Source organism: Giraffa tippelskirchi, chromosome 5, assembly GCF_054371585.1.
Source record: "Giraffa tippelskirchi isolate mGirTip1 chromosome 5, T2T-mGirTip1v1.2.pri, whole genome shotgun sequence".
NCBI classification, from domain to species: domain Eukaryota; kingdom Metazoa; phylum Chordata; class Mammalia; order Artiodactyla; family Giraffidae; genus Giraffa; species Giraffa tippelskirchi.
In genome coordinates, this window is record NC_137279.1 from 97,982,231 (window position 1) to 98,239,435 (window position 257,205).

The window sequence follows — 257,205 nt, forward strand, 5'->3', positions numbered from 1 at the left end:
CGCTGGTGTCTAGTCAAAGACGTTAAACAGTTAAGTATCACAAAACATCACATGCCACCAAGTAGTCTTCCGACTTTACTGCCTTGTTTAGTATTTAACAAGCGTACGTGTCTTGCCTTCCTTTGAATGACATTCGAAACAGATCTACACTTGGCCTCAAGCGCAATGCTGGGCACAGTGATGGAGTTGAGTAAACATTTGATAAATAAACGAATGAAGACCTGTCTAAAAGGCCACGGAAGACGATCAGAAACATAACAACAGTCTTCCTGTGATCCGAGCCCTTAGCCTCTGTTACCTATGCTCCAAAGGTCACTGAAACTCAGAGAAATTCCCCTTTCTAGTCTAATCTTCGTACTAACCCCGCTCAGTTTTAACAAAGTACCTTGGAGGTTATGAACCTTGATGGGGAATATGAAGACCTATCTCTGAACAGACTAAACTGCCAGAGAGTATGGACTGTTTCATTCTTGTATGTCCAGCTCCTCCCATGATGTAACTCTGTACATAGTAAGGCCTCAATAATTATTTGTGGAATGAATAAATGAAGATGATTGGGGTTAAAATCCTGGGTATTGCAGCCCCCAACATGGCCTAGCTATTCTCTATCCGAATGTCTTCTGGGTCTTTGAGAGGGAACCTAGTACCTGAACGTCCAGAACATAATCCCAAGCATTTACCTCTGCCTTCTACTCCTCCCTCATCAAGATCTAAAATAATTGTTTCCCTACTGCCACCTGCTGGGTTATTCATCTGTTTGGTAGTGAAAGTAGACAAACTTGAAATGCTTGGTTTGCCTCTTACCCTGACTCACCAAGGCATAGGTCAACAGAGGGATCACCTCCCTTGAATTTGATCTATGAATTAGATTTCAAGCTTCCTGAGACAAGAGACCCCTGTATTGTAGTTTCTTGGGGGTCTTTGTTTCTCCTTTATGTACCAGAAAATAGCCATTATTACTCCTACCATCTTGTATTATGTTAGTCTGTTTACTTGTTCTCTCTCAAAGACTGTGAACATTTCAGGGCAAAGATTACATCTTATCCATTTTTATATCTCAAACATCTAGAATAGTGCCTGGCACAGAGTAGGTGCCTAATACGTGTCTACTGAATATATGAATGGATGAAGGCAAAATTCAAAAAGAGGAGTTAACAGTGTTTTCTATGTGTGTGCTTAGTTACTCAGTCATGTCTGACTCTTTGCAACCTCATGGACTGTAGCCTGCCAGACTCCTCTGCCCATGGGATTCTCCAGGCAAGAATACTGGAGTGGGTTGCCATTTCCTTCTCCAGGGAATCTTCCCAACCCAGGGATAGAACCCAGGTCTCCTGCATTGCAGGCGGATTCTTTACCATCTGAGCCACCAGGCATAAAGCCAACAGTGTTTTTCATATTTCCCCCCAAACCTTGTCTTTCACTCCATTACTGCTTAATCCCTGGGCTGACCTCTGAGTCATAGAGCCACTCTTCCCCAGTAACATTCCTGGCATAGCAGTACCCTAGTGACGTGGCAGGGTGTGGAAACAGGAGCAAAGCAGGACACGTTGGCCTGGTGCCCCCGAGGAAATGGAAAAGGGAGTTTACCAATATATACTTTGGAAAGAGGGGGGCAATCTGGTGATCTCAAAATACGGCCCTGCATACAAACTTGAAGGACAAAGTGTATACACAGACACATACAAAGACACACACAGCCTTACTAACATGACATTCATGCCTTAGAACAGTACCTCAGGTCAAAACGGAGTGGTTAGGTCAACACAGAGGCAAAATAAGACAATGATACCTTATTCACTCAATTAGTCATTAATTCATTCATTGAATTAGCTATGTCAACTATGTCCTCAACACTGGGAATTTCTGGTATACACAGATGATAAAGTCTCTGCCTGCAAAAAGATCACAGACTAATGAGAAAGACACAGAAATAATTAAAATAAAACATACTAGGTGCCATCATAAAGTATGCAGAAATGCTGTGTTTTGAAAACCATATTTTTAGAATAAAAATGGGGAAGAGAAGTTGATGCATTCTTTTTTTTAACTAATTTTTATTGGAGTATAGTTTACAATGGTGTGTTAGTTCTGCTGTACAGCAAAATGAATCAGTTATATATATATCAACTCTTTTTTAGATTTCTTTCTCATTTAGGTCATCAAAGAGCATTGAGTAGAGTTCCCTGTGCTACACAGTAGGTTCTCATTAGTTACCTGTTTTATGTATGCATGCTAAGTCACTTCAGTCATGTCCAACTCTTTGCAGCTCCATGGCCTGTAGTTTGCCAGGCTCCTCTGTCCATGGGATTCTCCAAGCAACAATACTGGAGTGGGTTGCCACGCCCTCCTCCAGGCAATCTTCCCAATCAAAGGATCAAACCCAAGTCTCACATTCCCTGCATCAAGCAGTCAGGCTCTTTACCATTTTCGCCACCTGGGAAGCCCCGTTTTGTGTATGCTGCTGCTGCTAAGTCGCTTTAGTCATGTCCGGCTCTGTGCGACCCCATAGACAGCAGCCCACCAGGCTCCCCCATCCCTGGGATTCTGCAGGCAAGAACACTGGAGTGGGTTGCCATTTCCTTCTCCAATGCATGAAAGTGAAAAGTGAAAGTGAAGTCACTCAGTCCTGTCCAACTTTTATCAACCTCATGGACTGTAGCCTACCAGGCTCCTCCATCCATGGGAGTTTCCAGGCAAGAGTACTGGAGTGGGGTGACATTGCCTTCTCCGCATTTTGTGTATAATAGTGTATATATGTCAGTTCCAATCTCCCAATTCATCACACATCCTCCTTACCCTTATGGTAACTGTAAGTTTGTTTTCTACATCTTTAACTCAATTTCTGCTTTGCAAATAAGTTCATCTGTATGATTTTTCTAGATTCCACATATAAACAATATACAATATTTGTCTTTGTCTTTCTCTTTCTGACATAGTTCACTCTGTGTGACAATCTCTAGGGCCATCCATGTCGATGCAAATGGGATTATTTCTATACATTCTTGATACCACCACAAACTATTTGAGATTGGAACTATTCCTGAGGTTCTAGGAGGCATGATCTCAATGGTTCTAGGAACTTTGGGAAGACAGGAAGGGTATGTGAGATGTCACTGTATTATAGAATTGGAATTTAGCCAGATAGACAAGAAAGAGATTTTTAAGGAGAAGAAAAGCATAGAGGCACTACAGAGAATTGGTGTCAGGGAAATGGTGCTAAAATAGGATGATGTGGCAGAAGTTAAGGCCATGAAAAGCAGGGAGAGGCTAAATTACGAAGGATATGACTGTGTTAATTACTACCTACTAAACATCTATGTGCTTATTAATACTGTGCTAAGCAGTTTATAAGGATTCAGTTCAGTTCAGTTCAATAGTTCAGTCGTGTTCGACTCTTTGCAACCCCATGAATCGCAGCACGCCAGGCCTCCCTGTCCATCACCAACTCCTGGGGTTTACCCAAACTCTTGTCCATTGTCCATCGAGTAGGTGATGCCATCCAGCTGTCTCATCCTCTGTCGTCCCCTTCTCCTCCTGCCCCCAATCCTTCCCAGCATCAGGGTCTTTTCCAATGAGTCAGCTCTTTGCATGAGGTGGCCAAACTATTGGAGTTTCCAGCTTCAACATCAGTCCTTCCAATGAACACTCAGGACTGATCTCCTTTAGGATGGACTGATTGGATCTCCTTGCAGTCCAAGGGACTCTCAAGAGTCTTCTCCAACACCACAGTTGAAAAGCATCAATTCTTCGGCGCCCAGCTTTCTTCACAGTCCAACTCTCACATCCATACATGACCACTGGAAAAACCATAGCCTTGACTACACGGACCTTGGCTGGCAAAGTAATGTCTCTGCTTTTAAATATGCTATGTAGGTTGGTCATAACTTTCCTTCCAAGGAGTAAGCGTCTTTTAATTTCATGACTGCGATCACCATCTGCAGTGATTTTGGAACCCCAAAAAAATAAAGTCTGAAACTGTTTCCACTGTTTCCCCATCTATTTGCCACGAAGTGATGGGACCAGATGCCATGATCTTAGTTTTCTGGATGTTGAGCTTTAAGCCAACTTTTTCACTCTCCTCTTTCACTTTCATCAAGAGGCTTTTTAGTTCCTCTTCACTTTCTTCCATAAGGGTGATGTGATCTGCATATCTGAGGTTTCTGATATTTCTCCCAGCAATCTTGATTCCAGCTTGTGCTTCCTCTAGCCCAGCGTTTCTCATGATGTACCCTGCATATACGTTAAATAAACAGGGTGACAATATACAGCCTTGACGTATTCCTTTTCCTATTTGGAACCAGTCTGTTGTTCCATGTCCAGTTCTAACTGTTGCTTCCTGACCTGCATACAGGTTTCTCAAGAGGCAGGCCAGGTGGTCTGGTAGTCCCATCTCTTTCAGAATTTTCCACAGTTTATTGTGATCCACACACTCAAAGGCTTTGGCATAGTCAACAAAGCAGAAATAGATGTTTTTCTGGAACTCTCTTGCTTTTTCGATGATCCAGCAGATGTTGGCAATTTGATCTCTAGTTCCTCTGCCTTTTCTAAAACCAACATGACTATCTGGAAGTTCACAGTTCACATATTGCTGAAGCCTGGCTTGGAGAATTTAGAGCATTACTTTACTAGCATGCGAGATGAGTGCAATTGTGTGGTAGTTTGAGCATTCTTTGGCATTGCCTTTCTTTGGGATTGGAACGAAAACTGACCTTTTCCAGTCCTGTGGCCTCTGCTGAGTTTTCCAAATTTGCTGGCATATTGAGCGCGGCACTTTCACAGCATCATCTTTCAGGATTTGAAATAGCTCAACTGGAATTCCATCACCTCCACTAGCTTTGTTTGTAGTGATGCTTTCTAAGGCCCACTTGACTTCACATTCCAGGATGTCTGGCTCTAGGTGAGTGATCACACCATTGTGATTATCTGGGTCGTAAAGATGTTTTTTGTACAGTTCTGTGTATTCCTGCCACCTCTTCTTAATATCTTCTGCTTCTGTTAGGTCCATACCATTTCTGTCCTTTATTGAGCCCATATTTGCATGAAATGTTCCCTTGGTATCTCTAATTTTCTTGAAGCGATCTCTAGTCTTTCCCATTTTGTTGTTTTCCTCTATTTCTTTGCACTGAAATCGCTGAGGAAGACTTTCTTATCTCTCCTTGCTGTTCTTTGGAACTCTGCATTCAAATGGGAATATCTTTCCTTTTCTCCTTTGCTTTTCATTTCTCTTCTTTTCACAGCTATTTATAAGGCCTCCTCAGACAGCCATTTTGCTTTTTTGCATTTCTTTTCCGTGGGGATGATCTTGATCCCTGTCTCCTGTACAATGTCACGAACCTCCGTCCATAGTTCATCAGGCACTATGTCTATCAGATCTAGTCCATTAAATCTATTTCTCACTTCCACTGTATAATCATAAGAGATTTGATTTAGGTCGTACCTGAATGGTCTAGTGGTTTTCCCTACTTTCTTCAATTTAAGTCTGAGTTTGACAATAAGGAGTTCATGATCTGAGCCACAGTCAGCTCCCGGTCTTGTTTTTGCTGACTGTATAGAGCTTCTCCATCTTTGGCTGCAAAGAATATAATCAATCTGATTTCAGTGTTGACTATCTGGTGATGTCCATGTGTAGAGTCTACTCTTGTGTTGTTGGAAGAGGGTGTTGCTATGACCACTGTGCTCTCTTGGCAAAACTCTATTAGCCTTTGCCCTGCTTCATTCTGTACTCCAAGGCCAAATTTGCCTGTTACTCCAGGTGTTTCTTGACTTCCTACTTTTGCATTCCAGTCCCCTATAATGAAAAGGACATCTTTTTTGGGTGTTAGTTCTAAAAGGTCTTGTAGGTCTTCATAGGACCGTTCAGCTTCTTCAGCATTACTGGTTGGGGCATAGGCTTGGATTACCGTGATATTGAATGGTTTGCCTTGGAAACGAACAGAGATCATTCTGTAGTTTTTGAGACTGCATCCAAGTACTGCATTTTGGACTTTTTTGTTGACCATGATGGCTACTCCATTTCTTCTAAGGGATTCCTGCCCACAGTAGTAGATATAATAGTCATCTGAGTTAAATTCACCCATTGCAGTCCATTTTAGTTCGCTGATTCCTAGAATGTCGACGTTCACTCTTGCCATCTCCTGTTTGCCCACTTCCAATTTGCCTTGATTCATGGACCTAACATTCCAGGTTCCTGTGGAATATTGCTCTTTACAGCATCAGACCTTGCTTCTATCACCAATCACATCCACAACTGGATTATAAGGATTACATTTCTTAATCTTTTCAACCACCTTAAAGGGTAGATTAATACTTAGGTTAATACCTATTAGTCCCACTTTACAGATAAGAAAACTAAAATTCTGTGAGGTAAAGTAACTTGTCCAAAGTCATAGGGCTAGAATTTAAGCTCAAATGCAAGCTCACGTCTGGCTGGCTCTAAAGCTGTGCTCCTAATCACACTACTGTTCTGCCACAAGGATTTTTGACTTTATCTTATAGTGGACAGGGAGTCATTAAACAGTTTTTAGTAGAAGAGTGACAAAATCTGGGTTTTGAGAAACATTTCTTAAAAAGGCCTTAAGGACAGTCGTCCCTGGGTGGGCTCAAACCACCAACCTTTTGGTTAACAGCCGAACGTGATAACCAATTGCACCAACACTGTACAGGAGGCAGTGACCAAAACCATCCCAAAGAAAAAGAAATGCAAGAAGGCAAAGTGGTTGTCTGAGGAGGCTTTACAAATAGCTGAAAAAAGAAGAGAAGCAAAAAGCAAGGGAAAATAGTAAAGATATGCCCAACTAAATGCAGAATTCCAGAGGATAGCAAGGACAGATAAGAAGGCCTTCTTAAATGATCAATGCAAATAAATAGAGGAAAACAACAGAATGGCAAAGACTAGAGAGCTCTTCAAGAAAATTGGAGATATCAGGGAAACATTTCATGTAAGTTTCGGCACAATAAAGGATAGAAACGGTAAGGACCTAACAAAGGCAAAAGAGATTAGGAAGAGGTGGCAAGAATACACAGAAGAACTATACAAAAGAGGTCTTTGGAGAAGGAAATGGCAACCCACTCCAGTATTCTAACCTGGAAAATCCCCAGCAGAGAAGCTGGCAGGCTACAGTCCATAAGGTCGCAAAGAGTCGAACACAACTTAGCGACTGAGCACACAAGGAGGTTTTGTTTCTTCTTTGGGTAACCACTTGTTTGCACTCAAATGAATTGCAGTTTATAATTACTTTAATATGTATTTGTCTTATTTTAAAATATAATGTTTTTTATCAAACGAGTTGATTTAAGTAGTAAACGTCCACATTTTAAAAAACTTAAAAAAAAAAAAAAAAGGTCTTAATGACCTGGATAACCACAATGGTGTGGTCATTCACCTAGAGTCAGACATCCTGGAGTGTGAAGTCAAGTGGGCCTTAGAAAGCATTGTTGTTTTTGTTCAGTCACTAAGTTGTTTCCAACTCTTTGCAATCCATGGACTACAGCATGCCAGGTTTCCCTGTCCTTTACTATCTCCCACAGTTTGCTCAAACTCATATCCATTGAGTGGTGATGCCACCCAACCATCCCATCCTCTGTCACCCCCTTCTCCTCCTGCCCTCAGTCTTTCCCAGCATCAGGGTCTTTTCCAGTGAATCAACTCTTCAGGTGCTCAAAGTACTGGAGCTTCAGCTTCAACATCAGTCCTTCCAATGAATATTCAGGGTTGATTTCCTTTAGGATTGACTAGTTTGATCTCCTTTCTGTCCAAGGGGGCTCTCAAGAGTCTTCTCCAGCACCACAGTTCAAAAGTATTACTTAGGAAGCATTACTATGAACAAAGCTAGTGGAGTTGATGGAATTCCACCTGAGCTATTTCAAATCTTAAAAGATGATGCTGTGAAAGTGCTGCACTCACTATGTCAGCAAACTTGAAAAACTCAGCAGTGGCCACAGGACTGGAAAAGGTCAGTTTTCATTCCGATCCCAAAGAACGGCAATGCCAAAGAATTTTTAAACTTCCGTGCAATTTGCATTTATTTCACATACTAGTAAAGTATGGTCAAAATCCTTCAAATTAGGCTTCAGCAGTATGTGAACCAAAAACTTCCAGATGTATAAGCTGGGTTTAGTAAAGGCAGAGGAACCAGAGATCAAATTGCCAACATTTGTTGGATCATAGAGAAAGCAAGGGAATTCCAGAAAAACATCTACTTCTGCTTCACTGACTACAGTAAAGCCTTTGTGTGGATCACAACAAAGTGTGGAAAATTCTTAAAGAGATGGAAATACCAGACCACTTTACCTGTCTCCTGAGAAACCTGTATGCAGGTTAAGAAGCAACAGTTAGAACTGGACATGGAACAACAGACTGGTTCAAAATTAGGAAAGGAGTACATCAAGGCTGTGTATTGTTACCCTGCCTATTTAACTTATATGCAGAATACATCATGCAAAATGCCAGGCTGGATGAATCATAAGCTGGAATCAAGACTGCCAGGAGAAATATCAACAACCTCAGATAAGCAGATGATGCTACTCTAAATGACAGAAACTGAAGAGAAACTAAAGAGCTCTTGCTGAGGGTGAAAGAGAAGAGTAAAAAGCTGGCTTAAAACTCAACATTAAAAAAACAAAAATCATGGCATCCAGTCCCATCACTTCATGGCAAGTAGAAGAGGGAAAAGTGGAAGTGTTACCGAAATTGCAAGTCCGTGCGCCCGATGCACAGTGAGGCCCGTAAATACTAAACATGAGTGTGGAAGGGTGAAAGGTTTATTACAGATTCATACAAGAAGATGGGTGGCTCATATCCTAAAACCCCAAAATTACTGAAAGCTGTCAGCAAGTCCCTTTAAAAGGAAAAGGTGAGGGATGGACGTGGTTAGTTGTTCTAGACTTCTGGGTGTCAGATCCTTTGTTCACGAGGTCAGGTCATGGTCAGGTAATGATGTTCCTGAAAATCTCTACCAGACGAATATTATTCTCTGTCTTGACCAGAAAGAGCAAAGTCCCAAGGCACAACTTTTACCCTCCAAGGTTCCAGTCCTGGCTAAGAGAAGGCAGATCTCAGTTGGCAGCTCTTTCAGGGCCAGGTTCCCATGTCCTGCCCAGCTGTCATCCCTGAGGGAGCCAGGCATCCAACCCAACTGGCCCTCAGTCTCTTCAGGCCGTGCAAATGGGGAGACCAGGTCTCACAGACTGTGATTCATACAGACGGCCACTGCTAGTGGGTCACAGAGACAGGGATGGGGGAGAGGTTCACTGCTTCTCAAAGCCTGGGCCCCAGCTAGTGGAGGGCCTTAGTGAGGGCTCTGGAGCTCTGCAGGACATAGTCCCTAGTCTGCTCCCTGGGCCCTCCAGCTCACCTGCTGGCCCAGGTTTGGGTAAGCTGGCGGGCCTCCAGGAGAAGGCTTGCATCTGCCTTTTACCTCACTCTCCACCTGATGACCACCACACCATGGATTATTGACTGAATCATTTCCCCAGTGGTCCCCTGTTGACAGTTACCAGTGGGCAGGACCCACTGTGGCGCTGACCAGTAGCTGAGCAGGACCTGTTGCCTAGTAACAGGGTGCAGAGTAAGGAGGCACAGCAATGCTACCTACTAAGGGCTGTGCTCATCTTGCTCTGTTAGAGAAGCAGTAACAGACTTTATTTTCTTGGGCTCCAAAATCACTGTGGCTGGTGACTACAGCCATGAAATTAAAAGATGCTTGCTCCTTGGAAGAAAAGCTATGCTAAACCTAGACAATGTATTAAAAAGCAGAGACATCACTTTGCCAACAAAGGTCTGTCTAGTCAAAGCTATGGTTTTTTTCAGTAGTCATGTATGGATGTGAGAGTTGGACCATAAAGAAGGCTGAGCACTAAAGAAACCAGTCTCGAGGTTCTCGCGAGATCCGCCTCATTAATACCAAGCGCCTATGTCTGGCAGAGCTGATGTGAGATAAAGAGACAATCCTTCCCAGTCGCCAGGATAATCAGGAGTTTTGGCTGGACGTTCCAGCACACACCAAGATAGTGAGGAGCCAGACAAAAAGCACAGACTATGGTGCTGAAACAGACTAATAAGGAACTTAGTGATTTGGCTCGTGACCCTCCAGCGCAATGTTCTACAGGTCCAGTTGGGGATGATATATTTCATTGGCAAGCCAAATTATGAGACCTAATGACAGCCCATATCAAGACAGTGTATTCTTTTTAACAGTTCATTTTCCTACAGACTACCCCTTCAAACCACCTAAGGTTGCAGTTACAACAAGAATTTATGATCCAAATATTAACAGTAATGGCAGCATTTGTCTCAATAGTCTAGGATCACAGTGGTCTCCTTCTTTAACTGTTTCTAAAGTTCTTTTATCCATTTGTTCACTGCTATGTGATCCAAACCCAGATGACCCCTTAGTGCCAGAGACTGCATGGATCTATAAACAGACAGAGATAAGTACAACAGAATATCTCGGGAATGGACTCAGAAGTATGCCATGTGATGCTACCTTAAAGTCAGAATAACCTGTATTATAGCTGGAATAAACTTTAAATTAGCGTTCCTTTTTTGATTTTCTTACCGGGCTGCTCCCCTATCAGACCTCATCTTTTTTAATTTTATTTTTTGTTTACCTCCCTCCATTCACATGCTCATCTGAGAAGACTTAAGTTCTTCAAGCTTTGGAAAATAACTGCTTTTAGAAACTGTAAAATAGTTACAAGAGAACAGTTGTGCAAGATTCAGAATTTAAAAAAAGATGGAGCATGTGTAATATGTGGCCAGTGTCTTCACTCTAACTTGGTTATGAGACTAAAACCATTCCTTACTGCTCTAACATGCTGAAGAATCATCTGAGAGGGAGGGAGATGGATGCTGAATTGTCACATCAAAGGAAGCAGCATTATTCTAGCAGCATCCATCCTTGTTTAAGCCTTCCACTGTTAGAGATTTGAGGTTACATGATACACTTTATGCTCATAACTGATGTGGCTGGAGAATTTATTGAATTTATAGCATCAGCAGAGCAGAAAATGTGATGTATTTTATGCATGTCAATAAAGGAATGACCTGTTCTTGTTCTATAGAGAATGGAAATAGGAAGTCAAACACACTTTGTATTCCAAAATAGGGTCTCAAACATTTTTAAATTTTCATTTAAATTGTTAGGAGGCTTGGAGCTATTAGTTAATCTATCTTCGAATACACTGTCTCAATACACCAATAAATGGTGCAAGTTGTCAATGGATGAGTGATCAACTAATAGCTCTGCTAGTAATTGATTTATTTTTTTCCAATAAAGTTGCATAAACCAATGAGTTCAGTTCAGTTCAGTCACTCAGTCATGTCCCACTCTTTGCAACCCCATGAACCACAGCACACCAGGCCTCCCTGTCCATCACCAACTGCCGGAGTCCACCCAAACCCATGTCCATTGAGTCGGTGATGCCATCCAACCATCTCATCCTCTGTCGTCCCCTTCTCCTCCTGCCCTCAATCATTCCCAGCATCAGGGTCTTTTCAAATAAGTCAACTCTTCACATCAGGTGGCCAAAGTACTGGAGCTTCAGCTTCAACATCAGTCCTTCCAACGAACACCAAGGACTGATCTTTAAGATGGACTGGTTGGATCTCCTTACAGTCCAAGGGATTCTCAAGAGTCTTCTCCAACACCACAGTTCAGAAGCATCAGTTCTTCAGTGCACAGCTTTCTTTATAGTCCAACTCTCACATCCATACATGACCACTGGAAAAACCATAGCCTTGACTACACGGACCTTTGTTGGCAAAGTAATGTCTCTGCTTTTTAATATGCTGTCTAGGTTGGTCATAACTTTTCTTCCAAGGAGTAAGCGTCTTTTAATTTCATGGCTGCAATCACCATCTGCAGTGATTTTGGAGCCCAGAAAAATAAAGTCTGACGCTGTTTCCACATCTATTTCCATGAAGTGATGGGGCCAGATGCCATGATCTTAGTTTTCTGAATGTTGAGCTTTAAGCCAACTTTTTCGCTCTCCTCTTTACTTTCATCAAGAGGCTCTTTAGTTCTTCACTTTCTTCCATAAGGGTGGTGTCATCTGCATATCTGAGGTTATTGATATTTCTCCCGGCAATCTTGATTCCAGCTTGTGTTTTTTCCAGCCCAGCGTTTCTCGTGATGTACTCTGCATATAAGTTAAATAAGCAGGGTGACAATATACAGCCTTGACGTATTCCTTTTCCTATTTGGAACCAGTCTGTTTTCCATGTCCAGTTCTAACTGTTGCTTCCTGACCTGCATACAGGTTTCTTAAGAGGCAGGTCAGGTGGTCTGGTATTCCATCTCTTTCAGAATTTTCCACAGTTTATTGTGATCCACACAGTCAAAGGCTTTGGCATAGTCAGTAAAGCAGAAATAGATGTTTTCTGGAACTCTCTTGCTTTTTCGATGATCCAGCGGATGTTGGCAATTTGATCTCTGGTTCCTCTGCCTTTTTTAAAACCAGCTTGAAAATCTGGAAGTTCACGTATTGCTGAAGCCTGGCTTGGAGAATTTTGAGCATTTAGCTGTCTGGACTAATCAGTATGGGAAACAATCTTTTGTAAATGCAAAGCTGTTTTTTGTATACACTGTTGGTATTTGCCTCATTGTTTGACATCAAATGATGATGTAAAGTTCAAGAGAGTGAGTATTTTGCATGTTCAGTTAAAAGTGCGTAGTCTGTTACAGGTTGACACATTGACCTGATTTATGCAGAATTAATAAGCTATTCAGATAGTATAGCTTTAGTATGCTGCACGTGATACTGGCAGCCTGGGAGTTCATAGATGGACTTGGGACCTAGCAGTTTTGAGAAGTGTATATGGAGTTTAAGGAATTTATTTTCCTGTTGCAACCCCCATCTAACTAAATTTTTTCTTCACCTTGTACACTTGACAGCTGAAAAGACCATAACATGGAAGTAATAAAGGGTCAAAATTTACAAAATAAAGTACTGTTTTGGTGTGGGAGTTGTCATGAGGCTATGTGGAAGTGACTTTGACTATGTGGGATATTGAGGGTTTTTTTTAATGAATATCCATTAAAATGGATTTGTTCAGCCATTTACATTAATGAGCATTTAAATGCAACAGATGCCATTTCAGGTGACAACATGAATGAATAAAAGTCAATGCTGTTGGAAAAGAAAAAACTACGGTTTTTCCAGTAGTCATGTGCGGTTGTGAGAGTTGGACTCACAAAGACTCCCAGCAGTTGGACTCATAAAGAAGGCTGAGCGCTGAAGAATTGGTGCTTTTGAACTGTGGTGTTGGAGAAGACTCTTGAGGAGTCCCTTTGACTGCGTGGAGCTCAAACCTGTCGATCCTAAAGGAAATTAACCCTAAATATTCATTGGAAGGACTGATGCTGAAGCTGAAGCTCCAATACTTTGGCCACCTGATGCAAAGAGCAAACTGATTGGAAAAGACCCTGATACTGGGAAAGACTGAGGGCAGGAGGAGAAGGGAGTGGCAGAGGGAGGATGAGATGGTTAGATAGCATCACCCACTCAGTGGACGTGAATCTGAGCAAACGCTGGGAGATAGTGAAGGACGGGGAAGCCCAGAGTGCTGCAGTCCATAGGGTCGAAGAGTCTGACACGACTTAGCGATTGAACAATAACAGAAAGGTTTCTACTGACAATGGAATGAAAAACGTACTGGAGCAGAGGGAAACTGACCTCTCTAAATGAAAATTTATTGATTCCAAAATTCTGTCCGTGGGGTAAAGGGCTCCTGGTGTCACGGTGTGGTATCATTCCACAGCCGGGATAAACTTGGGTACTGGGGCGGGGAGCCTGGGGTGGCTTCAACGCAGGAGTGGCTGGGGCTGAAGAGTTGAGAAGGCCATGAAATTAAAACACCCTTGCTCCTTGAAAGAAAAGTTATGACCAGCCTAGACAGCATATTAAAAAGCAGAGACATTACTTTGCCAACAAAACTCCGTCTAGTCAAAGCTATGGTTTTTCCAGTAGTCGTGTATGGATGTGAGAGTTGAACAATAAAGAAAGCTGAGCGCTGAAGAATTGATGCTTTTGAACTGTGGTGTTGGAGAAAACTCGTGAGAGTCCTTTGGACTGCAAGGAGACCCCACCAGTCTATCCTAAAGGAAATCAGTCCTGAATATTCATTGGAAGGACTGATGTTGAAGCTGAAACTCGAATACCTTGGCCACCTGATGCGAAGAACTGACTCATTTGAAAAGACCCTGATGCTGGGAATGAGTAAAGGAGGGAGGAGAAGGGGACGACAGAGGATGAGATGGTTGGATGGCATCATCGACTCAATGGAACTGAGTTTGAGTAAGCTCCGGGAGTTGGTGATGGACAGGGAAGCCTGGCGTGCTGCAGTCCATGGGGTCGCAGAGTCGGACACGACCGAGCGACTGAACTGAACTGAGTTAAGGGGACTGTATTGGGAACTTCTCGACGCTCTGCTACTTCTGTCTGTAGATGACCGCCTTCCGCCGCCTGCCCGAAGGTAGTGGTATCGAGCGCCGAGCCCAGAGAACGGCGCTGGGTAAGGGGCTTGGTGGTGGCAGCGAAGTCTCCATAGGCGTTATGAGTTTGGCTGGGGGCCGCGCCCCCCGGAAGACCGCGGGGAACCGGCTCTCTGGGCTTCTGGAAGCAGAGGAGGAAGATGAGTTCTACCAGACGACTTATGGGGGTTTCACTGAGGCAAGAGCCGGGCCCAGGAAGAGGGAGGGAATAAAGCTAAAAGGAGTCCTGACGGAGAGAGAAACCTCGGACAAAGAAGGGGGCGGGGGAGAGGAGTCCTGGTAGCTGGTACTAGAGATGGGGTGGGCGAGACGAGGGGATAAACTGGAGTCCTAGCAGGGGGAGCCCTGAATGGTGTTGGAGGGGTCAGGAGTGGAGAAGTTGTCCGAAGGACCCCAGACTATGGCTGAAAACTACTGTGTATTTCTTTAACTGCATCTCTCAGCGCTTCTGACGTCTCGCATACGCCAGTCACATCCTAGTAACGCGGTATATATTCTTTGGCCTACTGCCTGGTTATTCACCTGAACTGTAGAAAAGAATCTCTCAGATAAAAAGATAGAGGGACTTAGCCAACTCCTTTTTTCAGCTTTCAAATATCGTTGTAAATGTTTTCTTAGATAGCTGTTTCTAGACTGTCCTAAAAAGTGACCCCATGTATGTCCTTCATAGAACATATTTCAATTTGTAGTTAGATATATTTTGCTTGTTTTTACCTTCCAATAGACTATAAGTTCTGTAAGGTTAGAGATGGTCTGTTTTGTTCAACAGTGTACATCCGAGTGCCTAGTCCAATGACTGGATTGAGTTGACACTTGTTAAATTTGTATTGATTGAATCTGTCCATTCTTTAAATGTGTTAAGTGCCTAAAGCAAGCCAAGCGCTGTGATAGGCGCTGTGGAAACAGAGAATATTAAAAACACCACCTTATCCTTATGTTTTCCAGACTCCAGTGGGGGAACTAGCTGAGTTAACAGTCAGTTAAAATACCGTGTGATAAGGAGAAAAGTGTTAAGCATAGGGTGCTGTGGTAACACTTGGGAGACAAAATTGTTTGGGAAGGGCATCCCTGGGAAACGTGATGTTTAAGCTGAGGACAGTTTGAAAAATCAGCCTTGGCTGAATGGAGAGCAGTAGGCCTGGAAGCAGGGAGAGAAGGAAGGTTAGTCCTGGAAGAGAGTGGGGCAGAATATGTAAAGACACTGACATCCTGCTCTGGGACCTTCACGAGGACTCTCATACTCCAAACCAGGAAGGAGAATAATAGAGGGAGTAGGTCTGGGCCCATTCTTGTAGGGTTTTGTGAGCCATGTTAGGTTTTATTCTTCATTCAGAGTACTGAGAAGATTATTTCATGGTCAGATTTGTTTGTCAGATTTGTACTTTAGAAAGATTACTCTATAATGAGGAAAATGGTAGAAGGAGGCAGTGAGAGTAGGGAAACATGAACAGGAGGGGTCAAGAGAAACTAAGGAATTAGAATCCACAGGACTTGGTGACTGATTAGGAATCATTACTTAACACAGCGTAACCAATTAGTTTAAAATAGAACCTTCTCATCTCTCCTCCAAAGGCCATTTTCCTATTCCTGTCATTTTACGAGTCGTTATTTAATATGTACCCTTCATGCTTCCAAAAAGGATTTAAGAAGGCTTATGATATAAACAAAAAGTAGGAACAGTAAAAATAGAGACAGATGAGAAGTAATTGTACCAGGAGCCTCTGCTAAAATGGTAGTAACAGTTGATATTAAATTTAGCTGTGAGTTTCCTTGCAGCCAAATCCTGAATTTCTTTTTTTTTGTAAGAAAGAAGCATTTAAGTTCTTTAAGAGAGATATACTTATTCAGCATTAAGTCCTAAAGAGAATTACATTCTTATAAATAAAGTAACAGGGGTTTGGTAGATGATGTAAAAGCATTCTCTTAACTAGTCATGTCTCTTAATGACCCTCAATAAAAGCCAAAGGAATGATAGTAAATCCTTAACTTAGTAAAAGCATTTCAGTTGGGCACTAAGCTAATGTATAATTGAACTACTACCCTCTGGTGATACGATTTAATACCAGGTCAGGGCTGAGGGGATTAATGTGTTCTCAGGCTGTCTTTCACAAACATTAGTTGGGAGGAAATGATGGTCACCAGTACAAGACTGAATACTGGCTGCCTTGGCTTGTCAACTGTGTTATTTGCTTGCTTTGGCACCATGTGTACCAAGATTAGCCCATCAGTCTCATCAGTGATTGAAGAGAAAGGCACATGTTTGAGGTGCTGCCCCGCCCGATTAACTCCCTTCCTCCCAAACATTTTTTTTTCTCTCTTTCTTTTCCTGTGTGGCTGCTGTTTTAGCCCAAACCCAGTCTTAGGCTCTACTACGTTTTCTACCCCAGTCCATCCCACCACCTCCAGAACTTTCTGAAACACTCCTTGTATGTAGTTTTCCTCTCCTCCCCAAATCTTCAGTGTCTTCCCATTATACATGGTGTGAAGTGAAAGTCACTCAGTTGTGTCTGACTGTTTGCAACTGCATGCGTTATACAGCCTGCCAGGGTCCTCTGTCTGTGGAATTCTCCAGGCCAGAATACTGGAGTGGGTAGCCATTCCCTTCTTCAAGGGATCTTCCCAACCCAGGGATCGAACGCAGGTCTCCCGCATTGCAGGTGGATTCTTTACCATCTGAGCAACCAGGGAAGCTCATACATGGTAGTAGGACCCAACTCTTTCTGTCCCAGCTCACCGGAGGAATGAGACATATTTCTCAGTAACTTTAGCTTACTTCAACGGTGATTATTGGTGCTGGACCAAGTAAGAAGAGGGAGAGGATTGAGAATCACTGTCCTGCAAGTTAAAATCATAAGTTTAAAAGTTAAATGTCATTAAGTCATGACATTTACATTTCTCTGTAGATCGAATCCCTGGAGAAGGAAATGGCAACCCACTTCAGTATTCTTACCTGGAAAATTCCATGGGCAGAAGCAACTGGCCAGCTTCAGTCCATGGGGTCACAAAGAGTTGGACACGACTGAGCACATAGATTGAATGCAACCTTCTTTTCAAATCTTGTAGCCCTATAGGGCATTCAGTTAATGTTGGAAGGAGGCTGTGATGGAGCCAAAGGCAGTCAGCTAGGAAGACTTCTTGCCAGAGACAAACCTGCTTTGCTTAGGTCTAAATCCTTATTCCATAAACATGCTGTACACATTCTTGCTTCTGCACCTTTGTTCCTGTCATTTGCTCTGAGTGTGAGTCCCTCTTCCCTCTTGGCTGTCTAAATGCTAGCAGTATTTTAAACCATGGCTCAAGTCCTCTTCATTCTTTAAAGTCGGAAGCAGAGTTTAGTAAACTACAACCTGCTGGCTGAATCTAACCCACTATCTGTTTTAATCTGGTCCTTTGCAGAAAAAGTTTGCCAATCCTTGGTCTAAAGGAATAAAGTCTAACATTTAGACTTTTCCAGGCCATCAGTCCATAGCAGGTGTGCCTTCCTCTGATCACCTGTAACATTTTATTGCCATTTGGTAGTTTATATGTTGCCCTATATTAAAACTTCCATTTATAATGATGTCTTTTCCTATACTTGACTGTGAGACCCTGAAGGTGGAGACCAAACCGTATCCTTTTGTACCCCAGCACTTAACACAGTGTGCTGCAGGTAAAGCACAGTTAGTTAATGTTGGAAGGGGTGGTGCTGGAGCCAGACCATCAGCCCTTCTTGCCTGAGGAAAACGAAAGCCTAGGCTGGGAAGGAGAGTGGGGCAGCCCTTATCAATAGGCAAAGTGATTCTGTTCCTCCTGGAGGGGCATTAATAACTGATGCCAGTGAGAACCGTATCTCCCTATGTCCTCAGGAATCAGGAGATGATGAGTATCAAGGGGACCAGTCAGACACAGAGGATGAGGTGGACTCTGACTTTGACATCGACGAAGGGGATGAACCATCCAGTGATGGAGAAGCAGAAGAGCCAAGGAGGAAGCGCCGAGTAGTCACCAAAGCATATAAGGTGCAGGGGAGGCCTGGTTTTCTTGGACTTCCTTAATTTGTATTCTCCCTTTCATCAGGTCCCATTATGCCCCACACCAATCCCACTTGCTGCTGTGCTAGTTTTCTCTTCCTAAGGTTTTCATTGTCTTTCTCCAATATCTTCTCTTCCCTGGTATCTGATTTCACTCTGTTCCCAGGAGCCTCTCAAGAGCTTGAGGCCTCGAAAGGTCAGCACCCCGGTTGGTAGCTCTCAGAAGACCCGAGAAGAGAAGGCACTGCTTCCATTAGAACTGCAGGATGATGGCTCTGACAGTGAGTAGGGATGTTTGGGTCAATAGACAAAATTGAAGTATTATGATAAAATACTGTATTAGTGTTAAGTTTACTGAAGTTGGTAACTTTACTATGAGCATGTAGGCATAATTCTTATTAGGAAATATACACTGAGTATTTAGGGAAGAGAGCCATGATGTTGATGTGTGTAACTTAATTCTCAGATTATTCAGAAAATACGCACACACAGATTGCAAATAGGGCAAAATGTTAACAGATGATTTGGCAAAGGATTCATGGGTGTTCTTTGTACTGTTCTTAACAACTTTTTTGTAAGTTTGAAATGATTTCCAAATAAAAAGCTTTAAAATTAAATTCAGAGGAGGTAGACATGAGTTCAAAGATTTCTTCCTCTCTGATTTCCTTCCCAGGTCGGAAGTCCATGCGTCAGTCTACAGCTGAGCACACACGACAAACATTCCTTCGGGTACAGGAGAGGCAGGGCCAGTCACGGCGACGGAAGGGGCCCCACTGTGAGCGGCCACTGACCCAGGAGGAGCTGCTCAGGGAAGCCAAGATCACAGAGGAGCTCAACTTACGTTCACTGGGTCAGTCTTTGGTTTTGAGAACAGTGGGTAGAGGGGCTGAGAAGCACGAGAAAAAGTTAGATCTAGAGGCCCCAAAGAATTGGACAGATGGAGATTTGGGACAAGAGAAATGAGAAGAAAGATATGGGGAGAGAAAGTGATTAGGAGCAAGGAAGTAGGCAGTAATGAGGGCTCTGAAGAACAAGTTATATTGAAGTACTTTGGTATAAAATAAGAATTGTACGGAAATGAGTTCAGATTCTAGCTCTGCTGTTCACTTGCTATAAGACTGCAGGCAAATTACTTAACAACCTGCTTGCATCTTTCTTTCCTTGTTCACAAAGCGATGAGATGATAATGCTACTTTAATGATCATGAGAATTAGAAATTCAGTAGAATCAGTCTGTTCATGAGATACATTGCTTTAAGGTAAAAATTCTATAAAATCTCTTCAGTGTATGTGCTATTGGGCACACAGTCCTATATGATAACATACTGTACAAAAGCATACATTTCTTTAAGGGATGGTGAGAATTCTCAGATCATGAGAGATGAATGAGGGAACAGCAGATTTCACACCTCCCATCACATGCTCACTCTGGAGCTATACGTGCATTGAGTGAAATAACAGGTGAAATCTCCTACAATATTTGATTTGCTATTTCTCTCTCAATCTTTTTTTGACCAAGCACATATAATTGAATGTGCATAACCCAAATACAGTTTTACTGTGGTGTGGAAGATTGTTTACCCAGAATATCTGCAACCCAACTCATTTTAGTTTAATGGTATCCGTAGTTTTGAAATGTAGATACCTTCACTCCAGAAAGTTCCCTGGTGGTCTAGTGGTTAGGACTTGGCAGTCTCACTGCCTCAGCCCGGGTTCTATTCCCGATCAGGGAAGCACATCTTTTGGGCTTCCCTGATAGCTCAGTTGGTAAAGAATCTGCCTGCAGTGCAGGAAACCTGGGTTCAATTCCCGTGTTGGGAATATCCGCTGGAGAAGGGATAGGCTACCCACTCCAGTATTCTTGGGCTTCCCTGGTGGCTCAGCTGGTAAAGAATCCACCTGCAATGTGGGAGACCTGGGTTCGATTCCTAGGTTGGGAAGATCCTCTGGAGAAGGGAAAGGCTACCGACTTCAGTATTTTGGCCTGGAGAATCATGGACTGTATAGTCCATGGGGTCACAAAGAGTTGGACACAACTGAGCTACCTTCACTTTCCACTTTCACTCCAAAAGACCACAAAAGATTTAATTAATTTTCAACATTTTCAAAGTGTATTGTCATGACTTTTTAAAAATATTTATATTTGGCTGTGCTGGGTCTTCATTGCTGCCTTCAGGCTCTCTCTCATTGCCGTGAGCAGAGGTTCTTCTTCATTGTTGTGGGGTGGCTTCTTGTGTGGAACACAGGCTCTAGGGCATGAGGGCTCAGTATCTGTGGTGCATGGGCTTAGTTGCTCCACGGCATGTGGAATCTTCCTGGACCAGGATCGAACTAGTATCCTCTGCCTCGACAGAGCAGATTCTTTATTTATTTGTTTTTAATTGAAGGATAATTACAGTATTGTATTGGTTTCTGTCATTCATCAGCATGGATCAGTCATGGGTATACATATGTCCTCTTCCTCTTGAGCCTCCCTCCCACCCCATCTCACCCTTCTAGGTTGTCACAGAGCCCCAGTTTGAGTTCCCTGAATCATACAGCAAATTCCCACTGATTATCTATTTTACATATGGTAGTGTATATGTTTCCATGCTACTTTCTCCATTCATCCCACCCTCTCCTTCTTACCACCCCCATGTCCATAAGTCTGTTCTCTATGTCTGCATCTCCATTGCTGCCCTGAAAATAGGTTCATCAGTACTACTTTCTAGATTCCATATGCATGCGTTAATATACGATATTTATTTTTCTCTTTCTGACTTACTTCACTGTGCAATAGGCTCTAGGTTCACTCATTAGCACTGACTCAAACTAGTTCCTTTTTATGGCTGAGTAATATTTCATTGTATATATGTACCACAGCTTCTTTATCCGTTCATCTGTTGCTGGACGTCTAGGTTGCTTCCATGTCCTACTTATTGTGAATAGTGCTAGCAGGCAGATTCTTAACCACTGGACCAACAGGGAAGTCCAGCTGTTGTGACTTTTTAAAAAAATTATTATTATATTTGCTTTAAAATGGGAAATATACCCTTTATCTGTATAATGGCAATGCTGTGCTTTAAAACAGCGGTTATCTCTTAAAACATATAAATGACTGAGAAATATCACAAATAATGAGGTCACTTGATGTCACTATAATTATAATCTGCATCCTTTGACTACATTGATGGTTGCAGGCCACTGTAAAGAGAGTGATTCCCAGGCTTCTGACATAGGAGATCCTAGAGGGGCATGTTTGGCAGGAGAAAAAAATTATAAGTTCATTTTTGAACATGTTGGATTTCAGATGTCTGTGAGCAGTTTATGCAGTGCTGAGAAATCAGATAAACACAAATCTGGTGCTTGACAAGATATCTGGGCTAGAAATACAAATTTGGAAGTTTTTGAATATGGATGGTAATTGACACTGGAGTGAATGAGATCACTCAGGGAGAAAACATAGAGGGAGAAGGGTAGGCAGAGGCTCAAAAAGGTCCTGCAGACTCTAAAAAGTAATGGTCTCCTACAAGAGGAGGAACTTAGAAAAGGATCTGAGGGAAGGCCAGAGAGTAGGAAATGCCAGGAAAGTTTGTCTTAAGAACTCTAAGGAAAGAGAATGTTTTGGGGGAGTAGCTGCTCAGTCTTGCTGAAATGCCAGTGAAGAGAACTGAGAAGTGTCCGTTGGTTTTGGTGACATGGGGGTCAGAAATGACCTTGCTGCTAAGTCGCTTCAGTCGTGCCCGACTCTGTGCGACCCCATAAACGGCAGCCCTTCAGGCTCCGCCGTCCCTGGGATTCTCTAGGCAAGAATACTGGAGTGGGTTGCCACTTCCTTCTCCAATGCATGAAAGTGAAAGTGAAAGTGAAGTCGCTCAGTTGTGTCCGACTCTTCGCGACCCCATGGACTGCAGCCTACCAGACTCCTCCATCCATGGGATTTTCCAGGCAAGAGTACTGGAGTGGGGTACCATTGAGCACTTTTTGGGGAGCAAGCCATTGGGAAGTTGTTGGGAAGCCAAACCTTTAAAATTTGGCCATGAAGGGTCGGAGAGGAACAGTGAGGGTCTGGGGTCAAGACAGGGTTTGTCCTTGTTCTATTTTATTCAAAGATTGGAGAGTATATATTTTTGGTGAGATGCAACAGAAAGAATTTTAAGACAGAAAAGAAAGGATCATTTATAGTGTAGGGTTTTGGAGAAGTGGGAGTCAGGGTGGGAGCTTGGGCATGGGTGGAAGAGTTGGCCTAAGTTAAGAGGAAGGAATTAAGGGTGTCTCATAGCTGTAGGGTTGTAAATCCAGAGCAGGACAGTATAATAGTTCTCATCTGATGTTTTTTAGGCACTGTCATTTGTCAGGTGTTGGGGATAGAGTTGGAAGCTTGAGAGTGAAGACTGTTTGAAATTGTTGTGGAGATAGGATCATCTGCTGGTGTTGGCAGGTCTGAAGTTTGGTAGTATGAATTTCTGGCGGTTTCATTCTACCTGTTGTGTAACTTTTCTCCAGTACTGCTCATCAATCCAGGTCTGGGCGAAGGAGTGTAGATTGATAAGAGAATGACTGATAAAGACAAAAGAAAGGCTGGAAGGAGTGATAGAATGCAGCGATTTTCAGGTAGTTGAAGTACTGAAGAACTAGAAGAAGAACAGAGGTATCTAGCGTAATGAAGCAAAAAGACCTGAAGTGCGGGGCTCCACAGGACACAGGCCCATCCTACCCAGGATGTGGGAGAATAAGCAGCCTCCACCAGAGGGTTGCAGGGAGTGATGGCCTCTGTGGATAACAGGTTTCCTGTAAGGCGAGTTTTGGAAGGCGTGCTGAGTGAGAAACTTGACAAAATAGATGAGTTGGCTGGTTATAGAGCAGGGGTTACAGATGGTACGGGAAAGTGTTGAGAGAAGAGTTGAAAGGTTGGCTCGAGGGAAAGAAAGCAATATTACCATTCAGAATTCAAGTGTAAAAGAGATTAAATCACTGGGTGGGGGTGGGGGGGTCAGGGGAGTAGGTATCCAGAGGACTCTTCTGGTCATACTTTATCTAGAGTAGTGGTCCCCAACCTTTTTGGCATCAAACACCAATTTTGTGGAAGACAATTTTTCCATGAACCCAGGGTGAGGGGGATGGTTTCAGGATGATTCGAGCGCATTACATTTATTGTGTACTTTATTTCTAATCTAATATTGCTACTGATTTGACAGAAGGTACCAGTCCTCGGCCCAGAGGTTGGGGACCCCTGCACTGGAGAATTGTGTCCAGAGTACCCACATTTAAGGGGGACAGAGGGACCAAGAATATTTTGATCTGTGTATACATTAACAAATCTTTATTGAATTCCTGTAATGTGTAGAATGCTGCATGACCCTCATGATGTATAGGTAATATGAGTCACAGTCACTGCCCTTAAGAGATGTGTATACCAACAATGAACTGCCACAGAGCAGTGTCACCTGGTCCCACAGGGTGACTAGTGAACTAGAGAGGAGGGCCTGAAAGAAGTAACAGTTACTCAGCTCAACTCATTGTTGCTCTGTGAAAATGTAAATACAAAGTTGCCAGATTTTCTTCTTAGTTTTTCAAAAGGGACCAGAAACCTCTGTATTTGAATATAACTTCCTGACTTTTAAATGTCAGCAACTAATTCAGGTTTTTCTTTAAAACACTATACAAATCAAGCAGGACACATAAGGGGGCTGCTATCTTGCAGCTTCTGCCATAGATCATGGTAAGTACAGGAACAGAAGGGTGTTTTTGGCACAGGTGGCAAAGGAGGGAGTGACTCAGAACCATGTTCTATGAGGAATGGTTCAGTAGAAGGGGTACTGTGATCAGCCTGAAGAGAGATGAGCACTAATTTCAACTATTTAAAGGACTGTCAAGTGGAAGACAGGTTAGATTTGTGTTCCTTTTGGCCTTAAACGGTGAAACAGTGTCAACAGGAAGTATATTTCAGCACAGAGTGGGAAAGAAGGGGGCTTCCCTGGTGGCTCAGTTGTAAAGAATCTGCCTGCCAATGCAGGAGACGTGGGTTCAGTCCCTGGTCCGGGAAGATCCTAAAGGCTGCAGAGCAACTAAGCCTGTGCACCACAACTACTGAAGCCCTTGTGCCTAGAGCCGGTGCTCCACAACACCAGAAGCCACCACAGTGTGATGCCCACGCACCGCAACTGGATAGTAGCCCACACTCGCTGAAACTAGAGAAAAGTCCATGCATCAATGAAGATCGAGCACAGCCAAAAACAAATAACTCAGTAAATAAATAAATTATTTTTAAAAAGTAGGAAAGAACTCTAATCACTAGGGAAACCTAGAGAGGCAGTGTGCTACCTTGGATAGGTAGGAGCACGTTGACAGAACAGCAACGAGAGGTTAGAGGAAATGAGCAGGCTCCTCGCCAAAGAATCTCTTTCAGCTCTGAAGTCCTACCGTTCTGAGCTGGTGAGGAATCAAGTGAACCTAAGAAATGATGAGCAGGGTGTATGTCAAGAGGGGCAAGCAGAAAGCTTATGAAATGGGAGATGCTTGAGGGCTTTAGAGGACTTTCCTAATTGGCTTGCGTGAGCAGTGACTAGACAGCCAGGAGGATAATTAAGAGACTATAGGACAGGACTGTGGTTTGGGAAGTGGGGAACTGACCATCCGCGTTCCTTCCTGAAGAGACATATGAGCGGCTCGAGGCTGACAAAAAGAAGCAGGTCCACAAGAAGCGGAAGTGCCCTGGGCCGATAATCACCTACCATTCAGTGACTGTGCCACTGGTTGGGGATCCAGGCCCTAAAGAAGAGAATGTCGATGTAGAAGGGTGAGTGAGTGAATCTCGGGGAAGAGAGGAGTGCAGTTTCTCCCTTCTGTATTCACCTTGTGTTCCCTCAGCTGCATTTCACTTGCTCTCCTCACACAGCTCTCTTAACACTTGGGTATCTTTCAGATCCTTTTCCCATCAGCTCTGATTTTTCTTGTAGTCTCTCTCTTCTCCTGTTTTTCCATCCAGCTCTGCTTTGTTTGTCCTGTCTGTCACTTAATAGATTCTCTCGGACTGTTGCCATCCACTGCCTCCTCCTCTTTCTTCAGTTCTCTGATCTCTTTCTTTATCTGTTGTCTTCACCTCTCAGCTCTTTGTGTTTTTCTCTATCTTTTCCCTCAGACTTGATCCTGCTCCCATGGCTTCTGCATTGACTCCCCGTGCTGGGACTGGACCCGTCATCCCTCCTGCTCGCTGCTCACGTACCTTCATCACTTTTAGTGACGATGCCACATTTGAGGAATGGTTTCCTCAGGGGCGGCCCCCAAAGATCCCCGTTCGGGAGGTCTGCCCGGTGACCCATCGGCCAGCCCTATATCGGGACCCTGTTACAGACATACCCTACGCCACTGCTCGAGCCTTCAAGATCATCCGTGAAGCCTACAAGAAGTACATCACTGCTCATGGACTGCCGCCCACCGCCTCAGCCCTAGGCCCTGGCCCACCACCTCCTGAGCCCCTTCCTGGCTCTGGGCCCCGAGCCTTGCGCCAGAAAATTGTCATCAAATGAAGGGATGTCTGGTCCTTAGAAACCTCTTTCCTGCCCTAACTTAAGGTTCTTAAGTTGGGACTCTTAAGAAGCCCTGCTTCTCCCCGTTGTCATCGCTGATCTTTGCCCAGCTCGTCTCTGTATTTCTTTCCCCATCTTTACCCCTAGTTCCTACTGGTTTGTGTTTTTTAATCTAATAAAACAGAAAGATCCCTTTTGTCTAGTGTCCAATCTAGCTGCTGCTGCTGCTAAATCGCTTCAGTCATGTCCGACTCTGTGCGACCCCATAGACGACAGCCCACCAGGCTCCCCCGTCCCTGGGATTCTCCAGGCAAGAACACTGGAATGGGTTGCCATTTCCTTCTCCAAGTCCAATCTAGGGTTGGGAGCAAAAAGTATTTGTGAATGAGTTTTATATTTGTTTAATAGCTTTTATTATGAGTCATCCTTTTTATTCTTTATTTTTTAAGGGTTATTATTATTTTTTTCTTTTTTTGGCCACACCATATGGCTTGTGGGATCTTAGTTCCCCAACCAAGGATCAACCCGGGGCGCTCAGCAGTGAAAGCGCCTAGTCCTAACCACTGGACCACCAGGGAACTTCCAGAGTTTCCCTTTTTAAATTGTAAAATATTCATTCTTCTAACAGTTTATAAACACCTTAAAATTAGACACCAAAATCCTTATACTCACCTCTATATCTCCTTATAGTCACTGTTTTGAATATAGCAGGTGCTAAATATTGGGTTGACCAAAAATTTTGTTCAAGTTTTCTGTATGATATCATGGAAAAACCCAAATACTTTTTAGGCCAACCCAGTAAGCATTAATAGGAACTGTGATTCGTAGAACTCCAGTTTCTGAGACTCCGGCTTATAGGAAGGGGAGGAGGTGCCATGGCTGTTAGCGGCCACTAGAGGCTCTCAGGGCTGGGCAGGGTATGGGGGCTGTGTATATGTGATCTCCCACTACCCCCCACCTGGCCAGAGCTAAAATAATAAAATGCTGAGCTCACTGTTCCCCCACGCTCTCCCCCGGCACCGGCTCCTCCTGCTGCCTGGACGGTGCTCCAGCAGAACAGACAGACCAACCAACAGCAGGGGAGGTGAGAAGGGAGGTGGCCACCAGGACTGGTAGGTGGGGAAGGCAGGGGGCTTGTGGATCAGAGCCTGGTGGGAGATGGGAGGAGAAGAGTGGCTCCTACTGGGAATGATGTGGAGTGTGTCTGTGTCTCTGTCACTCAGTGTTTCTGTCGCTGTCTGTCCTCTCCCTTAACTGTAGTTTACATTGTCAATGTAAGTATCTCACACATTTTCTGAATCTTTCATATTCAGCATGGTGTGTATGTGTGGCTTAAAAGATCATGCAAGTTTAATCCTCTCACTGTTTTTAGAGAAACTTTATCCCATTTAGAAAGCATTTCCCACCCATTAGACTGGTGTCACCTTCCCGTCCAAAGCCAGGGACAAATTGTGTGAACTCAGTACCTTCTCCTAAGGCTGTACCACCCTTCCCCCAACCGGTATGTCTCCCAGGTCCTCTGAGCCCTCGCTTTCCCTCAGGATGTAGAATTTTAGCAAGCATGATATCTTGATCCTCCACAATAAAAGGAAAGGAGGGTGGAGTAACAGCAGTGTCTTTTCCCCCCCAAATCTTCCTTGGTTTCTTAAGCCAGTTTAGGAAAAACTGGATTAGGGGGAAGACAGGCGGAATTTCCCTGAAGTTCTCTGCCTGCCCCCCTTCCTTGCAATAGGAATTGGGCTTGGGGCCAGCTATGATGGCAGGGCTCCTGACAGCTGTGCTAGGGCGAGAGGCACTGACAGGCGAGGTTAAGGGGAGGGGTACTGCCAGGGTTTCTGATACAACGGGGAGACGGATTCACGCTGCATGCTTGGGATCCCCATCCAGAGTGGCTGGAAGCTGTGGAAGCGGGAAGGAGGCTCCAGTTCTAACTAAACAACCCAACCTTCTCCCATTTTCCCATGCCCAGCTAGACCTCTATCCTCCAAGGCAACCAGCTTATTTATTGTTCCGCCGCACTGGCTTGTCTGTTTCCCTACTGTGTCCATGTACATCTTGCCATTGCCCAACCCCTTTCTCCTTATAACCTAGGCTCCGTGAGTGCCACACAGTGGGGAGGGGGTGGGGGCCATCATGTCATCGTATCAAAAGGAACTGGAAAAATACAGAGACATAGATGAAGATGAGATCCTAAAGACCTTGAGCCCTGAAGAGCTAGAACAGCTGGACTGCGAGCTACAGGAGATGGACCCCGAGGTAGGGGCTCCAGCACAGGGGATCGGGCAATCCCTAGGCAGTAGGAAGGGTGTGGGTCCCTGGGGGACTGAGACCAAGGTGACCTACAAGGCTTAGAGTCCCAAGAAGGTCAGGGGAACGGTGTCTGGAGATGCTTTAGGGAGACCTGGAAGTGCCTCAGGCCAGAGGGAGGGCCCTGACTTGCTCTCCAAAACTCATCCCTAAGAACATGCTCCTGCCAGCTGGACTAAGACAACGTGACCAGACAAAGAAGAGCCCAACGGGGCCGCTGGACCGAGAGGCCCTCTTGCAGTACCTGGAACAGCAGGCACTAGAGGTCAAAGAGCGTGATGACTTGGTGCCCTTCACAGGCGAGAAGAAGGGTATGGGGTCTCTAACATCCATGCCTCCTAGAACCCAATGGTGATGTCTCACATGTCCCCATTCCAGCTTTCTTCTCACTTGCCCACTCCTAACTGCCAGGAAATCAGCTGCCTACATCTGCATGCCAACTTGCACTCTTCAGCTCTTAGAAGTGATCAAGGGGACCCAGGAGTCCTGAATTTGTAGAGGACTCAGGCTTTACAGTGGCTCCTAGTGACCCAGCATTCTACCTCCTGTAGAAGGAAAGGAAGGTGGAGGCCAGGATCTTAGGACAAATGACCTCGACCTGAACCATCCTCATCTCCCCATCAGGGAAACCCTACATCCAGCCCAAGAGAGAAATTCCAGTGGAGGAGCAGGTCACTCTGGAGCCTGAGCTGGAGGAGGCGCTGGCCCATGCCACAGATGCTGAGATGTGTGACATTGCAGGTGGGCACCTGTGGGCAGTTAAGTTGGGAAGATCTGGGGCAGGGGGTCATGAACATGGCATGGGACTAGTGGGATATGGATGTTTTCAGAAAGCCTTGGGTAGTGGCTTTTAACTTTTGTCTATATATGTATTCACTCATTTTTAAATTTAATAAGTTAACATCTCAAGGGCAATTTTACAGGGATTATAAAGCAAAACTATTTTGGCTGAAAACAGGAGGGTCTGACACTCCCTCACACTGTAGTGGCTCCTTAAGGACCTTCCCTTAGCCCTGTCTCAATGTTTTAAAAACCACTGCCTTACACAGCTTAATGGAAGGGACCCCTGGGACCAAAAGTGGAAACCTCTTTGGAAGAGGTCAGGCTTCAAAAATGCAATAGATTCAGAATGAAGTGGGTGGGGGACCTGGAACAAGCCCATTTTTCTCATTCCCTGTGCCCGCCTCTGCCTACTCTCTCCAGCAATTCTGGGCATGTACACACTGATGAGCAACAAGCAGTACTATGATGCGATCTGCAGCGGAGAAATCTGCAACACCGAAGGCATTAGCAGTGAGTGTGTTTGGGAGGATGGTGCCTAGGGCTCCTGGCAAGTGTCCCAAAGTCTGCGCAAAGATAGCAAAGGGTGAAACGAGGCAGTTAGGGAGAGGACATAATGCATAAGTGATAAGAGAATGAATGAGGAGGACACTGTGGGGGACATGTTGGGGTTTCCTTCCTCCCCTCACCCACCAGGTGTGGTGCAGCCTGACAAGTACAAGCCAGTGCCAGATGAGCCCCCAAATCCCACCAACATCGAGGAGATACTGAAGAGTGTTCGAAGCAATGACAAGGAGGTAGAGGAGGTGAACCTCAATAATATCCAGGTGTGATATCTGACCCTACCCTCTAAGCAGTAACACCAGCCTAACTCTGCTGTCATATGTGAGTCCCCTGGCCTACCTTCTCCTATTCCCCTTTGATAGGACATCCCGATACCCATGCTAACTGAGCTGTGTGAGGCCATGAAGACAAATACCCATGTCCGGAGCTTCAGCCTGGTGGCCACAAGGAGTGGTGACCCCATTGCCAATGTAAGGCTACGTGGCGTCCCTCAGCCTCTCCCTTCACCTTGACGTGCATCCCTGGCAGGCCTGTCAGAAAGGGTTGTGCTGGGGGTGCTATTCCCATCGACTCTCTTAGGGGAGACCTGCTGGAGACTCCTCCCCTCAGTCCTATGACTCACAGCTGTGAAATCCTGATTGTCTTCCAAAAGCACCAAACTCTCTCAACCACCCCCAACTCCACTGCACATGTCACCCCACTGCTTTCCCTACTACCTACCCTCCCTCTGCCTCCCTGGAGCCCCACACACAGCTCAAGGACTCTTCTCAAAGAGCTGTGTCTCCCTCTCGCTCCTGTTCTTTCTCTCCTCAGTCATCTGTGAAACTGTACCCTAACCCTAATCCAAGTCCCTACTACCCAGGCGGTGGCTGACATGTTGCGTGAGAATCGTAGCCTCCAGAGCCTGAACATCGAATCCAACTTCATTAGCAGCACAGGGCTTATGGCTGTGCTGAAGGCAGTTCGGGAGAACGCCACACTCACTGAGCTCCGAGTAGACAACCAGGTCAGCCTTTCCTTCCCCTGGTCTTTGCAGTCAGCTAATACTCACTGATCCTCTTCCCTGGGGCACCCACAGGCAGGATTTCATCTGATCTTGTTTGAACTCCCCTCTTCTTATGAGGGGAGCCAAAGCAGCACCTCTCATCACTCACTCTGGAGAACGAGCCTCTTTAACCTCCCAAAGGGTTGGTGGTCTGAGACGGTGAACAATCCAGACGAGGGGTGGTGACGGCTTCCATCTCGCCCTCCCCCAGCGTCAGTGGCCTGGTGACGCAGTGGAGATGGAGATGGCCACCGTGCTCGAACAGTGTCCCTCCATTGTCCGCTTTGGCTACCACTTTACACAGCAAGGGCCACGCGCTCGGGCCGCTCAGGCTATGACCCGGAACAATGAACTGCGTGAGTAGCTGCAGACATGGTGCGTGGGGGAGAAGGCAAGTAGCTACAGAAGCTGGTGGATGCCCCTGAAAGCTAACTTAGTGACTAGCAGCCTAGGGTGCTGCCAAAGTGACATTCACAGAAGTTCAAATACCATAGGTGACCCGCAAGTAGACAGAAAAACTCCTCTGCCCAAGTATACCAATAGAGAGGCAGAAGGGAAGTTAACCATAGCCGTTTGGGGCCATGTATTTTTATTTGCCCTGTTGTTTCTTATTTTAACATGGGGGGGGAGAAGCATGTTTGGTGACCTAAGACATTACCTCTTTATGAGTCTGCCCAAGGAACTAGAAAGGAAAACACCTTTGCAGGAAGCAAGAGATGGGATAATGACTTGTGTTTACTCCTCTTCCTTTACAGGTCGCCAGCAAAAGAAGAGATAACACTACCTTTCCCTTTACCAACTAGGGCTCGGAGCCCTGAAAGCTTAAATCTTCATCTGTCCCTCCTTTCCTGTAAATAAAGGCCCTACTGTCCACTCTGCCTGCCTCCTTCCTTGGGCTTTGGAGTGGAAATCTTGGCGCTAACGCCCAAGGGTTACTGCCAATTCATCAGGGGATTATTTATACTCTGGGGATCAGCAGGCAGGGAGGTTCATGTTACCAGGAGGAGGTGGGGGAGCTCCCTCCCTTGGTGTTCCCCATAACCCTGCCAATGCCTTTAGTCTCTTCTACTTTCACAGGGTGGCTAGCCCTGGCTCTGTTTCCAGACATGTCCAACCCCTCCCCGCTGACCAGTGCCTACCCACAACCCTCATGTTATTGGAAGGAGGCAAGGACTTTGAGTGGAGGTGGAGAAGAAAGCAGAAAACATGAAGGGCAAAAACCTCCTTCTGACAGACTTATTAATAGGGCACCAGGCTGCATGCAGCTGACGCTTGGCATGACTTTGGAAGAAGGTGTGGGAGGGGTTAGAAGTGTGGGGAGCTGTGTACCCTGCAGAGAATTGGCTGGGCTGAGACTGAACAGATCTGAAATCCTGAAGCAAGGAACCAGACTCAAGGAAAGCTGGGCTCCCAGCGCCTGCTGTAGTTTATTTGTGAAATGAATGGGGAAAGAAGATGTCAGTCCAAGGGGAGATCTGGGGGTTCTTCCTCATCAGAGTCAAACTCAACATTTTCATCTTTTACCCATCGACCTCGCCCATCTGGGATCCATCCAGAGCTGGAAACATCAGAAAATAGAACTGGTCAGGAAAGGAAGTTTATTAAATTAATAAAAGGGTATGTGCGAGTGTTCTATCACGTCCGACTCTGCAACCCCATGGACTATAGCCTGCCGGGCTCCTGTGTCCATGGGATTTCCCAGGCAAGAATACTGGAATGGGTTGCCATTTCCTTCTTCAGGGGAATCTTCCCAACTCAGGGGTTGAATCTGCCTCTTGTGCACTACAGGAGGATTCTTTATGGCTGAGCCTCCTGGGAAGCCCCAATAGTTCTTTCTATCTAACTGTAATTAATTTCCTGAACTATTTGAAAAAAAGCTACATATGTAAGGAGTCTTTGTGCATGCATGCATGTGTGCTAAGTTGCTTCAGTAGGAACCGACTCTGTGATCCTATGGAGTGTAGCCCACCAGGATTCTCCAGGTAAGAATACTGGAGTGGGTTGCCATGCCCTCCCCTCCAGGGGATCTTCCTGACCCAGAAATCGAACCTGCATTTCCTGCATTGGCAGGTGGTTTCTTTACCACTGCACCACCTGGGAAGCCCCATGGGGATAAGTAAAAACACTTCAGAAGCTCTGAAACAAGGAGAGTCAGAGAGAAAAGGGAAAAACGGAGGAAAAATTCTGCATACTCACCTTCGAAGGGTGAGGTAATGATCCAGGGCCCGTCTTCTTGTGGGGCTCATAGGTGCGGGGGATGAGACACTGGCTGACTCCTTGGTCTGTGGACCAGCCTCAGGTTCAGGTTCTCTACTGTTCTTCCCACCTTGGGGTTCAACCTCTGGGGGTGGCAAAGGGGGACTAGAGACAGAGGGACGAGGGGCTTCTGGTCTGGACAGAGAAGAATCGAAGTCTGTAAAAGCAGTAAAGGAAAGGGCCTAATCTCCTGTGACTCCCAACTCCTTACAGAAGTGCTTCTCAATTCTGTGTTCAAGATATTCGTAAGTGTTCTGCATAAAAAGAATTTTGGAATCCAGTAAATTTAGGAAAGGATAAATTAATCTTTTAAGGGTTTTTTTCTTTAATCTTAAGACTTTGTAGAACCCTTAAAATACACTAATTTTTAATCAAATAGGATTACAAAGCAGCACTTCCCAAACTTTTTAGTTACAAAAATCTTTTTCCCGAAATACAAGTTAACACCCCCAGAACACTTAGTATTTCTCAGATTACAATTAGGAAAATAATCACTTTAGAGCTACCTATCTCTTGTCCCTCCCTACCTCTGGCTTTCCCATCCCACTGACCTGTACTTTCGGCGGCAGCAACTGTTATAGTGAGGAGCTCTGTGCAGAGCATTCTGAGTGATAAGTCGAGTCTGGGTTAAGAGAGGAGCCTGGCATGGAGACGGGAGACAGAGTCAGAGCCTTCAGAGCCAGAAACAAGCCAAAGTCCTTCAAGCCTAAGGTGTGCAGCACAGTCCTGCTTGGAACACACTTCCCCTCTCTGATTACCTCTGCTGTGGTCTCTTCTCTCCTGAGTTCATTATGCTGTCTTGGATTCTGCTCTGTGCCCTTTCCTGGCGGCTTCTTGCCATAGAAAAGCTGCAGGCCTGAGGAGAAAGGGGAAGAGGATTAAAAGCAGAGCACCAAGGGTGGTCTGAAGAGATTTTAAGGGTTTACTCTCTATAGTCTGTCTTTTCCCAAACTTACTGGACAGATGTTTTTTGCCTGCACGGTGGGCAGTCAGCATGGCCAGAGTGTCCAGAACAGGTCGGTGGGGACAGATGGCACAAGCAAAGCTGGGGAAGAGGAAAAATAATTGGTCCCTGGGGAGCGGAGTCTTGGTCATAGGTCCCACCCTGTCCAAGCATTCATTTCCAAAGCCCAACTCCCAAGTCTCCCAGTCTCCATCACCCACATCCCTGTCACTCACTCCCAGCCAAAGAATCCTAGATATTCCCACTCTCCTCCTTAATAACAAAAGTTCTTGAGTCTCTAACTTCAAAACTCTTAAACTTGATCCACTCCTCGCTCTCACCGTCCATCCCGTAGCATCAGCGCCTCATCCTCTGGGATGTAACTGGCAAGCAGGTCCCCGACTCTTCGTTTCTGCAGGAGACAGGGGAAGAAGTCCGGACGGGATCAGCTGGATATGAGGGAGGGATAAAAGGGAAATGATAGAGACGAGGACTCAAAGGGAATAAAGACCATGGGAGAACATACATCTACGCGAAGGGGTCACCACCATCTCTAGTCTTTTGGTTCCCTCCGCCCCGCCCCCCAGTTGTTGCCACAGCAACAAAACAGCTCCTTTACAGCCTTCAGAGGGCAGGTGAAGCTGCTTCGGACGCACTCCTGTCCGCCTACTTTGAGCACATTGAGTTGACTCCAATCGTCTCCTTCCCTCTTGAAAGACATCACGACTGTGAGCCCCAGAAATCATAAACTCTATCCAGCCACCTTCGCCACTCCTTTCAGGCCACCGTAGCGGGAGTGGGACGTCTCCCTTCCTTCCGGTGTCTTTCCGGCAGGCCCCCTGACTTCCGGGGATGTGCTTCCACGAATGCACTGCGCGATCCCGGAAGCCAGCTTCTAGCCGGCCAAGGGGAACTGCATTTCCTATGGTGCCCTGCGACCTCACCGGCGCGGGGCCTTTTGGGAAATGAAGTCTTTTTTTTCAAAGAGCTTGCCGCCGGGCTGGATCCAGGCCCTTTCGTCTTGGCAAATTCGAGGCGTTTGGAACGATAAGAACCTAGATGTGGAGCCCGAATTTGAGCGTGTGACTGATTTGGTTTGGAGAGTACCTTTGAGGATCTCTGAAGGGGAAAGAGTGCTACAGACTCTCGCTATTGTCACGCCCTTCGCCTGCAGCCACAGCCCAAATAGGGTGGGCCTAATCTGTTCCTTACCCTAGAGGCCAACCCCGGGACGGGGCGGAGTCGGGGTACTGGGGAGCCAGGAGGTCGGGCTGCTAGACGTAGGGGCAAATTGAGCTGCGTGTTAAGAAGGCTGCTAGAGTTCAAAGGTCAGGGGTCAACGTCGCGAGTTGTTGTGGGGAATCGAACGTCGGAGGGGTGCTAAGGAAAGACTCAGGTAGGGACTGAATAGTCAGAGTACAGATCTATGGGAAAGGGACTTGGAGGGAGGAGAAGCTAGGGCTGACAGATCGCATATCGCCGGGGGAGGCTGGGAGACTTAGGAGAGAAGACTGAAAGGTAGAGGAATCCTCTAAGATACCCATTCTCGGACCGCGAGCCCGTCGCTATCGGTCACTTGGCCGGGCCTCCCGTAGTTGTAACCTCAGTTGTCCGCAGGGTGAGGAGATGGCTTCTCCCTCTAGACCGGCCCCCCTCGGGGGGTCAGGACTGCTTCAAGGGAGCCGGGCTCGTTCTTATGGAAGCCTGGTGCAGTCTGCCTGCTCCCCGGTGAGGGAAAGACGCCTGGAGCATCAGTTGGCGCCCGGAGACACCCTGGCTGGACTAGCACTCAAATACGGGGTGACGGTGAGTCTTCCAGGATTGAGACGCAGACACCCACTTAGGAGAGGTTTATTCCTCTTGAGAATGTATGGCCCTCTAGGCAACTTCCCCTGAAATTTTCTTAATTGTGTTTATATTAACTAATTGTGATAAAGGTTTGGTCCACCTTTATCTTTTTGTTTTCCCACCTCAGTGTTGCACTGCCTGGTTGGGACAAATCCTGTCCCATTATCCCAACGGAGGGGAGCAGCATTTATTTATTAGGCCAGTCACTGTACTAAAGACTTTACATCCATTAGCTCATTTGATCCTCACATTCCTATCAAGCATATAATTATTGTGCCCTTTTTACAGATGAAGAAACTGAGAATTCGATTGGTTAACCAGTTTGACCAAGGTCAAATAACTAATAAGGGTTGACGTGAAAATTCAAACAGTTCTGTCTGATTCCAAAGCCTGTACTGTTAACTACATAGAAATACTTTAATTGAGAATGACTAAACATTCACAGCAAACAATGCAGAGCTAGTTTTTAGTCTGAGGTTCTTTAAGTGCTGTCTCCTCTTGTTCTTTTCTCCTCCTCAATGCTCTGCCCTCTTCTTTTCAAGAAGGTGGTCTCTGTGGTACAAAACAGGTACTCTCTATGCCAAGCATTTCAGCTCATGCATAGGGTATACTTAGTAGGAATAAAAATACATTGCTTTAAAGTTGATAAGCCTCTTCCCCTATATCTTGTTGAATTTAGGCAGCATTTTTCTGCTTGGTATGTTCAAAGTATTGTGGTAACCATCTTGAGAGATAGAAACATAAATAAAATGTGTAGTTGCTGCTCTCATGTAATTTACAGTCTAGTGAGAAGTGGGCAGGGACACAAATATTGATTGTAGGTGACAGAACGTGGTGAGTTTGTAGAGGTGTTAACAAAGAGTGGGAAGTCAGGAAAGATGATTGGTTTTTATTTGGAAGGGGACATTAGTGCAGACTTTAAGAGAACCATCACAATGGGCCTTCAAAGACTTGGACATTCCTTTCTCTATGCTCCTCTCTATAAACCTATGTAATCCAGTGGTCTACACCCTTTATATCTTTGTCTTTCCAATAGCCTGTACTCTAAGAGACAGAACTATTTCTTTTCAATTTTTTATCTCTAGAGCCTGAGATAATCCCCAGCATATAGAAGCTTAATAGATGTTTTTTGAATGAATGAAAGTCTGGCTAAAATTTCCACACTGGAGATTGGGAGTATAGTAAAGTGAACATTTAAGTAAAGGGATGGCCTAAATAAAGGAAATGGATTTGAAAGTACTGAGCAGTCCTTTCATCCCAGCAGAGGCTCAGATGCTGTGCAATGAAGGAAACTGCAGCTAGTGAATCAACAGTTATTGTTTGAGGTTTTCTTACTGCCCTGTATCTTTCTGAGTACAGAAAAGCTAGTAGTCTAGTAAAGAAAAGTTCTAGGTTCTGGTTTCATTCTGCTGCTTACAACTTGAGTGACTGGATAGTCAATCACTTCACTGTCTGGGGCCTCAGTTTCCTCACCATTTGTACAATGAGAATAAAAAATAAAAAACTTAGGTAAATAAATTACCTAAGTTATTACCTACCTGACATTTAAGGAACACTTAGTATATGCCAAGCTCTATTATCTCTTATTATCTCCATGAAACTTTATGAGGTAGATGTGACCATTTCCATTTAAAGATAAGAAATATCACTATGTTGTACATCTGAATCTAATGTAATACTGTAAGTCAATTATACTTCAATAAAAATAAATTTTTAATGATAAGGAGACTGAAGCTTTGAGAGATAACTTGCTATAGACTGTATACAACTAGTCTAATTGTTAGAACTAGGATTCAGACCAAGTTGTCTTGTTCTAAAATCCTCATTTTGTGGGACTTCCCTGGTGGTGCAGTGGTTAAGATTCTCTGCTTCCACTGAGGGGGCATGGGTTCAATCCTTGGTCCGGAACTAAGAGCCCACATGCTGTGTTGCATGGCCAAAAAAATAAAATCCTCACTTTGAACTGCTCTATTAAACTAACTAGATTCTAATGACCTTCTAGCTCTTGGCTCGAAGGCAGAGGAACAATGTCCCCATATATGGTACTTCTGGGAAGTAATAAAAGCAACAGAAAATTCACAAATTAATTCATATCATCTTGGAACTAGAAGGGACCTAGGATATTATCTAGGCAAAATAAAATGAATAGCATCAAAGTACTTGGCAAAGTAAAAGTATAAAACTGCAAGCCGCTTTTAACTGTTTTTACTGTTCAGATCAATCTGATTTTATTTTTAAACTCATTATAGCATAAGATTTTATTAGTCAAGTTTATTTTAGTAGTCTTGGCCTAGAGTGGAAACAGCTTTGATATTGGACAGTTAAAAGAATTATGATCTCCCAAACTGGTGCCTTTATGGGATGAATTTTTAGTAAAACTGGCTGCCTGGCCTCGGGTAATAAAATACTGATATACTGTGTCTGTGGTTTCTATATTTTATTATCTAGTTTCTTTACTCATAAAGCATTAATGACCCTCTGCTGTGTGCCAAGTTTGTGCGATGTTGAGGAGAATCTTAGGGATACAGAGACAGCAAGTCACCAGTCTTGCCCTTAAATGACTCACAGTTTGTGCAGGACGAATATGCCTACAGTATAATATAATAAGATAGGTATTATTATGGCAGTATTTACAGTATGCATTGGGAGCCCTGAAGAAGATAACACAAAGGGAATGATAGTTGATGAGAAGTTTTCCAGGCCAAGAAGGGAATAGTGAAGAAGCGTTCCAGACAGATAGTCACAAAAGTGTGAAAGATCATGAAATGTTGGAAGAAAAATAAAAAGTTCAGGATGGCAAAAGGTGTAAGTGTCAGAAGAAGGGAGGTGTGGCTGGACTTCCTATGAGGGCGAGATTGAGAATGCCCTTGAATGGTAATTTGGATTTTATCTCTGACCCAGTGGGGAGCCATAGAAAGTTCATAAGCAAGGTAGTAGATTGATCAGGTTAAATTTTTTTTTAAAAGCTATATGTCAGCAGGGTGGAAGATAAGTTGAAATGGAGGGAGGAGGACCAGTTAAAAAACTTAACAATACCCAGATGAGACATACTGAGTCTGTTCTAAGTCAGTAGCAATGTGAAGCTGAAATCAGAGATGAGAGATTTCTGCAGCATTTTTGTTGACCTCTTGGGTATAGATGGTGAGAGAAAAGTATGAGTTAGGGATGACAGTGATATTTCTACCTTGGGAGGCAGGTAGATATAGATGGTGCTGCCAGCCACTGTGTTTAGTGATGAATAAATAGGCACTAAATAAATACTTGATCAGTGAAATTATTAATATAATAAGAAAAGCATTCCTGGGGACTTCTCTGGAGACCCAATGGTTAAGACTTCGTGCTTCCACTACAGGGGGCATGGGTTCCAGCCTTGGTTGGGGAACTAAGAGCCCACAGGTCTCATAACATGGCCAAAATAAATAAATAAGAAAAGCATTCCTGGGAGGAGTAAAAAGGCCCAGAATTCTAGCTCTATCAATAGCTTGCTATTGATAAGGCAAGTAACTTAACCTCTCTGAGCCCTCAGTTCCTTCATCTTTATGGTAGTTTTCAAAGTATCATATATGGGGACATTGCTCCACTGCCTTTGAGCCAAGAGCTAGAAAGGTCATTAGAATCTAGTTAGTTTCAAAGTGAGTTCCTTCATCTTTACAGTAGTTTCAAAATCTCAGGGTCCCTAAGACTCTTTAGGGATCCACAAGGTCAAAACTATTTTCATAGTAATAATAGCAAGACTTTATGTGTCTTTTTTATTTTCATGAGTGCACACTGTGTTTTCTAGAAGCCATATGACCTGTGATACTTCAGCAGATGCTTGTAGAGGCAGATATGAGAAGCCTGTTGTCTTCAATTAAGTCGGACATGAAAGTGATTTACAGAAATGTAAAACAGTGCCTCTGTTCTTGCTACATGTTCGTTATTTTTGTTTTGGAAAATATATTTTTTTCATTAAAATATTTATGTAACATATAACAATGTTTTACGTTTTTTAAGTTTTAATTTATAATACCTTAAATATTGATAGATGTGATTAACATAAGTAAAAGCTTTTTTCCTCAATATTTTTTTAAAATGTAAAGGGGCGCTAAAACCAAAGAGTGTGAAAAACTGATCAATAAAATAGGGATAATATCAGCCCTCTGTAATTTTGCTTGTTAAAGGGCCAGATAATACTCTGTACAATCACTTTAAAAGGCATGAGATGCTGTACGAATATAAGGTGGATCATCATTACTATCATTAATTGTGGTGACTTTTTTTTAAAGATGGAACAGATTAAGCGTGCAAACCGCCTTTATACTAATGACTCCATCTTCCTGAAGAAAACCCTCTACATCCCCATCCTGACAGAGCCCAGAGACCTGTTCAATGGTTTGGATTCTGAGGAAGAGAAGGATGGAGAAGAAGCGGTACACCCAAGTAAGGATGAAGTTCGACCACACTCAGCCGAGAGGAAGAAACGAGAAGGAGGTTTAGGACATGCCAATGGTGAAGTCCTTCCCACACCTGGCCAGGAGCCCCCCATGCATGACCTTTCTGCCTCCGATTTCCTTAAGAAGCTTGATTCACAGATCAGCCTGTCAAAGAAGGCTGCTGCCCAGAAGCTGAAAAAGGGGGAAAGTGGGTGAGTCTTGAATGGGTCCTTTTAAGTCCCTCCGTAAATTTCTGTTCCCCCAGCCTTACCTGATCAGACACCAAGTAAGCCCAGTGTCAGCAGAAGCAAGGTGAAACCTTTCCCTCAGGTGGCCCCAAGACAGTTCGCAGAGCCCATGGCTGTTGGAATGGGTGGGGGCACTGGAAAATGATTCTGTGTTCCCAGAGGAGGGAAACAGTTGGCTGTTCTTACTGCTCTGATGATCCATGAAGGAGCGTTAGGGTTAGGATTTATCCAGAGGGTGTTGGACTCCATCGTAAAGCAACCAGCTCATGTATATTAGAGGAAGACAGCTTCCCACTTACTTCTTCACTCAGCCCGTCTCAGTCTCTTCCCTTGATCTATTGCTCTTTCCCCTTTTTCCTCGCTTGCAGGATACCTGGGGAGGATTCAAGCCTTCACCTGAGCTCTCCTCGGATGCAGCAACGAGCAGTCCTAGGTCCCGTGCCACTGACCCAGACCTCTCGGACCCGGACACTTCGAGACCAGGAAGATGAAATCTTCAAACTCTGAGGTCCCCAGAACTGATAGAGAGAAGCCAGATGCTAAAGGAGCATCTTGAGGGAGAGAGGAGCCTGAGGTGAGGCTCAAGAACACGGGTTCCCAGCCTGCCTCCCCGTACTCCTGCCATCTCCCCAGCCTCCTTGTCCATCAGGAGTTCCTTGGCCTGGAGCAGTTCTATTGGCAAGGGTAGGGGATGGGAAATAGACCCCTTCTCTGTTCTTGGGCTGAGTCTAGAGTTGGTCTTTAGACTCAAAAAGTCTTTTTACATCCCTGCTGTCCTTCCCATCCCTTTCATGATTCCTTGGCCTTAGAGCCAAAGGAGGCAGGGACTCCCCTAGCCCCTAACTTTCTCCCCATCTCCAACTCTGTTACCTAATTTATTTGGTGCTATACTGAAGTAATATTTATTTGCTGTATCTTATTGTTTCCCACTCTTAGCTGAAAAATGGGATTTCTGTAGCCCTGGGAGGAGGGGAACCCAGGAACAATGCGCCAGTGATTTCTAGTCCACCTTCCCCACCTTCCTAGCCAACCATGTTGTTGAGAATGGGCCGTCAGTGATCTAGCCCTGCTGCAGGGAGTGGCAGACTGTGCCAGGCCTTGCCCCTAATCTCAAATGAAAGAATTTGGGCTTAGTCTTGACTAATCAGGTCACTGTAACTTTTTCACAACTCTTGCTCTGAGAAAAAAAAAGACAACAATGTAGGGTCCGGAACCCTCCATGCCACCAGTTCACCCGTCTGATCTGCTCCTTTCTTCAGCCTGTGTGAGACTAAGGGATGGAAGAAGAATTGCCTTGGAGTTTGAAGAGGAAGACAGTTGTGGGAATCTTTTTGCCATGGGAGCCTCTTTGTTATACCCTCTCCCTACCAGAGCCTATTGATCTATGCCTTGCTCCTCACTACGTATTTATTTGCAATTTGTAGCACTGATCTGTGGAACAGTTTTTTTAGAGTTTCTTAAACAGAAGAAGTAGGCAAGGAAACCCCAGTGATATTGGAAATATGTCTCAGTCTCCTGTATGGAAATGGTGAGAGGTGAGATGAGTGGTGTTTATATACCTCTTGCCTCTGTGATGGTCATAAGATATAAGAAGCTGGAGAGATTAAACATTGAGCCCTGTGCATGTTTTAATAGTTTTATTTCCTCTGTGAGACTCTCCCCTGCCCTAGCCCCTTCTTCCTGCCCTCTGGAGCAGAGCCTCTGGGATCCCTCCAGACTCTGCCGAGATCTGAAGGTCTAGAATGTCTCTCAGGGTCCCCTCACCCCCAGTTGTCTTTAGTGTCCCCAGAAGAGTTAGCTGGGCTATGCCCTCTTACCCTGGTCCTGAGGTGAGGGGGCTTCCCTGTTTGAAAGGCCCTTTGCGGGGAAAACAGAGATCCAAGTTTCACTTCGTCTTTTTCAGGCAGCTTTGTTTCCGGTCTTGGGGCTGGAGTGGGAAGAGGCCTCAACCCTCAGCATTGCTTCTTCTCCACCAGGAGTTTGGGGGTGGGGTAGTCTCAGAGTCACACGCACTCTTGGGAAAGACTGAAGCCTGAGGATTGAAAAGCATTAGTGCAGAGGCGCTGGGTTAGAAGCCTGGTATGTGTAGTTTTCTCAGTCAGCCATTCTGCCAAGAAGGAGCGCGCTGGGGCTGGGACTCTCAGAGCTTGCCCTCGTCCAGCAGCTTCCTAAGCCCGTCACAGATCTTGCCCAGGTGCTGGGTGTAATCAGGCCCGTAGAGGGCCGTGAGCAGGCCGGCGTCAGAGAAGTGATCGAACACGTGGCGGATGCGGCCATGGGACTTGGGTGTGAGGTGGCGCTCCACCAGCTCCAGCAGCACGTCCCGGCACTCGGTCAGCAGGCTGGCCAACACCGCGGCCTCGAAGGTGAAGTCCACTTCCCCGAAGCTGAGTGCTGTCATGGCGCCCTGCCGCAGCTTCTGGCGAAAGCGGGTTGCCAGGGCCAGCTCGCTGGGGTTGAAGCAGCCACTGCGGTGCAGCACGGCCACCTTGACCGCCACCTTGATGAGGTCCTTGATAACCCGCTGGGCCTGGGGCCTGCTGCGTGTGTATTCTTTGGACACACGGTAGAGCTCATCTAGCACCTCGCTGCTCGTCTCATCCACGAAGAGATGAGCCACAGACCGCCCAGCCATCTTACTCAGTAGCTTCTTCTCTGCCTGTAGCGCCAGACTCTTTGAACTGAAGGACTCCATGCTTCCTAGGGAAGGGTCGGGGTGTGGGGTGGGGATGGGGGTGGGGGGTTATGTGATCAGTCACTAGAAGAGAGGCCACAGGCTTCCTTAGCAAGAGAGAAACAGCTTTTCCCCTTTCTGACTCTGGTTTCTGTCTCATCATCATCTCGGTTTGTCATCTCTTTCGCCCTGGGCCTTCTCAGTCCTACACTTTGTTCCCATTTTTCCCTTTAGGACTGTAGGGCATCATGGTCTCTAAAACAGGCCAGCAGAGCAGGAGGAGCTTTAGCTGGAGGGATGAGGGCACACCCCAAGCTAGCCCACCATGGCTAAGGCCTCAAGGGAAGTGGGCTGTTGCTCCTACAGTGGGGAAGATAAAGCTTACCTGGCAGATAGCTCTCACAGCTGCCCTTTTTGGACACTGACTGGGTACTGTACATCTGTACCCAGATGTACACCTACACTGTGAAGTGTAGGTATTACTATCTTTGTTTTACAGCTGAGCAAACTTAAGCTTACATTAAATAATTTACCCAAGGTCAAACACAATTGTTTTTCTGACTCCAAAAGCCCACGTCAGCTAGTGTGCTGTACTGCCTTTAGAGACATGAGGAATATAGGGGTCCCTGGAGTCCTGATTAAAAAAAATTATTATTAACATTTATTGAGAACTTACTATATGGCAAGTGCTTCGTGTGAATTATCTCAGTCTTCCAACCCTTTGTAAGGTAGGCATCCCCAATTTGCAATGAGGAAAATGAAACTTAAGGACAATTAAGCAATTTGGCTAAAGTCACTGGCAAATGATAAAAGTGGGCCTTGACCCAAACAATCTGAAGAAGCCTCCTCCTGTGGAATGCTCTCAATGAGGTTGAAGCACACTGAGGAAGCATGAGAAGCACCTCAAGACTGCCCCAGAGGTCTCAGGTCCTCTGCCAGGGCTGCACTGAGGACCTGCTGGCGGCACACGAGTGCCTGTGTCCCGGAGCGCTCTCCCTATGGTCTTGCCTATGGTGGTTCTGCTTGTTTTGCTTCTTACTTCCCCCTCCCCTGTTCCTCTGCAGGATGTGGCTCTGACCGCAGTGAGGAGCAGCCTCGCCCTGTCCCCCAACCAAAATGGGAGTCTGAAGAAGCAGGGGAGGTGTCACTGGGGTGGGGGATTCTCCCCCAGCTGAATCAGTCCAGTGGAAACCTAGAACCTTGCTCTGCCCCTAGCTTTGCTGGGGCTTTCTGGACCACACTCTACAGCCGGAAGAGGAGATTGCTCCATGTGAGCCTTCCTTCCTCCTTGTCCTTCCTGTTACCCAGCTCTCCACTGCCTCCATTGCCATCTCGCGTTTGGTCCACTGTCCTCTCCCTCCCTCCGTGTTTCAGTCTCCTGTTTTCACTTGACTGAGTGCTGCCCTGTGATCCTCTGGCCATACTCTTTCACTGGCCCTTAAAACTATATCCATGTCTCCTAAGATCTCCTTGCATCTCTCAGTGGTCTCTCACATGCCCTTATCCACCGCCATCCCTCAGCCCTGCACCTACCCATCCAAACCATGTCTTTCTTTCTGAGGCTGTTTTATCCCAGGAAAAACTGAACTGGACCTCCCCACTGAGACTCAAGAATTCTATCAAATGAGAGCCACAATATGGAAAGCTCAGGTTGACAGAGCTGGGACTCTTCTGCCACCATCTCCCCTGAAGCCTACCCTCTGTCATTCCCCAGTCCCTCACCTGCTGCGCCCTGGGTGCCAGTCTTGCCTTGGATGTTCCGGGAGAGCTGACAGAATGGAGAAGCTTCTAAGTGAGAGGCCCTTTGGCCTGGCCCCACCCCCAAGCCCCGCCTACCTACTCTGTGCTCAACCTCCGGTTCATCACACTGTCACCAAGAAGGTCCATGGCCCCAACAGCCTCCTATAAATAAGACAAAGGTCAAAAGGAATGGCATTCTGTAGGAAACAGTCTTGATTCCTTGAGGTGAGGAGGAGGAATTGCACATCCCTGGTCCAAAATGGTCTGCCTCTTTCTACTGTTGCTGCCCAGTTCCTTGAGATCTTGTTCTCCTTATATTTCTGTGGTACTGGGGAAAATGTGATGTACAAATTGCTGGCATGGGTGTCGGTGAAGAAAATTCTGAAGATTGTACTGAACTTAGACAGGAGATACCAGAAGCAAGTCAGAGATTAGCAGGTCTGAGTGTGCCCTTAGACTCACCAAGGATGGCTGGTGCTGTAGGGGAACATTATCAGGGGCATAGGCTTCCAGTACCTGGCAGGGTAAGGGTATGCTCAATCTCTGAGTTATGTCCGACCATTCATAGCTCATCAGGCTCCTTGGTCCATGGGAAGAATCCTGGAGTGGGTTGCCATTTAATTTTCCAGGGGTAAGCGTGTCCCCATCTTTCCTGGTGGCTCAGACGGTAATCTGCCTACAATGCAGGAGACCTGGTTTCCCACCCCTGGGTCAAGGAGATCCCCTGGAGAAGGGAATGGCAACCCACTCCAGTACTCTTGCCTGGAGAATCCCATGGGCAGAGGAGTCTGGCAGGCTATAGTCCATGGGGTAGCAGAGAGTCGCACACGACTGGGCGACTAACGCTTCTCTTCACCCCTAATACTTGAGAGGAAGATGCTGGTTAAGGCTGCAGAACTAGATATGACCAGCAGGTGTCAGCACATCATTGTACCACTAGAGGCAAAGAGCTTATTTTTTGACTATGCTTCATAGCTGCTAACAGGATACAAAAAAATGAAGGTAAGTCACAGTCCATAAATGAGACAAATTTATTTACCATCAAGAACCTTACAGCCTGAAGAAAAAAGAAAAAGGAATCTTACAGCCTAGTCTGGGAGATAAATGTAAGCACATATAACAAGCCAAATGATGTCATTAGCTTTAATAGAAATTTAAGGAATTAAGGAACTGTGAGAGTAAAGAGAAATTTAGATTGTTTTTTTTCTAATAGGAGTGCTGAAAAGGCAGACTTAGAAGGATGGATTTAACTACCTAGCAGGCAGAGTGTGGAAGAAATGCTTCCCAGATAATGGAGATACGCATAAGCCACAGAGCAAACAAAGAGATTCAAGGCATATTCAGGAAATGGTGATTTATTCTGATGACTGGAGCATAGATTGTTTGAAAAAGAAGTGAAGAAGGAAAAAGACCAGATCACAGAAGGGTTTAAGGGAGCTGCTCAAGACTTCAGACTTTTGCCGTAGACAGTAGGGAGACATTAAAGGTTTTTCATCAGGGGAGGGAAATCATTAGCCCAGTGGGACTGAGTTAGAGGCTTCAGCAAAATTTTAGCTGAGGAAAGGGGACACTTAAAAGGAAGTGATCACCAGTATAATTTTCTTAAGCACACAATGAAAACCGATGAGAGGACTTGAGATCTGGATTCAGAAGGTATTAACTGTATTTTCATCTTCTTGTATTTTCACTCCTCTTGTTTTCCATTAGATTATATATATTTTTTTAAAAAGGACTTTTACTTTTTTTAGGAAAAGTAAAAGTTCTGGCAGAAAAAGAAGAATGGGAAAGATGTCTGGTTGTGAAATGTTGAATTTTAGAAGTGGAGGCAATCAGCATACCAGTGACTCCAAAACCATGATTCTCTACTTGGAGACAGTGACTGGGTCTTGGCTCCTTTCTTACTCCCATCTTTCTCAGCCCAGGTTTCAGAGCTGAGGGTCCTTGATTGAATTTGGATTGGAAATGTTAACAACGCCTTAAATGAATGTGGTAAAGGGATGAAGAGAAATGGAAAGGTAGCTTAAAGGAATGGGAAGCTGGATTGAGAGAGGGACTATTTTTGGCTTGGAGTTTGAGGACATTTGTAGGCTGAGAGGAAGGAGCAGTGGAGAGGGAGGCTTAGAAAATGCAAAGGAGAGGTAATGTTTATGGAGCAAGGCACAGGGACAGGTGGAAAAGAATGGACAGGGAGTTAAGGGAAGGGAGAGGAGAGAACAGGAACTGGCATTTGTTGGGTGCACTCTGCTAGATGTTATATAAATGTCTCACTTCATTCTCTGATACCTCTATGAACTAAATGTCACTATATTCTTTTTACCAATGAAAAAGACTGAGGCTTGAAGAGGTTAGATAATCTCTTCCCAAATTAGAGAACTAATAAATGGCAGGCTGAGGACTTGTGTGATTCCCAAGCCTATGCTTTTCTGACAATTACCTCACAAGGTTAGAAGGTAATGACTTCAACCTCATAATGAATGTGGCAGCATTCTATTCCTGTGTGCTCTATTAATTCATTAATCACACACTTGGGGGCCAATAGTAGGTGGCACTGTCAAAATCACAGGAAAAAGTAAAAGTCCTTTTATAAAAGAAATATATAATATAATTGGAAAATAAAAGGAGTGAAAATACAAGAAGATGCAAATACAGTAATACCTTCTGAAGCCAGAATTCTACCGATTCCTTACCTGTTTACCTCTCCAGCTTTACCTTATGCTCTGGTCTGTGTTGTAATCCTCCCAGCTCCCCCAAAACACATCATGGCTGGCTTCTCTCTCCTCTCCTTCTCCCTCTTCCTGTGCGCTTCCACTTTTTGTCTCTCTACCTGGAACTTTTCCCATGCATACCTCTTCCCTGCCTGGTTAATTCCTAGCCCTCCTTCAGGTCTCAGCTGGAAAGGCGTCTGAAGCCATTGGTCTGTGAAACCATTGTGACTGCTTAAACTACGTATGACTCCTCTGTTCCTAGTCCTATAAAACTACATACCTTCCTTATCATGACAGTCACTCTTCATTGTAGTCTGTGATTTTATTAATGGCTTCCCTAACTAGGTTGTAAACTCCATGAGGGTAGGGGTTATGCTTTAGTGTCTGGCACTACTGTGCTCAACAGATATTTGCTGAAATAAAAAATTCAAAACACATCCAATAACCAGGAGATAAGGGGAAAATGGTAGCAACAAAACAGTCACATGCAATAATGTTAATTTGTTTCATTATTGCAGAAGTCTTTTGTTTTCTCTTGGACTTCCCTTGTGGCTCAGCTGGTAAAGAATCTGCCTGCAAAGCAAGAGACCTGGGTTTGATCCCTGGGTTGGGAAGATCCCTGGAGAAGGGACAGGCTACCCACTCCAGTATTCTGGCCTGGAGAATTCCATGGACTGTATAGTCCATGGGGTCACAAAGAGTGGGACACAACTGAGCGACTTTCATTCACTTTTTGTTTTCTCTTAATCTATATCCATTTCTAGTAATCTTCTCTGAACCCACAGCATATTATTGTTGTTCAGTCTCTCAGTCATGTCTGACTCTTTGCAACCCCATGGACTGCAGCATGCCAGGCTTCCCTGTCTTTCACCATCTCCCGGAGCTTGCTCAAACTCATATTCACTGAGTCAGCAATGCCATCCAACCATCTCATCCTCTGTCACCCCTTTCTCCTCCTGCCTCCAAACTTTCCCAGCATCAGGGTCTTTTCTAATGAGTCGACTATTTGCATCAGGTGGCCAAAGTATTGGAACTTTAGCTTCAGCATCAGTCCTTCCAATGAATATTCTGGACTAATTTCCTTTAGGACTGACTGGTTTGATCTCCTTGCAGTCCAAGGAACTCTCAAGAGTCTTCTCCAACACCACAGTTCAAAAGCATCAGTTCTTTGACGCTAAGCTTTCTTTATGGTCCAATTCTCACATCCATACAAGACTACTGGAAAACCATAGCTTTGACTATACAGACCTTTGTTGGCAAAGTAATGTCTCTGCTTTTTAATGTGCTGTCTAGGTTGGTCATAGCTTTTCTTCCAAGAAGCAAGCATCTTTTAATTTCACGGTTGCAGTCACCATCTGCAGTGATTTTGGAGCCCAAGAAAATACAGTTTGTCACTGTTTCCATTGTTTCCCCCATCTATTTGCCATGACATGATGGGACCAGATGCCATGGTCTTCATCTTTTGAATATTGAGTTTTAAGCCAGCTTTTTCGCTCTCCTTTTTCACCTTCATCAAGAGGCTCTTTAGTTCCTCTTCTCTTTCTGCCATAAAGGTGGTGTCATCTGCATATCTGAGGTTATTGATATTTCTCCTGGCAATCTTTATTCCAGCTTGTGCTTCGTCCAGCCTGACATTTCGCATGATGTACTCTGCATACAAGTTGAATAAGCAGGGTGACAATATACAGCCTTGATGTACTCCTTTCCCAATTTTGAACCAGTCTATTGTTCCAAGTCTGGTTCTAACTGTTGCTTCTTGACCTACATGCAAGTTTCTCAGGAGGCAGGTAAGGTAGTCTGGTATTCCCATCTCTTTAAGAATTTTTCACAGTTTGTTGTCATCCACACAGTCTAAGGCTTTAGCAGAGTCAATGAAACAGAAGTAGATATTTTTTCTGGAATTCTCTTGCTTTTTCTATGACTCAGAAAATGTTGGCAATTTGATTTCTGGTTCCTCTACCTTTTCTAAATACAGCTTGAACCCCAAGAAAAAGATCCCCATCCCCACCCCACAGCATATAATTAGTAGCAAATTAAAACAAAGAAATTCCCTGGTGGCTCAGTGGTTAAGACTTTGCTTGCCAGTGCCAGAGACATGGGTTTGATCCCCGGTCCAAAAAGATCCCACTTGCTGTGTAGCAACTAAGCCCATGTGCTCTAGAGCCTGGGACCCGCAACTACTGGAGCCCACATGCCCTAGAGCCTGTGCTCCGCAACAACAGAAGCCACCACAATAAGCACATGCACTGCAACAAAGAGTAGCCCCTACTCACCGCAACTAGAGAAAAGCCCACTCAGCAACAAAGATCCTGCACAGCCACAAATAAATAAAAGGGGAAAGAGGAGCTTTTAGAAGCAAAAACACAGATAACAATGAGAATTGACACAGATAGTAAGGGAAGAGAAGGAAAACAAAAAAGCTGGCTATTGAAAATTGCAGCATTTTTGGCCACGAGGAAGAGAAGCAAACAGTATTAACTACATACATTCTAGACTTTGCAGTCCTCACTGTTTACCTAGACAATTAAGTTCACAGAACTTCCTCTGAGTAAGCAAAAATCTGGTTAAATGATACCTTAAATGTATGAAACATTTTGAGATTTATAAAACATTTCACCTTTACTTTACCGTACTTTATCCTGTGAACTAGGCAGTCAGGTAGTGTCCACTCGCAGATGATAGACTCTGCCTTAGAGATAAAGTAGTTTATTTACAAGGTTAGTCTTAATGACTCGTGTGTGTGTGTATGTATGTGCTAAGTCACTTCAGTTGTGTCTGACTCTTTGTGATGCCATGGGTGGTAACCTGCCACGCTCCTCTCTCCATGGGCTTCTCCAGGCAAGAATACTGGAGTGGGTTGCCATGCTCTCCTCAAGGGGTCTTCCCTACCCAGGGATCAAACCCATGTTTCCTGTGGCTCCTGCACCACAGGAAGATTCTTTATGCTGAGCCACTGGGGGAACCCCTAATGACTTCTTCTTGTGGTCTTTTCACTACATAATCCATAGGAAATTAATAATATCTTTTTGAATAATCTCTATTTGAAACAGAATGAAAATGTTTTGCACTTAATTTGGTAACTATCTGGAAAAATACTCAAAATGGAACATTCCTATGTTTCTGCTCAGCTGAGGTTTTACCATACTGGTTAGGATCAGTATTCACACATCAGTTTGGAAAGAGAAAGTTTAACATGATTTGAAGCAGGCAAGCAAGACTTCGGCCTGACATAGCTGGAGGTAGCTCACATCTTTGGTGCATTTCTTTCTTTCTCTACTTACTATATACTATGTGCTAGGCATTATGACTTAAGTGCTGGGGATACAAAGATAAAAAACAAGCTTCCTTCTTTAGACTAAGTGGTAAGTACCTTTGAAAAATTCAAATGGAAGTATCCAATAAGCAATTATAAAAGTGAGTTTAGAGCTCAGGAGAAAGACTGGGATCAAATAGCAATAGAGTTTATATGGTGAGCCACACAAATAGTTATCAGAACTGTTGGTGTGTGTTATCTTGACCAATGATGGTGTGCAGAGCAAGGTGAGGTAGCTAAGGATATGACCCTAGAGAACACTAATATTTAACGAGAAGTCAGAAAGGCTGAGAAAAAGAGACCATATCAATAGAAATGAAACCATTCATTCACTTAAAAAATATATCTATTAAGTCCCTAGTCTTTGCTGAAAGAAAGAGCTCAGGAGGCAAAGGAGAGCATTTCAAGGAAGGACAGATTAACTTGGCCAAATGCCATAAAGAGGCCAAAAGGATAAAGACTGAAAAGCTGTTCATTGAATGTGACAAGGAGGTCATCAGTAACCTGGATGAGAACAATCTCAATGGAGTGATGGGGGCCAAAATGAAAATAATTGACAAATGGGGAAGTGGATACAGCCAGAATAGATGACTCTACAAATTTAGCTATGAAGTAAAGAGAGAAATTGAGTGATGGCTAAATACAGGTAAGGATCAAGGGAAAGTTTAGTTTTGTTTTTGTTTTGTTTTTTTTCATCATGGGTGATAGATATTTGAGCATGTATATATGCAGAGGGGAAGATGTCAGTAGAAAAGGAGAGATTAGAAATAAAGAAGAAAGTATTTGAAAATATGTGGCATAAAACCCCTAAGGATACACAGAATCAGATTTATTCAACCAATGTATTAACAGTTAATAGCTGCAATGTCCCAAGCCATGTTGGAAATGCAAAGGATACAAAGGTGAGATAGACATAGGTGGGCCCTGTGTGTGTGGAGCTTACAGTAAAGCAGAATGGTGAATCTTAAACAAGCAGTATTGATGCCCCACCTGCTGGGATGAGACAGATGTGAGGGGGCAGCTAAATGCGTGTCTAGAGGGCAAAAGGTTGGTGAGACTCTCACTTTATTATCTCTGTTTTTCTCTGAAGAGGGATATGGATTCTGCTAAGATGAGCAAGGAAGCTCTGAGGAAAGGAACTTGAGGAAAGAAGCAAGCATTTGAGACAGCTATTTGTAGGGGCTGGGAGAGGGTAATTTGCCAAGCTTGGAGATGCTAAATTTATAAAAGGCTCTAGTCTGTGGGACTGTGATTTTTTCCAGAAGACCCCGGGGAGTAGGAAGAAAGTCATTTGGGTTTGTCCTTTGAAATAGCTCTCTGATTCACCCATTTCTTTCCATACTCAAAGCTACCATTCTCGTCTGACTGCCTCTCCCCTCATCTTTGAACCTTCCTGTTTTCTTGCCAGAAGGTCTCCTTATCTTGCTAAAATAAAGCATTTTGTTGGTAATACCTTTATTCAAGAACTTGAAATGATGTCCTTTTCCTATCAAATTATTTTAGCCTACTCACCTTGGTATTCCTGGCCTTCCAGAGTTTGTCTCCCTCTTTCCCTGTCCTTTGCTAGTATATTTCTTATATATCAAGTCACACAGGTCCTTTTGCTATCCAGGCTTCAGGCTCCTTGCTCACCAAGTAAAAGCTTTTGCTGAAGCTATGTTCTTTGAAACATTTTCTCCTTTCTTTTGCACCAAGCCAACTCCCACCCAGGTTTTCCCTGGCCTCCATGATAAAATGTAGCCAACATCTTTCCCTGCAGTTATCCTGAAGGGCACTTATTGTCTTTTCTTTCATTTAGGAATTATGTCCAATGTAACTTTGTGGTGGGGGGAGGGGGGAATACTTTTTTTTGAGATTTGGTATTGCTTTTTAATCATTCAGTACATGTAAGTCTTGTTTTAGTTCAAATAGATGGTGTTTTCTTAAACACTCCAACCACATTCCACAGTAGATTATATTTGAAGTAAGTGCTTAATATTTACTGGATTGAATTGAGATTTTAGTTGGGCCCTAAAACTTCAAATGAGTTATACCTTAATCCCCATTCACTATTCTATTCAATGAGAACATATTTTAATATTTTTGGATCTTAGTTCTTCAACCTGGGATCAATCCCACGCTCCCTGAAGTGGAAGCACAGAGTCTTAGCCACTGGACCTCCAGGGGAGTTCCAGGGAGCACATAATACCGAAGCCCTGTACTAGGAACTGGGGACATTTCTTTCAACTTCCATGTGACTCTATATTCTGAGGTATCTTTCTCCCAAAACAGCCCTGACCGCTGAATTACTTTGGACCCAAGAATCCCCTGGCAGTTAACCTTGTGTAAGGAGAGTCCCATTGTTTCTGATTCTGTTTATCTCATTGATTCACCTTCCATCTCTGTCTCTGTGATTGTGTGTGTAATATGTTTATGTCTGACATGACTGAGTGACTTTCACTTCACTTCACCTCACTTCACAAGTCAGTGATGCTATCCACCCTGATCTCAGTCCATTAAAGACTGTCCAGGAGTAGCAAACCCCTGCCTCTCCTTTCCTAAAGTCCAGAAACCAGGACGTGTATGTGCGTGTGTGCATGTGTGTGTGTGTGTGTGTGTGTGTGTGTGCCTGCTCAGATGAACTACCCAATAATATCAATGTCTCCCATGCCACCCACTATCCTGGGAATTTTGAGAACGTCTTTTGTCCCAGTCCCCACGCAGGGAAGAATCTTAGCAGGCAATACCAAGGTGGGAGCTAAGCAGTGCTGTCTGAAGTAGCCTTTCTTCCTCCCCACTGACATTCCTGGAATCAAAGGGTCTTTATAGAGGGTGGGGATCAAGAAAGGGCAGTTTTGCTGTTTGGAGGGATGTCCAGGGTCCCCTGAGGAAAAATGGGACATCACTAATCCTTGTCTGTGGGGCAGTAAGGATATATGGGGTTGGGGCAGCTGATTACTTTTCCTTTCTTTCAGGTTCCATGTTGCTCCTCTTTCTGTGTGACTCTCTGAATCAGTTTGTCCCAGTCTCCACATCTCTGTTTTGGCTTCAGCCCTACTCACCTGTCCTCTTCCATCAACCAGCAGCCTAACTGCTGGCCACCCTGACTTCCTGGCTCCTTAGTTTCTGGCCTACTGGTCTAAGTACATCTTGCTTTGACAGTAGGGATAGGAGGGGAGATGATGACGATAAGGCAAACTTCCTGGCGACATCTTTCTTTCCTTTTCCAGGCCTCAAGCCGTCAAATGCATGCTAGGTCTCCCTTACCCGAGTCAGGATGAACCAGAGGAGGTACATGAGAAGAATAAACGGTTTGATGTAAAAAGAGTGGAGAGGAGGAATAGAGGTTTGAGGGCAGAGAAGGGGAGAGGTGTACCCAGGAGCAGGATAGTCAAAGACATTGGAGAGGGAAGAGAGGGAGGGTCACGCCGGCTGACAGCCCAGCCCAGCCGAGGTCCTCGGGTTTCCTGTCTGTCTCTCCTCCCAGCTGCTGTTCCTTCCTCTCTTGTGAGATTTCTTCCCAGGGCCTCTCCACGTTAAAACGTGTGTCCCCTCCTCTGACCGGGTCTCAGCGACCGTCCGTGGATCTCGCGCCTGGCTATGGTCTCCTGCTCAGCCTCCCGGCCAGGCCCTCTCGGTGGGCGGTGCTCCCGACGCCCCTCCTCCTCCGAGAATTATTGGTGGAGAGGTGTCGAGAAGGCGGTGTCTAACCGGCCTCCGAGAGCCCGATTAGTAATGGGGACCCCGAGGCGGGCCGGAGGCGGGTCCGGTCGGGAGGCGGGCGGGGCGGCTGGGGCCCGGCCCAGAGCTCCGGGCGGTCGCATTGTTTTCCTCCGCGGAACCGCGGCGGGAGTGGGGTTTGCGACTGGGACCCAGGACTCGCCCGACCTGACAGCGCCCAGGAGCCCAGATCCAAGCTCCATCCAATTCGGACATCACCACATTTCGCTGGAGCCCCAACCGATTGAGAACTCGGCGCGGTGCGCGGCCGCTGCTCGACCGCTGCGATCTCTCTCCCGCTGACCCGGATCTCGGAGCAAGTATCCCGGAGTAGGGCTGGGGCTGCAGGGAGGCGGGGAGGATCGGGGCGCCGAAGATTGGGGGCAAGCTTCGAAGTGCCAGAGGGACCTCGGAGGGCGCCAGCGCTCTGTCGTGCTCGGATGACGGAGAGGGTCAGTGGAGTTGGGGTGAATCGAGGGAAGAGGGGAGCCCCGCTACGGCACTGTGGGGCGCAAGGTCTGGGCGCCTCTTGCGACCTGGCTTCTCCGAGTCGCATCCCTCGCATTGAGGAGCGCGAAAGGCATTATTTGAGGCGCGCGCCGTACGTACAGAGGGTGGAAAACCTGGTCTCTTACCTCCCCAGCAGAGAGATTAAGGCTTTGAGACCCGTGGGGAACCGGACCCTCGCGTTTCCCCTGCAGGGATGGGAAGGAGAACGTGTCGTTCCAGACTTTGATGTTCCGGCTGCACCTCTGTCATTGTGCAAGCGCGAGTGTGAGCACCTCCCAGCAGGGTTGACTTGATCATAGAGTCGGGAATGGGCCCCCGAGAAACATTAGTCCTAGAGCCCATAACCTTCCTTCACCCCACTCGCCCAGAGGCTTTGTTAGACCTTGGTCTCCCAAGACGGAGAACCCGGCTGACGATTGCATCTCCAGCCCGCGGACCCCGCTCTGCGCTGGCCGCAGGCCCGCCCTCCTCGGTTCCAAGCCTCTGGCCCTGTTTCCCTGGCCTCGGAGACCCGCCTCCGCTCCCAACCCCCGCTCCCATCCCTGTTCGATCTGCGCCTGCAGGCCCCTCCAGCCCCTCCTCCCGCTAACGTGGCTCTGGGACCCGGTCCCGGCCCAGACTCTGCTACCCGCCCCTCTCTGAGCCCCAGATCCAGTGAGGGGGAGACACGTCGAGCCCCTGGCCTCAGGCCCACCTCAAGCGAGGCTCTAGACACCTGGATTGTCCTCGTTTGGGGCTGGGTGGGAGGGAGGGTAGGTAGCAAGCATGGGGCTGATAGCTAAGGGTGAGGGGAACTGTCTTCGAGAAGGGAAGGCGCCTGTTCCCTGAGGCTCCTTGGTGTGCCCCCCCCCACCACCCCATCCTTAGAGGAATGTGGACTGGGGCAGGCGACCAGCCCGAAGGCTTCCTGCTATTGTCCCCAGACGGGTCTCCCCTTCTCCATCCCTTCCCCAGCCCCCTGCTAGAATCTGGCTATGACGCTGGCCATTCCCCAGAGGTGGCTGCAGGGCCAGGAGGAGAGAGAAGGGCTGTTTCCTCTTCCCAGCAAGGGGAGAACCTAGGAGGGGGAGAAAGAGCTGGCCAGGCCTCCCCCATTTGCTCCAAATGGGGGGTGTGAAGCAGCTGGGATTGGTCCTGGCAGGGTAAGCCTTTCCCCAAGCCAGGGGTTGCATGGAGGCAACTCAGATGCTGCTCATTAAAATCATCTATGGGAAGCCCTCTTAAAGACAGCATAGTTAAGTCTGGGGGGGCAATGCAATGGCCAGCCAAGTGTTTTCAGAGGCTGGACTAATCCAGTCTAAAGTAGGGGTAGGGTGGAGAAAGACTGGGTGGGAGGGAGGCAGGGCCTGCTCTGAGGGAAGGAAGGGGCTGGGAGTGCTTGGTATTAGAGCATTTTGCTTACGGATGAAGAGGATGCAAATGTTATGCAAATTAGTCTCTATTGTCCCCAGCTAGGGTGCTTTTACTAAGAAGGCTGCAGGGTTCTGAAGGTTTTCTTGTGGGAGTGGTCAGCATGCCCTCCAAACTCTCCCAATCTACACTTTTCCCAAGACTGGTTCTGAAGTTCCAAGATTTTCTGGATAGGGTCCAGCCCCAGCCCCTGCCCTTGCCCTCACAGCTCTAGGCATGAATGGCCAGCACCTTTGTAATCAAGCTCAATGTCAATGTGTCCCCCAGTTCCAGGGCAGCATCTCCCCTACCCTAGCCTCATTCGACTTTTCCTGATGATCACATTTACTTTTAAGGGATGTGGTAAGGTGGTATAACTGTCTCTTCCCTCCTTCTGTCCCTTCTTCCATCAGGTCAGAGGTCTCCTATCCCCCTCAAATCCCCACAGGCATCACCACCCCAGGTAAGGAAAGGGCAATAGCCCCTAAGGGCAGGGGATTGAAGTAGGTATGGCCTGGGAATGGAAGAGGGTCAGATCATTCTCCCCACTTGCCTGAGACTGAAGTTGTTTCCTGGGTGAAGATACCAGTTGCCCAGGGCAACTTGGGGGGGGGACAGGAGGGGGAGGATAGGAGACAAGCTGTGTCCCTTTCTCTTCCCCTGGGAGCATCAACATCCGGAAACGTGGGGAGGGGTGGCAGAGGGAGGCTTGGCCTTTCAGCACCAGAGGGTCGTTAGCTAGCTGACGGCTCTGCCCCTGGGGAGGGGGTCATCATTATGTGCTCCTACCCCTTCCCCTCCTCCAGCTCTCTTGGGATCCCATCTGACGTCAGCCTCCCCATCAGTGACGCTGGATTGGGGGTGGGGTACACTTGGGTCCTGGCTCCAAGAGTGGAGTTGTGGGGGAGATGGAATGGGGTAGGCCTGGAAGCCCAGGGTATCTTCTTTGGGGGACATGGAGGGACAGGCAACTGAGGATTAGTGAAGAATAACTGTTCACGGAAACGAGGGAGTCTCACCTTTGCTGACCTGATTTCCTGGGCTTACTCAGCCTCTCATTTCAACTTCAGGGGAAGGCAGGAAGCTGGTGTCCACCTCCCACTGTGGGTTCCAGCCAGGGTCAGCTTGGCTGGGGAAGGCCGATGGAGGCTGATGGGTGGGAAGGAGGGCTGTCTTACAGTCCCTTCCACCATATCTATCTTTTCCTGGACTTTGGGCTATAATCGCCTGCCTGTCATTGAATTATTTATATTTTCATTCCAAGGCAGCCCAAAGAGGGAAGGAAGGGAGAGAGGGACATGTTCAGCCATATCTCCTCACCAGTATAGCCCCTTCTATGACTGGCTCCTCACAGGGGATGGGTCCGCTCTTCTCCAAATTGAGTACATGCAAGGTTTCTTAGGAGTTGGGGAGGGAACAGGGGGCTAGGGAGGCTGGGAGGGGGCACAGTGGTCGGGCAGACAGCTGCAGCCAGAGCTAAATTTAGCCTCTGATCTGGCTTTGATGCAGATTCATTTTTGGCTAAGACAGCCCCCCTCCCCCACTCCCCTCCCTACCCAGCTTTTCCCTAGCAATGGAAAGGGCCCTAGAAGCACGAGCTTAGACCAGGGCAAAGACCCCTGGGCTGCCTCCCCAACTCTGCTCTTCCTCAGCCCTAAACAGTATGATGGCTGCCTCACAGCTGCCTCTACCAAGGCACAGTGCCTAAATTGCTCCCAGGGTGCCATGGGGGTCTGTGAGGGAGGGGAGGCAGACATGATATCCTCTTCCTCCCCTCTGTGCCAAGGAATCACTATTTATAATTTTAAGGCTTCAGTGTCTAATTATAGCTGAGACGAGGTTAGCAAGAGGGGGCCAGGAGGTGTCACCTACCGAATGTCCCAGGCCCAGTCAGGAGAGAGGAGGAAAGGCTGAGTGAGAAGGCTGAGGGGAGGGAGCGGGCGTATCCTGTCCTTACCTGGGGTCACACTGGCAGGCTTCACACCAGCCAGTTTGGGCCAGTTGGAGAGGGAAGGGCCTTGAGTGACAGTGACAGCCGCCTGGCACTGAGGCAGTGCCAGAGATAGGATTCTTTACCCTTCTCCACAGGGTCTTCTGGGGATAGACCTGGGAAGGAGCCCTCCTGCTTCAAAGGTGGAGGAAGTTTGGCCCCTTTCCTCACTTCTGTCTTCTCTTTCAGGGCCAGCATATGGGTGAGGGGGCACCCCCTGGGGCCTGAGCTGCCCCACACAGAATGCCCCGTGCCCCCCACTTCATGCCCTTGCTTCTACTACTCTTGCTGCTCTCAATTCCCCACACCCAGGCTGCATTTCCCCAGGACCCTCTCCCTCTGCTGACCTCTGACCTGCAAGGTGAGTGCTTCCCTAGCCCTCTATGTGAGCTCAGCACTCAGTCTTGGCAATTAGACACTGAGACCTTTTGTGTGGGTGGCAAGCTGCAGGAAGGCTCTCAGTCTCAAGGAAGCTAAGAGCTGACAGGAAAGAGGAGCAGACAGGTGGAGTGGCACTGAGGCCAGTCACTTCTCACCTGTGGGCCGACTTTCTTCACTTCCAGGAAGTATTGTTCAGTGATAAAGAACATGGACTCTTGGTCAGACCAAACCTTAGCAGGTTCAAATTCCTGTTAAAGCTGCTCATTTTATGAGCAGTTATTTAACCTTCTTTGCCTCAGTCTCATCAGCAAAATGAAGATAATAATTGTATTCTACCAGGAATCCCTGGTGGTCCGGTGCTTTCACCACAGTGATCATGGGTTCAGTTCCTGGTTTGGGAACCAAGATCCCACGGGCCATGAGGCATGACCAAAAAAAGTATTTTACCTCATAGAGTTATTTAGGGATTAAATGAGGTAATACAGGTAAAGTGCTAAGAACACTGTCTGGCACAAAGTAAATGATGTATATGTGTTTGCTATTATTATTAGCTACAAAATGAAGGCTTGGGACTAATTCAGTGGTTCCCAACATCTCTTACCTCCCTCTCCACCACTTTATCATCACTACATCTAGGTCCGTCACGGTAGGACCTACTGAATGTCCCAGGCCCAGTCAGGAGAGAGGAGGAAAGGCTGAGTGAGAAGGCTTGGGGGGAGGGAGAGGGCATATCCTGTCCTTACCTGGGGTCACACTGGCCTGCTTCACACCAGAGGGAAGGGCCATCGTCCCACTGTGATGGACCTTTATCTATTTGCAGTTTCCTGTTATATATGTAGAATTTAGAGTAATTTTAAGGTTGAAGGAATGGCAGTTAGGTTATTGAGAGTAACTGTTGGGGGATAGATAAGAGTAGCAAACACTTAGATGTGCCAGACGCAGTTCCAATCACGGTACAAATGTTAAATCATCTCTGAACTCTGGGCTCCCTCTGAACACTGATAACTGTGGTTTCCATGATCAGGCCAGGTGGATGCTGGAGTTGGTCAGAGGAGGCAGAAAGCTTGGAGGATTGAGGTGGTCTGTGCAGAGCCTTGAGGGGAGGGTGCAAAAAGAGGGCTGGGAGAGATGGGGTGAGGAAATGGTCTACATGGGACAGCATTCAATGTGGAATGAAAGGGAATTGCTAGCCCTAAGGCAGATCTAAGAACTGGGTTGGGCTCAGTTCTGAACTCAGACAGACCTGGATCTGAATTGGGATGCCTACCACTCCCAAGCTAAATGAGCTCTGCAAATTTCTTATTGGCTTTAAGCCTCAGGTTCCGCATCTGTAAGATGGCACCAACCTACTTCATAGGGTTGTTGTCTGAAATGAGACGATGCAGCTCAAGTGCTAACACAGTGCTTGGCAGAGATGAAGTGCTCAGAGTTAGCTGATACTGTATTTATTAATAGCGTTACTAATACCTTTATTAATACCTCACAACTCATCTCACATATCCACTATGTCCAAGGCTGGGTTTCCTCTGATTGGAGAGGATGTTGAAGGAGTGTTATATCCTGAGGGCATCAGCACCTACCTCTCTGTGCCTTCTAGGTATTTCTCCATTATCCTGGTTCCGGGGCCTGGAGGATGATGCTGTGGTTGCCGAACTTGGGCTGGACTTTCAGAGATTCCTGACCCTGAACCGGACCTTGCTAGTGGCTGCCAGGTAAACTGGCTGTGGCACCATTGTGGGGCTGCCATGCCTGTTCCCAGGCAGGCATGGGACCTGCATGGCCACTGCAACATCTTGCAGAGGACACATGCAGGTGTACAAGCCCTGGGATGTGGACATGCTAGGACCCAGAATATAGTTGCCAAGGTGTGGAGTCAGGGGGAGAAGACAGGGCAGGAGGTCTACATTGTTTGTCCCCAAGCAGCTGAACATGGACTAGGTGGGGACTCAGGAGTTCAAGTGGGGAGCCATGGCTTGGCTCTGATCCCTCCTTGCTTATCCCTTCAGGGATCACGTTTTCTCCTTTGATCTTCAAGCCCAAGAAGAAGGGGAGGGGCTCGTGCCCAACAAGGTGAGGGGCTGTGTGGGAGGAGGTTAAGGCATGGAGATGAGGCCGGAAAGGGCTAATGGGGATCCAGTGGGTGGGAAGAAGACTCAAAAGGGAACCATAATGTGCAGTGGATCTAGGTTGCGCCATGATTTTCCCTCTTCTACTTTTCCCTCTAGTATCTAACATGGAGGAGCCAAGACATGGAGAACTGTGCCGTGCGGGGCAAGCTGACGGTGAGGAGTGGGATGAAAATCTTGAGGGTAGGAGACGACGCAGCCTCCAGGCTCTTTCCAACTGACCCTCCACTGTACCCAAATCTCCACTACTTCTCTTATCTCAAGCCACAGAGGAAAATATACAGGAAAGGGAAATGTGATTTTTAGCTTCCTTTACACATCTCACACAAAAGAAGAGTGAGGCTCTGAGAGGCCAAAGAACTTGCCCAAGGCCCCAGGACCAGTAGTAAATAGCTTCTTTGAAACTTCACCCTCTATTGCTCTAACTGGCTCAAGGAGGATAACCCTACTTCCATGACCCCCTGTCCCTGTCCCAGTCCCAAGGAGCCCTGTGGTTGACATAGAATTCTGGATTCTATTCTCTAGGACGAGTGCTACAACTACATTCGCGTTCTTGTGCCCTGGGACTCCCAGACACTCCTTGCTTGTGGAACGAACTCATTCAGCCCTGTGTGCCGCAGCTATGGGGTACAAAGGAGAGGGTGGGGCATCAAGATGGGAGTGGGAGGAGAACTCAAGCTGGGGAATCAGTTTGGTGGGGATGGACAAGCAGGGGTTGGGGGATGGGAGTGCCCAGGGTGGAGGGTCCGGAAGAGGTGGGGCAAGGGGATGTGAGGAAGTGGGCTATGGAGCCAGATTTGCAACACCCCAAGGGATCCAAGAACCTGTTCCTTCTGCCTCCAGATAACTTCGCTGCAGCAGGAGGGTGAGGAGCTGAGTGGGCAGGCTCGATGCCCCTTTGATGCCACCCAGTCCAATGTGGCCGTGTTTGCAGGTGTGCACCTGGGCATGTGAGAAGCAGGCATGTGGCTACCATGATAGCCTCTTTCCCAGTTTGGTCTTTCCTGCATGTTCCTGAATTAGGGGTGAGGTAGGGGCCAGGGTCAGGCCAAGGTAGGGGTGTGGGAGGCCCAAGAAGAGCCAAGATACAGATCCCTGAGCCCCCCTGATGCCACCCTACCCACCCCTCCAGAGGGCAGCCTGTATTCAGCCACAGCTGCAGATTTCCAGGCCAGTGACGCTGTGGTTTACCGAAGCCTTGGGCCTCAGCCCCCGCTCCGCTCCGCCAAGTACGACTCCAAGTGGCTCCGAGGTCAGGGCGGGCCTGGGGGAGGGAGGCTGCTCTTGGGGAGGAGGTGCAGGGGGAGGGCTGCGGCAGGCAGGTGGTGGTAATTGTGTGCAGGTGTGCTAAGAGGAAAGGCTGCGTGGGATCAGGAGATTCTGGACAGGTACAGATACTCTTCCATACCGTTCCTGTCACTCCCCACTCAGAGCCACATTTTGTCCACGCTTTGGAGCATGGAGACCATGTCTACTTCTTCTTCCGAGAAGTCTCTGTGGAGGATGCTCGGCTGGGGAGGGTAAGGAGGTGGGCACCGGGGGTGGTAGCTAGACGGTTCTGCTGGATCCTAGGAGCCAGACATTCAGGGAAGAGCTCCAGGCTGGGCTCTGAGCCCCCACCATGGAGCTGCCCTCAGGCCTCTGTCCCCTCATCCTGCTGTCCCTCACGCTGACCCAGGCAGACCAGCCACACCACATCCTTCCTCCGCTGTGTCCCTGACATTGGTCTCTTGGTACTCTAACCCCACCAAACCACTCTCATCCCTCTGGCCTGGGGGCTTGCTCACTGATCTTCCTCTCCGACTCTCCTCTGACAGGTGCAGTTCTCCCGTGTGGCCCGTGTGTGTAAGCGGGACATGGGTGGCTCACCTCGGGCCTTGGACCGCCACTGGACATCCTTCCTGAAGCTGCGGCTCAATTGCTCTGTCCCTGGAGACTCTACCTTCTATTTTGACGTCTTACAGGCCTTGACAGGGCCTGTGAACTTGTATGGTCGCTCTGCTCTCTTTGGGGTCTTCACCACCCAGACCAATAGGTTGGTACTAGACTAGTCAATGTAGCCCAGTCTGTCCCCTTCCCTCCGTGCCCCCCAGCAACAAAGATCGTCCCTCAGAGCCTACTGATGAGGGCGGTGAGGGGAAGCTCCATTCAGAGCCAGTTTGTTGTTCTGTCCTTTTTATTCCTTGCATGGCCCCCAGGGGCTGCCCTGCTCTCTCAGGCTCTCCCCTAAGATGGTATGTGAAGGGGAGCGGCCAAGTCTTACCTGGGAGGCGCTCTGCTGTCCCTTCTAACACCTAGCCCACATCGTTCTCTGGCTCCCTCAGCATCCCTGGCTCTGCGGTCTGCGCCTTCTACCTGGATGATATCGAGCGTGGGTTTGAGGGCAAGTTCAAGGAGCAGAGGAGTCTGGATGGGGCCTGGACCCCTGTGTCTGAGGACAGGGTCCCCTCCCCCAGGTACCCAGGATGGGGGGGCTTTGGTGGAGGCAGAAGCAAGCAGTGTCTGCTCCCCAAATAGGTTATGAGGAGAGGGCAAGGTGTCCAAGGCCTGGGGAGGAGGCTGTCATGGGTTGGCAGCAGGGAGGGAAGCAGTAGTATGAATGTCTGTGCGCAGATGGAACAAGGGCCCTCCTGGCCTTAGGGCAGGCTGCTGGGGCTTAGTTAGGCTCTGTGACCACAGCTCCCTGCCCTAAAGCCGCCTCTTCCTATGTGTCCTCCAGGCCCGGATCCTGTGCAGGAGTAGGTGTGGCTGCATTGTTCCCCTCTTCTCGAGACCTCCCTGATGATGTCTTGACCTTCATCAAGGCTCACCCACTCCTGGACCCTGCTGTGCCACCTGCCACCCATCAGCCTCTGCTCACCCTCACCAGCAGGTATAGGGCTAAAAAATGCTGACCACTGCCATCTGCCCCTTACCCACTCTCTTTTTCTGACCCCACAAGGTAAATCAAATTAGTAAGAGGAAGAACCTATGAAAGTGGGAGAGACAGAGCTAAGAAGGAGACCCTGGGCTGGGGGAAGGGCAGAAAACGGGTATCCAGGTCCTTGAAACACTCAAGCTTCCACTGGTCAGGCTGTCCTGAACTGAGGCCTATTCTTCCAGGGCCCTACTGACCCAGGTGGCTGTGGATGGCATGGCTGGTCCCTACAGTAACACCACAGTCCTGTTCCTTGGCTCCAATGATGGGACAGTGCTGAAGGTGCTGCCCCCAGGGGGGCAATCTGGGGGCTCTGAGCCCATTCTGTTGGAAGAGATTGATGCCTACAGCCCCTCCCGGTGAGCCCTTTGTCCAGCAGGCCCCCTGCAAAGCAGGGATGGGATGTGAGGCGGGAGATGGGGATATGGGGATGGGGTGGGGACTCCGATATTGGAAGTTGTGGGGAAGAGAAAGGGACTTGGAGAGAAGATGACATTGTGTGGCATTGCAGGTTAGCCCCATGAGTTGTATTCAGTTACTTGTATGCCTCCCCACCTTCTTTTCTTTACCTCACCCAGGGAAAAAGGAGCCTCAACTGCTCCATCTCTGACTCCTTCTGGCCTCACCTTAGGTGCAGTGGGAAGCGGGCAGCCCAAACAGCACGGCGGGTCATAGGGCTGGAGCTGGACACTGAAGGTCACAGGCTCTTTGTGGCTTTTTCTGGCTGCATCATCTACCTCCCTCTTAGTCGATGTGCGCAGCATGGGGCCTGTCGGAGGTGAGAGGAACTTGAGGCCAGGCTCCCTGGGCCTGCAGGAACAAAGGCATTGGGGGTGGCAGGGAAATGAAGGGAGTGGTTGTGTGTGGTGGGATGTCCACAAGCATCCTGCAGGTGGGCAGTCACCAGGGACGGGACTAGGGATTGATGTGGATAGGATGGGAGTATCAGGCTAGGAGCCTCCTGCAGGCCAGGGTGAGAGTGAAAGAGGCAGGGGAATGGACTGTGATTAGAGTAGAGGGTCCCAGCCTCATATGACTCAGTTTTCCCTAGGAGCTGTCTGGCTTCTCAGGACCCATACTGTGGATGGGACAGCTCCAGAGGCTGCGTGGATATCAGGGCACCTGGTGGGTAAGTGAGGGGCTCCTGGATCTCCTGAGGAGAAAGCTCCCCACTACTAACAGAGGAGGCTGAAGGCTAGGGTGAGGGAGGGGACAAGAAGTATACCTGCACTGAGCCACCTCCATTTCCTCCTAGGATTGATGTGGATCCAACTGGTAACCAGGAATCCATGGAGCATGATGACTGCCAAGGTAAAAAGGGCAAGGGCAGCTGTATCCATTGTTGAGCATGGGACGCCATCCCAGGTGTGGGCTTCTGTCCTGTGATGCGGTCATGCCCATCAGTTCCTCATGAAGCCTCCCCCCACCTTCACCCTTTCTCTCCCTGTTTCATAGATGGAGCTACTGGGAGTCAGTCTGGTACAGGGGATTCCGCTTATGGTGAGTTCTGTTGTCCCAACTTCACCATGGTCAGCCCATACTCACCCAAGTCCATGCCCCATGGCAGCAGCAGACCAGCACCCTGGACACCCTAAGAGTCTCTGAAAGGGTTAACAGTCTAAATATCTAGCATATAGCTCAGTGCTTGGCACATAATAGGAAGTCTAATATATAGTTTTTGAACAAAGAAATGAAAGAATGCCTTGGATGGTAAGCCCTTCCCCATTCCCAGAGGAAAATGAAGGCTGCAGTTCTGGACTTCTGGGTTCCAAAGGGGGTGGGGGACCCGCTGGGGGTATCAGAGGTGGAGAACAGGAGTCTCACTGGCTCTGACCTGGTCTCTGTCATCAGTGCTTCTGAGTCCTGGCCCTTCCCCTGAGACCCCCAGCCCCCCCAGTGATGCCCACCCCCGGCCCCAGTCTTCCACTCTTGGAGCTCACACTCAGGGTAAGGGGGCTGGTTGGGAGGGATAGGAGTGAAGTGTGGGGCTGCTGATTCTTGAAGAATTCTAAGCCCCTCACTGATCATTGTTTGGTGCTCACTAATAATGCCTGTTTGGAGCCTCCCCTCCCTTCCCCTCCCCAGAACTGGCCCTCCCAGCCCCGCCTCCTTCAGCACGGGCAGAGTTTGGCAGTTGCTCTTGGCATGGCTGGACTTCCCTGGTGGCTCAGAGGTTAAAGCGTCTGCCTCCAATGCGGGAGACCTGGGTTCTATCCCTGGGTCGGGAAGATCCCCTGGAGAAGGAAATGGCAAACCACTCCAGTGTTCTTGCCTGGAGAATCCCATGGACGGAGGAGCCTGGCAGGCTACAGTCCACGGGGTCGCAAAGAGTCGGACACGACTGAGCGACTTTCCTTCCTTTCCTTGGCATGGCTACAGGGGCCGGAGCTGGGATGGGACTCCCCAGGCCCAGGCTCTAGCTTGTGTGTGAGCGGTGGTTGGGTGGGCTGTGTGTGTTGAGGGGTCAGGGGAGAAGACTCCTGAAGAGGGTAAAGGCTGTGTTGGAGTGAAAGCTGTGCAGCAGTCGGAGAGAGGGACACCTCGGAACTTGTCTTCCCGCTGGCCTACCTTCGCTGAGCCTCCTTCTCTCCTCCCTCTCGGTTGGCAGGCGTGCGCCGGGACCTCCCGCCAGCCTCAGCCTCCCGCTCAGTCCCCATCCCACTCCTCCTGGCCTGTGTGGCCGCGGCCTTCGCCCTGGGAGCCTCGGTCTCTGGCCTCCTGGTCTCCTGCGCCTGTCGCCGAGCGCACCGACGTCGGAGCAAGGATATCGAGTCTGCCGGGATCCCACGTCCTCTCTCCCTCCGCAGCTTGGCCCGGCTGCATGGGGCGGGCCCAGAGCCGCCGCCGCCATCCAAGGACAGAGAGGGGGCACAGACGCCCCAACTCTACACCACCTTCCTGCCTCCTCCCGAGGTCGTACCCCCGCCGGAGCTGGCCTGCCTGCCCACGCCAGAGTCCACGCCAGAGCTGCCGGTCAAGCACCTCCGCCACGCCGGGGGTCCCTGGGAGTGGAACCAGAACGGGAACAACGCCAAGGAGGGCCGGAGCCGCGCCCGGGGCGGGAACGCCGCGGGTGGCCCCGCGCCGCGTGTGCTGGTGAAGCCGCCGCCGCCTGGCTGTCCTGGGCAGGCCGTGGAAGTCACCACTCTGGAGGAACTACTGCGCTACCTGCACGGCCCGCAGGCGCCCAGGAAGGAGGCTGAGCCCCCGGCCGCCGCCCCTTTCACCTCGCGGCCGCTGCCGCCGGAGCCCGCCCCCACCCTCTTTGCCGGCCCCAGCCTGCTGCCCCGGGACTGTGCCCCGCCTCGGAGGCTAGACGTTCCCCCGGAAGGCAAGTGCCCGGCCCCCGCCGCCCGGCCTGCGCTCTCTGCCCCAGCTCCCCGGCTCGGGGTAGGCGGCAGCAGGAAGTTGCCCTTCTCGCACCGTGCACCCCCTGCGCTGCTCACCCGAGTCCCCTCGGGAGGCCCCTCCAGGTACTCAGGGGGTGCCGGGAGACACCTCCTGTACCTGGGTCGGCCTGAGGGGCACCGGGGCCGCGCCCTTAAGAAGGTGGACGTCGAGAAGGCCCAGGGGCCCCTGAAGCCTCCTTTCGTCGGGCCCTCCTCGCAGGCGGCCGTCCCTAACGGCAGCCATTTTAACTTTTGAAGGGAGTTGCTCCAAGGCCTCAAATGGGACCCCCGAGGCCCATGCCCTCAGAGGCCGTGAGCGTGGACGCGTCTCCAACGACAGATCACCTCCCTCTCTGTTCCACACCTCCAGCCTTCCTGGACTCTGAGAGTCTCCCGGGGTCCCTGCCCGCCTCGGGTTTATTTATTGACTGTCGACTGTCTTTTCCCCCTGTCCTCGAGAGAGGAGTGGGAGGTGATAAGTTCGCCCCCTCAGTGAGCCAGCTTTTCGGGTAACTGGCACACTCCCACTCCCCCTCTCCCTCAGCCAAGCTGCCTTAACTCGCCCCTCCGGGCCTCCACAGACTGGGCCTCGGGCGGGCCGCACGGCGGACGGCCGGGGCTGAGCCACTAGCGTTGTGTACAGAGTCCTCGGGCCTCCTGGGACGTGCCTCCTCCTACTATGTAGGAGCCTCTGCTTCCCAATACAGCTGTGTCCCCGAGTCGCTGCCTGACATTACTCGCGGAGGGGGCGGGACGGGACGGGAACCGGTCGGCTGCTCTGAGCACCTTTGCTCCAGAATTTCTGCCTTCAACTTGGCCTTGACTCTCCCCCGAGTAATTGGGATGGCTGCAGTCCCACCGGGGTTAATCAGGAAAGGTTTCCTGAAAGAGACAAGCGAAGAAATGGTGCGTGGAGATGAACCAGGGCCCAGGAGACCCCGAGTAGAATTTAGGTGGGGCTAGGGAGGGTACTCCAAGCCCGTTTCTGGATCGAGGTAAGAGGCACTTTTTCGTAGAATGCTCGACAGGGCGGGAGGAGGGTATTTGGGAAGAAATAAAATGAAGCTGCAGTGTAAGTGATTGAAGTTTCGCATCAGGCAATCTTGTCAAAAGAATTTCGCTGGAAGAACGTGGGTCGCAAGAGAAGAAGGCTACAAAAAGAAAAAAAAAAAAACAGCAAAGGCTTCAGTCCTGGAGGAGTCAGGGGTTGCCCCAGTAGTTCCCTAAGGAGCAGTTACCCTTCGCAGAGCCAGAGGGGCGCCGAGAAGCGTGCTTCTTTGCACGCATCCGTAGCCTCCCCTAGCGTATGCCCCTGCAGCACTCCAACCCCGCGCGCCGAAGAACAGCTAGCGTGTATAGTGCGGTACCTCTGGCCCGGGCTGGCTGTAAATACCTGTCCGTTACTCCCGGGGGCCAATGAGAGGGGCTTACAGGATCTGCCCCGCCCACTACCTCGAGCTAAGGACACTTAAAGCCCTGAGCCGGCGGTGGCCGCTTTTGCGGATTTACAAGTCTGGCTTTTTACCGGCGCGTGGCTGGAGTATCTATCCCACAGGGTTGGAGCCCTAGGCTTCCCTGTCGCCAGCGCCGCTTAGAGGCCAGTCCACGCCTTGCAGCTAAGGGAATCTCGCCGGGCTCTCTCCCGGTTCTTTGCCTAAAAGGCTTGGGCAGGAATCCGCTGGGAACAGTTTGTTGAAAAACCGTGAGATGATTTCTTACTCTTTGTTATCCTGCCGAGTCAAAGGTCCACCCTTAGCCTTAGCCTGAAAAATGGGGTTGAGAGGCTCAAGTACGATAATGTATGAGAAAACTCTAAAGGAGAAAACATTGGTATCTTGTGATGTCTTGTGAAAAAGTGAAAGTGAAGTTGCTCAGTCGTGTCCGACTCGTTGCGATCCCATGAACTGTAAGCCTACCAGGCTCCTCCATCCATGGGATTTTCCAGGCAAGAACACTGGAGTGGGTTGCCATTTCCTTCTCCAGGGGATCTTCCCGACCTAGGGATTGAACTCGGGTGTCCCGCATTGTAGGCAGACGCTTTACCGTCTGAGCCTTCCAAACTCACACTTAGGCTATTATTCCTATCTTTGCGATCTGCTTCTACTCAGCAATCTGTTTCCCTTTGTATCCTTACAAACTTCACTTATAGATTTTCCCCTCAAGGTTTTTAAATGCTCTCTGAATACTTCTCACACCTTGGTTAGCTAGTTCCACCAAATTCGGCTGTCCTCGAGAATCTACCCTCTTTCTCCTTGAAGCTTGTTTCCACCAGCTTGGAGAGGTCCTTTAGATCTCAGTTTTTTTTTCTCACTGGATGCCTTACTTAAACCTAGATAGTTTGAAATCATTGCTGGCTTCTGGATAGTAGAGGAGAGCAAGGAAGAAGTAAAGAAACTCTTCAGTCACCTGACTTCATTATCCCTTTCAAACCAAGCCAAGACAAAGAAAAATTCTAAGACTGCAAATTTTGTAGCCCTCTGAGGGCAAATTCGCACAAATTCTTCAGTTCAGCCCTGAAGGTGGTCACAAAGAAGGGTAAAATACCCTCAGGTTTCAATGTAGATCCCAAAGAAAAGTATGATAGAATTTTAACCTTGTGACTCTGCAGGCAGTTGCAATTTACAGGTTAAAGTCCCGGTTTCAGTTTAATTGTGAAGGGTGTTCATTTATTAGTATTTCTAAAGGATGGCAACTTCTCTAGTCAAGAGTACCCAAGCTCGACTCCAAGAACCTTCTTAGGGCTTGGGAAAGCAACTATGTTGCAGTGAGAGCAAACAGCCCTTGGACTCTGCCACTTAATAGTCTTGTGGGTGACCTTGGCAATTCAACTAGCCTCTCTGCACCTCAACTTCTTTTGTAAAGTATGGAAAGAAATATGCCAACAGGGGTTTATAAAGCATTATATAAATATATAGGTTTAAATTAAGTGCTTTGTGGGAAATAGTTGCTTATCCCAAATAGACTACTACCAAGAATGTAATTCATTAGCACAATATGAAACACCTCATCCTGACAGAGTAGTGAATAATAAATTAAGGGATGAATTGAAAGAAATTATCACTGACAACATAGGGATAAACATGATCCTAAATGGGAAATCTGCTGATAATCTTTTTTTTTTTAATTAGGATATTAGCTCAAACTTTGTCTTCAGAAAAAAAACAAAATGTGCTAACAGGAGGATAAAGTTATCATCCTGAGGGATTTCTAAGATGATTTCTCAGAGGCATCCTGGGAGGTTATGGAGAAACCAGGGCCCCAGTAGGCAGAGTCCATCAGCTTGTGTAAAGCTTTGGGGACCTGAAACACAGAAGGTTCCACAGTCACAAAGCTTGAAAAGCTGTTCAGCATCTTTTGTAGTTAAGTCACAGGGGCCTGAGCTATTATTATCTCTCAGATTTATGTCACCTTGATACCACTACCCTACCCTTGGGAACCACACAGGTATGAGTCACTCTCTGTTACTTAAGCCAGCAGTTGACCCATAAGAACTGTTGACTCAGAAGAATTTACAGAACTGTTGACTCATAAGAATTTAAGGTTACATGTATGAGAGTAAGATTGAAGTATATGGATAAAATATGAAATCTATGAATCCAAAATATCACCTGCTTTTACCAGGTATATTAAGGTCCCAACAAAAAATAGCTGACATGCTCAAAATAATGAAGGGCTACTTTTTTTTTGAAGGGCTACTTTTAAAAATTGTTGGCAAGGGATAGGTTAGTAACTGAAGGCTAGTAACAGCCTTACACCTGAAAGGACAAAGGGAGGTAGTGTTCCTGAGCCTTCTTGAGATAGCATTGAGAGGAGCAGTGGCCTTTAATCAAAGGAATGGGGCCCAGGTGACCCCAAGGGAGGGAAACTGGGAAATCAATACACTGATTTCAGTCATTTTTCTCCATCCTGTCTTCTGCCCAGAACTTCCTATTGACTGAATCCATCTGGAAGCCAAGGTGCAGGGAACCCAGGTTAGCCTCCCAGGGGCAATCCCAGGTGGCGCTAGTGGTAAAGAACCTGCCTGCCAGTCGTTCCCTGAGTTAGGAAGATCCCCTGGGGGAGGGCATGGCAATCCATTCCAGTATTCTTGCCTGGAGAATCCCATGGACAGAAGAGCCTGGTGGGCTACAGTCCATATGGTCACAAAGAGTCGGACATGACTGAAACGGCTTCACACACACATACACACAGCCTCTCAGGATACAGAACAAGATACAGGAAGAAGGAGAGTGATCTGAAGGAAATATAAAAATATCCAGCATACCTAGATATGAAGACCCCATTCATTTCCCACAAGCAGGGTTATCTTTAACTCTCCCTGTTTAAGTGTTGCTGACCAGCAACTTTATGAAGATGCCTCCTAAGTTAGTTTAGAAGCAAAATTTACTTTGGGGATTTTGCAGGAAAGGCTGCTTGGAGAAGTTACTTCTTCCCAGTTTCTTTTCCTTTTTTAAAAAATTAATTATTTTATTTTTGGTTGGACTGAGTCTTCGTTGCTTCTTGTGGGGTTTCTCTAGTTTCAGTGAGTGTGGGCTACTCTCTGTTTCAGTGCACGGGCTTGTCACTGCAGTGGCTTCTGTTGCAGAGCACAGGCTCTAGGCACAAGGGCTTCAGTAGTTGCAGCACATGGGCTCGGTGGCTGCTACACATGTGCTTAATTGTTCCAAGGCATGTGGAATCTCCCCAGACCAGGGACTCAATCCGTGTTCCCTGCATTGGCAGGCAGACTCTTATCCACTGTACCACCAGGGAAATCCACTTCTCCAATTTCTTAACTACAATTTGGGATGAGATAAGTTGCCCAAAGTTAAGTGAGATGGTATTGTGACTAAAGGACAAACTATAGAGGAAAAAACACTAATAACTGTATAGAAACAGGAGCTTTAGAAAGAAAAAAAATATCTTTTTAAGCTGAGAGATTTGGGGCAAAGTCACAGCCTGTTTTTTAGTATCTATATACTGAAGATAATACAGACCTTGCAAGATAGGTATGCTTGTGTATACACAAAGTACCTAGCTCATTGATGGACATATAGCAAAAGCTAAAAGCATGTTACTATTTATGATATTGGCTTCTCTTTCAAATACCGTTTTACTTTACAACAAGAACTTTCTTAAACTTAAGGACTGCTTATGGGAGCAGAGTACAGCCCCATACCTGGTTCAGGGATCTTCTATAGTCTTTTTATTTATTTTGGCTATACTGGGTCTTCTTCATGGGATCCGGCTTTCTCTAGTTGTGGTGAGTGGGGCTTCCTTTTTGTTGCGGTGTGCAGGCCTCTCATTGCAGTGGCTTCTCTTGTTACGGAGCATGAGCACTAGGCGCCCAAGCTGCAGTAGTTGCAGCACACAGGCTCAGTAGTTACGGCTTGTGGGCTCAAAGTTGTGGCACACAGGCTTAGTTGCTCTGAGGCATGTGGGATCTTCCCAAACCAGGGATCAAACCCATGTCCCCTGCATTCGCAGGCAGATTCTTAACCACTGGACCATCATGGTAGTCCCCCTCTATAGTCTTAACTAACTTTAACTTACTGTTAGCTATCAGACATCTTGTGTAAACACTGAGTAGGTGTAATTATCACAAGGCTGATCACACTTCAGCCTTCTCTTGTATTTTCTACCTACTGATCTTGGAGCAGAGGGCTCACTTTTAGAGAGAGATTCAACAACACTTTCAGTTCTTTGCTTTTCAAAGCTTTTTTAAATTTGTTTTTCTTTCATCACCGCAAAGACCATATATCCATTTATGAGGTACCTGTCAGATGTACCTTATAGTTAATATGTACACAGTATTATTTACCAAAAAGCAATTATCCACATGCAGCCTAATACATGGTAAGTGTTCAGTTTCCTAAATATTGACTTTGAGAGCTTACCTGGAGATTCTAATGTTGAATACTGATACTTAAATGTCCTTGATTTTGGTATTACCCTCCTTTATTTAAGAAAGGCATCTTTACTGCCAATGGAGCAGCTTTTGAGAACACCATACACTGGTAGCTCAGCTTGTAAAGAATCCACCTGTAATGTAGGAGACCCCGGTTCAGTTCCTGGGTCGGGAAGATCCCCTGGAGAAGGGATAGGTTACCCACTCCAGTATTCTTGGCTTTCCCTGGTGACTCAGCTGGTAAAGAATCTGCTTGCAATGTGAAAGACCTGGGTTCAATCCCTGGGTTGGGAAGATCCCCTGGAGAAGGGAAAGGCTACCCACTCCAGTATTCTGGCCTGGAGAATTCCATGGACTGTATAGTCCATGGGGTCACAAAGAGTCGGACATGACTGAGTGACTTTCACATATACTTGATGGGGACACCTTAGTAGCCAGCCAGACCAATCCCTTCAAGCCTGGCTATCAATGGGGATTGTACCACAACCAGACTGCTACTCATATTTACTTAGTAAATGTGTGTTGAATTGGACTGAGATAACAACAAGCACCTTATTAACCAAGAGTAGCTTAGAAGTCAGCAGAGCAAATCAACTGTCCCAGCCTCCCTGGGCCTTATGTCCACCCACCCCCTCCCCAAATATCTTGGCATTGACTTTACTCCCACACAAGACACAGAATCATTTCCTTCAGCTACTCTTCTCCTCTCTTGGCTGTTTGCTTTTAGGGATGGGAGTCATCAAGAAGGGAAGAAGATATAAATTAATAAGCCAGTCAAAACCTCTCTCCATTCTCACTTCTGTTCTTACCTCAACTTGCTCTGCCTGTTAAGACTACCAGCTAGTGGCTAGATAAGAAAAAGGTAGAGAATGTGAATGGGTAGAAGAGACCTCAACAGGGGAAAGAAGACACTGCCCTCCCCCTAAAAAAAACAAACAAAACACCCTCCCACTGTTCCATTCTCATTAGTCCAGCTGGATGGGGACAACTTGGTCTTAAGGTTTATCTGGGATCAGGGAACAGATAAAATTTTTGCCCAGGAGATGGAAAAAATTTCAGTGACACTTGAAATGGTAAGACTTTGACATTTTATTAAGAAATATCTTTTTATTTTAAATGATAGTACAAAAATTATATATATAATATAGATTTGTATAGGTGTACATACACATAAATGCTCACACACACACACGAACTTGCTCAACAGATTCAAACTCTATTTTATTAAAATCCTAAATAAAAGAGAAGTAGATTTGTTTTCCTAAAATATACTGTACATAAAGCTGTCAGACAACTTGTAAAATTGAAGCTGTTTTGAGAAGCTAAGCACCCCACCTACCCTTTCTCTGGCCTAACACAAGTGGCCTTGGCAGAAGGACAGTACACAGGGCAAAGCCAGAGAAGGGAGCTGTTATTATTACTGCTGATAGAATAAGATGCCTGAAACCAATGAGGAAGCACAGGATATAGAGCATGACCTAGATCAATTCTCAGAATTAAGAATAAACCACTTAATAAACAGAAAATATGTGGTAGGGAAGGCAGGGAATAGAAAGAGGAAAGACAAGGCCCACAGATTAGAAATGACCTACTAATTAAGTTCCAGTGCCTGGGAAAGACTCAATGAGAGAAGAACAAGGGGGTCACAGAAGCAGAAGTAGTTAGAGGGGAAGGGGAGGAGAGAGAGACAGGGAATCACAATTTCCTGCCATTAACAAGCCAAACTGCTCTGTAGTAGAATCTAGGGATATCACCCCCCCTCCTAATCTTAAGAGAGGCTTAAAAAAACAAAAAAGGCAGTACCAGAGGTTCAAAGCTACTTAAATTGAATTCACATCCTTTTTGCTCCTGTCTCTTGGTAAATATGTTGGCACAGGAAATAGAATACTAACTCAGAAGGGGAAAACATAACATAAAATGGAAATAGATAAGAGCTTAGAGCAGCACATAGGTATGCTTGGCTTGTATTCCATTCTGAAGCTCCTTTTCTGGCCATACAGAGGTGTCTACACAAGGAGCAGAGAATAGGAGGCCATTCTCCAATAAATCTGGACAAAAACTAACTGCCATTCAGGATTAAACTTCTGGGAATAGTTTTCTATATGCCTCAAGTCTTCTAGTTCTGGGGATCCATGTTGTTTGTTAGGAGAGAGCCACAGAAATTTCTCAAAATGATCTTTTCTTAGAAGGATGAAGTGTCTAAACTGGAAAAGCAGATGTATAGAATGTCTGCTCCTTCTGCCACGGACTTTTATCTAGAGTTTCTTTCGTATTCAGAAGCATAAGAAATTATGCAAATGTCAGTCAAAACAGCTGCCACAGGAGTGGAAAGGAGGCTTGCTCTGTGGAAAGGCAGCTCCAGTTCTACCCCCGACTCTGCTCTGAAGCTTTCAGTTTACATGATGTCATCACACTATATGCTAAAGAAATCTCTGCAAAGCTAGGTACTGGCTCTCCCTAGGGCCTTACTCCTCAAGTTTCTCATTACTGCCTGTTGAATGTGCCTCTCAGAAAAGGGCCAAAGTAATGCTTTTTCTTCCTCAGTCCCTTTAATGAATTGAAAGAAACCCTCTTTAAAGTGTTTAATGAAATAAAAAATATTTCTAGCTTTTACCAGGTACTTTTTAGAATTGTACCTCAAAACAAAGAGAAAAGTGGGAAAATTCATATGTATTTATAAACATACACAATAATATACATGCAGCAAAGCAGTGTTTAAAAAAATGCACTGGTCACAAAATATCTAACTTCAACTGGAGAGCCTTCTGGTAAATTCATTTCTTTTACAGCAATATAAAGAAAGGAAAGTCATTTTGTATGCCACAGATTTCTAGTATTACTGAGCAGACACAAGAATCTTAAAGCAATGCTAAGGCTGAAAAAGAGGGCGAGGCAAAGCCAAAAATAATGAAACAGATATGACAGAGAAAAAAGAAAATCTTTTAAGGTGCTGAGTTCAAAATACAGAAAACCTAAAGCCAAGTTCTCTCATATTTCAAGTAAGAGACCTCAACTATGGCATTATAATTAAGAGATCCCACAGAGGTAGTGATAGGAAGGGAATGTCCATCTATACATTTGTAAGTAATTTCCCTGAAGCTGGGAACAAGAACAGAAATATTTATTTCTTTCTCTTTTCTAGGGGGAAGCTTAAAATCATAATGTAAATGTAGAGTCTAAAATTTCTATATTAATACTGATACTATTAAAGCAGCTTTATTTTAAAATAGGCACTCATCCTAGGTTTCAGGTTTTTCCTGCTCAAGAACCATCTCTGAACCACCTGTCTGTTATTTGAGTCTCTGTAATCCAACCTTGCCAATAGGCCAGTTGGATTCCCCAAACCCAGAAAATCAAGCAACATTTCCCCAACTTCCAAGGTTGATCCAAAAAATATGCAAAATCATATAATGGTACTGCCAATAATGTCATTAATATTAACTACTTCAAGAGACCCTGACCTACCATTCTCTCTATGGCAATACAACTAGAGATCAAATCCTATTTCCCTTCTCTGGGATGCTAAATGGTCTATTCCAGGTAAATAAAAACAAATGCCCTTTTAGTACCCACCCCTTTCTAAACATTGCCCTTCTCTCTCTCCCTAACCCAACCCCTCCTTAAACTCCCTATCTCAGAGACCCCATCATCAAAAATGACTTGGGCTATATTAGATATTCTTCTGAGTGGGATGATAGGCTTTTACAGAAAAAGAATAAGAACCTCTAACAGTTCCTTCAAACAGTAGGGGCTCTGTATACTCAGAAGGGAGTGCTGGATGGAATCAACCTCCACCAGAAGCTACTTTAGAGAGTAAGCTGGTTGGACCTAGATATTTTCTGCAGAGTTAACCTCCACCCCCTTAACAGGAAAGAAAAACAAACAAACAAACCAAAAAACAAGGAACTAAAGTCAATATATACACCAAGAACACACATAAAACACATCTAAAGTAACACTTGGTCCCTCTATAGTTAAGCTAAAGCTCTGAAATGGAACACAATAGCAGCTTACTGTTAGCACCTGATTCACAAAGGGACTCAGAAAAAGAAAAAACATTGCAAATAGAAACAGGACAACTTGACAGAAGATACCACCATTTTACACTCACCCTTACCTAGGCTGCTCCACTGCATTTCTCCACCATCCCCAGTGGTGCAGACTAATCTCTGATCATCTGGAAAGTGCTCAGTACTTGGTCCATGGAGAAAACCTAGCTAAGGTGGCTGATAGCCAAGATTCATTTCAAAACTGATATTTTTGTCTGTAAGCCTCTAATAGCCAATTCTTTTTGTTAAATTTGGTTTGGGGAGTTATGTTTACAGTCTATTTTGAGCCCTAAATGATTCTGCACCTCTGGAAAACTGCAGCAAATTACTTCACTAATCAAGGTAAATAGAACCCTGTTAACTGTTACATCTTATTCCAAATTAAAAATACATGTTTTCCCCCTGATCGCCAATTAAGAAAACCTTATTCTAAACAGTCATTCAGCTGTTTACTTGGCACATCTCCCTCTTATTCAGTCTGCTCAGTCATGTCTGACTCTTTGCGACCCTGTCGACTGCAGTACACCAGGCTTCCCTGTCCTTCACATCTCCCTCTGGCTGCTTCTAATTTGTAACAAAGCCAAGTCCAGGATGATGACCTCTCCACAACCTCTCTCTCCACCCATATTCCCATTCTTTTTAAAAAAACTCCAAGAAATCCCAGCAATGAAACACTTTCTAAAGTGTCTAGGCAAAAGGAGCAGGCATGGTGGGAGAGAAGAGAGTAAGGTAACAAAGTATCTGGCCAGAATCTTTGGTTCCTTACGTTATGGCACTGGTTGTCCTTACCCCTCTGCCAACACACACTGAGCAACCGTAAAGCACAAAAACTCCACACAAGACCCGACCTTAAGAAAACAGAACAGTGTACTCATCCCAAATCAGATGGATAAAAACTATACAACATCCTCAGCCTTCATCTCTCCTCCTGTCTTTTCTTGCATGTGAGTGGAAACCATGTAAGTTCCACAGAAAGGCACACTTAGCAAACTCAACAAAATTTTATAAAGTTAAAAAGTTGATATTAAAGCTTGATATTACATAAATAAATGTTTGGAAGCAAGTTGTTCTGACAACAGACTACCCTCCTCATTGCAATTTCATAAAATCTAGCCAAAGCAAAGTTGGTATCTCGAGACCAGACTGTTTCCTACTCCCATGAACCTCTTTTCTGGCCACATTCCAGCATTGCAGAGGTGCAGCTGGAGAATTTGGGATCTATATAAACTTCTCCCACATCAACAAGTTTTCTTTCCAGTTTTTAAAAATTCTATTTTAGTTTCTTAAACTGACATCTGGGCTATGGACACACAATGCAAATTTACTTAGGTGATTTCTTTTCAGTGAAATTAACTCAGGATAGTGGAGAGTGCTTGCCTGTTCCTTTGGAAGCAGAATATATTTCTTTGTCTTCCCCAAAGCTTGCATCTAATCCCGCCTCCCAATTAGGTTTCTTCCCTAATGGGTACACATCATAAATCTAAGGCAAAGTTTCAGGTCACTTGATGGTACAACTATTAAAGGCTCTGGGCATGTCCATATTAGAAATATTATTTCAAAATCTTCTGATAGAAAGTCAGTTATTTAAAAAACAATCAGTCCATAACATCCACCTTTCTTTTACCTCTATGCTTCAAGCAATGATGTGAGCTGAGAAATCTGGTCCTTATTCTTTTGGTCCCTCAGAAGATGTGTTCCCTAAATTTGGCTTCGAATTTTCCAGTTGCATAGAGAGCTTTCCTGAACCCCAGCTGTAGCCTATAGCATTGTACCCTGCTATAATTTTCTTCTTTAGGACAGTCTTAATTTTTACACAATGTTTGTCCTATTTTTTTTTTTAAGAGGAAAAAGATGGACACAGTACAAGTTGTGGCCCTTACACATTAAGTTGAAACAGTTTCCATGGAAACTCCAGTATGAGGCTCTGTGGTCCCTACTGCCCCAGTCACTTCTGTCTCTCTCTCTTCCATCTCCCCCTCTGTGACTACTACAGCATCTACCTCAGCCACCTCTTCAACCATGGCAAAATCAACTCCATTGGGCTGTTGTCGGGCCATGGCCTCTAGTTTGAGGCGGTACTGTTCCGCCTCCTGCTCTTTCTTTAGGAGCTGGTGTCGGTATTCCTGGGCTCTTCGATTAGCCTCCTGGAGTTGCTGCTGAAGTAGTTCTCTTTCAGTGCCTTCCTGTAAAAGTAAACCACACAGGTAAGGATTCCTAAGAGCAGACAAAATAGAAGGGTTCAGGCCTTGAGAAGTCTGGCTTTTGAGTCTTTGCCTTCTCTCCACCACTGCTAAAAACATTACCTTGCTTTCTTCCACACTATTTGTCATCTCTTCTATCCTTGGTTTCTTAGTCAGTGGCAATTTCTCTGCTTCTTCTGCCTCTTCTTCAATGACAGTCTCCTCTGCAACCTGACCAGCAGGTACAGTTAGAACTATAAGCCAAAGGACACCAATTGGAGGTGATGAATACATAGTAACACAAAGAGATTTTGCTTACTTTGAATCAGAAAACAAACTAAAACATATTCTCTGATATCTTACTGTTCATATCTCTTCAGATTTTAGAATCAATAGGTAAGGCATGGCTTTGTAGAGAGAAACCGAAAGGATTAGAGGCACTAAGAAGACTTCAGAGGGGTTTCCCTGGGGGTCAAGAATCCGTCTTGCAATGCAGGGGATGCAGGTTTGAGCTCTCTTCAGGAAAACTAAGATCCCATATGACCTGGAGCAACTAAGCCCACATGTGGCAACAACTGAAGCCTGTGTGCTCTGGAGCCTGCATGTCACAATTACTAAGCCTGCACGCTACAGCTAGAGTTCATGCACCACAACTAAATATCTTGCATGATGTAATGAAGACCCTATGTGCCGCAACTAAGACCCAGAGCCAAATACACATTTTTTAAAAACAGAAAAATAAAGACGGCTTCAGAAAGGAAGGGCAATGATTTGCAGATTTGGAAGCCATGCAGTTAAGACCCAAGTCTGAAGCTTTTATATAAAAGTGTCTGACTACAGATCAGAAGCTGTGACCACTTAGCTTACAATTCTGTAGGAATAACTTATCTAAAGTAGGCCTAATGTCTTAAATAAGAATTTTAAGAAAACTTTCATGAAAGCAGTTTACCATCAGCTATATCTAATTTAACTATTTCTCTTCTCATAGATAAGTGAGAAAAGGGTCAACACATATGCACACAACACACAAAATGTACTGCACACCTATCAGAATGGCTAAAATTTTAAAAATAGTGATAACACCCAACACCCAATTCTGGCAAGAATGTGGAGAAACTGGATTATTCATAAATTGCTGGTGAAAATGTAAAATGGTATAGTCACTGTAGGAAAAAAATTTTTTTTTTTTACAAAACTGAACATGTATTTACCATATGACCCAGAAATTGTACTTTTGGACATTTACCCCAGAAAACTGAAAATTTATGTTCCTATAAAGCCTGTACATGATGTGTACAATCATAACAGCTTTATTTATATATAGCCAAAAGCTGGAGACAAGTAGTTAAGTGATTAAGTAAACTATGGTACATCCATACCATGGAATACTACTCAGCAATAAAAAGAAGTAAACTACTGATACAAACATCAACTTAGATAGACCTAAAGGGAATTATGCTGAGGAAAAAAACCCTACTGCAAAAAGCTATATACTATATGATTCTATTTCTATAACATTCTTGAAATGACAAAAGTATAATGATAGAGAACAGATGAATTAGTGGTTGCCAATGGTTAGGAATGTGGCTGTAGATATGGAGTAGCACAAGGAATCCCTGTGATGGAACTGCTTTCTATCTCAACTGTGGTGGTGCTCATACAGTAAATTGCACAGAACACAAACTCACAAATGAAGGCAGAGAAAACTGCAAAAAAAAATCTCAGTAAGGTTGGTGGATTGTACCAAGGTCAATTTCCTGTCTATAATATTGCACTATTTGTATATTATACAAAATAGTACAGTAGGCTTCCCAAAGTGACACTAGTGGTAAAGAACCCGCCTGCCAGTGCAGCAAACATAAGCGACATGGGTTCAATCCCTGGATCTGGAAGATCCCCTGGAGAAGGGAATGGCAACCCACACCAGTTTTCTTGCCTGAAGAATCCCATGGACAGAGGAGCATGGCGGGCTACAGTCCGTGTAGTCGCAAGGAGCTGAATTACAACTGAAGCAACTTAGCACACACGCACAAAATAGTACAAAAATAGTACAAAATATTTGTACTATTATACAAAATGTTATCACTGGGGGAAACTGAGTGATAGATATATGGGATCTTTCTATTTCTTACAACTGTACATGAATTATTATGTACAATTATATGTACAATTATCTCAAAATAAAAAGTTAAAATTATATTTAGGTTTTAGGATGCATTTTGATTTTTGTTTAAAGCAAAAATTGATAGCATCAATTGATAGCAGTAGAAAGCAGCTTAGATATCTGCTAAGTGGAAATGGAAGTTTTGTCCGGAATTTAAAATTTCTTACAGTTAATTCACAAAACTTTGGCTTTTCTTCTTTGAGCCTGGTTAAATGCATCTGTAAAAAGTGTGCAGTTTATCCAGGCAAAACCTCAAAAAAACTTTTTTCCCCCTAGGACTTTCCCAGTGGTCTGGTGGTTAAAACTCTACACTCCCAATGCAAGGGGCATGGGTTCAATCCCTGGTCAGGGAACTAAGATCCCGCAAGCCAAAGGACCTTAAATTTTATTTTTTTCCCTTAAAACAACTCCGATCTTAAAAAAGCAGAAAAACCCAAAAACTCCATTCTCATTTACTTAATTCCATTACAAGTAGTCTCTCACCTACTCAGTGAGCTCCCCCAAACTTTAAATGATAATGTCCACAAAAACAGCAGCAGTATATTTCCAAATAAAATTCCAAGAACTTATGATACAAAAACTTGGATTATAAAGGTTTAATTCCTACTCTTTCTTCCCATTATCAATTCAAATAATTTAAAAATTATAACATCCTCATAATTATTTAGGCCAACTCAAATTGCTGATGACACAAAAGGCAATGATACCAACCCTCCTTTTTCAACCTCTAGTATTTCTGAGGAATGAAGTTGTAATGTTAGTTTCTCTTTTTTTCAAAAAAATTTTACTTAAGTATTTTTTAATAACTAATACATTCAGATGGTTCAAAGATTAAAAGTTATAAAAGCATATACACTGAAAAGCTTCTCATCCATCTCTAGCTGCCCAGGTGCCCTGCCAGAAGGGAACCAATGTTAAATGTTATTTCTGAATGTTCTTCCAGAGATAGTCTAAGTCTACAAATATATTAGCAAATATACATATAAATTTATCCCTTTAAAAAATACAATGTAGCATACTCTACACACTGCCTGCATCTTGCTCTTGTCACTTAAGGTATTTTGGAGATCAGACCATACTGGTATATAAGAATCCTCCTCATTGTTTTTAATAGGTGCATAATATCCCACTGCATGAGTGGGGTATACCATAATTTATTTATCCAGTTCCTTAATGACTTCTACTTAGGTTCCTTTTAATCTGATGATTACAAATAATACTGTAACAAATAACTTAGTATATAGATCATTTCTGTGTGTGTGAATATAAATTCATAGAAAAATAACTTTTTAACCAGAAGGTATGTGCAGCTTCAATACTGATACATATTGACAATTTGCTCTTCAGAGGATGCATTCACACTCTCACCAGTGATTTATAAGAGTGCCTGTTTCCCCATACCCTTGACAGCATAGTGCTTTAATGGTATATTGGTGCAGTATTTATACTTCTCCTGCTATAAATGAAATAAATTTTCCTATTTTTAAGAACCATCAGTATTTTCTGTGAACTACTAGTTTGCAATACTTGCTATTTTTTCTATCAGATTATTGGTTCTACTCACATATTTTATATATATTAGAAGAATTTGACTGGTTTCGGTTTTTTTTTTTCTTTTCCAGAGCTTCTTTGCCCCATCTAGCATCTGGCATTCTCCCATTTCCCCCTAGCTTGCCCTAATGCTTCGTTTTTAGAGGTGTGTTAAGTGTCTAAAATATCTTTCAATAAACAACTGTCCACATGGGACAACTCACCTTGCTGTCCATCTTGCACAGTCACAATAAATGGCTGGCCAATGCCTCCAGGAGGGATTGCAGTTTGGATATTGCCCAGAGGGACTCCATCGGTCACTATGGTGATGACCCTCTGGCCTCCACTCCCCACCACTTGCTGGATTGATGAATCAACAGAATTTCCCTCTATGATTTCTTCCGAATTAGCTAGAGATGACAAAAGTAAATATAAAATTACAGCTTAAAAAGATAGGAGTAATTTCAGCCTCCTTGAAATTGATAATATCAGGAATAGAAAAACTTGAAATGCATTAGAACAGTATTTTCTAAAATGTTTTCACTGACATGTTAGCTTTCACTAAAGACAGGCTCTATGTACAAATACATTTTCAAAATGTTTGTTTAAATATGCTTAAATTTTTGTTTTTATTTTGTAGTAAGTATCAGAGACCCTAATAGACAAATGAGCATTGTGACTCTCTAATAGAAAATAAGAAAAAAAAAAAAAAAAAGAAAATAAAGATATGCTGAGTTTCCCCAACATACTTGATCTTGGGACTCCTTTTTCAGGAAGTATCTTGAAAGTCTAAATAAATCTATAGAGCCTAGAAAAATAACTATAAATTAGAGTAGACCTATTTCTATAAGAAATAAAGGCATTTAATAGAGAATTAACAAAATAACATGTCAAGAAGTCAAAACACTGAAGAAATTTGATAGACAAAAACAGTAGGTGGCTTCTCCCATCTGACTGATCAACAATAACATTAATAGCAACGAACACTACTTACTGTGTGCCAGGTACCTTTCTATTAATAAGAACTTTACATGTATCACGTTGAATAAAGATTTTCACTTTGGTTAATCAATATCCCCAGTAACTGTTAGGGGAAACAGCTCCTACTACTATGAAATTTCTGTTTCTAAAGAGTCACAAGGAGAAGTCTGAAATAAGTAGGGTAGGGACTATCCATATGAGATGCATTCAGGCAGTTCAATGGAAATAGAGCATTCACACCTCTTAGAAGCAAAGAACAGTTAAATGCTGGAGCTGAAAAGGCCTTGATAGATAATCTAATCCAACTACCATGTCAGAGATGAGGAGACAGATGTGAAGAAGTCAAATGATTTATCCAACATCAAAGAGCAAATTAGAAGAATTAACAAGCACAAGTTTAATACGTTGCTTTTTCCTCTGCCATGCTGCTCACTCATACACATCTGAGTAGAGATCTTTATGATTGCTACCAGTTGGAAAAATAGAATTGAAGGAATGTTCTCAGCATCCAAATGTCTATGGCAGAAAGAAATCAACAATCTGCTTTCATTTATGATGAAGCAGATTGCCAGAGGGCTCCAGAAATATTCCTAGATGACTATTTACCCCTATCTATGACTATTTGCCTCCTACCTATATGAAGTCTTAAATCTTTTCCGTGGAGGCCACTAGCTCTGGCTAAGGGACCTGAAACCTTTGTGTTTTAAAATCAGAAGGGCACTATACAGGATTTATCTCCACAAATCCACTGGGAATGCCAAAATAACATCTCCAGTGAAATTAAGAACGCCAACCTGGGGTACACAAGATGTAACAATGAGAGAGGTAGCAGTCCAGTGTATTTTGATGCTTTAATACAAGATATCTAGGCTGCTATTTTGAATCATTCTATGATAGTGTCAGTCAAAACACTACATAGAGTATTTCTAAAACTCTGCTATATAAGACTAAACATTTCAATCTAATGTAACTTGAGTCAGTGAAAACAAACTTGAAGCTGCAAGACTACAAAGGACTAACTTACTCATTCTCTGACATTATTCAGCTGACTGATTGTATCACTTAGTGATTTTTCATTCTGATGCTCAGTGACTCTACATCCCTTTATCCTAGTTGTCTCTAACCATAATTCTTTAACACTTCATGCAAATTAAATCTGCTGGAGAGTTGAAAACAAAAGAAGAAATGGTGATTCACTCAGCAGATATCCCTTACCTACCTGTGGCTCTGTGTGAGTTGGAGAGGGGGGCTGATGCCTCAGCAAGAGCTGCAAGGGTGGCCAGCACTGAGGTGGTAGAATTTGAGAAGTGTACTGTTGAGGCATGGGGGTCACCTATTTTGGTAAAAAAGGCAAATGAAGTCCAGTGGAGAGAATAAATAGAGATAAACTAAAATGGCTTATTAAATCAAAATCTCAGCTTTTCCTTAATCTTGGTTTCTAATACAAACTTATATAAACCGATTATCATGGTGTTAAAACTCTTAAGGTTTAAAGTTTTCCCTTTAAAGTGGATTAAGATAATATGCTTGGTATAGGGCCATTACATTCTCTTCATCTGATCATTCTCTTGGCACTGTCAAAGCTGAGCATCAGCAGCTAACACACCAAGAGTGCCACCCACTCCCAAGGCTGGCTATACAGAGCTCTTCTTGGCAGCAGGCAGTAAGCATACAGAGTATGCCTCACCCCAAGCTAGGCAGTGGTGAGGGAATAGGCCCCTCCTGGGCTTTAGTCAGTCATGCCTCTTCTATTCACAAGCTAGAGAGGTGAGAAGACTAGAACTGACCTCAAGGGCAAGGACAGTTAAAAACCTGAAGTTTCACATTTTGAATGTCAAAGGATAGTACAATTAATTGATGCTAAAAAATAACAATTACTTAGTTTAGTTATGTCATGATGTGCTATTTAAAGAAAACTTCGTTCATAACCTTTTCCTCTATCAATGTGATATACTTACAGCTAAGTTCCAAGAGGGAAGTGCATTAGATCTGGCAACAGGCATGCCTAATTTTATGAACCAAAAGTATTACTCAACAGTTTTGCATAAATCCAACTTTTATAATATGCACTGCATTTCTCCAAATCTTTCACTATAATTTCAGAGATAACTTATTGTACCAGTTGCAAATTAATTGCCGCTCAGCTCCAAATCCACCCTTCTTTGCCGTGCCTTGTGATATTGAAGCTGGATCCTATAAATATTTCCTGTCATCTGGCAGGAGATTAAGTTTTATCACATAGAAATGGCTGCTTCCCATACTGGCTATTCCTATATTCTTTAGAGTTCTCGTCACCTCTTAATAGTTATCCATTGTTACTAACAAGTCTTTTGAAATTAAGTTTATAAATTATGTATTTATAATATATATTTACTGTATATATATATAAGTATTTATCACATATGTATAATAAAATTATGTATAATTAAACTATACCACACATAATTTTGTCTCCTGAATGAAATGGACTGATACACTTATCTTCTTTTTTAAAAAAAAAAATTAGTTAATTTTATTTATTTTGGCTGTGCTGGGTCTTCATTGCTACATAGGCTTTTTTCTGGTTTCAGGGAGCAGGGGCTACTCTCTAGTTGTGGGGCATGGGCTTCTCATTGTGGTGGCTTCTTTTGTTGTGGAGCATGGGCTCTAGGGCATGAGGGCTTCCACAGTTGCAATTCCTGGGCTCAAGAGCACAGGCTCAATTAGATGGGCACGGGCTTACTCTGCGGCATGTACAAACCCGTATCTCCTGCACTGGCAGGCAGACCCTTTACTCCTGAACCACCAGGGAAGCCCTAAATGTACTCTTACTTTTTGTTTTCCCAATATTATAACTTAAAAAAAAAGTCAATTATCTGTAAAATACTTTCAAAGCTTTTGGATGATGACTGTGGGAGTGGAGATAAGGGTGGAAAAAATAATGATATCCTTATTTTAATTCTCTCATACTCAAGGAACCAAATGGTCTTAGTGGAACATAGTGCATGACCTCTAGAAAAAGCTTGTGTCAATCTAATGACCTTGTAAGAGCAAGATTAGCTATAGCTTATACTCTAATTTTTCTGCTTAGTTCATGTTTTTCTTATCATTCAGACTATCATACCAAGTGCTGACACAAGAACTCACAAATGAAACAAACAAGGAACAGACAATTTTTAGATACATCCCTCATGGAGATTGGAATATATGTGACAGTAAGTCACTAACAATAAAAAATACACTGCTATTATTTTATCACAGTTAAAACACACACAGACAAACACACAAACAAGGCTGTTAAAAGTTCAAGTAGGACAATCAGGTAGGCCACCAAGCTAAAGGAGACTACTTGGGTAGAACTGCTTCATGAGAAAGGCATTATATACTTTTTAGCACATGATGCTTTCGAGGTAAGGGTGTTTGTTCTCCCTCTGATTCAAACATAATGACTCACCCAACTTCTCTTCAATAACAAGATGAAGAAAGAACATTTGTGAAAAATTAGGTTTAGTATTCTGACAGACAGAATACTAAATTGAAAAGCTGAAACTGAAAAGAGATGATGCAAATGATCTCTTTAGACTTATCCCAGAGAGTTCTGGGAAAATAAAGTACTTTATTGCTAAATAATGCTAATTGCTTCATTTTAAGACAAGATCCCCATCAAATAAAGTCAAATGTGCATGACTGTTGTTTTGGAAGGAAAATGACATTGTTAGTGACAACTTGTTACCTACTCAGAATGTGGCTTATATAAATAAACTCTTCAGATCAGGATTTAGGGGCGTGTGCTATGGTTGGATAGGCAATCTCACAAGTCAGTGAAAACTGGTGGTGGTGGTTTAGTCACTAAGATTCAGAAAAATTAAGTAATTTGCCCAGGGTCATGCAGCTAGCGAATGTCAAGAGCCCAGATCAGAACCTAACTGTCATATTCCAAAGCCTGTACTCTTTAGGAACCAACACAAGGCAATTCGCACTTGACTTTGGAGTGCATCTTACGATTCTACAGAAAAAGGAAATTTATCTTCATAACTCTGTTTTGCCCTGATTAATATTTAAGTTAGTCTGCCTTTTCCAATCACTGCAGTTTGATGGTGGCACTGAGGATAACTGATATCTTTAGTCACAAATGGAAGACTGAAAGCAATCTTTACAGTTTGGATTTTGGTATCAAAAATATCCACCAAAATGACAACCTTAGGATACTTACAGTTAATTCTTAAAAAAAAAAAGAAAAGATTTATATATTTATTTCATTTTTGGCTGTGGTGAGTCTTTGTTGCTGTGTTCGGGCTTTTCTCCAGTTGCAGAAAGCGGGAGCTACTCTTTGTTGAAGCGCACAGGCTTCTTACTGTGGTGGTTTTTCTTGTTGCGAAGTATAGGTGCTAAACGTGTGGGCTCAGTAGTTGTGACTCCTGGGCTCAAAAGCATTGGCTCAGTAGTTGTGGTGCACAGGCTCAGTTGCTCCACAGCAGGTAGGATCTTCCTGAACCGGTGTCGCTTGCATTGCAAGGCAGATTTTTAATCACTGGACCACCAGGGAAGCCCATTTTCAGTTAATTCCTAAAAATATTGTTGGATGATGGGAAACAAGAGGGCTTCTCCACCATTCAGGAAAAGAAAATCCTTAAACCCAGTTCAACAACACAACCTGAATTTGACTTAGTACTTTTCTCCTTTCTTTTATCTGCACTGATAGGCCAATCCCCTAAAGGGAAACAGCTAGGTAGAACTGCTTCATGAGTAGGATGACACTGGAGACATCAGCTCTAATTATGTGACGGTTCAGCAATTTCAATTTGCTGCTGTTAACATACGGAAGAGAAAAAAGGAGTAGGTTTACCAGAAGCAATATGCAAGCATGATATAGGTCCACAGGAACCAAGGCTAAGAATCTTTATGCTGAATGCCTTCAACTTTGCTTATCATTTCAGACAAGAGTCTGGAGAATTTCAGTACTTAGACTAAAGACTTAATTCTAGCCCATGTTGTAAACATATTACTTTATTGGCTTCTAAAAACTTTTGAATTAAAAAAACACTTGCTCAAATCAGTGTGGCCTGAACCACAACAAATACAAATGGCTGTGAATATTCTGATTACATATATACATATATTTAAGCTAATCTTTTTGAATCATCCAGCTGAAAACTAAAGCATAGCAATTTTAAATGACAGTTGATAGGTTATAAAATGAAAGGCACTACTGCCCCCTTGTGGGCATGAGAGAGTCAACCTTCACTGAGAAGTTACATTTTCATTCAACATTAGCTATTACTGAAGCCATGCTATAAAATGGGTACTGAAATACAAAATCTCAGTCTCACCACAACCTCATAAAGTAGATTATTATACTCCAATAATAGTATTTCTAAGGTCAGGTATCTTGGTCAATTAATAAATCAGTATTTGAAAGTAGTTCTGGAATGCAAAAACCTTTGTATAATGTGTATCTATTCTTTCTAGTTTATACTGCCTCTCAATAATAATACATCAGTCAAGATCTTCCTCTGATAATTTACAAACAACTATGAATACAGTTGCAATTTTTAAATGAAAATCGGAAACAGAAAAAAAAACCAAGGGTCAGTGGGAACATTTATTTAAATGAGGACATAATTTCTCTCATTGTAAAACAAGTATCTGTAAGGAGATGTTGAAAATAAACTTGATTTGCAACTTTTTATTTAAAAAAATTTATTATAGATGATTTACAATGTTGTACTAGTTTCTGCTATAGAGCAAAAGTAGATTTGCTCCCTTCTAGATAAATATTTTATTTTTATTTAAAACAAATACTGTGTACTGTGTACTGGTGGTACAGTAGATAAGACTCTGCCTGCCAATGCAGGGGACGCGGGTTCGATCCTGAGTCTGGGAGTATCCCACATGTTGCAGAGCAACAAAGCCTACTAAGCTAATGCTCTAGAGCCCATGAGCTGCAACTACTGAGCCCACATGCAGCAATTACTGAAGCCCGCACACCTAGAGCCTGTGCTCCCCAGTAAGAGAAACCACCACAATGAGAAGCCTGTGCACCCAACTAAGAGTAGCCCCCACTTGCCACAACTAGAGAAAGCCTGAGCAGCAACAAAGACCCAGAGCAGCCAAAAATAAGTAAATTAAAACAAAAACATACAGGTGTCAAAAGAGCAACACCAAGTGCTTTTCTTTGCTATTTTGTTGTCTTATATGTTCTCAAGAACAAATTAGGACTCTTAAACTTTAGTCAAATAATCACACCTACCTTTTTTATACCAGCATCCAACAACCATTTATGTTTATTTTGTCTTATTTGTTACTGATTTAGACTATAAATATTTAACCAATTTCCTTAGCAGTACCATATTAAACCACCTTATACTTTCATTCTGGGGTCAGATATAACCCTTCAACAGATTAATCTGTAGAATATTTTACTTTTAACACAGTTAAGCATTTATGTATAATCCTAAAGTATGATCTTCCCTTCTTCCAGAAAGAATAAAGCATTAGCTTTAAAATCTATTATAAATCTTCCATTTGGGTAATATTTTAATAAAGGAGAGGATATCAGACAGAGTATCTATTCATCTTATTAAAAAAAACTGGAATTCGGTTCATTTTAACTATAAAATAAATGTCACATTATCAGAACATTACCTGAGGTTGTCTTGGTGCTGGCTGAAGAAACAAGGCTTGCGAGGTTGACGACTTCTCCTGACGTGAAGATGAATGGGGTAGCCATAGTCACAGGGTTGGCTCTCTCAGGATTAGCATTCACCTGGTTCTGCATTGCTTCCTATAAAATAAAACAAGATATTTCAAAGTAAGAACACTTACTAACTAGCCTCAGTTATACAGTTACTGAACAGCCATGCCCCCTCCCCCCCCAACGCTCTGTCAAGCAGAACTAGTTCAGGCACACAATATCCTAGGGACCTCCGAGTTCTCATTAACACTGTTTTTCTCTCAGACCAGGGCAACAGAGAGCTTAGGTTGCTTTCCCTATTATTGCTACCTTAAAAAAAATTTTAAAAGGTGTATATTTGCAAAAACTTTTAGACAATTCACTTAACCTTTCTAGACACTGGTTTTTAATTTGAAAAATAAAAGGGGTAGCCTAAAAAGGAATTTCTAGCACTAATATTCTGTGATCAATTATGTACAAGACAAGGTGCTAGCTGAAGATCCCTGCAGAGAATCTACAGAGAACAATATTCTCCAGAGTTTTGTCCAACTACTTATTCCATTCTGCCACTGAAGAAATCCCTAAGAGAATATATCACAAACAAATAAATGAGTGCCAGATTTTAAAGGCTAGTTCCATACACTGCATTTTTGCTTTCAGGGATATCTGCACAATTTTGGAATAAAGATGCTTATCTTTATTTTATTTATTTTTTTATTTTCATAAGTAGTTTTCTACAAACATGATTACTACTTTAAAAAGTCGAATTATAACAGTGCTCACTCTAAACAAGGAATTGAAAGCTGAAGTGGGTAACCAGTCTATAGGGAATCATACATCAGAAAAAAACAAACCACTGAAAATACAGCAGACATGGCTATTTTTTTTTTTTTAACACACAACTATCCCTTTGCTACGAGTGTCAACTGAAGCAGATTATCCATTCTTTGGTTACTGTAAAATTCCTTCTTGAACCTGCCCCTTCTACCCTCCATTGTCACTTCCTTAATTCTAGTGCTCACTGACTCTTGCCTGGCCTAATGAAAGTCACTAGACAGTAAAGAATCTGCCTGCAATGCAGGAGACCCAGATTTGATTCCTGGATCTGGAAGATCCTCTGGAGAAGGGAATGGCAATCCACTCCAGTATTCTTGCCTGGAAAATCCTGGAGACAGAGGAGCCTGGTGGGCTACAGTCTGTGGGGTCACAAAGAGTCGGACACGACTGAGCAACTAACACTACCACTACTACTTTACGGTTCTTTAGCATTGTCTTCTCTCTCAAGTCTGTGTACCACACTCCAAACAATCACCTTTTTAAAAAATCTTCTCATATCAATCCTATAGTTAAAACCTTCTATTGGAACACCACAAAACAGTCCACACTCTTGCATGCCATGTAATACCCCTATGTTCACAACTCAGCCTTTCAAGTCTTGGCTCCTGCCATTCCCAAACTTTGCTTCTCTTGACCAATCTCTAGGCACAGAACTATTAATACTTACTCTTTCCTGATCATTCCATGCCCTTTCACACCTCTGTGTCTTTGATTTGCTTTTTCTAGCCTAGAATATCATTTTCTCACATCTCTGCCTAATGCTCCTTCAAAACTCAGTTCAGAGTCTATATATACTTTGATCTTTGCCTTAAGCATGATCAAAACTCCCTCCCGTAACACCTACTAGGTATCTGTTTATCACCATAGTGTTAAATCAGTGTAGTATTGTACTGCTTTATATATTATCTTTACCTTCATTATGCTGTAAACACTCCAAGGACAGGGCTATGCCCTATTAAATTTTGTATCTCTCATCCTGTTATTTCCTGATATACACATACTGGCTTAAGAAATCAATGGATGATAGCATCACAGCTGATTTTTAATTCTGAGATTGTTTCCTTACGACTCAATATGCTTTAGAGCTTTGTTCTATCTCACATCAGTTGATGTATGTTCATAAAACACAAAGAGGCTTTTCATATTATCCCAAGTCAAGCTTAATTAAAAAGGGAAATTTTCATGGAGGAAAAAAACATTCTAAAGCCACATAAATCTTAGTTTTGTATTGGTCACAACATTACTCTTCAATCACCATGGATAATTCAGGGCTTTATAGAATTTTTTTTTTTAATATACTAATGACAATCACAAGATTGAGACATAATGAAAGTACTGATAAGATACAGAAAATTCAGTTTTGATTCAGCTCCTACAAAAAATCCTTAACTTCAGCTAAAGTATACTGTGGTGGTATAAAAAGAACAGGACCTGAAGGATGACCAGAATCTCAGCATTGTTCTTTTCCAGGGCTATGTCGAAAGCAGATTTATCAAACTTGCTGAAAGCATGGACATCAGCTCCATATTTGATAAGCAGCTCTACAACATCTCGATGGTGGTGCTCCGTGGCCCAGTGCAAAGCTGTCATCTTCAGCATGTCCTTGGCATTCACATCTGCACCATTCTGTCATAAAAAAGTAATTTTTTTCAAAGAGATACTGGTTATAGTAGCACAGGTGCAATATCCCATCACCAAATACCGAGGATTTCCATAGTGATTACACATACTCAAGTTTAGAAACGTTTAAGAAATATCAAAGGGAAAAATATGTCTAAAATTCTCCTGCATGCTGACAGACACAATGTCTTAAACAAGAGGGTCTTTTAAGGGCATTACTGGGAAATTATAACAGATGGGAGAGGAAGGGGAAAAGAACAGATTTTTGTTGCATTTATTAACAGTGAGCTGAGTGTCTGAAAAAACAGGCATAAGAGCAAAGAACACCTGCAGAAGAAGAATGAAGAAAAATCAATAGTCTGTTTAGCCTTCAAAACATTAGAAAATAAAATACTCATAGCCATGATGACTCTTGAAAGAGCTACAACTCAATGCTATAAACTGTCTTAAATTTAATCTTTCCCAACCTAGTTTCCTAATGCCTGTTTAAGTTAGAAAATAGGAAGGTTATTTGTCTTTTTTACAATATAGGCCCGCCACTATTCTTGCTTTACCCTAACAAGTAGTTCCACGATGTGTGCATGTCCATCAGCTGCAGCCATGTGCAAAGGGGTCCTGTCCACTTTGGTTCGTGCATCCCTGCTAACTCCTGCTCGAAGGAGCACTTCTGCTGTGGAATAATGACCATACTGGGCTGCAAGGTGGAGGGGTGATGTTCCAAGCTGTGAAGAAATAATACTCATTTAATATCAACTGTGTACACAGTCCTAAATCATTACTGGAGGGATACAAATGAAGAACAGGAGAAGCCTAGGTTCCTGTCCTTGGAGAGAGAATCTGGCTGGGCAGATAAACTGAAGAAATGATTTAACTAAAATTAATATACTAATGGACAAATATACATAATATCAATTAAATAAGTGCTAAGTATAATGGCTTTAAGTCAGGTGGACTTAACAGGTAAAATTCCATAAAGGGTATGATTTTAAACAGGGCTTAGAAGGTTAAAAAAAATAGAAGAGAGCATGGTGAGTCAGAAACAAAGGAGGGGATAGGCAGGCTCAAAACAATTCTTGGGAAAAGGGCAAAAACTAGAAAGTGACATGTGAAATTTAGGGTGCAAATCTAATTGGTTGAAATAGAAGTTTGTTACCACAGTACAGCAAAGCAGAAAGACTGATGAGATGAAGGGCCAAAAAAAAAAAAAGATTAGCAATAGTGTGTCAATAGCAATAAACAAGTCTGTATCATCTCAAAGTAAATCTTGTTACTATCAGAGTTATCTATGAGCATCCATTTAGGTCAGAGATCTATCCCTTTCTTTGTGTTATGCTCTTTAATTTAAAACCTATTTCATTTATTCTTTGCTTTTCATATATTCAGTCTCTCTGCCTGACTGGATTTAATTCACATTGCTCTTTTCAAGTCTATTTATAGAAATGTTAATCTCCTGGGTTTCCTTTTGTCCTTTTTGTGAAGTGTTTGCCTCTAAAGTTATGAATTAATCACCTCAGAATAGAGGACCTGCTTATTGAACTGTTAAAATTAAGCAATGCTAACAAAATCTATGAATACTAAGCAAGCCCATGTTATAACCTAGACCTGGATCTTCTGACACTCTGCTCTCCAAGCTGATTGTTTGAACTCATGAAATTACACCTTCCTCTTTAATGTTTTTTTAACAGTGAAAAAGGAAACAAAAAGGCTAGGCTATTCCTTATTAATGAGGACATTTTAGAGAAAAGGAAACCAGGAGTTTATTAGTTTAGAAACATACTCTTAGTACACTGATTTTGTTTAATTTCTAGCTAATTACAGAAGCCTATAAAACAAGCACACTCCAGAGAGAAGTAAACCTTTAGAAAATACTCTAAAAAACATTATAGAAAATTACAAGTATATAATACCTTACAATTACCACCTATCTATCCACAGGAGATTCTTTCAATTTGGAAAACTAAAAGAAAAAGAAAACCATATATTCAGATGAGACAAAGATAATGAAACTCTTGTAGGGAGACTGAGGTACAAAGACAATAAAGAGAAATCAATTCAGACTATGTAGTCTTTAAGAAAAAGGTTGCTAACAGCACATGCTGGGAATAATTAAGAAAGCTTACCCAGTCTGTGGTGAATGGGGCACCATTTGCCATCAATGTTCTCACTTCATCATCTTGGCCTTTTCTTGCTGCTTCTAGCAACCTCTTCCCTAAGTCCACCAAAGACATCTTTATACATAGGAACACAAATTTTCAGGAAGCTGTAACTCAAACACAAGGAATGATGCCTGTAAAAATGTTTTTAAAAGACCTCTTGTATTAGAATATATGTAAGATACTTCTCAAGTGGACTATCTGATAAGGCATTTCTTTTCTACTTCAATACAAACTGTCAGATATTTGCAAAGTTTCAGGCCCTAAACTGTAGTTCCCTCACTTTCAATCTCCAGTAAAACACTTTGAAAATACATGAAACACATTGCTGCCTTTCTAGCTTAAGGACTCAATAAAACAGCATTGCATCCCTTTGAAACAACCATGGTAGAAATAATGTGTTACACGAAAAAAAATGAATAGACAAACCAAGGATATTGAGACTCGGGTACGTGGAGGACACTTCTTCAAAAATGAACAGAGATGTCACTGTAGCTGTCAGAATGTCTCAGCAACACCTAGAGTTTTTTTAAAGTCATCAGTTTGGCCAGATTATATACTTTGTTTAAAAGTACAGTTATGTCTAAAATCATTACAGTTTTTCATTTAATAATGTGGGCATTATTAAATTTTTGTGAAAGCTCACAGTAAAATAAAAGCATCTGAGTAGGAAACTTTTTTCCTTCCTTTTAAAAGGCATACAGTCAACTCTCAGTCATTTAGGGTAAGGAAAAAGAGGACTTCCCTGGTGGTGCAGTGGATAAGAATCTGCCTGCCAACACAGGGGACATGGGTTCAGTCTCTGGGTCTGGGAAGATTTCACGGGCTGGGGAGCAACTAAGCCCGCCCACCGGTGGGCTGGAGCACCCTGGAGCCTGTGCCACCCAGGAGAAGCCATCACAAGGAGAAGCCCATGCACCATAACAAAGAGCAGCTCCCGTTTGCACAACTGAAGAAAGCCCAAGCGTAGCAATGAAGACCCAGCACAGCCAAAAAAAAAAGCTGCTGTTAAACACATGAAATCAAAGGCAATAAATGATGGCGATTGTCTTATAAAACAACCAAACTGGCCACTTAAGTTAACAGTTGTTGTAAAGTAAGTTAGAAACGGGCCTGGGTATAAATTCAGAGTTGCACAGGATGAGAAGTTTCTGTATGCGATGCAGAATTGTCTGAATGGTATATAATCACCACGCAGTACAAATTTTCCAACCAGTGAGAAAATGGCTGTTATTGATAAATCTGATTTTTATTATCTACTTGCTTTCATCTTGTACTTTTTTGTCTTAGTTGCTCTGTGGCATATGGAATCTTCCTGGACCAGGAATCAAACTCGTGTCTCCTGTATTGACAGGCAAATTCTCTACCACTGGACCACCAAGGAAGTCCCTATAAACTTTTCTGATAAAATTAGTAGTGATATTAATAAATGTGATTTTTAAATACTGTATAAAATACATCAACATTTGGATGATGGGCATTATTTGGTGAACCAATAGTTTTCAAATGACCCATATATGTCACAAATTATGCTCAGGTAAAAAGGGTCATTCAAAGTGAAAGCAGATCAATGGGTTTTAAGGTAATTAAGTATAAAACATTCATTGACATGGTTTCAGATTCTTCATTGCAACTAACTTTTAAGAAATTGCCACTTGCTGGGTTTTTGTGTAACATAGAAGAAGAAGAATCACCATTACCTGAACAAGCTATTAAAACACTCCTCTGGACTTCCCTGGTGGTCCAGTGGTTAAGAATGTGCCTGCCAATGTGTTATATCTATATATAAAAAGTGTATCACCAAGCCCTAAACACTTCTATAGGAATTCCCTGGCAGTCCAGTGGTTAGGACTTGACACTATCACTGCCGGGGCTGGGTTCAATCCCTGGTCAGGCAACTAAGATCCTGCCTCAAGTCACACAGCACATTCCCCCACCTCCCCCTCAAAAAATGAAAAACAAAACAAAACCCAAAACACCTCTATGATAACTGGTCACAAAGGGAAAGAACATCCTACACAGGGATGTTGAGAAATGTTGGCATGCAGCAGATTGAATTCTCCTAATATTGAAATTTCAGCTCTATTCTCTACCACAAAAAAATATTCAGTTGTAGGCTGAGGTATCTGCTTAAGGAGATACCTAGTTTGCATCACATTCCTGGGAAGCTGATACTTCTGGAAAACAAGATCCTTTAATTAAGCTGATTTTAATCCCACTGCAACTGGTGTCCTTAGCTCCTTAACTCTTAACAAAATATTTTTGAGCCATCAATTTTGTCCACTAAGTCTGCCTTCATATACATGTCAATTTTCTCACTTTTCTTTAATCATATTTATGAGTCTGTAAATGACAGTACCTCTAAATGACAAGTGACCCAAATGTTTCATCCCATTGTTTAAACAGGCCACCAAAAACCTTATTTCTTATTATAAATTGTAGTTAAACTTTGGGGTCAGAATGTGAATAGGCTGTTGCATTAATCATTTGATAGAAAAAAAAAGTTTCCTAGGTATGTGTTCAAGGTTCTTTTCTCCCCTTATTCTCACTCTTTGCTTTTAAGTTAAACGTAAAATGTATTTAAAAAATAATGGTATTTTGGGGGGACTATGTGTCATTCTCCCATATACCACTAGATGAGAGATGCAGCCTAAGGATAAGAGACAGTCTAGACACTTCTCAGCTCCCTTGATTACTAAAAACAAAAGGAAAACATTCTCCCTTAGTGAATGTACCTCCACTTCCCCTACTGATCTAACTTGCCTCCCAGGATTTTGGAGATGAGTAAAATAACAGCATCCACTTCCCCTCCCAAACGAACACACAAGAATGTTCAATAAGTGTGTTTTAATAACTGATGAAGTGCTTGAGCTCTTCACAACAACGTACTCTATTACAAGAGAGTAATTTCACTTGTTGATACAAAAATTTAGGTATGGCACTTCTTTCACTGTTATCAAAGCATATATGAACATAGATGCTTAAGAACATCTCTTGTGGACTGGGTGGATCAAACGGTACAATGAAAATACGGTCTCAGATGGCCAAAAATGTTAAGTTCCTGAAGGTAAATCATAGAATGTCCTTTTCCATAGATGTTTTAAAAAGAGAGATGAGAAAGGTCGTTCTGGAAAGGGAAAGAAGAATGGGATGATGTCTGCGGGCTCAAGAATATCTGTGAGAAAAGGAGAATGCTAACGGGAAGGAGAAATGGAATTGAAGAGTCCATGATCTGACGACCTTTTTCTATTGCACACGTCCCCACTGCTCCGCCAGCTGTACAAACAACTGTGCAAGAACTGGAGGCGGAGCCCTCACTGCTCTTGCTCCGATTACTGAGCTCATTAATAATCTTTAGGCTATTCCTGTGATGAGAGAGTTAGGGAATCCTTTTTCTCCTCTATTACAGCGATGTTCAGTCTTTCTGCAAGAAGGGTCAACTAGGGACAGGGAGCCAGGGTCTCAGCCTCGAGGGCAGCCCCCGGCCCGCGCGCCGCGCTGCCCCCTAGTGGTCACCTCTGTGGCCTTGGCTTCCTTCGGTCCAGCTCCCCAGCCCCAGGTCTTACACCCACCCCCTTCTTCACCTCCCAGTCCCCTCCCCTTCCTCCCAGCAGCATCCCCTTCCTCTCCTTCCCCCAGCCGCCCCCGCTCTGGCGAGGGGGCGCCGCTCCGACTGCACCGAGAAGTTCGGGGCCGAGCTGGGAAGCGGCGCAACTTTTTGCGGCAGTCTCCCTTCCAACTCTGACGCCCCCTCGAGCCCACGCATCTCTTCTTCCCCCTCACCTCCTCGTCCGGGACGCTGCCGGCTGTGCTTTCACCGAGCCCGCCAGTTTGGTCCTGTTTCCTTTTCTAGTTAAGACTCTCTGTCAATGACGGTTACTTTTTGGCCCTTTCACTTATGCATATTTTGGGGGCCTTTAACCCCCCCTCGTGAAGAAATGGAGGCAGCAAAATGGCGGACCCGGAAGTGAAGACTCGGCGAATATAATTTCTGGCGGAGGAATCTATGAAGAGAAAATGATCGGAAAACCAGTATTTGTATTCGAACAGGACGGTGATGCGCCCCAGAGGTCACTGTCTATCCTCGGAAGGCCTTTTGAGGTAAAATAATGTGTATTCGAGACGTTTTAGACAGGACTATTTAGCGAGGCGGAGGATTGTCGATTACGTGTCGTATAGTTCCGGCAGGGGACGGACCCGATAGTTTGTTTTGGCGCCAAGAACCTGGTGAAATCGGATTCTGCCCATCTGTCCCGCTGTCTTTTGGTTGTTTTTAGGAAAACCATGTTTCGCGATCATACCCTCGGGTGAAGATGTCTGGGACGTTGCAGGGTTTGCGCGTGAATTGAGCTCTTGTGCCGGACGGACTGGTTTCCCGCTACAGCCTGAATGTACGGATCCTAGAGCAAAGCTGTCAACAGTCATTTCTTGGTAGGGGCTTAGAAGAGGATGGGGCAGGAGTTTGCAAGTTCATTTAGGCACCTTACTTACCAGTTGATTACCATCTCCACCTACCATTCGCCAGGAACTAAAGGACAGCGCGAAGTCGGGAAAGAAGATTTTCGAAAATAAATAGAAAATGAGACATCACTGCTCCACTCTTTATTCGATTTTGGTTTTTGTCATTGATGGTGGGGACCATCAACGCTTTTCAAAGCCTATGGGGACGATTTACGTGCTTTTTAAAAAAAATTATTGAAGTATAGATGATAGTGTGTTAACATCTGCTGTACAGCAAAGTGATTCAGTTGTAAATATATATATGCTTATGTTCTTTTCTATTATGGATTATCACAACGTATTGAATGTCATTCCCCGCACTATACAGTAGGACTTTGTTTATCCATTCTGTATGTAATAGTTTGTCATCTGCTAATCCCAAACTCCCAATCCATCCCTTTTCTCAATTTCTGTAGATCCTGTTCATGTTCTTTAAAGGACTTCTTTGGTATTCTGCCCAAGTTGGTATTTGCAACTTCTTTGAGGGTCAAAATCAGTCTTGTTTACAACCTCTTCTGTTGTCTGACTCAGTGTCTCATACAGTAGGTACTCATAATCGACTTATAAATTAGTCCAAATAGCTTTTTTTTTAATGAAGTGACTTGTAAGTATAAGCATATAACATATTTGGGTTAAGTTGTTTGTTTACTTAGGGACCCAGGCTGAGATAATGAAGTGCAGGTTTAATGTCACAGGTGCCTTCTGCAACATCTGGAATTACTACCTCAAATACATTGGTAGTCAATGGGCAAGCACAAGAATGGTTGGTTACAGCTTTCTCGAAAATATTTTTTTTAAGTTGTTTTCACCCTTTTTCTTGTTACTTATCTGTTCAACCTGAAGTTCATCATTATAATGTATAAAGGCTACTTAAATCCTTCTTCCTCAAAGTTGAACATCAGATAAAATATATAAGCTGAACATGGAAGCAAAGCTAATTTTTTTTAGATCTATGCTGCTTCCTGTGGAGAGAGAAAACTAGAATCCAGTCCTGGGATTGAGTATCTTTATTAAAGAAGTGATTAAATGGCAGCACAAATCAGCAGCAATAATTTGGGGAGGAGTGGAGACATGGTGTAGGGTCAGAGTTGATTGTTCATTTCATAGTGTCAAGATAGCTGAAGAACTGTGCCCAAGGCCCGTTTGATCAGTATTCTACACTGCAAATGCAGGAGGGCAAAACTAAAATACTAAGGCCCACGCCTATGCCTTTTAGAGACTGAATAAAATCTTACAAATGATCATAACAGCAAGATTGCATTTTAAGATTTGAAATCTGATTTTCCTCAGCCAGCGTTTTCAGCCCACAGGAGCAAAATTGTAAACTGAGCAGGCTTAAAGAAGGAACAACTTTTGAGAGTGTAACTGTTTCTGAAATGATTCAGGGCTTTTCTCTTATTATCATCTCCCACACTGTGTTATTTCCTCTTGTTTCATACCTATAACTGCCCCTAATTTCTCTGAGAAAAAAGTGTATCACAAGAAGCAGCAGGGTCACCTTAACCTTTTAGAAACCCTACAGTTTTATAGCAGATAATCTCAAAATTTACAGGGTTTTTCATCAACCCCTGAAGAAATATTTGTGTTTCCTGGCTTGGAACAAGAAATTAGGAAGGTTTGAGCAATCTCTGAAAGCTGATTAAAATGAACTAAAAAAAAAAATCAGTCCTCCATTTTACACTGCTATACAACTCAGTGGTGCCCTCCCTCACCAGTCTTTTTTCTGGATTTAATGTCTGGGGAATAAAGGAGGAATCCCTGTGACCCAATACTCCATTGCTTGAACCCTTTACTTTGTGACTTGAGGACTTTTGAGGAAAAACTGGTAAGATAAATAAATAAATACATAAAACACAATTCAGGCAGATTCATCAGCACCACCTCAACACAGTAGAGGGGAGACAGCAAGATTGATAGGGGAAAAGAGTAGAAGGAAGGGGGTTTGAAAGGTCAGGCAATGAGGGCAAAGTGGTGGAAGAGAGAAGTCTTGGGCTTAAAGCAAGTCCAATTCGAAGGAGTGGATGCTGGCAATGGGAGCTCTCCAAAAGTTGAAGGTGCTGTACTCAAGGAGGGCATCGCCTTCTGGGTTTTTCTCCTGCTCTGTTCCGGTTGCTTGCCCCGTCATTTTGCCAACGCTGCTGTCCTGGATCTTGTAGGTAGATGTATCTGACAGACCCAGGCCTTCCAGCTCCGACAGATCCAATTCTGGAATGGGCATCCTCCAGAAAAGAAAGGAGCTGTACTGGCTACTCACAGGATCCCTCATAACTTCCTGGAAAGAAACCAATTATCAGTATTTATGCTACAGCCACCTCTTTGTGGCCCATGGCCTTCCCCCATTTGCCTCTGTACATAATCCGACCAGGACAAGTTTCAGTAATCTACCTCTATTACCTTTTCCTGCCATTTCCTAACTCCGCCCCATCTTGGAATAACTTATTTATTGCCTACTGCTTGGGTTTGGTTTTCAAGGCCTTCCAGAATCTGGCCCCATTCTCCCTAGTATATTTTATGCTACAGCTATACTTACTCCTGTCTCTTAACTCTACACTGTCCATCTTAAAATACTGTCCAAGTTTCAAGGCTCCATTCAAGTCCTTAGAGGAATCTCCATTGAACTTTTACTATGTTTCATATCCTTGATTTCTTCCTGTTTAATAGGTCATGGTACCTCTGAAAAGGGTTTCCATGTCCATGATTTTTCTATCTTCCTCCCTGCTTTCTAAACCCTACTGTAAACTCACTTCTTCCAGGAGGACATCCTTAAACTTAACTCCATCTAGCCTATTTCTCGCAATATCTCCCACAATGCCTGTAAAGTTTACCTGACTACATCAGTTTGGGGTTACAGATCACTGTTATGTGTCTTATATAAGGATAATCTTAACTCCTTCAAGGGACTGAGAGTTTCCCCAAGTAAAAACCAGTCTACACCTTCTTCACAAGTGCTGGGCTTTGCACACACAAAAAAACATCCAGAGCTGCTGACTAATTTTCCCTCAGTATGTAATACAATGAATACTTTCCCACTCCCATTTATAAGCCCACAGATAAATCTTACACCTATCTATTTCTCTCTAGCCTACCTCTCCTTCAGAACAAAACCTGGGTTCTTAAAGTTAATTTTCCTATGCTATAACAGGATCTCTTTTCTCTGATCTCAGTGCTAGAATACACCTGATGATACAGCAAATGGATTGGAAATTTCAGGAAAGTTTAGATTGGAAGGAGAAGATCCTTTAATAGATTAGATACTTTTCCATGTTTTAATGAGTACACCTTTCCTATGTGTCCCATGCACACTCTGAAGTTAGACTATTACACCTCCTGCGACTTCCCTGTTGCTTACTAACCAAGGGAAGGGGCAAGAAGCATTAGTTGAAATGTTCCCGAAGGAGCAGAAAGAACATTCCACTGCCTCCAAAAATAGAATCCCCATCTCACCCATCTCACAAGGCTTTCCTCCAACACACTCCATTAGCTTTCACCAGGCTTTGAGACTCCTAAATAGTGACCTTAAATAAGTTCCAAAATGCCCCCATAAATGTAGCAGAAAAAGTAGGCTTTAATCAAGAGGACGGTTATATATGAGTATAGGGGTTTTAGGAATGTTAAGTGGGTAGACAAGGGTATTTTCAATGTTAAAAGTGAATTCTGAATTGTTCTTTGTCTTCTTAGATTTAAGCTCCAAAATAAACCCTGAGAACTGAGCATTACTCAGCAGAGAAGCTGCTTAGAAGGAGAGTAATTTGGGGACTGGAAAAGGGTGGGGGAGCATGTTGGAAAGGTGAGGTCATCATCCTATGATATTTAGCTCTGATCATCTCTACAGTAATTTGCAGAAACATGTGCACAGAAAGCTATTTAAAAAAAAAAAATGTTCCTATCAACCAACTAACCCTGGCTTAGTCTGGGACTATAGAGACTGTAAGAAGTAAACCTTCCCACAGGGATTTTAATTAATAGTACTAGTTTGCCTATCTAGCTGGTCTCTTTTATATTTCCTCCAGAGTAATCTTAATACAATGCTGAGCACATCATCATAGGCTCACCCCCTTTTTTTTTTAAAGAAATCTTATTTTATTTACTTATTTATTTATTGGCTGTAACATGTAGCATATGGGATCTGAGTTCCCCCACGAGGATCAAACCCTCATCCCCTGCACGAGGATCAAACCCTCACCCCCTACACTGGAGGCGTGGTGTCTCAACCGCTGGACCACCAGGGAAGTCCCCCACAGCCCGCCCCCACCTTTTTTAGAAATTCTATTTTAAATAGGCTCTTTAAAGAATAGAATCATGGAGGAGGAAAGGGAAGCATAGGATTTTAAAACTAGAAAACACCTTAGAAATTATCCAGTCAGTTTGGATAGGGTCTCATAATTGCCATTCTGACCCTTTTTTGATGTGTTAGACATACATAGTTGCCTGCAGCTTGATATAATCCTATACAAGTATTCTCAGAACTGGCAAGAATTCTTACTTCCTGAAGAACAGACATTCAGTGGGTTTGGTGTTGATTATTCCTGTGATTAGAATCTGAATGGTGAAAATGCAAAAGGCAGAAGAGAGGAAGAAAGGATCTGAGAAAGGGAAAAAGCTCTTTGACAACCTGACTCCTTTTCAACCAGTGTATGTATAAAAACTGTCCAACCAATTCTGAGTGTCTGGCAGAGCTTCTCTTGAAATTAAAAAAGCAAAAGGAAATTTTACAAAATATTAACTGAAAAGACCCAGAATCCCTAGCCATTCATTGACTCATCAGAGACATGTATATGGTACCAAATGCATTTCAGAAAGGCACTCAATCAAGCATATCAGCACTTAAAATCAAGTCAAGAATATTGGCTGTACCGAAAATGAAGCTAAAATTTGCATTAGCAATGAAATTTTAAAATTTAACATAGTATGGATTTAATTCCCAAGTACCCGAATTTTGCACAAGGTTCCTTTTCAGCTAGCTTTCTCTTTCCCAAATATTCTCTATCCATGCCTCATCTATCTTTATATCTCGCATTTACTTATCTCAGAGGGCTTGGATAGTGCCTTGTACCACAATATATGCTCAATAAATGCTTCTCACTATCCTTCATTTTAAATTATTCACTTGTTTTAGGCAACGATAATTTCTAAATATCACCATCTATTCTTAGAGATACACAATTACCAAATACACAGCATAAAGTAGCTCTCTCTGAGCCACACGGACACGCCCAAGCACCCTTTGTCCAGACCCTCTGTGGGAATCCAGGGCCTACCCAACAGGGCCTTGCTGTGTCATGCTGCCACCATAGAGGGGACAAGGGATGATGGTGGAGGGGAATGGAACCTCCCTGGCATCTCATTATAGGTGTCTCATTCTGGGCTTGGATTTTCCTACTAGCCATGTCCTTCTCCGCCTACTCTACTGAGCTACAATGAAGCATTCCCTTTCCAAAATCTGCCCCCATACCTAGCTCCTGTGGACTGTACTGATTGCAACATGAAATCAGGCAGTTGTCCAACACAGAGGTCCCTACCTTCCTACCTCAAGCTGACTCTTTGGAGCAAAGGTCTGGGAATGGGAGAAGGAGATTTAAAAGAAAGGTGAGGATTAATCTCGGTATTATCACATCTCTCCCCCCAAATTCCTTCCTATGGAGACAAATAAGTTTGGGGTGAGGGCAGACACATCAATGGAACATGGAAAAAAAAAAAAAATACAGGGAAGTAGAGGCCAGAGTGATACAGGAGGACTAGAGAGTCCTAAAAAAAAAAAAAAAAACAGATGACAGCTTGAAAAGGAAGATACAGATAACTGAACTGAAGACAATTTTATTATCCTCAGGACGAATTATAGGCAGATTGACAACTGAAATAGGGAGATAAATGCTGAAAAATAGCTACATGTAAATTGTTAGAAATTAATGTCTGTAAAAAATTATAAGGCATGGATGGAGATCTTAGGAAAGATGTAAAACGGTGAACAAGTAACTACCTATTGTTCACAGCGCCACCTTCGATCTTAAAGAACTGTTCCCCCACCCCACCCTCATTAGGGGGTCTTCAACCTAACTAGCAGCACCTCTCATCTCTTTTCAGCCCATTGCCCCCCTCCCTCAGTTTCGTTTACCTGTTATCAATGAATTACTAGCGTGTTCCAAAGATGGAGGGAGTACCTCAGGGCTCCGGTGTGTGCTCTGGGCTGGAGAAAAAGAAAGCTATTGGGGCTTTGACGGCTTTGTCTTCTCACTCCCTCTCCCAATTCAGTGACTGAGCCAGTCTGCTCAGTCTCCCCCTGCAATGCAGCCCCTCCTAAGAAGGGCGGAAGGACTCCCCGCCCCCTCCCGGCCTGACTCGGCTAATTCAAATGATAGGTTCCAGAACACTTGAGGCAGGGAGACAGGATTAAAGCATCTCCGTAGGTTTGTTGGTCTGCACCACGGTTTCAGCACCCCCGTGCTGACTGAAGGAGTAATGAATGAGCACTTAATTGTCCGGTAATTTTAGGTTTATGGATTAAAAAATCTTGACTCTAGATAACGATGGAGAAGAGGAGTGTCCCTTTATTCCCCGATTTAAGGATTTCGGCTTACTCGAAGTTTTCTCGAGAATCAGAAAAAATTCTCCAGCCTTCCCTCCCGATTGCCTCCCCACCCTCACAATGGGTAAATAACCTAGCCCCCTTCCATTTGGGGAAGGGTACAGGAAGATCGGGACGGGGGTGTGCTTCTGCGAATCTCTGAACTCGGTTGGGGCCGGAGGATTCCGGGGCTCCGCTTCTTTTTTGCCCCGCAACGGCAGGCGCGCAAAGGGAACGCGCGGTTCCGGACGGTCTAGGGTGGGTGCCAGGCCCTCCTCGAGGGCCCACCTTCCCGGGTTCGCCCTGGAGGGCGGCGGCCCTCGGGGGCTTCCGAGGCCCCTCCCACGTCCTTGCACAGAGCAGCGCCTCCTCTGTCCCGAGCAGAGCTGTGCGCCCGGCTCTCAGCCGGACGGGTTTCGTAATCGCGTCGCGGCCGTTTCCGCCCTCGGCCAGCCCCACCTCTGCCGGTCCGCCCTCGGCTACCCCACCGCGCCGAGGAGCGAGCCCGGGAACCCACACTGGCGTGCCCCGAGCGGGAGCCCCCCCATCAGCTGCCGCCGGACGCCTCGATGCCGGAGCAGAGCAGGTGAGGCCTTGGGGTCGGTCCCTCTGCCGGTGCGCCCCGCCTGCCCAGCCTGGCGGAGACGCACCGGATGCTGGGGGTGGGGGAGCAGGGAGTCCGCGGCTGTCGACATGCTGGCTCGGTGGCAAACGGGGGTGCGCTGGGTGAGTAACCGTCCCTGTCTACGTCCGGTGGTGCGCAGGTGAGGTCAGTGAAAGAGCAGAAGGGAAGACGGGTCTGGAGTGTTGGGGGGAGATGGGCGGTGGAAAGAAGGTCTCTTTTGAGACTCACCAACCTCGGTGCTGGGATGTGCCAACAAAGTGAAGCAGAGCTGGTCCAGGAAGGTCTGAATCGGAGACAAGCAGTCACGAAGACAGTGACAAAGTCGGAAAGATTCACAGAGAGGTCCCAATCCTAGTTCAGCCTTGGGAGAAGCAGAGAATTTCTGGGTAGAGTTGCGGGGGTGGGGGCAGAAATGGAGTCTATGGGACTGATTATATTGGGGAGGGGGAGTTGAGGGCCTAGCTCTGTTTGCTCTTAACCCTCCACAAGACCTTCCTGGGGGAAGGGCCCTGTTGGTGCTAGGGCAAACGCCTGTCACTTGACTGAAAAGTGGGGTCCCCCTACTTCTCTAGAGCCCCTCAGCAGCCCTCCTCCCTGGAGGTCTTCAGAAGGGCCAGCTGCAGCCCGGGGCTCATGGCCAGAACTGCCCGCTCCATTCTCTCCTTTCTCTTTCTCTTTCTCTCTTTTCCCAGCTGCTTCTTGTGAAGGCTTGTCAGGCAGCGGTTTGGAGGCCTTGGGGCTCGAGGCAGCGGGACCGGGAAAACCGGTTTGGGGCTAGAACAGGACTAGGGAACTACCTGTGTACATCCTTTCTCCCTGAACCTTTCTCCCATCCATTCTCCTGCTCACTGCCTGGCAGTTTTAATGTTCTTAAGCTCCGTTGTGACCTTGGTGTCTTCTCCAGCTCTGCATTTCACCCTTCCTATTTGGGACTCAAGCCACGTCAAGGCACTGCTTGACTGTCAGGATATTGCCTTATCTAATCTGATCCTGACCTCTCCTGCTGTTTACCCAGCCCCTTCCCCTTCATTTGTGGGGTTGAAATAGTGGGTAGTGGGTTCAGGTGCCTCTTCCTCCTGGACTGACCAGTTCAGGACTTCGTTTGTCCGCAACTCACTCTTTAGAGATTTAGATATTTTAAAGGAGAGTGGCAGCCAATCACTTTTACTTCCTTTTCTGACCTTGTTCCCCTCCCCCCTCACCACCACCACATTCACCCTGCCCAGTCTTCTCACGCTGACCCCACCGCCAAGTTTCAGAGACCCTTATGTCCTGTGTCCTAGGGAATGGAATTTCCTGGTCACTTCTCATCATCATTGGTCGCTTCATGCCAAGTCCCACACACACACTTTCCCTCCACCCAGCCCTGGCCAGGTCCCTGGAAAAGGAACAGAAACGTCCTTGTTCCCTCCACTGCCCCTTTCCCTCTCTCCTCCCCACCTCCTCTCGCCTTTTCCCTCCCACCATCCACTTCTGTCCACTCAGCTTTGAGCAAGGGGGGTTTTTGGAGGAGAGTCCAGTCTTAGTACAGCGTGTCTGGTAGTGTTGGGGGTTTCCTCTGATTCTTCATTGTTTTCTTCATCCCCTCCCACCCCCTAACCCTTACCAACCAACACCACCACCATCACAACAAACCCTGTGACTGACTGACTTTCCCACTGACCACAGCTCCCCTCTCTGGACAGCTGCATTCTGACTTCCTCCCTGTCTCATTACTTGTCCCTCCAGTGGAGGAAAGGGAAGTTAGAGGAAGCCTGGATTCCTGGGTCCTTCCATCCCCCAGAAACTGTACCTCAGTGTTTGAGTGATCTCATCTCAAGGCTGAGAAAAAAATCCCTCTTAGCTCTTAGATCAGTCTAGGGTGCCAGAGCATCGGGGTCCCAGTCCTGGAGGGAGGGGAGATTCCTATCCAGGCTCAAGTATGGTGTCCATGAAATTGCCCTGTCTGGAATCTTTGAGGTTGCTTGTATTATCCGACTAGGAGAATGCACTGAAGATAGAGGAAACCCATATGTGTCCTACCCTGGCAGGCAGTAGTGAAGTAGTGTCCTTGGACACTAATGCTACTGGAAAGTTCCTCATATCTGGTTGGCTGATGAAGATTGGGGGTGGAAGTGCTAAGGAGAGAAGAGAGAAAGAGAACAGGTCACAACATGAGGGGAGGAAGCGGGCCAGCCCAGGCCCTGTGGGTTGTGAGGCAGAGCAGAGTGGCACGACACGACATGTGAACAGGGTGGGGAGCCTGGAAAAACACTCCTCATGGGACAGACGATACCTGGCATGTGTACCTACAACCTGTGCCCAGATGATCGCCACAAGGCACACATGGAGAAAGGGCCATGCCACATGTGTGCACGTAGAGGTGCGCACACAGGAGTGCATTGATACAAAACACAGATAAAACAGTGTAGGCAGTCCACAGGAAGGATCTCAAGGTCAAGTAATGAAGGAACTATTAAATGGCTTTTGGGAGGGGTTGGATCTCACATGAGGGAAATGAGGAGGAACAAGGGCAGGGAACAGAGAGGGAAGAATTCCTCACTGAGGAAAACTTTCTTAGGTTCCCACCTGCTGCAGTTAGTCACCCAGGACCTAGGTAGTCAGGGCCTCTCTTGGTAAAGGAAATCTAGGTGTTCAGAGTAAGGTAAAGAAAAAGGGGGGGTCGGGGTGGAGGCCTTGTTTGTGAGAACAAAAAACCACCATTTCCTCTTTAAAGTCACTTAAATGCTCCTCCCCTTCTGCCCTAAACCCAGGGAGAAGGGAGGTGGAGCTTGAGCACCCCAACTTTGTTCATTTCTGCCAGTATCTTCTGGTCCCCTCCCATCCTGTCACCTTAGCTTCTAGCCTTCTTCCTCTCCCAGCAGCTACAGCTTCTTAACCCCTTGGTGCCCTGTTGGTTCTTTGCCTTTCTCTGAGCGTCATACTTTGAGGATATGTTTACAGAGGTTAACATTGGTCACAGGACTGTGGCCTTAAACAGGAGCAAGAAGATACAGGCTCATCAGGAGGCTTCTCAAGGAGTGGGGGATGGGGGATTTCTCGTTAACTTTTCTTCTCTCTTTACTCTCTGTTCATCCAGGGTTCCAAGTCTGTGGAAGACATAACCTTGCACCTGCCTGCCCACCCCACTCTCTGACCTTGCTAGTCTCTCAGGATCTGAGACGCTGACCTTCACCGCTCAGCTCAGGGCTCCAAGGACTCCACTTTGTCTAGACCTGTCCAGCTGAAACTCAAGGCGTTGTAACACCTGAGGGGAGTCAAGGCACAAGGACAAGAGCCCTCTGGGGCCTCAGGCACAGGAGTGAAACTGGAACCATCAGGGAACATGAGTGAATTTTGGCACAAACTGGGCTGCTGTGTGGTAGAGAAACCTCAGCCGGTGAGTCTCCCCATCCCCACCCCAACACACACAGAAATCAGTTACCATAGACTGTGACAAAGACCCATCATCTGGAATCTGCTGTCTGAAAAGCCCACTTCTTGCCTACCTCTCTCTCAGAATAGCTTCTAAGGCCAGGCTGGTGTAGGCATGGAATAAAGGAGCTGAATGATGGAACGAGTGAACAGTCCCAGCTGTCACTTCCTTTTCCTGTCCATTTTGAGTTGGACAGGAGGTTGTAGGTGGAGCTTAATACCTGTCAGTTTGCCCCATTGTTTCCTCATCAGCAAGAGGTGACTTTGACATGCCCTTTCTCTATCCACTGTGCAGGTCACTGCTCTTACCACCCTGCCTGTGTCCTCTACGTCTGTGTTGTTCTAGCCCTGCCTTTCATACCCTAATGATTTCCCTATTATAATACCATATCCCCTTTGCCCCCAGGCCCTTAGCTCTTCCCTTAGTGGTTTTCAAGACTCTTTTCCCCCCCTCCACTGTGATGTGACTCCCTATCTTCTCCAAGCAGAAGAAGAAGAGGAGACGAATTGACCGGACCATGATTGGGGAACCAATGAATTTTGTCCACCTGACTCACATTGGCTCTGGGGAGATGGGGGCCGGAGATGGACTTGCCATGGTAACGAAGGAGTGGGGAGAGGTTGAGATGGGATTGTGGCCTGGAACTATGCCCCTTTTTGAAAGCTGAACCTGGAGGCATAATAGAATACTTGAAGGGAAGCAAGAGGCTAGGATTCTAGTTCTGTTTGCAGGCTGCATAAATCTGAAATCTGGCATTTCAGGTCTCTGGTGTAGTCTCCCTTATCTTTACAATTAGCAAATTGTTCTCCATTGGGATGGGGGATATATGTCTTAATAGTTACTTAGAGGGCTTTTTCCCAAAATCATAACCCTTCCTTCTATTAATTAAGAACTGTCTCAAAAAAAAAAAAAGAACTGTCTCAGCGCCATATTAAGTCCTCTGGAGGTTGGGAGTGTTGGGTCAGGGAAAGGGCTGAGCACCTCTGTTCTAAATACTGTTTAATATGCATTTCTGTTCTCAGAATAACAGAGGACTTCCCTGGTGGTCCATCGGTTAAGACTCCACACTTCCAATGCAGGGAGCATGGGTTTAATCCCTGGTCAGGGAACTAAGATTCCACATGCCGTGCCCCACCTCCCAAAAAAAAAGAGGGGGTGGGCTTGGAGATATTGAAGGAATCTTTTCACCAATTATGAAATTGAGATAAATATGAGAGAGTCCTTTGTGAGAGAATCTTACTAGTAAAAGACCTAGTTAATCGCATCCTCATAAAGGTCAATGTGAAGGGAGGCATTGAAACTTCCCTTGGAGGAATGGAGGTTAGTTTTGACCTTTTCATATTTATTTTCTTGTCAAGGAGATGGGGTTAGCCTCTTCCCTGGAGGGCACAGGGGAGAACTCCTGCTGTGCTATATCAAGGTTTTGGAGGGTCTCACATGTGCTTTTTCACAGACAGGTGCAGTTCAGGAGCAGATGAGATCCAAGGGAAACCGAGACAGGCCATGGAGCAATTCTAGGGGCTTATAGCTCCGATAGGAATGGTGAGTGATTAGAGCAACTGATCCAGTGCCTCTAGCCCCCTGCCTTGGAACCATGATCCTTTGCAGGAATGGGAAATGAAAGGAAGAAGAAAGAATTAGGATCCAGAAAGGCAGACAGAAATGGATGTGCAGAGAGGAATAGAAAAAAAGAGCACACTGTGGAAACAGTTAAGAGTGTGAACCAGGTGGTGCACTCTCCCAAAGGTTATCTTCAAGGCTAATCTTCCTTTTTCTTCTTTAATCAGGATCTGCTATGTGTCCAGCCTCCACTCTGTCCAGCCCAGAAGAGATGCTGCCCCTACCAGTTCTCCTCCCAGAATCAGTGACCCAGGGCCCTTCTTTTTCCTGTCTGTCTCATAATGCCTCAGAAGGCTTGGGGGCTGGACTCCTTTTCCTCCCTCTGGTTGCAGCCCCTCCTGGAGATGGGGTCAAGGCAGCAGGACTGACCAAGTGACGACTAATTGGCCAGAGGACCTCAGCTGAAGCCTTGGACACTCTCAGATCTGAGATAGGAGATTTCTGGGAACTTGCAATGAGTTCCTGTCTCCTGAATGATGGTCTAGGTGCCATATGTTTTTAAACTCCTAACCTGGAATTCCTTACATGTGGTGGGTAGGTGAGATGACCTAAGCTCAAGCCAGCTTTGCTGAGAAGCTCATTACCTCCTTGCATTTGTCTTTCCTCCTGGAGTGAACTGAAGTGGATGTCAAGTCGGGTCTTGGGGGGTGACAACTGGCTAGTCTATTCTTTCTTTTTAGATGGTGGACTTTAAGCTCACAGTCTCTCACTCTCTCTCTGCCAGTACCAGGTTCTTTCTCTCAGAAGGCCTCTAGCCCTATTTCTATAGCACTGCTGGCTCCCTCAGATCTTTTCCTCTTTTTTTTAATTAAAATTTTAATTTAAGATGAGATCTCTTAATTACCCCATCTTACTACCTCTGTCCTTAACCCCAACCTTGTCATGAGCCTTATTATTTCCCACTGGATAGGAGTTAAGGGGTGGGTCTTAACCTGGAGACATTCCTTTTTAGTCTTGGGGATCTGCCTTCTGCCAAACTCCCTGCTGGCCTAGGTGAGAGGAGCAAGAGGGATCTTGGAGAAGAACCCAGAAGGCCGCAAAACTAGGATTTTATGTCTCTGGGTAGACTTACTGATCACTGAGGATGGGAGGGGTGGTGAGATAAATAGGTTGAAAACAGTCATCCTAAAATGAGCTTAAGAGCTTCACAAAAGCTTAAGATCTTCCAAGACCTCTAGAGCAAGTTTTCTCAAAACTAGGCACTTTGACATCTTGGGCTGGATAATTCTTGGTGGGGAGGGACTGTCCTGTGCATTGTAGGACATTTAGCAGCATCCCTGTCCACCCTAGTTGTGACAACCAAAAGTGTCCCCAGATGTGGCCAAATGTCTCCTAGGGGGCAACCTCCCTGCTGAGAGCCACAGCTTGAGAGTCGAGATATTTTCCACTTACCTGACTTCCACTTGTTCATCCTAAGCCTGAACCATGGATCAATGAGGGCCCCTTGTAAAATAGGTTTAATAGGGCTGCACCTAATCTCCAAACTCCACTCAGTGTTTTGCTTCTGCTTGCGTGAGTTCACGTCTTTATGGACATGTGCTGCAATGCTCCATCCTTATTCTCTCCAGGGGAGGGGTTCCTGCAGTGTGGGGGCCTGAACAGGGTGAAGTGGGGTTGTGGAAGGGAGGGAGAGAAACAGTAGAGCTGCAGCCAGCCCAGCTTATCCTCCCCAAATTTAAACTGTATTTCTGTGCCCTAGTCCTAGAACCAGACACAAATAAGACTCAGGGAGTTTTGCCTGAAGACCAGTGTCCCACTGCCCACCTGGCTGAAGAGTCTGCCTTAGGTGGGGAAATATTGTAGGAGCAGGGTCTTTAAGGCACTTTCGGTTTTCTCAGGTGTTTTGTTCTGGCCCCTTCCTTGCAGGGTATTTAGAAGGGCAGAACAGATAAGCTCCTGCCTGCTCAGAGATGAGAAGGCAGGGGTCTCCTTAGCTCAGTAACAGGAAGCATCCTGTTTGATGGGAATGGGAGTCAGGAATGTGAGAACTAAGGTCCACTCTGCTGATTTCACCATCCATCTGGTTCGCCCCCACTTACAGTAACTGAGTTTCTAATTTTTTCAAATTTCAGTGTATTTCTTGCAGTTTTTCAGTGTCTAAGTTTGGTCATAGGGATACATTCCCAATGTACTCAGTTCCAGTCTAGCTAATTGCTCTGCAAGTAGCTCAATAGCCTGAGGGTTATACTAGATCTAAAGGGTTAACAGGATAAGGCAGGAAGATGGGGACCTCCTGGAATCTCTGGTCACCCTGATCTTGAGCCTTATTCTACTGCCTGTTCTTTACACACAACCTTTTCTTTGGTGCTCTCTCACCTTTAGCTACCTTCTCTAATATGTATGCTACCATCATTTTAACAATATTGAGAGTGATGGGAATGGGTTTGAGAGTCATAATTTATATTAAAAATTGTTGGACTTTTAAATACATTTTCAAATAAAAAAAAGTTGAAGCAAAATAGTTGCAGAGTAATCACTACAGGTTGTGTGGGTTAGAGGGTAGACATTGTTAATGAAGGCAACTCCAAGAAAGTGGCTGTTGTAGAGTTTTGTTCTGACCTTGCCTCTTTTAAGGAGAGAAGGCTAAGTGTTGTGAAGGCAAGGAGAAGACCACTATCACCTTCCAAGGGCTTAACTCGTTCTTCCTGTTCCTTTTTTGGGGGGCATTCATCTGAGATTTTCAAGTCTTTAAAGAAGTACTAGTTTAAAAACAACTTTAGAAATGAGGAAGATGAGGACTTCCCTGGTGGTCCAGTGGCTAAGACTCCCAGCTCTCAATGCACGGGCCCCTGGTTCCATCTCTAGTCAGGAACCAGAGGCCCCTTACCACAAGTAAGAGTTCACATGCTGCAACTAAAGATCCCGAGTGCCTCAACTAAACCCGGCGCAGTCAAATAAAAATTTAAAAAATAGAGGACATGAATAGACATTAAAAAAGTAGAAATGAGGAAGATGAGCAATATCAACATTTTTATCCTGGAGGAGAGGGGAAGAGACCAAGTCAGATGCTGTTAGCTACACAGTTCAGTTTTAAGGTTCAAGAGATTTATGGTCTCTCCTTCAGGTACCTCTGTACAAAGATACATGACCAAACAGTTTTTTTCTAGTTTTGTTTTTCTGTACTAAAAATATATCCAGTGGGTACTGGGATTCAAGGGGGAGGAGAGGTTGAGATGCTGACACCTCCTCTTGTGGCTGAAGTGGCCGTTACCTCTGATTTCTCTTTATCTGGGTGAGGAAACAAAATAGAAGGGAAAATATTATAACCACATCCATATTTTTTTCCCTTCCTTGCCTCATTTCCCTCTTTCCCCAAATCCTCATCCCCTCAACACTATTGCACACTATGCTTTATTATACTGAATAATGGTATTGGACATACAAGGAGAAAGACAAGGACAGAAACTGACAAAATGACCAAGTATACTTTTTATTGTCTTTCCCCAAAGGGCCTATTATCCTGAGACCTTAAGAATATTTTATCAGGTCAATCAGGAACTTTGGTAGCTGTTTTGGTAAAAGTAAAGGACTATCCTTCCTTGAGAGTTCTTAAGTTTCTGGAAAGAATCCCAGAAAGACAATTCTTTGGGTTAGTAGTGGTTAAGAGCATTGGTGCTAGTGTCAAACAAACCTAGTTTAAATCCTGCTGCGATTCTGCTACTTACTAGCTTTGAAAGCCCTGTTTCTTCATCTGTAAGGTGTGAATAATAATATGATAGGGTTGTTGTGAGGATTGATCCAGGCAAAGTGCACAGAGGAAGACCTCAGATATTGGTGGCTGTTACTGTTAAGCTGCATTAATAAACTGAAAACCATGAATATCTTCCACATGCATTAATCATCTCCACATCAAGAATCCTTTATAAAACTACCATCTTAACAATTTGGTCAATAATCATCTAGTGACCAACAGTACATGTTGCCTAATAGCCAAACAGCAGTTGCTCAAGAAATGGTATATGGAATCAATGGCTAACAATAATGTGAATAACCAGTGCATATTATGAATCAATAACCAAACAAGTTAACGGTTCATGCAGACATGCTGGCTGGTTTAGCAACGGGTTTCTGTATATCAGGACTTTTCAGATTCATTAACAAAAATCCTGGCTCATCACTAAACACTTACTGGTTCCATCTCTGTGAACATTGTAGAGAGGTTGTTCCAAATATCCTCCAGCCCAATCCTGACCCGTTTCCAAAAAGCATAGGCCGGGTGGGGGCTGGGAATGGGACTGGGGATAAAGGGGGCGGGTCTGAGTCTGCTGGTTAGAGGGGGGAAGGGAGTAGTGGTGGTGGTGGCCCTGGTGGTGGTGGCCCTGGTGGTGGTCTGAGTGGTGCAGCTGGTGTCAGCACAGAGACCTGCATCTAGGGGGCACTCCTCCCGCTCGCGGTTGCAGGGGCATAGGTGGTAGGTGCAAGGTCGGTGCTCGGTGCGGAGTTGACTCAGCGCCCCAACTCGCAGGCGCCCCGAAAGGCCATGCAGTCTCCCGGCCCGGGTCCGGCTCATAGTGCCCGACTTGCAGTGGCAGTGCCATGGGCCCCAGGGCAACAGCACCAGCCGCAGATCCTCCGGAGCTGGCATGGCCGTGGGCGAGGGAGGCGGCCACCGGTTCAGGGTGGACACTGCTGAGGACCACGGGTTCGTGGTACTGTAAGAGCCCCGTGAGTCCATATTAGCCTGCCAGGTGGAGTGAGGCAGGCTTGAACTCATCTTGATGTCGGAATCCTGGCCATTCGCTGTAAGGTCTGGGCTAGGCCTCCCAGGCGTAAAGCGAGTTATGCTGTCAGTCTCATTCTTTCTGGCGTAAATCACAACCCCTTCTTCCAAAGACCCATCCTCCTCCTCCGACAATCGTGACCTGCTGCCCGTGGCCACCGTAGAGGCTAAGAGCTCAGCAGCGGCGGGGCCTGCCAGGCGGTCGGCAGCGGCCACGACGTCGTCCTCATCCTCCATTGTCACCCTCATCCTCGGGGATACAACGCCCGCAGTGGTCCGGGCGGTGGTTCTGTAGCTGCGGGTCACAGGGCCCCCGAAGCGGAAACTGTCCCGCGGCATCGCGGTCGAAGTCAGGCCTTCGGCCCCCGCCGCCCGGGGCCCCAGACTCAGCAGCAGGGCCCAGAGCAGCGCGCCAGCGGCGGGGACCATGGGGCTGGACGGTGTGGGGTTGGGAGGGAGCCAGTGAGGAAGGCTGGGGCTCCCACCTTTTCTCCCTCCCTTCAGCTCTCGACCCAGACCCACCGGGTCGTTAGAACCGAGGCCCGCGGGGGGAGGGGCGGGGGGCTCGCACGCGCGCGCCGCGCCCCTCCCCCAAGCCCTCTCCCCAAGGGGCGCCCTGGCAGACCCCGGGGCTCAGGTGAAAATCCCAGGGAACCTCTGCAGCGAGAACTCCGTGCCGTGCCGGAACCGACCGACGGATTGTGTGTGATGCAGCGGTTGGGGAAAAAGTAGTTCACTTCCTGGGCGCAGTGCTTAATAAATCTCTAATTTATTACAGATAAAATTTACTACAGATCAGAATTTACTAAAGAGGACAAAGTACAGGTTTTGAAAATGCCCCTGCTCGGGCTCACAGGCAGCAGACGTGACTACTGACGGGAAGAGGGAAATAGAACGGCTCTTCAACGTTGAGGCTACTGGTTCCTGGCCTCCTAGAGGTGGCCTGCCCTCCGCATCCGCCCACCCCTCACTTCTACGGACTGTGGGAATACCCCAGGTGAAAAGCATCGCGGACTCAAAGAGATGAAGTGATTTGCCCAAGGTTCTACAGCTAAAGCAGCACAGCTTTGCACTTTCCTATCAAAAAAATGCCACGACATGCAGCCCTCCAGCTGAAATGAAAGTTACCCATATGCTGGGTAGCATATCAGGTCCCTGCTTTGAAGTCAGGGGCATGGAAGGAAAGACCTCCCACGGAGGTGTGAAGATCCAGTGGTACTGGGGTTGAAGATGAGATGATTTACAAAACAGCTCAGATGTGTCTGGGTTTAGGGTGTAGGCAGATCCATATCTTTGATTGGTTCTTAAGCCTATTTTTCCAGTCCTATGCTAGGTTCTTCCTGAGCCATGGAGATCGTGGTCCAGCCTAGGAGGAAAAGAGGGGGGGAAATCGGTACAAGAGCAGACGTGGTTTTTATTCAGGGGTTTGGGGAGAGAAACCAGGTGAATTGGAAGATGTTTGGGTCAGTCATCATGTAGAATCCTTTGCTCCCTAACAACCCTCCCCCACTGGATATTCTCTCCTATTCACTGCCAACATCCTTTCTTCATTTCTAGAGCTGGTCTGAATCTCCTTAAATTCTATGCTGTGATTACTCCTTTACTCCTTGATGCACTTATAGGGATAATTTTTCATTTGTTCTTTTTACAGTAGTATCCTTAATTTCTTCTCTGCATGTATGGAATTTTCCCAGATACACAGAAGCAGCTGAAAGCAGCCTGTCTCTCAGTTCCTTTGTATCTCCCTCAAGGCATTAAGAAAATGGGAACTGGCTTTCACATATCCCATCCCAAACTTCTATCCTTAAACCAGGACTCACTGTCTGACAACTTCTGGGATGTGGACCTGATCCATGGAGATGAGTTGGGCCAGCTCTCCAAGGCTGTTCAGAAAACGGATCTTTCGTGTGAACTTGGAACTGAAAAGAGAAGATCAACCAAGTGTGTTTTATACTAAGAAGAAGGCTGCTGGAGATCCTTACAAAGTGCAACATAACAAGTAGAGAGTGGTTAAGGCTAGAAAGAGCCACAGTGGGGCAAGAACTTCTTAGTCTTGATTGTGAAAGTGGGGAGAGGGGCAGGGAGTCTTTGTCCCCCGAGCAAGTACCTGATGAAGGGCCGAAGTAGTGCCAGGAACGCCTTCATGTACCATGTAGCATGGACAACCACCAGAGCACGCAGGTTTTTCCGGAGCCTGAAGAAGAAAGAACATGAGACCATCCTACTCTCCTTCCACCTTCATACCTGAAAATCAGGTGGAGCTACCTTCTGTACTTTAATTTCCTTTGCTTCTTCTCTAATTTCTAGATTTCTCTGACAGTTGGGTTGAATCCCCATTCCTTTAATTGCCATCTCAGCTCCATCCATCTTGCTTAACTTTCTCTTTTTTTAGGAAACTCTTCTCTCAGAATCCCTTAGCCTGGTCTTCTCACCCCACTTCCTTCCTATGCCCTATACCCTATGCTACCCATACTTCTTTTTGTATAGTCCTTCATCCCTCCATGGCTAGGTGAAGACCAGTGAGGAGAGGGAAAAAAGGAACCAGAAGAGAAAAGTGGGCAAATGGAAGATGGAGGGAAGAAAGGAAAAAAAGAAAAACCGGGGGAGGGGAAAAGGCATATAAGTCAGGGGTTGTGGGTTCGATCCCTGATAGGGGAACTAAAATCCCACATGCCTTGGAGCAACTAAACCCATACACTGCAACTACTGAACTTGTACACCTAGACCAAAGAGTTTGTGCACCACAACAAAAGATCCTGTGTGACACAGGAAGACCCTGCATGTCACAACTACAACCCAACACAGTTAAATTAAAAAAAAAAAGGCATAAGGGTCAGGGATGAAGGAAGAGAAGAAAAGACAATGGAGATGTGGAAAATGAAATAATCAGCAACACTATGAGAAAAGGAAGGGCTGCCTGCCGTGTGCCAGGCAAGGCATCATGTTGATTTATTTGATTTTCACAAACGCTTAGTGGCAAAGATATTAACATTATCATTGTCATTTTACAGAGAAGGAAACTGAACCCCAGAAAGGTTAAATCATTTGTCCAAAGTCATATAGGTATATGATAAAGGCAAGATTTGAAACTAGATTTCCTTGACTCCAAGAGAGGACAGAAAACAGGAGAACCTTGGAAAGGGTTGTAGGGGGACAAAGAAAAGTGGAAGAGGGAGTTCCCTGGTGACCCTAGTGGTTAGGATTCCAGGCTTTCACTGACAGTGCCTGGGGTTCAATCCTTGGTCAGGAAAATGAGATCCCAGGGCCAAAAAAAAAAAAATAGAAGAGATTGAATGGAAGAAAAAAATGAAAAGATGGAAGAGAAAAGGATAAGATAGAGAGTTACAGCCCTCTTGTCCGAGAGGCTCACCGCCGATCCAGAGTATGATAACATTGGCGTATCCAGCTCAGAGGTGGAACCTGGGCCCTACTTGTGCCTCCACTCAGGTGAACCAGCAGATAATTTTCAGCTACCAGCAGCTCCAGAGTTCCCACTATGTACCTGGAGAGATGAAATTGTCAGGGAAGGTATGCGTTTGGGGTTGTGGGGAGTGAGAGGGACATTGCTGTAGACTCGACAGTCACTGATTAGAGAAAGGGTGTTTTTTAACGTTTCCCTCCATAACATCCACTCTGGAGCCCTTTAAGCCTTCCACCTCACCTGAACAAGTGTTCCATGACATAAGTGTAGTTGGGGATGCTACTTCTGGGTAGGTAACAGGAAGCAAAGAGGATAACAGCATTGAGGCCATCACCATGGTAGCCTGAGGAGCAGAAGGGGAAAACTCACTCAACAGATAAGTACTGATGGACAGTACATCTGTTTAGGTTGAGCATCTCTGTGGGTCTCTAGAAGTTGAAGGAAGGATTCTGAACCCAATAACTGAATTTCCAGCTTCAGCATTTTATTCAAGAAGTCACAGTTCTTACCCCTTCACTTATTATAGCTGTTACCTCCATGAGATAGGACTTTCTTATAGGGCTCAATGACAGTCATGTCCACTCGCTGCTCCCGCTGTCCTATTCGGAACACCCTCCAGCGATGACCATCTTCTCCAGCCACATCCCACATACAACCGCGGCCCAGCCTTTCAGCTGCCTCACTGGCCCCCAGGCCCTCTGCCCGAGGCAACTCATCTAAAAAGAGAGATGGGGAAGGATCAACAAGGCAGAATACATATCTTCAGCATCTTGAAACTTCCTTAGATTGTTAGCGTTTATTACCCCAACAACTAATTCCTCATTTTCTCCCCATGATTCTAGCCCTGGTTTGTTCAGTCAACCCAACCTTTTGCTGATTTCTCTTTCCTGTGACTTATCATCCTCACTTTGTCACTGGACAATGGCCTGGAGGTAACCTCGAACTATGGTAGCTTGATGGCCCCTGCCATTTTCCCAGATTCTTTCTTTCTTCTGATGCTTTTCCTTCTTTGGGTGAGCTTATTTATTCCTGTGTCTTCAGCTACTGCCAGTATGGTGATGACTCCTCTCTAACCTAGACTGCTTTCCTGACACCAGACCCATATTCCAGAATGTCTGGAGTGGACATCTCCATTTTGTGTTTCTCTGTCATCTCCAAATCACCAGACCCCAAGTGTAACTCACACTCATTCTCTTCCTCCTCTTTCTCATATTCTTTCTTGATGAATGACCCCATCCATTTAACTGCCTGGGAGAGAAAACTCTATGCCATCCAAGACTCTTACTTCTTTACCAGCCCTCAAGCCAACTGGACCCCAGATCCTCCTCCATCTACTTCCATTAGATAATTATTCTTTCTGCTCTTACTGTCCTGGTATAACTTCTTAGCATTTCTTACCTGGCCTTACTACTAGCCTTCTATCTCCCTACTCTTATCTGTTTTCCTCCATCCCACCCACCACTGCTAGAGCAAACATTTTTTCTTCCCCTCCCATTTTCACTCAAATAACTATATATATTTCCCTCAAATATATTCTATATTCACAAATTTTTTGCATGATTTTCCCATAGCCATAGAAAGAACTGCTTCATCTTAAAAAATGCTGCTGCTGCTGCTAAGTCGCTTCAGTCGTGTCCGACTCTGTGTGACCCCATAGATGGCAGCCCACCAGGCTCCGCCGTCCCTGGGATTCTCCAGGCAAGAATACTGGAGTGGGTTGCCATTTCCTTCTCCAGTGCATCTTAAAAATAGTTGCATACTATTCCATTGCATGGATGTACCATAATAGAATTAACATCCTACTCACGGATCTTTAGGTTGTTTTCAATCTTTTAAAAGCCATTAAACCTGATCATGTTATTCCCTTGATTAAAACTCATTGCCTACAGGATAAAATCTAAGCTCCTTAGTGTGGCAGCAGGGACCTCCATAATTTGACCCTTGCCAATTTAACACAGTCTCTTGTCACTCTCTTCACTGCCCAGTCCTTCAGATCTGTAATATAATAATATATATTTTGGTTTTGTTCCTGGCTCCTGACAATAAAGGTGAAAGTAGTATCTTTTCCTATTCATAACAGGCCTCTTTCAACCACACAAGTTTATGTTAATGAGGTGACTTTGGAAAGCTCCTATGGATGGGTGACTTGTTGCCAGGCGAAGTGACCGTGATTAGAGGGATGAACTTTTGCCGTCTGCCCTCTGAGAAGGAGAGAGATTGGAGGTCATGCTAAATCACTAATGGTCAGTGATTTAATCAGTCATGCCTACATATGAAGCCTCCATTAAAAAAAAAACCCTAACTGAGACTTCCCTGGTGGTACAGTGGATAAGAATCTGCCTACCAATGCAAGGAACATGGGTTCGATCCCTGGTCTAGGAAGATTCTACATGTCACAGAGCAACTAAGCCCAAGAGCCACAACACCTGAACCTACACTCTAGAGCCTGCCCTGCTGCAACTACTGAAGCCTGTGTGCCTAGAGCCTGTGCACTGCAACTGGAGAGTAGCCTCCACTCATCCCAACTAGAGAAAGCCCACGCATGGCAATGAAGACCCAGCACAAGCAAAAAATAATAATACAAACAAACAAACCCTAACTGAAGGGATTCTGAGAGGTTCCAGTTTGGTGATACACAGAGGTACTGGGAGGGTGGTGCTCCCCTTTCACATAACTTGTCCTATGTATTGCTTCCTTCTGGCTGTTTCTGAGCTGTATCCTCTTATAATAAACCTGTAATCTAGTAAGTAAACTGTTTTCCCAAGTTCTGTGTGCTGTTCTAGCAAATTATCAGATCTGAGGAGGGTGTAGTGGGCATCTGTGATCTATCCCATCAGTCAGAAGCACAGGTGACAACCTGGACATGTGATTGAAGTCTGAAGTCTGAGGGCAGTCTTGTAGGTGAACCCTTAACCTGTACCATCTGTACTAACTCCAGGTAAGTGTTGTGACTGAATTGTAGGACACCCAGTTTGTGTCTGGAGAATTGGTGGGGGAAAACTGATACATTTGGTACCAAAAGTGTTGTGAGTAGAGAAGAAATCAAAGTTTTCCTTAACACCCAAAGAGTCATGCTCAATACCTTGAATTCCCCGTCATGCCACGCTATTGCCCAATTTGCTTTTCTGTCTAGAATGCCTCTCCAGCTACCCAGTAAGCTCAGAATTGTTTCCTCTGTGAAGTCTTTCTTAATACCTCTCAGGCAGAACTGACCTTTGCCTTCTCCTTGCTTACTCTGTACCCTACATACATGTAGATCATAATCTTTACTGCACTTATCTGTACATATGTTTATTTTATACTAAACAGACAATTCCCTGAGGGTATGGATTATCTTATTCATCTTCATAATCTGGCTGTAGCTCACTGATGTCTTCCCTTGTGGCTCAGATGGTAAAGAATCTGCCTGCAACGTGGGAGACCCAGGTTCAACCCCTGGGTCAGGAAAATCCTCTGGAGAAGGGCATGGCAATCAACTCCAATATTCTTGCCTAGAGAATTCCACAGACAGAGGAGCCTGGCGGGCTAGAGTCCATGGGTTTGCAGAGTTGGACACGACTGAGTGACTACACTTTCACTTCCAGCTCACTGATAGCATATAACAGTTATTCAATAAAATTTCCCTCAATAAATGAAGTGGCCCTCCCCTCCCCCCATACTGACTACTCTCACATTGGATCTGTAGGCTCCACCTTTCCATTCCAAGGAAATTTTGCTCATCTTACCTCTTGATCCCCTTATTAGCTCTAACTTCAGTCCCATTAAATCCATCCCGAGCTGCTTTAACACTGGCCTCTACTTCTACCAGCTCAGTCCTCAGCTTTCTTTCCCACCTTCCCATTCAAATTCATGTCCACTGTCCAGCAGCTCCGAGTCTGAAGGTGTCTCCAACTCGTCTACCTCCAGGTCAGAACTGCCATCAGAAGAGGAAGGTCCAGAGTGGGTGGGAGAAGCTCCATTATCTCCAGGCCCCTTAGTCAGATTCAGTCGCAACTCTGGGGCAGAAAGACGCTTGCGCATGGGGCGCCGGCCACACAGGGCTAAAGTGCTGGGGGTGCCTGGGGTTGGAGGAGGAGAAAAAAAAGAAGAGAAAGATGGATGTGTGTTGGCACAGGACATTAGAATTTCTGTATATGTAAGTGATACTATGAGGTGAATTCTAAAGGGCTAATGCGGGACATTTGGGAAAAGGGAGGTAGAACCACAAGGGGACAGGCTGGCATAACCTTGATTCTAGAATCAAGGACTTGAGGCCTAGGTTCTCATTTACCTACCTGCCTGTGTGTCTCTTTCAGGATCATGAGGATCTTCAGAAAGGCCAGTCTCTTCAGGAAGCAATCTAGACGGGGAAAGCCAAAAAGGGGGCAGAAACGTATCAACTCTGTCTCCCTACCATGATTTTATTTCTTCTTTCTTTTCCCATCTCTCTCTGTTTCAAGTCCAAATTTACCATCCCCACCCTCCCTTTGTGACCAGCTCTTCTTTTTCTCAGCTTCACCCATACATCCTCACCTAGGGAATTCTTCATCTTGCCATTCTTCCTTCAGCTCCAGTTCCCCAAGTCTCAAGGATGCTCCTAGTATTGCTCTTTCTGCATTGTCCCTGATGCTCAGATAGTCCCCCGGAAAAAAAATATAATTATGAGACAAACTAGATGTGTCTTTAAAATATACATATATGTATGTATGTATATATATATATAATTTATTATTTATTTGGCTGTGCCAGATCTTAGTTGCAGCACCTGGGGTCTAGTTCCCTGACCAGGGATTGAACCTGGGCCCCCTGCATTGGGAGTGCAGAGTCTTCCACTGGACCACCAGGGAAGTCCCTAGGCAATGCCTTAAGGGAACTGGATAGGTGAGAACACTGGCATGAAGAATAGTAGTAAGGTACAGAGCAGAGAGCAGGCCTTAAAAAGAACTCATTCGTGCCTCAGAGAGGGCACCAAAAAAAAAAGAAAAAAAAAAAAAAGAACTCAGATCTGTTGTCTCCTAGATGTTTCCACCACCTTGACTTGTTGAAAGGCAATCATCCCGACTGCTGGGTATAGGAGCAAAGGGAGCATGGAAGATCCCTCTAAGATCCCTCTAGCTCTAAGGTCAAAGCTAAATTAGTTTGACCTGTGTGGCAGTTGTTCCACCTGGACTGTAGGGGTGAGAGATATTTCACATTACAATTGGCTGGAACCCGACAGACCTGCCCAGCTGTCACTGGGCAAAGCTGGGAAAGATGGCACCTTGTCAGGCTTGCTTTACCTCCATCACACTGGGGAGTGGTTAGGGGAACCATGGCATGGGTGGAGGGGTGGGGGAAGAAGGTAAGGAGGAAGAGAGATTTGCTGGCAAGGAGGACCTGGATCTTAGCATAGTTCTGGGGCAGCTTTTCTCATGGCCATTCTGGAGGGTGGGAGTTAGAAAATGGAGAACAGGGGCACATTTATCAGACACAAAGTATAGAAATTTCCTTAAAAGAAAAGCAATAGGGAATTACCCTGGAATCCCCTGTTCCCTGATTCCTGTAGGATACTGGTACTTCCTAAGGCCACCCCCATCTCTTCCTGCCGATTAGTTCTCTTAGTCTTGTCTCTACTAGGACGTGGTAAGAGCTGGATGGTGGGAAAATCCCTGAGGACTATTCACTCCTTGTTTCCGATCAAGTCAGCCAAGATCTTACTCACCCGAGATCCACCATCTTTTCTGCTGCTTCTTGTACAGTTGCCATCTTCACAAGTCTTCCTGTCACCTTGAAACACTGGTAGTTGTCGGGGAGCCGGATGTCCCAGCTCCCCAACACTTCTGTACCCTCTTTTTCTCTGTCTCAGCTGTTGTTGCTCTTGCCTCCAAGGAGGAAGGAGGGGTGGAAGGGAGGTAACCTCACCTTCAAACAGGTTTTGCCACCTCCCTTCCAAAGAAGCAGGTTTGCACAAAAGACAAACCCTGCCTATGTGGGGGCGGGTTATGGGGAGGAGAGTACATTTTCTAAAGTGGCTAGTCTTGGGTGAGTCTAGGAAAACAATTTTCTAGGCTCCTTAAAACCTTCTGGAAGCTGCTTAAAAAAAAAAAAAAAAAAGACAATGGTAGAAACCATTTTCATTTAAGACTATCGTGTGCCTACTTTTCAAGTATAAGCAAAATCAAGGACACAGAAGTATGTGATAAGAGTTCTGGAAGAAGAAACATTCTGAGGATGAGGGGAGATAAAAAGACTGTTGCTCCTTATTCCCAAAAAGAGTCAACAGAAGGAAGACAGTAAGCACAGCAGAAAGAAGGGAAATGAATCTTGAGGAAGTTAAAACAATTATCCAAGGGAAAGGGCTGATTATAGTCGTAAAAAGAGACAAGACCTCAAACAGGAAAAAAGTATTTAATACTTTAACAAAATGCAAAATAAAAGTAACCAAGTTACAAAACGTAAATTCCTTTGGTTCAATAATCACACCACTATTTTACCTTCCAATGGCTACAAACATCATCCCTTCAAAGTGAAGTCAGACTGCTTCCCTCATATGAAGACATCATGCCAAAACCATCACATACCCCACTGTTCAGCGAAAACTGTTGACAACCCACAGGAGACAGAGCTGTTGGGGAGTAAAACGGGGAACAGGTTGGTCTGAAGAGAAAAGGGGGACTCTACACATGCAGAACAAGTTGGCGGGGGGGGGGGTGGGCTCTGTGCTGGGTCACTATGGTAGGAATCATACCCCTGTACATGCTACATGAGGCTGAGGACCTTGGTACAATTAGAAAAAGACAATAGAAATAGAAATAGAAATAGACAATAGACAATAGAAATAGAAATAGAAATAGACAATCCAGTGACCCTGAGGATTCCCAGGGAAACAGAAACTAACAAACAAAAAAACCAGAGAAGCAGAGGTGAGAAAGGATGGTGGCAACAGGCAGATGACAGAAACCAGGGAACATCAGTTTTGCAGACAGGGAAATGAGACTCAAAAGAGTGAGTGTCTGGACAAAAGACAGTTTATGGCACTCGGTATGAAACTCCTTGTTTCCTTCTACTCTGTGCAAGAGGAGAATAATGAGATGGGTAAGAAATCAGTAGAGCCGGGGCTCTCAGGGCATTTCTGCCATCTTTTGGGAAGAGTGCCCAGGAGGTCTTAAGCCCTTCCCAGGTGTCTCCTGAACTAGGAGGTCTTCTGGATCCCTGTGGCTCTGGCTCAAAGGGATCCAGAGAAACTGAGAGCTAGGCCACCTGATCAGGACAGAAGACAAGGGCCTCCAATCTGCCCCTAAACAATCCTGAAACAGTCACAATAAGCTGAGAATAAATTTAGCCATCTGGGATCAGACACCATCACCTAATTGGGGGGGCAGAGAGAGGAGTCATGGAGGTGGAAATCAGCTAAAGGCTGAAAACTAGAATAAGTTTAAGGTAGGTATTGTATTCAATAAATACTTGAATTAGTAAGAGAATAAATGAATACTGGAGACAATGCATGTTTGGTTCCATGAGAAATACTGCTTCTGTTAAAGAGCCTGACTGAGGGCACTCTCGAGGTACACATTATTTCTGTGCCACTCTGCTGCACCTGTATGTTACTACATTATGTAATACATACAAATGTATGTTATTACATTATGACCCTGGCAAATGAAATAGATGATAGTCAGTGCGGATTCCAACAGCTAAATTAAATAATAAAATTTGTTTGATTGGTTGAGATTGTGGGGAAAAAGGTAGAAAGCCAGCTCAGCTTTCTTTCTCTTCTTTCTCCTCCTAGGTTAATAACAACAGTACACCAGATCCTGGACCAATGAAGAAGACAGAACTGCTGAAACGTCTCAAAACATGCATTCAGGATGGTTTAAGCAACCTCTCTCACTTTCCCCTTCCCTCCTAAAAGTCATTTCTTGGACAGGGAGGCAGTGGTAGATTCTGACAGCGAGATCTGACTACATTTCTCGAAGATGACCTCGGCTGAGAATTTCGGCAGCCCCTGATCCAGGGGGCACTCGTCCACCAGGCTGTTCATGGGCGTGGGGGGCAGTGGAGGCTCCTCCTCATCCTGACTCAGTCCAGAAAGCAGGGAGTTGCCTGCCCTGTCCAGTTCTTTGTCCACCTGCTCCCTTGACACACCCTCTGTCTCAGGCTGTCCTGAAGGGATGTTCGTGGAGTCAAAATACGCTGACAGGGCTTCCTGGAGCAGAGGCAGAACTTTCTTTCGAGAGATCTGGGTGTTGCCTTGAAGATAGGCTTGGAGGTTAGGGTGGCCGCTTGGGACAGGGGTCAGCTTCAGGGACGGAGAGTGGGAATGTTCCAGGATTCCACAGATCTAAAGAGAAAACAAGATGGGGAGATGGTATATAAGGTGGTGAGGCAAAAGACTGAGACTTCTAAGAGACTTCTCTAGCAGAGGAGAAAAAAAAATGTTTTTTTTTTAATTTAAATTAAGTCATCCAGAGTTGTTTTATTGCTTGCACATCAGCTAATACACACAGTATTTTAGAAACAGAAGAAACATTTGAGATCATATATTTCATTTTATTAATAAGTAAACCAAAGTCCAGAGAGATTTGATGTCTTGAACACAGATGATGGTAGAGTCTGAACTAGAATCTGTGACTCCCAGCTCCTAGGATTTTGTTGTTTCCAAGGGTACTGCTCTGTTTAAAAACTTGAACTCTATCCTTAGCTGAGATGGGCCAAGCATCTGCATTGAAGTCAGGGGAACAATAGAGGCAGAAAGAATGAATAGATCAAATGGGGCTGGGAGGTATGCCAGGCTCTGTGCCATGTCTGGCCATTTCCAAATACTAATTTTCTCACTTAATCCTCACAACTACCTTACTGGTTGGTATTACTATTACCCTCATTTATAGGTAGGGAAACTGAAGCTTAGATAGATTAGGTAACTTGCCAAAGGTCAACTTTGAATGAAGCAAAGCTTATAGTTGAACTCAGGTCTGTCACTAGAGCAGTGTACTAAATTACTATATGCCATTCTTAACAAAGGAGAAAGAAAGGAAATGGTAGGGCAGACCGTGAAAAGAGGACTACCATTTCCCAGCACAGAGGCAGCCAGGGCGATGGTCGAGTCATCAGAGGGACTGTGGCAGGGAGAAGAGGGGAGATTCAGGAAGGTAGGGTCAAAGCACCCTTTCCTTCATGACATGATTACTAAGAGTACCTTGTGCCCAGCAATGAACTTCACATATGATACTATGTTTCACGATCATATCACACTAGGTAGTAATATGCCATTTATGGACTCAGAAGTCAACTGACTTCCCTTTGGTCAAAGGGCCAGTAAGTGGCAAATCTGGGACAGAAAAGCCTATTTATCTACCTTTAAAAGGGTAGTTCTTTCCATAATGCCAAACTTACTTTCCATCGAATGAAATTACGTTTGCTTCCTGGAGGAGAAGATAAAGACAGACAGAGGTGGGAAAAGGCAGACATACCTTTTATGAACAAAAAGATTATCTGGCTGTATTCAGACTAGTCTAGCAGTCCTCATTGCTAAGAAATCCAAAGAATCTCTGGACTGCCTTAAGTCCACTTTTAAATTCTTCCCTGAGTTTATGAGTAGCCAACTGAGGAAAAGAAAGGTGGAGAAGTGAGAAAGGTGGCCAAATGGAAGATCAGAGTTAAAAACCAAACCTGCTCCTCAACTACTCTGCACAGTTAGCACAGAATAACTAACCCTTGCCCAGTTAAGAGTAAAAAAGGTTTCTCTTCTGTTTTCAGTTTTCAAAGCAATAAGGTAAAAAGAAAGAAATTGATTTCCAGGAGTTAGGAATTAGTGATTAAATCAAGTTTTAACTCCAGATTTATAACAGGTTCTTTTAGCCCAATTTCAAGTCCTACTAAGTAGCAATTGTGTCTCTAATTTTCTTTGGAATCTCCGTTTCTCACCAATAGCATGATTAAGGGTAGTCACATATAGAGAAAATGGAGAAAAGGAAGGAGGGGAGATTCTGGAAATAGATCAAGGACCTCTGTATAAATACAAAAACCAAGGAGAGGTCTTTATAGAACAGAGCAGTGCACACAGGCCGAACTCCACAGGGCCCCCAGGAGAGAGACTCACCATCATTCGAAGTGCTGCGTGGGGACAGAACACAGCCAACTGCCGCACGGGCTCATTGTAAGTGTTGAAAAAGATAGTCATGGCAACCAGGGCATCATAGCTGTGAGCCTGGCAGAAGGCATGGAGATCTGCAAGGAGGCCAGACCTCTGCAGAAAAGCCTAAAACAGAAGAAATGGACAGGGGTGAGGGCTACAGCTGGACCTTCATTATCTTCCCCAACAGAAGATGCTTATGAAAGGTTTCTTTGCATGATAACCGGGGACTTGTACTCCATAAAAAAGGTATCTAGTATTTACTCTGTGCTATTTATGTGCTGGAAGGCAACATATAGAATGAGGAGAATATAGGCTTTGGGTTCAGACAGAGTTGGTTTGAAAATCAGCTCTATTAGTTCTCAGTTATACGATCAAGGATCCCTGATCATAAGTTTCCTCACGTAAAATGAGGATAAATAATTTACCAAACATGATTGTTTTAAGAACTAAAAAATAATAATGTAACTAACATGCTGGGCATGTCCAAGGCTATCTTGCTCTTGCAATCAAACAAGCAAGGTCTTTGCCTTGTGGGTATTTTTATTCTAAATAAAAACAGAATACAAATGGTGCATACAAATAAGTACAGACAACATGAAAACTGCATCCTTGGCTCTTCATTCTTTGTCTGTCTATATTCTTCTCCAAAATCTCATGCAGTATTTCCTCCAGTGAATACCACCACCAGCTGCTCCAGATTAGGGCTTTTCTTTATTCTTGGTATTTCTAATGAGTCAATTGATACTGTGATTATGGTACTTGGCAAGCCTTTTGTGTTCTTTTTTTCTCTAGTTTTTCTTTATATTATAAAAAATTTTTTTTAAAGAAAGTTTTTGGCTGTGCCATGTGGGATCTTAGTTCCCAGACCAGGCTCCGAATCCCTGCTCCCTGAAGTGAAAGCGCAGAGTCCTAACCACTGGACTGCCAGGGAATTCCAAGCCTTTTGTGCTCTTATGTTTGGTTCCCAAACTAGGTTATGAGTAGTAAGAGAAGAGGCCAAACTATTCTTTTTTTAGTTATTTAGTGTTTTTTACATGTTATTTAGGAGAAAGCTGTGCAGTCTATGAAAGTATGTGTTAGATCTGGTTGTTGACTGATTTAACCCAATATGATATGGAACTAGGTATTAAAATACCACTATCAGAATTATGTTCATTCACCCATTTGACAAATTCACTGAGGATCCACTATGTGTCAGGCACTGTCGAAGTGCTGGAGATATACCAGAAACAAAACAAACAGGGTCCCTGCTTTGGGGGAGTTGATAAACTAGCAGAGGAATATAGACAAAAAACAAGGAAACCATGAAACATGATTATTTCATTGTGCTGAGTGCTATGAAAAAAAAAAAAGGAATTTCTTGGCAGTCTAGTAGCTAAGGTTCTGTGCTTTCCACTGCAGGGGGCCCAGGCTTGATCCCTGGTCAGGGAACTAGATATTGCAAGCTGCATGGCCAAAAATAAAAAGTAATTTTTAGAGATTTTTGAGCACAAAGGGTATTACTTTAGTTAGGGTAATCAACAAAAACCTTTTAAAGGAGGAGATACCTGAGCTAAGTCCTGAACAAAAAGAAGGAGCCAGCTCTGCAAAAGGAGTGCAAAGGCTCTGGGTTGAGAGTGAGTTTAATGGTTCTGAAAAACAGAAAGCAAACTGGGGTGGCTGCAGTACTGTGAGTGCAGGAATGGGGCTGGAATGAGCAGATGTCAGAGAAAAGGATGCAGGCCTGATCAAAGATGGCCCTTTAAACCCCAGTAAGGCCTTTAGATTTTATTAGAAGTGTGATGAAAAGGCAGTAAAGGGAGGAGGGCCAATAGGATCTGACACGTCTTTTTTTTGTCCATGCCTCGCAGCTTGCAGGATCTCAGTTCCCCAACCAAGGATTGAACCCCAGCCAGAGCAGCCAAAGCACCGAATCCTAACCACTAGACCACCAGGGAATGCCCCTGGATCTGACTTATGTCTTAAAGAGATCACTCTGGCTGCTGTGGGGAGAACGGTTTGCAGGGGCCAAAAGTGGAGACAGGGAAACCAGCATGGGGGTCACTACAGGTCACTGGGGGTCTCACAGTGCAGTGAGAGATGACAGACTGTGGAGTTACAGTACAGATGGAGAAAAGTAGGTACAAGATATATTTTGGAGGCGAGCCAGGAATAAGGGACAAGGTTACAAACAAAACTGAAGGTTTTCTCTCTCCACCCACACCTACATCTTGCTCTTACCTCCATATCCATATATATTGCACTAATGGCCACCTTAGTGCCTTGTCTGGAGATGGTCTTCTGGTCCTTTCTCAGCATCTGCTCTGTGGTCAGTCCTAGAAATTGGATGTGAGACTAAGGGTCAAACAAGAGAACCAAGAGAACCCAGAGTCCTAGGATCAGGAAGGTGAGGTCAAGGAAGAGGAAAAACACAGTCACTCTTTGAGGCAAAGAACAGGGCTCATAACTCAGGATGTAATTCTAGAATGGAAATTTACTTTAAATAAAAAATTATTTTCAATTACTGGGTCACAACAGTTACCTTTAGAGCAAGGGACTTTGGGGAGCAGGGTAAATGGAAGAAGAGAGGCTTTTACTCCTGATTTTCCCCTTTCCAGGTTGTCTCACTTTTTTAAAAGTACATGTGGGACCTTTCTTTCTCCTTTTTAAATATCCACAAGCAGTGAAAGAAAGCCACTCAGTCATGTCTGACTCTTGGACTGTAGCTCGCTAGGCTCCTCTGTCCATGGAATTCTCCAGGCAAGAATAATGGAGTGGGTTGCCATGCCCTTCTCCCGACCCAGGGATCGAACCCAGCTCTCCTGCACTGCAGGTGGATTCTTTATTTCTTTCTCTTTTTTTAAAATGTCAACAAGAGATAGCTAGGTAAAAAAAGTCATGGAAGTTTTTCTTCTTTTATTTTGTCCTTTGTATTATTGCTTTTGTTCAGTTGCTAAGTCGTGTCTGACTCTTTGCAATCCCACAGACTGCAGCATGCCAAGCTTCCCTGTCCTTCACTATCTCCTGGAGTTTGCCCAAATTTATGTCCATTGAGTCAGTGATGCTATCTAACCATCTCATCCTCTGTCTCCCCCCTTCTCCTCCTGCCTTCAATTTTTTCCCAGCATCAGGGTCTTTTCCAGTGAACCGCCTCTTTGCATCAGGTGTCCAAAGTATTGGCACTTCAGCATCAGTACTTCTAATGAACATTTAGGGTCGATTTCCTTTAGGATTGACTGGTTTGATCTCCTTGCAGTCCAAGGGACTCTCAAGAGTCTTCTCCAGTACCACAATTCAAAAGTATCAATGTCCTTTGTATATTCACCCTAAATGTTTATTCTGCTTCCCTAACCAGTGATCTAGATCTCCCTCTCATAATTCAGTACAGTTGACTCTCTGTATGTAGGCTTCACATTCACAGATAAGGAGGGCCAGCTGTATTCATATATTTTGCTATTTTATATAAGGGACTTGAGTTTATCCAAGCATTCTGGCATCTGTAAGGGATCCTGGAACCACTTACCTGCAGATCCGAGGGACAACTATATTCCTTCAGCATACTTATGTCTATATTTTCTTTCTTTTTTTAAAAAAAAAATATTCATTTTTTTGGCTATGCTGGGTGTTAGTTGCAGCATGTGGGGTCTAGTTCCCACAGGTATCGAACCTGGTCTCCCTGTATTGGGAGTGCAGAGTCTTAACTGCTGGATCACCAGGGAAGTCCCTATATGTCTATATTTTCTAATTAGACTGAAAACCTCTGAGACTCTTAATATATTCCTTCGTATCCACACAATAGCCAGGACAGAACAATCCAGTAAATGAATGATTAGTTTATGATTAGACTCATATACTAGCCAGCTTCTTTCTGGTGTAAAGCTTAAATCATTCAGCATGCCCTGACATCGTTTTGCTGGTTTTCAAGCATATAATGAACAAGGCTTTTGTCCACTAGTTTAACACTTCATACCTGATACATCAAACTTGGCCTTTTGCAGAGAATCAAAGATGTCATTTCTGCTGGGCAGATCTGGGAAGAGGGCCTCTAGTTTCTCTACATAGTGGCTGTCCTTGAGGGTTGCCTTTCCGATTTTAAGGTCCATGTTCACACAGTCCAGGATGATTGTTCCTGCGGAGAAGGAGCATGGGAGAACTCAAATCCTGTGGCCCTCCATTCCTGGCAACTAGAGCACACATTACCCTTAAACCCAGTGGACACAATACCTAAGGAGACTGTACGGCAACTCACGGAAAACAGAACAAACTGGGACAATGTCCTGAGTGAGACATCCCAAATCCAAACTGAAATGTAGGCACAGAAATGAGGAAAAGGTAGAAAGGAAGTGTGAGTATCTCAATTCCTGGAGATTTTGAAACCTAGTCAGAGAGAGATGACCTCTCTTCCGTAGGCCAGATCCCAGTTGGAAGAGATAGTTGAATCCAGTTCTCTCTCTCTCTTTTTTTTAAACAAATGGAGAAAATAAGAACAAAAAAGGTTAACAGATTTGTTCAAGGTCATATAACTACTTCCTGGGCAGAAATGGTATTAGAATTCATTTCCTGCTTCTTTGGCTAGTCCTCCTTCCATTATACAATGCTACTAATAGGCAGCTTCTAGGTCTGTTGTTTTATGCTTCCTTTCTACTCTCTCCAATGAAATATTCCCCAGGAAAGCCTTTATAATGCCTAATTGCTCCTTGAAAGAACCTCCTCTGTTATGGACTAAGTGGCTTTGAGAGGGTATGGTCAGGCTGGAAGGCTCTAGACTTCTTCACTTTCCCTTCTCTGGGATGGGATAAAGGGTCAGGTCCCAACCCCCAAGCCACCCTCACCATGAAGAAGGGCTGCAGTTTGCCTGTCCAAGATCTCTGGTGCCCCCTGCAGGATTCTCTCAGCCACCAGGGTAGCGCAGGACCCCACCAGCTCAACTGAAACATGGCAGGGAGGGCAGTGTTTCTGATCGATGGGCCGATGGTCTAGCACCTCTGCCACTGCCTCCTCTAGGGCTGCGTCACTTCTGTGTGGGAAAGGGGGGATGTGGGGGAAAAAAGAAAGAAAGATAGGTAGGGGCACTCCAGCTGTACCTCCTCATGAAGAAAAGACAGACATCTTAGGCAAACACTTAGATCTTTGATCACTTCCACCTCTGCCCCACTCCTCTCAATTCTTTTCTTAAATACTGTAACTGAGGCCATCTTTAAATACTGCATAAGTGAATTTGACAAAGTATCAACTACCCACATCTCATCCACATATTTGATGTGCGTTTCCAGTCGACACCTGGACACCCAACATCTAAATCTCTCCTGTTTCCTCAATTCATTTAATATCCAAATTTCATGCAGCTCACTGATCCTATGGCTTCTGGCTCAATTTTCATACGTTCCCTTCTCTCCAACCCTCTGCTACTGCCTTATTCTAGGCCCTCAATATCTCTCATCTGAATTACTCCAATAGTTCCTTAACCAAACACTTGCTTTCAGGGTCCTCCCAAACTGTCCTCCACAAGGCTACCTGTATGATTATTTGAAAAATGCAAATTTGGTTCTGCTAAAAGAGAATTAACAATAGCTCCTTGTTGCTCTACAATAAAGTCTAATCTCCTGGGAGGGCCTACAAGGTCTCCGTGATCAGGCCCCTGCCTACCTCTCTAGTCACCTTTTTTATGTCCTGCTTCTCCCTCATAGTTTATGTTCCAGTCATGCAAAATAAACCCCAGTTCTTCCAAGTCACCGTACTATTTCATGCCTGCCTGCATTTTGCTTATCTTAATGTTCATTATTCTGCCTGGATACTTTTCCTAATTACCTCACTTCCTCATACACCAAGCAAACGGTCTTTCAAGACTGAGATCAAGGATCCATTCTGTTAGAAAAACTTTCCTGACATCCTCTTCTCCCCACTTGTATATTTAACCACTCCATCTTCCATGCACCTATTGTCCCCTAAATGACAGTTACCACTTACCTCTAACACCCATTACAATGACCCGTTTGTCTAGTTCCCTCCTCTGACTGACAACTGCTTGAGAACAGAGATTCCACTTCACCTTCATCCTCTAAATAGAAGTTTATTAATGAGTGAGTGGATAGATGGACTAGCGCCTGAAGGCTGTCCTCTATCAGCATCCCTGCTATAACCAGTGTGCTCAAGGAAAAAAATATACATATTAGTATTAGCAGGAGCCAGAGACACTTGGAAAGATCAGTATTTGTACTGCCTTGCTGGCCAGTTTTTACCAATCCTAAATTAGGGATGGAATTATTACAGGTGTGTACATTTGTGAAATAGCACTAATGAGATACTGCTTTATGAAAGAAATGATTTTGCTAATTTTTTAAAAATATAGTTGTAACCATTATTCAAAGGTTTCTATTATAATAAGTCTGCCATGAAATCTTAAAACAATGATACCAAAGGTAGATCTAAATTATTTCTGAGTTATCTTTTAGTTTGAACTCTCCATGTTTCTATTTCTTTTTATTACTTGTATAATTAGAGAAGTGACAATATCTTTTACTGCCTTTCTATATCTGGTATCATCCATCAATTATGATTAGCCCGTGAGATCCCTGAGAGCAAACATTCTTCTTCTCTTTGAAAATCTTATTCATAACAGCCCATGGCACACAATAAGTATCAGCTTTATTTCTTCCACTTACTTGGGTAAGACATGATGATCAACAAGGATGAGGGTGAGCTGGCTGGCCTGGTGCAGTGCATGGAGGTCAATCTCATCCCGGAAAATTAAGAGGGACTCTGGAATGTGAATCTTCTGAAGGAAGAAGACATTGTCACCTCGTAGAGGTAGCTCTGAACGTTTTATATTTAAAACTGGCACAAAGACTTCCTCAGCCTCAGTTGTCTGGATAGGAAAGTGAAAAGAAGGTATGGCTGTGTTATGTGACAGGACAGGAAAAGTCACAAGACCACTGGGACCAAGGGAGACATGATCTTGGGGAAGTTACTGCCTTCCTCAAAGCCGCAGTTTCCCAGTCTAATCAAAATAAAAGGATGACCCTTGCCCTCTTTCCTTCTTAGCAATAACATGAAGGTCAACAAGACAACTCATGGAAAAGGCCTAGTTCCAGCTGCTGCAGAGAAGAGACTATTAGTCCTCCAGAGCTGACATGGGCATGAGGAATATACACAGACCACTGACACCCACTGTTGTTCAGTCGCTAAGCTGGGTCTGATTCTTTGTGACCACATGGACTGTAGCACACCAGGCTTCCCTGTCTCCACTATCTCCTAGAGTTTGCTCAAATTCATGTCCATTGAGTCAGTGATAACTCAGTAACTGATTGTCTGAATATTGCTTTATGGTTTACAAATTCTTCAAAATACATCTGCTCATTTGATCCTCACAGCAACACTGCAAAGTATTATCATTTCAGATTGTATAGTTACTGATATGAGACTCAGCAAAGTTAAGGGATCTGAGTTACCTAAGGCTAAATGCTATCAAACAGCAGAGCTGGGTCTTGAATCTAAATCTTTTCATTCTAAGGGACTCTGTTCTTAGGTACTCACCTTTGCCAAGTAAAAAGCCAGGGCAAGGGCTGACACCATGGAGTCCAAGTCACAGGCTTCATTTCCCAGCACAACATGTATGGGTCGGGACTCCTAGACAGGAAGGAGAACGGGAAATTAACAAAAGCATCCTCTAATCATTTCCATTTATCTTATACACATGTAGGGCTGCACACACATCCTCACTGATCTTCATAGAGGAGGTAGGTCAGATATTCTTATGGGTCCTCATTTCATAGATAAGGATATTAGCTAAAAGGGCATATATGTTTTGGCCAAGCTTTAAGCATTCTACACTTATCTACTTAGTGGAAACGTACTCCTTCCTCTACCACACTGTCTCCTTGAATGTTAACTTTCAGAAGAAGAGCAGTAAATAATTCTCTGATTCTTATGCTCCTTGGGATACTCAAGGAGTAGTCAAAGGTACAGCATCTGAGGTAGCTGATGTATTTAAACTATATCAACTCTGGTTTGTACTTTTTTCTTGTTTTCAAATAGGGAAAAGAATCCTTGTACTTCCAAATGAGAACAGGTGACCAGACTTTGAAAATAAAAGTAAAAATAAGATCAAGTCCCTTATCCAGATATCTAATCCATGAAATTCCCCCTACTCAGAGGAGTTGTCAATGATAGCCAGATTAACCAACACTCTCACACCCAAGAAACTGATACTTTCTCCAAAGGGTTCAGATTAAAACAAAAACAATTGCTGCTGCTGGAACTTTTATTTTTAAAGCTTTGAAAATCCAGCTGCTGATAAGAACTCTGAAGAAGGAGGCACATCTGTTGTTATTATTAACCTTGTTACTTAGCATCTCCCTATCAGACTTTAAATAAAATACACTAAAACCTACAGGTGCCCCAAATCCTGGAATGTGAAGTCAAGTGGGCCTTAGAAAGCATCACTACGAACAAAGCTAGTGGAGGTGATGGAATTCCAGTTGAGCTATTTCAAATCCTCAAAGATGATGCTGTGAAAGTGCTGCACTCAATATGCCAGCAAATCTGGAAAACTCAGCAGTGGCCACAGGACTGGAAAAGGTCAGTTTTCATTCCAATCCCAAAGAAAGGCAATGCCAAAGAAAGCTCAAACTACCACACAATTGCACTCATCTCACACGCTAGTAAAGTAATGCTCAAAATTCTCCAAGCCAGGCTTCAGCAATATGTGAACTGTGAACTTCCAGATGTTCAAGCTGGTTTTAGAAAAGGCAGAGGAACCAGAGATCAAATTGCCAACATCCGCTGGATCATCGAAAAAGCAAGAGAGTTCCAGAAAAACATCTATTTCTGCTTTATTGACTATGCCAAAGCCTTTGACTGTGTGGATCACAATAAACTGTGGAAAATTCTGAAAGAGATGGGAATACCAGACCACCTGACCTGCCTCTTGAGAAACCTGTATGCAGGTCAGGAAGCAACAGTTAGAACTGGACATGGAACAACAGACTGGTTCCAAATAGGAAAAGGAATACGTCAAGGCTGTATATTGTCACCCTGCTTATTTAACTTATATGCAGAGTACATCATGAGAAACACTGGGCTGGAAGAATCACAAACTGGAATCAAGTTTGCCGGGAGAAATATCAATAACCTCAGATATGCAGATGACACCACCCTTATGGCAGAAAGTGAAGAAGAACTAAAGAGCCTCTTGATGAAAGTGAAAGAGGAGAGTGAAAAAGTTGGCTTAAAGCTCAACGTTCAGAAAACTAAGATCATGGCATCTGGTCCCATCACTTCATGGGAAATAGATAGGGAAACAGTGGAAACAGTGTCAGACTTTATTTTTTGGGCTCCAAAATCACTGCTGATGGTGACTGCAACCATGAAATTAAAAGATGCTTACTCCTTGGAAGGAAGGTTATGACCAACCTAGATAGCATATTGAAAAGCAGAAACATTACCCTGCCAACAAAGGTCCATTTAGTCAAGGCTATGGTTTTTCCAGTGGTCATGTATGGATGTGAGAGTTGGACGGTGAAGAAAGCTGAGCGCTGCAGAATTGACGCTTTTGAACTGTGGTGTTGGAGAAGACTCTTGAGAGTCCCTTGGACTGCAAGAAGATCCAACCAGTCCATCCTAAAGGAGATCAGTTCTGGGTGTTCATTGGAAGGACTGATGTTGAAGCTGAAACTCCAATACTTTGGCCACCTGATGCAAAGAGTTGACTCATTGGAAAAGACCCTGAGGCTGGGAAGGATTGGGGGCAGGAGGAGAAGGGGACGACAGAGGATGAGATGGTTGGATGGCATCACCGACTCGATGGACACGGCTTTGGGTAAACTCCGGGAGTTGGTGTTGGACAGGGAGGCCTGGCGTGCTGCGATTCATGGGGTCGCAAAGAGTCGGACACGACTGAGCGACTGAACTGAACTGAACTGATCTGAAAACCTACAGGTGCCCAAAATAGCAAAGATGCATTTGGCCAGGTAGAATGAGACCATATAGTCCATGGTTCGGCTTAGGCACAAGGATTCTCTCTTACCAGTTTACTTTTGAATTTCTATTTCAGCCTACTTCTGAAAGAGAGGAAAGAATACGAGAGATTCCTTGAGAGATACACTAGCTTCTTAATTTCAGCCCTACGGCCTTTTGAACTGCACAATTCTTGACTGCAGGGGCTGTCCTCCTGTGCATTGTTAGATGTTTGGCAGCACCCCCAAACTCCACCTCCAGTCATGACAATCAAAATGTCTCCAGATCTGCCAAATATTCCACGCAGGACAAAATCACCCCCAGTTGAGAACTGCTGGGTTACAGAAAAGTGAAAATCTACTCTGGCTTCTTCAGTCAGGAAAGATTTGCTAGGCAGAATAGTTTAGAGAAGGGGGGAAGCATTTAGAAGAGTAAAACATAACAAGTAACGGATTATCAAGTAATATAACTTTAGGAAGAAAGACAATCTAGGGGGACCTAGAATCAGCTTCCCTGTATTATCCACTCTCCTCACTTGCCCAGAAACCCAAAGCCAGAAAGGGACAATTTCAGAAGACTTCTGGTGGTAAAAACTGTCCTGTCTAGTACCTAAGTAAGTTTTTATTTTGAAACCACCCTGTTCTCCATCTTCTACTCCCAGCCCTAGTTGTTGTTCTTGTTTAGTCGCTAAGTTGTATCCAGCTCTTGTGACTCCATGGACTGTAGCCCGCCAGGCGCCTCTGGGATTTCCCAAACAAGAATACTGGAGTGAGTTGCCCTACAGAGAAGGACAAAAAGCAGAGGTTATCTGTCAAGGTTTTGCACAAACAGCTTCTGGGAAAAAGGGCTTCCCCGCTAGACTAAGTGGCAAAGAATCTGCCTGCAATGCAGGAGAGGCAGGAGATGTGGGTTCCAATTCCTGGATTGGGAAGATCCCATGGAGGAGGAAATGGCAACCTACTCTAGTATTCTTGCCTGGGAAAATCCCATGAACAAAGGAGACTGGCAGGCTATAGCCCATGGGGTCCCAGAGACGGACACGACCGTGCAACTGAACACACACGCACCCCAAAAGTCACATTTTTAAATTTTTTACCTCTAGGGAAAGTCTCCTCTTAGGTTCTCCCTTGTGCCCATTTCTCTAAGCCTATTTCAAGAGTGTGGCAGCCAAGACCCATTCACACCGAACAGCATGGGAGAGGGAAGATTCTTTTCAATATTAAACTCTTTGCCAACACAATATGAGAATTCTGTACCCAAGACCCAAGGCCCATAAGTCCTCTGATTTGCAATTCATCCTCCTGATACCAGAGAAGGCCCCTCTGTTTCCCAGATATCATGGACTGACCAGATGGCTGTGGACCAAAGTGACAACAAAGCACTTGAGATAAGTGGTTGCAGAGATAATTTGCTCACAGAAGCAGTAAGGGAGGGCACTATGTTCTCTAGAGAGGGAACTATACGCACAAGAGAGGCCATACGATCCTGACTCTGGAGAATAAAGGTAAGAGGAACAGAGGAAAGGCAGAGCAGGAGAGGTCTATTGCTGGGCTTGAAGAGGCCCTCAGAGAACCCTTCCAAAATTCACACTGGTGCTGCTTCTTCCAAGTGGCAGCTGAATTAGGATCAATCAGATCCCCAGCACCAAGAGAAGGCTAAGCAGAAAGTAGGGACCAAATACAACGTCATGGCTCTGAGGGGAGGAGAAATGACCATCAGAGGAAGGTGAATAACTAAGCCCTTGTGCTCAGCCAAGCTCAGACAGCAACCAAAAAGAATTAACACAAAAGGAATACTCTGGGACCTTCAGCAAATCTTGGAACAGGAGCAACCAAAGGAGGTGGTGGCATTCCTTCCCCCCGTCAGCACCCACCACTCCCCTAGCCTGACTGGTCCATTCACCGCCCACAAAACATGATGTGCACATTCCCAGCTCTGTCCTTTGCACTGTTTGTTCTTCTCTGAGAGCAGCCAAATTGTCGTTGGAAAAGACCACAGGCTGGGGTTGAATCCCAGCTCTGCTTCTTGTTGTAGAACTTTGGCCTCTCTAAGCTTCTTTTTCCTCATATAAAAATGGGGATACTACTGTAACCAATTTCGTGAAGTTGTTATGAGGATAAAATGAGATACCACATAAGAGCCAACTCTGTCATAGTTCAGAGGAGTTTCCTTCCATCTTCTTTCTCCAGCCCTCGCTGTCCTTACCCATGCCTGCAAATCTGCAAATCTTCCCTGCACCCAGGCCACACCAGTCTCTTCTACTTCCAGCTTCCTGTACTTGGGGTACAGAACTTAATTACCACCTTAAGGAGCTCGCTATCTTTTCATGGGCGTGTATCACAAATCCTTAACATAGCTTACAAGTTAGGTGACTATATACTTTGCTGTTCAAACCAGTACTCTTTTAAGAATGAAAAGGGCTGCAATTAATGATTATATTTCAATAAACTATCCTGGGCAAGCCAGGTATATGAATGCCTAACTTACAAGGTACCATTCTCCTCTTCATTTAGGAAAAACATGTGTAACTCTTAACCCCTACCCCATCCCCCACTAGCTGAAAGCACAAGCCAAACAGCCTCAGTTTTCTGACTGTCAGAGGAAGAGTTCAGGGCAAATATAGCTATACTTAGAGCATGAGGAAACCTGAGCTGCCAATGGAAGAAATACAATCTGAGAGCCACAAGTAGATATGAACTTTTTTTCCCTTCCTCTAAAAAACCCCCCACTAGTTGAAATGACTGTATTCTGATGTTCTTTGTGGCCTCAATGGTGTGAGACGGGATGGTTTTAGGGCTAGCAGAGCCAACCACTTCCCTTCTGAGGCTGAATACAGTCTGATGCTTACTCTACAAACTAGTTAACGAAGAAGGAAAAAAGGAGACAAGGAGTCAAAGATAGAGAAGCATTCCTGGCAGGGAAGATGGGACTGACTGACAGTGATGCAAGGACTGTAAATTTCTAAGGAGAATCAGCTACTCCCGATTTCTGCCTCATGCCTGAGAAGTGCAGACAACACACATTATCCAAAGCTTCTGGATGAACACCTAAACTAGAATGTGGCCCCACCCTGAAGCAAAGATTCCCCCCGCCCCCCTCCCAACTAAAAGTGACAGATGACTTACCATGAATAGCACATTTAGTTAAATAAGATTTCTTTTAAATAGAACAACCTACTATCATTGTGGCAGACTGTAGAAAATTTCACTGATATCAATGCTGAAAATATGGTATCAATAGGAAAGTTGGCTGAGTTATCAGCTGTTTCTGTCTTATACAAATGTCCAAGCATTCACGATTTCCTGAAAGTTATACTGTATTTTAACAGCAACACTCAAACTTAATAGTGTCTCTGGGGACTTTCCTGGTGGTTCAGAGGCTAAGACTCCACGCTCCCAATGCAGGGGGCCCAGGTTCCATTCCTGGTCAGGAAACTAGATCCCACAATCCGCAACTAAAGATCTAGCATGCCACAGTGAAGAAAGAAGATCCCGCATGCCACAACTAAGACTCGCCACAGCCAAACAAATAAATAAATAAAAATTAAAAAAAACAAAAAAACCCAATAGTATCTCATGGAAGCAACCTAAATGTCCATTGACAGAGGAATGGATAAAAAAGATGTGGTACATATATACAATGGAATATTACTCAGCCATTAAAAAGAATGAAATAATGCCATTTGCAGCAACATGCACAGACCTAGAGACTGTCATACTGAGTGACGTAAGTCAGCAGAGAAGGAGAAATATCGTATGACATCCCTTATTTGTGCAATCTAAAAAGTAATGATACAAATGAACTTACAAAACAGAAAGAGATTCACAGACTGAGAGAACAAACATAGTTGCTAGGGAGAATGGATAGTTAGGAAGTTTGGGATGGTCATGTACACAATGCTGTATTTAAAATGGATAACCAACAAGGACCTACTGTATAGTATATATGGAACTCTGCTCAATGATATGTGGCAGCCTGGATTGGCAGGCAGTTTGGGAGAGAATGGATACCTATATATGTATGGTTGAATCCCTTTGCTTGTTCGCCTGAAACCATTATAACATTGTTAATCTGCTATACCCCAGTATAAAATAAAAAGTTTAAAAAAATAGTTCCTGTCTAAATCATGTCTTTCTTTAGATAAGAAACAACAGTGTGGCCTCTGGGAAATTGGAGAAGAAAAAGATCTTGTTTTCTAATTGTATATCCTTTTTGTAATAACTTTTTTCCACTATGTACATTTTCTACTTCCATAATTAAAAACAATCTAAATCATTGGGTGTCCACCTGTATGTCCTACTACCAGATCACCCACTAATATTGGTAGTCTAACTTTCTAATTTCTCTTGGTCCAGGCTAGGTTGTGTGATAAGAGCTCTAAGATATGACCTCACCTTCACAAGTTTGGAAAAAGGAAGATCTAGATCTTGTACCCTGGGGGAATGAATGCAGGCAGAGAAAGGTCAGGATATCAGTGATACTGAAAAAACCCAGTGTTTTTCAGATTCATATTCCTGAGGAATACATACTCTTAATGTGGGACACTTCTGGAGAGCAGATGCTGTAGAATAGATGCATGCAATGAAATGATATCTGGTAAGGTTTCAGGTTCAAAGACTCTTTATCAAATGGTGAAAAAGACTGGTTATTTGGGTCATTAGGGGAAAATTCAACTTCTTGGCCCTTGGAATGGTGCCAAAAAGCCTCTATATTAATCTTTAATGAGTTCCCTGTGGTGGAAATCAGAGATAACCAAAATGAATTGGTCCCAGATTGCATTATACATTAAAATGACCTTCCCAAATTTGTATTTCACATGGAAAAATTTGGTGTAATTGGTTTTACACTAATTGAACTTCACTCCTATTCTTCTTTGCTTTTCGGCCATGCCACAGGACACATGGGATCTTATTTCCCCCACCAGGGATCAAAACCGCACCCCCTGCATTGGAAGGGTGGAGTCTTAACCACTGGACTGCCAGGGAAGTTTAGAACTTCACTCCCATTCTTCAGGTGAGGACATTCCTTTATGACAGCAGCTGATTCTACAGGAGAAATTAGGTGACTTTAAGGATTTGTTACATACCAGAATCTTATTTCCCAGGGGAATTTGTCGAGTTTAAGATACTTTAAAAGGAAGTATAGTCAACTATCTGTCAAGGTTTCTCCAAGGGTAGTATAACTTGAAGTAGGGGGGCCAGGTGACCTCCCGGAGCCTCTCTTTGGCCCCCTGTTTGCTGCTAACTGGGAATAGCGACCTAACGCTGCACGACCAGTCAGCAAGGCTGGGAGATTCCAACTGGCTCAGAGAGTACCAAGAATAAGCCACAAAGCATTCAGGAGTCATGCATATAGTTTTGATTCCAAACACACTTTGTGCTTATCCCCATCCAGGTCGCGGAATTTTATGTAATTTGTATGTTTTAAGGCCAAGGAAGAAAACTGGAGGCAAAGGAATGCAAGGCTGTGGGTCAACAGACATGCCTGATGTACTGTGTGCGTTTACCTTAAAAAACAGATTTAAAGTGTAACACCATGACCACCTTTAATTTAGAAGGAGTTAGGCCCGTCAGACAAAAACCGCCGTTCAGAGGCAACAAAGCCGTGGGCACAGATTCCCTCCTACCCTCGGGGTTCACCCGGAGGCCAGGGCGCCAAAAAGGCCTCGTGAACGGAGAACTGAAAGAGGGGCGGGGAGAAGGGAACAAATACACCTCGCGGCCGGCAAAGCCCCGGTCCCATCGACGGAACTAATCCAGCGACACCGAGCAGGGGCTCAGAGGCAGGACCCGGCCCCACGATTTCGCCTCCCCGCTCTCGAGCAGACCCCAAAGACTGGAGCCCCTAAGTGAGCATGCATTCCCACTCTCAAAGGCTAGGTTCTCCTTCCTCCCTCCTTAGGTTCCCAAGCCCCTACCCCACAATTCCACGTTCCCTCCACACAAACCCTCGGTGCTCCCCAGATCCCACATCTTCGTCCTTCCTGGACCCCAGGATCCATTCCTTACGATCACAGACAGGGGTGGGTCCCTTACCTGCAGAGCAGCTCGACAACCCTGCAGGTAGTCTTCCATGGTGAGCCCAACGTGTGCCGCCGCCCCTCGCCGCGGAGAGGTTAACCGGCGAATGCGCCCCGCCCCGGACTCGGGGGCTTGCGGCGAGTCGGGAGGCGGGACTCGAACCTGCCACACGGCGATTCAGCCCCGACCCCGGGAGGAAGTGCGTAACCGGGCGCCCCGGGAGTCCGACGTTGCCCCGCCCCCAGCGGCGGAGGCCAAGTTCTGAGCCCAGAGACTCACGGGAGGCGCGAAGTGGGGCGTGGTGCGGAGGCATCCTGGGAAATGTAGTCCCGCAGCTCCGCTATGGCCCCAAGAATTGCGGGAAGGAGAATTATCTAAGTTCACAAGCGTGTATGTGTCATATAATCTATCTTTGTGGCTTCTGAACTTTCCCTCTTGAGTCAGGCTAAGTATAGCATCTTTCCATAAATTATATCGACCACCTGGTTGACATCTAAAATTCCACTGGGCAAAAACAACTCTTCATCTTTCTTGAATTCTCTTCCTTACCAAACTGACCAATTATGTGGTCTTCCTTGTTATAAAAATTTTTTAATAATCTCTGACCCCTCTTCTTTACTTAACACCTACAGTCTCTTGCCAACTCCTGCTGCTGCTTTTACAACTCTGTAGCCTGTTGGCAAATGTCTCATGCTTCCCCGGTCTGTTGTAACCTGGGATCTATACTCCCTGCCTCCCTAGTTGTTCCAGCTGCCCTTTCAGCCTGCAGAGTTGCTTGAAGTTTCATCCTGCCGTAGCCCTGTGAGTAGAGCTTGGAAGGCCTTTCAGAATGTAGAGCTGGGTTCCAACCTCCTTTAACTGCCACCTTCCAGCCTCTGAGTAGTGCAGAGTACTGCAAGTAAATGTACTCTCATCATCAAAGGTTCCCTCAGTTATGAATCCGTCCTTTTTCTCTGCCGCCAGCCTCACACCAGTTTTTCCTCCTCACCAAGCTAGGAATTGAGAGGAAGTGATGGATGAGAAGCTGAGGCTTGTGAGCATAACAAGGACCAGAGCACAGGGGTATGGGATCCCCTGCTTGGTCAGCTAGTTTTCTGCTTGCTGCACTCTTCCCAGAGCCCGCTGCTTCTTCCGCACCTTCTGCATTACCAGGCTGCAGCCCAACCGGTTTCATTTCTAAACTCAAAAAAAGAAAAAATGATACAGTAAGGACTTCGAAAGGATCAGGATTTTTTCACTTTAAATGAATAAATATGAAACTATCAGGCTCTTTGGCCCTGTTTTTGTTGAGGCAAGTCAGAGGACTACCGCAACCAGGGAGATCCAACAAGCTTCTGCTGTCCAGCCCTGCTCTTCCCCGCTCAGCCAGGGCCCTTGCTCTTCCCTATTCTCACCAGAGAGGCACAAGTGCTCCATCCCTTCCAGCGGCAGGCGGAGAGAAGAGAAAGGGTCTGTTGTTTTTCTCTCCTTGTTTCTCTCCCTCACTGCTGATCACCAAGCTGCTGACCAGGTCAGAAAGCCCGAATGGAAATCCGCCAGTCCCGGGAAGGCTCCTCCTCCTTCGGGGAGCTTGTCCTTGACTGATTTTTCTTTGTCCCGATGGGGAAAAAAGAGAGAGAGAGAAAGAAGAAAAAAGAAAAACCACAAACTTCCTTTGAAAACCAGCGCTTGTAGACGGGGCCTGGAGCGCGCGCCCTAGACTCGGCGACTCAGAAATCCTAAAGACGCTCTGAGCGATCTGGGCGCACCTGGGCTGCACCCACTGCCTGCCTGCACCCTTCTCCAGGGCCCCCCGGTCGTGGGCGTGAGCCCGGAAGTAGCCACGAGCCAGCCGAGACCGCCGCTCGTAAACCTGGGTAAACCTATAGACTCTGGCGTTGACAGCTGGGAGGCGGCCGGGACTGTGGCGGCGCCCCTCTCTGAGCCCACCTCCCTCACCGCAGTCCCGGAGTTGAACCCTCCTTCTAAGTCCTGGAACAGCCCCCACTTCTTTAAGGTAAAAACTGTCTTAACCATTTCCTTCACCTTTTTTCCTTTTCCTCTCTAGCTTTGGGGAGGTGACACTGGCTATCCTCCCACCCTGGGTCTCTGTAAGTCTGCATTTCTAGAGGCGCTCAGGCAGAAGGAGTAAGTAAAAGAGATGCTACCTTTCCTCCTTTTAATTACACCTTCCCCCTCTCCCTTGCTAACAAGTAGAAGGGCACTGTGGTGGAGTTATTCTGAGGGGAAAATCTAAACCATTAGTTGCGTGAAGATTTGGGTCAGAGTAAGAGGGAGATTAGAGTGGAACCCTACACACCTGAAGGGAGAGTAAAGTTCCTGGGGAGCGGGGGTGGGAGGGGGGGAAGTGTCTTCTTGAAGCTACAGACCTGATTCTTGTGATTCTTCCAACTTCTGGCTATTTATTACCACTGGCTAGGGAGGGGCAGGGGCTGTTTTACCTCCCCTGTCCGCCACCAGAGGATGATTCCAGAAAGTGTAGGACTAGTTAAGAAGGAAAGAATGAATTCCTTATTTGTTTGAGTACCTGTGAGTCTCAGAATCCGTCCTGCTCTGAAGTACTCCATGCCCACTCCACCAGGTTGTGCACCCTGTAGCCTAGAACTCTTCTATTACACTTCCTTCCCCTCTTCTGAAGGATTAGCCCACTTAGCCTTCAACCCAGTTTCTCTGAGACCCAGCTTCCTCTGGTAGTCCAGTTCTGGGTTCTTTTGGCTCACTGGACTGCCCAGCCCCCACTTAATTATAGATCATTTCTGGCATTTGGATAGAAAAGAAGTAAGCCCTGTTTTTCTCCAAGCTTTTAAAAAATTGTCCCAGGCTCTGCTTTCTGCTTCCGAGGCTCATCCTAAATGTCATTTGGGAAGGAAGGAAAAAAGGAGAGAGATTTTTTTAAAAAAGTGTGAGGCCTGCGTGCAAATTTTGCTACTCTGATTCTAAATTAATCACATGGAAATGAGATGGAGCTAGCATAGATTATATTTGAATCAGAAGGGTGATCAATTTGGGTGACTAGTCTTATTTCCCTGACTTTTACATTCCTCAACTTCACCTCTGAGGCTTTACCTTAGCCCTAAATTCCTACCTGATTGCGAAAGAAAGCATAGTCTCAGGTTAGGAGGAAGCAAGGGAAAAGATTTCTAACAAGTTTATTTCTCTGCCTTTCTCACCCTGACCAAGGTGGAGAGGGGAGCAAGGAGGTTGAAGGGAGATATTTTCCAGGAGGCAGGGTTTGTGAGTTTTTATCATCTACTATCCATGGTGTTAATGAAATGTCTATGGTTAGAGCAGATTAAACAGGTCCAGAGTTGACATTTAAAATGACCTAGATAGGAACAGATTGAAAGAACATTTGCACAGATAGATGAATGTAGAAGGAGTTATTTTTTTTTAATGTAAATCAATAATCAGTATTTTCATATTCCATGTAGTGAGCAAGGGAATACTGGGTTTGAGCAGTTTTCAGAACATAGAGGAACTGAGGAGAAGTTGCCATCCCAACTCCAGCTGGCAAGAGAAGCTTACTGGAAGAATGGGGCTGGGGGTGGCGTGGGGTGGGGCAAGTTGTACCTCCAATCTGAAATTACTTATCAGAACCCATCTCCGTTTCAAGTCACCATGCCTGCATTTCCCCTCTCCAGCCTACAGGAAGCTCCTCCCAGAACCTTTTTGTTGTGGTTTGCAATTGTGTAAAGCTGGAATAGTAAAGGTGGAGTCCTTCAAGGAGAAAGACTTCTTTCTCACCAGTATTTCCCTTTTAGGGGCATGATACTGACTCTTTTTCTTCACCCCAAGCACTGTTTATCTCTTTGGCCTTGAGATGAAGCAGAGAAAACAGGGCCCTAAAAATATAAGCCATGTGTGCTCAGGATGTTCCCTGAACAGTCAAGGGCAGGGGTGGGAGGGGGGCAGAGGATTTCCCCTCATTCCAGCTATGGTGGGTTTTACTGACATGATGCTTATTTCAAGGTTAGTTAAAGATCACTGTATTAAGATCACTGTCAGTATTATGTTAACATTTCTTTCTCCATCTCTTTTCCTTCTTTCTCCTTTTACTCTCCCTTTCTGTGTTGTCTTCATTCCTTGTCGTTTCTGTTTCAGGAAAGCTGACGCCACCCAATGTCTTCAATCCCACCAGAATTATCCCTTCCAAACGTTCGAGTCCTGTACCCTCTTTGGTCCCATCTAGTCACAGCAAGTTAGAGGTGACAGAGCTTGGCCTGGAGCCCTTCTGTTTAACCTAAAACTACTGCCTGTAGCCTGGAGTGGCTGAACAGACGCTCACCAAGCCTTCCGCACTACATTCCTTTCCCGAGATTTTTCTGGGTCTGTTTACTTTTCAGCCCAATGATTTCCTTGTTATTGGATCCATCTCCCTTTTGCATATCAAGCTTAGAGTAAGGCCAGTCTCTGAGGACAGTAAAGCCCTTCGGTACCCCTCAGTCGACCCTTCCTGACCATGGAACACCAACAACCTGAGCATCCAGCCCCTGATGAGGCCAGGACTGCAGAAGCGGTCAGCCCTGAAAACCACAAGGTCTTGTCAGAACCCAAAGAGCACCCTCAGGACAAGGATGCCGAAGAGGCGGTCGGGGCAGCTGGAGAACAGGAGCCAGTAGACCCAGCTTCACTGCCAGCCCAAGACCAGGATAACTTCGAGTCCCCTCCACCAGATGCTAGCTCAAGCCAACCAGGGCCAGCCCAGGAAACTCGACCTGAGATAGAAACAGTGGGGGCCTGTTCCAGGCTCCAGGAGCTTCCCCAGTCCCCCAGGGCCCGACAGCCTGAGCTAGACTTCTACTGTGTCAAGTGGATCCCCTGGAAAGGAGAACAGACGCCTGTCATTACCCAGAGCACCAACGGCCCTTGCCCTCTCATCGCCATCATGAACATCCTTTTTCTTCAGTGGAAAGTAAGAGGGAGTTTGGATGGGGTCTTAGACAATGTTGATCATTCTGCTTTTCTCAAACCTGTCAAACTTTCCAGGTTATTCTTCCTTTTTCTCCAGGTTGAACAAATGAGATAAGATATTTGCAAAAACAAGACAATTATCTGTCCTACTCCTGCATCTTCTACTGTCTAGCCAGTGGGAATGCCTTGCAGTTTTTTACATTCATTCCCTTGTTCCAGTTGCAAGCCATTTTTCCCCACCACACCTGACTGCTGGATAACCCCTGCCCTCCTCCTGCCTTTCTCTGGGTTCCTCCTTCAGTGCTCCATGAAGGAAAGCATACACCTGGCTAACATTTTTTTTCAATTTAATGTATTAATTTTTGGCTGTGCTGCATCTTTGTTGCTGCACATAGGCTTTCTCTAGTTGTGGCCGAGTGGGGGCTTCTTGTTGTGGTGCGTGGGCTTAGTTGCCACATGGCATGTGGAATATTCTCAGATCAGGGATCGAACTTTGTCCTCTGCATTGGCAAGCAGATTCTTTACCAATGACTGGCCAACTCTTTGATCTCTCCTTGCCTCCAGGTAAGGCTGCCACCTCAAAAGGAAGTGATCACATCAGACGAGCTCATGGCCCATCTTGGTGAGTGACTGGGCCTTCAAGAGGAATTACCCGAAAGCTTCCAGTACTATCTACTGAGCCAGAAATCCAGAGTATTGAGGGACTCCTCATTTGGGGATCTTATGTGGCAGGGAGGGTAAAGGTCTATAGGGCTTCTCTGCAAGGCTGGGGAATGAAAAGCAAAAGTCAAGGTGTCAGGAGTCCTGAGTCATCACCCTCATTCTTCCCTAGCTTTCACATGTGACCTTGAGTGGCTCCTTCACCTTTTGTGGCCTCTTTCTTCCTCTGAGAAACGAAGGCCCTTTCCAACTCTGAATATCTGTGGTTCTGTGACATTACCTCCATTTTCTTGGAGAAGAGGAAGCAGCTTTTGGGACAGTGGTGGGGTAAGCTGCTAAGGAATCCTGTCTTGTAGGAGACTGCCTTCTGTCCATCAAACCTCAGGAGAAGTCAGAGGGACTTCAGCTTAATTTTCAGCAGGTGAGGTGAAAGGTCTGTGAACTGGGGGGTTGCAGGTTCATAAGGGGACACCCAGGCTATTAAGAGAGGCCTTTCTGATGCTTCTCAAGAGGGTTCTTTGAACCATCATTTCTTTCTGCAGAAGGGAGAGGGTGTATCTCTGTCTTAGAAAATATGTTCATTTACATAAGATAAAGAAGGATTAAGAAAAGGGAGGACTTTCCATTATAAGAGAAACCAGGGGGAAAAAGCAACAAGGTTAATTTTTTTTTTTCTGGAGGTAGGAGTGGAACAAGAAAAGGGAAGGCTAGAATATCCATCATTTTCTTTTTCCACTAGTTTTATTGATATATAATTGACATATAACACTATGTAAGGTTTATTTTTTCATTTCATTTTATTTTTTTAATTGAAGTGTAGTTGATTTACAATACTGTGTTAGTTTCAGGTATATAGTGTGGTGATTCAGTATTTTTGCAGATTAAATTCTGTAATAAGTTATTATAAGATACTGAGTATCTTATAATTAGATTGGCTGGGTATATGGGACTTCCCTGGTGATTCAGTGATTAAGACTCTGTGCTTCCAATGCAGAGGGCATGGGTTCGATCCCTGATTGGGGAACTAAGATCCCATGTGCCTCACAGCAATAAACAAGTAAGTAAATAAAATTTAAAAAAAGATACTGGGTATAATTCCATGTGCTATATAGTATATCCTTGTTGCTTATATATAACACTAAGTTTAAAATGCACAATGTGCTGATTTGACCTATCCATCATTTTCTTTTCCACCTCCAGAATGTGGACGATGCAATGACAGTGCTGCCTAAACTGGCCACAGGTCTGGATGTCAATGTGCGGTTCACAGGTGTCTCTGATTTTGAGTACACACCTGAGTGCAGTGTCTTTGACCTACTCGGCATACCTCTGTACCATGGTTGGCTTGTTGATCCACAGGTGAGGGTGGGAGGGCCCAAATGAGACTCAGCCAGCAAGAGAAGCAACATTTTGTGGGGTCAGGGTTAGGGATGTAGGGAATAGATTGGCTGGGGAGGGGATTGGGGTTTCGAGGTTGGATTCAGTGTGGAATTCCTTTAGTTTTTAACTTTTGGGGGTAACATTCAAACACAAGCAAGCAATATGAAAATGGGTCAGTTTTTTAGACATCAAAAGTTTTCAGAAAGCTTTTGTCATAGGGTTGCAATCCTTGTGGGCTTGGTTCACTTCCTTCCTAAAAAAAGCTCTCCATTTTTGGGGGTACCACCCCACCCCGCTACCCATGCAGAGTCCTGAGGCTGTGAGTGCAGTCGGGAAGCTGAGTTACAACCAGCTGGTAGAAAAGATCATCACCTGCAAGCACTCCAGTGACACCAACCTCGTGACAGAAGGTGACATTGCTCCCTTCTCCTCGGCAATCTTATGTGGAGGGAACCATGGCTGTTGAGGTTTAGTGTTTATTGTCTGTCTTTCCACCACCATGTCCCATGAGAATGTAGGCACCATGAGCAGGAGTTTGGGGAGTTGTCTATTTCGTTCACTGATGTATCCCCTGGTACCTAGTGCAGTGCCTGGTTGCTCCGTTAGCATCTGTTTGTTTATTTATTTGTCTGAGTCTTAGTTGTGACATGCGGAATATTTTTTTTAGTGGCAGCATAGGCCTCCCAGGTGGTTCAGTGGGTAAAGAATCTGCCTGCAGTGCAGGACATGCAAGAGACCCAAGTTTGATCCCTGGGTTGGGAAGATACCCGGGAGGAAGGGCATGGCAATCCACTCCAGTATTTTTGCCTGGAGAATCCCCATGGACAGAAGAGCCTGGTGGGCTACAGTCCATAGGGTTGCAAAGATAGGACACGAGTGAAGTGACTTAGCATGCCTGTACACCTGTGTCTTTCTCTCTCATTTTTTATTTACTTATTTATTTTTATTAAAGGAAATTATTTTATTTTTTATTGGTTTATTTATCTATTTTTTAACTTTACAATATTGTATTTGTTTTGCCATACATTGACATGAATCCACCATGGGTGTACATGTTTTCCCCTTCCAGAACCCCCTCCCACCTCCCTCCCCATCCCATCCCTCCAGGTCATCCCGGTGCACCAGCCCCGAGCACCCTGTATCATGCATCGAACCTAGACTGGTGATTCGTTTCACATATGATAATTTACATGCTTCAGTGCCATTCTCCCATATCATCCCGCCCTCGCCCTCTCCCATAGAGTCCATAATACTGTTCTGTTTATCTGTGTCTCTTTTGATGTCTCGCATACAGGGTTATCACTCTCATTTTTTAAAAATAATTATTTATTTATCTGCGGAGGGTCTTAGTTGTGGCATGTGGGATCTAGTTCTCTGACCTGGGCCCCCTGCATTGGGAGCATAGAGACTTAGCCACTGGACCACCAGGGAAGTCCCTACCTGCGTCTCTTAGTTGTGGTGTTTGGAATCTAGTTCCCTGACCAAGAATCGAATCGGGGCTTCCTGAATTGGGAGCTCGGAGTCTTAGCCACTGGACCACCAGGGAAGTTCAACATCTGTTGGATGGATGAATATAGCCAGGCTTCAAGGAAGGGATTTGACAAGGTGGGACTGATCCCTAGGGCTTTGATAGGGGCCCTCTGGATGATCCTACTGTGGACTTTGGATTTGAGTCCCCTGTCCCTCTTTTCTTGTCCTTGCTGCCAGGCCTGATTGCAGAGCAGTTCCTGGAGACCACTGCCGCACAGCTGACCTACCATGGTCTATGTGAACTAACAACAGCTGCCAAGGAGGGCGAACTTAGCGTCTTTTTCCGGAACAACCACTTCAGCACTATGACTAAGCATAAGGTGATGAGGGTTTGGAGGTGGGAGAGTGGAGTGCTATCTATTTCCTCATGCCTATTTCTTCTGGGTCAGTGTTTCAGTCAGGATAAGGTAGATTAAGCTGTGGTAACAAATGACCCCTAAAATTCCTGTGGTTTACCATGACAAAGGTTTATTTCTCATTCATGTTGCATGTCCACTGTGGGTTGGCTACAGTTCTGTCCCACATCATCTTCACTCTGGGGCCCTTGCTGACAAAACAGCCTTTATCTGGGACATAGGAGAGAGAGGGACACAGCATGCACAGTGGTGGTTCTGCTACCATCTCACTGGCCAGAGCGAGACATAAGGAGTAAGCTTGCCGTTAGTGGGCCAAGAAAGTGTACGTCCTCTCCCAGGAGGGGGCAGTGGAATTTTTGAACAATACTTTAGTTTTCCAAGGCTTCCCTCTTGGCGCAGACTGTAAAGAATCTGCCTGTAGTGCAAGAGACCCGGGTTTGATCCCTGGGTTGGGAAGATCCTCTGGAGAAGGGAATGGCAACCCATTCCTGTATTCCTGCTTAGAGAATTCCATGGAAAGAGTAGCCTGGTGGGCTACAGTCTATGGGGTCACAAAGAGCCGAACATGAGCGAGCGACTAACACACACATAGTTTTCTCAAGCTAGAAACTGTCTAAGCATTCTAGGAATTGAGTAGAAGCGGGAAAGATCTTTGGTTCTTAAAGGATTTATCCTCATAGGCATCCCGTGAGCCCAGAGAACCTCGGGAAGTAGGATAGGAAGACTCCAGCCCCGAGGAGTCCATGCTTGGCCGCAGTGACTGCCACACTCACATGCCACTGACCATGCACTCAGACAGCCCTTCTGCCCACAGCCTTGTGTACTTAACGAAAGATCCACGCACTCACACTGACCTGTTCCAGCTAGCGTGCCGGTCAGGCACGTGGGCTCTGTGAATCTCAGATCACTTCTGGCCATAAACTGAGGCCGTCACCCATCCCAGCAGCACACGTGTTCTCTTCTTCACAGGGGCACTTGTACCTACTGGTCACTGACCAGGGCTTTCTACAGGAGGAGCAAGTGGTGTGGGAGAGCCTCCACAATGTGGATGGAGACAGCTGTTTCTGTGACTCTGACTTTCACCTCAGTCACTCCCCGGGCAAGGGACCCGGAACGGAAGGTGGGAGTGGCTCCCCAGAAAAGCAGCGGCAGGTGGACCAGGTGTGTGGGGCCTTGGGGGTGGGGTGCAGAGAGCCTGTCCGCCTCAGAGAACTTTGTGCCTGAGGCAAGCAGCCTGTATCTTATCATTTAGAGACTGTAACTTATGGCACCTGGGCCCCTCTCTGGTCTCTGTGGACTGTCTCTACGCTTGGTGTGTGTTCTCTGGCATCACAGATAAAATATGCGGCTGTGTGTTTTGCTCTGGAGGAGAAGGAGCTGGGGGTTTGGAAGGATAAGGAAAGGCTGAGCTGGTTTGGAAGCCTAAGCCCAGCCTGGCCAGCCCCCTGCCCCAGCCTCCCTCACCACCCTTGTTCTTGCCCCTGTCTCTAGGACTACCTGATCGCCTTGTCCCTGCAGCAGCAGCAGCCCCCACCCCAGGGCACCTCGGGTCTGAGCGACTTGGAACTGGCCCAGCAGCTTCAGCAAGAGGAGTACCAACAGCACCAGGCGGCCCAGCCTGCCCCTGCACGGGCCCCGTCACCACAGGTGGGCCTGCTCCTCCTTGCCCTTAGTGCTACCCCTCCAGCGTCCCCACAACCCCAGCATGCCTCTCCGGCTTCCCCTGATCTAGACTTTTGTTATTTCCACCAGCATCTCTTCAAGATTTTCCTCGGGGCCCTTCTCCTGTCTGTCCCTCTCCCCTGGGTCCCCTCCTGTCTTTCTCTCCCCACAGCCCTCCCAATCCTGACCCTGCTTCCATCTAGAGTCCCTGTCCTATGTTCTGCCATGGTCGATGGGTGACCAGCTGTTAAATCTGACACAGGGGAGAGGAGCCACATCTGGACGCCCAGCTGCTGAGCGTCGGCAAAGGCCGAAGCAAGAGTCCGACTGTGTCCTCCTGTAGCCCTGCTCAGGCCCGGCTGCCTTGCCTCCGCCTTCATAGGCGGGGGCTATTTGCTTGCTTCCCCAGCTCAACTTGAGATGTGCAGGGTAACTTATTTATGAGATGTTGGGGTTCAGAGCGGGCAGTGAATGCTAAGGTCAGACTTGGTGACCTCTTTGCCCTCATCTGCTGCCTCCTCTTCCTCCTAACCATCCGGGGCAACATTGGGGTTGATGGGGTGAGGATTTCTGATTTCTAACTCTTTTCCCCCAGAATAGTCACATTAATGTACAGACTTAGGCTCCAGGGTGAAGTCCTTGTCTAGAATCCATCTCCCCTACTTCCCGCCCCTGACTGGCTGGGTCATCCTACAGGCCCATCCGAATCCATCCATCCATCCATCCGTTTGTTTCAGGGTTTGATTTGGGTTTCTATCTCTATTGTTTGTAATGCCTTCCTAGGGGTTTGGAAATAAAACTTCTATCCTGAAGTCTGTTGTTTGCCTTACCCTGCAGCTATTCGGTTAAGTGTTTGACCCAATTGAGGAAAGCAAAGCGTGGCGGGGTTCGGGGGGGGGGGTGGGGGCTCGGGGGTTGGGGGCGGTGCAGGGATGGTAAAGAGGCTAGAGGGGGTGGCCTGTCATTTCTAATAGAGCCAGCAGGGGGAGGCAAAAGTCTGGTTTTTCCTTTCTTGTTTTTTTTTTTTTTCATGTGGTTGTTGCTGTTTACCCACTCCAGTGTTCTTGACTGGAGAATTCCATGGACAGAGAGCCTGGCGAGCTACAGTCCATAGGGTCACAAAGAGTCAGACACGACTGAAGCGACTTAGCATGCACACATGTTTAGTTGCTAAGTCATGTTCACCTCTTGCCACACTATGGACTGTAGCCTGCGAGGCTCCTCTGTCCATGGGGATTCTCCAGGCAAGAAGACTGGAATGAGCTGCCATTTCCTTCTCCAGGGGACCTTCCTGACCCAGGGGTCAAACCCATGTCTTCTGCATTAGCAGGCGGATTCTTTACCCACTGAGTCACCAGGGAAGCCCCTTCTTTTGGAGGTAGTACTCTAATTTGGGAGGTGGGTTTCTAAGTCCCAGCTTTGGACAGGTGAATTTGAGGATTGTATGCCCTGCTAACCCACCCAAATATTCCCATTCAGGGAAAGGGTGACTTGATTCTCTGCTTGCTTCTCAGGTCATACAGACGGTCCTTTGCTACTTCTAGCCATTTCTCGCCTCATGGTTCCTGGTTCTCACTTATTTTGCCTGAAATTTCCTGGGGAAGAGAGAATAATGGGGGTGAGGGGGAATGCACAGAGGAGGCAGGTTGTTGACAACTGCTGTTTAGAGCCTCAAACAGGACTCCTGTTGAATATCCAAGTGCACATAAAAGGCACCTCCAACTTCAAGGCCTCCTCCCAGCCTGTGTCCTGCTCCACCCAAACTTCAATCAGGGAACACAAATGACAGTGAAGTTTGCCAAAAGAAATCAAGCATCAGTGAGATGTTCTGGCCAGAATTCAGGAAGAATGAACAGGACAGAAACTATCCAAGCGATCTCGTTTTGCACACCCAGGACAGAGCTAGGGAATCCAGGTGCAGACATCACTTTGAGATGAGAGAAGTGAAGGAATTTAAAAGAAACTTTGAGTTTTGGCCTCAACAAGAAGCTGGAACATGTGGTGCTCAGTGAGGGGTTATCTTATTTGGAGGCCCAGCTGGTCTCCTGCAGGCTCAGCCAAACAAGAGAATCTCAGATCCTTGAACGTCATGTGGAGATGAGGTCTCAAAGGTCTTCAGCCCTGCACAGGGCCAGTAGGGCTGACCGGCAGTCCCCTTTCACTGCATCCTGCAGACAGGAAAGTCAGATGTTAGGAAGACCTGCCACCATCATGGCTCAGGCACTCTGTTCTCTCCTTCGTGCTGGTCCAGAGCTTGTTTGGTTTCTAGAGGTCTGCACTAAATTAACCAGAGACCCAGGAGTTCTCCAGGCCATGAATATGCTCCACTGTGTGCAGGGTGGAGGTAAAGGACAAAGCGCTGGGGCTCCAGGTTAAGAACCAACTACGCCTCACCTGGAGGGAAGAGTAGAGGGACTTCCCAAATTTCTTTCTGAACTCGGCTCGGATACTTAGGAGATCAGTCTCACTTCGAGAAATAAGGATGCGCATCAGTACTTGGTAATCGGGTTCAGTCTCCTGGTAGAGGAAGAAACAGAATGGGGATGTGGTGGTAGGGAAATTCTCACAGGGCAGGGATTGGGCCACACAGGGAATTATTCTAGGGAGTGCTAGTGAGGAGAGAGTCAAGGAAAAGAGAAATATACATTATCTAGGGTCAAACGTTATCTGTGTCCATCCTCAGGAAAGATCAGTTGCTGTGGGGAATATTTACAGGAATATCACTCATTCCTTCCACGTCTTTCCTGGCCCTGCCATTAGCTTAGAGCCTCACTCCAAGAGAAGGGACTCAAGAAAGGACAGAGGTGTGCTACCTGTGAAGACTTACAGCATGATAGTCAAGAGACTGTTAACAGGGAATGTCCAAGGAGGACACTCACCCTATCCCAAACTGTCATCAGTTTCTCCTGGTTAGACCCCTGAGGTTCAGCATCATTCTTTCTCTTGTACCTGCCACAGGCCTCTTGCCTTTTGGTTAAAGATAGTAATGGAGGGTTCAGTTTAGAAATAATAGAGGTATATGTGTGCATGTGTGCTAAGTCACTTCAGTAGTGTCCAACTCTGTGCAACCCTATAGACGGTAGCCTGCCAGGCTCTTCTGTCCATGGTATTCTCCAGGCAAGAATATTGGAGTGGGGCACCATTTCCTTCCCCAGGACAGGGGTCGAACCCATTGTCCCTTATGTCTCCTGCATTGGCAGGTGGGTTCTTTACCACTAGCGCCACCTGTGAAGTGAAAGTCGCTCAGTCGTGTCTGATTCTTTGCGACCCCATGGACTTTACAGTCCATGGAATTCTTCAGACCAGAATACTGGATCGGGTAGCCTCTCCCTTCTCCAGGAGATCTTTCTAACCCAGGGATCGAACCCAGGTCTCCCACATTGCAGGCAAATTCTATACCAGCTGAGCCACAAGGGAAGCCCAAGAATACTGGAGTGGGTAGCCTGTCCCTTCTGCAGGACATCTTCCTGACCCAGGAGTCGAACTGGGGTCTCCAGCATTGCAGGCAGATTCTGTACCAACTGAGCTATCAGGGAAGCCCCAATAGAGGTATAGTACATCATCAGATCAGGAGCTATAACTGATTATAATGATGTTATCATGAGAGATTTCTAAATAAAGTATTTTGGTTGCAAAAATCCTGTTTGTGTCATGAGCTGGGCACTGGTGCTGTCACCATTTTCTAATATCCTCTTTTTCAGAGTTTCCTCGGGCACCTGACTTCTGAGACCCTTCCCAGAATTGCCTGAAACCCACTCTTATGGCAACCCTACAGATCATAAACACCTAGAAGAAACAAATGAAAAATGATGAAGAGAATACAGGATGCTATATTTTATTTGGACTCATTACCTAATTGTCAGTGGGCCTGATGGCTACTTTTTTTTTTTTTTACTTTTAGTTTAATCTGATTATTTTTTTGGCTGCACAGCTTGTGGAATTTTAGTTTCCCGACCAGGGATCAGCAGTCAGAGCACAGAATCCCAACCACTGGGCTGCTGTGGAATTCCCTGGTGGCTACTCTTTTGAATGGCATGTACCATTGGTTTTGTATTGTGATAAAGATTGCTGAATGCTTCCAAGTATCCATTCTTCCCTTCTTGCAACTCTTGTATCCACAGTTATAGAACTGGGGTAAGAGTTGCTCATTAAGTGAATATTCCCAGTGTGTAAAGTGCTCTCTACACTAAACCTATATCAAACATCATTCTTCCCTTGTTACCTGAGAGTATATTTGGCATCTCATACTGCCCTAGGATCTTTATAAAGAACATTCATTTGGTTAAAATTGGTCTGAATTTGGACTGCAAAGAGATTCAACCAGTCCATCCTAAAGGAGATCAGTCCTGGGCGTTCATTGGAAGGACTGATGTTGAAGCTGAAACTCCAATACTTTGGCCACCTGATGCGAAGAGCTGACTCATTTGAAAAGACCCTGATGCTGGGAAAAATTGAGGGCAGGAGGAGAAGGGGACGACAGAGGATGAGATGGTTGGATGGCATCACCGACTCAAAGGACATGAGTTTGGGTAAACTCCAGGAGTTGGTGATGAACAGGGAGGCCTGGCGTGTGTGCTGCAGTCCATGGGGTCGCAAAGAGTCAGACACAACTAAGCGACTGAACTGAACTGAACTGTCCTAAACCAGCCATCACTTAAAGGTCATTTTTCTGAATAAATATTTATCACAATTATGTTTTTACATATCTCTCATAAAAGTATAGTATAGAAGTGTCTGTCCAGGAAGATCCCACGTGCCATGGAGCAACTAAACTCCACAACTAGTAGTTGTGCACCACAACTACTGGCCCGAGCTGGAGAGCCCAAGAGCTGCAACTACTGAAGCCCGAGTGCCCTAGAGCCCATGCTCTGCAACAAGAGGAGCCACCACAATGAGAAGCCCGTGCACCACAGCAAAGAGGAGACCCCACTCACAGCGACTTGAGAAAGCCCTCACAGCAATGAAAACCAAGCATAGCCATAAATAAATAAATTAAAACATTTTAAGAAAGTTTCTATGTAACATTTTGAATAGCTATCAATAGGCATCATGGTTTCTCAATCAGTATACAAAAAACTATTCCATCTTCAAAGTTTGGGTGGGATTTTTATTTATAGGTCTTGGGGGACAGTTGTACTAGGACACCTAGTTGAATGAGCAGAATGACTGGATTCTGTTTATGAAATTACTCAAACCAAGATTGTCAATTTAAGTTTGGATTATATAGAACAAAGTCTGACCAGTATGGAGAAAGGTGACCTTGGGCACCAAGAGTATGCTATATAGCTTATAGTATAGACCAACACCTATGGAATAGACTAGGAGTTGAAATGTGGCAGTTAAATGTCCCATAGGTTCGTTATATGTATTGTAGGGAGACTGCTGTGTGACCTTGGGCAAGTTACTTAACCTCTCTGTGCTTCAGTTTTTTCATCTATAAACAAGGATGGAGTGTTAATGTGAGGACTTACAGAAATCTGCTCAGCAGAGGCCCTGGCTCACAAGGAGCCCCTCAGAAATAGGCAGCTCTTTCATTCTTCTTTCTAGTATTATCACCATCCTCATTCTGGCAACAACTGAAACCAGACAAGGCAGTGTCTTTACAGAGCAAATTCATATGTGTATTTGGCCACCTAGACATTCATTGGGCCAAAAATTTTAGCTTTAAGGGCCCTGATGGGTCAATGGACTTATCTCTAACCACAGCTCCCTCCTCTACTCTTGACAAGACAATTTGTAAACTTAGGAAAAGAGAGCTACTCCATGTTTACAAAGTAATATGAGATGGTTACATTAGCAACAGTGTGAAACTTCTCCTCTCTCTTGCCCAGGAGGTGTCTCCCGCCCGTTTTTGTTCCAAAGCAAGGGGAAAGGAGCGTCAGTCTTACCTGGAGGGCTTGATGAAGTTTATCAGCAAAGTACAGGGGTGTGTTCCGAATCACCGAGGCTGGAAGCAAAGAGGCAAAGATGGAGAGAGACCACTGCCATTCCACAGGAGACCTCTGCCCCACGGGTTCCAAGCAGATCCCTTACCTAGGTTGAGCAGAGCCACGCAGGCGGCTCCGTGGAAACGGGCCCGGACAGTCTTCTCCAACTCATGTCCCGTGTACCACTGGTACTGGTTCAACACTGTGGTGCACACGGGAGGGAGTTAGAAAAATAAGTGGGGGAGGGGGTGGTTATCCCAGAGAAGGATGAGCCCTCCCCACCTTCCTCAGCCAGAACTCATCATTAGAGCAAGCTGGGGAGACCAGAAGGCTCCTGTGTACCTCGGACAAGGTGTTCAGGATTGCGCTGGGTGAAGACAAGGACCCATGTCTTCTCTGTGCTGGGTCCTTCAGCCTGCTTTAATGCCTAGGAGCAGGGAGTAAATCAGGATCACAAGTTGGGGGGTTGGGGAGCCATGGTTATGGTGTTCCCAGAATCCATAAACATGGAAAAGCTTATTTTAACCTATAAATTAGTTGCATTTATTTATCTGTGTAGCACGGCATGCGGGACCTTAGTTCCACAACCAGGGATCGAACCTGTGTTCCCTGCCGTGGAAGGAATTAAATAATCCCCAAATGCCCATGAGAGGAGAATGTGTGAGTTCAGGAGTCAGAGGCCGGATGAGTGGAAAAAGCTTCATGTGTGACACTGCCTGACACCCCATGTTCCCCTTATGTCACTGAGGATTCCTTTCCAAGGCAAGGACAGTTTTGCAGGACAAGTGGGTACACAGGTCACTGGCTCTAAGATACAGTGTCTTAAGTGCACGACAGTGCAAACTCCCCTGCGGCTTGCTCACCTGGACGTCCTTTGCAGCCAGGTTATAGTCAATGATTCCAGTGCAGACCTCGCGGCCGCCCTAGGAGGAGAAATTCTCAGGAGGACTCTTTGGAGGGCAGTTTTTATCACCAGATAAAACCAAACCCTGGTCTCCCCCCAAAGCCTTCTCCTGTTCATTACACCACAGCTGGGTGCTCCCCAGTAGGGTAACTCCCTTCTGCCCAGACCAGTCCCCCTTACCTTGGCCAGGGCCAGGAGCAAGTCCCGCAAGATGCCCCTGGTCTCAGACTTGATGTCCTCTGCAGCGTCCACTTGGAAATCTGGGATGGGAGCAGGAGCTCTCTGAATCCTCCTGATTTTTCCCAATGAGGATACCTCCAGGACCTGTCAGAGGCCTGTGCCCTGTCAATCCCACCAGCCCCTGCTTGATGGCTGCTAGTTCCCAGGATGTAAGGCAGAAGCACCACCGTGGCCACCCTGAAAGCACCTCTAAGCTGCGAGTAACCTGTGCACTGTGGGGTGGCCTCATCTCCTGGTGCCAGACTGTTGGGGGCGGGAGGCAAGCAGTTTCTCAAGTGGTAGCCAGACAGTGAAAAGAGGATGGGGGCGCCCATATTGTGAAACAAGATGGCTAGGGCTGGGCCCCCTCCTTGGAGGTGAGACAAGGTGATGAGGGAGGTAGAATGTGAAGAAAGGAAAGAGCAGGAAAGGGAGAAAAGGAAGGGGAAAGGAGAAGCAGGAAGGAAAAGGGGTAGGAGAGGGGTTAAGAAAATAGGCCAAGGGACTTCCCTGAAGGTCAAACAGTTAAGACTCCACACTTTCATTGCAGGGCACGCTGGTTCCATCCATGGTTGAGGAACCAAGATCCCACATGCCCGGGATCTTTTGGCATGGCCCAGTCTCCCCAGGGAGACAGCCAGTTGTCATCATTAAAGAGAGAGAAGCAATCATTAACTGTCGTAGTCTGGGGCTCCAGGGTGGATCCCGAGGTAATGTGAAAAAAGTGAAAAAAAAATGTGAAAAGTGAAAAAAAAAAAAGATAAGCCAAGGTGGGACATCAAAGGAAAACTGGGGAAAGCAAGAAAAAGAGGGGATGTGTTAAGATGAGTGTGAGAAAAAACTAGTTACCAATTAGTTGGTGAGGCATGTGGCAGTCACTGCAGGGACAGCAGCCAGGGGCTGAGAATTGACACCTATGAGAGGAGGTCCCCACCTTTGCCCCTGGCTGCATCCAGCTTCCATTCAGCCTGGGATGTGGTGTGATGGCAGAATCAGCAAGGGGCTGGGAAGGTGACTTGGGTGCCCTTGGGACTGTCACAGGGCTCAACCTTGTCATTACCTCGTGATCCACCCTGGAGCCCCAGACTACGACAGTTAATGATTGCTTCTCTCTCTTTAATGATGACAACTGGCTGCCTCCCTGGGGAGACTGAGCCTGGCAGGGGGGGATGGGGGAGGAGGAGAGACCCCAAGGGAACAACAGAAGCAGACAGGCTCCCAGAGGGCTCCCTGCAAGGAGTGCAGGGGAGGCGAGGACTGTCCTGTCCAGCTCTTAGAGCCCCATCCTCCACACTCTTACTGTGTTTGTAGACTGCCAGGCACTCCTGCAGCTGGGGTGGGGTTCGGGTGGCAAGAATTTCCAAGGCCACATCTTCAGCAGAACCTGAGCCCTGCAAGAAATTGGGAAGCCACTCTGAGATTGGGCCATGTCGTTAGAATGGCAGGGAGCAGATGCTGACCACTTGTCCTTCTGAGGGTCAACAGGGACTACTTTTCCAGAGGGCTTCTGCCAAGTCCACTCCTCTGGAGTGGGCAAAGGCAAGGCAGTCAACCTTTTCTTTCCCTCAATAGGGTCATCACTCCTGGCAAAGCTCCTTTCCTGGTATCTTCAGTGTGCTTAGTTGCTCAGTCCTGTCCGACTCTTTGCGACCCCATGGACTGCAGCCCACCAGGCTCCTCTGTCCATGGGGATTCTCCAGGCACGAATACTAGAGTGGATTGTCATGCCCTCCTCCAGGGGATATGCCCAACCCAGGGACTGAACCTAGGTCTCCCACATTGCAAGCAGTTTTTACTGTCTGAACCACAAGGGAAGCCCAAGAATACTGGAATGGGTAACCTATTCCTTCTCCAGGGGATCTTCCTGACCCAGGAATCAAACCAGAGTCTCCTGTAGATTTTTTACCAGCTGAGCTACCAGGGTACCTTCAAGGCTGTCCTCAATTCCCGGGCATCGAGATGGGCTGCAGGCTGTAGCAGAGCAACCACGATCCTCTCCAGGTTGCCAGAGAGTGCTGCCTGCAAGGACTTCAGTAGGTCCTACAAGAAATAGTCCCCATGGCAGAGGAACGGCATGAGGGGAGTCCCAGGTGTGTGAGGAGGTTTGGGAATATTTGGCTGGTTCTCATCTCAGACCTAACCACCAAGCTTCCCTTCCCCCCACACACTGGGTTTAGCAGGGGGTAAGGGCTGGGCTCAGCTGGTCTCAGCTGCTCTTGTTGTGCCCAAATCTCCTGAGGGCTTCTCGCTCCAGCCCACTGCTCCTGGGAATCAGTGTGGTCTCACCTGCTGGGTGCGTTCGTGGAAGGCTCGAGAGATGAGCTGCCTTTGCTCTCGGCTCCGGTTGGTCAGCACGTCCACAATGGCAATGCGGTCCACACCTGAACCAAGGTAAGGGCTGGCCTGTCAGGGTCTTTACAGAGTTGCTGCTGCTGCTGCTAAGTCGCTTCGGTCGTGTCCGACTCTGTGCGACCCCATAGACGGAAGCCCACCAGGCTCCGCTGTCCCTGGGATTCTCCAGGCAAGAATACTGGAGTGGATTGCCATTTCCTTCTCCAGTGCATGAAAGGGAAAAGTGAAAGTGAAGTTGCTCAGTCGTGTCCAACTCTTAGTGACACCATGGACTGTAGCCTACCAGGCTCCTCTGTCCATGGGATTTTCCAGGCAAGAGTACTGGAGTGGGGTGCCATTGCCTTCTCCATAGATCCCTTTATTCCTTGTCTTGAAGCCTCCAGAGGAGGAGATGACAAGGTCTAGGAAAAGCTACATCATCCCTACTACCATTTGATCCTGAAGAAGTTGCCAATGGCATGTAAATATGACCCAAAGTTAAGCAAAGGTGGCCTGGTACAGTGCAGAAAAAGGCCTTTTGGGATCACAGGCTTGCTTTAGAATCCCAGCTCTGCAATATTATGAGCTGTGTGATCTTGGGCAAGGCTTTTGACCTCCCTGAGCCCCAGTTTCCTCATCTGTGAAACGGAAATAGTATGACTTGCCTCACAGGGGTGTTGTGAAAATGGAGATAAATACCTACTGGAATGAAGGCATTCCACAAACATCTACTGAGTATTGTCAGTTCCTCCTTCTAGCTCCTTGGTCTACAGACTGGTTTCTAAAAGATAGATGCCCAAGCACAGAGGGAAAGGGCTCACCCTGGCCTGCTATGGCCTTCAGCAGCCTCTGTACATCCTTGTCCACACTGAAGCTCAAGAAGGTTCTGAGGGTACCCAGGGTGCCCCAAGCTGCAGTCTGTAAGACATGGGGGTACCAGAGTCTGCCCATGCTCCTCCCCAGCAACCCAGCCAGGCCCTTGCCATAACCCCAGGCTAGATCTTCCTTTCCAACTCCTCACCCCACCCCACAACCTCTGCGTTGATATAAAAATAATTTTTAAAAATAATTTCTACAATCCCAGCAGCCCTTACCTTGTTGGCAAGGCCCAGGTGACTGAGGATCTCCTGAGTCAAGGAGAGTCCCATCTTCCCGTGGGTCACAGACATGGTGCTACTGGCTGCCCTTGGGGGAGGGACATAGGAGCCAATTGAGGGGAACATCCCCCTAGCCCCTCAGGGCCTCTTTATGACCCCCAGGCCTGGGAGCCTGGGAGCCCTTTGCCCACTCCTTTCCCTTGTTGCAGAAAAAAAGAACAACCTGCTTGGCAGGTTGGGGAGCCCAAGTGGAAGTTAAGAAGCGTGCCCCCACCTTCCCCACCACTCACCGTCATTCAGAAACCAAGGGTGGATCAGGGACGGTGTTAGAATTAGTGCCAAAACAGACCCTCCCAGACTCCAGGGCTGGTCCCCAGGCTCCCCAGCCCGTGGTCTGAGATTGATGATCCCCTACTGAGGTCCCCCTCCCCCTCCCTTCCATGGCCTGGCTGGCTGTTCCTGGGGCAGTGTGGGGGAGGTGAGGATTAAGTGCAGGGTGGGAAATAACAGCACCTCCCCTCACCATCAGCCCCAGACTACCAGTGAGACTGTCACCTGCCCGTCAGCTTCCACTGCTGTACTGTGTGTCTTTCACCCTTGGAGTCTCCCGCTGGAATCTTTAGGTCAGCAGCTGCAGTCTCTGAGCTGAAGTGAGTGTGTGTTCTTATGGGTACATGGGTACCTGGAGAAGGAAGCAGGCACTCATGTTAGAAAAGTCCTTTCTCCCTCCCCTAAGGTATCAATGAGTTCCTACCAATCTCCCCCCTCCCCCAGCATAAGAGCCCAAGTCCGGTGCTTACCCAGAGGTGCTGGGGGCCAAGTGGGTGTCGTCAGAGCCTGGCGTGGTGCCTTGTGTTGGCACCAGCTCCGGTGTGGCCTGGTACAGGACAGTGGTGTGTGCCGCCCAAGCTGAACAGCCAGTCAGATGACCTCTGCAGCAGACCAGCCCACCCGTCCTCGGGCTCTGGCCCCTCCCAACTGTGGGAGAGGACCAGGCTGTACCCTGTCCCACATGCAAACACCTCCCTACAGCATCCCTCCTCCCAGGAACTGGCCTCAGCCCAAACAAGAGAACTCCGCTGGCCTCTCTGCAGCTCGGCCCTGACACAGGAGGCTTTGTGCACTGCTTTCCCTGCGGGGCCAGGTTGGGACCACAGAAGCCCAGTCTCTAAGTCCAGTTTCTGACCTGGCTCTGCCTCTAACTCCAGCTCCCTGGGGGGGCAGGTCAGACAGGCTCCAGGCTGATTTGGAGGCTGATAGAGAAAAACCTGTTGGGGCACATACCAGTGGGGCACCCCAGTCTGCACCCCAGAGGGGTCCCAACCCAGAAACTCCCTTGATGATTGCCTTATTGGAGCAGTAGTGAGTGGGAGTGATGGGAAGAGTAGGGTGGGGAGACTGTGTAAACCTCTGGGGAAGGAAGAACACAGGTATTTCTGGGTGGGGGAAGATCAGCAGAGTCAAGAGAGAAAACTGTGAAGGGTGATCCCTGTGGACAGAAGCATCGGGCTCCCAAAAGGCAACAGGGAGATGAAGGAGGCTCCCTGGGTCCCTGCGTCTTAGATTCCTTCTGTTGCCTTTTAGCAGCCAGGACTATTTTAGCGGTAGGTGATGCAACTCCAGCAGCTTTCCTGGAGGCTGTCAGTGCACAGAGCAGCAGGTGAACAGTCTTAGGGAGCCAAAGGGGCCCCTGAGCAGGCAATTACTCTAATCTCACAGACAACTCCCTAGGGCCTGGGAGCAGTCTCCTTCCTGCAACGCTAGACAGGTCAGGCAGGGGCTGGGCACAGAAGCTATCTGCACTCCTCTGCCATCCTCCTACCCTGGAAGGTCCTCACTGGTTTTCCTACATCCCCAAGGAAGGACCGACTGCTCATCCTCAGAGAAGACCAGACCTAAGGAGGTGCTGTAAAGGGAGATTTCCTTGGTGGCAATCACTGCACCTCACTTTTCTCTCCTGTTAAAGGGGAAAGCATGCACCTATTTTTGCTGAAGAATGTGGGTTCAGTCCCAGTTCTGCCACTTGTTATGTTCTATAACCTCAGATAGTCATTTCAGGTCTTCACGTCTCTGTTTCTCTACCTAGGAAAAAAAAAAGGGGGAATAATGGGAGAGGATGAAGTGTTGTGGGTGGGGTTTGGGAGACTAGGAGGGTTGGGTGATTGGAGGGGGAATCCTGGAGCACCTGGGAATAGGCTTCCTGGGGGGATTAAATGAAGTAATATGCATGACGGCATTTGAGACAGAAAAATGCCCTGTAGGGCAGTGGAGTAGTTAAGACTCCACGCTTCCATTTCAGGGGGCATGGTTCAGTCTCTGGTCAGGGAACTAAGATCCAGCATGCTGCAGGGTGGCCAAAAAAAATTACCCAGATCCTGATTTATACCAATAGGTCATTCTATGGGATTACATCTAAAATAATAAACAATATTCTAAGACGTGCCTTATAATTTAAGGTTGCCAGATTTAGTAAATATAACAATAATTTGTTAGTACTGAGTATGAGCCACATGTTCCGTAGGATGTGTGTGTGCGTGCTAAGTTATTTCAATTGTGTCTGACTCTTTGATACTATATGGACCGTAGCCCTCCCTGGGGATTCTCCCAAGCAAGGATATACAAGGCTAATAGGGCTTCCCAGGTGGTGCTAGTGGTAAAGAACCCACCTGCCAATTCAGGAGACATAAGAGACTGGATTTGATCCCTGGGTTGGGAAGATCTCCTGGAAGAGGGGATGGCAACCCACTCCAGTATTCTTGCCTGGAGAATTCCATGGACAGAGGAGCCTGGCGCACTACAGTCCATAGGTTCGCAAAGAGTCGGACATGACTAAAGCGACTTAGCATGCACGCACGATGCTAATAAATTATTTAGCTGAGTGTCCTATATTTTATCTGGCAGCCTGAAAAATGGGATGCAGTTTCAGCATGGTGATTAAAAGCAAAGGTTCTGAAGTCAGACTCCTTAGACTTAGAATTCTGGTCTGCTGTGTGACTGGCAACCACCTTAACATTTCTGTGTTCAGTTTCTTCCTTGTCAAAACAGAGATTAAAAAAAAAAACAACTGGTGGTAATAACAGTGTTTATATTATAAGCTATTGTGAGGATTAAAGAAATACATGTAAAAGCACTTTAGGAGACTGCTGGGTGTTGAATGGTAAACACATGTAAAATATTAACTAATTTGTAATAATGCATATGTTACAATGTTATTTTATAGTGTTAACTGTTATTAGCATCTCCCTAAGAATTCCAACCTTGACTCTCTTCTGCTGCTTCTTTCTTCCAATCCCCAATCTGGCCACAAGAGGCCATCAAAAGCCACTGCAAGAGAGCCTTGAGACCCCCCTGGTGGCCACTCGTGGTCTAGGAGGCTCTGACTCCCCTTGGTATCTGAGGGATACCAAGGGGCTCTCTTGGCCCGAGGACATGATGTTCCCTAGAAGACTCCACGGGCAGGCAGGGTCAGGGAAGAGCCTCAGGTAGACATTTACTCCAGAGGCCACACTGAGACGGATCTCAGTACACACACAGGAGAATTTTAGGCTGGGTTATAGCAGAAGAGCGGCTCCACAGCCAGGATCCCTGGGCCTTTGGCTTTCTATACCCTTCAGAATCTCTTCTGGGCATGTTCCAAGTAGGCTTAGGGGGAAATAAAGGGCAAAAGAGGGCTCTCGTTTCTCCAGTCTAAACCTCTGCAAGGTAATGCTGGCTGACCTGCAAGGCTGAATACTGAATTTGGAGGAGGCAGAAGAGTAGTCCTGGTTGCCTAGCATTATGAGGAGGTGTGTGATGCGTTTACAGATGTCTCTCTGAAACTGGTGGAAGCTTTACTCCTTTTGTCCCTGGGTTTTGTTTTGTTCAACTCCAAGGTCAGATTGAGGCCCTTTTCAGATTTACTAAAACACCCTCTAGGGCTTCTCTGGCGGCTCATCGGTAAAGAATCCTCCTACAATGCAGGAGCTGCAGGAGACGCAGGTTTGATCCCTGGGTCAGGAAGATCCCCTGGAGAAGGATTTGGCAACCCACTCCAGTATCCTTGCCTGGAGAATTCCATGGACAGAGGAGCCTGGTGGGCTACAGTGCATGGGGTCGCAAATGAGTTGGACAAGACTTAGCGACTGAACAACAACAAATTACCCTCCATACCCATGCTCTAAATCTTACAATTTCAGAGTTGGAGAAGATCTTAGGGATGACCTGACCTACCACCCTCTTGTTACTGACTCAAGGAGACTGAGTGACTTCCAAGGGCCATGGTGTTGGAACCAGAATCCAGGTCTCCTAACTTCTCAGTGTTTTCCTCATCACTCAGATGAGAAGGTCGACTGAAAAAAAAAAGACATAATGTAAAAGTAGAGAATTATGTTTTATTTGGTGAACAATACTGGGAACTTAAGCCTGGAATGCAGCCTCTCAAATAGCTCTGAGGCACCACTCTGAAGAGGTAAGGGAGGAGCCAGGATATATAGGAATTTTGTAACAAAAACCAGGTAGTCAGAATATCAAAAGATTACTGTTTATTAAGGAAAACAAGACATGTCAAGTTAATGAATGTAGCAGTTTTTTATGTAAGGAAAGATGCAAAAGTCTGGCTAGCTGAAACCATTCCTTTGATATGTATTTCAGCTATCTGGGGCCAGTATCCTGTGTTTTCCCATCCTGAGTTTCCTCAGGGCGCACCATTGTAGGAGTGACTGCAGTGGCTGATAGCTTAATGGAGGGCATCCTTTTTCCGTTTTGAGTTCTCTCAGGACTCATCGTCCTGGCAGCTATAATATGATGGCTTGATGGCTGCAATATCCTTCCTTTACTGATATGGTAGGCAACATTTTTTCATTCAGAAGGGCATGGCTGACTTGGGGTCTCCTCTTAGGAGGACAAGCAGCAAGTAACATACAGAGCCATAGCTGTTGACTCATGAAAACTTGTTCAGCTTTAGGTCCATATTGCTTTTCTGCACTCTACATGTGTTTCAGAATACACAGAAATTCCTCCTGGCTATTTCTTCTCTTGTTATAAAACTTTTTCTCCCCAGAATTCCTTGCATCTTAATCCCTCTGCTCATGTTTTAGCCAAGCTCTACTCTTTTATCCAGAGTGTTGTGTGTTACACAAGCAAGCCTGACCTGGGAAGACCAAGACCCATTTCCACAACTAGAGTCCACATCTTTGCCTGCTCCAGACACCTAAACCCCAGGCCAAAGGCCTATTTGTGTCCTCTGCCTCCGGACACCTCAGCAGCCCATACAGAGGAAGTGAGTCACTGCAAGGCGGGCAGCTTGGGGCACTGTGGGCGTGGCCATGCCAGGCCTGGGCGGTGGGGGATGGGTCAGAGTGATCAAGATCTCCTGGTCCAAACTAGGCAGAGAGAGAGAGTGAGTTTCTAAACTGGTTGTGCTCAGTTGCTCAGTCATGTCCAACTCTTTTGAGACCCCATGGACTGTAGCCCGTCAGGCTTCTCTTCCATGGAATTTTCCAGGCAAGAATACTGAAGTGGGCTGCCATTTCCTACTCCAGGAGATCTTCCTGACCCAGGGATTGAACCTGTGTCTCCTACATTGGCAGGTGGATTCTTTACCACTGAGCCACCAGGGAAGCCCCTTCTAAACAGGCAGCATCATTCTAATGCTGCCTGAGGCCCAGTTTCCCTTTCTCCATCCATCTTCTCCTTTGTCTCCTGGGGGAGGGGTATACCCTCTTATCTTTACTTTTCAGGCCTGTCTATTCAGCTTCAGCCCCAAACTTCCCCTCCCACTGCTATCTTAAAGTTAACTGGTCTTCAGTGCTCTGAGGAATCATTTATAAAGTCTGGTGAGGACCTTGGGGAAGTCTAGGAAAATTGCATGAGAAAAGGGTTCAGAAACTAAAGGAGGAGAGCCAAGTAAGACAGATCTGGGGAGGGGGTAGAGAGGTACCCAAAGTTTAGCTGGGGCCCAAAGAGGAGACACTGGAACCCTACTGGAAAAGGGAATCTGGGGAGGGCACTCGAGAAAGGTGGGGGGAACTTTGGAATTGGAGGGGCTGGTGGAGGGGGTGGGTGGGTTGTAGCAAAGGTGTAGAAAGGTTATGACTTGCAAATAAAGGAGTTTACCCTTTGGCAAAGGAATTAAAGGCTGGAGGGATTGCTGGGAACTGGAAAATCAGGCGAATCTGGGGCTAAAAAAGGCTAGAGACTCCCCTGGGTACTGGTTCAGTGGTGAGGGGCCAGCGGGTGGGCCAACAAGTCTCATTTTCCCAGTGTTGGCCTGGGCTGGGGGGCCCACTGCAAAAGCAAAGGAAACGTCGGAAATCAGACAGCTTCTGCCTCTCTACCTCTCCAGATGGTGTCTTCAGTGAGGACCAAGCTCTCAAACTGGATGAGTGAGAAATCACATTCTTTCCTAAGAGAACTGTCAAAACACCTGAACTTGACTAGATAAACCCTGAAACAAGCTGCCTTCAGAGGTTCTAACTGTGACAGTATAAAAACACCAACACTTCATTAAGGTAGAAAATGGTTACCTCTGCTAGGCGGGCCCTCTCTCTAAACAAACCCTCAAACACATCTTAGTTACACTCTGTCCTCCTTAGGAATCAAGGCCAGTTTTCTAGGATAAATATGTTACATCTTCCTGAAACATCAATTTTACCAGTCTAGGGGAAAAACATTTTAAAATATGAATTTGAACACGGATAAGCAGTGGTCTAAATTGAAAACTCAAATACGTTTTACACAGCAAAAGTTGGGGACTGGCTCCTTCTGAGTCTGCCGGCAGCAGGGTATGTGTGCCACTGGGGGATAGATTTTACAGCACTGGTGTGGAAACGGTGGGGATTTTAAGGCCGGGCTGTGGTGGGGGACGCCCTAGGGGTCCCAGCCGAATCTCGAGGGCCTGCTGCCCGGGTCGGTCCTGGAGAGGTGCTGGGCCTCGGCGCGCGGCCCTTGGGAAGGACCCGCAGGGGCTGCGCGGGCCGGGACCGGGGCGCCCTTCTCCCTCCGCTGCCCAGTGGGGCTGGAGGTGGGAAGTGTGGCCATCGGTCGGGCCACTGAGAGAACTGGGGGCCGCACCCGTCCAGAGGGCAAGGGCCGCAGTTGGGGGCTGCCGGGGTGATGCAGGGGCACGACCGTTCCGCGCCCCGAGCCCCTCTCGGGTTTGTCCCGGGGTCCTCGGAGCGCGCCCCTAACCGAGAGACCAGAGGCTGGAAGACCCCACACTGCCTCCCTCATCTGGGGCTTCTCCTCTCCACCCCGGTGCAGCGCCTGCAGTAGGGCTCCGCCGCCGGCCGGGTGCAGCGAGGGCTCGACTCCCTAGGTTCCACCACCCGCCCCCGGCCGGGGAGTGGGCGGTGGCAGGCAGCGGGGGCTGGGCGCGGCTACCCCGCGCGGAGGCCCGGGCCCCGCCGCCCGCCCGCCCTCCTGCCCTCCTGCCCTCCTCTCCCCTTCCGTCGCCGGGCCGTAGGCCCACGCCCAGTCTCCCGGCTCCTGTGTTGCTCGCGGCCTTTCTTTCCCGGGCTGGCTGGGCTCGCTCTCGGCTCGGCTGGGCTCGGCGGGCGGCAGGCGGCGGGAGGAGGAGGAAGGAGGGAGGGAGCGGGCAGGCGGGCGGGCGGAAGGGGGAGGAGAGGAGCGAGCGGAGCCAGTCCGGAGGGGGCCCGGAGCTCGGACGAGGGGAGAGACGGAGCAGCGGCTCCCGGCCGGGCCAGCTCCGCGACGCCGCCGCCGCCGCCGCCGCCGAGTGAGTCGGAACCCGCGCCCGGGAGTCCGCGGCGCCGCGCGCAGGGGTGGGGCGGCACGGGGCGCGGAAAAGTTGGGAGAACTGCGGAGGCCGCGAGGACGCGGCTCGGCGGACAGGGCCTGGCGCGTCCGGGAGCGGGCCCTGGAGGAGAGCGGGGCGCGAGCGCACACCCTCGGGCGGCCGGGCGCGGGGCGCCGCCGCTAGCTCGGGGGCCTCTGCCCGGCGCGCTCATGGCGGCGGGCCTGGCGGAGGGCGGGCCGGAGCTCCTCGCGGGAGCGGCCGGGCCCCCAGCGCCGCCCGAGGGCAGGCTGGCCAGGCGCCCGGGCGTCCTCGAGCGCGCGGCCCCGAGCCTGGAGGAGTCCTCCTGGGCAACAGGTCGGAGCTGGGAGTTGGGGACGCGGGGCTGCCCACGGACGGCCGAACCCCCGGCGCCCTTTTGTTGGGGAGGAGAAAGTCCGGTGAGCACTTGCACGGGAGCCCCGTGCCTGGCAGAGAGCCCGCGGCGCGGCCTCTGGCTGGGGGATCTCGTGGCTAGAGTGAGAGGAGAGTGAAGGGTCTTGCTTTTTCTAATCGGTTCACTGTGCCCACTCCGGGAGGGAGGTCGGAGCGTCCATGTGCTTAACGGGAAACAGGAAGGAGTGGCTCAGAGTGCCTGCCCCTGGCCCCCGCCCCGTGGCTAAGGCTCTTATACCGTTATGGGGTGTGTGGGGCAGGGGTAGGGGGAGCTACTGGTGAAACTGGTTTTTTGGGCCTCACCTTGCTAATTTCTGGCCCAGAGGCTCTCTGGCAAGTAGGTTAATTGCATGTGTGTGGTTTTAATCTTTGGCCTGAGTTTAGAGGTTCATTTCCTAAGGTAGACTCTTAGTGTCAAAATCTGATCCTTCACCTGAGTTGCCAGGTACAGGAGATAGGGGGTTCTGAGGATCCTGAGTAATGGAGTGAGCCCCCCTTTCCGGAGAAGTGAATCAGGAAAGGCCTTCAACAGGCAGTCACTCCCACATCTGTGTTAGCGGAGGTTGCAGTCCCATAGCAGAGTCTAGGTGGCTGGGCCTAATGTGGGTGGCTGACTGGGCTTGTGATGGGGCTCCTAAGGGTAAGGACTTGTCTGCAGCCTCCTCCCTCAGGGCCTGACCCTAATCATACAGTGACCTGCAGAAACCCTGTTCTGAAGAGAGAGAATTCCTTGTCTTCCTTGGTACCCCACAATCCACTCCCTTCACTGGGGCCTCTGGCCAGCTTTTCCCCCTGGGAGGTAGGGCCTCCACTTCCCCTGTCACTGGCCACAGGCTGGCGGATCCTTCACTGTGCCTTTAGCACGGTCCCCCCTCCCATCCCCATCTACTTCTTGAACTTGCCAGTTATTCCCTCCCCCTGGGGGCTGTAGCCTCATGCAATCTTTGGCTGTGTTGGTGCTGAAGAAAAACTAAAATTTTGAGACCTCTACTTCAACCTGGAGAGATGACACACCCCTTCTTGGCTTCATCCATTGCTCAAAGCTTTCTAGTTTGTGACCTGATGTAGCTGCCTGAAAAAGTTTTCAACAAGGTGGACTATTCAGGTCCTCTTCCACTTCTTTTTTGTAGTCCCTCAGGCTCCAGTGAAAGCTGGGAGCCTCTGGGATCCTGTCTTTGTCACTCTCTCTTCCCTTACTGATCGTATTGTATCTTCTTCAATTATTTCTCCAAACTCTGAGAGCCGTTGGGACTGTTACCACGTTGAGGCTGTGAGATCTCTTCCTCATAGCCTCAAACTTCTGCCCTCCTAGCAGACTGGGTCTACAAGTCCCTTTGGGGACTGTCTGCCCCTTTTCATCTGTCTATGAGAGTCTGGGATGGGTCAGTCAGAGTTGGAGCGAAAGGTAGCAGCTGGGTGGAGCTCTGTTCAAGTTCCTGGTAATCCAATGCCCATGAAATCCCTGCTCAGCTGGCCATTCTCCAGCCTGTGCCTCATAAAGTGGTGTCTGTGTCTCTGAGGCAGGTGTATTTGTGCGTGAGAGAGACAGAGACACATACACACACACACACCCTATTGTCTCTTCACGTGTGTGGGGGCACAAATTGTTTGAGTGGGAAAATACCTAGAGGTGTGATTTTCTCCACCAGGAAGTTAAGGAATGTGACCCAGAAAAGCAAGGTTGTCTCCCTATCACGAAGGCACATCCCCTTTTCTTGACCCACCTTTTTATCTGTGGGACCCACTGCTTGGCTTGCTGTGCCAGGGACTCCGCTGGGAGTGGACGTGTTGGTTCTGTGGGGATGTGTAAGTGTAGCCAGCGGGCCTGGCCCGGGAGCCCCTGTTATCTTCCCTTCCCCCTCACATGGAGTCCGAAGTCCTGACCCTGCTGAATCTGGTGCCTCTTCCTGCTGGGCTAGGCCCCATGGGGTGAGGGGCAGGGTTGAGGCCACCGCTCCTCTGCTAATGGAAGTGCTGGGCAGTACGGGAGAGCTGTGGTCACAGAAAGCCTGAAACCCGGGTGTGAGAGACCCCCCACTCAGAACTCCCGACACATCACACTCTCTGCTCAAACCATCTTCTGCTCTTCCTGCTTGGAGCAGGCAGGGGCCAGGTGCTACCTTGTCCTGGGATTGAGATAGTTGCACTGTCCAGGCACTTGCCCTGGACCCCTCTCTGACTTTGTGCCTGCTTCTTCAGCTCCTCACCTTCTTTGTAGGCATGAGGCATTCCTGGGCCCCCAGGAGTCACGGAGAGGGACTCTACTCTTAGCCTCCAGGATCCCAGCCAGCCCTCTGAATCTTTAATCCTCAAAATATCTGTGACAAAAGAAACTTCCCTGGCGGTTTCCACTGACCAGGGTAGGAATGGGCCCAATGTCTAGGCCCGACAGTACCCTTGGCTTTAATCCTCAATGGAGGACAAATTGGCCTCCAAGGGACTAGCAGTCCGGTGACTGAGTCAGGTCTGTTTCTTCACCTCCAATCAGACTAAGCAAAGAAGGTGGCAAGAAGAGTCAGAGGTGTGCCACCACATGTAGGCTTTCTGCTTTGTCCCTTCTCTGCTAAATTTTCTACAACTTCTCTCAAAGAAAAAAGTGTGTCTGTGTGCACTGTCGTGTGGGGAGAGTTCTACTGTGATAACTGTGTTTAGTTTTGTTCAGTTCCAAAGCCTTCCATCTCTTTAACTAATTAAATATTTATTCTGGCCAAGGTGGAGGGGGAAGGGGCTGTGTCCTCAGGAGCTGAGGCCTGGAATGTGTGTGTGTGTGTACGTGTGTACATACGTGTGCTGTTGGGGGCGGGTGGAGCTGAAACTCCTTCACTGTCAGGGCTGCCCTCTGCTTTCATCTGAAAGAGCAGTGACCAGGAGTGGGGACAAGAGGGTAAAGTCCTTGAGCTGAAATACTGACCCGTGACAGGCTGAGAGGGATTTCGCAAGTGCTTCTGTGGTGGGTGGGGGCGGAGCTGTTGGAGGAGCAGCCCAGCTCAGCTGTGATATGATCAGCCTTCAGCGAGGCACCAGTTGGTCTCCAGTTCACAGCAGACAACAATCTCCCAACTCTCTTTCCTCTGCAGCTGGCAGGGGACCACCTTCCTTCTGTGTCAGCTTTTAGTCTCAAGGCCAGCCTGGAGACCGCCCACCTGGCCTCCCTCCTGGGAGGATGAGGGCTTGGTAGCCTGGAAGCTTTGCCCTTGTCATCCTACTGGGTTCACTGTTGAGTCCTAGGACTGCCAGTTGTTGTGTGGACCAGCATCGCTGATTCTACAGGATCATCTTGCTGCTTCTCTCAGCTCCAAGCAGCTGCTGTCCCCGCGTGAGCCTCAGATCGTACCCTCCTTCGTTCGGGTATCCAAGTGATCACCATCACCCTGTAGATCCTTTTTCTTTCCGTGGATGGAAACGAGGGAGGGAGGTGGTACAAAGCAGCAGCTCTTTCCTGAGCACTGAGGGTATTTGTGATGGGTGTTCCCTGAACAGACTAGTATTTCATTTTCTAGAGGAGCCTTAATACAAAATAGCTCCTAATTCTACCAAATGTCTTAGTCTGCTGTCTCGACTCTATCCTCCAACCCCTGACTCCCTGCAACCTTGTCTTCATTTTGTTTCTGAGAATAGGCGTCCCATAGAGTTCTTCTGCCTTATGTTTGGGAATGGATGGCTTGGGCATGGGCTATTAATCTTGTGTGCGATATTTTGATGTCCGTTGATTGTCCTGGAGCTCAGCACTATTTGGGGGCATAATTTTGGTTTACTGTGGCCTCTTAATTTTCCCTAGGACCTGCTGCCCCATTGGGTTATAGGGAAGGGGGAGGAAGGTCTTGCCCCAGCCCTGCAATCCTTTCTTGGGCTCCCCTGGCAAGGAAGCTTCCAGTTATGGGTTGATTTGGGAGCTGTGGTGGTTCGATGGTAAAGAATCTGCCTGCAATGCAGGAGACCTGGATTTGATCCCTGCATCTGGAAGATCCCTTGGAGAAGGGATTGGCTACCCACTCCTGTATTCTTACCTGGGGAGTTCCATGGACAGAGAAACCTGGCGGGCTACAGTCCATAAAGTTACAAAGAGTCGGATATGACTGAGCGACTAACACTTGGCAGTGCTAGGAAGAGGTTGGAGGGTGGGGGGAAGGGAGGATGACTCTAACTTTACTAAAGATTTTTGGCCACGGCTTCTAGGGCTAGGTCCTGTCTAGTTTCCATGTGAGAATAGCAAAATGATGGGGAGACCCCAAGGTTCTTGAGTCTAGGGAATCAGGACTTCCAAAGGATGTTAGCATCACCTTTGGTTGATATGAAGAGTAATTGTTAGAACTGGAAAACCACTATATTACAGATGGGCACACTGATTTGTCCACATGGCCAAGACCAGAACACAGGGCTTGAGTCTTTGCCCCTGCTCTTTTTGTTACACTGTGAAAACTGTCATCTGTCTCTTTTTGCACTGCTGCCTGCTTTGATGCCCTCTACTTCTCCCTTCCTCACTCAGGATGCTCCAGACCTTATGTGACTACTTCTGGTGGGAACGGCTGTGGCTCCCTGTGAACTTAACCTGGGCTGATCTAGAAGACCGAGATGGACGTGTCTACGCCAAAGCCTCCGACCTCTATATCACACTACCCCTGGCCTTGCTCTTCCTCATCATTCGATACTTCTTTGAGCTGTGAGCATACCAACCTACCCCCATGCCTTCCCTGGCTCCCAGCCAGTTTCTTGTACTTCAAGTTTGTCTCTTGCTGTTAATTGGTCCTGCACACTGGTGTTCTCACCACCCAGGTCCCTGCCTACTATGTGCCCCCCACTAAAGACAGCATTGTCTTTCTGAGGGCTCAGCACCCCCAGGCCCATTCCTTCAATGGTTATTTGTTCTTGCCCTCCACCCGCCTGGTGGCTAGTGAACACAGGCAGCTTTGTCAGCTATGGGCAGCCCAAGGCAGCCAGAGAGGGGGTTGCTGGGAAACTGAGGCCCAGGATAAAGTTGCCTGAGCTTGCAGTATTCCCCTCCAGGCCCCCTAGTTTAGGGGCTACCAGGCTTGCCTGCTTCAAGAAAGTCAAGACACCCCTCACTCCTATCCCTTCCCCAGTTATGTGGCTACACCACTGGCTGCCCTCCTGAATGTCAAAGAGAAAACCCGACTGCGAGCACCTTCCAACCCCATTTTGGAGCATTTCTACATGACCAGTGGCAAGCAGCCCAAACAGGTATGAGCTGCAGACCCTGTTCTGGGAGTTACTGAGTCCTGGTAGGAGTGAGGAGGAGATGGAGTGAAGAGATGGGAAGGTATCTCCCCTTCCCTTCAGACAGGGATGACTTGGGTCATTACTGGCAGAGGGGCGGGGAGGGCAGGTGAAGCTGAACATAATGGGCTTCTCACTCCACCCAGGCAGACGTAGAGCTTCTGTCACGGCAGAGCGGGCTCTCTGGCCGCCAGGTAGAGCGCTGGTTCCGCCGCCGTCGCAACCAGGACCGGCCCAGTCTCCTCAAGAAGTTCCGAGAGGCAAGGTAGGGGAAGTTGAGGCAAGAGAAACTGGGTGGCAGAGGAAGGTCTGACGTGTTTTGCTGGGAGGGGTGGGCCACAGCTGTACGTGGAGAGATTATTCCCAGGTGAGGAGGGACATTTGGTTGACTATATCCTTGAGAGGGTATCTCAGGGAAGGGACTTGGGGGTTGGTTGGAGGTCTGTGCCATTCTTCCATTCCACTCTCCTAACCATTTCTGCTTCCTCTTACAGCTGGAGATTCACATTTTACCTGATTGCTTTCATTGCCGGCACGGCTGTCATTGTAGACGTGAGTGGGGATTACTGGGGTGGGGGCGGGGGAGTAGGTTCTCTGGCAAGGTGGGGTGAGGCCCAGAATTTAGGTGCCTCCTCCTTTAACCTCTCACCATCTCTCTGCAGAAACCCTGGTTCTATGATCTGAGGAAAGTTTGGGAGGGATATCCCATACAGGTACGTGATGGGTCCTGATTCCTTATATGGGGTAATTAATCCTTATGTGGGGTGAGAGTCAGTGTAGGATAGAATTAGGACATACACATCCTTGTGGAGTTGATCTCAGACACGTGGCAGAAGGGACTGCTGTCATGGTGCTAAACTTAATCTTAGGTGCAAGGAGGGCTGGGTTTGGAGAGGTGAGACCATTGGGTCCAGTGGCTCTGGGGTCTCTTAACCTTCCTCTTTTCTCTCTCAGAGCATCATCCCTTCCCAGTATTGGTACTACATGATTGAACTGTCTTTCTATTGGTCCTTGCTCTTCAGCATTGCTTCTGATGTCAAGCGAAAGGTGGGTCATGGGGCTGTGCCATTGAGTAGGAGCCAAAATGAAGCCTGGTATGAACCCCCTCCTCTTTGACTTCTGGGTGCTTTGGATGGAGTTGTGGGTTAAGTGCAATTAAAGACGAGGGGGAAGAACGGAAGCTAGGGAACAGGAAACAGTCCTCTGGAGGCTGCATCTTTTCTACAGGATTTCAAGGAGCAGATCATCCATCACGTGGCCACCATCATCCTCATTAGTTTCTCCTGGTTTGCCAATTACGTCCGAGCAGGGACTCTTATCATGGCTCTGCATGACTCTTCTGACTACCTGCTAGAGGTCAGGCTTCCTGGGCATTTCTTCAAGCCTAGAGACCCTGGTGCAGGTTCTTCTGTCCCTCTATCCTCTTTTGGAGATAGTGGTGGGTGGGGGTGGATGTTCCTGGGACCAAGGAGGTGGGGGCACAGAGCCAGTGTGGTAAGTGGGACGTATGTATGAATGTATATGGGAGTCAGGAGCCCATGATGATAGGTGGGGGCTATCCACACAGTCAGCCAAGATGTTTAACTATGCGGGATGGAAAAACACCTGCAACAACATCTTCATCGTCTTCGCCATTGTCTTCATCATCACCCGGCTGGTCATCCTGCCCTTCTGGTGAGTAGGATGCCAGACTATAGACTCCTGTTTGAAGAAATCAGGAGTCTTCTCCTTGGCCCCATTTGTCTATCCTCAGTCTTGACTCCCTCCTTTCTGTGTTAACAGTTCTTGTCTCTCTCCATCCCAAGGATCCTGCACTGCACGCTGGTGTACCCACTGGATCTCTATCCCGCCTTCTTTGGCTATTACTTCTTCAATTTCATGATGGGAGTGCTACAGCTGCTGCATATCTTCTGGGCCTACCTCATTTTGCGCATGGCCCACAAGTTCATAACTGGAAAGGTGATGGTTCTGTCCCCATTCTGTAGGCCCTACTACCCTCAACTCTAGGAACGGCCCAAATTCGTTCCCTCCCATATCAGCAACCCTCTAAAACCTACTGTGGGGCCCTGGGTATAGCTGGAAAAAGCCCACCGAGAGAGGCAGTCCTTAGGGGTTTGTAACCCTGCTCATCCCTTTCACAGGTAGTAGAAGATGAACGCAGTGACCGGGAAGAAACAGAGAGCTCAGAGGGGGAGGAGGTTGCCGCTGGGGGAGGAGCAAAGAACCGGCCCCTGGCCAATGGCCACCCCATCCTCAACAACAACCATCGTAAGAATGACTGAACCATTGTCCCTGCTGCCCCTCAGATTAACGTATAAAGCCAAGGAAATACCCTCCCCTCCCCACAGGGTCACTTTAAGCTCTGGGGAGAAGGAGAAAGCTGGAGGAGCGTGTTCTTCTCTGTGCCCCCACCCCCTGCTTGTGTCACCCAGTTGCCTTTAAACCAAATTCTAATCAGCCTATCTCCAGGAATGGGGAGGTTGATTATATCCTTTGTTGGGGGAGGGGGGTTGGTCTTATTTTCCAAGTTGTCCTTTCTATTGATTTTGAGACCTTTCCTCAGTTCTGGGGGTGGGGGTTATAATTCACATTCCTTACTCTTCAGAATCTGGCCCTGTCTGCCTGCCTTTGACTCCCTGACGTCCAGAGCCAGGGTCGTGCCTTACTGTCCCACCTGTGGGCCTCATTCTGCCAAAGTTGGACCAAGGCTCACCTTTCTAATCTCCCTAACTTGGACCAGAAACCAAAGCTGAGCTGACTTTTAACTTTTTCCCTTCTAAGATCCAAATGAACTGAGTGTAGGCGGGTGCACGTGACCCTTATCCTACCTCTGCCAAAAAGTGGGGGCCACAATGGACTGCTCAGACAGTCTTCTGTTACTTCTCTGCCAGCTGTCCCTGTAGTCACAGGTCCAAGATCTTACTGCCTCCTTTCTCTGGCCTCTTTCCCTAGGCTAGCTGGTTTGGAGTAGAATGGCAACTAGTTCTAATTTTTATTTATTAAACATTTGGGGTTTGGGTTTTAAAAGCCTGAATTACAGCTAGCACCTGGCATTTCAGCAGAGGGACCACTTCAGACCAAAATGTACTGTTAATGGTTTTTTTTTTAATTAAAATATATTAAAGATGAAGTAAAACATGGCAACAAGTGTTTGAGACTCTTAAGAACTGAGAAGAGAAAAAAAAAAAAAAAAAAAAAGAACTGAGAAGAGTGATCAACTAAATAAACTAAGGTAGTCTTCCTCATGCCTTCCTCATGGTTATGTAACATTAAAAAAAAATCACATGGCAAATAAGAAAAAGCAAAAGTAGAGAAAGGTCAGGATTAATGACAGCTGCCTGTTGGGAAGGATGGGGGAAAAACTCATTTCTCATTAAGACCTAGAATTGGGAGCTGAGGGAAAGAAATCAAATCACAATCTTAGTTTTAACATCTTGTTAAAAGACTTTCAAGAAACAATACAAACCAGGGATAGTAAAATACACAGCCCTCATTCTAGGAATAAAGTCTGTTAGAAGAATGAACACTTGAACAAATGTAGGATGGGATGGGTGAGCCACAGGAGGACTGAAGGGATGTCAGGCCCAGGTTAGAGTGGTAAGCTCTCCCACCCCCAGTGCCTCAGGAGGCCGGGGAGGGGCCCTGCCTGCTAGCACCACAATGGAAGGGGTCTCCTGATCCAGAACCCCCATTTCTATCTACTAGAAGCTGGGGAGTAGCTAGACGAGAAACTTGGGAGTCAGAATTCAACAGTCAGGACGACCCAGTTCCTGAGGAAAGGGCAGTTCAGGAAGGTTCAGAAGGTTAGGAGGAAGGCTGTCCTCTAAAGAAGACGCCCTCTGCATTCAATGGCCCCGCAGCAGCAAAGCAGCTCCTTGCCTTCCACGCTGCCCACCTCATAGTTGTAGTCCCAGGTAAGCTCTGTGCCAGCCCGGATTCTCCTAAATAGGAAGAGGAGGAAGGGGTGTGGTCAAACAGCATAAACCCAGGCCTGCGATGACTGAATGTGCAGGGGGAGCTGGATCACAGATGGAAGACATGCCCTTTGAATGTCCTGGCCCCTCCCCAACCTGGGCTTTTCCCACCCACCCATCCCCTTTCCTGATTCCCTCTTACTTGCTGGCAAAGAAGGCCACCCATGGGAAGCGGAGATCATGAGTATCCACGAAGACATTCTGGACAAACAGGTTGGGGCTGCAACTGTGCTGTAGGTTTAAGTACAGATTCACTTACAAACCAAGGAAACAGAATCTGGTTTTGTGGGGTGAGTGAGAGCTGGATGAAAACAATACCGTTTGATCCTCCCATGGCAACAGAAGTTTTGAAAGCCACCTCTTTTAAGATCCTTTGCGATCAACAATTTATGAGAAAAGGTGGGTTTATGTAGGTGTATTTAAAAGAACTAGAAATGTGAGGGCTAGGGGATAACCAGCACACACAGGTGAGGGAAAAGGGTCTCACATTGAGGTAGCGGCCCAGGTTGCCTTCAAGCTTGGCATCAATGATGTAGCAAGACTCCTCCCCATCGTAGAACTGGCGTGTGTTCTTACGAACGGGTGCACTCTCCCCCTTTTCCACGGATGCCATGTTGGTTGATTTAATGGCAATCCCATGGGTTGATTTCAAAGCAAAACCCCGGGTTGATTTTACTGCCACTTGGCGCTTCATTGGACCTGGAGAAGGAGAAGAATGGGGCTAGATCCACTCTACCTCATGACTGGACCTTCTACTTTCTTTTTTTTCTGCTTCCATTTTTATCCCACCCAGTGCAGCTCAGGAATACCAATAAGCTGGGGCTCTGAGGCAAAGGCCCAAGGTGGCAGTTTTTTTCAAGCAGGATTAGATCTGCTGGATACAGGAGCAGAGGGAAAATAATAGGGAACTGGAAAGAAGAGAGGGAGGGGATATGTCACACATTATTAACAGGTTAGCTGGGAGTCAGGGAGTCTTCCCAGGGATGCTTCAATTCTTAGGATCTGAATTTCCCCCTTACTGGTTCCTTCCTACTACCCCACAAATTCTTCCAGACTACCAGACATGTTCTTCTTGTCCTCAAAGTCATCCCCTTCAGAGCCAGAGGAGATGGTCTGGATATCATCACTGTCCACGGCTGTGGCTGAAGTCTGGCCAGCAATGGGCTTCCGGCTGGTCCCACTTTCCCCCTCACTTTCTGTGCTGCTGGACAGGGTCAGGATATCCTGAGGAAGCAGAAGGGTGAAAAGAAGGAATAAGAGTAAATGGAGAGGGACTTCCCTGGTGGTCCAGTGGCTGGGATTCCACACTCCTAGCAGAGGATGCCTGGCGTGGATCCCTGGTCAGGGAACTGGATCCCACAAGCTGCAACTAAAAAAGATTCTCCATGCTGCCAGGAAGATGGACGATCCCGTATGCAGCAACTGGGACCTGGTGAAGCCAAAAATATACATGTATAAAAAAACCGAGGGAGACTTCCCTGGTGGTCCAGGGGCTAGGACTCTGTGCTCCCAACACAGGGGGCCCAAGTTTGATCCCTGGTCAAGGAACTAGATCCCACATGCCACAACTAAGACCCAGTACAGCCAAATAAATAAATAGAAATTAATGTTTAAAAAAAAAACAAAACAACCGAGTAAATGGAAAGGGCCCCTTGGAGTGCCTGCTTTTAGGTACAGTTAGGCAGGAAGGGGTTGAGACTACAGCGAGATTAGATGCTGGATGAAGGAAAATGAGGCAGGAAATTGAGACTAGAGAAACAAGAAAATATCCAACAGTAATAATGGTGACAGACTTGATGACATGAAAAGAATGTTCCTTTACTCACACTCTAGAGTAAAACAGGAGGCTGGGTAAGGTACAGCTTGAGAAAGGTCACTTACATCAGGGTTTAACTGAGCAGAGGCCATGAGTCGTCGGCTCTGATGCATACTAGTCTTACTTGGTGGGCGGCGAAGTCCTTCAGGCTTCACGGGAGAAGGATTATAACCATAATTTCGAGAGCTTTCAGTAACTCTGATGGGAGAGGAAGACATGAGAGGGGTCAGGTTTACTGGCTGTTACTTAGGCTGCTTTTGTAGGCTCGAGAGAAGGAAGATTTGGAAACAGGTAAAAAAGCGAGGCACTTACATCGATAACCTGTTTCGGTCATCAGGGTCCTGGAAAACAGAGCAAGTAAACGGCTGAATGTTTCCATGGTTCTAGATAATATATCCAACAACTGTAGGCTTCACCTCAGATGACCTCTAAAGACATCAGCCAGAGAGAGGTACACTATCTAAAGTGGGGTGTGTGTGGAGAAATTACTCTCCAGCTTGAGAATAACGATCATTTTCATCAGGAAGCTCCACTGGGAGGGGTCTTTAACCCTTCCCAATAATAGGGCATTACAAAATGCGCATGGAGAACACCATGGGCAGAATATTCCAAGGACAAGGGACTGTTCACCACCTGTAATGTGGTAAGTTTCAACATCATTAAAAATACGTTAAGATCAATTCTTGTTTTTCTACCATAATGAAAGCAATGATGTAGATAAATTGAGGTAGCAGTTTTAAAAAATTATTTTTAAATCCTCTGTTTTGGAATGAATAAGGTACTTTCCCCACAGCAGGTTGATTTTAAAATAATTTGGTTCTTTAAACAAACATGGGGTCACAAGAATCAGACATGACTTGGCAACTATACCACCACAGAAATGTATTAGGGGGAGGATTAATCAGGTTTGCCATAGAAATCCATCAAATAAATCATCTGCATGTGAAGGCTCATGGTGAGGGAATTCCTTGGCAGTCTATCCTCTGGTTAGAACTCTGCACTTCCACTGCAGGGGACACAAGTTCGATCCCTGGTCAAGGAACTAAGATCCCCAAGCCGTGTCGCATGGTCAAAAACAATAACAAAAGCACTCATGGTCTCGTGGTGAGATTGCATTAAGTTTGTCACCACATCAAACTTATATAACAGCCATAATTATCAGAGTTCCCTGCCACTGCTTACCTCTTTCTTGGCCTGCTTGATGTCTCCCTCATCCTTGAAGCCCAGCCCTGAGGTGGAAGCCTTCTCAGATTCCCCTCTACCTCCCCCAGTGCGGCCTTCCCCACCTTCACTAGTCTTGAAGGATGAACGGCTATCAGAGTCAGCAAAGCCACCTTCACTGACACTGTTGCAGCTCAACCACGAGGCCACTTTGTTCTTAGGTGTCTCTTCAGAGGAAGGTGGATTGCAGCCACCTACAGGGATTGATGGAGGGACAGGAATATGTGGGGGCCCCAGGTCTGGGGGGCGAGAGTCCTTGGAAGACATCTCAGACAATCCATTCTCCTTCTGGCCCCGGGTCTGCCGTCGGGTAGCATAGCTGCGCCACACTGAGCTGGTGCTGAAGTCCTCATCCTTACAGAAGTTGTCATCTGAGCTGTCGTCATTGGACTCCTCGGGGTCCTCTGTACCGCTGTTGCCATCTTCCTGGTCCTTCAAGTCTACACCACTGCTGTCGGAGGAACAGGGGGCATCACTCTCATACCCCTCCTTGAAGTTCTCCACGCTCTCAATATGGTCCAGATTGGCAAAGTACTCATCACCCATTTCTAGGCCCTCCTTGTCAGCAAAGTCATCTGTCAGGATCTTCCCTGGGAATGAAGAGAAAGCCTTCCAGGGTTATGAGGAGCTTTTAGAAAGAATAAAGTTCATTTCATCAATACCCAGCCCCACAGTACAGAGTCAAATCACATTCATTGTGGTCTCTTGTTTCTCTTTGATGATACCTCCTCTTTAGTGTCTTAACTGTGAGAATAAGGGGAGCTTTAAATCTTGCCCTTTCTGCCACCCCATTCTTCCTAAGTTATGCTAAATCTCTGGGTGGAGTGATGTGGGAAAAAATGACACATGTCATTTTTTCTACTACCATGTCTTTCTCTGCTGAAACATGTCCACAATTTCATCCCTTTTCGTTCTTGTTCTCCTGAAGCACTTCTGACCCTTCCTGATCCACCCAGACAGGCACATCACTCATGTTCTTTATAGAAGAAAATCCTGGCTTCTTTCTCCTGGTTCACAGGTTAAGCATTTTATTCTTAAATTCAACTTGTCTCTGATTCAATGTTCCACCATGTTCTAACCCCAGAAAGCAACCCTTTCATCACCAACCTGCATAAATACAGACAAAGGAGCCTTTGGCAATGTCATCCAAGCAACGGATACCCCAGCCCTTGTTCTGGGTCTTGAAGAGCTGCAGACGAACTTGCAGGCCATGCTGTACCAATCGGTTTGTGCACATGTTAGGGTCACATTTGCAGCGTTTGTTACACTCATAAACTCTGGGAGGAGATCACAATGAAATCAATCATAACATGATCACCAGAGCATCTGTTACAGCCACAGAACTGTTACAATTTTTAAGGCGTCATCATTTATCAGGTAATGATCTAAATAAGCAGACTTACTGTACTGTCTATGCTCTTCGATTTGTTTGGAAATATAGCTCAAAGAAATAACTCAGAAGGAGGAAAAGTGATTAATACAGATATTTATAGCACTAAAGACAGTAACAGTGAATAAAAGAATGTCTAACACCTGGAGAAAAGCTAAGTGAATCAGGATGTGAATATGGATTAAGAGCCGTTAAAATAAGTCAGCCTGTAGAAACAGATACAATAAAATATATTTAAGGAAATCTGAAGCCTATGTAATAGATACTGAAAGGGAGCAAAAGATGAGGAAGTGGAAGTTCATGGAATTCTTATTTTCATTCTTTTATTCAGTGAACATTTATTAAACACCAAGAGCTGTACTAGACAGTGGGAACACAGCAATGGAAAAGGTCATGATCTCTCCTCTCAGGGAGCTCATTTCTATCTAGTTTAAGGTATTACAACTTAACTATTTAAAAAATAAATTATTGAAGTTAATCAGAGAGAGCTAGTAAATATCAACATTAAAGGAAGATAATACACCGAGAAAACTGTCATATTTTTAGGGAGTATCTATTTTTATGCTCTACTTCATGTTACAATTTAACTTCTTATTTTCCTGGTATGTAAATTTAAGGAAGACAATTGCTTTTAGAAAGATGACAACAGTACAGTCAGTTAGTTGATGACATCAGTAAAATCTTTCTAGGCACAGGTAACAGCAGCTTCTATTTACCAAGCATATATATTTTGTGTTTGGCATTATGTCAATGCTTTATATACATTCTCTTATTCTATCCTTACAGCAGCCCTATAAAGGTATTTTTTCAATTTATGAAAACATTAAAGCATAATACACACAGAGAGAAGAACATGTAAAAGTCTACAGCTCAATGATTTTTCACAAACTGAACACACCATGTAACCAATACCACATCAAGAACAACTTTGTTAGGTCTCTTAAAACTCTACTGGGGTTGGGAAGGTATTAATGTTCATATCCTCTGTTAACTAAAACAGAATCAGTTTGGAAAGGACAAGGCCAGAATGTGAATCCAGGTGTAGTCACCACCAAGGGCTTCCCTGGTGGCTCAGTGGTAAAGAACTCAACTGCCAGTGTAGGAGCTGCGGGTTAATCCCTGGGTTGGAAGATCCCTGGAGAAAGAAATGGCAACCCACCTCAGTATTCTTGCCTAGGAAATCCCATAGATGGAGGAGCCTTGAGGGATACAGTCCATAGGGTTGGAAGAGTCAGACAGGACTGAGTGACTGAACAACAACTACTAATCACCACCACATGAAACTTTCAGAGTAGCTAAAGAGAGTATCCTTCATCCATTCAACAGAATTTGAGTGCTGTGCACTGGGTGAAAATTTGCTGATGATACAATGGTAAGCAAGAGAAACAAGGTTCCTGACCTCATGGAGATTACCTCTTAATGGAAAAAGAGACCAAAAACAAGTCAACAAATAAAATGAAAGTTGTTACAGATACTATAAAAGGACAAACTCTGAATGAGAGAATAAAGGAGTGAAAATGACCTAGTTTTAGAGTGACCAGGAAAGGTCTCTCTGAGGAGGTGAGAGAAAAGCTGAGAACTCAAGGTTAAAGAAGATAATCATGCAAACAACAGTGGAAGGATGCCAAGAAGAGGGCACAGTATGTACAAAGGCTCTCGAGGTAGGCTGGCAAACACTGGGTGAACTGGATCCAGGCACTGAAGAGTATCAGTGTGGCTCGAACAGTTTTGGAAGGAGAGAGATAGGAAGGGGTCAGATAGTACACTGTCTTGTGATCCAAGATTAAGAGTCAGAATAAAATCCAAAGTGCAGTGGAAAGCTCTTAAATAGTTTTAAGCAGGGGAGGAACGTATTTGTGGTTATGTGAAAATACTTTTATGAAACATTTCAAACATATAAAAAAGCTATAATGAACACTCACCAGCATTATCAAATCTAAACATTGTTACAGGATTCAATTTTATTACAAGTAAAACATAAATGATACAATGTAGCTAAAGCTAACAGTGGTGTTTTTCCTTTGCTTAGTTTTCAATATGCATTCAGCTTAAATTTATGTCCTGATTTCCTCTGGTGATACTCAGACACATCAGGCTTTCTATCAATCCCCTTTTCCAAAAGTTTCTCCTGCAACCAAGTCTGACCTGCTCTCACACTGGATGTTATCTACATCTGGTGCACAGCTGTCAGCCTGGAACCCCCCTTGACTTCACTATCATGTGGGATTCCCCTCATTCTTCTTTGGAGGTGGATCCAGTTTCCCGGATCTGTATATGCCTTCCTCTCTCTTGTCTTTCCCCCTCACTTTAGTAAACATTTCCAGTAATTTTCTGAGAGGGGAAATAATGGAAAAATTTGAGGTATTTCATGTCTAAAAAAATGTTAGCCTACTTTAACCCACAACTGATAGTTTTCCTGGGTTTAGAACTCTAGGTTAGGAATAATTTTCCTGTGCTTCCCTGGTGGCTGAGTGGTAAAGAATCTGCCAACCAATGTAAGAGACACAGGTTCGCTCCTTGATCTGGGAAGATCCCACATGCCACAGAGCAACTAAGCCCATGCACCACAACTACTGCACCTGTGCTCTAGAGCCCAGGAACCGCTACTAGCCCACGTGCACTAGACATTGTGCTATGCCAACAGGAGAGGCCACCGTGGTAAGAGGCTTGTGCACTGCAACTAGAGTAGCACCCTCCTTGTCACAACTAGAAAAAAGCCTGTGCAGCAACGAAGACCCAGCACAGCCAAAAATAAATAAACAATAAATAAAATTATATATATATAAAAGAAATAATTTTCCTTAGAATTCGGAATAGATTCCTTAATTGCCATCTAGCTATAGACGTTATTTTAAGAAGGCTGAAGTCACTCTGAATTCTTATTTCTTTTGTGGTATCTTTCTCTTACGTAGAAAGTTGTAGTATTTTCTTTTTGTCCTCAGTGTTCTGTGGATATAATGATCACATTTTATCACATGCTTTAGTGGGCATCTATTTTCATCTGTTATGCTAGAACCTGATTTCACTGTGGAAACACAGACCCTTTCATTATGGGGAAACATCTGAATTATTTCACTGATCATTCTTTCCTCTCTGTCCTTTCTGTTAATTATGTATTTCTTATGTACTAGGCTAATTAGGTCACATATTCATTTATATCCAGCTTACCACATTATATCCCACTTTGTTCACTGTCCTCTCTTTGCCGTTACCTGTGCTTCTCAATCTCACATGCTGATCTCATGTCTCTTCTCAGTCTCACATGTTTTCATCTCCTCTGTCCAATTTCCAGTTGCAGATCCCAGGACTTACTTCTGGGCGCATTCTCTTTCCTATCATCAATGTTCTCTCCAGATGAACTCATCCAGGCTGTAACTACCACTCCTGAGCTGACGATTCCTAATTCTTTATGCCAGTCCTTACAGTTCTCTCTAGAAATCTCAATGCCTTCTTGACATGTCCACCTGGGTTGCCTAACAGACACCTCAAACTTAACATGGCCAGAACGGCTGAATTTCACTCAGACCTGCAACTCTAGCTCTAGCTTCCATTTTGGTACAAAAACCAACATACAAGTATAAAATTTAGGACTTGTCCTTGATTCTCTTCTCCTTCCCATTCCATAGTCAATCTATCACGTTCTGTAGCTCTGTCTCCAAGTGCATCCCTGAGCACATGTGCTGCCAACTACTGAAGCTTGTAAGCCCCAGAGCTTGTGTCTGCAAACAGGAGAAGTCATGGCAACGAGAAGCCCATGCACCACAACTAGAGAGTAGTGCTTCCCCCGCAACAACTAGAGAAAAGCCTGTGCAGCAAGGGCAACCCACTATAGCCAAAAATAAATATACAAAATTATTTTTAAAAAAATCATTTGCTTTAGAATTTTGAATAGATTCCTCAATTGCCATCTAATGTCTAACATTATTTTGAGAGGGCTGAAGTCACTGTGAATTCATTTCTCTTTTGTGGTATCTATCCTTTCTCATTTCTACTGCCACTTTCATTCTAGGACAAGCCCCAGCAACCACCACTTCTTACCTGTGTTACTGAAATTATCTAATTGAGCTTCCAAATTCTATTGCTGCTGCCCTAAAGCTTATTTTTCATACAGAAGTCAGAGTAATCTTTAAAAGGCAGATCACATCAGTAGTCTGCTTAAAATACTCTTAACAGCTTCCTATCACATCATGAACTTGGTTCTAATTTTTATTCTGATTTACAAAGTCCTATAAATCAGACCCCTGCCTACTTCTCCTTTCTGAATACGTCTCACTTGCCAGAATAAACCACAATCTGTTAGAATAATCATATAGCTATGAAATCAAGGTCATATTTTACTGCAACAAAAAACTACTAGATACTATTCAATCATTGTATGTATTCATTTCAAGGAAAGACCAAGGAAGAAATATGTGCTGGGAATTTGGTAAGTAAGATTTAATTGATAAAATAGTTGTTTCAGGTTTTTTTTTATTTTTGGCTTCAACTTTATAATGCTGCTGTTTCCTACAAACACAAATAAGAATTCAGTCTCTGAGGTGCTAAACTTTCCCCCGACTACTTACCCTGTGGGCAGACATTCTTCTAGTCTCTTGTACTGGTAGCCAGAGTTGGGGTTGATTTGGCCTCCTGGGGTGCAGGCTGTAGCCTGGATGGTTAGCTGATGGCAGGCACACTTGGACCTGTATAAAACAGAAGGGTACAACTACTAGAGCTGTGAGACTTTCTTCAGAGGCAAGAAGTACTACTAATAAAAGGACGGTGATAAGGTAGTAAAATTTCTTATTCTTCTCCCATACGTGTAAATGAGAAAGGAAAAGACAGTAAGAATATGACAGAGTAAGATAAAGAGACACAGAACAACGAGTAGCAACTGAAAGCATGATGGAGGGAAGCAAAGGAAAAGGAGAATCAGAGAAAAAAACAAACATAAGACACATGTGTTGTTGTTCAGTTGCTAAGTTGTGTGTGACTCTTTGTGATCCCACGGACTGCAGCACACCAGGCTTCCCTGTCCTCCACTATCTCTTGGAGTTTGCTCAAGTTTATGTCCAATGAGTCGTGATGCTATCTGAACATGTACCCAGGATTATGCTGTGGGGTCCCAGCCTCTCTGGAAGCCTTACAGAAGGAGCTACAGCTAAGAAAGTAGATCAAAGAAGGTGAGGAAAGAAGTGCAAGTATAAGGCAAAGAAAGTAGTGGAAATAAAGGAAATCACAACAAAGTTGGAGGCAGGGCCACAATTCCCTAACCAACTCACTTGTCCCGGCACCCATCTTTGCAGTCACAGCCGACAAGAAATTCAGGGCCTGTGTTAATGAAAACACCCTTGCCCGGGATCCGTTCCTTGCTGTAGGCCACCTGGGGTGGGGGAGTTGTGTCAATCTCATTAACGCAGGATAGAGGAACGTCTTCCTTCCCATAGGTGATGTCCAAAATATAGTAAAAAGGCTTATAGGGCTGAAACTTTCGGTCCACAAGAACATATGGATCCAAACAGAACATCTCCAAGAAGAGGAAGTCACAGCCAGTCTCAAAAAGGTAACGCTCAATCTCCTGCATTGTCCGAAGGCAGAGGCCACAGGGTGTCTTATAGATAACATGAAAGCCCATCTTGCGGTTAACTCGGCGCCGGGCTGTCATCCGCCGGAAGTCATAGAGTAGTGGGACTAACAGAGGGTTCTTGCCCCGATACTGCTCACTTCTCATAGGTCTGATCCGAGACAGACAAGTATAGCTGCAGACATGAGGTAAGTAGAAAAGCTTCTCCATGGGGGCGCGGTAGGAGGGCTCTGCAGGGGCCCGCTCCAGCATGCCATGGAAGGCTGAGGGTGCTGGGGGAGCTGGGGCTGCTGGGGCTGCTGGGGCAGAGGTTGTGGAGCCTAAAGGTGACCTGCAAATGAGACGCAAGAGATCAGATCAGAAGGCAACAGGACCTCTCTGTTGTATAAGTAGCCCATTAGCTGGCTAAGCCACTTCTCTAACCTGTCAAATAGCTGTACTCTTGAAGCTAGAGATGACACAAGTAAGTCAAACTTCCCCTTGCCTTACTGGACAATGAAACACCCTGGTTACTCTTTATTAACTGATAATAACCGTTTCAACAGTGTGTATTTTCCTAAATTTTATTTTTGCCTGTGAATTATGAGACTAGCATCCAGTCTTCTATCCATGCTAGTTGTTTCCCCTGTTATGTTTTCTATAAATGCCCTTACTGACCCCTAGGATTCAAGGAAAGAGGCTATCAAGTTCTCTTTCTATTGTACCAACGACGACACCATATTCAACAAGCAATCTTAACAAATGACTTTCTAGTGATGGTATTTCTAGGCATCTAGTTTCTAATTCAATTATTTTTACTTTTTGTTTCCTGGAAAATTCCAAGGTTAAAGCTTTCCTTTCAAGTCCAAACTTCTCACCATCATAATCTTAATGAGGCCCCTTGTGGCCAAGGAACCTCCCCATATAGTGACCACTCAGTCCACACTGCCAACATTCCCAACAGAGAGCCTGAGATTTTCTCACCTATATGTCTGATTGATCCCAGGTTTCCCACCAGGGGCATTTTCACTGAGTGCAGGGGATGTAGGGGAGGAATGACCAGAGCCCACAGATCCTGGCCGGAAAGATGTGCTTTTTTTGGCTACCTGCTTCCGAGATTGGGCAAGCTGGCTTTCCAAGCTTCTAGGAGATTAGAGATCATACAGTAAGGGATACAGAAAATGTAATATAAAAGAAACTGGTGAAAAAGAAGGAATAGCACTCACTCACTGTCACCTGCCTGAGGGGACAGAGCTGGACCAGGTGGGGCAGGTGGGGCTGTCGGCTGTGGGGGTTCCATAGGCTTGAACTGGGTTCCAGTACTTGTTAGATCCTGAGTGTACTGGACCACGGGACCTTTGCTTCTCACAGCACCTATAAGAAAAGGAAATTGACCATTGAGAACATAAGAGCTGTGCCATTTATATTCATCCACAGATCTGATTTTCAATTTATATAATAAAGCAACAACGGAAACATTCTAAGTGCTAAGACTGTTAGATCTCATTATTTATACCAATAAGTGGGAATACTGGCACAGGCTGACTTTCATTTAAATAGTAAGATTTTATCTTCCTGCCTCAGACAATTTACATTAATAATTATTCTATTGCCGTTGTTGTTATTTAACTGCTAAGTCATGTCTGACTCTTTGTGACCTCATGACTGTAGCCCACCAGGCTCCTCTGTCTGTGAGATTTCCCAGGCAAGAACACTGGAGTGGGTTGCCATTTCCTCCTCCAGGGAATCTTCCCAACCCAAGGATTGAACCTGTTTCTTCTGCATTGGCAGGTGGATTCTTTACCACTGAGCCACCAGGGAAGCCAATTATGTTATACTTTGGTAAAATTTTTCAAAAATACATTCTCTGAACAACTAATGTTGTCAAGAAAAATTATCAAAAAGTATGCCAGGAATATATAAAAACAAAACCAAAATTTTAAAACAAGTTAACCACATGCAGTGGATAAAAATTAGACTGGAAGGCAGGGGATATGGGTTCGATCCCTGAATTGAGAAGATTCCACATGCCACAGAGCAACTAAACCCGTGCGCCACAACTACTGAGCCTGTGCTCTAAAACCCGGGAGACAGAACTACTAAGCCCGCATACTCTAGGGCCTATGCTTTGCAACAAGAGAAGCCACTGTAATGAGAAGCCTGGACACTGCAATGATGAGTAGCCCCTGCTTGCTGCAACTAGAGAAAGTCCTTGAGCAATGAAGACCCACCGCAGCCAAAAAAAAAAAAAAAGAAGACCACAGATAACACACACAAAGCAGATAACCCTCATGTAAATAACAGAGGTAGTTACTACCAACAATACCCCTAACCTAAGCCAGCTGTTTCAGATCTTTATGTGTTTTTGTGAACAAATCAGAGCCATAGCATGTTGAGGCAGCAACACAAATTCATCACCACTACTGGAAACTTAGGAACATGTCCTGTTTTCAATGTGGCAGTAGTGTCATCCTGGTAAACAAAGGATATAGCCATCGTACATACACCTCTTTGCTGATTTGTCCATTTCTTCCCTCTCTCAGATAGCTTTCAGGACTTACCCATATTTGGACGTGTTCTGAGCTGTCCCCCTTGCTTCTTCTCTAGTGCAGAGGCGGACGATGTCTTCATGCTGAACATGGGCTCCAGTCGTGTAGAGCCTCGATAGATCCATTCACACCTTTTGTCATCCTAGGGGATCGCAAGTAAGGAAAGGTGGCAGGGGAATCGGTTAAAGGCTAGAATCTACCCTGCCACTTGTGAAGAATACCATGTGCCTTCCTTGGGGGAAATCTCCCTGATGAACCCCCAATTCCCTATCTATTCAATAAATTTATGTGCTAGGCTCCATAACAGGCATCAGGAATTAAACAACAACAATAAAACCCCCCAAAACAAAAACACGTATATTCCTTGCTTAAAAAATGATGAGAGATAGATGTTTATACTGAGTATAATACATGTAACAGGGATCATTAGGATCAAAGGGCTGAGATAGCTCAGAGAAGAAATATAATTCTAAGAAAGGTGTGAGAGGGGAGAAAAGGACAAGTACAGAAGATCTACGAGTTAAGCTGGGCCTTGAAAGATCACCAACACCTCAGAATTCACTGATCCCTCTTTTTTGTCCCATTACGCTATCAAAACCCTAACCCTGGGAAAACAGAACTAGCAGCCTTCTCTGTACCTACACACATTGTGGATACTCCTGAGGAAAAGCAAAAACAAAAACACCATCATGCAGATTAGAGTCTTAAATTCAGGGACTTTATTTTTAATAACCATGCATAGAGGAATGAAAAGTAAAATATGACCCAAAACAGTGAGAATAGGTAAGAGTACCAAAGAAGAAAAGCTATGACATAGCTACATATGCCATAGTTATGCTATGCTCCCCCATCCCACCCAAATCCCCGCTACTCCGAAGAAGAGTACCAGAAAGAGGATCCTGACTAGGCTGCCGTCCACCTCCTCGACTCGGGACTTCCACCACGTGCCTTCCCACTCAGTCTTAATCAGCTGGCCACTCTTGAGCAACACCATGGGGCGGTTGGGGTAAGCGGTGATATACTCTTCTATGAAGTCTCGGCAGGAGATGTCTTCTATGTCCTCCCAAGTCTTTTTCACTGTCCCAAGGAAGAAGGAGGGCTGAGAGAGGGCAGGTAGGGCATGTCTTGATAGGGGAAAAGGGTTGACAAGGAGACGTTTGGCATTTTTCAAGTTGGGAGGGAGAGAAAAAATAAATGAAGAAATCATAACCTCAAGGGAAGCAAAACCATGACCACTTAAAAGTACTGAACCTAATGTGCAAATGCACATACATATTCTGCAAAAACTAAATGAATAAGCAGTATGCAAACATAGGTGAGTCACTCATTTCCTAGAAATGGATGTTTCCTCTTAGGAAAAGTCAAGTGGAAATTCTTGCTTACTTGATAAGTCTAAAGGTAAATCAAAAAGAATCAGGTGGCACCATAAACTGATTTTTAAAAAACCTGTCCTTCCTTCTCATGCTCCATCAGGCTTTTAAGGGACCCTGAGTGTATTTACTGCCATGTTACGTGGAAACAGCCATTTTACTTGACTTTACTGCAACTAAAAACAGTTGCTTCTCTAAGAGTCTCTCCTAGGCCAGAGTCACAAGTATAGAGGACACTATGAAGACCCCATCTAATATAGGTTCTGTAGAAAGCACTCTGAGAGAGTGCTATGAAAGCACTACATAAACTGCAGATTTACACAAATGTTAAACATGAGACTAGGAAAGAAGTAACATCTTCTCAAACCTAAATCACTTCGAAATGAAATTAAAACACATCTACAATACGTGCATCCACTCAAAGTCAGTCATGATCTTCTAATGTCTGACTCTATGGTCTGCCAAGACCTGACACGAGCAAATAAAACTGTATCTCTCAAAGAACATTAATCAAACTTATGCTCTGAGACTAAAACACCAAGAACATTGGGGCTTTTCCACAGGTTGTCTTAGGAAGAAATACAAGGTAGAAGAGGAAACAAAAAGAGCTAAGGGAAAAAGGAGGGACACTCACGTGGCCGGCAAATGGGATATAGTTCAGACTGTGTAACATAGGAAGCATAGCCATCATCAAAGAAAATGAGAAACCTGTAAGGAAAGAGTGATGGTAGAAAGACTGGGGGTTATGATATTTAACATGACCAGAAATTATTATAGCTTCTATTCCTCTGGATCACAAACAAGACACAATCCAGGGAACATGTTCCAGTGTACTACTTTCTTTCTACTCAACCCAAGAGTTAAGAATTCTCCCTTAGGCTAGCAGATGCAAACTATTATATACAGAATGGATAAACAACAAGGTCCCACTGTATAGCACAGGGGACTATATTCAATACCCTGTAATAAATCATAATGGAAAAGAATATTAGAATTCTCCCTTAATCAAACCAACATATCCCCACTTTCCCAAAAGTGATTTACTCTTGTTATACTATTGGACTCTCACATTGCTGAAAAACGTTTAGTCTCCATTTCTTCCTTCTGTATGAATTCTCTATTCCCCTAACCATTAATCAATCTAGATTATTCTCACCCAATCAAGTTTTCTCCTTGAGAAAAGGGAAAAAAAGAGGGGAAGGGAGCAAGAAAGAACCACCCACATGACTCTGTGGCAAAGAAAAGAGAGAGTTTCCAGCCACTGAGGACTAAGAACACTAGAGCTAATTGTGAGATCTGGACTATGGCTTGAACAGGGCAGATGATGTGCTCCTGGCTTCCACTCTCTTTACAATCTTCTGTCTAGGTACCTGAGCTTGTTTTTGACGTTTGGTGTCTCAGCTACAATGCCAGCATAGAGCCAGACCTGATTCCCATCTTTGTATTTGGCTACTACTCGACTGCCCACATACAACTTGTCAGCAGGAGGGTGGTAATCATAGGCAATGTGGTTTCCTGACAGAAGACTCTTTCCTTTGTTGTCAAATTTCACCTTGTACTTCTTTCCTGGCCCTGAGTAAAAGGGAAAAGAGAAACAAAAATTTTTAAAAACCATCAGTTTCTGTGTGAATCCTGGTTGCTATGTGAGAGACAAAAGACAAAGGCTGTGGGGAAAAGAAACAATCAGTGATGGTGACCTGCAGGTTGTCTTTCATTAGTCCTTCCTCTAGCTTGAACATACCAACCGTCTGGATGGCAATAAGGGTGCCTTTGTGCCATGTCTTAGTTCTCTTTTTGCCGAGGATGCGCATGCTGACGACCAAGTCACCATCTTTGCTCAATTCTCCAGACATTTGACTCAAGGTTCCTAGGAAGAAAGCAAAGTTGCTCTAAAGAGATATGGCACAGATTGGGGAAAGAATGGAAAATAAATAGGGTACTGGGTTATTGGGACAAATGGGGTAATCTCTGATCCTTAACCACTTTTCCTGCTCCCTTGGCCAAGGGCAGAAATATAAGACACAGTTGACTCAACTCTTTATGCTAACAGGAAAAATAATTGAAATTCACATGTAACTCAAGACCATCTCACTGTAACCAAATATTTCTGACTCCTTATTAACAACATTAACTATTACTCATTAAATGCCAAGCAGCATGATGGCTCAGACCGGAAAGAATCCACTTGCAATGTGGGAGACCTGGATTTAATACCTGGGTTAGGAAGATCCCTGGAGGAGGGCATGGCAACCCACTCCAGTATCCTTGCCTGAAGAATCCCCATGGACAGAGGAACCTGGCAGGCTACAGTCCATGGGGTTGCAAAGAGTCTGACACGACTGAGCAACTAAGCACAGCACAGCATTTATAAATCATTTTCCTGGAGGGATCTCTTAATAGCTGCATTCTACAAACAAAGCTTCCCTCAGATCTCTTTTTTAGAGTTTGAGTTACTGTTTTCTTTAACCTTCATCTGAAAGAAGAAATCATGAGCATGGAGCTAAAAGGGTATTTGGACAAAGCTATCACATGGTAGAAAGCCAGCAGACAAACGACTTAAGCCAAGAGACTTCCCCAGAGGTCCAGTGGTTTGGACCCGCACTTTCAGTGCTGTGGGCCTGGGTTCAATCCCTGGTCAGGGAACTAAGATCCCGCAAGATGAGTGATGCAGCCAAAAAAAAAAAAGATATAAGCAAACAGCAAGGAGAATCTGTGGTATTAAAAGAATCCTACAGAGGTAGAAAGGATATTGAAATGTTAAAACCCAGTCAGTATCCATGAAATCTCTGTAGGACTTCACCTCCGCACCTATACCGAGGTGCCTCCTGACTCTAACCTTTGTGTAAATCCTGGGAACTACTCTTCTTGTTGACAGCATCCATGAACTTCTGGACATCTTGAGCCGATTTTCTTAAGGCAGCCATAGCTTCACGGAGCTGTAAGGAAGGCGATAAGGAAGTTTTAAAATAGTAGCACCGCTTTTTGAGAATAATAACTTGTCTTTTAAAAAACCAAATAGACTGAGTTACGTTTAGAAGCTTACAGTTACTTCTAGAAGCTTATAGTTACTCTATTGGGCAAAACTTGCCCTTTCTTACAAATCTGGTTCAGAAATCAGCTTTAGGAAGCTTTCCTTGATTAATTAATCTAGCTTATCACTGCCAAATTCTATATTTATACAGCATTCAGTATATGTATCTATAAGGAGCTTTTGCATTCCTATAACATCTATTAAGAGAACTGCAACCCATGGGGCTGACTTCAGGGTGACTGGTTATATCCTGATGACTGAATTGACTGAACAGTTAGGCCAAAAGTTTCTTCTATCTTCATATTCTTATCTCTCATCCTTCTCTTACTCATTTCAAGTTACCTTCTGGTCTTTTGGAGTTCTGTTCCCAGCATCGCCTAGACGAGAAAAATTGAGTGTGAAAGACTTATACATAAGAATTTCCAAAAAAAAAAAAAAATTCCAAGAAATCAAGAACCAAGCTATCATGGGAACGCTACTGATAACAACTGTAAACCAGATATAGATACACATATCTATGTAAAAGTACAAAAAGCATTCAGAAAGATATGCAGCAAATAGGTGACAGTTCTTACCTGGGGATAAAGTATTGGTACAGGTGACAGTCTATGGGATCTGGGATTTTCAAATAATTGAATTTTTATAACAATAATTTTTTATGGGTTATTTGAATAATTTGAAAAATGAAATGTGCCCAGTGAATTAAGCTAAAGTGTTTCTTCTTGAGTAGTGCTGTCCAATAGATAATGGTGATGGTTGTACAACCTTGTGAATACACTAAAGACCACTGAATTAAACATTTTAAAGGGGTAAATTTGTTATGTAAATTAATCTGATTTTTAAAATTTTTTAATCAAATTTAAAGGCTTCCTTGATAGCTCAGTTGGTAAAGAATCTGCCTGCAATGCAAGAGACCATGGTTTGATTCTTGCTATGATAGGCATATTCTGTTTCTGTACTGTCCAATCTGTTAAAATTTGGCTACTAAGCACATGAAATGAGTTTTAAATTTTACTGAAGTAAAGTAAAAGTTGCTCAGTCGTGTCCGACTCTTTGTGACCCCATGGACTATACGGTCCATGGAATTCTCTAGGCCAGAATACTGAAGGGGTAGCCTTTCCCTTCTCCAGAGGATCTTTCCAACCCAGGGATTGAATCCAGGTCTCCCGCATTGCAGGCGGATTCTTTACCAGCTGAGCCACAAGGGAAGTCCAAGAATACTGGAAAGGGTAGCCTATCCCTTTTCCAGTGGATTTTCCCAATCCAGGAATTGAACTATGGTCTCTTGCATTGCAGGCAGATTCTTTACCAACTGAGCTATCATGGAAGCCTTTAAATTTGACTAAAACATTCAAAAAATCAGATGTAATTTACGTAACAAATTTACCCCTTTAAAATGTTTAATTCAGTGGTTTTTAGTGTATTCACAAGGCTGTACAACCATCACCATTATCTAATTCTAGAACATTTTCATCACCTTGAAAAGAAATCCCACCAAGTATGGGGTTTCTAGTAACAGTCATTCCCCATTCCACCATACCTGCAACCTCCGGCAACTAATCTACTGTCTGTCTCTATGGATTTGCCTTATCTGCATACTTCACATAAATGGAATTATACGTGGTACATCACATGAGATTCATCTATGTTGCAGCATTATTAGCACTTCATTTTTATGATTAATATTGCATTGTATGGCTATACTATATTTTATTTATCCATTCATCAGTTGATGGACATTTGGGTTATTTACACTTTTTGGCTGTTATGAATAATGTTGATAGGCACATCTGTATATGAGTTTTCAAAAATAATTTAAAAAATATTTCTTGGAGAAGGAAATGGCAACCCACTCCAGTATTCTTGCCTGGAAAAGTCCATGGACAGAGGAGCCTGGTGGGCTGCAGTCCATGGGGTTACATGACTGTGCACGCGTGCATGAGGGTGGAAGGAAATGGGTTGGTTGCAATAAACTGGTAAAACTAAAAAAAAAAAAAAAAAATTATTTCTGCCTGTGCTGGGTTTTCATTGTGATGCACATGCTTTCACTTTCTCTAATTGCAGTGTGCAGGCACTACTCTCTAGTTGTGGCGTATGGGCTTCTCATAGCAGTGGCTTCTTTTGTTGCGGAACACTGGCTCTAGGGTGCTTAGGCTTCAGTAGTTGCAGGCTCAGCAGGGTGCAGCACACAGGCTTAGTTGCCCCAAGGCATGTGGGATCTTAGTTCCTGGACCAGGGATCAAACCCACGTCCCTTGCATTGGCAGGAGGATTCTTAACTGTCGGGCCACCAGGAAGTCCCTGTATATAAGCTTTTATGTGGGCATATGTTGTCATTTCTCTTGGATTATGGCTAGGAGTAGAACTGCCAGGCCATAGAGTAACTCAATGTTCAACCTTTTGGTTAATTGAAAGACTTGTCCAAAGTGGCTATACCATTTTGCATTCCCACTAGCAATTTTAGAGGGTTCCAATTTCTCCACATCCTTACCAATACTTATATTACTATCTTTTTTCTTACAGCTATCCTAATAAGTAGTTTTGACTTGCATTTCCTTAATAGCTAATGATGTTAAACATCTTTTCATATACTTATTAGTCATTTACACATCTTCTTTGAAGAAGTATCTATTCAAATATTTTGCCTATTTTTAAATGGGCTATTTGTCTTTTTATTCTTAAGTTTTAAGAATTACTCATACATTCTGGAAAATACTAGACTTCACATTTCACATAATTTATTTTTTAATTTTTGGTCCTGCCATGTGGTTTGCGGGATCTTAGTTCCCTGACCAGGGACTGAATCCAGGTTTTCCACAGTGAAAACTCAGCATCCTAAACACCGGACTACCAGGAATTCTCACATGTCACATAATTTAAATAGCCACATGCGGATGGTGTCTACTGTATCGTACAGTGAAGTTTTAGAGATTTATAACATTTAAAAATGGAAGGCAATGGTGATAATCATTTTGCAATAAACATATATAACAAATCATTATGTCTTATACCTTAAATACTATACTATCAACTATATCTCAATAAAACTGGGAGGGAAAAGTAGCAAAAATAAATAAATAAATGGAAAGCAATGTAAATGACCAAAAATAAAATCAAAATTTAGTGAGATTGTCAGATAAAATATCTACATGCAAAAGTCAACTACATGTCTATATACTAGCAAAACTATTTAGAAATGTAGTTTTTTTAAATAGTGTAAGCTTTCTGTGGAGAAAATGAATCAACTTTAATGAAAAATGATCTCTGTATGGGAGATACATGATCTCTGTATGGGAGATTTAAATACTATGAAAATGATCAACTATCCCTATATTGATAATCTGATAATGTCAACTGATACTGACATTTTGATAATGTCTATAGTTCTGGGGTTTTTATCGGTGTGTGTGGGGGAAATGGGGGAACATGAAAAGCTAACTCTCAAACATAAATATAAGCAAAACAGGCGAAAAAGAACCAAGATACCTGTGAAGAATGAGAAAGTGAAGTTATTAGAGTTAACAGATAGAAAAACTTATAAGGTCACAGTGATGGACAGTATATAGTTGACTTAGTAAGAAATGACACACCAATGAAACAGAAAATCCAGAAACAAACTCTATATATGGAAATAATTTATGATAGAATAGCAGAGACATTACTTTGCCAACAAAAGTCCATCTAGTCAAAGCTATGGTTTTCCAGTAGTCATGTATGGATGTGAGAGTTGGACTATAAAGAAAGCTGAGTGCCGAAGAATTGATGCTTTTGAACTGTGGTGTTGGAGAAGACTCTTAACAGTCTCTTGGACAGCAAGGAGATCCAACCAGTCCATCCTAAAGGAAATCAGTCCTGAATATTCACTGGAAGGACTGATGCTAAAGCTGAGATTCCAATACTCTGCCCACCTTACACAAAGAACTGACTCATTTGAAAAGACTCGGATGCTGGGAAAGACTGAAGGTGGGAGGAGAAGGGGACAACAGAGGATGAGATGGTTGGATGGCTTCCCTGTCTCAATGGACATCAGTATGAGTAAACTCCAGGAGTTGGTGATGGACATGGAAGCCTGGAGTGCTGCAGTCCATGGGAGTCGCAAAGAGTTGGACATGACTGAGAGCCTGAACTAAACTGACTGAGGCAATGTGAATCAGTAAGAGGTGGCTCATTTCAATAATGGTGCTGGAGAATTATTTAAGAACAATATGAAGAAAAGAAAATACCTCAAATATTACACAAAAAATATATTCCAGTTAGATTAAAAACTTAAATGTGAAACACAAAACTATGAAACTTTCAAAGGCAATGTAAAAGAAGATCTTTGTAGATTCAGGGCAGTAAGGATATAAAAAGCAATAACCATAAAAGAAAATGTTAAAAGTTACAACTTCTGTTTATTAGCAAATAACATAAAAAGTAATGACAAAACATAAGCTTGGAGTAATATGTCCATTTTATAACTACAAAGGATTAGTAATTATAATCACAGGAATCACAGGAAGACTATGAACTAAAAAAAAACCCAAACATACAGTTGAGTGAATGAGCAAGAGACATGAAGAGACATTTCAAAGAAAAACTACAGATAACTCACACATGAAAAGATTCTCAAGTCCATTAGTACACAGAGAAATCAAATTTTAAAATGACAATACCATGTGTTGTCAAGGATGTGGAACATGGGCCACCTGCATTCACCGGTGGTATAAATTGGGACAACCATTTTGGAAAACTGTTTGGTCATTAATTATCCAGTAAGGTTGAAAATTCCATATCCAAAGAACCAGCAACTCCACTCTTACAGTATCCTATGATATCCTAAAAAGATTCCTGCACGTGTACATCAAGGATTATGTACAAGAATATTTAGAGCATTATTTATAATTGCAAAAAAACTAAAAACAAATGAAATGTCAATTGTTAGGAGATAGATAAACTGGCATATTCACATAATGGAACACCATACTGCAGCAGCAACTGTACCAAGCACCACACATCAGTATGATACTGATGAAGTCATCGAAGAATGCATGCAGTGTCTAAGATTCCATTTACCTAGTTCAAATATAGGCAAAACTATAGCACGTCTGGTGATACTGATGAGACAAGATTGGACAATCCCCCTATGCAGAAAACAAGTATAAAACTGGACAAAATGGCCAAAACCAATAATTTCAGGATGCTGGAAACTGTCCAAAGGCAAACAATAGATTGGTAAGTATTTATTTCTGAAAAACTGCTAAATCGTATGATAACAAAAGTAGGAGTCTATGGATTTTTTTTCCTGGGGCAGCTCCCATCCCTGCTCCACTGCCAGCATGGTGGGCAAAAACTGTACCTTTACCATCAAGGTGCTAGCACTAACAAGTAGCTTTGCTAGTCTGAGGTTGTAGCTCTTGCTTAGAGTAAGCAGCAAACCAGTCAGGGATTTAACAAGGAGATTCTGAAAATGAGAGTGCCACACTCAGGCTTTAGGTAAATTCTCTATACATTCTTGGGTGACTATTAAAATACGCACATGCAAAGAGGACACAAGTGTGCCTGATTAACCCAAGGTCAAAGAAAAAAAAAATCACAAAGGAAATTAAAATTTATGAGGTACATGAAAATGAAAACTCAACATAAAAAAACTTATGAGATGCAGCAAAGCAATGCTTAGAGGGAAATTTATAGCTTTAAATGTTTATACCAGGAAGGAAGAAAGGTCTAGAGTCAATAGTCTCAGCTTCAACTTTAAGGAGGGACTTCCCTGGTGGTCCAGTGGCTAAGACTCCGAACTCACAATGCAGGGGGCCTGGGTTTGCTCCCTGGTGAGGGAACTAGATCCCAAAGCCACAACTAAGAGTCCTATGCCACAACAAAGATCAAAGATCCTGTGTGCCGCAGCTAAAACCTGGTGCAGCCAAAATAAATAAATAAATATTTAAAAAAAAGAAAGAAACTAAAAAAAAGAAAAGCAAACCAAACCCAAGAAAAGTGGAAGGAAGAAAATAATAAAGATCAGAGTAGAAATTGATGAAATAGGTAACAGGAAAAGAGTAGCAAAAATAAATCAATGAACTCCCAATACTGGTTCCTTATAAAAGAACAAAAATTGATCAAACCAATAGCTAGATTAACCAAGAAACAAAAAGACAAGATCCAAAAAACCATATCAGGAATGAAAGGGACATCACTACAGAACCTACAGAAATTAAAAAGGATCATAAGGGAATACTACGAACAACTTTATGACAATAATTTAGACAATAGTTCGCTTCGATAAAGCGAACAAATTCCTAGAAAGACACAAATGAACAAAACCAACTTGAGAAGAAATAGAAAACAAATAAATATATCAGGTAAAGAAAATGGAGGACTTCCCTGGTGGTCCAGTGGTAAAGACTCTGAGCTCCCAATATAGGGGGGCCCGGGTTCGATCCTGGTCAGAGAACTAGATCCCACATGCAGCAACTAAAAATCCCATGTGCTGCAACTAAGACCCACAGCAGCCAAATAAATAAATAAAAATAAGTATATATAAAAAAAGAAAATAGATTAGTAATTAAAAGCCTTCCCACAATAAATTACAACGTGATATGCTGAATTGGACCTTGGAACAGAAAAACTCCAGAAATGGAATAAAGTCTGGAACTTAGATAAAAAGAAAGTACCAATGTTTGTCTCTCAGTTTGACCAATATATAGCATGGTAACATTAACATGAGAAGAGACTGGTGAAAGGTATGCAGGAACTGTTTATTACCTTTGCAACTTTTCCACAAATCTAAAATGATTTCAAATTAAAAAGCTTATTTATAGAAAAGCTTTCCACGAAGAAAAGTCCAAGCCAAGATGGTCTCATTGCTGAATTTATCAAACATTTAAGGAAGAAATAATACCATCCCATACAACTCAGAGGAAGGAACATCTCCCAACTCATCTTGTAAGGCCCATATTACCTTCATGCTATAGCAAAGACATCACTACAAAACTACAAACAGCCCTCAAACATATGTGCAAATATTGTTAAAACATTTGCAAATCCAATATAACAACATATAAAAAGGATTATACACTAAGACAAAGTGGGAGGGCAGGGATGAGAGATTTATTCCAGGAACAAAAGATTGGTTTAACATCCAAAAAATAATTATTGTAATACATTCTAGTAACAGGATAAATGATAAAAGCCATATGATCATCTGAGGACAATACAGAAAAAGGAGCTAACAAAATCTAAAATTGAATCCAGTTATGATAAAAGCTCTCAGGATACTAGGAATAGAAGCAACTTCCATCAATCTGATAAAGGATACCTACAACTTATACCATAATTAATATCTAAAGATAAAATGTTTTCCTGCCAAAAATCAGGAATAAGGAAAGGATGTCTGCTCTCAAAACTTTTTTTCAACATCACAATGGAGGTTCTAGCAAGCATAATAAAACAAGGGGGGGGGGAAGACATCTAGATTAGAAAGGAAGAAGTAAAATGACTATTTGCGGACAGCATGATCTAATATATAGAAAGTTCTAAGGGAGCCACAAAAAACTTAAAGGAAATTGATAAGCTGATGTGAAAATTTATTTGGACTATATATGAAATACACGTGAATTTGGAGGATTTTCACGATGTGATTTTAATACTTACTGTCAAGCTACAGTAATTCAGACAGTGTGGTGCTGATAAAAAATAAACATTTAGATCAAGTGAAGTGAAGTCGCTCAGTCGTGTCCAACTCTTTGCAACCCAATGGACTGTAGCCTAACAGGCTCCTGTGTCCGTGGGATTTTCCAGGCAAGAATACTGGAGTGGGTTGCCATTTCCTTCTCCAAGAGATCTTCCCGACCCAGGGATTGAACCCAGGTCTCCTGCATTGTAGGCAGACGCTTTACCATCTGAGCCACCAGGGAAATGTGACCCTCAAATGTATGGCCAGCTGACTTTCAACAAGCATCCTGAAAGGATAGTCTTTTCAACAAGTGGTGGTGGAACAACTAGAGAGCCATTAAGTGAAACAAACCAACCAACTACCCTCAACCCTTACTTTAAAAATTTTTATTCTTCAAAAGACATCATTAAGAAAATGAAAAGACCACATCTCGGAGAAAATGTTTATAAAACAGACCTAATAAATGAATAGTACCTAAAGCACAATAAGTCAGAAGACTTACATATATTGAGTTAGAAAACTCAACAGTAAAAAGACAATCAATTTTTTCAAAAACGCAAATGATCCGAACAGATAGTTGCCTAAAGTACACACGTAAATGGCAAATAAGTATGTGAAAAGATGCTCAATGGCTTTAGAAGCATACAAACTACAATCACAATGTGAGGGAGTCCCCCAGTGGTCTAATAGTTAGGATTCCGGGCTTTCACTGATGTGGCCCAAGATCCTGCACAGAATGATACTGCCACGCACCCACTAGAATGGCTAAATGACTGACAATACCAATCATTGACAAGGATGTCTCCCATACTTCACTAGCAGGAATGTAAAATGATACAGTCACTTTGGAAAACACAACAGCAGTTTCTTCAAAACTCATACATTTACCTTAAGACCTAGCAATTCTACTCTTGGGTGGAATATCCAAGAGACCTGAAACAAAACAGGGGCATTAAAACTTCCACACAAATGTTCATAGCAACATTATTTGTAATGGCCCCAAACTGGAAACAACCCAAACGTTTATCAACTGAGGAATGGATAAAAACATGTGGATATCCATACAATGGAATGTTATGCAACAAAAAAGGAACAAACTACTGATAAATGCAACATGGATGAACCTCAAACACATTATGTTAAAGGACAGAAGGTAGATATAATAGATGACATACTGTGATCCTACTTAATAGGAAATTTCTAGAACAGGCAAAAACTTCGCAGAGAAAGCAAGCAGATCAGTGGTTGCCAGGGGGTGACAATGCAGACTAAAGACAAACATGCATGAGGGGACTTTCTGGGGTGATGCAAGAGTTCTAAAACTGGATTGGGGTGAAGACTGCCGTACTATAAAATTATTCACTAAAACTCAACTTACACACTTTAAGTGTACCTACTTTAAGTACCCACTTTAAGTGGGTGAATTTTATAGTATGTAAACTATACCTTAAAAATTGTTAAAGAATAGACAAAACCAAATAATCTGCTTTGAGATATATATATATACGTTAACTGCCATCTATTAAAAAAAGCAAGAAAATGTAGAATACAGATTATACAGAATGGGGAAAGGAGAATAATTCAATCAGGAAGTAGCAGGTAGGGAAGATCCATGACACTAACAATCTTCTATTTTTTTTCTGTAACAGACAAGTCCAACAGTTAGGAATATAAAGTTAGTGAGAACTGTTTCTCCTCTCTTATCTTCTATCTGCTCATCTTCCCATGTTTCAGTTTCAATCCTGAGACTTTCCAGTCCATAGCCTCATCTCTTACCTGAATCAATACTGAGGACATCATCATCTTCATCAGGAATCTCAATTATTTCTGTAGGCCGGGAAGCTTCATCTTCAGAGCTGCTGTCCCGGTACTGTAGTCCCAGTTTGGAATAAAAGTCCTTCACCAAAGACTCACAGTTAGTCACTGCCCTAATATTGGAACACATGTAGAAAAGGTCAAAGCCAGCAGAACCAGGGGGAAAAGCCATTAGAATTTATTTATATATATTTAACTATATACTGACTTCTATTTAAACAGATCATATTCCAAAGTGTCTCCGTTTTGAATTGAAGAGGCTTATCCCATAGAAAAATAATTAAATTGTGGTTTCTTGAAAAATCCAAAGTAAGTTCAAAGCATGGTCCTTTCAGCTTCATTATTTACCTTTTGTTGTTTGAAAATACATTCTAAGTGACAAGTAGGGCACAAGAAACAAATCTTCTAGGGGTTTAGAGTAGAAATAAGGTTCGAGGAACTTGTTAAAGTTTCATAGTTACATATAACAGCAAATCTTCACAATATGCACTCCCTAGATGATTCTAGTAAGAAAACAAAACAACTGTTCTGAAGTAGAGTGTAGGATAAAGAAGTGGAAGGGACTCAAGACTTGGACTCCCCTACTGCTGATCATATATTAACTGCTGATAGATGAATATCATATGATGACTGTGCAGTCAGATTTTGGCCCTTAACCTTTGAGGAAGAGCAAGGTTCTACACGTCTGTACCTTCTAAAGTACAATGTCATGAACAATTATACTATTTTTAAAATGTCTGCCAATGGGCAGATTTACTCCTATTTCCTATATGGTTCTTACCTGGATGCATCATCAAAGAGTTGGTCAACATGGGCCACCTCAGATTCCTTCTGTATTACCCAAGTCTCCAACTCTGCTAGTTGCTTCTTGCGCTGCTGTACACAGTCCATCTTTTCCAGTTCTTCATCAATGAACTGTCGAAGCTCCTCCATTGAGATACCCAGCTCCTCAACCACTGACTGTTGCAGCTCTGCAATTTCCTCAGACTCCACTGCTGCTGTTGCTGCTGCCAAACCAACGCACCCAGGGAGGGAGGACATACTGCTGTCCTCTACAAGGAGCAGGAAACTAAAATTACTTTTGGAGTGACCATAACCACAATAGAGAATTTCAGTTCCCTAATAAAATTCATTCCTACTCGGCTACTTGTTACTCAGATATATGTAGTTAGCTTTGATTCCATGTCCACCAATCCCCCAGTTCTCTAGTGTCTGAAGCGGAGATTTTGTCGAGTTCTCATTTCTTATAGGCTGTAGACTATAGGCCTGAATAAAATGATAAAGTTTGACAGGGCATGGAGAACATATATCGTGCAACAGGGAGCTAGCAAAAATAATGTTTTAGGAAACTGAAAAGAAGCAATTTATTAAGGTAGATATTTCTGTGACCTGTGTTCCTTGACTAATGAGATAAATCTTTGCACGCTATGCTAATTTGAGCAAATATCCCCACCTGGAGGGGAAGGTTTGGTTTACAACTCCCTAATTCGTTGTCTTCTCTTTAATTACTTTCCTCCTTACATCACTTTGCTTTCACGTTGAAAGACACTTCAGTACACAAAAGCTTGCAGCAAAAAAGGCTTTCCCAAAGTAAAACGAAATAAAATAATTTGGGAATAAAAGGTGACTACCTAAACCGACAATTCAAATACTCGCACATACAACACACACTGGTTACGGTAACTGCTTTTCTGATCAAACGATTAAAGCAAAACTGACGCCAGAATGCCGTGCGACCCCAGTGCCAGTTCTCACTGCCTCCATTTTTCTTTTGCCCACACGCCGCCCCACCCCCGCGCTACCCATTTTAGGGATGCGTCCCACCCACCCGCAAATCCAGTTCAACACCGCCCCCGATAGTCTCCGGGGAAGACTTCCTTCCCATCCTCGCCCGACCTCTTACAACAAACAAAACATTCCATACAAGCCCTTAGTCTCCAAATACCTCAATTAACAGTATTTCCCACACCTCCCTGCTTCCAGCTAAAGATGGCTCTTTCTCACCAACCAGACCCCAGACTCAAGACGCTGGGGTCGGCCTCAGTAGGAAAGAACAAAACCAAAGGGAAAAGGGAGCAGGGGGAGGGGAAGAAGCGTGAGGGAGGGAAGGGGAAGCGAGGGAAAAAAAAAAAAAAAAGCCGCCGGAAGCAAGCCTAGGTGCCGTTCCGGTCGCCGCGACGGTAGCCTGATGGGGTCAAACCCAAAGCCGCAGGGCGCCCCTCACAGGCTGGGAAACTCAAGGGCGTACGCATGCGTCAAGGAAAATCCTTCCAGGGCATACGTGAGAAATGACTGGCGGGTAAAGTGGGCGTGGCTTAGATACATTACAGAAAGGCTCCGCCTCTTCTACCACCCCACAGGTGGTGGTAGTAGTACTAAGTTTGTTGTGCAGAGGCTCAGTCGGCAAACACTAAGGTTTAGAATTCTCCCTTGTACTTGAGTTTGTTGTGTTATATAAATCGTACAAATTGTAATAAGTCGAGTTCCGTTCAGTCGCTCAGTCGTGTCAGACTTTGCGACCCCATGGACTGCAGCACGCCAGGCTTCCCTGTCCATCACCAACTCCCAGAGCTTGCTCAAACTCATGTCCGTCGAGTGGGTGATGCCACATCTCAGCCTCTGTCGTACCCTTCTCCTCCTGCCTTCAGTCTTTCCCAGTATCACGGTCTTTTCCAATGTCAGCTCTTCGCATCAGGTGGAAGGTATAATACGAAAAACACGAAAATATCTTCTCCACCCCCATCACTTAACCACCCCTGCTCCTTTGAGGTAAATCAACTTAGTTTTCTATGCTGATGTGTACAAGATCAAACATGGATTTTTTTGCTTCTGTTTTCACTTAACATGTGGACATTCCATGAAGTCAAGTAAAAGTTTTCTTTTTGATAGTTGTGTAATACTTCATAATATGGTTACATCATATTTAGAAATTTGGATTGTGCTCAGTTTTTAGCCACTACAAAAACTCAGCAATAAATATTAAACATCCTTTTGCAGTAGTACTTTTATTTCTGTGAAAGAGATCCCCCAAAATGGAATCTGAGTTGAAAAATATGTACTTTCCCCTATTTTTATCAGAATCCGCTGTCAAATTACTTTTCAAAAAGGTTGAAACAATTATTACTTTCACTAGCAAATCTGTGAAAGTGTCTCTTTCCCCACATCCTCATTAGGACTCTTTGTTAACTGTTTAATTTTTAAGAATTTGATATGTATTTAAATGATATCAGTGTCAGGATAGACTAGGCTATGTTGCAGAAACAACACCAAAAGTTTAAAACAAGAAGCATGTATTACTCGTTCACACTGCATGCTGCTGCTGCTGCTGCTGCTAAGTCGCCTCAGTCGTGTCCGACTCTGTGCGACCCCATAGACGGCAGCCCACCAGGCTCCGCCGTCCCAGGGATTCTCCAGGCAAGAATACTGGAGTGGGTTGCCATTTCCTTCTCCAGTGCATGAAAGGGAAAAGTGAAAGTGAAGTTGCTCCGTCGTGTCTGACTCTTAGCGACCCCATGGACTGTAGCCTACCAGGCTCCTTTGTCCATGGGATTTTCCAGGCAAGAGTACTGGAGTGGGGTGCCATTGCCTTCTCCGTCACACCACATAATCATCTCTAAAAGGGTGACAGTGGAGCTCTGCTCACGATAGCTACTCAGAAACCCTGGCTGATGTGCCATCTTGCCTTAAGGAAATATCACTAGAGGGTCTCACGCTGGCAACTAGAATGACTCAACCTACTGGCTTGAATGAGGCCCTACCCAAACACAAGAGGGCCAGGAAGAACAGTCATGTCTCATCTCCAGAAGGATGGAGAACCAGATGTATTTGATGAATCAGCACTATTGACTACCACAGAATCTCATTACTACTTTAATTTAATGAGTTCATTAAACATTTTAATTTGTTCAGTGATCTTTACACCAAGTGCTCCTAACTTCATTTAAAAAGTATAAGCCAACCTTCTCTCTCTTTTTTTTTTTTTTGGCCATACTGCACCCATGTGGAATCTTAGTTCCCCAAGCAAGGATCAAACCCATGGCCCCTGCATTGGGAACACACTTTAAAAAAAATTAATTTATTTATTTTAATTGGAGGCTAATTACTTTACAATATTATAGCGGTTTCTGGCATACATTGACATGAATCAGCCTTGGGTGTACATGTGTCCCTCATCCTGAAATCCCCCTCCCACTTCCCTCCTCACCCCATCCCTCAGGGTTGTCTCAGTGCACTGGCTTTGAGTGCCCTGTTTCATGCATCGAACTTGGACTGGTGATCTATTTCACATATGGTAATATACATGTTTCAATGCTGTTCTCTCAAATCATCCCACCCTCACCTTCTCCTACATAGTCCAAAAGTCTGATCTTTATATCTGTGTCTCTTTTGCTGTCTCGAATATAGGTTCATCGTTACCATCTTTCTAAATTCCATATATGTGTGTTAATATACTGTATTGGTGTTTTTCTTTCTGACTTCATTCTGTATAATAGGCTCCAGTTTCATCCACCTCATTAGAAATGATTCAAATGCACTCCTTTTAATAGCTGAGTAATATTCCATTGTGTATATGTACCACATCTTTCTTATCCATTCATCTGCAGATGGACATCTAGGTTGCTTCCATGTCCTGGCTATTGTAAACAGTGCTGTGATGAACATTGGGGTACACATGTCTCTTTCAATTCTGGTTTCCTCGGTGTGTATGCCCAGCAGTGGGATTGCTGGATCGTATGGCAGTTCTATTTCCAGTTTTTTAAGGAATCTCCACACTGTTTTCCATAGTGGCTGTACTAGTTTGCATTCCCACTAACAGTGTAAGAGGGTTCCCTTTTCTCCACACCCTCTCCAGTATTTATTGTTTGTACACTTTTTGATAGCAGCCATTCTGACCAGCGTGAGATGGTACCTACCTCATTGTGATTTTGATTTGCATTTCTCTGATAATGAATGATGTTGAGCATCTTTTCATGTGTTTGTTAGCTATCTGTATGTCTTCTTTGAAGAAATGTCTGTTTAGTTCTTCAGGACCATTTTTTGATTGGGTCATTTATTTTTTCTGGTATTGAGCTGCATGAGCTGCTTGTATATTTTTGAGATTAATTCTTTGTCAGTTGCTTCATTTGCTATTATTTTCTCCCATTCTGAAGGTTGTCTTTTCACCTTGCTTATAGTTTCCTTTGTTGCGCAAAAGCTTTTAAGTTTAATTAGGTCCCATTTGTTTATTTTTGCTTTTATTTCCACTACTCTGGGAGGTGGATCATAGAGGATTCTGCTGTGATTTATGTTAGAGAGTGTGGAAACACACTTTTAACCACTGGACTGCCGGGGAAGTTCATGGAACCTTCTATGTAAGACTGAAAATGGGTCTGAGCAGCTAGGATCATCAAAGTTTTTGAATTCCTCTCCTGGTGACCATCCTTTCACCTAGGCTCATTTCACCTGCCCACCAGTTTCCTGGGACCATGCTAAGTACCTATTTCTTATTGTTATGACACCAGAAATTGAGATACAGAGAAGTAAATGTCTTCTCAAAATATTTGAAATTCAGAATGTTCCAAACTCACCTCATGATTGTATTATTTTCTTACCTGAGCTAGAAATTTTATTTTAATTAGTTAATTATTTTGGATGCACCATGCATCTTGTGGGATCTTAGTTTCCTGACCAAGAATCAAACACAGGCCCCTTGCATCCCTGCACTGGAAATGTGAAGTCTTAACCACTGGACTGCCAGGGAAGTCCCTGAGGTAGAAATTTTAGGTGTATTGTTGCTGTTGTTCAGTTAAGTCGTATCCAACTCTTTGAGACCCTATGAACTGCAGCACACCAGGGTTCCCTGTCCTTTACTGTCTCCCAAAGTTTGCTGAAAGTCATGGCCATTGAGTCGGTGATGCCATCCAACCATCTCATCCTCTGTCGTTCCCCTTCTTCTCTTGCCCTCAGTCTTTCCCAGCATCAGGATCTTTTCCAATGAATTGGCTCTTTGCATCAGGTGGCCAAAGTATTGGAGCTTCAGCTTCAGCATCAGTCATTCCAATGAATATTCAGGGTTGAAATCCTTTAGGATTGACTAATTTGATCTCCTTGCTGTCCAAGGGACTCTCAAGAGTCTTCTCCAGCACCACAGTTCGAAAGAATCAGTCTTCGGTGTTCAGCCTTCTTTATGGTCCAACTCTCACATCCACACATGACTACTGGAAAAATCATAGCTTGACTTTTGTTAGCAAAATGATGTCTCTGCTCTTTAATATGCTGCTTAGGTTTGTCATAACTTTTTTTCCAAGGAGCAAGCATCTTTTAATTTCATGGCTGCAGTCACCATAGAGCATGTAGACTCCAGGACTCTTTTAGACATATTACTCCTTATAAAACACACACACGGTATTTATTGTTTACTTCATAACAGGCACTGTTTTAAGTACTTTACAGTTGTTAATTTAATTTAATTTAATTCTCACAACAATCTGATGAGGTAGGAACAATAATAATATTGTCTCCTTTTTTAAAGTAAAATTTTAAAATTGAGGTATAATTGACTCATGACATCATATACAAAATAATGATTTGATATTTGTGTATATTGCAAAATGATTACCACAATAACTCTAGTTAACATGCTACCATATATAATTTTTTTCTTGTGTTGAGAAATTTTAAGATTTTCTTTGTTAACAACTCTCAAATATGCAATACAATATTATTGACTATAGCTACCATGGTGTGTATTACATCCCCATGACTTCTATATTTTATAACTAGAAGTTTGTACCATTCAACTCCCTTCACTCATTTTACCTACCCACCTCTTCCCACATCTCTGGAAACCACCAATTTGTTGTCAGTATGAATTGGGTTTTGGTGGTCTTTTTGTTTGTTTGCTTTTAAGATTCCACATATACATGAGATTATACAGTATTTGTCTTTCTCTGTCTGAATTGATTCACTTAGCATTATTCCCTCAGGTCCATTCATATTGCACAGATGGTAAGATTTCATCCTTTTTATGAGTGAATAATATTCCATTGTATATATTATTGTTTTTTTATAATGGATAGAAAACTGAGACACAGAATTAAATAAATTTCCCAAGACCACAAAGTTAAAAAATGTTAGAGCATGGCAGTTTGGCCCTACATCTTGTGGTCTTAAACACATTATACACATTATACAATACAGCTTGTTTATCCTAGCTTGTAAATGCTTTTTATATCTTTTTCCCCCTTTCGTTTCCTATTCTGCTGCCTTTATTTAGTCCTTCCTTCCTTTCTCTCTCTCCCTCTCTCTTGCTTCCTTCTTTTCACTCCCTCTCTCTCTCTCTCTCTCTTTCTTTTTTTCTGCTACACCATGGCAGCGTGTAGGATCTTAGTTCCCTGATCAGGGATCGAATCTGCCCCCTCTGCTTTGGAAGCCCGTAGTCTTAACCACTGAGGCTTCCCAGGTGGCTCAATGTAAAGAATCTGCTTGCCAATGCAGGAGACTTCAAGAGATGCAAGTTCAATCCCTGGGTTGGGAAGATCCCCTGAAGGAGGAAATGGCAACCGAGCCCAGTATTCTTGCTGGGAAATCCCATGGATGGAGGAGCCTGGAGGGCTACAGTCCATGGGGTTGCAAAGTGTTGGACACAACTGAGTGACTGAGCACAAATGCAGTCTTAACCACGGGACCAGTTGGGAAGTCCCCTAGTTCTTATTTCTTGCCAGGACAAAGTAGCCTCCTGACTGGTAGCCCTTATTGTAGATCAGTTCTATTAGTAGCTTTGATCCCTGCTTTAAAACTGTTTTCTTTATGTCCAAACTTCAATTATAAAATTTAAAGCTCTTCATAATTTGTCCCCCATTTACGTCTCCGGCGTATTTCCCATTTCTCCTTTTGCGTTCCTGACTATATGCTATTTCCCCAATACGTTTATGTGTTTCACTTTTATATCTTCATACCTTTGCTTACTGTGATCTATCTCCTGTAATAACCCTTCCCTTTCTGTTGTGTGCTAAGTCGCTTCAGTCATGTCCAACTCTTGGCAACCCAATGCGCTGTCGACCACCAGGCTTTCTCCACGCAAGAGTACTGGAGTAGGTTGCCATTTCCTGCTCCGGGGGATCTTCCTAACTCAGGGACCAAGCCTGTGTCTCTTATGTCTCCTACATTGGCAGGCGGGTTCTTTACTACTAGTGCCACCTGGGAAGCCCACCTTTCTGTTGGTGAAATATTAGTTCTCTAAGGTCAAACTAAATGTCTTCTATGTGAAGTTTTCATAGTCAAACTTTAATATGTATCAGAATCACCTGGAGAGCTTGTTAAACCACAGATTGCTATCCCCACACCACCCTTCGAGTAGGTCTGGGTGGAGTTTGAGAATTTGCATGTCTAAGATTTTCCCAGGTGATGCCCATGCCATTGGAACAGGGACCATAGTTTAAGAATCTTTTTCTAGGGACTTCCTTGGTGGTTAAAAATCTGCCTTCCAATGCAAGGGATTTGGGTTTGATCCCTGGTCAAGGAACTAAGATCCCACATACCTCGGAGCAACTGCTAAGCCTATGTGCTCTGGAACCCATGTGCCAGAACTAGAGAGCCCGTATGCCACAGAGAGACTATTCCCTGCAACGAAAGATCCTAAACAACATAACTTGGACCCAAACCCAACCCAATGCAATGTAACTGGGACCACCACTTACCCCCTGTGGAATCAACTCTTGCTTCTGTGCTTCCATTACCTTAATTCTTTTCCTGTCATGAGTTATCTGGGTCTGTGTGTTTCCTCTACTGGTTTGTGATCAACTCAAGGCTGAATTCCTATCTTAATTATCTTTGTTTCCGCTAGCACCTGACCTATTGCCCCATACATGCAGTACTCTGGAGTTTGTGATGATTAAAGGGAAATCTTCTCTCTGCCTTGATTATGTTCCTGTTAAGATTCATTCAATTTTCTGATATGTGTGTGGGTGGGCTGAGGGTGGAAATAAGGAATGGGGATGTTGAAGAGAAACAGAAGCCATTTGGAGCATCATATTCCAATCTGATTTCTTCATAGCCCTGAGAGGCTGAAGCAATTAGTCCAATAGATCAACGGTGGGACTCAGGGAAGTGTCTTATGAGAACTTGCTGCTAAACATGCAGTCAGGGAGCCTGCTAGAGACCCTAAATCTCTGGCCCCACTCAGGGAGTACTGAATCAGAATCTGAATTTTAATAAGACCTCCAGGTAATTTGTTCATTATAAATTTTTTCTTTCAAAGCTTTTTAAAACAAATTATTTATTTTATTTTTGGCCACACTGAGTCTTTGTTGCTGTGCTCGGGCTTTCTCAAGTTGCAGCGAGCAGGGGACTATTCTTCATTGTGATACTCAGGCTTCTCATTGCAGTGGCTTCTCTTGCTGTGGAGCAAAGGCTCTAGACGAGGCCTCAGTAGTTGTGGTGCTGGGGCTTAGCTGCTCTGCAGCATGTGGACTCTTCTCAGACCAGGGATCAAACCAGTATCCCCCACATTGCAAGGTGGATTCCTACCCACTGTACCACCAGGGAAGTCCCTGCTCACTAAAATTTGAGAAAAAACTGTAGAAAAGGCAGGTTTGAGCTGTATAATCCTTTCCAGGACAATAGTTAGGGAGCCAAACTCTGGCTTTTTTTGTTTGTTTATTAAGGATTGAAGAGTAACTCCTGTCAGAGACAATCAGGCCCTGATATAAATTACATTATTTTTAATATTGTTTATTATTTTAGATGTAATCCAATGGAATGACCTATTGGTATAAATCAGTTTTGTTTTGTTTTGTTTTTGGCCTTACTGCATGGAATGTGGAATCTTAGTTCCCTGACCAGAAGTTGAACCTGTGCCTCCTGCAATGGAAATGTGGAGACTTAACCACTGAACCACCAGGTAAGTCCAACCTTATTAAAATTTATAAAATACTGAAAATAATAATAATAAGACAGCTTATTGAAGCTGAAACTCCAATACTTTGGCCACCTGATGCGAAGAACTGACTCATTTGAAAAGACCCTGTTGCTGGGAAAGATTGAAGGCAGGAGGAGAAGGGGACGACAGAGGATGAGATGTTTGGATGGCATCACTGACTCAATGGACATGAGTTAGAATAAACTCTGGGAGTTGGTGATGGACAGGGTGGCCTGGCGTGCTGCAGTCCATGGGGTCGCAAAGAGTCAGACATGACTGAGCGACTGAACTGAACTGAATTGCCAGCTTAATAATATGAAATAATAACTGATACACCTGTGCTCATGTCAATGTTCATATTGGTGTGCTCAGCACATTCACGCTTATAATCTATTGTGATACGTTGAAAAATCACAAACATATGCTACTTATTACTTGATCATGAGAAATCATAGTGTGGGGGCCAGAAACTTGGGGTGCCAAATGATCCTTTCCTTGCAGACAGACTTAGGGGAAATAGAATCATAATCTGAAGTTTGCTGCATAATTTCAGAATCAAAACAAAGGAACATAGGGATTAAAAATTCAGAGGGTTTCAGGCATCAAGAAAGTAATGTAATGGAGCAAAACCGGGTGAGACAGAACTGTGGTCACCTGGGAAATACGTGTCTCACCTACAGGGAGCAGTTGACATTTAGCTCTAGCTAATTTTTGTCCTGTGTGGCACATATGGTGCTGCCAGATCTCCAGTTTTTCAAGGGAACTTAAAAATCTGTTTTTTTTTCTTATGAAAGCTTCTGAGTTTTGATTATTCACAAGTAGTTTAAAAAATTTTGTAAATTCTGACTTCCCTGGCAGCTGAGTCGTAAAGAATCAGCCTGCCAATGCAGAGAATGTAGGTTTGATCCCTGATCCGGGAAGATTCCACATCCCACGGAGCAACTAAGCCCGTGTGCCACAACTGTTAAGACAGTGCTCTAGAGCCTGGGAGCCACAACTCCTGAACCCATGTGCCACAACTACTGAAGCCTGTATACCCTAAACCACACTCTCAGCAACAAGAGAAGCCACTGCAGTAAGAAGTCTGCACACCACAACAAAGACTCAGCTTGCCAAAAAAATAAAAAACTTGTTTTGTAAATTCTGCAATACTCTGTCAGCAATTCAACTTCTAGGAATTAAACTACATACCTTTGAAATGACATAAAGTGCTAAATTATCTTCTACAACATTATCTGAAATAAAATGTTTAGAAACAAAATAAATTGTCATCAGCAAGTGTTGGTTGAACAAACCAGAGCACACCCAAACAGGGGCTTGCTCTTCAGCAGTGTTATAAAAAAAAAAGGCTAAGGAAGCTCTTTGTGCATTAATATGCAGTGATCTTCAAGATACATGATTAAATGAGAAATACAAGTGCAGAACATGGTATATACCATGCTTTCCTGTGCTGTGCTGTACTTAGTCCCTGAGTCTTGTCCCAGTCTTTAGGACCCCATGGACTGTAGCCCACCAGGCTCCTCTGTGCATGAGGATTCTCAGGGGAGAATACTAGAGTGGGTTGCCATGCTCTCCTCCAGGGGATCTTCCCTACCCAGGGATAAAACCCAGGTCTCCCGCAGTACAGGCAGATTCTTTACCAGCTGAGCTACCAGGGAAGCCCCATATATCATGCTATTAGTTGTTAAATATCTATTTATTTGGCAGTGCTGGGTCTTAGTTAGATCCCGAGACACGTGGGATCTTCAATCTTTGTTGTGGCACGAAGGATCTTTAGTTGTGGCGTGTGAATCTTAGTTTCGGCATGTGGGAACTAGTTCCATGACCAAGGATGGAACTTGGGTCCTCTGCATTGGGAGCATGGTGACTTAGCCACTGGACCACAAGGGAAGTCCCTTAGTTGTTAAATAACAGCAAAAATACACATTTTTATACATATACGTAAAATATCACTGGATGGATACCTAAGAAATTAACACTGGTTGTCTCTGAAGAAGGCAAATTGAAGGTGGGGACAAGGGTGGGAGTAAGAGTTTTGTTGTTGTTTAGGCACTCAGTTGTGTTCAACTCTTTGCGACTCCATGGACTGCAGCACACCAGGGTTCCCTGTCCTTCACCATCTCCCGGAGTTTGCTCAAACTCATGTCCACTGAGTTGGTGATGCCATCCAACCATCTCATCCTCTGTCGTCCCCATCTCCTCCTGCCCTCAATCTTTCCAAGCATCAGGGTCTTTTCAAATGAGTCGACTCTTTGCATCAGGTGGCCAAAGTATTGGAGCTTCAGCTTCAGCATCAGTTCTTCCAATGAATATTCAGGACTGATTTCCTTTAGGACAGACTGGTTTGATTTCCTTGCTGTTCAAGGGACTCTCAAGAGTCTTCTCCAGCACCACAGTTCGAAGGCATCACTTCTTCAGTGCTCCGCCCTTTTTTATTGTCCAGCTCTCACATCCATACATGACTACTGGAAAAATCATAGCTTTGGCTATACAGACTTTTGTAGGCAAAAAAATGTCTCTGCTTTTCAATACACTGTCTAGGTTTTTCATTGCTTTTCTTACAAGGAACAAGTGTCTTTTAATTTCAGGGCTGCAGTCACTGTCCACAGTGATTTTGGACCCCAAGAAAATAAAGTCTATCACTGTTTCCATTGTTACCCCATCTATTTGCCATGAAGTGATGGGACTGGATGCCATGATCTTCTTTTTTTAAATGTTGAGTTTTAAGCCAGCTTTTTCACTCCCCTCTTTTACCTTCATCAAGAGATTCTTTAATTCCTCTTGACTTTCTGCCATAAGTGTGGTGTCATCTGCATATCTGAGGTTATTGATATTTTTTCCCACAGTCTTGATTCCAAGAGTTTTTACAGTACACCATTTAATAGTTTTTGAATTCTGAAGCATAAAAATGGATGGTTTATTCAAAATATTACTTTAATAATGAAAAGAAAAGAAGAATATCTGGAAAAATACACATATATGCAAAAACAAACTATCTTAATAGCAGTTACTCTGGAAAGAAGGTTTGTGAAACAAGGCAGTGTCTAGGAAATTTCTGCATTTTTATTCTTATGTAACATTTGGAAAAAATTTATTACTTTCACAATAATTTTTAAATGTTAACTCAAAAAGCAAATGTAAAATGCAACACACACCTGCACAAGGTTTGTAGATTATACTGGAGGGGGTCTGCCCAATAAAACTTCTTTGCAAACCCATTGGGTTTCTAAGCCACCAGTTTAAGGTAAGTGAAAGGAATATTTAAGGACACCAGATTGACAGAGCTAATGTGGGCACTAAAACCAGATGGATTCAAGGTCTGTGGGCTGCAACTCCCTGAATCTCCACACCAAGGACTATCTGACTACCAGGACTGGAAATATTCTGCTGTCCAATGGCTAAGTTGCCTTCCTTTCTGAACAGCATTCACCGCATTGGCCCTGTGTGAGTTTGCCTTGGGTTGCTCCTCTTTCTCTGGTTCCACATTTGATCCACTTCTGATTGATGCATTTTCCCCCCCTTGGATAAGTTAAGGGAGAAAGTAAGATAACAGTCAAATCTGTGCCTCTCTTGTGACTGTATACTGATGCTCTGATTAACCATGTCTTTGTCTTGCATTTTATTTTAGTGGCCTGTGTGTGTGCGTGCGTGTGTGTGTGTGTGTGCATGCTCAGTCACTCAGTTGTATCCAACTCTTTGTAACCCTATGGACTGTAACCAGCCAGGCTCCTTTGTCCATGGGATTTTTCAGGCAAAAATACTGGCGTGGGTTGCCATTTCCTCCTCCAGGGCATCTTCCTGACCCAGGGACTGAACCTAAGTCTCCTGCATTGCAGGCTGATCCTTTACCACTGAGTCACCTAGGAAGTTATTCATTTAACTTTAGAAGGTGGGAAAAGGGTTAATTTCTGAGCTTCTGGAGGGGAACACATGTCACCCTCAAGTGCTGCTTCAATCTAAATCTGCTTTTATTTTATCCTGACCTGCACCTTACCCTGAATTTCTTTTCATTCAATAAGGGTACAAATTATCTCTTTCTCCAGTTTAACCAATATAACACCCTCTGTTTTGGTGAAGGCAAAGATTAGTATCTCCAGTGGAGCCTTTGGTTTCCTTTCCTCCATTTTCAAATAATCCTGAGGATTTACTCAAGCCAGGCATGGGGGAAGAAGCCCCGTTTCCAGGAATCAGGAACAGAGATAATCATCAAGTCTCTGCTAACAGTGCATGGCTAGAGTTCTATTTCCATACCATCTGGTATTGCTGCTAAAGCCTGGTCCAGGCTGATCACCAAGGATACAAGTCTCCCTTGAAGTGACTGCATGCTGATCCAAGTACCTGCACAAGCCCAAGTGATGCCCCACACTTAGATTCCAAGGTTATGACTCTCCTAGTTCACATTCCTATATGAGGTTGCTGTTGCCTAGAACATTTGGCCCAGCCTGGCTGGACCTGAGAGCTTTAGTCTCTATTATTTACCATGCTAGAACCAATTCTCTTCAGCCAGACCTGTACTGAGCCTTCATCAGTGGCCTAAGTGCCTCCTTTCCTTCTAGTGAATTCTCTCTTTTTTTTAAATTAATTTATTTATTTGGCTGTGCCAGGTCTTAGTTACAGCATGCAGGATCCAGTTCCCCGACCAGGGATTGAACCCAGGCTCCCTGCATTGGGAGTGCAGAGTCTTAGCCATTGGACCACCAGGGAAGTCCCTCTCTCTCTCTCAATAAAAATATTTTAGGAACAAATTTGAGTCAGTGATAGTGAGGTAGGTGAGCCCAGAGCCTGTTATACAGTGAAGTTAAGTCAGAGAGAGAAAGACAAATATCATATATTAACGCATATATATGGAACCTAGAAAAATGGTACTGATAAACCTATTTGCAGGGAAGGAATCAATCCCTTGCAGGAAAGACACAGGGTACGGGGGTGAGGGGGCAGAGTGCAAAGAGAGAGTGAGATGAAATGGAGAAAGTAGCACTGACATATATACACTACCATGTGTGAAATAGATAGCTAGTGAAAAGTTGCTATATAACATAGGGAGCCCAGTCTGGTGCTCTGTGGTGACTTAAAGGAGTGGGAAGGGGGAGGGGAGGGAGGCTTCAGACGGAGGGGATATTTGTATAATTATGGCTGATTCACGTTATTGCACAGCAGAAACCAACACCTTGTAAAGCAATTTTCCTCCAATTAGAAAATTAATTTTTTTAAAAAAAGAAAGAGAAAGTAACTTTATACTTCTTAAGTGTGACCGGCGCATAGTGACTTCTAAAGAGGACAGTATGGAAAAGGGTGACAAAGAATAATAAGAAAAAAATTTTAATTAATTTATTTATTGCAACAGATTTTAGTTGCACCATGAGTGATCTTTCTCTGAGGTGGATGGACTCTCTAGTTGTGGCACACAGACTTAGTGCCCCACAGCATGGGGGATCTTAGTTCCTGAACGAGGGACAGAACCCATGTCTCCTACATTGCAAGGTGGATTCCTAACCGCTGGACCACCAGGGAAGTCCCTCTAGTGAACTCTCTTATGAACTTTCCTGCCAGTTAGCTGTAGTTCGCTCTACCAAATTTCCATAACTTCAGACTTCGGAGAGATGGAGTTAGATTTCCTTCTCTTTTCTCTTAAAAAGTCCCTAGGATGGTGATTGTGACACTTATCATCATGTATTATATATTAGCTTCCTGTGACTGCCATAGCAAAATATCACAAACTAGGTGGCTTAAAACCACAGAAATTTATTCTCTCAGAGTCCTGAAGGCTAGAAGTCCAAAATCAAGGTGTTGGTAGGGCTGCACTCCCTCCAAAGACTCTGGAGGGAAAATTTCCTTGCCTCTTCCAACTTCTGATGGTTCCAGGCAAGGATTCTTTAGCTGTGGTTGCATAATTCCAATCTCTGCTTTCGTTTTCACATGACCTTTTCCCCTCTGTGTGTGTGTCTTCTCTTCTGTCTTTCATAAAGACATTTGTCATGGAATTTAGTGCTTACCCCACTAATCCAGGTTGAATTCATCTTGAAATCCTTAACTTTGCATCTGCAAAGACCATCTTTCCACATAAGGTCATGTTCATAGATTTCAGGGGTAAGGACATGGACATATCATTTTGAGGGCTCCTTTTCAACCCACCAGATGTTATTTTGTAAGTGAGGAAAGTAGGCTGAGGGAGGTTAAGGGGTTTACCCAAGGCAAATTAGTTGCCCTCTACCACAGAACTCTGTCCTCTTGAGAAGGGCATCAGCTTTTATTAAGCTTCATGCACTAAAAAGGTCCTGTTAGATCCTTATCATAGGATAACTGGTTCCTGCTGGCCTTATATTTGCATAACTAAACATCCTAAGACCACCTCTAGGAGGGCTTAGATGCACCTTGCCAAGCATCATGTTTTAGATGCACCTTACCAAGCATCATGATATTGTATTACATTACCTCATAAAATTATGGCCAACTGTCTAATTATCTTAAGAATATTAGATATTGGAGGATTGAAATCCATGGCCTTATTTTTAAATTTTTATTTATTTATTCATTCATTCATTTTTGGCTATGCTGGGTCTTTGTTGCTGTGTGGGTTTTTCTTTGGTTGCAGTTAGAGGGGGCTACTCTCCAGTTACTGTGTGCGGGTTTCTCATTGTGGTGGCTTCTCTTGTTGCAGAGGACAGGCTCAAGGGTGGCCAGGCTTCAATAGTTGTGGCTCCTGGGTTCTAGAGCACAGGCTCAGTAGTTGTGGTGCTTGGGCTTAGTTGCTCCGTGGCGTGTGGGATCTTCACAGACCAGGGGTCAAACCCACCTCTTCTGCATTAGCAGGCTGATTCTTTACCACTGAGCCACTGGGGAAGCCCCTCATGGCTTTATTTTAAAAGATAAGTTCAACCTGTCTTGGCCCTGCTTTGGTAACTATTTCCCTGAATAGGAACAATGCAGACTAGCTTGTGTTTCATCCCTATTATTATTCTCAACTCACCTTCATGTGCCTATTGTAGAACGCAAGGGGGAGGAGGCTGAGAAATAGGGAGATGGAGTAATATACAGTCTGTTTCATAAATGTCTGTGTAAGAGATTTCAAATCTCCTGTGAAGGGAAGTCTATCAGTTTTTTTCATACTTCAGTTCAGAGATTGTTCTGTAGCTGTAGAGCTGGCCTCATAGGGATTCTTCACCAACTTGGCACACCGAAAAATCATCACCATTAGGAAGAGAAACAGAAGAACAACAAAGGCAACGGCAAAGCCTTTGTCTACATCAACACTGCTGGACAGGCTTGAATCATCCATGGGAACTCACACCTCTGTACCCTTGTCCAACTGTAGCTACTTCCTCAGGAATATCTTCAGATTTGTCATATTCCTAGACAAAAGAGGATAAAACAAGTTTATTGGCTTATATTTGTATGTATGTATTTTTTTTAATTGGGGTATGTGTGTGTTCATTGTTCAGTCGTGTCCGACTCTTTGTGAGCACATGGACTGTACAGCCCGCCAGGCTCTTCTGTCCATGGGATTTTCCAGGCAAGGATACTGGAGGGGGTTGCCATTTCCTTCTCCAGGGGATCTTCCTGACCCAGGGATTGAACCTGGGTCTCCTGCATTGCCGTCGGATGCTTTACCATCTGAGCTACTAGGGAAGCCCTAGTAGCTTGGGGTATAGTTGCTTTATAATGTTGTGTTGGTTTCTGCTGTACAATGAAGGGAATCTGTCAACCCACTCCAGTATTTCTTGCCTGAAAAATTCCATGGACAGAGGAGCCTGGTGGGCTACAGTCCATGGGGTTTTGAAGAGTAAGGCAGGACTGAGCTCTGCATTGCACTGCATATCCCCTCCCTCTTGGACCTCCCTTCCATTGCCCCCCTCCCCATCCCACCCCTCTAGGTCATTACAGAGCACCAAGCTGAGTTCCCTGTGTTATACTGCAGGTTTCCACTAGCTATCTATTTTGCACATGATAGTGTATATGTGTCAATACCAATTTCCCAACCCATGGCACCCCTCTATGTGTGTATTTTCTTAACACTGTTATGTTGAAACCAAAGAGGGTTTCCAAAAAAATTAGCAAGATTTATTTAAGAGGTACTTATGAAACTGATAGGGCTTCCTTCCCTGGTGGCTCAGACAGTCAAGAATCTGCCTGCAATATGGGAGACCCGGGTTTCATCCCTGGGTGGGGAAGATCCCCCGGAGCAGGGAATCTACCCACTCAAGTATTCTTGCCTGGAGAACTCCATGGACAGAGGAGCCTGGAGAGCTACAGTCCATAGTGTCGCAAAGAGTCGGACATGACTGAGTGACAAACACACACACACTCACACACACATGAAACTGATAACATTAGTATAGGTGACCTTCAAGATATAAACATAAGAAAAGTAGGTGAAATACTCCAAGGCAAGACACGAAAAATATTTGTAACTCAGAAAACAACTGGGGCTTCCTTGCTCTGTTAAATCCCAGTACAATTGTCTTGAACACCCCAATTCTGTGTTAAGTGCAAACCATTCTCTAATATTTTTTCAAATTCTGAGTACTTACTGTAATTAATTTATTGTGATGTCTTAACTTACTAGGTATGAACATAAAATTGTTTTATTTTTTCTAATCACTATGTTTGTGCTGTCATTCCTATCTCTTAACGAAAAACTATGTATGTCTCAGAAGTGATCAATTTCAGTTATTAAGTCCACCATCAAAACAATACTGAAAAGAAAGTCAGAGGACTCTCTCTTCTCAATTTCAAAACTCACCATAAAGCTACAGTCATTAAGGATAGTGTAGTATTGGCATAAGAATAGACATACACATCAATGGAATAGAATTAAGAGTACAGAAATAAACATATATGTATTGTCAACTGATTTTTGAGAAGAGTATCAACACCATTCAATAAGGAAAGAAAACAAATGGTACTTGGAAAACTGGATGTGCATGCATGCTCAGTCACTTCAGTTGTCTCTGACTCTTTGTGACACTATGGATTGTAACCCACCAGGCTCCTCTGTCCATGGGATTCTCCAGGCAAAATACTGGAGTGGGTTGCCATGCCCTCCTCCAGGGAATCTTCCTGACTCAGGGATTGAATCCACCTCTCCTGTGTCTCCTGCATTGCAGGGGAATTCTTTACCCACTGAGCCACCTGGGAAGCCTGGAAAACTAGATAGTCATATGCAAAAGATTAAAGGTAGACCCTTGCTTCACACCATATATAAATATTAACTCAAAATAGATCAAAGACCCAAATGTAAGAGCTAAAACTATAAAATTCAGAAAAAAGGAATAAATTTTCATAACTCTGGATTTGGCAAAGGATTTTTAGATATGACAGGCAGTAAGGGAAAAAAAGATAAGTTGGACTTCTTCAAAATTTAAAAACTCTTGAGCTTCAAAGGACACAATCAAGAAAGTGAAAAAAACCCACACAATGGGAAAAAATGTTTGAAAATCTTATATCTGATAAGGGACTTGTATTTAGAATATCTAAAATATTCTTACAACTAAATAATAAGAAGACAAATAACTCAATTAAAATTAGGCAAAGGATCTGAATAGATATGTCTCTAAGGAAGATATACAAATGGCCAATAAGCACATGAAAAGATGCTCAACATCATTAGTCATGAGGAGTTACTAAAGAACAGGCATAAGGTTTCAGTGAAGTAAGAGGAATAAGCTCTAGATATCTGCTGTACCACATTGTATGTATAGTTAATGATAATCAACTGTACACTTAATTCTTTGGCAATGCCAAAGAATGCTCAAACTACTGCACAATTGCACTCATCTCACACACTAGCAAAGTAATGCTCAAAATTCTCCAGGCCAGGATTCAACAGTACGTGAATTATGAACTTCCAGATGTTCAAGCTGGATTTAGAAAATGCAGAGGAACCAGAGATCAAATTGCCAACATCCACTGGATCATTGAAAAAGTGAGAGAGTTCTAGAAAAACATCTACTTCTGCTTTATTGGCTATGCCAAAGCCTTTGACTGTGTGGATCACCACAAACTGTGGAAAATTCTTCAAGAAATGGGAATACCAGATCACCTGACCTGCCTCCTGAGAAATCTGTATGCAGGTCAAGAAGCAACAGTTTGAATGGGACATGGAAAAACAGACTGGTTCCAAATCGGGAAAGGAGTATGTCGAGGCTGTATATTGTCACCCTACTTATTTAACTTATATGCAGAGTATATCATGAGAAATGCTGGACTGGATGAAGCCCAAGCTGGAATGAAGATTTGCGGGAGAAATATCAATAACCTCAGATATGCAGATGACACCACCCTTATGGCAGAAAGTGAAGAAGAACTAAAGGGCCTCTTGATGAAAGAGAAAGAGGAGAGTGAAAAAGTTGGCTTAAACTCACCATTCAGAAAACTAAGATCATGGCATCTGGTCCCATCACTTCATGGCAAATAGAGGGGGAAACAATGAAAACAGTGACAGACTTTATTTTGGGGGGCTCCAAAATCACTGCAGATGGTGACTGCAGCCATGAAATTAAAAGATGCTTACTCCTTGGAGGAAAAGTTATGACCAACCTAGACAGCATATTAAAAAGCAGAGACATTACTTTGCCAACAAAGGTCCATCTAGTCAGAGCTATGGTTTTTCCGGTAGTCATGTATGGATGTGAGAGTTGGATTACAAAGAAAGCTGAGTGCCGCAGAATTGATGCTTTTGAACTGTGGTGTTGGAGAAGACTCTTGAGAGTCTCTTGGACAGCAAGGAGATCCAACCAGTCTATCCTAAAGGAAATCAGTCCTGAATATTCATTGGAAAGACTGATGCTAAAGCTAAAGCTCCAATACTTTGGCCACCTGATTTGGAGAGCTGACTCATTTGAAAAGACCCTGATGCTTGGAAAAATTGAAGGCAGGAGGTGAAGGGGATGACAGAGGATGAGATGGTTGGATGGCATCACTGACTCAATGAACATGAGTTTGAGTAAACTCCAGGAGTTGGTGATGGACAGGGAAGCCTGGGGTGCTGCAGTCCATGGGGTCGCAAAGAGTTGGACACAACTGAGTGACTGAACTGAACTGATTGTACACTTAAAAATTTGTTAAGAAGGTAGATCTCACATTAAGTGTTCTAACTGTAATAAAATAAAATTTGAAAAAAGAAAGAAAAGAAATTGGCTAAAGCAGCCTGTGGCAGTAGAAAAGAAGGCAGAGTTGAGATTGTATTGATTGAGGGGGATTTTAAAAGTATATTTATTTTTTATCATTTATTTATTTGGCTGGATCTTAGTTGTGGCATGTGGAATATAGTTCTCTGCCTGGGGTTCGAACCTGGGCCCCCTGCATTGGGAGCCTGAAGTTCTTAGGTACTGGACCACCAGGGAAGTCCCAAGGGGAATTTTTTTCTTTTTCTTGATGACCAAGTATGGGCTACAGATAGGGACCAGCCTTAGGAGGTTACATAAAAGAAGATCTAAGCCAAGAGGGCTTCCTGATAGGATGAAGTTATCTTAATAGAAAATAGCTGGAGGTGAACTTGGATTCAGCATTATAATGACCAGGCAGAGTAGAAATATTGACCTGAAGGGATCTGCAGTTAGATAACCCTAGTAGAGAATATCTGAGGAGCTCCTGAAAAATGAGAGAAAGAGCCCTGAACAACATCCAAGCCTAGAGAGAAAAAAGTGTCAATAGATTTGTTTTGAAAAGTGGTTTGGACCTTTTGAAGAGATGTGTGTGTGTGCTTGTTGTTGTTCAGTTGCTTAGTTGTGTCCGACTCTTTGTGACCCCATGGACTGCAGCACACCAGGTTTCCCTGTCCATCACCGTCTCCCGGAACTTGCTCAAACTCATGTTCACTGAGTCAGTGATGCCATCCAAACATCTTGCCCTCTGTCTTCCCCTTCTCCTCCTGCCTTCAGTCTTTCCCAGCATCAAGGTCTTTTCTGAGTCGGCTCTTTGCATCAGGTGGGCAAAGTATTGGAGCTTCAGCTTCAGCATCAATCCTTCTTCCAGTGAATATTCAGGGCTGATTTCCTTTAGGATTGACTGGTTTGATCTTGCAGTTCAAGGGACTCTCAAGAGTCTTCTCCAACACCACAGCTCAAAAGCATCAATTCTTTGGTGTTTAGCCTTCTTCGTAGTCCAACTCTCACAACCATACATGACTACTGAAAAGCAATAACTTTGATTATATGGACCTTTGTTGGCAATGTAATGTCTGCTTTTTCATAGCTTTTCTTCCAAGGAGCAAGCGTGAGTACTAAGTCGCTTCAGTTCTGTCCGATTCTTTGTGACCCTTTGGGCTGTAGCCCATCAAGCTCTTCTGTCTGTGGGATTTTTCAGGCAGGAATACTGGAGTGTGTTGCCATGTTCTCTTCTAGGGGATCTTCCTGACCCAGGGATCAAACTGTTGTCTTCTATGTTTCCTGTGTTGCCAGGTGGGTCCTTACCACTAACACCACCTGGGAAGTCCTTGGAGAAATGTAGAGAGAGCTAAAACACTGTTTTAGTTTTGTTTTGACTGTACCAGACAGCATGTGGGCTTTTAGTTCCCCAATGAGGGATCAAACCTGTGCTCCCTGCAGTGGAAATGTGGAGTCTTAACTACTGGACCACCAGGGAAGTCCTAAAATATTGTTTTGTAAAAGATTAGCTGGGGACTTCCCTGGTGGTGCCATAGATAAGAGTCCGCCTGACAATGTAGGAAATGTGGGCTTAATCCCTGGTCTGGGAAGATTCCACATGCCCTGGAGCAACTGCGTTCATATGCCACAAACTACTGAACCCTGGTTCTAGAGCCCATGAGCTGCAACTATTGAGCCGCAACTACTGAAGCACGAGGGTCTTACAGCCTGTGCTCTGCAACAAGAGAAGCCACTGTGATAAGAAGCCTGCACACTACAATGAAGAGCATAGCTCCTTCTCCCCACAACTAGAGAGCCCATGGAAAGCCATGAAGACCCAGCACAGCCAAAAACAAATAAATTTAAAAAATTAAAAAAAAAATTAGTTGGCATGGTGAGAAGCTAAATTGCTCCGTGAAATAGTATCAAGAATTGTGATCATAATGGGCAGAGTTGTATGTGGGCAGAGTTGTACGTTGGCAGAGAATTGTAAGGTTGTTGTTGTTCAGTCCCTCAGTCGTGTCTGACTCTTTGCAACCCCATGGGCTGCAGCATGCCAGTCTTCCCTGTCCTTCACCATCTCCTGGAGCTTGTTCAAACTCATGTCCATTGAGTCAGTGATGCCATCCAACTATCTCATCCCCTGACGATGAGAGAAAAACTAATCTGGTAGCTGGAAAATGTGGTAAAATTGGTAGATATTTGTACCATTTTAAGTATATATCTCACTTCTATATGTATTACATTCTTTATGTGTCATCCTTTCTACAGTGCTCTTTCAGAGCAAGGACATGTGTATTTCTGTGTTCCACATTTCAGTGGCTTATCACTAGGTGGTGCTAGTGGCATAAAGAACCTGCCTGTTAATACAGGCGACATAAAGAGACTTGGGTTTGATCGCTGGGTCAGGAAGATCTCCTGGAGGAGGGCATGGCAACCCACTCCAGTATTCTTGCCTGGACAGAGGAGCCTGGCAGGCTACAGTCCATGGGTTGCAAAGAGTTGGACACGGCTGAATCGACTTAGCATATATCACTCTACCTCTGTTAATATCCTCTTGGGCCTACTTCCAAAATATGTCTCAAATCCATTCCCTTTTCTTTACCCCTATGGCCACCATTGTGCTCTAGGCCATCAAATGCCAAACACCTGCAAATACTTTCTGGTTTTCTGAAAACATTCTTATTCTCCTCCAAACCACAAAGCAATCTTTGATAAATGTAAATCAATCAGTCTTCTGATTAAAATATTACAGCATCTTCCTACTGTCTTCAGTGGGTTACCAAGGTTGTACACAATTTTGTCTCACCTTGTTTCTTGCCACTCTTTTCCTTGTACATTTTTTACCCTGCAATGCTGGAATTGTCACAGCTCTATGAGTTTTGCATGATCCTCCTTTGCCTCCAGGCCTTTTCCATTAACTTTATCTTTGCGTTACTCCCATCCTTCTATATTCAACTTTTAGGCCTTAGCTTAAATGTCAATTTCCTAGGGAGATATTCTAGTAACATTCACTGTAGTTTATTTTGATTACTTTAATTTCTGTCTTCTCTGATAAAATAGTAATTCTACATGAGACTCAGTTCAATTCAGTCGCTCAGTCGTGTCCGACTCTTTGCGACCCCATGAATTGCAGCACGCCAGGCCTCTCTGTCCATCACCAACTCCCGGAGTCTACCCAAACCCATGTCCATCGAGTTGGTGATGGCATCCAACCGTCTCATCCTCTGTCGTCCCCTTCTCCTCCCGCCCCCAATCCTACCCAGCATTAGGGTCTTTTCCAATGAATCAACCCTTCACATGAGGTGCCCAAAGTATTGGAGTTTCAGCTTCAACATCAGACCTTCCAATGAACACCCAGGATTGATCTCTTTTAGGATGGATTGATTGGATCTCCTTGCAGTCCAAGGGACTCTCAAGAGTCTTCTCCAACACCACAGTTCAAAAGCATCAATTCTGCGGCGCCCAGCTTTCTTCACCGTCTAACTCTCACATCCATACATGACCACTGGAAAAACCATAGCCTTGACTAGACGGACTTTTGTTGGCAAAGTAATGTCTCTGCTTTTAAATATGCTGTCTAGGTTGGCCATAACCTTCCTTCCAAGGAGTAAGCGTCTTTTAATTTCATGGCTGCAATCACCATCAGCAGTGATTTTGGAGCCCAAAAAAACAAAGTCTGACACTGTTTCCACTGTTTCCCCATCTATTTGCCATGAAGTGATGGGACCAGATGCCATGATCTTAGTTTTCTGAACGTTGAGCTTTAAGCCAACTTTTTCACTCTCCTCTTTCACCTTCATCAAGAGGCTCTTTAGTTCTTCTTCACTTTCTGCCATAAGCGTGGTGTCATCTGCATATCTGAAGTTATTGATATTTCTCCCGGCAATCTTGATTCCAGCTTGTGTTTCTTCCAGCCCAGCGTTTCTCATGATGTACTCTGCATATAAGTTAAATAAGCAGGGTGACAATATACAGCCTTGACGTACTCCTTTTCCTATTTGGAACCAGTCTGTTGTTCCATGTCCAGTTCTAACTGTTGCTTCCTGACCTGCATACAGGTTTCTCAAGAGACAGGTCAGATGGTCTGGTATTCCCATCTCTTTCAGAATTTTCCACAGTTTATTGTGATCCACACAGTCAAAGGCTTTGGCATAGTCAATAAAGCAGAAATAGATGTTTTTTTGGAACTCTCTTGCTTTTTCGATGATCCAGCGGATATTGGTGATTTGATCTCTGGTTCCTCTGCCTTTTCTAAAACCAGCTTGAACATCTGGAAGTTCATGGTTCACATATTGCTGAAGCCTGGCTTGGAGAATTTTGAGCATTACTTTACTAGCATGTGAGATGAGTGCAATTGTGCGGTAGTTTGAGCTTTCTTTGGCATTGCCTTTCTTTGGGATTGGAACGAAGACTGACCTCTTCCAGTCCTGTGGCCACTGCTGAGTTTTCCAAATTTGCAAATTTGGAAAACATGAGACTAAGGACCCTATATAATTTGTTTTTATCCTTAAAGTCTGGGATATATTAGATGTTCAACAAGTATCTGTTCAATGAATGATATAGTACTATACTTTGCAAAAGTGAGCATGTAAAAATGTTGGTTGAATGAATGAATGATTTTGAGAATGTGGCATTGAAAGGAGAAGACTATTGCTGATCTAAAAGAATAGTGGTAGTAGAGTGATAAAGAAGTAGTCCAGACATTCATCAATTAAACAACAAAAGGCAGTGAGGAAATGAAGACACCAAGATTTTAAATCATTTATGAGGAGTTCAACTAGGAAAGAAAGAAGTAGAATAGCAGCTAAAAGCCTACTGCAGAATCAAACAAGGGATTCCTTTTCAAAGGCAGAATAGAAAGGTATCAGGTAAGATGTGTTTGGTTGCAAGTGACAGAAAAGTCCCCTTAAGTGATATTAAACAATACATGAAATTTATTGACTTATGAGACTAAAGTCCAAAGTAAGGATAACTTTAAGTAGGGCTTGATCCAGAGAGTCAAGGTGTTTTCATGGTTCTGCCTTTATATATCTACCGTTCTACATTGGGATTCCCTTGTGGCTCAGCTGGTAAAGAATCCACCTGCAATGCAGGAGATCTGGGTTTGATCCCTTGGTTGGGAAGACCCCTGGAGAAGGGAACAGCTACCCGATTCTAGTATTCTGGCCTGGAGAATTCCAGGGACTGTATAGTCCATGGGGTTGCAAAGAGATGGACACAACTGAGCGACTTTCACTTTCACTTTCACCCTTTCTTCTACGTTGATTTTATACCCGGACCAGCTTCCCGAAGGTAGCAAGAATGGCTACAGAAAATCCAGAGTTCACATGTTCCCTCTTCATATTATCTCTTCCTCAATTCCAGAGGAAGAAAGAACAATTTTATATCAGTCAGGATTCTTCTTTGTTAGTAATGAAAACAGGGCCTCCTTTACTTAAACAAGAGCTTCCCTGGTGGCTGAGATGGTAAAGAATCTGCCTGGAATGCAGGATACCCGGGTTAAATCCCTGGGTCGAGAAGATCCCCTGGAGAAGGAAATGGCAAACCACTCTAGTATTCTTGCCTGGAGAATCCCATGGACAGAGGAGCCTCATGGGCTGTAGTCTGTGGGGTCGCAAAGTGTCAGACAGGACTGACTGACTTTCACTTACTTAAGCACAAAAGGTATTTATTATAAAGAGACCAGGTGACTTCCAGAATCAAGGAGAAGGAGAAGTGGTCCCATAAAACAGTCAGAAACCAAGGGAGGCCAGGCACTGGGAATCATAACCAAGGTCAGCACAGGAAAAGTCTGGTTAAGGCACCGTCGGCAGTGGACACTAGCCACCACTACTGGACACTGCTGTTGCTGAGGATTGCTGCTACTGTCATTGGATACTGCTGTCCCTGCCATGCCTGAATTATAAATTGTGTCATCTTTGTGTCACTTGATAGTCCAGACCCTGGCTGGAGCATCCGACTGGTCAAGGCTGAGTCATGCACCAGCACCGTAGCCACCATGGGGTGGGAGAGGGAACTTTCATTATCTCTAGGCACTGTAGTGAAAATGAAGTTCTGTCTCTCATAGACTCACATAAAGGAGCATTACTCTCAAATAAGAAAGAGTTTTGGATGTTGAGCAGACAAAAAATGCCAAACATGTATTTTTTGATCTTGGTCCCAATCCAGCTATTTGCTGTTCCTAAGAGATTCACCTAAAATTTAAAGGCATGGAAAGACTGGAAGTAAAAGGTGTACTAGGTAAATACTCACCAAAACAAAATTGAGGTGCTGTATTAATATCAGACAAAATAGACCTTAAGACCAGAAGCATTATTAGGGATACAGAGGATTAACAGATTATAATGAAGTGTGAAATTCAATAGGAAGATGTAACAGTTCTAAATTGTATACACGTAATAAAATAGTCTCAGGATAAATGAACAATAGGACTACAGGGAGAAATTGATAAAAATTGCCATTATAGTGTATAATCAAAATATTCTTCTCAATCATTTAGAGGTCAGCTAGACAGAAATTGGTGAAATACAGAATATTTGCTTAATATGGTGAACAAGCTTGATTCATAGAACATGCGTCCAACACTTAGCAAATTCGTACTTTTCCATATGTTGTTTAATCTCATTTGAGTTGGGTTTGAGGTTTTATTTTTGGTCATGTGAAACTAAAAACATCCTAATTCCATTTATTAAATCCCTTTCTGCTGAGAATAGCTAGAATGGTTTCTGGTCTCTGCAAATAAGCCTTGATGTATACAGATACCAAGCTGAGTTTATCCCAGAAGTAGAAGCATGCTATGTATATAAGCCATATGAGTACCACAGTTGTTGCAGAAAAAGCATTTGATAAATTTCAATACTAAAAAACATCTACATTAATATCCTTTGCAAAATAGGGGTAGAAAAGAATACTTTTAACCCAATTAAGGGTATTAACAAAAAAATGTAGAGCAAACATCCAGATAATGGTAGAGAGTTGAAAGATTTTCCTCTTAAAATCAAGAACAAGACAAAGAGGTTCATTACCTTCAATTTATTCAACATCATTCTGGAGGTTCTAATCAGTGCAGTAAAATAAGATAAAGAAAGAAAAAAAACAAGGATTTAAAAAGAAGAAACAAAAATGTTCATTATTCATTGAACATTATTCACTGTATTTCCTACAGAATAATCTACAGAAAATATGAGAAATAAGTAGTTTAGCAAGGTGTTTGGATGAGATACACAAGTCAGTTACATATGTAAATGCCAGTAACAAGCAATAAGCAAATGTAATTTTTAAAAGACCATTTAATTTTAAAAGGGTCATTGGGAACTCCTTGGTGGTCTAGTAGTTATGACTCAGAACTTTCCTGCTGTGGTCCTGGTTCTATCACTGGTCAGGGAAGTAAGATCCTGAAAGCCGTGTGGCGCCACCAAAAAAAAAAAAAAAGGACATTGTTTACAGTAGCATAAAAATATATAACAAACCTAGACAACATATTAAAAATCTGAGACAACACTTTACTGACAAAGGTTCATGTAGTTAAAGCTATGGTTTTTCCACTAGTCATGTATGGATGTGAGAATTGGACCATAAAGAAGTCTGAGCACCAAAGAATTGATGATTTCAAACTGTGGTGTTGGAGAAGACTTTTAAGAGTCCCTTGGACAGCAAGGAAATCAAATCAGTCAATCTTAAAGGATATCAACCCTGAATATTCACTGGAAGGACTGATCTGAAGTTGAAGCTCCAATACTTTGACCACCTGATGCGAAGAGCCAATTCACTGGAAAAGACCCTGATGTTGGGAAAGATTGAAGGCAAGAGGAGGAGGGGGTGACAGAGGATAAGATGGTTGCATGGCATCACTGACTCAATGGACACGTGAGTTTGAGCAAACTCAGGGAGATAGTGAGGAACGGGGAAGTCTAGCATGCTGCAGTTTATGGGGCTGCAAAGAGTTGGACACAACACAGTGACTGAACAAAGTAAATAGAGAGATACACGATATTTATGAATTCCACATGATCAAGTTGTTAATTCTCCTTAAATTTACTTATAGAGGCAATATAACTCCAACAAAATTCCATCAAGGTTTTTGAGAAAACTGGCAAACTGTTTTCTTAAGTGTACATGGGAGCTCACAGGTACAAGAATTAAAAAGACATTCTGAAGAAAAAGAACATGCTTGAGAGATTTCCCTTATAAGTTATTAAGGTTTATTACAGAGCTATAGTATTTTTGACAGTGGCATATATGTGCAGGTATAGATAATAGACCATTTGAAGAGACTAGAAAGCCCAGAAACAAACTGCACATTTAGGGATACTTGACTGATAGCGGAATGAGCACTGTTGACAGAAAAAGAATGGCCTGTTTAATAAAGTATACTGGAAAATAAGATATCCATTAAAAAAAAACAACACACGTCTCTAGTTACATGTCAAGAGCTAACTTTAAAACCTTTAGGACTTCCTTGGTGGTACAGCGGATAAGAATCCGTCAGCCAGTGCAGAGGGCATGAGTTCAATCCCTGATTTGGGAAGGTTCTACATGTGGTGGAGCAACTACGCTCACGGGCCACAACTACTGAAGCCTGTGTGCCTAGAGCCTGTGCTCTGCAACAAGAGAAACCACTGCAGTGAGAAGCCCACATACCACAACCAGAGAGTAATCCCTGCTTGCTACAATTAGAGAAAGTCCAAGCACAGCAAGAGAGATTCAGTGCAGCTAAAAGTAAAAGAAAGACAAATTCTTAAAAAACAAAAACAAACAAACAAAAACTTCAGAAGAAAATATAGAATGTTTTTATGACTTCAGGATAGGAAAAGATCTCTTAAACCAGACACAAATTGTACAACATATATTTTAAAAGATGCATAAGTTTAACTTTAGAATTAAGAACTCCTGGTCAGTTCAGACACCATAAAGTAAGTAAAAATACAAACCACAAACTTGGAGAAACATATTTCTAAAAAAGGATTAGTATCCAAGTTAGCAAACTAACTCCTCCAACTGAATAAGTAAAGGACAAATAACTCAAGAGGAAAATTAGCAAAAGACATGAACTGGCATTAATAAAAAGAAACATAAAAGGTGAAAAATACATGAAAAGGTGTTCAATTTCACTAGTAATCATTGACATTATGTTTTTATTCACTAGATTGGTAGACATTAAGAAGTCTGATAATACAAAGTGTTGGCAAGGATGTAACTCATTCAAAGTTCTTATACACTCCCCATCAGTAATATCAGAGTACAGATTGATAAAAATCCCCCATAGAAAATCATTTAGCATTATCTAGTAAAGTTGAATGTGCATATTCACTACAACCCAACTCCCAAGTCCACTCCTGTGTATACACCAGGAAAATTAAAAGAAGTTTGCTCCTGCAGTATTGTACACAAAAGCAAAAGTTGAACAGCTCAAATGACCACAGCCTGGAGAATTATCACATAAATTGTGGCATAGTCACAGTAAATACTATAAAGTAGTGAAAAGAATGAGTGAACAAACTAGAGTTACATTCAATAACATGGGTGACTCTTGGAAACATATTAGTGAGTGATAGAAGCAAATTACAGAAAACCACATACATTATTATATTATTTTTATAAATCTCAAAACAAACAAAGCACTTTTTACAATAACAATACACTATTTAGGGATGAACATATATGTGATAAATTTACTTCTGAAAAAGCAAAGGAGGGAATTCCCTGGCAGTCCGGTGGTTAGGACTAGGTGCTTTCACTGTCTCAGACTGGGCATGTGGCCAAAAAAAGAAAAGGAAAAAGCCAAGGAGTGAGTGATATAGATTCATGGTAATGACTACTTCTGGGAGGGAGGTAGGCAGATGATCTAAAGGAAAGAACACTCAGGTAAATGCATTAAGATTGTTCAGTTATTATTATATTTCATAACTAAAATATATTACATGTCTTCTTTTCAATGTATCAAGTATTATACACATTTTTGAGAAGTGGTGGGTTACAGTATTTGGTTTGGCTATCTTGCACTGCAAATATACTATCAGAAATCAAAAAGTTCTGGACTTGCCTGGTGGTGCAGTGGTTAAGAATCAGCCTGCTACTGCAGGGGACACAGGTTCGATCCATGTTCTGGAAGATTCCACATGCTGTGGAGCAATTAAGACCATGTGCTGCAACTACTGAAACCCTAGCACGTGGAGCCTGTGTTCCACAAGAGAAGCCACTGCAGTGAGAAGCCTGTGCACCGCAGTGAAGAATAGCCCCTGCTCGCCACAACTAGAGACACTTCACGTGCAGCAACAAAGACCCAGCACAGACAAAAATAAATAAATTAAAAAAAAAGAAGAAGAAACAAAAAGTTCTTTGGGATACAGGACTCATTGGCTCCAGAGATCACTATGTGTTTGTGGGGGTGTCCTTTGTAGAGCCAAAAAGGGAACAGTTTAGAGAGAGCTCGTTAGAAACTGTTGATGGTCCGTACAGTTCTTGGTTTTGGAAGGGCAAAGGGTGTTCCTTCTAGATAAGTCAACCCCAGTGAGAACAATTCAATGGCGATCATGAAATATAACATGGTAGTGAAGAACATGGGTTCTGCAGTCAGTCCATCTAGATTTGGATCCTGACTCTAACAAAGCTTGGTGATCCTAAGCAAGTTACTTAAATTTTCAGAACCTTGGTTTCTTCATCAGTAAAATGGGGATAATAATACAATAACCCTATGATGTAGATGCTAAGATTAAATAAATATGTAGAAGATAGCACAGTGCCTGGAACATAACAACTGCTATGTAAGTGTTTATTGTTATTATCCTCCCTGGGTTTACTATGTTCCTCATTTCTTGCACCCTTTCTCTTGTGATGGAGTATCTGGAAGTCATTGCTGTTTTAATTTTTCACTTAAGTGGAGTTATAGACCAAATTTTTCCCATATTACAGTTGTACAGTATTGATAGTGTGTAACATCAACAGAAAGGGGAGGCTAAGAAGGTCCACACTTCAAAGCACTGACAACTACTCAGGGTTATATACAGTTCATTTGGTGCTAAGAATGTAATAGATATTCAATGTATTATATGACTTGAAGAAAGGATTCCAATTTAAGCTTAGGCTGTGTGTTTCACAGAAGTTAAGTGTCAACACAAGTCTTTATGATGATTGGAAATGTGTCTTCCAGCCCCCTGGTTTATTTTTAACTTGAGACTCTCCTGGTGAAAAATTCATTCTAAGGGAAGAGCTAGTCTAGGTTCTGAGTTTAGCTAGAGTCAGAGAAGAGGTAAGATTCTGACAATACAATCTTTAAGAGGCAGTGTTTTTTGACATTGAGTTCACTCAAATGTCAGTCCAAGGATATGAGAGAGTCAAGAACTTCTTTATCATTACTCTTGTTACTTTGTCTACAGACTTGTGTGATTTGGGAACTAGAGATTACAAACAGGTCCCTCTCCATTACTATACAAACTCTATTAACTTTCAATTTAACTTCAACGCATCATTTACTATTTAACAAATAAAGCACAAAAACTAGGACCCATGGTCATAAAAAGATATATAATAAGGCCTGATTTCTGTCTTTAGAAAACTTACAGTCTGATATGGGAGATAAGACATATCCATACAACTATGACACAGGTACGAAACGATAAACACCAAAACAAAAAGTAGCAGGCCTCTCTGAAATTGTCTGCCCAACACTTCCCTTCCTGTCCACTCATATGGCTATTAGGGGAGCTACCGTGTTCTGACACGGCCCCACCGTGCTGGCTGCCTTAGTTCAGTGGTCTGGGGTAAGCATCCCAGCTGGGCCAAAGCTCTTCTCTTGAATTTTTGTAGCTGGAATGGGAAATGCGTCCTGGCATTTATCAGCTATTTAATATGTACTTGCTGATAAATGAGTTGTAGTGAGAAAACCAATTTTATTGTATTTTTAGTACCTTGCCAGTGTCTTTATCCACTTGTATATACCTCAGATGTCATTTTCTAGATATATTTCTTTCATGTCTCATTACATGTGGAGGCATATACCTTCTGTTTATTCATCAAAAAGGCCATATTCTCTCAAAAAAATCCGTATTATTTTACTCTGGTACTTACATATCTCACTAGACCCCTTACAATCTGGATAGTTTATTCATTTTCCATCTTCTCCTCTCAATTGCATTTCAAGAGACTTGTGTCTTTCCTATCATTTGTTCTCCTTATCACAGATTCCCAGCTATGATTTTATATACTGTATAAACCATCTCCATTTTATAAAGTTAAAGAGAAAAATAAACAAAAATATATACTTCCTGAATGTAAAGAAATCATTCCAAAGCAATCTGCTGGTAAAGATGTGAAAGGAATCCAAAGGGAAGAGTCAGGAAAATTTCACTGAAGAGACAAACACCTGAATTGAATTGAGGCCTGAGAATAAGTAGCTCTTGGTGGCTCAGACAGTAAAGAATCTGACTGCAATGAAGGAAACGCAGGTTTGATTCCTGGGTCAGGAAGATCCCCTGGAATGGGTAATGGCAACTGCACCAGTATTCTTGCCTGGGAAATCCCATGGACAGAGGAGCCTGATGGACTATAGTCCATGGGGTCATGGGGTCACAGAGAGTTGGACACAGCTGAGCAACGCACACTTTTCAAGCTGATAAAGGTGGGGAAGGGTAGAAGCAGGAAAGGAGAAGAGAGGACAGCATAGTATGTTTGAGAAACAGTAAATGTTCAGTAAGTGCTTGAGATATATTCTCCCACTGAATAAGCAGGAACAGTAGGCTAGGCAAGTTCACCAGGCCACTTGTATGGCACATTAAAGACTCTGGATTCAGCTTTGCAATCAGTGGGGAGTCATCAAAAAGCTTTTAAGCATGGAAATTACACCATTAGATGGTTGTTGTAGAAATATTAGACTGGCAGGAAGGTGGAGGGTGCATGAGAGAAATTAACTTAAAGTCTTTCATTAATATGAACTTCTAGAGGGCAAAACTCTAAAAGTTTTGTTTTTTGTGTGATTTCTCACAGCATTGATTAGCATAGTGCCCACACCCAGGTGGTGCTAATGGTAAAGAATCCATCTGCCAATGCTGGAGACATAAGAAACATGGGTTTGGTCCCTGGGTTGGGGAGACCCCTGGAGAAGGGAATGGCAACCCACTCCAGTATTTTTGCCTGGAAAATTCCAGGCAAGAATGGACAGAGAAGCCTGGCAGGCTACAGTCCATGGGGTTGCAAAGAGTTGGGCATGACTGAAGGGACTTGGCATGCACATACTGCACCTACTAGGAAATGTTTGTTAACGTGGAGACCCCAGTGTCAGAAGAAACACTCTGCTTCTCTTGAGTGAAGAGAATGGATAGGATGACACTTGTCCGGTTAACAAACTCAGCTAGGGTAGGATTAGTCATAGAAATCTTTCTACAAGTGATGACCAGGCTCAATTTGGAGTAAGGAAAGGTATACTCCCAATGAAAGAACAGTGATAGAGACAAGGAAACATGGGAACTTTTGTGGAACTACTGTTTATTTTAGTATGGTGGAGATCACAATACATAAAAATGAAAGGTATAAAGTTGTAGAATCTCACAGTTGGAAGGAACCTTTAAAAGTAACCTTGTTGCATTAGCCTTCTAGTCATTCTTGTAAAGCCCCTGGGGGTAGGGTGAATTTAAAGGTACTGGTGTGGCATGCTCAGGAAGCAGAAACATGGGACTGAAGTTCAAGGGTAAAGAAGAGCAAGATCTTTTGAGTTAAGAGTCACTCAAGGATAGGACAGTTGAAATCATAGGAGTAGATGAGGTGGTCAAAGGAGAATTAGAAACAAGGGCATGTCAGCGCTTATGGTGGAGGAAAGAGGTCAAGGAACCACAGATGGAACAGTTACAAGTAGAACTTGTAATAGTTACAAGAGATGAGAGAATTTCAGGCAGAGGACAGTTTGCAAACAACCTTGTATGCTTCAGAGAGATGGAAAATCTTCAATATTTGGAAATTGGGAAACATTATCTTGGATTCTCCTTCTCCTCTAATTAAATCTGAATTCCTGAACTTTGAATCGAAGGTCTCTTCAAACGTCTCACTCGTAGCTAGCTGCCATATTCCAATAAATGAATTTTGCTTCTATTAGGCTTATATCTTTCCTCTCTCTCTCTTACAAAGTAAAATAGGGACTTCCTTGGTGGTCCAATGGTTGAGAATCTGTCTGCCAACACAGGGGACACAGGTTTAATACCTGGTCTGTAAAGATTACACATCGAGGGGCAACTAAGCTCGGCACCACAACTACTGAATCTCCCATGCCCTAGACCCTGAGCTCGGCAACAAGAGAAGCCGTCCCAGTGAGAAGCTGGCATAGCGTAACTAGAGAAAGCCCACGAGCAGCGGCGAAGACCCAGTGAAGACAAAAAAAAAAAAAAAAGTAAAACACATTCTTGCTGAAAAGAGAAAAGAAATAGGATGATAATGTTTTAGTTCTTGGCTCTTATTTTCAAATGTAAGGATCTGATCCAGGTTTTATAGGGCCTGAAGTTTATACAAGTTGGAAATCTGTCGTTAAGAAAAGAATGTGGTTGTTTAGCCACTGGTGCCACCTGTGTTAAGTCGCTTCAGTCGTGTTCAATTCTTTGCGACCCTAGACTGTAGCCTACCAGGCTCCTCTGTCTATGGGATTCTCCAGGCAAGAATACTGCAGTGGGTAGCCATTCTCTTCTCCAGGCGATCTTCCCAACCTATGAAGCCCACGTCTCTTAACGTCTCCTGCACTGCCAGGCTGGTTCTTTACCACGAGCACCACCTGGGAAGCCCTGTTTAGTCACTACAAGATTTTTAATACAAAATTAGGTTTAAAGTTTTTAGAATGGAAAAAAAAAAATCACAAGAAATTATTGGAGACTTAGATATTGGAGACTTAGTTTCTATAGGGCTTCCTAGGTGGCGCTCGTGGTAAGGAACCCGCCTGCCAATGCAGGAGACATAACAGATGCGGGCTCCATTCCTGGGTCGGGAAGATCCCCTGGAGGAGGGCATGGCAACCCACTCCAGTATTCTGGCCTGGAGAATCTCCATGGACAGAGGAGCCTGATGGGGTACAGTCCATAGGGTCGCACAGAGTTGGACACGACTGAAGCAACTTAGCACCACATACATTCTTCTGAAATCTCTTGGATAAGATAGCTTTTCTTGACAAATATAAATGGCAGATAAAATTCAAAATCTGTTTTCCAGAGAGAAGACCTGCCCTAGAATCTTTTACAGTGGCTCTCAAGGTTCCTGTTTTGTTTGAGTTAAATAGTAGCACTGCTCAAGACTAGAGTAGGGAAAAAGAGGGCATGAATCTACTGGCTTGTGTAAAATTAGGTCCTGCTAAAGTAGGAAACAGAACAACAGTACTTATTTACAAATCTGTAGCAATGTCAGTTCCTCTTTCACTTAACACTTTCCCGAAAGATAAATCACCATTTCCTTTCCTTGTGTTCTCAAGTCACTTAATTTTTCCCATCTGTAGTGCCACATATTTCTTAACAAAAAAAAACAAAACAACTAAATGTAAAAAGACCCAGATTTTTTCCTGGCCGTAGGTTTAGTCTGAAAGGAAAGGTGATTGTGAAGAAATACAATAATGAAGCTTTCTTACTATAATCTCTAAAATCAAAGACATCCTCTAGTTAATAGGACTAACAGAGGACCCCCCAAAAACAAGACTATCCCCAAGATATCCCCTTTAAGATATGTTTCACTTTTCAAAAGAAGCACTAATGAAAAAAAAAGCTCTTTATTTCCCCAGTGTTCCCCAAGCTTGCAGAAAAGTGTTATCAAACTCAGAAGAATTGTTGGAATTATTCCTATAAAAACTTTACCAAGAAGGGCCATATGGATATTTATTTACCTTTTTAGAGAGTGATATCCAAGGCTGGATGTTGGCAGGGCAGTCTCCTCCTACTCAAGCACATCTCTTGGCAGCCTCTCCTCTTTTCATCAACCGCTTCTTAAAAAAGGAGAGTGCTTGTGGCTCTCTGCCTTCCCCACTCCCACACTGAACTGAGAAGCTTCATGAATAGTTCAACTAAAACAGGATCAAGTTTCAGACACACCCATAGTGAGTGAGAAAATGATCCCACTAGATTAAATTGGAGCCTAGATCAGTAGAAGTATATTTCCACAACTCTGCTAGGGCTGGGGCAGCCAAGGTTAATAGCTCAAGTAGTATCGGCTAAGTCAGTTCACGTGGGTGGTAGAGGCTGGGTCAGTAGCCAGCTGTTTTGGTCTGTGCAATGATTCTCTGCATTAGTAGCATCATCCAATAAATTGTTAGAAATGCCAATTCTTGAATCCCCATTCCAGCCTTAATAAATCAGGAACTCTGGAGGTGTTGGCACTTTTTTTTTTTTTTTTTAATATTTATTTATTTGGTTGCTTCAGTTCCTAGTTGCAGCACACAGGCTTAGTTGTCCCCAAGGCATGTGAGATCTTAGTTCCCTGACCAGGGACTGAACTGATATCCCTTGCATTGCAAGGCAGATTCTTAACCACTGGACCACTGGGGAAGTCCTGGCACCTATGTCTTAACCAGCTTTTCTAGGTGACTGTGATGTATGCTCCAGTTTTGAGAATTACTTGCCAACAAGATTGGGCTTCCCTGGTGGCTCAGATGGTAAAGAATCTGCCTGCAATGCAGGAGACCTGGATCAGATCCTTGGGTTGGGAAGATTCCCTGGAGAAGGGAATGGTAAACCAGTCCAGCATTCTTGCCTGGAAAATTCCATGGACAGAGAAGCCTGGTGGGCTACAATACATGATATTGCAAAGAGTCAGACACAACTGAGCAACTTGAACTCACTCACTCACTCACTGCCAACAAGATCAGTGAATCTCTAAAACCTCCCCTTTTCCTCAAAAAGAATTTTCTTAGGATGTTTGGATCAGAAAAGTCAAAAACTATTTCATTTAGCATTAATTATTATGTTGTTGTTTTGTTGCTAAGTTGTGTTTGACTCTTTTGTGACCCCATGGACTGTAGCCTGCCAGACTCCTCTGTCCATGGGGTTTTCCAGGCAAGAATGCTGGAGTAGGTTGCCATTTCCCACTCCAGGGGATCTTTCATCTCCCACATTGCAGGTGGATTCTTTAACTCTGAGCCACCAGGGAAGTTATTACACATGAACATATACTTCATGCAAGATTTAGTAATAGTTCCTCTAAGGTTTTATTTGATTCTATAAAAAAAATCTTGTATAGGATATGTATGTTCAATTTCTTTGTTTACCTAATTTATTATTATTTACAAAATAATGATTTTATGCTTTTTCATTTAGCAATGAATCTTGAACCTCTTTCCGTTTTAATACATATAAATCCACTTCATTTTTTTAAATGGCTACTGAGCACCCAAGTACTCCATTACATAAATACCTGAAGTGGGCATTTGGGTTGTTTCTAATTTCTTATTATTATACCAACATTGCATTGGATACCCTTGTACATATTTCTCTGGGTACTTGTAGAAATGTTTTGTGGGATAAATTCCTCAAAATATTGGAAATATAAATGCTGCGTTACAAGACATTAACATTTAGAATATTATTAGGTATTGCCAAATTACACACTAAAAAGGTTATAGCAATTTATGCTTCATTTCTGACATTCCACGTCATGAATATAGGTTACTTTCAATCTCTGAAATGCTTGTCTAGTTAATAGGCAAAAATAATAGTTTCTTAAAAACTTGCATTTCTGTAAATACTATGATATTTGAGTTTCTGGTATTTCTACATCTTTTGTAGATTTTCTTTAATCTATCCTTTCTCTTCTTTTGACTGGGCTGTTTATCTTTTACTTATTGAAAGAATATTTGTAGAATACAAGACTATTTGTAGAATATATGGATCAGTTCAGTTCAGTTCAGTTCAGTCGTGTCCTACTCTTTGCGACCCCATGAATTGCAGCACGCCAGGCCTCCCTGTCCATCACCAGCTCCTGGAGTTTACCTAAACCCACGTCCATTTAGTCGGTGATGCCATCCAACCATCTCATCCTCTGTCGTCCCCTTCTCCTCCTGCCCCCAATCCTTATATATACACAAATACAGGTGTATTAAATATAGGTGTATTAAAATCCTTTTGACTTACAACTTTTTGTGATTTGTGATTTCCCAGCACCACTTGTTAAAGAGATTGTCTTTTCTCCATTGTATATTCTTGCCTCCTTTGTCAAAGATAAGGTGTCCATAGGTGCATAGATTTATCTCTGGGCTTTCTATTTTGTTCCATTAATCTACATTTCTGTCTTTGTGCCAGTACCATACTGTCTTGATGACTGTAGCTTTGCAGTATAGTCTGAAGTCAGGCAGGTTGATTCCTCCAGTACCATTCTTCTTTCTCAAGATTGCTTTGGCTATTTGAGGTTTTTTTGTATTTCCATACAAATTGTGAAATTATTTGTTCTAGGTCTCTGAAAAATACTATTGGTTGCTTGATAGGGATTGCATTGAATCTATAGATTGCTTTGGGTAGTATACTCATTTTCACTATATTGATTCTTCCAATCCATGAACCTGGTATATTTCTCCATCTATTTGTGTCCTCTTTGATTTCTTTCACCAGTGTTTTATAGTTTTCTGTATATAGGTCTTTTGTTTCTTTAGGTAGATTTATTCCTAAGTATTTTATTCTTTTCGTTGCAATGGTGAATAGAATTGTTTCCTTAATTTCTCTTTCTATTTTCTCATTGTTAGTGTATAGGAATGCAAGGGATTTCTGTGTGTTAATTTTATGTCCTGTAACTTTACTATATTCATTGATTAGCTCTAGTAATTTTCTGGTGGAGTCTTTAGGGTTTTCTATGTAGAGGATCATGTCATCTGCAAACAGTGAGAGTTTTATTTCTTCTTTTCCAATCTGGATTCCGTTCATTTCTTTTTCTTCTCTGATTGCTGTAGCTAAAACTTCCAACACTATGTTGAATAGTAGTGGTGAGAGTGGGCACCCTTGTCTTGTTCCCGACTTTAGGGGAAATGCTTTCATTTTTTCACCATTGAGGATAATGTTTGCTGTGGGTTTATCATATATGGCTTTTATTATGTTGAGATATGTTCTGTCTATTTCTGCTTTCTGGAGAGTTTTTTTTTTTATCATAAATGGATGTTGAATTTTATCAAATGCTTTGTCTGTATCTATTGAGATAATCATATGGTTTTTGTCTTTCAATTTGTTAATGTGGTATATCACATTGATTGATTTACAAATGTTGAAGAATCCTTGAATCTCTGGGATAAAGCCCACTTGGTCATGATGTATGATCTTTTTAAAATGTTGTTGGATTCTGTTTGCTAGAATTTTAAGGATTTTTGCATCTACGTTCATCAGTGATATTGGCCTGTAGTTTTCTTTTTTGTGTGGCATCTTTGTCTGGTTTTGGTATTAGGGTGATGGTGGCCTCATAGAATGAGTTTGGAATTCCTCTGCAATTTTCTGGAAGAGTTTGAGTAGGATAGGTGTTAGCTCTTTTCTAAATTTTTGGTAGAATTCAGCTATGAAGCCATCTGGTCCTGGGCTTTTGTTTGCTGGAATATTTCTGATTACAGTTTTGATTTCCGTGCTTGTGATGGGTCTGAAACAGGCATATCTTGAGGTGTTCATTTTTTTATCTTTTTTAGTTTTTGTGCTATTATTCCTACAACCACAAGTCTCTTGCACAAATTTAGGTCTAGGTCCCATCTTCTCTTTTGGGCTGATGTTCTATGATTCCAGGGCTTCCCTGGTGGCTCAGGGGTAAAGAATCCACCTGCCAATGCAGGAGATGCAGAAGACCGGGTTTGACCCCTGCCTGGGTCGAGAAAATCTCCTGGAGAAGGACATGGCAATTCAGTCCAGTATTCTTGCCTGGGAAATCCCATGGACAGAGCCCAATGGGCTATAGTCTATGGGATCACAGGAGTTGGACACAACTTAGCAACTAAACCACCACCACCTATGATTCCACATGTTTAATAAGCATTATAATCTGGTTTTCACACCAATCAATCCAACCGAACTTCAACTGGACAAATCTGAACTTGCAGTTAGCATCTGTCTCTGTCATCAATATCATCAAAAGCCTTCTTTGACATCACAGCCTTCTTTCATTCCCTAACAATTACATGGTAGGCCTTGTTGATTATTCTCTCATAACAGTGTTCATGGCAATCATTTTCTTTTGTTTTATTGACCTATGTCAGTTCAGTTGCTCAGTTGTGTCCGACTATTTGCAACCCCATGGACTGCAGCACGCTAGGCTTTCCTGTCCATCACCAACTGCCAGAGCTTGCTCAAACTCATGTCCATCCAGTCAGTGATGCCATCCAACCGTATCATCCTTTGTCATTCCCTTCACTTCCTGCCTTCAATCTTTCCCAGCATCAGGGTCTTTTCCAGTGAGTCAGTTCTTTGCCTCAGGTGGCCAAAGTATTGGAGTTTCAGCTTTTGCATCAGTCCTGCCAATAAATATTCAGGACTGATTTCCTTTAGGATGGACAGATTTGATCTCTTTGCAGTCCAAGGGACTCTCAAGAGTCTTTTCCAACACCACAGTTCAAAAGCATCAATTCTTTGGCACTCAGCTTTCTTTACAGTCCAACTCTCACATCCATACATGACTACTGGAAAAACCATAGCTTTGACTAGACGGACCTTTGTCAGCAAAGGCATGTCTCTGCTTTTTAATATGCTGTCTAGGTTTGTCATAGCTTTTCTTCCAAGGAGCAAGCATCTTTTAATTTCATGGCTGCAGTCACCATCTGCAGTGATTTTGGAGCCCAAGAAAATAAAGTCTCTTACTGTTTCCATTGTTTCCTCATGTATTTGCCATGAAGTGATGGGACTAGATGCCATGATCTTAGTTTTTTGAATGTTGAGTTTTAAACCAGCTTTTTCACTCTCCTCTTTCACTTTCATCAAGAGGCTCCTTAGTTCCTCTTTGCTTTCTGCCACATGGGTGGTGTCATCTGCATATCTGAGGTTATTGATATTTCTCCCGGCAATCTCGATTCCAGTTTGTGCTTCATCCAGCCTGGCATTTCGCATGATATACTCTGCCATTAGATTAAATAGGCTGGGTGACAGTATAAGCCTTGACGTACTCCTTTTCCAATTTGGAAGCAGTCCATTGTTCCATGTCCAGTTCTAACTGTTGCTTCTTGACCAGGATACAGATTTCTGAGGAGATAGGTAAGGTGGTTTGGTATTCCCATCACTTGAAGAATTTTCCACAGTTTGTTGTGACCTACACAGTCAAAGGCTTTGGCAAAGTCAATAAAGCAGAAGTGGATGTTTTTCTGGAACTCTCTTGCTTTTTTGATGATCCAACAGTTGTTGGCAATTTGATCTCTGGTTCCTCTGCCTTTTCTAAATCCAGCTTGAACATCTGGAAGTTCTCAGTTCACGTACTTTTGAAGCCTCACTTGAAGAACTTTGAGCATTACTTTACTAGTGTGTGAGATGAGTGCAATTGTGCAGTAGTTTGAACATTCTTTGGCATTGCCTTTCTTTGGGATTGGAATGAAAACTGACCTTTTCCAGTCCTGTGGCCACTGCTGAGTTTTCCAAATTTGCTGGCATCCTGAGTGTATCACTTTCACAGCATCATCTTTTATGACTTGAAATACTCAGCTGGAATTCCATCACCTCCACTAGCTTTTTTCATAGTGATGTTTCCTAAGGCCCACTTGACTTCGGACTCCAGGATGTCTGGCGCTAGGTGAGTGATTTTGTAATACTTGTGTGATAACAAATGAGCAGAGCATGGTAGGTAATGGAAGAGCAGCATCAACAGAAGAAAACTGGGGTTCTGGCTTTCGGAAATGATACCTAAATTAATACCTGTACTACAGGTGTGTTAAGAGGATAAGATGTATATGTGTGAGTGGGTTAGGGCTATCTAGGCCAGAGAACCCTACATGTTTTGAACTAATATATGTTGAATGTTTGAAAAGATGAAAAATGTAATGAGTTAGTTGAGACTTTTCATTCTTTAACAAATGTTTACTGGGTTCCTGACAAGTTCTAGACACAGTTATAAGTGCTAGGAGTCAAACAGACCCAACAAAATATTGAGTATGTGATACAGTAACAACTCCTCTGGAGGAAATTTTCAAGTCCTTATAATTTCTCTCCTGGATATCTGCAAAAATATAATCCACCTAAGTGGCTTTCTTGTTTCTTATTAATAGTCTTTCCACTCCCCCAAATAATCTGGATGAAAGTGAAAGTGAAATTGCTCAGTTGTGTCCGACTCTTTGAGACCCCATGGACTGTAGCCCACCAGCCTCTTCTGTCCATGGGATTTTCCAGGCAAGAATACTGGAGTGGGTTGCCATTTGGGATCCTAAAAATTTTAATGTCCAGAAATAGGGTTTCCAGATAAAAGAGGAATATTTTTAAGTATAAATATGTCGTATGAAATATTTGGAACATATTGATACTAAAAAATTATTTGTTGTTAATCTGAAATTCAAATTGACTGGCCAGCTTATATTTTCATTAGCTAAATCTGGCAACTCTATCTGGAGAGACTTAGTAAAACGGATGCATCTGCAGACCACCATTTTAAGTAATTAAAAAAACTGGCTTACCACAAACTTAACCTAGAATTTGTGATAGTAAAAAAATTAATAGTAGTAGTGGTAACTGTTTCATATTGGAAAGCTGAAAACACATGTAATAGGTCAGGCTTCACAATCAATGTCTTAACTTTATTTCTACTAAAATTAGAAAATCTAAATGCACAATGAGCTTGTCAGATATGGCAATGAGTGTTTGATGACTACCAGATAATTCTGAACACTTGAATCTAAGACAGATCTAGCACCATGTTTGTTTGGTTTAGTCACTAAGTTATGTCTGATTCTTTTGCGACTCCATGGGCTATAGCCCAAGTTCCTCTGTCTATGGGATTTCCCACACAAGAATACTGGGGTGGGTTGCCATTTCCTTCTCCGGGGGATGTTTCCAACCCGGAGATTGAAACCACATCTCCTGTGTTGCAGGCAGATTCTCTATGACTGAGCCACCAGGGAAGCCATCTAGCATCATGGAGAGCTGCTAATTAAAGACAGCTTTTAGTAGTGTTAGATCCTAAGTAGGAGAGTAAATGGCAACCTCAAAAGTTGAAGATTTCAACTTGGGAGAGAATAGGAGTTGTATTCAATTTACATGGGTTGCATTCAGCTCTGAAAAGCATTTTTTCCGTTCAGTTGCAACAGTTGGATGTGGTTTAAAATATGTTGAATACTGTGTCATGCATTTTTTTCTCTGATGAAGAAAATTATCATGTATTGTTGGGAAATAATAAACTCTTGGTAGTAAAGGCATTTGCATAAAAGTTTTGTTTTCTTCCAAAAATCCTGATATTTGTTCTTAACATTAAAAATCATGGCATTTAGAATTTGAAGTAATAATTGAAGATTAATAAAAATAATGAAAATGTTAGTAAGTCTACTTTGAAAAATTAAAATAGTTTTTGTTAGTATTATCTGTATAGTAAAGAAGGGGTTTTTACTCCAGCCCTTATTTATTTTGTCTTATTTACTTATTTATACATTTATGGCTGTGCTGCGTCTTTGTTGCTGTGCAGGCTTTCTCTAGTTTCAGCAAGTAGGGGCTACTCTCTAGTTGTGGTACTTGAGTTTCTCATTGCAGTGGCTTCTCCCAGGCTCTAGAGTGCAGGCACCGTAGTTGTGGCACATGGGTTTAGTCGCACATGGGCTTAGTCTATGTAGTCTTCCTGGAGCAGGGATTGAACCTGTGTCCCCTGCATTGGCAGGTGGATTCTTAACTAATGGACAACCACCAGAAGTCCTCCAATCCTTATTTAGAAACTATGAGAGCACCTTCCCCATTCCTGGCCTCCACACTTTAAAAGCAGTCTTCTAACATTTGCTTGTTTCCTCTCAGGGATTATCCTACTGGCTTGCTATTACTATGTGTATAGTAATAAATTTATAGTTTCCACTGGTTTGTTTTATGTTGAATCAAAATCAGGAGAAATGCCATTTGACTACCAACTATTCTCTGAATAAAACACAAATTGGACTGACATTTTGCTTATTGTAGAGGTAATATTCTTTCTGTACGCAAAGCTACAACTCCATCAGTTTTAATCACAACCTACATTTTACAGATTTTTCTCATGCCTCACAAAATTTTTTATATTTCACTTCTTCTGTAACTTGAATTTTTAATGACATACTAAATAAGAAGTTTCTGGGGATTTTCCCTTGTGTACTGCATATATGCTGTGAAATGATTCATATTGTGTATATCATTTATGTCCACTTGTAAGATAAACATCTGTTTAGCAAGTCCAGGGTGCATAGTGCCCTTTCATGTTGTATGTACTATAATTTTGTATGATATTTGCTTAGGGATTTTGCAAAGTCTGTTATACTTTCTCCCTGCAAAACATTTATTAACTTTGTAGCTAGTTGCACAAATTTGTCTGAAACAAAGTGCATTTACCATTTTTTTAAAATGAGGGATGTAACTTGATCCTTTTTTATCGATAAGTTCATGTGTATCATTCTGGAAAACATTACTTTGCATTTATTCCAGAAAAATACATTTCTTGGCAATGGGGTTATGTATTTGGGTCAAAATTGACTTGCAAGCTTTGTTGGCTTTTCAAGTCACTGACGAAATTTCCTAATAGGGAGTAGTGGGGAGGGGACAAATGTGTGCTAACTCAATAAAATCCAATATTTAGATATTTGTAATTGTATTTCCTAGTCACTATTTTTTTAATTTATTGCTGCTTGGATGAACCTTACCACATTTAAAGCCACATAATAATTTATATTCTATATCTGCACTGCAGTCTTGTTTAATAGCTAGTTACCATTACTATGTAGTTTTGAAGTACTTGTTACTTTTTTTCACCACTACTTCATATGTGTCAGTGTATTTCTTTTGAATGAATGATTTTTCTGTTTTTGGTGAATTGGAAATAAAACACAAGAAAGTGGTAACAAAGAAAATTTTAATTTTAACAAATGTAAACAATAATATACAAATTACGTTAAACTATCTTGGTCGAGATAAACTATACTGATAACTAAATGAGAGAAATGGATCTAGGTAATCTTTGCAGTACATACACAACCTATAAGAATTCAAAGATGCTCAATAGCATAATGGGATTTCTGTTAAAACTAGAATTAAATTTACATTAGACAATTTGTGAAAGCTATGTGAAATTAAATGAGTAGATACTTACAAAGCAGTTTGGACCGCGTCTGGCTCAAAGTGCTCAATGCTTCCTATCATTAGAAAATAAATCTGCCCAGTCATCA

At 44.4% G+C, this 257,205-nt stretch overlaps 17 protein-coding genes, 3 long non-coding RNA genes, 1 other non-coding gene and 1 pseudogene across 121 annotated transcripts; 10 read left to right on the forward strand and 12 right to left on the reverse strand.

The window, feature by feature from the left end:
* Positions 1–8,742: 8,742 nt before the first annotated feature.
* LOC145505469 (uncharacterized) lies at positions 8,743–9,484 on the reverse strand. Its single transcript, XR_014053060.1, has 2 exons — positions 9,354–9,484; positions 8,743–9,037 (listed from the first exon to the last, which is right to left on the reverse strand). It is a non-coding gene; the product is annotated as an uncharacterized LOC145505469 (long non-coding RNA).
* A 552-nt stretch (positions 9,485–10,036) lies between these two features.
* LOC145505468 (ubiquitin-conjugating enzyme E2 D3 pseudogene) lies at positions 10,037–10,538 on the forward strand (annotated as a pseudogene).
* Positions 10,539–14,497: 3,959 nt separating this feature from the next.
* VPS72 (vacuolar protein sorting 72 homolog) lies at positions 14,498–26,205 on the forward strand. Its single transcript, XM_081487613.1, has 6 exons — positions 14,498–14,670; positions 18,338–18,490; positions 18,669–18,783; positions 19,176–19,352; positions 25,135–25,279; positions 25,622–26,205. Exons 1-6 carry the CDS (start codon positions 14,554–14,556, stop codon positions 26,007–26,009), a joined length of 1,095 nt encoding a protein of 364 aa, XP_081343739.1. The 5' UTR covers positions 14,498–14,553; the 3' UTR covers positions 26,010–26,205.
* An 857-nt stretch (positions 26,206–27,062) lies between these two features.
* TMOD4 (tropomodulin 4) lies at positions 27,063–31,581 on the forward strand. Of its 3 annotated transcripts, none has more exons than XM_081487618.1 (10): positions 27,063–27,283; positions 28,101–28,265; positions 28,471–28,627; positions 28,941–29,057; positions 29,520–29,609; positions 29,793–29,923; positions 30,023–30,130; positions 30,523–30,666; positions 30,917–31,061; positions 31,461–31,581. In XM_081487618.1, the coding sequence occupies exons 2-10, from the start codon at positions 28,143–28,145 to the stop codon at positions 31,481–31,483; spliced, it is 1,038 nt and encodes a 345-aa protein (XP_081343744.1). In that variant the 5' UTR covers positions 27,063–27,283; positions 28,101–28,142; the 3' UTR covers positions 31,484–31,581. The 3 variants fall into 3 exon arrangements, with proteins under 3 accessions (XP_081343744.1, XP_081343742.1, XP_081343743.1); XM_081487616.1 differs by having other exon boundaries at positions 27,063–27,121; XM_081487617.1 differs by having other exon boundaries at positions 27,063–27,093.
* Positions 31,582–32,108: 527 nt separating this feature from the next.
* SCNM1 (sodium channel modifier 1) lies at positions 32,109–35,228 on the reverse strand. 15 transcript variants are annotated; one of them, XM_081487626.1, is made up of 7 exons: positions 35,117–35,228; positions 34,246–34,316; positions 33,918–34,006; positions 33,720–33,817; positions 33,513–33,601; positions 32,902–33,096; positions 32,109–32,263 (listed from the first exon to the last, which is right to left on the reverse strand). In XM_081487626.1, the coding sequence occupies exons 2-7, from the start codon at positions 34,260–34,262 to the stop codon at positions 32,164–32,166; spliced, it is 588 nt and encodes a 195-aa protein (XP_081343752.1). In that variant the 5' UTR covers positions 34,263–34,316; positions 35,117–35,228; the 3' UTR covers positions 32,109–32,163. The 15 variants fall into 15 exon arrangements, with proteins under 15 accessions (XP_081343752.1, XP_081343758.1, XP_081343753.1 ...); XM_081487632.1 differs by having other exon boundaries at positions 32,902–33,215; XM_081487627.1 differs by having other exon boundaries at positions 34,246–34,353.
* Positions 35,229–35,250: 22 nt separating this feature from the next.
* On the forward strand, positions 35,251–42,036 carry LYSMD1 (LysM domain containing 1). 2 transcript variants are annotated; one of them, XR_014053059.1, is made up of 4 exons: positions 35,251–35,710; positions 40,018–40,376; positions 40,781–40,986; positions 41,672–42,036. XR_014053059.1 is itself a non-coding variant. In XM_081487636.1 (3 exons), exons 1-3 carry the CDS (start codon positions 35,531–35,533, stop codon positions 40,917–40,919), a joined length of 678 nt encoding a protein of 225 aa, XP_081343762.1. In that variant the 5' UTR covers positions 35,251–35,530; the 3' UTR covers positions 40,920–42,036. The 2 variants fall into 2 exon arrangements, 1 of the variants encoding a protein (XP_081343762.1); XM_081487636.1 differs by having other exon boundaries at positions 40,781–42,036.
* TNFAIP8L2 (TNF alpha induced protein 8 like 2) lies at positions 42,019–44,897 on the reverse strand. The gene is made up of 2 exons (XM_081487637.1): positions 44,809–44,897; positions 42,019–43,112 (listed from the first exon to the last, which is right to left on the reverse strand). The coding sequence occupies exon 2, from the start codon at positions 43,105–43,107 to the stop codon at positions 42,553–42,555; it is 555 nt and encodes a 184-aa protein (XP_081343763.1). The 5' UTR covers positions 43,108–43,112; positions 44,809–44,897; the 3' UTR covers positions 42,019–42,552.
* Positions 44,898–54,658: 9,761 nt separating this feature from the next.
* On the forward strand, positions 54,659–67,964 carry SEMA6C (semaphorin 6C). Of its 17 annotated transcripts, none has more exons than XM_081487642.1 (21): positions 54,659–54,859; positions 55,187–55,317; positions 56,856–56,905; positions 58,622–58,817; positions 60,387–60,525; positions 60,820–60,883; positions 61,039–61,095; positions 61,465–61,566; positions 61,783–61,873; positions 62,072–62,191; positions 62,371–62,459; positions 62,757–62,974; positions 63,264–63,395; positions 63,659–63,811; positions 64,042–64,215; positions 64,488–64,634; positions 64,908–64,985; positions 65,112–65,167; positions 65,312–65,356; positions 65,708–65,803; positions 66,465–67,964. In XM_081487642.1, exons 4-21 carry the CDS (start codon positions 58,676–58,678, stop codon positions 67,499–67,501), a joined length of 2,940 nt encoding a protein of 979 aa, XP_081343768.1. In that variant the 5' UTR covers positions 54,659–54,859; positions 55,187–55,317; positions 56,856–56,905; positions 58,622–58,675; the 3' UTR covers positions 67,502–67,964. The 17 variants fall into 17 exon arrangements, with proteins under 17 accessions (XP_081343768.1, XP_081343771.1, XP_081343779.1 ...); XM_081487645.1 differs by having other exon boundaries at positions 58,622–58,793; positions 60,411–60,525; XM_081487653.1 differs by having other exon boundaries at positions 58,622–58,793; positions 60,411–60,525; positions 62,072–62,168.
* A 6,239-nt stretch (positions 67,965–74,203) lies between these two features.
* GABPB2 (GA binding protein transcription factor subunit beta 2) lies at positions 74,204–99,255 on the reverse strand. 4 transcript variants are annotated; one of them, XM_081487662.1, is made up of 10 exons: positions 99,082–99,255; positions 95,266–95,405; positions 95,053–95,102; positions 93,700–93,867; positions 92,957–93,151; positions 90,661–90,799; positions 85,256–85,369; positions 83,280–83,465; positions 79,485–79,615; positions 75,788–79,364 (listed from the first exon to the last, which is right to left on the reverse strand). In XM_081487662.1, exons 4-10 carry the CDS (start codon positions 93,745–93,747, stop codon positions 79,065–79,067), a joined length of 1,113 nt encoding a protein of 370 aa, XP_081343788.1. In that variant the 5' UTR covers positions 93,748–93,867; positions 95,053–95,102; positions 95,266–95,405; positions 99,082–99,255; the 3' UTR covers positions 75,788–79,064. The 4 variants fall into 4 exon arrangements, with proteins under 4 accessions (XP_081343784.1, XP_081343786.1, XP_081343787.1 ...); XM_081487658.1 differs by lacking the exon at positions 95,053–95,102 and having other exon boundaries at positions 74,204–79,364; XM_081487660.1 differs by lacking the exons at positions 85,256–85,369; positions 95,053–95,102 and having other exon boundaries at positions 74,204–79,364.
* On the forward strand, positions 98,946–100,311 carry LOC145505476 (uncharacterized). The gene is made up of 2 exons (XR_014053061.1): positions 98,946–99,399; positions 99,576–100,311. It is a non-coding gene; the product is annotated as an uncharacterized LOC145505476 (long non-coding RNA).
* Positions 100,312–100,790: 479 nt separating this feature from the next.
* Positions 100,791–110,590, reverse strand: MLLT11 (MLLT11 transcription factor 7 cofactor). 5 transcript variants are annotated; one of them, XM_081487666.1, is made up of 5 exons: positions 110,474–110,590; positions 109,008–109,102; positions 107,214–107,346; positions 105,911–105,982; positions 100,791–102,066 (listed from the first exon to the last, which is right to left on the reverse strand). In XM_081487666.1, exons 2-5 carry the CDS (start codon positions 109,065–109,067, stop codon positions 101,792–101,794), a joined length of 540 nt encoding a protein of 179 aa, XP_081343792.1. In that variant the 5' UTR covers positions 109,068–109,102; positions 110,474–110,590; the 3' UTR covers positions 100,791–101,791. The 5 variants fall into 5 exon arrangements, with proteins under 5 accessions (XP_081343792.1, XP_081343793.1, XP_081343795.1 ...); XM_081487667.1 differs by having other exon boundaries at positions 110,410–110,590; XM_081487669.1 differs by lacking the exon at positions 109,008–109,102 and having other exon boundaries at positions 110,410–110,590.
* Positions 106,847–114,479, forward strand: CDC42SE1 (CDC42 small effector 1). Of its 4 annotated transcripts, none has more exons than XM_081487673.1 (5): positions 106,847–107,086; positions 110,065–110,364; positions 110,888–110,998; positions 111,854–111,942; positions 112,188–114,479. In XM_081487673.1, the coding sequence occupies exons 2-4, from the start codon at positions 110,311–110,313 to the stop codon at positions 111,926–111,928; spliced, it is 240 nt and encodes a 79-aa protein (XP_081343799.1). In that variant the 5' UTR covers positions 106,847–107,086; positions 110,065–110,310; the 3' UTR covers positions 111,929–111,942; positions 112,188–114,479. The 4 variants fall into 4 exon arrangements, with proteins under 4 accessions (XP_081343799.1, XP_081343798.1, XP_081343800.1 ...); XM_081487672.1 differs by having other exon boundaries at positions 106,847–106,946; XM_081487674.1 differs by having other exon boundaries at positions 107,035–107,129.
* A 494-nt stretch (positions 114,480–114,973) lies between these two features.
* On the reverse strand, positions 114,974–117,284 carry C5H1orf56 (chromosome 5 C1orf56 homolog). Of its 2 annotated transcripts, none has more exons than XM_081487665.1 (2): positions 116,383–117,284; positions 114,974–115,248 (listed from the first exon to the last, which is right to left on the reverse strand). In XM_081487665.1, the coding sequence occupies exons 1-2, from the start codon at positions 117,167–117,169 to the stop codon at positions 115,172–115,174; spliced, it is 864 nt and encodes a 287-aa protein (XP_081343791.1). In that variant the 5' UTR covers positions 117,170–117,284; the 3' UTR covers positions 114,974–115,171. The 2 variants fall into 2 exon arrangements, with proteins under 2 accessions (XP_081343791.1, XP_081343790.1); XM_081487664.1 differs by having other exon boundaries at positions 116,150–117,284.
* Positions 117,285–117,496: 212 nt separating this feature from the next.
* Positions 117,497–126,168, reverse strand: BNIPL (BCL2 interacting protein like). The gene is made up of 10 exons (XM_081487663.1): positions 125,842–126,168; positions 124,674–124,769; positions 124,436–124,500; positions 123,995–124,219; positions 120,695–120,877; positions 120,402–120,504; positions 120,111–120,242; positions 118,848–118,934; positions 118,561–118,659; positions 117,497–118,106 (listed from the first exon to the last, which is right to left on the reverse strand). Exons 1-10 carry the CDS (start codon positions 125,883–125,885, stop codon positions 118,070–118,072), a joined length of 1,071 nt encoding a protein of 356 aa, XP_081343789.1. The 5' UTR covers positions 125,886–126,168; the 3' UTR covers positions 117,497–118,069.
* Positions 118,576–122,913, forward strand: LOC145505477 (uncharacterized). The gene is made up of 2 exons (XR_014053062.1): positions 118,576–120,268; positions 122,242–122,913. It is a non-coding gene; the product is annotated as an uncharacterized LOC145505477 (long non-coding RNA).
* On the reverse strand, positions 124,917–124,987 carry TRNAG-CCC (transfer RNA glycine (anticodon CCC)). Its single transcript has one exon. It is a non-coding gene; the product is annotated as a tRNA-Gly (tRNA).
* Positions 126,169–126,510: 342 nt separating the features above from the next.
* Positions 126,511–146,398, reverse strand: PRUNE1 (prune exopolyphosphatase 1). 7 transcript variants are annotated; one of them, XM_081487718.1, is made up of 9 exons: positions 146,223–146,398; positions 137,767–137,859; positions 136,896–137,098; positions 135,066–135,250; positions 134,204–134,362; positions 132,475–132,569; positions 130,219–130,377; positions 129,590–129,721; positions 126,511–128,460 (listed from the first exon to the last, which is right to left on the reverse strand). In XM_081487718.1, the coding sequence occupies exons 1-8, from the start codon at positions 146,259–146,261 to the stop codon at positions 129,632–129,634; spliced, it is 1,023 nt and encodes a 340-aa protein (XP_081343844.1). In that variant the 5' UTR covers positions 146,262–146,398; the 3' UTR covers positions 126,511–128,460; positions 129,590–129,631. The 7 variants fall into 7 exon arrangements, with proteins under 7 accessions (XP_081343844.1, XP_081343842.1, XP_081343841.1 ...); XM_081487719.1 differs by lacking the exon at positions 126,511–128,460 and adding an exon at positions 128,654–128,838; XM_081487716.1 differs by lacking the exon at positions 129,590–129,721 and having other exon boundaries at positions 136,896–137,008.
* On the forward strand, positions 130,367–161,716 carry MINDY1 (MINDY lysine 48 deubiquitinase 1). 35 transcript variants are annotated; one of them, XM_081487686.1, is made up of 11 exons: positions 130,367–130,500; positions 148,255–148,334; positions 150,309–151,119; positions 151,683–151,740; positions 152,135–152,199; positions 152,979–153,137; positions 153,466–153,568; positions 154,866–155,008; positions 156,014–156,205; positions 156,536–156,691; positions 156,969–157,518. In XM_081487686.1, exons 3-11 carry the CDS (start codon positions 150,667–150,669, stop codon positions 157,047–157,049), a joined length of 1,410 nt encoding a protein of 469 aa, XP_081343812.1. In that variant the 5' UTR covers positions 130,367–130,500; positions 148,255–148,334; positions 150,309–150,666; the 3' UTR covers positions 157,050–157,518. The 35 variants fall into 35 exon arrangements, with proteins under 35 accessions (XP_081343812.1, XP_081343825.1, XP_081343840.1 ...); XM_081487699.1 differs by lacking the exons at positions 130,367–130,500; positions 156,969–157,518 and adding exons at positions 146,489–148,063; positions 160,408–161,716; XM_081487714.1 differs by lacking the exons at positions 130,367–130,500; positions 156,969–157,518 and adding exons at positions 146,489–148,063; positions 160,408–161,716 and having other exon boundaries at positions 156,056–156,205.
* Positions 158,354–168,166, reverse strand: ANXA9 (annexin A9). 2 transcript variants are annotated; one of them, XM_081487723.1, is made up of 14 exons: positions 167,985–168,166; positions 167,740–167,866; positions 167,182–167,272; positions 166,909–167,005; positions 166,043–166,137; positions 165,683–165,796; positions 165,057–165,147; positions 163,718–163,797; positions 163,497–163,556; positions 162,976–163,060; positions 162,740–162,835; positions 162,595–162,653; positions 159,101–159,223; positions 158,354–158,874 (listed from the first exon to the last, which is right to left on the reverse strand). In XM_081487723.1, exons 3-14 carry the CDS (start codon positions 167,254–167,256, stop codon positions 158,812–158,814), a joined length of 1,038 nt encoding a protein of 345 aa, XP_081343849.1. In that variant the 5' UTR covers positions 167,257–167,272; positions 167,740–167,866; positions 167,985–168,166; the 3' UTR covers positions 158,354–158,811. The 2 variants fall into 2 exon arrangements, with proteins under 2 accessions (XP_081343849.1, XP_081343850.1); XM_081487724.1 differs by having other exon boundaries at positions 167,182–167,267; positions 167,985–168,137.
* A 5,596-nt stretch (positions 168,167–173,762) lies between these two features.
* On the forward strand, positions 173,763–183,730 carry CERS2 (ceramide synthase 2). Of its 3 annotated transcripts, none has more exons than XM_081487738.1 (11): positions 173,763–173,945; positions 179,838–180,011; positions 180,433–180,550; positions 180,733–180,851; positions 181,081–181,138; positions 181,249–181,299; positions 181,541–181,633; positions 181,814–181,942; positions 182,154–182,260; positions 182,392–182,545; positions 182,728–183,730. In XM_081487738.1, the coding sequence occupies exons 2-11, from the start codon at positions 179,839–179,841 to the stop codon at positions 182,866–182,868; spliced, it is 1,143 nt and encodes a 380-aa protein (XP_081343864.1). In that variant the 5' UTR covers positions 173,763–173,945; position 179,838; the 3' UTR covers positions 182,869–183,730. The 3 variants fall into 3 exon arrangements, with proteins under 3 accessions (XP_081343864.1, XP_081343866.1, XP_081343863.1); XM_081487740.1 differs by lacking the exon at positions 173,763–173,945 and adding an exon at positions 174,802–175,356; XM_081487737.1 differs by lacking the exon at positions 173,763–173,945 and adding an exon at positions 174,802–174,898.
* A 276-nt stretch (positions 183,731–184,006) lies between these two features.
* On the reverse strand, positions 184,007–213,084 carry SETDB1 (SET domain bifurcated histone lysine methyltransferase 1). Of its 14 annotated transcripts, none has more exons than XM_081487728.1 (22): positions 212,917–213,084; positions 211,729–211,999; positions 210,909–211,060; positions 201,822–201,856; positions 201,285–201,384; positions 200,190–200,315; positions 199,819–200,020; positions 199,083–199,156; positions 197,965–198,155; positions 197,091–197,220; positions 195,756–195,903; positions 195,514–195,669; positions 194,249–194,881; positions 193,553–193,669; positions 188,705–188,874; positions 187,559–188,187; positions 186,689–186,717; positions 186,442–186,574; positions 185,619–185,784; positions 185,048–185,259; positions 184,703–184,791; positions 184,007–184,527 (listed from the first exon to the last, which is right to left on the reverse strand). In XM_081487728.1, the coding sequence occupies exons 2-22, from the start codon at positions 211,986–211,988 to the stop codon at positions 184,410–184,412; spliced, it is 3,870 nt and encodes a 1,289-aa protein (XP_081343854.1). In that variant the 5' UTR covers positions 211,989–211,999; positions 212,917–213,084; the 3' UTR covers positions 184,007–184,409. The 14 variants fall into 14 exon arrangements, 11 of the variants coding, with proteins under 11 accessions (XP_081343854.1, XP_081343852.1, XP_081343859.1 ...); XM_081487726.1 differs by having other exon boundaries at positions 195,514–195,672; XM_081487733.1 differs by having other exon boundaries at positions 195,514–195,672; positions 200,146–200,315.
* Positions 213,085–226,162: 13,078 nt separating this feature from the next.
* On the reverse strand, positions 226,163–228,121 carry CTXND2 (cortexin domain containing 2). Its single transcript, XM_081487741.1, has one exon. The coding sequence runs from the start codon at positions 228,119–228,121 to the stop codon at positions 227,954–227,956; it is 168 nt and encodes a 55-aa protein (XP_081343867.1). The 3' UTR covers positions 226,163–227,953.
* Between the last annotated feature and the right edge of the window lie 29,084 nt (positions 228,122–257,205).

Bases quoted from the DNA above. Each gene is read 5' to 3' on its own strand.
- CTXND2 (XM_081487741.1), bottom strand. From the start codon at position 228,121: ATGGATGATTCAAGCCTGTCCAGCAGTGTTGATGTAGACAAAGGCTTT.
- SEMA6C (XM_081487640.1), top strand. From the start codon at position 58,676: ATGCCCCGTGCCCCCCACTTCATGCCCTTGCTTCTACTACTCTTGCTG. The intron at 61,567-61,782 runs GTACAAAGGAGA...TTCTGCCTCCAG, and splicing joins CTGTGTGCCGCAGCTATGGG to ATAACTTCGCTGCAGCAGGA. The intron at 64,986-65,111 runs GTAAGTGAGGGG...ATTTCCTCCTAG, and splicing joins GATATCAGGGCACCTGGTGG to GATTGATGTGGATCCAACTG.
- PRUNE1 (XM_081487715.1), bottom strand. From the start codon at position 146,261: ATGGAAGACTACCTGCAGGGTTGTCGAGCTGCTCTGCAG. The intron at 137,860-146,222 runs GTAAGGGACCCA...CTTCCTGTCTAG, and splicing joins GTTGTCGAGCTGCTCTGCAG to GAGTCCCGACCCATACATGT. The intron at 130,378-132,474 runs GTAAGAGCAAGA...CTTCTGTTTTAG, and splicing joins CAATATATATGGATATGGAG to GCTTTTCTGCAGAGGTCTGG.
- C5H1orf56 (XM_081487664.1), bottom strand. From the start codon at position 117,169: ATGGTCCCCGCCGCTGGCGCGCTGCTCTGGGCCCTGCTGCTGAGTCTG. The intron at 115,249-116,149 runs GTAAGTGTTTAG...TTCCTCACCCAG, and splicing joins TGTTCACAGAGATGGAACCA to ATAAAGAGAAATCAGAGGTA.
- CERS2 (XM_081487738.1), top strand. From the start codon at position 179,839: ATGCTCCAGACCTTATGTGACTACTTCTGGTGGGAACGGCTGTGGCTC. The intron at 181,634-181,813 runs GTGGGTCATGGG...TCTTTTCTACAG, and splicing joins CTTCTGATGTCAAGCGAAAG to GATTTCAAGGAGCAGATCAT. The intron at 182,261-182,391 runs GTGAGTAGGATG...CTCCATCCCAAG, and splicing joins CTGGTCATCCTGCCCTTCTG to GATCCTGCACTGCACGCTGG.
- SCNM1 (XM_081487620.1), bottom strand. From the start codon at position 34,625: ATGTCTTTCAAGAGGGAAGGAGACGATTGGAGTCAACTCAATGTGCTC. The intron at 34,007-34,245 runs GTGAGAGCGAGG...CCTCTTCCCCAG, and splicing joins CTGATGCTACGGGATGGACG to CTTTGCTTGTGCCATCTGTC. The intron at 32,264-32,901 runs GTGAGTATGCAG...TGATGTTTCCAG, and splicing joins CATTACCTCACCCTTCGAAG to CTCTGGATGGATCCCAGATG.
- GABPB2 (XM_081487658.1), bottom strand. From the start codon at position 95,373: ATGTCTTTGGTGGACTTAGGGAAGAGGTTGCTAGAAGCAGCAAGAAAA. The intron at 85,370-90,660 runs GTAATGTTCTGA...TTACCAAAATAG, and splicing joins CAGCACCAAGACAACCTCAG to GTGACCCCCATGCCTCAACA. The intron at 79,365-79,484 runs GTAATGTTTTTA...TTACTTTTACAG, and splicing joins ATAGTGTGGAAGAAAGCAAG to GAAGGCACTGAAAGAGAACT.
- MLLT11 (XM_081487666.1), bottom strand. From the start codon at position 109,067: ATGAGGAACTTTCCAGTAGCATTAGTGTCCAAGGACACTACTTCACTA. The intron at 107,347-109,007 runs GTAGGACACATA...GCTTCTCCCAAG, and splicing joins CTTCACTACTGCCTGCCAGG to GCTGAACTAGGATTGGGACC. The intron at 105,983-107,213 runs GTGAGTCTCAAA...CTTTTTCTCCAG, and splicing joins ACATCCCAGCACCGAGGTTG to CCCAGAGCACACACCGGAGC.
- TNFAIP8L2 (XM_081487637.1), bottom strand. From the start codon at position 43,107: ATGGAGTCCTTCAGTTCAAAGAGTCTGGCGCTACAGGCAGAGAAGAAG.
- CDC42SE1 (XM_081487673.1), top strand. From the start codon at position 110,311: ATGAGTGAATTTTGGCACAAACTGGGCTGCTGTGTGGTAGAGAAACCT. The intron at 110,365-110,887 runs GTGAGTCTCCCC...TTCTCCAAGCAG, and splicing joins TGGTAGAGAAACCTCAGCCG to AAGAAGAAGAGGAGACGAAT. The intron at 110,999-111,853 runs GTAACGAAGGAG...GCTTTTTCACAG, and splicing joins CCGGAGATGGACTTGCCATG to ACAGGTGCAGTTCAGGAGCA.
- LYSMD1 (XM_081487636.1), top strand. From the start codon at position 35,531: ATGGCTTCTCCCTCTAGACCGGCCCCCCTCGGGGGGTCAGGACTGCTT. The intron at 35,711-40,017 runs GTGAGTCTTCCA...TTTTTTTTAAAG, and splicing joins CACTCAAATACGGGGTGACG to ATGGAACAGATTAAGCGTGC. The intron at 40,377-40,780 runs GTGAGTCTTGAA...CCTCGCTTGCAG, and splicing joins CTGAAAAAGGGGGAAAGTGG to GATACCTGGGGAGGATTCAA.
- VPS72 (XM_081487613.1), top strand. From the start codon at position 14,554: ATGAGTTTGGCTGGGGGCCGCGCCCCCCGGAAGACCGCGGGGAACCGG. The intron at 18,491-18,668 runs GTGCAGGGGAGG...CTCTGTTCCCAG, and splicing joins TAGTCACCAAAGCATATAAG to GAGCCTCTCAAGAGCTTGAG. The intron at 25,280-25,621 runs GTGAGTGAGTGA...CTTTTCCCTCAG, and splicing joins GAGAATGTCGATGTAGAAGG to ACTTGATCCTGCTCCCATGG.
- ANXA9 (XM_081487723.1), bottom strand. From the start codon at position 167,256: ATGTCTGTGACCCACGGGAAGATGGGACTCTCCTTGACTCAGGAGATC. The intron at 165,148-165,682 runs GTACCCTGGTAG...AATTTCTTGCAG, and splicing joins AATTGAGGACAGCCTTGAAG to GGCTCAGGTTCTGCTGAAGA. The intron at 163,061-163,496 runs GTGAGCAAGCCG...CCCTGCTCCTAG, and splicing joins TGGCTGCAAAGGACGTCCAG to GCATTAAAGCAGGCTGAAGG.
- TMOD4 (XM_081487618.1), top strand. From the start codon at position 28,143: ATGTCATCGTATCAAAAGGAACTGGAAAAATACAGAGACATAGATGAA. The intron at 28,266-28,470 runs GTAGGGGCTCCA...CTCATCCCTAAG, and splicing joins TACAGGAGATGGACCCCGAG to AACATGCTCCTGCCAGCTGG. The intron at 30,667-30,916 runs GTCAGCCTTTCC...GCCCTCCCCCAG, and splicing joins AGCTCCGAGTAGACAACCAG to CGTCAGTGGCCTGGTGACGC.
- BNIPL (XM_081487663.1), bottom strand. From the start codon at position 125,885: ATGGCAACTGTACAAGAAGCAGCAGAAAAGATGGTGGATCTCGG. The intron at 124,770-125,841 runs GTGAGTAAGATC...GGACTATCTGAG, and splicing joins GAAAAGATGGTGGATCTCGG to CATCAGGGACAATGCAGAAA. The intron at 120,243-120,401 runs GTGAGGTGGAAG...TCATCTCTCCAG, and splicing joins GTCATGGAACACTTGTTCAG to GTACATAGTGGGAACTCTGG.
- SETDB1 (XM_081487726.1), bottom strand. From the start codon at position 211,988: ATGTCCTCCCTCCCTGGGTGCGTTGGTTTGGCAGCAGCAACAGCAGCA. The intron at 211,061-211,728 runs GTAAGAACCATA...TTCCAATATTAG, and splicing joins CTCTTTGATGATGCATCCAG to GGCAGTGACTAACTGTGAGT. The intron at 188,188-188,704 runs GTTGGTGATGAA...CTTCATTCCCAG, and splicing joins CTTTGTCTGTATTTATGCAG to GGAAGATCCTGACAGATGAC.
- MINDY1 (XM_081487677.1), top strand. From the start codon at position 150,667: ATGGAACACCAACAACCTGAGCATCCAGCCCCTGATGAGGCCAGGACT. The intron at 152,200-152,978 runs GTGAGGTGAAAG...TTCCACCTCCAG, and splicing joins TTCAGCTTAATTTTCAGCAG to AATGTGGACGATGCAATGAC. The intron at 155,009-156,013 runs GTGATGAGGGTT...TCTTCTTCACAG, and splicing joins GCACTATGACTAAGCATAAG to GGGCACTTGTACCTACTGGT.